General features: G+C 37.4%; 3 protein-coding genes and 1 pseudogene across 3 annotated transcripts; 3 read left to right on the forward strand and 1 right to left on the reverse strand.

The window, feature by feature from the left end:
- The first annotated feature begins 469 nt into the window (after positions 1 to 469).
- Positions 470 to 163,919, forward strand: KIF6 (kinesin family member 6). Its single transcript, XM_086743876.1, has 22 exons — positions 470 to 535; positions 1,512 to 1,621; positions 4,876 to 4,950; positions 19,975 to 20,122; positions 24,036 to 24,145; positions 35,039 to 35,168; positions 44,162 to 44,368; positions 50,172 to 50,315; positions 52,798 to 52,884; positions 56,661 to 56,764; positions 73,204 to 73,309; positions 74,163 to 74,304; positions 76,438 to 76,650; positions 108,083 to 108,185; positions 114,290 to 114,345; positions 133,020 to 133,070; positions 149,113 to 149,197; positions 150,197 to 150,332; positions 151,980 to 152,068; positions 158,460 to 158,558; positions 160,513 to 160,619; positions 163,774 to 163,919. The coding sequence occupies exons 1-22, from the start codon at positions 470 to 472 to the stop codon at positions 163,788 to 163,790; spliced, it is 2,385 nt and encodes a 794-aa protein (XP_086600002.1). The 3' UTR covers positions 163,791 to 163,919.
- On the reverse strand, positions 115,189 to 121,326 carry LOC104482845 (adenylosuccinate lyase pseudogene; annotated as a pseudogene).
- Positions 163,920 to 171,304: 7,385 nt separating the features above from the next.
- On the forward strand, positions 171,305 to 180,443 carry LOC104482844 (potassium channel, subfamily K, member 16). Its single transcript, XM_010124426.1, has 5 exons — positions 171,305 to 171,517; positions 175,505 to 175,619; positions 176,172 to 176,338; positions 178,742 to 178,907; positions 180,220 to 180,443. Exons 1-5 carry the CDS (start codon positions 171,305 to 171,307, stop codon positions 180,441 to 180,443), a joined length of 885 nt encoding a protein of 294 aa, XP_010122728.1.
- Positions 180,444 to 185,184: 4,741 nt separating this feature from the next.
- LOC104475021 (potassium channel subfamily K member 17) lies at positions 185,185 to 215,433 on the forward strand. The gene is given in 6 exon segments (XM_086745746.1): positions 185,185 to 185,406; positions 197,887 to 198,001; positions 207,650 to 207,816; positions 208,395 to 208,563; positions 212,239 to 212,486; positions 212,488 to 215,433. Coding segments are annotated over 6 exon segments (969 nt in total). The 3' UTR covers positions 212,536 to 215,433.
- Positions 215,434 to 242,355: the final 26,922 nt, after the last annotated feature.

Here is a 242,355-nt window from a genome sequence, read left to right on the forward strand (position 1 = left end):
CAGAGGAGGGCCACGCAGGGAACACACAACCCTGTAGATCAAGTGGGGAATTTCTGGTGTGCCAATGGAGAGACTCACACACGACACAAACACTGCACCTCTCAGTCAGGCAGCGTTTGCAAGCTCCCTTTTCTCGCAGCCATGACACCTCGGCCTCGGGGAAAACCGGCTGGTGAACGTTAACAGTCACGCACCACACACCTGCGGGGGGCGCAACTGCCACCCCTCGCAGATGGAGCCCAGTTTCTCCCCCTCTCGTCCTCCTCCTCCTCCTTCTGCAAGCCCCTCAAAGGAGCAACCGGGCGCCCCGCCAAAGCCACCCGACGGCGTGAGGTGACCCGGCGAGAGCCCAACTCGCCCCGCAACGGCCCGCAGGAACCGCCGCTTTCCGCCGGCCGCGGTGCGCTCTGGGTAGCGTGTGCAGCGGTTACCGTTGCTAGGCGGGCGGCGCCGCGCTGGGCGCGCAGCGATGGTGAAGGAAACCATCCGGGTGTACGCGCGGGTGAAGCCGCTGGGCAGGCGGCAGCAAGCTGGGGTAGGACGGGGGTAGGAACCGGCTGCTGTGCTGCTGCGGGGCGGAGTGGAGCGGCTGGGGCCAGCCGGAGGTCGGCCTGCGGCGGGGCCGCCTGAAGGCGGGCGGGAGCGGGCGTCCGCTCGCCACCCTCCCCCGCCGTCAGAAGCCCTGCCGGCTTGTGCGAGCTGCGGGCTTTGTGCGTGGTCGGGTGAGGAGAGGAGAGGAGAGCCACAGTCTTGTGCTGTTCTCCGAAGCCTTAAGAAGTTAATAAAATCACGAAGTACAGGAGCTTAGGCTGTAACTACTGGGGGAGGGGGCGGGGAACTTTTTTTCCTGCCTAGTTGTTAGAGAACGGCTCCGCAGGAAAAGCATCTGGCGCTGGTCACTGGGTTACGCAGTGCAGCGCCGTTCGGAACTTTGGAGGGGAACGTGTGACTCCCAGTGTGTAGCTGTCCTTGCAAGGGATAATAAAGATAATGAAAGCGTTCTTCAGAAATCATCCATTTAGGTCTCTTCGTTGTCTTGCCGTTTTCAACCAGCTCTACTCATTCTGTTGTAGTCTTACATTCTCCCAGCTTTTTTTTTGGAGGGGGTTGTGATGGAGGCTGTGCTTTCTTTTTTTTATAACAGCTCAGATATTAAAGTGGTTTAGTAAGCAAATTATGTCAAAGGGGCTATGTACATTTCTGTTTCAAATCCTACTGTAGTGTTTGCGTGGTAACAAACAGGATAGCGTTAGTATGTGCTTGTTTGGTTGTGTAATAGCAGAAGCAGGATCTGTTAATGTATTAAGGGCTTTTGAAGTCGGTAGAGCCGTTCTGGTTTGCTATGTTGTTTTGGCATTCTGATTAGCCATGGTACGCAATGCAATTCTGAAATTTGTGTGAAGTTTTTCTTCAGGCAGTTACAGGTGCTAAGCTTATATAAGTGATATACCTAAGGGCTACGCTGTTCTATTGGTAAAATTAATTTGTTAATTCATATCCATGCTTATTAGATTTATTCAGTTGATGTTGATGAGAAATCTTTGTCCAGTCTGGAGATTATCATCCCACGTGATTTAGCAGATGGGTTCGTCAATAATAAACGAGAGAGCTACACGTTCAAGTGAGTAAAAGCCTTATCTTTATATCTTCTGCTTTTAGTGGTGGATATCTCTGTGTAGTGATACAGATCTAGAGAACCTGGAAAAGCCTATCCTTAAAATCAAGCTTCGGTTTAGATGGGTTTATTTTTATACAACTCTATTAACAAGAGGAATACTCCAGCATATTACGCTCTGCACCTGAACGAGTCTGATAGTGTTTGATACAGTGGTGCGGTTTTTGTCTGTCCGTTGTAAGTCACTATACATTTCTAAGTCTCATCTCAAAGGTTGCATCTTCATTTATCAGTTCTTCCATTTTTACATCTTGTCTTGAATTTGTGTAGGAAAATTGAATGCAGGACTGTGTGTTCTCTTGTGATCTAATGAGTTGGCCTGTACTGGCGAAAGATGTCTTGATGTTAAACACTCTGTTTAGAAGCTATTTTTCAGACATAACCAAAACACAGTAAAGAAAACCAGAGTTTGTTGAAAGAAACAAAACCATGGTTGTAGAATGTAAATAGGTTTTGGAAACCGAAAATAAGTACCAGTACTATCAATCAAATATTTTTATCTTTTCAACAGAAAACTTGGAGGCAACATTGAAAAATTTTTATTGCAAAGAAAGCTAGTTACATAACCACTTCTAATGACTAGGTTGAGATTGTCTTTTTCCAAGTTGAATAATCAAGTAAATTTGTTACTCTATGCTATTAAAAAAGAGAGCCCCAGATAAACATCTGCAGCTCAGACTGATGTCATTTTACATCAGCTGGGGAAAACTGTTCTGCCTGGGAAGAGAGGAGCTGCCCTCTCCAACGAGATTAATATGCGAAACTAGCTTAGGTTGCAGATGCCCAAGCCATCTGTAATGAATGCTGGTGTTTTTTCTGACTTTATAATTTATTTAAAAGCCTGGATTTTGATGCATTTTGATAAACACTATGCCTTATTATTCTTAAGACAATGCAAAAATAATGCTATGGAGGGAACATGTATTTTTCCTCTATAAAACTTATGCTTTCATGCAGTCTATCTATCCTGGTCACCTCAAACATTATTCTCCTTTGTTCTTATTTTCTTATTTTCTTATATGGGAATCAAACACAATTGTTTGAATTACATGGGTAATTAAGGGTTAGCAGGATAGAATAGATCCCTCTATACTTTGTGTATTGCATTTGTCTGTGATACTGTACACACCATGTAGTCCCTTGCAGTCCGTGGTGCCTTTCTATATACCTGGTGTCTGTAGTGCCTTTCTGTATACCCTGTGAAATTCTATGTGAGTATACAGTTCCAGATAGCAGGGACAACACAGAAAGGCACAAGCAGTCCAGGAGGTTTCTGGAGTGTATTAATGACAACTTCTTAACATATGGTTAAAGACCCAATGAGGGGAGAAGCTCTACTGCCCTTCTTATTTGCAAATACAGAAGAACTGATCAGGGATGTGAAACCTGGGAATAGGCTTTTCTGCAGTGGCCATGAGATAGTGAAATTCAGGATCCTGGGAGAAGGGAACAAAGCAAAAAGCAAGATCACGACCCTGGACTTAGGAGAGCAGACTTTGGCTTGTTCAGGGACCTGCTTGTAAGAATCCCATGAGACACAGACCTGGAGAGAAGTCCAGGAGAGCTGGCTGATTTTTTAAGTCACCTCCAAGCTCAAGAACAGTCCATCCTGATGAGCAGGAAATGATGAAAAGGCAGCAGGAGGCCTGCATGGATGAGCAAGCAGCTCCTGACTAAATGCAAACATAAAAAGGAAGTGTAGAAGAGGTGGAAGCCAAGTGAGGTGACCCAGGAAGGCTATCTGAGGAATGGGATCAGGAAAGCCTAGCTAAGTGCACAGTGAAGGGTGTTGAAAATGAGCTGAGCTGCTGGGCTCTGAGGGTTGTCATCGTGGGTACAAAGTCCAGCTGGAGGCCAGTCACTAATGGTGTAATTCAAACTGCGATCTGTTTAGCATTAATGACCTGGGTGATGAGACCCAGTGAAGCTTCAGCAAGTTCAGAGACAATATGAAACTGTGAAGGATGATCTCTGAATGTGCTGGCATTCAGAGAGAGCTCAAGAGGCTGGAGAAATGGGCCAGTGGGAATGTCATGAAGTTCAACAAAGTGCAATGCCAGTCCCGCTCCTGGTGAGGAATAAGCAGGGTTGACTGAAAGCTCAGGGTTGCAGAAAAGAACCTGAAGTCGTCATAGACAAAAAGTTGAATGTGAGTCAGGAATACACCATTTGCAGCAAAGAAGGCCAACAGCCTCTGGGCTACATTAGGCAAGAGTCTTGCCAACAGGTTAAGGGATTTGATCCTTCCCTTCTAGACACAACCAGTGAGATCACATCTGCAGTTCTGTGCCGAGTTCTGGACTCCAGCAAAGGGACACAAAATTGATTAAGAGACTGGAGCATCTGACATGTGAGGAGAGGCTCAGCGACCTGGGACTGTTTATCCTGGAGAAGAGAAGGCTCAAAGAAATCTTGTCAATGTGTATAAACACCCGATGGGGAGAGGAGGAATAAAGAAGATGGAGCCAGATGCTTCTCAGTGGTGCTCAGTGAAAGGACAAGAGTTAATGTGCACAAATTGAAATAAAGGAAATATCAGAAAAACCTTTTTACTGTGAGGTGATCAAATACTAGAACAGGTTACCCAGAGAGGTTGTGGAGTCTCCATGCATGGAGATACTCAAAACCTGACTGTATGACCCCTGCTCTAGCTGACCCTCCTTTGAGCACAGGGATTGGAGCAGATGGTCCCTTCCAACCTTTGATTCTGTAAGACAACTGCAGGTATTTTAAATAGGAAGTGACAAAACTTAAGATTTAATTAAATATCTCATTGTGACTTACATTGTGACATTCTGCAGCAGAATGAAGGAAGCAGTTACAAAGAAAAGTGAGCCTGGCCATACTGGTGGGATGCTGTATTTGGTTATAGTGTAATCTATTTATCCAGGTTTCAGTGTGGTGCCAGTTACAAACACTGATTCTCCTGATAGATTTAAAATAGCATTTATTTTTTTCAAAGCCACGTCATTTTATCAGAGGATTTTATTGTACAGATCTTGTCAAAGCAGCACTGTGTACAACCTATTTATGTACAATAGCACAACAGCACGCTGTGGTTAAGACTACAGGGAAAACATTGTATTAAGTTATGTAAGCCTAATGATGTAAACATTGACTATTACAAACACAAACAAAAATGTATGAATCAAGTAGTGTTTTAAGATTCTGAGCAATTATTATTTGCTTAATATTTTCAGATTTGAGAAAATTTTTGATCAAGAGGCAAAACAAGATGTGGTTTTTGACTGCATTGCCAAACCAGTAGCAGAATGGTACGTTGTTCGTCTTGCGACTAATCGGGGTAACACAGGGTCAAAAATAGCTTTCATTGTATTTCTTGGAGAAGAGCTGGGAAGTGTTTGTCTCACTGTTTTAAAAGTGGATTGATATTTTAATTTTCTAAATACTGACATATCTGAACCTAGGAGATATGCAGCAATCCCCTGAGAATTTTATGTACGGTAAAGTTCCGTTATTAACTCCTAAAATAGCACTGCTACTGTTACCCCTGTTGTTGCATAAGCATAGAAATCCACGTCTAATTAGATTTTTTGTCTATAATATAAGCTCACATCATTGCATTAGAAAAGTATTCCCTATATAATTCCATGAAGGGGAAATGAAGAATGAAAATATTTTTTCATATGAAATGAAAAAATGAAAATCTTATCCTCCTGTTTAGTTTTCATTAAGGCAGAGACACTCATAAGTTAGTACCTGTGGAGATATTCTCAGTTTTTGCCCTCATTATTTTTGTCTTAATGTGTAGGGCAGTGATTTTGGCACTGTTTTTGTTTTTCTCCATATAGTAGTCAATCAATGCTCATATTTTGGGGTTTGCGAAGGCAAACATTTAAGCCTGATGTAGAAACCCTCTTAGTTCATTGCATGGATTGAATACCACTCTGAACCAGGTGGATTTTCCAGTATGCCATTCTCTTTGCTCAGCTTATGCGCACATTGCTGAAGTTAGTACTGCTTTTTGCGAGGGAGAAAATCCCACACTGGAGGAAGCAGAATTTCAGCATAATGTTCATCTGTTTATCAGACTTACTACTCAGAATCCAAACTTGTAGCAAGTTGGGAAGTATTGCTTTAGGTGCCGAGTTTTCTCATTCATTGTCTGACCCATTGGTTGGTTTAAGCTATGATTCTGCAAGTTATTATTTAGCCTATTGCACTGCCACGTGTTATGTACTGCAGGGAAACAGACGACTTTTACTTAGAAGTAAAAATATAGCTAGCTCTTTACGATTTCATTTTCTTGATTTTCCCCTCTGTTTTCTTCTTAAAAGTCCCACATAAAGCAGGAGGATAACTGACAGTGAAAATTAAGAAAGAGCCAATGAATTTTAAACTTCACTAGAATAAGTTAAATATGCTTAAAAAAAATTGTTATAGTCTTCTTTCACCCAAAAGGGATTTCTTTGCTTATCTCACTTTATAATATACAGCTTCAGGTTAACTCATTTACTTAACTTTTAATAGTTCTGAGTTTATTTGGGACTGCAGACAAAAACTTCTGTATCTTATTTGACTGCACTTGGAAAGAGAAGGGTTAAAACTCTCGTTGTTACATGCTATGGATTGAATTATCCTCAACAAAAACTCAGAGTATCAAAGCTAACTAGCAACAGACTGACTGATTTTTTTCCTTTGGAGTGTGGAGTATTTTGCTAGAATACGGAAAGTTTTTCCAGTTGAGTAATTCACCTATACAGTGCTTAAATAAACAGGAAGGGGTATTGTTTTCCTTTGTTTCAGTGTTGGCCGATACAAGATTTTTATACATTGATTTACTCCATTATGTACAGTTTAGTTTTGACTTTTAGAGATTTTAAAGTTCTTAAATGCTATTAAAATCAGCAGTGTTTAGGCATACAGTTATCTCTGAATAGCTGAGTCTTTAATGCTGAAATTTATTTATAAAACCATTCTTAACCGAGTCAAGACTGTTTTCACTCTGAGTATTATAATATGTTAAAGCTTGTATTCTAGTTGATGTTTGTATTGTTACTGATAATATTGAAGGATAATTTTGCTTGTGTTTTTATAGTAGAGTAGGCAATACTTGAAGTATGTTCCTGTTTCTCATCCTCTTCCTTCATTTTTACTTTTTCTTAGGCAAAAATATGTATTTGGAAAGGTCTTCATAGTCATGAGGTTCCTTGGCTAATGGAGTCCTTAAATGTGCCTGAAATTTATTTCACCCTGTAGTTAATGACTCAATGTTCCTTTCCATTGTGGGACAATAAGAACTGCCCTGTTACTCTGAAAGACCGCAGTCTTTCACAGCAAAATGTTCTTCGCTATGTGTTTCTTCCTAAGTCAATGTTTTTTTGCAAGGAAAAACTCTTGAAAATGCACTAATTTCAGTTGTTGGAGTCACTTTACTAAGGGAACAGTTTTCGTCTGTGCATTGCCAGGGAAAAGAAAGTAGCAGAAAAGTATCAATGAAATAGTTCAGTAACATTTTGAGCCTCCTTGCCATGCATATTTACAGTCATGAGAAAATTTAGTTAGACTTGAATGCTCAGAAGAAAAATCTTCAGTGTTGTTTAAACTATAAACATCAATGCAATGTTCAGGATTCTGAAAACTTTCTAGCTATTCTTAAATGGATGGAAATTGAATGCAACTTTTAAATTTTTTTTAAAAGTGTGCTTTCTTTGATGTTGGGCCGCTACTTTTCTCTCTTTAAGTCCAATTACACTGTCATCTTGCCTGTGGTTTCAGAGGCACCAGACATTAGTTCATTTAGTTTGCTTCTTAAGTCAGAAGTACCAGCCTCTGCAAACCATTATAAGCATGTTATTTGCTTGATTTTTTTTAATTATTATTTTGTTAATACTTGAGTCACCTCTTACCTGGTTTCTTTTTGTTATTTGTTTGTGCTTTCCTGTTTTCTTTTTAAATATATCTTCTTGATAATTTTTTTTTGTGCAGAGCCAACTTGATCTTTAAGAAGCAGCACTAACTGCATTACTCTGTTAAAAAAAAAAGAGAAAAATAAATAACATTCTTTTACAATTTGTGAACAATTAAGCATTGCTTTAGTCTAACGGAACAAGGTTACTCTCATAATGCTTCAAATATTAGTGTTATGATGATGAATACAGTCAGAAATTAAGTAGGAAATCTTAGTGTTTTGAAATTACTTTTGGTTTTAGTTCTAATATGGCCAATGTTTTGTCTTGATTTATTAGAGAATAACATTGAAAGTATTTTCTCTTCAGATGTATCACGCAAATAAGAAACAGCTCAACTGTTTATAAAACTAATGGCAATCACCTGTGTTTTTTAAAAAGATCTGATAGCCTCCAAGATGATACTCCCATTGCTGCAGATTTTAGTTTCTTCTTGTATGCTGTGTTTATCCTAAGAATTAGCATCTGTAATATACAAACTACTTCCCTTCTGTTTTTTTCTGCTGCTCATTCTTACAGAAAATGTAGTCAAAATATTTTGTAGAACAGCATCATTATAATGGTTGATGGTATTTTGTAATGTCTCTCTTTCCAGTTTTAGAAAATATTTCACCAGTAATTGAAAATGTTTGGAAAACCTATTTACATCATTAGATTGCCTTGTAACACAAAGCCACAGGATGTAGACTAAACATCCTAATAGGACATTTCTAGCTTTACTGAACATGCTCATACAAATCCAATGATCATCCTTTTCTTTTCTGCTATTTTTTCTTCCTGTTTAAGTCTGTGAATAACATGATATAATAAAAGTATTTGGACCTGCTCTTTTGTGGGTTTTGGGGGTGTTTTTGTTTTGATTTTTTTCCTCTCATGAATAACTCAGGGTTTTGTGTTTTACTATGTATTCAAGGAAAATAAAATATCTAGAAGTTTTTTCAAACATATGAAATTTCAGTAGTTTGTAAAGGGATGCTTATTTTCTTTCAATTTGTGCTCTCCTTTTGACCATCTAAGCTAGAGTAATGCTGAATGTGCATTACTTTACTGACTTTGATAGGATTGTAGATTAATATAATTGCTCTGAAATTTGAACCATTAGATACAACATTTCTTGAAACATAAAATCTGACATAGTTTACAAGGTTTTGTAATAAGTATTTGTTACAAATAAAAGGTTACAAATAAATTATGACCTCTGTTTTTGAACATCGTGGAGTAAAAGAAATTGAGAGATTCTTAAAAACTTTAGGTTCTTATTTCTGAATTTTTGTATGGTTCTTCATTATTTTTAAAGCTAATTATCAGTAACAGATAAAAGTCATATTGTTACTTTTTTACAGCAGAAGAAACATTTTCTCTTTTATTTTGTTGGAAGCCCATATCATATTCAATAACTTAGTATAAATTTATCCTAACAAGAAGAATGTGGAGTTAGTGGGGCTATTCCTTTGATAGTACTTAATCTGCAGATTTTGTCATCCTTTGAAATGTGATGCAATTTGTATTTTCCTTGTGATGTAGACCTTAAATTGTGAAAAAAAATAAAAATAAAATCCATATATCTGAAATCTTACAATAATTTGATTTTACACTGGGTAATATATAGCTCTTTTAGCATTGTCATGGGTCTTTCAGAACCTCCTTAATTTCAATTCTTGTGTGATGTAACTACACAAGCTTTGGCTTTGTACAGATGTTTGACTTCTGGGGAAAAGATCATTATTTTGCAACTGGAATCCCAGATTATTTTTTAAGTTCACTTTATTTTTACTGTTATATAATTTGAAATACAAGGTCTTTTTTTTTTTTTTTTTTAGTATTTAACAGTATAATTACACATGTGCAACATGTTAGATGTTTAAAATAGGTTTAATAACATTAGCTGCAACAGTACTAAATATCTTAGGGAAAATTTCAGACTACAGCAGCAAAAATTATATGTGACAGGAGAACAGAAAAGTAAAAGTCAGTCATGATTATTTATTCATTATTTAATAGCCACAACCCACCATTAAATTGCTTATCTGTTGTTTTGCATCTCAAAAAAAACTTATTAAGAGGTATTTTCCACTCTAAAGAAATTACCTCTCAAAAGAACTGTGTAGAACTCATCCTTTTGAGCGATGAAATAAAGCAGTTTTTTTTAATGAGGAGACCCAAAACAGGTACAGGTTCCTTACTTGTATCTCTCTACTTCAATGAGGAAATAACCTGAATTAAGTTCCTTAGAAGATGCACTAAACTTTCATTCTTATTTGGACTCACCTTACCTGGGCATTCCAAAATCTTGCTTATATCTATGTATCTTCCTATACATGCGTCATATATAGGAAGCTGTTTCTCCACCCTTTTTACCCACATTCCCTTCCCCTCTGCCCCTCCTTTCTTTTTATATTTGTTTAGCAGAACTGCAGCATATTGCCTCTGCGTTTGTGGATATTGTTGGCTGGTACAGCAGGTTGCTGCCTGCCCTAATAGGAAGCATTGTTTCCAACACAGTAGGCTCAATACAGACTTGTACAGTTTTGGTACTGTGATGTCGATATAAATGTCAACTCAAGTTGTAATACAAAAGGGTGGAATGATTAGAATGTTGTAAGACCCTTATGATACAAGTCAATTGCTTGCTTTTTATCGTCCTGGCACAGTGGCTCCCCAACCAGGTTAAAATCTCTTGGTATCATCAACATGATACAATATTTGCTACCATGTTGAAAGCTGGTCTTTCTATAAAGACTTGTTAAATCTTCACGCTAATATGATTAAAATGAAGAATGCCTAGTAAAACAACTTATGCTCTGGTAGAGGAGGAGTTTTTTTCTGGAATTTTGTGAAGGTGTAAGCACGTGGATTTTCTAGAAGATAGTCCTTGTTAACTAACTAAATGATAGGCTTGTATAAACAATGATCCGTTCTAACCTGGATGTATTTGTGACGCAGTGAGGGTAGTGGTGGCTTGGCTGACCTGTAGGCAACCTTGTATCACAGCTGTATTATTGCTAATGTGGGTCGCTTACTTTTTTGGATGTCAGCTTGAAACAAATGTAGCTTAAAATTTCCCCTAATTTGAGAAATTTGATCAGTAATGCTAACAGTTCTTCCTGAAAGTGTGTACAATTATGAAGCAATAAAACGTGAAAAGCTTTGTTAATGTTTCAGCTCAAATGATTATTAGTTGCTCATGATTATTTTGCCTTAAATTGAACAGTTTAGAATTGTTGCAAGAAGGCTGCTTATTATAGGTTACAGTTTGATAGCTTTTATTCGGAATATCTTTGTGTCACTTATCTTCTGCAGTGCTTATGGTGGAATTCTAAATATATTTAGATATTTTAGTTAAAATAAGAAATTGCATTACACCTTAATTTTTTTAGGAAAGTCCTTTTGAAATTTCTAAGGAAACTCGCTTGCAGTAATTTTTCAAAAACAGTTACGTGCACATTTGGAGTTGTTTTTGAAAGATGAAGCGTTACCAAATTAGATTTGTTCCATGAATCTGGCAAAGGCATAAAGAAAAAAAATGTCATACTGAGATACTTTGTTTATTTTAATTAAAATAAACTTTAATCTGATCTCCAAGTGATAGAAGATACCTAAATACTAAGTCTCTGTAAAGACAAATCCCCCCTGAAAAATTGTTTTCCAAATCCTGCAAATCAAGTTCTTCCCTCTTTTTGTCTTAAATATCATGCCTAGGGGCTAGTTTGCCAGGATTGTATTGATTATTTTTTTTTTTTTTAGGAAAATAACTATAAATTGAAGTCTTCTGAGATAGAAAGAAGGTAAATGAGGGACATTGGTAAAATATTTCAGGTCAGCAAGAACTGAAATGAGGAGAGGGCTGAAAGTATTGCAAGGTCAAAGATTATTGGTGTTTTCTACTTTGTTCATTGGCCTAGTATTTTAATAGCTATTTATTATTTGTTCCAACTATATGCCTTTATGTTACCAGTCATTCAAAATTAAGATGTCAGAACTAAAGTTAAAATGATAGTGTGCAGCTGAAATAAACTAACGAAATCAAAGTGATTAATTTTTAAAGCTGAAATTTGTTTCTTGTTCCCAGGATTTTCTCTTATCTACATATAAACTCTCACAGAATTTAGTCCTTACTTAACAAGGCCTTTTTTTTTGTTTGTTTTCATTTAAACATATACCTATGTTTTACTTATTAGTATTATAAACTTAGTAAAAACCTTTCTCTTTCAGCTTTTGCATTTTAAAACAATAATAAAAATTACAAATTACTTAAATACATCAACTTAAATGATCATTTTAATCCTTTTGAAGACTGAGAAATATGTCTTGCAATAGGAATTAAGAGTGTGAGAAAGTAAATCTTTTTGCTTAGATTTCATATTTATCATTGCTGTGATGGTTTTTGGTGTTCTGGATAGGCTTCATTTACCAATTGCTGAGATGATATTTCTGCATTTATCTGTAATGCCTGCCAGGGTCAAAATCTTGGGAACAAGATTGTCACTATTTCTTCATCTTTTTTATAATGAAGTTTGGAGTAAAATAAAAGGAATTAGAGCTCTCTTGACTTCCCTGAGGAAGACTGTCATATTACTGGTTATAAAACTAATTAATTGAGACTAGTCTGAAATAGCGCAGAGTTCATAGCATGTTTCCAAAGACTGATAAGGACCCTTTAGTTTTTACTTCTGCTGATGCTCTGCGAATCTGCTACCAAATCAGAATAATTAAATCAGAAGAGATCTCTGTAGGTCATCTGATCCAACTTCCTGAGGAAAGCAAGTCTAGCTTCAAGGTTAGATCAGGTTGCTCAGGCCCTTGTCCCGTAGAACTTTGAAAATGTCAAAAGATGGGGATCTCACAGTCCCTCTGGCCACCTGTTCCACGGCTTAACTACTCTCACTGTGAAGAACATTTTCCTTCTACCTACTTGGAATTTCCCATCTTGCATCTTGTGACCACTGCGTCTTGTGCTACCACTGTAAACCTCTGAGGAGAATCTGAATCCATCTCTGTAATGATCCATTTTATAACGGAAGATGGTAATTAGGTTTACGTACACAGCCTTTCTCTTCTCCAGGTTGATAGAAAACAGCTCCCTTGTCTTCCCATTCTGTGTGATGCACTCCAACCTAAACTAACTTGTTTCTGTCAAACTCACTCCAGTTTCTTTATAGCATCCTTCTTCTACTAGGGAGTCCAAAACTGTACACAGAACCCAAGGGGGACAGTTCGTTTTATTTTTTACAAGTTTTGATGGTAACTGTTTTGTTTGGTTCAGCAAAACCTGTGTAGCAGCAGAGGAAGCAGAGTTCTTCATTGTACTTAGGCACAAGCCTGCCTCAAGGCTCGTTAACAATGAGACAGAAACAAATGAAAAGTTCTGTGTCCAAAGACTTTAAATAGACCAAGTGATCTTCACTGCAAATTAAAACAAAATGTAGCCAGAAAAACCAACCACAATAAAACAACCTCAGTCTGCTTTCAACCTCTGTCTACTGTCACTGGGCTTTATACCGCTGTTTATATTGTCTCAGATATTCAAGGACAAAGTACTGAATGATATTTTAAAATGTAGTAACTACCCATAAATTGTCTAGCTCTCACTTGAGGAATTTATCACTTGAGGAATGTTAAGCAGTTGTAACCATAACGGATCTATCAATTTTAAGTGGAATTGCTAGCATGAGTTAAGCTTCTGTATCACACTATTTAGAAATTAGACATCTTTCAGGCATGAGGCAAGTCAGATGGCTGACTGAAAATGCCAGTTCAGAAGTCTGTAACAGCCATTTATTTAAACAGGGATCTAAAATTATTTTTTTTAATGAAAAGTTAATTTCTCACTGTTCATATTTTTAAATTGCCACTAATTATAAGTAAGTTAGAAAGTGCAAGTTAACTGGTAACTGAGAGAGAAAATTTGAGAAAAAGACCATATGGCCTCGCTCTCCTTTAACTACATTCATATGTGAGTCCATGCTGGAAGGAGTTGTCCTATGTCTGATAATTGATATGAAGTTCTATTGACAGCTTTTGCTTAACAAGATTGTAATGGCAGAGGCAGGGTCTTTCTAACATAATCAAAAACCCAATAATCCACTGAAACCCTGAGCCTAGCCTTGTTTTTTCCCAATTATATTATCAAGTCTGGTAAAAGATGCTACCTTTGTCTAAATAACTGTTTTTTCTTATACTTTTAGACCATCATAGTGGCAGCTACAATGTTACAGCATTTGTTTATTCTTCCTTGATGTTACTGGCTAAATCCTTACATGTAATGACCATTTCCTATTAACATTTTTTTTTCTCTGGACTATCTTGCCACTGATAAGGGGACTTTTAAAATATTGATCCCTTGCTATTGCAATCAATGATTGATTTTTATTTTTTTTTCCCATCAGTTTCTCAAAGGGCAGAACAGAAAGCATATTTTAATTCATTTTTTCGTAAAGCAAAAACTTATTTTCTTGAGCCAGCATCTTTACATAAGCTTTTGTACAACAGTACTTGGGTTTTGAAGCAGTATTGAAGTTGTGGAATAAGTAATGAACATTTAATTCAATGTGCTGCTTTGTTATTATGTCTCTTCCCCAAAACAAGAGAAGTATCAGAATAAAGCATATTTCAAGTTAATTGAAAAAAATAATTTGTAGAATGTATGTTGAAAGTTCATAACATATTAGAAGTACTTTTGCAACATAAAGATATGTTTGAATACTGGTGTCACTATTGTGATTTCTGTCTCAAAGATTGTAGATTGTTATTATGGGAGACTTTCTTGGTAGTCTGTGTCATAGCTTGGAGGTAAAACTGGAAAACTTTTAGTTTGTCCAATCCCATCATGCTAAATGATGTTGCTGTCATAATGCATGGTTAGGTTTATACAGCAGTGTGATCAAATTAATCTCCTTAGTCAGTTGTGTGCACAGACTACCTCTCCTTTGGTAAAGGAATGCTTTCAATTGTATGCAATATAGAGGACATGTTCAATACTTTCTTTGTGCTTAAAAAATGTTGTTGATTAGCTTTGTAAGGTCAAGCACAAACTGTTGTGTTTTTAAAAAACAGCAATAATTTTTTGATGCTTAACCAGAAAAGAAGCATTCGGTTCTTTCTGTAAAATGTAAGAACAGATCTAACCTTTTTCTGTGTTAACATAATCTTGAAGTAGACATGTAATTGGCTTAGAAATTATACTGCAAAATAAAATGATGAAAGTCCTAAAAGATTTAGGACTGCAATAAAACAATACTTATTGCTAGATTAGTTGTTTGCCTGCATTTAATGTTATTATTTCATTAACATTGATACTAGCTATTGTTACTATTTTCTTGTTAATTTAAGAATATTTCCTTCTTTTTTTTTTTTTTTCTCTTTCTTCCTCTGTCTTATTCTTATTCTGACTTCCACCAAGGGAAACCTTTGTTGTATAATTTAGGTTATTTAATGACGCCAACTTTACTAAACAAGCTTATTACATAAATACTTGTTGATGAATTCAGAATACTTAACAGATAATTAGGTAATCGTGATGTTTCCTCACCAATATTTTGGTTTAAATTGACTTTTCTTACAGTGATTAAAAACAAGACTGAAATTTATCATCCAACACACCTTCATATATGGCATACATCTGTAAATATATTGTCACTTAGACATACATGTTTCCATTTCAAATTACTATATCAATCAAATATTAGAATTTTTTCATTGTATACAGCCTTGTAGTATGTGAGCCTTTACATGGTTTGACAGACGTATTTTCACTGAAATACAAAAATTTCAAAATTTTAAAATATGTATTTACCAAGTACTAACACCATTGTTAATTATGCTGCAAAATCTAGAAAATGATAATATTCTAGCATCATGAGTTAAATCTAAAATATTAAGATTAAATTTGTTTAGTTCTGATCCATTTGCTTTAGCTTTTGGTCAGCCCTGAGTTGGTCTGCCAGTAGGAGTACATGATCATTGTATGTCCCTTCCAACAGAAGTACCCTATTCAATCCTAATTTGCAGAGTGTGACCTTTTTGGGCCTTTCTTGGCAGTCGTGAAACCTAGATCTCCTACACATTGATCACAAGATATGAAGACAGCTCAGTGTAGCAAATGACATGAAAATATGATTGTTTGCATTACATGTCTATGTTTTCCCAGAAATGTCATCTTTTTCTGGGAATCTTGGGCAATTTTTTTCAGACTTATTTACATGTAGAAATTCAGACCAATGACACTTGTCCATATTCAGTGGATTTTGTTGTTCACAGGTACGAAGTCCAATATGTGGGACTTACTGCTCATTCACATGACAGCTTAAGTTTTTCCTTTACGCATTTGAGTTGGTTCATATTTTCTAGATAGGAACATAGCATACTTGATTGTTAAGCAGTAGAAGCAAAGCTGAAACAACAAATAATTTGTTAGAATGGACTTTTTAATATATATTTTTCTGTATTTGTTTGGGTTAAAACTAACCTTGAATATTTTTGTAGATAAAATTGATGCACATTTTACTATGTAAAGATTGCCTAATGTAACTTGTGATGAATAGCACTTTGTTTTCTTTTTATAAAAGCTAAGTCTACCACAAAGTGTTACAAATATATGCCTGCATGTTTTAGCATCTAAGGAAAATGAACTCTCTGAATTTCCTAATACAGTGAAACAAATGTACAAATTTGGACAAATTTTAGCCATCATATTTTAAAAACTTCTTTCTCTCTGTAGCAGGCTTTATAGTTCTGGGCTTGGTATTATTTAAAAAAGAAAGCCCTCTAGGAACTCTGACAATCATAACAGGAGTAACTTTGCTAAAATATACCGGAGACAGATTTCTCCAGCAACATTTTAGCTAATCTGTCTGGAAGTAGTCCATGAACTTCTGAACAGGGAGCTATACAACATTGCATAAGTTCATGAAAGATCTTTTCAGCAAAGCTTCTCCTTGGATTATGTGTCTTTGATGTGTTTTGTTTGAAGTAGTAAAGAGACAATTTATTCAACAAAGTGTTTCCTTAACCATGCCAAAACTCAGCTTCCTGGGAGAAAAAAAAAAATGCAAAGTTCGGGATATTCTGATAACACCAAGGGGGCATGACTGAAAATGTCCTTTTTGTGTATGGTCTTTATTTACGCATATTTTAAAATCTTCACAAACTACCATCAATAACAATGGCAACCTGTGTACTTTCAACTACTAAGTTTGACAAAGGTTTGGGATTTTTGTTCAGAGAATCTGAAGAGCAAAGATGCAGACTTTGCCTGAATGAACTGACATCTTGCAATGTAGGTTTTGCAGAATAGGCAGAAAAGAGGTGCTGATCCTCCACCGCCTTTCCCAGTAGAAGATCAGCTACCGTCAGGGATGGCTTTGTTTTGCAGATGAGGATCTTCAAGAAACCTTTTGGTGGATGCTGTTTAGAAAATACAGTCTCTTCTTGTCGTCTCATAATTGGGGTTGTGAACCTTTATAGTTACCTGTTGCAATTACATTTTGTGATGAAAGGGAGAACGTGTGTATTTTCTGCTCACTATACTAACTTAGCATCTGAGAGGTACCCTTCACTTTGTCAGGGGTAATTATGCAGTGTAATTGTTTGTTGTTGGTTTTAAATAACACTTTTATGGATAGGTAAAGGGTTATGAAGCTTTTTATGTTTTTATTTTCCTAAAGGAATTGTGCATCTTATGTTGAAAAGAGTAAGTACATGAGTGTTATACTTCCTGAGTGTTTAGTAAATAGATATTGATTTAATTAATTTGTTGATTGGTTAGGTATTGGTCCATCTGCATATAGTGTTGCCATTTCAGTTTAAAACTCCTAGGGACAATGATCTGAAATGAGATTGATAAAGTTTGTTATTTATTTTTGACTTGGAGTTTTTAGAAGTGGAAAAAGAGCAAAGTATATCTTTAACAAGTATTTGCCGTGATAATAGTTTCCCCACAAGCCTCATTGCGAAAATATCCTGTGTTCCCATTGATTCAAAAATAAGTTCCTTAAAAGAAATGTGAATTAGTAGCATCAGACATGGGTTTTATATGACTTAATCCATGTAGACTTTATCACATACAGACCTTCAAATCTAACATTGACTAATATTCAGAATATTGTACACTGATTGATAGTTACACATCAAAGCCCCCCGACCCCCACCTTCAGTGTAAACATATTGAGCTACTTCCCCCGAGTATTCTGTTAGCCTCCAGTCATTTGTTGTTCAGAGACTTTCTGATTTCTCTGTGTTTAGTAGCCCCTAGAGAATTTAATGAATTAGTCCAGTCTCTGTTGAAGCCTGTGTGAACTTTTAACATCCAAAACATCCCAATGCAAGGAGTTTCACAGCTTAACTACATTTTGCATGAAAAATCATTTCCCCTTGCTTGTTTTGAACCTGCCATCTCTGAGCTTCTTTTGATACTCCCTACATTCTGACAACTCATTACTGTCTTCAGCATTCAGATGCTGTGATGGTGGGCACTAGAAATTCCTAAGATAGATGAATGAGGTGTTTTATAATAATAATTGTTTTGATTTTTAACATCTGGAGTCTGAAATCTATATATACTCTGTCTTTGGGCGTTTTGGTCTTTGGGAGCAGATGTTCACTGTAGTTCCTTTCAACATGTTTCTGGTTTTGTCTCCGACATCCTACTGTAATGGATTAAAATAAGCAGTTTGGCAGCTCTTCAGGCCTTTAAATAAACTTTAATAAGTTGGAGAGCCATTGCATCTCTTGTGGCGCCAGACCAGCAACTATCTATACGTGGTTCTTTTCCTCTTATGCAAGGGTTGTTTGCCCTCTTTTTAATTTTAAATCTTATCTTATTTATCATTTATTCAATAAACAAAATGTGCAAGAATAATTTTAGCTTTGCTGTTTTTTTAGCAAAACTTGTAGGTCCTTAAGCATAGTAAATAAAATCCAAAGAAGATTTTGCTTCTGTTAAATTTTATTATGGAAATAATTTTTTCTTGATTACATTATTTGTTTTCAAATAATCCCTTCATATATTTTGTAAGAAGAGTTGTGGTAGAACAGTTTTGAGATGGATGAATCTAGGAAACACTTTGTAATTGACAGCTGCTGAAAGGAAAGAAAAAAGTTTGACAGTCTAATTTTTGACTCTCGTGAGTTATGGTTTGATTGGCCATCTGAATATTACAGTCAGTAACAGATTTCATCACTATTTGTATTTTTTGATAATTTTATTCAGTTTTTGTTTACTTTTACAGACAAGTGAAAATTCAAGATAGTTATGTCCTCCATCATTTTTACCTCATTGTTTATAGTTGATCAGTGTGAAGCATAAAATCTTAGAGCATTTGAAATGTTTTTCAAGTTCGTGGCAGTTCACAATAAACAAAAAACTGAATTATAAATGTAGAAATAGATTTTTAGTATTTTTGTCTTTTGAGACAGAGTTGTACAAGGGAAATGGATTATAGTCAACTGTGAATATCAGCAGAAATTTTAAACATTGGATACCTGAAATTTTACTTTTAATATCAAGGAAAAAAGGAAATGTTATATTTATATTTCAGAGATCAACCCATCAAAGGGATCTCACTTGAGAAAAATGACTCTCTTCATAAATAGTGCAACAAATTTTGCCATGTATTAATAAGAAGGAAAAGCTGTATTTGCATGTAAAAATAGTTCCTTCAGTTGTACTGAGTTATCATTAGTGGAATCTAGATCGCCATAGTTCAGGGGACTGTTTTTCGTTCATTGCATTAAAAGCCTTCTCCTTTAGAACAAGATGAGGACCAAAAATCTCAAAATATATTTAGTCACAACTTGAAAATTCTGTTTAGTCAGCCATGGCTGCTGAGCTGTATGTCAGCTGCATCCGAGTGCCATATTTCCTCCACAATATGCAGCATAAGTACAGGTTCTCCTGCACACCATTGTCCAGGCTAGGAATAGTTTAATAGTTTAGTATAGTAGTATTCTCAGAATAAAAAAAGACCCCTAGTAAAACTGTATCCTTACATGAGTTTCTAACCATGATATAGTCTTCTCTGGTTGCAATTAGTGAAGCCATATGTGAAATATTTCTAGATGATTTAGGTGTATTGTATTAATGGCCACAATTCCTGATGTCTACAGTATTTTAAGAGACTAAATATCATCCTTGCAAAAAAATAAATAATAGGGTAAGTCAAGGCATCAGAAAGTCCTTCAGTTCTAGACAGTTTAAATTCCACTGAATCTAGAATACATCTTGTGAAGTGTATTCTTCTATTACTGAAGACAACTGCTATGTAATTAAGAATTACTGCTAATTATATTTTGGTTCAATACCATGTTGATAATGGAAAATATGTTATGCCTTGTATATTAATTATCTCCCTGTTTTTTTTTTTTATTCTGTAGTGTTTTGGCAGGATATAATGGTACTATCTTTGCGTATGGTCAGACAGGCAGTGGCAAAACTTTTACCATCACAGGAGGAGCAGAACGTTACAGTGATCGAGGCATCATTCCAAGGACTCTATCTTATATTTTTGATCAGTTGCAAAAGGTATGGGACATTGTTTTCTGCTTATTTTTAATGTCTAGTTTAAAATCATGTTGCAAAAGGCTGTCTTTATAATACTGTTAGAGGAAGCCCTAAAATTAATTCTGATGAAAATATCTAATTTGATGTGATACCTTATGTAAGAATACATTGCTAATAGTTTTGTTTACCTGATTTGTTGCGGTAGAGTGAAAGTAATGGACATCATTGGAGAGGTTTTTTTTGTAGTTTTAAAAACCGTACTATTTTCAGTTGGTGCAACACACATTCAGATGATGTAATTGGTTTTCCTTGTCTTAACACTTATGGACAGATAGCTCCGCTCTGGTTTTGTATGGTATGCATTGCATCACACACATCTTATACAAAAACTACACTGATTCCTATGTATGTAAAGCAACAATGTTATATAAAAGATGGAGCATTATTTTCACTCTTTGTAAGTTACCTAATTTCTTTGTACTTGACTGATGATTGAAGAAAACCCAACCTGTAAAATAAATATTAAACATTTTAAAATATTGAGCTATTAATTTTACCTAATGCCTTTATTTTACCTAACGTTACTAATTAGCTAGAATATATTATAGAATGATAATGCTAAATACATTAATTATGATGAAAAGCAATTTTAAAAGATAGTAATGCAAATCCTTTAAGTATTTGAAAGATAATAGATATCCATGTTCATTTTCCTTCTCTACTGTTTTCCTTTTAACTCCACTTATGGACTTGTATGGAAAGCTTTTACTTGTATATGGTATTAGTAATACAAGTCTGATTCACTGAATATAGTTGTATAGAAACATTGTTAGGCCCATTTCTTAACATAATTATACATGTATAGCGAATGTACAGGTAAAGCTGTAAATAGTAAAATTCCACAAATGTTTATTGTCATTATTGCTGTTATTAATTACTCCTAATGCATTCTTTCCAAAATGAAGAAAAAAAATAAAAATCCTTTAGTCTGTTTTTAAAACAGTATCAGTACCTAAACACCAGTTAACAGTGACTAGAAAAACACTTTCAAAGGTAGTAAACGGTATTCTGCAAAACAATTTTGCATGTGCTTTACATCCGAAACTTCTAGTGGAGAAAGAGTCACTACACCCATATAAATATTGATTTGACTTCACCAAAAATTTCACTGCCCAATACGATTTCTCTGTCTCCTCTCTTTTCCTCATCTTATAGTATTTCTGAGCCTTATAGTTTTGTCCCAGTTATTTATTCATGCTTTTCTGCAGATTTTCCTGCCGCTAACAGCTCAGTGCAACTGCTGTTTGAATACTGAATTTGACATAGCTTATAAGGCAAAACACACCACTCCAGTGTGGTAACTGATCTAAACCAAAGAGCTATAAACTTACTTACTTTTTAGGTGAATCCAGTGATGTATATTTCAACAACTCTATCTGTGCACTGCAGATGTAGGGAGGTAAACAATACAAAGTCTCAAAATAGTTTCGCAATTACAAAAAAAAATACCCTGCAGAAAGTGTGAGTGTAATTGTTGCACTTACAAATTACTCAAGCTGATTTACAAATCATTGTACCCCGCTGAATTTGAAGTCTTTTACTCTTTTACTTTGAATTAAAACATTTGCCATGTTGCCTCCTGTGCAAAAAATGCCATCATGCCTAGCAGAAAGATAAGAGACAGAATTTGGGAGAAGGAGAAAGCTGACTGCAATTTAATTGTATGGTTCTTCTGGATCTACTATGCCCCCAAAAAAAGACACCCGAAACTTAATTTGGCAGCTTACTTATTTATTTTATGTACAGAAAACATGGCATCAATTCATTTTTACAGAAAGTAGTAATGACATTTTCAATACTGCAAGTACACTATAATGTCTCAACAGCTAAGAGCAATGAAAGAAACAGAATAAATACAAGTTATAAACCCTTTCAACTTTAAAAGTCTTACCACACCTAAAATATCCCTTATAATCACCTTACATTATTTTTTTCTGATAAGTAAATGATATTTGTCAACTGAAGTGTTTCAGGAAAGATGTCAGCAACAAAATTTCTAATTGAAATGAGAAGTTAGTTTTAAGTTAGTCATTCCGAATCATAAGTGTTCTGACTGATCTGCAGCCTGCAGGTCGGAAGGGAAGCTTAAGTGACATATCGTATTTTTGCAACATGTAAGGGGCAGGTAAAAGTGCACAGAATGTTGCAGGTACACAAAAGCTTGCTCTTGTGGGAATGGAAATTAAAAAAAAAAACATGTGATTTTGTTGTCTTAGACCTGCTGCATTCACACTACCCCACGAAGGACTTTTTTTGTAGCAAGTGAACAGGCTGATCTTGGAATTGCCAGCAACATACAGTGTCAACACATCAACATTCTTTGCTAGTGCTAATTATGTAATAAAACCAAAATAGGATGAAAAATAACTAGTTTATTTACTGTCTTCTCAGCACATACATTCTACAAAACCAAAAATATTTGTGTTTCCATTTTCGGACTGGGTTTTGGATCAAAAGCTCTACTTATTTATGCTTATAGGGATATTTCTGTCTACCTTCGTCCAAATCTTTGTGTTTGTTTCATGCATTTTCTTTTTTGGTATATCTTAAAGCATCTCTTCCTGGTGTTTTATCTTTCCAGCTGCCTTTTTTTTCATACCTTTCCATTTTTTTTCATTTCTTTCTATCTACAAGTGTGCTTTGGAAAATGCTGACATAGTGGAGAAGTCATCTGCCTCCTAGCTCTAAATAGGATGGAACAGGAGAGAGTGAATTCAGGGGCACAAAATCCAAGACTTAGGTCTTACTTGCACTGAGACAGTGCAATTTGAAACCAAGGAAACAAAACTTTTTACCCAAAATGAGAAGCAAATCAAGCCCTTTGTTTTTAATAACATCTCATTCTAATTTATTGTTCAGAAATTCTCCTGCTTCCACAGCTTCCTGTCTGAACAGTTCCTCACTACATTTTTTCCATCCATATGTAGTGTATTTTTTTTGAATGGTGTCCCTTGAAATAGTGAACTATCATTATCAATAAAAAAGTAATGGAAAATTATTCTCTGAAAATGAAAAGTTCGTATCTCAAAGTATTTTGCAAAACAACTGTAGCAGATTGGATTATTAAACAGCTACTGTGAGTGTTATGTGTGTGCTTTCACAGTGGCTTCATCTGCTGAAAAGTGACTAATTTTCTTTTATTTTTGAAATCGTAGCCCATTATTTTGAGGTTTATGTTGTTTGGATTTGGCTTTGGAGCAGGAGAAAATTCTGTCTGAAAAAAACCCAGTTGTGTTAAGTTACATTTTGGCAAAGTACTATACAGAAAAAAAAAAGGATTACAGAGAATGGCTGACATCATATGCAGTGCTTAAATGTTATGATAAAGAGAGTGGAAAGCAGTGTGTCATTGATGTTTATAAATGAAGTAAATCTTTGATTTTGTTTGTTGTTGTTGTTGTTCCTTGTTTTTTTTTAAGCATAGTCTTTCTATCTGTAAGATGAATTTACCTTTTTATAACAACATTCTTTTTTTGTTGTTGTAGAAGTTAAAAATGGCATGTTGCATGGTTCTGTAAGGAGGCTGCCATATACATGTGTATACAGACTTTTCTAAATATAAGGAACCAATAAAGAAACCCAGAGTAAACTCCTGTGCTTGATGGGGTTTTGGGAGTATTTTTGTTTTGGCGTTTTTGTATGGGTTTTTTTTTTTGTTTCCTTTCTCTTCTTGAGCCTTTATGCATATGGTAACAGAAAACAGAAAAGTAGCACAAATTGAAAAGGTAAACCATACCCAGCGAGGGAAAAAGAGACAGAGCGAGGCAGCAACATAAAAGCTGTAGTGATAAATTTGTCTGCCGTTCTAACTCTGACTTCTCTTTATAGCTTTCTTTTTTTCAGTTTGGTTTTTTTTTTCTCTTTTCTCATCCAGGATAGCAGTAAAGTATATACAACTCATGTTTCCTACTTGGAAATCTACAATGAATGTGGTTATGATCTACTGGACCCAAGACACGAGGCCTCCAGATTGGAAGACTTGCCGTAAGTAATAAAACTACAGAGAATCATCAAAAACAACAGAAATAATTTTTAGATGCCATGTTTGGGAATGCATGCATGCATTGCTTGGGAATTTTTTTTGAAACTATGCTACTGGTCTCAATGTTAATTAACTCAAAATATTTTGTTTTCTCAATTTTATCAACTGTGTAATTTTTCTCTTCTTCTGTATGTATAGAGGCTAGGGAAACTAGATGGGAGTAACTGAAAGTGAAAGTATTAAAATGTATATTGATATTATGCAGATCTATTGCAGCCACTGAAAACAAAAGAGAAGATATATGTTTTTTTTCATGACAGCCTGTCTCTTTGTATGTTACGCACATGTGTGTGGTGTGTGTGGCAGAGACATAAGTAACAGGCAGTATTTCCCTGCAACAGTAGGGAGAAAAACTCCCTGCTTCTACTTGGACCTTTCCCTTCAATGATAATTAGTTTTCTACAATAAGCAATTATGGAATAAGGTAAATAACGAATAGAAAAGGCCACAAGGAACTCCAAAGGACAATATATTTACCTCAGAATGGATGATTGTTTATAATAGTTTTCATTGATAAGACACTAGCACCTGCTAATACTTGGAGAAGAGTAGTAAATAAAGATTTGTAGGTCATGAACACGTAAGCCTGTTGGAGTTAAAGATTTTATAATTTATAGGAAATTCAAACAATAGTTCCTAAGTTTCTTCTGAAAAAGTAGTTTATAGTCTGTGTTATTCTTAAAATAATTCAGTAAAAAGTAAATATGTTTAAATAAGTGAGTTGTTGACTGCTTGGGTTTGCAAATGCCCTGAAATAATGCTGGGAACCATAAACTTTCTCACTCAACAGGATGGTGATGGAAATATGAAAATAGCTATTAAATCACTGCTGATACAAGAGCAGGAAATGTACCGAAAAATGCCAATGGAACAAAACCAGAAAATCAATAGAATTTTACATCAAAATAACTGATTTTTTTTAACAACATATTAAACCCACTTTATTTATTACAAAAAAAATCTTCCAAGTTTTGTTAAAATCTAGCTTCAGTTTTCTACACAATATGTAGTATCTAGGTTATATATCTACAAAAAACTTTCAAGATGGATCTCTATAAAACAAGCTAGTCTAGAGATAAGGAAGGCAGCAGACAAACTCAAAGTATGAGACTTGGGTGTAAATTGGTCTCATTGCTTTGCTTTTTTAATCTGTAAAATGGAACTGAATTTTATCACTTTACGACACATTGATACTATAAGGACCCTATTTACTGATGTCTTTTGTGGTAAAGTTTAGGAATTTAATTTGATTTATTATCTACTTTCTCTGCTATGCGGAGGAAAATTTTATATCAGAGACTAATTTGGGTAATAATTTAATTTTTGTGCCCATTTTTACACGTGCAGATTTTTTTTTTGGCAGTTGTTACACTTCTTCAGCTTATTAAAGTTAATTGTATTAAGTTATTCAAGTTTATTAAATTATTAATTCCATTTATTAAGTTATTTGCAATATTTTATTTTAACTTATTCCATTTATTCATTTTAAGAAATTGAATTTATTCAATTGAACTAAATTGAATTTGATTAATTTAGTTGCAACTTTAAAGCAGTTATTTGAGGGTCATATGCCCTGGAAAACATGTCACTTTTTAAAATTAGGTTTTGAATGTTTACTAATAATAATGAATTTTCAAATCTCAGAATTTATTTATGTAGGATGATTCAGTTAAGATAAAGAATAACTCGTTGTATATGTGTTAGTCTATTTTTTAAAAGTAAAAGTTGACAGATAATTTGGTTGTGAATTAGGGATAAAGCACACTGGGATAATCATAATTACCTGTAAACTTATATACTGTATACTATTGCAGGATGGGTTTTAATGAGATAATAATTTTTTCTCTGCAGAGTAATTAATCTTAATAAATGCTTAATGGTTTTACTGTATATGGTCATTATTGTAATGATCATATAATGACCATAATTTTGTAAAAAAATATATACTATACACTAAAACTATACCTTGACCACTCATATTTAGCATTGTGAAAAAGTATTTAATTAATAACATAGTTTTGTTTATTTTAAAGATAATAATTTAGGGATTCGAAATATAAAAATACGTAGTAACATTCTGAGCTTAAAAGGGACTGCAAGTTACAGGGAAGGTCAGTTGCACGATTAACTATATTTTAGTTACTTGGTTAATTTTGTAAATGACAAAATAAGTAGTAGTTACACATTAAGCAGATAGTAATCACATACTTTAAAATATATCAGGTGTTTATTACCTGATATATATTTTATTTTTCTGAGAATTTTATGTGCTTAAGACCTTTTAAGACTTTAGTGACAATAAGCAAACTACAGAATAGTCTAACTTCCTCAAGTTTGTTTGAAAGCAAGTATTTAATGAGAATATTAAAAAGAACTTATGATTTTTGTACTTTTAAAAGGTCATATTATGCATGATTTCCTGTTGAACTCCACAGTGGATCATGGAGGTTTTAAGCATCATACAAAGCCAAATGCCCGTTTTCTATACTTGGGTAAATTTTAGCAGTCTGTGGAGATACTCTCTCAAGTATATGAGATGGACAATAAAAGTGTTGAAAAAATATGTCATTTTAGAAGAGTAAATAAAAGATTAGTTTGTCTCATAAAGTACGCAGATTGTTTGGGAACAGTATTATCTCTATTCCTGCAAAAGAAGGGGGACGCAATTTGAATTAAAGATATGTACTTCTGCTTGGCAGACTCTGCGTTAATGACTTTACGTTATCAGTTCAATGAAACACAGTGATAGCATTCAGGTAATAGAAGTTATGAAAAGTGCAATACAGACTTGGTGATAGGACTTGAAAAATGAGACATTGAACTTGTATTTGATGTTTAAGACAAAGTGAATAATAAAAATTTCAAAAACTGGCCATTCCATCTAATCATTGCATGATTAGATTTGGAATCTCAGCTCCTGAATTCAATGTTTTGTGTGTAGCCATCCTTTGTATATTCTTTAGACTACTAAATTATCATCTTAATACTGCTTAATCTTTTCATTGGAGTCTGCCAGATGAGAAGGGAAGAGGCTCTCACAAAAAAATCACTACTTTTCTGGAAATAAATTCCTGACAAATCTCTGAGTGTAGTTCATATATCTATATATTTGTCTGTCTGTATGTATACATATATAGATTCACATATAGAATTACATTACATTACATACATTATTTATGTATGCATATGTAGAGCTATTTATACACATACATAGTTATTTATATATAGAATCATAGAATGGTTAGGGTTGGAAGGGACCTTCAAAGGTCATCTAGTCCAACCCCCCTGCAAGGAGCAGGGACATCCCCGACTAGATCAGGTTGCTCAGAGCCTCATCCAGCCTGACCTTGAACATTTCCAGGGGTGGGGCATCCACCACCTTTCTGGGCAACCTGTTCCGGTGTTCTACTACTCTCATCATAAAAAAAATTTTCCTCATATCTAATCTAAATCTATCCCACTCTATTTTAAAACCATTACCCCTCGTCCTATCACAACAGACCCTACTGAACAGTCTCTCCCCAACAGACCCTACTGAACATTCTCTCCCCATTTATGTATATATAAATAAATGTATATAATGTTTCTAATAGGTACAGATATTTATACATCAACCAAATCTGGTTTTGAAATCTCATTGAACCTTTATTTTCACAGAAAAAAAGAAACAATTTTTGTAATGTTTGTATGTAATTATGTTATGTGTAGCCCATAGAAGTTATCATTTGAGATACCTTAATGTTTCATATACAATATGCCTTAGTTTACAATTGTAACTTGTTTTGCTTATGCAAAGCTGATGGTATTTTAATTTTGTGACACTGTAACTGAAACACAGCATATGCAGATGCAAATACATTTGAAGAATCTTACTTATTAGAATGCAAAAAAAATTAATTTAATATTGACAATCTAATTCTGGTTCTAGCTGTAGAGAGTTCCATGTTTATACAAGGAAATTGATTGTTTTCAAACATGTTAAAATATAAAACTCTTGCTATAAAATATAGCTAGTAGAAGACTATTTGAATTCTTACTGCCATCTCTTGCTTTCATAAAAGATTTGCAGCACTGTTCAAATTAGGAAAATTTTTCTGAAGATCTTAATTTGCTCTGAGGCTGTGCAAGATGCTTTCTCCTCTAACAAGTTCTCTGTTGTACAGTGTATTTGTAATTTATATAATACCATGATACTGAATCAAACCAGTTTCATTTAGTTATAACCTACCAGTACAAACTCTTCCTAACTAATTTGTATTATTTATTAAGAAATAAGAATTTCCTTGTCACTGAACAATAACACAAAAATAAAACTGAGCTTATAGAACCATTAGTCACAGATTAAGTCAGGACAACCATTAAATTACCACTTTACCTGTCCAGACTGCAGCAAGTGACACTCTTGCGTGTGAAAGGAAACTAAAATTAATGCTTTTTTACCTTAAGATGTCAGTCTTTAAACTGCAGTAGTTGAGGAGCTACTTCACAAAGAGCTCAGGTAACCATTAATCAGGAGTGATGTGGCTGGGGGAAAATGTTATCTAAACTGCCAGCTAGCTTAAGTGATTCCTCATTTTCATTTGAAGATTCTTTGAAGTCCTCTTTGATAGGGTAATACATAAGATTTAGTATGATGTTGGCTGACTTCTTTAAAAAAAAAAACAAACCACCCCACCCCCCCAAAAAAAACAAAGCAGCTTCTGCTTCAGAAAGATGTTTATGTGAACTGTAGATTACATTAACTCAGTTCCATAAAAAGGAAGACACTTTACACTAAGATCCAATTAACTTCAAAGATCAACAATGATACCTATAGTAATATGTATTGGTAACATGCAGAACAGTTGTGTTCCATGGATTCAGTGTAAAATATTTTATTTTTTAGAAAAATCTGTAACTGAATATTGATTAAGTAGGTCAAATGAGTTTATAGTCTAAACCAACTAATATAATAATTCCTGTGCTGCTTAACAAAGAAGGGGGGAAAAATAATCTAAAGGAATGATTTTCAATATATAGGAAATATATTTTATTCAGCCTGATTTTTTTTGATGGAAATATATCTGCTACCTATCTCCAGGCTCAACAGTAGTAATGTCAGCTCTTCCCCTTTTCAATGGCTGTACCAACTATGTAACCTAGAAACTGACCACCATCTTCAAGAACTAAATTTTCAGTGTTCAGAAAATTACCAGTGTTTTAAAGTTTTTAAGGCTAATAATAATAATAGTTCACTCTTTTCATATGCAATTCTTCATTTTGAACGAATGTGTGTTCAGTGTCTTACTACTGAATACAGAAGATTAGGAGAATCTTCAGGTTTGTAAACTTAAGCTTTTCTGTTTGTTAATGAGGAGACAGCTGACAACCGTTCTGAATAATTTATTCAAAGATTATGTATTGTTTATTACAGTTCAAACAAATTACACCTTAAATGTGTAAAATAACTTCAGCATACATTATATATAGTTTATTCCCATCCAGATTTTATGTTGATTTGTTTCCTGAAAACCAGTAGGAACAAGTCAGTGAAACTTCTCTAAGGTGACTTTTCTAAAGGCATTGGATGGTTAAATTAATTCAGTTCACATTGTTGCTGTGCAGTTCAAGGAAACTTTACTTTTGAATATCAAAGTATTATTTAACAAACTTTTTTTTTTTTGTGAGTGAGATTGTTGCAGTTGCCCACAAATTCTAACAGATCTTGTGTGTGTTGTTTGTACACGAACAATCAATCTCATTGTTTCAGTTCTAACTTCTTGTTCTGCAAGGCAGAGTGGGAGGGAGAAGGCTGGTGCAGGACTCTTTCCAGATCTCAGTAAGAAAGGTCTGACAGCAAATGGCTTAGAATCATATAATCATAGAATTGTTTAGGTTGGAAAAGACCTTTAAGATGAACAAGTCCAACTGTTAATCTAGCACTGCCAAGTCCAGCACTAAACCAGAGAAGCACTCAGCACTTGGCCTTGTTGAACCTCGTACAGTTGGCCTCAGCCTGTTCATCCAGCCTGTCTAGATCCCTCTGCAGAGTCTTCCTACCCTCAAGCACATCAACACTCCCACCCAAGTTGGTGTCGTCTGCAAACTTACTGAGGGTGCACTCCATCCCCTCATCGAGATCATGGATAAAGATATTAAACAGAACTGGCCCCGGTACTGAGCTGGGGAGCACTGCTTGTGACTGGTTGACAACTGGATTTAACTCCATTCACCACAACTCTGTGGGCCTGGCCATCCGCCCAGTTTTTTACCCACTGAAGAGTACACCCATCCTAGCCATGAGCAGCCAGTTTCTCCAGGAGAATGCTATTGGAAATGGTGTCAAAGGCATTACTAAAGTCTAGGTAACAACATCCACAGCCTTTCCTAAGTGGTCGCCTTGTCATAGACGGAAATCAGGTTGTGCCTTTCGTAAGCCCATGCTGACTGGGCCTGATCACCTGGTTTTCCGCCCCATGCCACATGATGGCACTCAAGATGATCTGCTCCATAACGTTCCCCTGCACTGAGGTTTGTAGGCCTGTAGTTCTCCATATCCTCCTTCCAGCCGTTCTTGTAGATGGGCATCACATTTGCTAACCTCCCATCAACTGGGACCTCCCCAGTTAGCCAGAACTGCTGGTAAATGATGGAAAGTGGCTTGGTGAGCACTTCTGCTAGCTCCCTCAGTATCCTTGGGTGGATCTCATCTTGCGCCATAGACTTGTGTGTGTCTACGTGGTCTAGCAGGTCGCTAACCATTTCCCCTTGGATTATGGGGGCTTCATTCTGTTCCCTGTCCCTGTCTTCAGCTCAGGTGCCTGGCTACTTGAAGAACAACTGGTCTTACTATTAAAGACTGAGGCAAAGAAGGCATTAAGTACCTCAGACTTTTCCTCGTCCTTTGTCACTATGTTTCCCACTGCATGCAATAAAGGACAGAAATTCTCCTTAGCCCTCCTTTTCTTACTAAGGTATTTATAGAAACATTTTTAGTTGTCTTTTACAGCAGTAGCCACATTAAATTCTAATTGGGCTTTGGCACTTCTAATTTTCTCCCTGCTTAACCTCACAACATCCTTGTAGTCCTCCTGAATTGCCTGCCACTTCTTCCAGAGGTCATAAACTCTCCTTTTTTTTTTTTCTGAGTTCCAGCCAAAGCTCTCTGTTCAGCCAGGCTGGTCTTCTTCCCTGCCTTAATAAGGTAACTGCTTTAACAGGATAGAATAAGAAGAGGAATATAGATGGCAAGTAGATCTTCCATTTGGTCGGCTGCTGGGTACCCCACATTCATGCAGCATCAAATGGAGCCTAAGTGGATTTCCCCACTGCACAGAGCAGCACAAATCTGTTTCGTGGAGAGAAGCTCTCCCTTTTGGTCATTCGAGCTTTTATATATTTTCCTTACTGGAAAATGGCTCAATTTCTGAAGGATGTTCTCACGACAACTTGCAGCATTTTTTGATAAGGGCAAGGCCACGTGGGTCATGTGATGACCAGGTGGGAGCTACCTGCAGGCTCTTCTGTTACGATGACCTGGCTGAATTTATCCTGCAGCCAAGGGGTCTGTGCAACACGACACAGGCTGGATGCTACACTGTGCACACAGCACAAGCTGTGCCTGCTCAGGAAACTGTTATGTAGATCACTAACTCCTAAACGTGCAACAGTCTCTCAGTCGGTATCGATACACTCCTATGTCCATGAAATGTAGAACAAGCAAACTGTGTTTTTCTTGTCTCGCTTATAGGATTCATTGGAGACACTGGGAAGTGTTTCCTGTCAGAATATGATGTGTCGGGAGAACAGCCTCCACCAGTACTTCCTCATCTCATGGTTCTGTCATGTCTCACAAGCTAGGGAGATTATGCTCTAGGTCTGTACTTGAATGCAAAACCAAATCTCTGTGCTCTTGAAAGCTGTGCTGGTGGCTGACGTTGCCTCTTGAATCAGCGTTGACTTTGTCCTCTGATGTGGTATTCAGGGAGATATACTTCTGAAAGATACTTTTTTAATGGCATATAAAATTATGATCTTAGCTATTCTGTCTTAAAAACTAAAGCTCCTTGCTCCTTTACACAAAAATTAGCTGTAGTTATCCATTAGTTTATTCTGTTCTTCTGGACAGACTCCAAGATGCCTGTCTGCTGCTTTTTTATCTTTTCCCTAAATTTATTATTGACTGTATAGTCTCCTCTTCATGCTGAAGTAGTATCACTATATTCTCCTAATGTATTGTCACAGAAGGTATACATCCTCATATATGGTTTGCTTACCTCATTATGACTATTTTTAAATGTTTATGAAGTTTTGGAGATTTTTTTTTTTTTTTAATTCTAAGCCCTAGAGACAGGGGATTCCTATCATTATAGGAAACTTGATTTTTAAAATTATCTTTTGTTTTCCAAAATATTGTATTTTTTTAAAATTTATATTACATAAATTAATGAGATGGTATTAATTAATCAAAGGAAGCCTTAACTTCATTTTTTGCTAGTAACAGGAGTTTCATAAATGAAAGCGTTCGATGTGTAAGGCTCTCTTGCATTAATGCCAGCTCAGCTGATTCAGGAAAGGATCTGAGTGAATAACAGTGTAAAAAAGGCTGATCCTATCCTGTAGGTTTTCTGGTCAGCGACAAATTCCATCTATTAAGCCAAATGGAAAAGATTATTTGTTTATAAAGAAAACAAAACCTTGTCTTTGCCTTCTTTCAGTCATTATGAATAACTTAACAGATCTTTTCCACTCCAAGATCCAAGTTAGGGTTATGAAATTTAAAGATTTCACTAATGCAGAGAATCTTCTGTAGAAATACATTATCATATTATACAGTAACTTTATAGTACTATAATATAAATAATTTTGTTGTCATTTTGGAAAATGTCTTTCTGAGGAAGTTTTGACAGATGCCTCTCAAGATGTGCAAATTTAGATTTCCATCTGGAAATCCTCCTAATAGCTGCAAGGCCACTGTATAGGAGACTGGCACTGGTGTGTCATGTCCCCAACTGTCTACTTTTTGATATCATTATCCGCCAGAGCACTTTGTCCAAACTAATATCTTCATTGTCTGGAAATTATTTATGACCATTGGTCAAAACATAATCTGAAAAGATCCTTAAAAATTTAAATACTATGCCAAGTGTACATAGTAAACCAACATTGTTTTCCTAAACTATAAAAAGAGGTAGATGATGCTTACCATGCAATTTCAAAATATTAAAATTAGTCAAAGTATCGTACTGTAATCAGAACGACTCTGGGCTTTAGCATGTGATGCATACATAGGTGGAATTGCAGACAGAATACAATTTGACATCATCAAAACATTGTTATGCAAGAGAGGCAATCATGCTTGGTAAAACAATTGTTAGAACTACTAAAAAAGCATTGTATGTACTTTTACATGGTTTTTAGAGTTTTTTTTTCCTAGGAAATAGTGAGTGTATTGCAATGTGTTCAAATTATTTCTGTATATCCGTTCCAATATTTTGACCATCAGAGGGTAAACTAATTCCCTAATGCTTAAGAGTAATATTATAGAATGCTGCTTAGGTGCTCAATTTGGTTCTGTCGGTTTTGGGGAAAAAAAAAAAGACAAGCAAAGCAGAAGAAAACTGAACCTGTGTGATTTTGAAGCAGCTTGGAGTAATTAAGATACAAGAGCTATCTAGAGATAAAAACTCAAGCCCCATACTCCCTCTTGTGGTTAACCTCGAAGAATATGGAAAAAATGTATATACATATACACACATAAACATACGCGTGTGTATATATATATAAAGTATTATCTATACATACAGGGAAAAACCACCAGTTTTTTTTTAAAAAAACTTCTAACTTTAAAAAAAGTTTTAATTTGCTTGTTGTAACTTGTCTCAGAACATGTAATTCACCCTGAAGGACATGTCATTCATCCTCAGAACTAGTATACTTGTTTCAACAGAGTCTTCACTCTGGGAGTTTTCCAAATTCAGTGATACAACTGCTTGGCTTCCATGTTGGATGCTATAGAATGTCCTAAGTGAAGATACTGGTGGCTCAGTAAAGCAAAAAAAAATTGAACTTCCAGTAACCTGATCAAAATAAAAAGTTATTATTTAAAAGGGCTATTTAGAGAAGTGTAAAGGACTTTCAGTAATACTTAGTAGCTCTCCTGGGCCTTTTGCCATATCTTTGCTACTTCCATCTTTCTTCTTCTAAATTTTAAGGCTTAAAGAAGTACAACTAAGAGCATTTCTGACCTCAGTGGAAATAAATAAAATAATTCTGTCCACTAGTTTTAAATTAAATAAAGAGATCATTTAATTTGTAGTTATTACCATCTAAGAAGAATAAAAACAGAAATAATCTTGATAAATGAAAAGTTATTAGAAAGATGTTGGCTACAGATGTGTTGATTCTGAAATATTCTATGCCTATTTGTTCATCAAGATTATTGTATGCTTTATTTATCATTTGTGCTTAAATAGCTGTGGTAATGGTGAACAAACTCCTACTTATTATTTATTTGTGATGATTTATCTAACCTCTTGCTCCTGAGATTTTACTATATGTCATAAAAAACATCCCAAAGTGTTATCTAATAGTTATAGGTTTTTATATATTCTTTTCTGTTTGGAAGTTTATAATAAAGGAATAACAAGAAGGTGACAGAGAAAAAAAATAAGTCAGCACTTCCTTTAATGTGCATCTTTTGCATCTTTTAGTCTTTATGATTTTGGTTCTTTTGTTATGTTTGGTTTTGGGTTTTAGATGTTACCTGTTAGGCACAATCAAAGTGAAAGTATGAAACAAAGATTATCTTATAACAATTCTGGCTTTCATTTAGCTTTTTTTTTTTTCCTGTGTAGAAAAGTGACAATAATGGAAGACCCTGATCAGAACATTCATCTGAAAAACTTGTCTCTTCAGCAAGCAGCCAATGAAGAGGAAGCCTTAAACCTGCTCTTCTTGGGAGACACCAACAGAATGATTGCTGAGGTGAGAATTACTGCTACAAATCTTACTTAACACCACCAGAGTTAAGATGGTCATATACATCTCATGTGGAGAAGTTTGTTTTGGAAGTCCTTGAGATAAGTGAGTAAGTATCTTGTTTTTGAGTGTATTTCTACTGTGAAATTAAATAAGCATTTCTCTGACTATAGCTTTCAATTTGCAAAGAGCATTCTGTTTTTCCTTAGCGAATATGATTGGTGGCTATTGATTTTATAACTTACTGCAGTTAAAATAGATAAGAAAAAAAAAACTTCTCATAAACCATAGACTGACTTTTGCTTGTGGCATGTATCAACATACACACACATTTAAAGATGAGAAAACATGACTTTACAAAGCATTGTCAAACATTCCCACAGAAGTACTAAATTGCCTTTGAAGTAGTTACAGTCAGAGTTACCAGTCCTCTCTTTTTTTTTTTCTTCTTATTGCATAAACATGTGGCATTATGTATAAAAAAAAAATGGTAGTGTGATGCACATTCGAAATAAATATTTGCCAATATGCAAAAAAACACAAGAGTGTTTTTACTGATTCTGGAAAATTCAAATGAAGAATTTCCATATCCATTTAGTAAAATCTGTAGATTTTTTTCCTTATCTTCATACTTGAAATTGAATGTCAATATCTAAACTGTATTGTATATTGTGAGCACTGTCGAAATGACTTTACCACAACACAGCTAATTTGTGGGATTTCTTCCTCTATCTGACCAAAAAGATATGTCATGAATCAATGAGGAGAAAGATATTTGAAGTATATGAAATAGTCAAGTAGTTCGCTGTTCATCCTGGATGACTATGTACACCTGGGCACAGAGGAAGAAGCATTTGATTACAAAATGTAAATAGGTAAAAACCTGATTTGTTCTCTGTTTTTCAAGAGAGACTATTTCAGCAGTATCATTTTGAGAGGCAGAAAGATGTTAAGGCCAGAGATAATCAAGCTGTACTTAAGGGCTGTTAATTAATATGAATATTGAAGCAACAAACTATTTAAAGATATTGAAATGAAAAAAATTTATACAATTTTTTTTTTCTTTAATTAAGAGTACTTAAAAGGAAAAAAAATGCAGAGAATGCTTGCTTGGAATAACTACCACCCATTGCAGCAGTATTTACTTTACTTAGTCTGAATGCTAATTCCAGAAACTTCAAATGAGGTGGATTTAATTGCAGAAACTTTATTTATATAGTTATTTCATACATTGTTCCTTTGCAATTGTAGCAGGTACACTGCAGTACATAGAGTTCAGTGAGCTTACTGAGTGCTGCTTCCTCTCAGACATTACAGAATTTATCATCCCATTACCATTTGGCATTTATGGCTTTAGGTGACTGTCGTATGTTATATGATCACTTAACAGAATGAGAAAATAGTGTTTGCAGAAATGAGGGATTAATGTAGAGGTTTAGGGGAGAGGACTTAGGACATCAACTATAACTTCTTCTGCAGAGATCCATATTTTTAAACCTTAATTGAATTATAACATTTCCTGACCTCAAAAAAAAAAAAAAGATTAGGACTCTATTTAAGTAAACTTTAAAAGATACAAGGTGAATAAACCTAAATAGAATAGAAAGTAAAAGAAAAATGATGTTTGATTGGTTGTTTTTAATGATGAGGAGTTTGGGTATGAAAAAACTAAGATTACTATCATGGATCACATAGAAAATCTGTGGCAGAACTGCAACCTTTAAAATTATAATCTAATACTTTACCCCTGAGATAACCCTTGTTTCAAGAGTTGCAGGACCATTTTGAAAATAAGAATGACAATTTAATTTTGCAATATCTCTGCTAGTGGAGTCTAACTTGTGATTTGAGGTCTGCATTTTGCCCTCACCACTGACTGTGCTAAAAAGACTGCAAGGTGTGGAAATGGTAAGATGGGAGACATCTGTGTACAAACACTTTATAACATAAAAATCCAAATAGGAAGCTTTTGTCTCTTATATTTTGCCAGGGAGAAATGGGCAGAGAACAAACCCCAAAACCTGATTCTTTTGATGGCAGTTCTTCCAACTGTAAGGGCTATTTTTTTTTGTCTGTTTATTTTTCCCATAAACAGTTTCTTGTTACATTTGAATGCACAAAAATCTCAGCAACAAATTATTTTTAAAAATCTGAAATCCTTTTATTTTTTGTATTTTGACTTTTTAAGCCACCTTTATGATTTAAGTATCTCAAATACATGCAAACAAAGGATTCCAAAATGTAATTTATACATATGATGCAGGTGGTAGCAGCAGTATCTAAAAAAGCTCGTGTACAGAAGTAATTGTTTGGCCATTTAGGTAGTAGTCACAAACCATTTTATTTTGGTAGATATACTATTAATATGTCTTCAGCAGAAGTGGTCTTTTCTAAATGCTTATGATGGAAATCTCTTGTGATCACTGTCCTTTGAAACAAAATGCCTGAACCTCTATAATTTAGAGAATTAGGACTACTTTTTTTTTGGTATTTCTCCTAAAAGAGCAGAGTAAAGTAGACCCAGTAGCCTCCCAAGAGTATGCATCAATTTCAAAACTGTAAAATCTTTATGTAAGATTGGTATGTTGCATGTTGCATGTACATTTAACATTTGTTTTTCCTCTAATGGAAAATTACTTCATTTTAATGAGAAAGGAAATGTTTTTGTGCATGGTTTTATACCTATAATACTCCATTGTTTAAATTTGGAAGACAACACATACTACACAGTATTTGTTTCATCATTTAAAATGTTTTGAAGTACACATGGGGCAAGCAGTGAGCTTCTGGCAGTGTTTAAATATGTCTATTTCAAGAAAGAATGAAACTTTTAAACATCTAAAGATAGTTGTGGGGAATGACTTGTTACCTCTGAATTCTCCACTAGTATTCTCTAGAAGATATTTAAACAGCCACTGGTAATGTTTGAATGCATTGTTTCTTAGACGAAATACGAAAAAAATAGGATTTGAATGTGTGAACATATGAAATTAAGTAACAATTTGCCAAGAAGGTATATTATCCATGTAAGAGCTGCATTCCAGAATGAGTTACAACTTTCTGCTATCCTAGGTTCCTCATTGGTGTCAAGTGTTATTTTATTTCTGCTCCCACAAACCTGTTCTGTAGTATCATTAGCATCATCATTTCAGCACAGGTGCTTTCATTTCCATGTGTGGTAAAACAATTACTGGTCATACATACTGCTTTGAATAGTCCTTAAAGAGCTTTGGGATTCTTATGGATAAAAGACACTGTATAACATAAAATTTAATATTCTCCTCAGGGAATATTAATTACTTTGAAAGTTACCACGGTTACCATGGTCTAACTGTGAAACTGTAGTAAATATGGAAAAGTAAAGTATTGCTTTTAGAAATCAGGGAAGTGTCAGATTGCTAATTTATTGCTATGAAAATATAAGGATCAGAGTAAGTGCAATTTCAACTGTGTCAAGTGTACCTAAGTACTCCTGAAGAGCACCTTCGGTTGTGCTGTATTAATCAGAAAGGAAGTTAAAGCTATATTAAGATTTCACTCATCTGTCATATACAAAGGCAGGAACCTCCTATTCTTCATCTTACATCCCCTTCCATATAGCATGGTTCTGTTGGAACTGGTCGAGTTTATATTATTTAGACAGATATATCCACTGTTTTTCAATGAAGAATCTCTGCTCCACTGCATTAAATTGCTTTGTTATCATTCTTGTAGGACACAATGGCTCTTTTCTTGCCTTCTCGACTGTGAAATGACTATAGCTGTCAGAACTTCTTCCTACAGATATCCATCTGATTGTAGCTTGCAACTGGAGAAAATCAATTTGATATCTGTCTTGGATGCTATCAGTGCTTTTCTTTTTTTACTTGCCCATCTTCAAAAAGTCAAAACTGAAAAAAACTTAAGAGGAAAAATAGACTTTCCTTAAAACCAAATTTTATACCTTTTCACTGATACATTCTCTCAAAAAAAAAAAAAAGGGAGCATTCAGAATCAGCCTTTCTTTGTTTATACCTTGGCTAGTCACTAATTCACTCATATAGGAAAATCATATTCTTCTGATGTCTAAATATTTTGATTCAAAGAAGAAGAGATTCCACTGGAACTGTATAAACTGCAAAGTGGAGATAGTTTGCAATATACGCTGAAAGACTGCATTTATCACCTCTGAAATCTTTTTATCCCAGCTGTCCTGAACTTTTTTCTTTATTTTCTGTGTCTGACTGTGTTGGCAGCTGTAATCAACACATTATTCTTCTAGATATTAGCAGCTTCTGTTGGTCTAATGGTGATTTTCGAACTGCCTTTTGTATGTTTTTCTCCTGTTATGAAACTTTCTTCTTCTTAGGTCCTCAATTATTAAGAACTCTATTTAGACCAGTAGCATCCTCTTTCTGGCTATTCTTCTTAGACAAAACAACATGTAATAGCAGCTGCAACAAATAAAGGATTTAGGAAATACATAAATTCTTGCATAGGGAGGAACTCTTGCAGTGGTTTGTTCATTTAAGATAGATAACAATTAGATTAAGATGGATAACTTAGGCTCCAGCAAGTTTTAGAACCTTTCAAGAGCTTGTATTCCTTGACAGAAACATCCAGCCTAGGTGCTTCTTGCCATAGGGCCACGCTGCAGACTCTCACTTAAGTAGAAACAACCTTCTTACAACCATTGCACAGATAAGTGTAATAGTTTGAGTTACTAAGCTTCTATACAATTTATTTAATTTCAGCAAACACAGGTATATCGTGGTCTTGGAGAAAAATGAGACTGGGTTGTTTGGCTTGAATACATTCTATTCTTGTATACATTTTCCAACATAAAACAAAATATTGGTCTTTTACTAAAACATGATCTCGAAAGATATATTATTGAATTCCTCTTTTACCATGCTGCAGATGGGCAGCAACCTGCCATTAATTCCTTTGTAGTGTTCATGTGATATCACAAAGCATCTGAAGTCTGCTTATGTGGTTTATGATGTCACAAAATTCCTGGAAAAAATTGTTTCTTTGTAAGTAACTGCAGCTCATCAGTTGTTCTATATATAACCTTCACAATAGCAACCATCTGCTGAGATACAAGCCACTCCCCTCTTTCTTTTTTTCCTTCATCACATCAAATTAGTGTGAGGATGATTTCATATACATATGGTTTGAATACTGCTAACAAAGCCAAAAATGAACTCTGAAAGCCACTAAAGAACCTTTTAGCAGGCTCTGAGACAGTCGAGAAAATTTTGTTTGTTTGTTTTCAGTTTTCAAACTTTCTGAACAGCTGAATGGTGATACTCAGATGTTGCATATGTAAGATAGAGGGGGAAAAAAAAAGCTTATTTTTGGACTGAAGGTGCTGACAAGTTGACATTTCTAGGGACGAACTTTTTATCAGGGCCTGTAGTGACAGGACAAGGGGTAGTAGTTTTAAACTAAAAGAGGGTAGATTTAGACTAGATATAAGGAAGAAGTTCTTTACTATGAGGGTGGTGGAACACTGGAACAGGTTGCCCAGAGAGGTGGTTGATGCCCCATCCCTGGAGACATTCAAGGCCAGGTTGGACGGGGCTCTGAGCAACCTGGTCTGGTTGGAGATGTCCCTGCTCCTTGCAGGGGAGTTTGACTAGATGACCTTTGAAGGTCACTTCCAACCCAAACTATTCTATGATTCTGTGGTTCTTTGGTTTCTGTTGCTGTATGCTTTGTGTCTACTTGTGTGGTCAAAGTAGCAAAGTGTGGGGTTTATGAGTGCTATTAACATTTCACGATCACATCCCATTTAAGTTTAAGGGTTTATTGCCTTATGCTTCCTGCAAGAGTTCAAGCAGAGTTTTCTATCTATGGGAACAGCAAAGTTGAGGTAGAATCATATTGTAAAAAGGAGCATTGGTCTGTTGATTAAAGCATGGCTAAAATAGCAGTTTAGGATTTTAGCCAATGACTTCCAAATCAGCTTCATTCATTTTACATTAAAAAAGAAGTTGTGGAGAGAAAAGCAATGGAGTTTCTGATGACCAGTCCATCAGAGTCTGCTTGCAATGTGGCAAAATCAGTTGTGGCTAGTGCATTGCAATAGACAATAAAGACCTAATAGGCCAAATACTGCCCTGGCCTTTTGGAACTTGAAGTTCTGAAATTATTTTCTTTTCTGCTTTAAATTCTTTTTGCCTCTGTTGGGGTTAAACAGCTGTGACTAAAAGTACATTTTTTAAATATAGGAGGTTTTGCTGCGTAGTGAAACTTAAGTTTGCTTAAGAATTCTGTTTCTGAAGTATGCTGATTTCTTCTGCTTCTTTCATAGCAACCTTTCCTTTGCGCTTCCATAGCGAGACCTGTATTGATATTCGATCTGGCTTAGATTTGTCTGCAGTACAGTGTGACCAATGCCACAACTGTACTGCAAAATGTCCTCAAATATCAATTCTGTTGAGGAGAATGTCCTTAAATATTAATTCTGTTGTGGATTTTGAGCTGGAAAAATAAAATATCTAGACCTGCTTCACAGAATTGCAAGTAGTAAAATCATAGGTCTCCTAGTAGAATAAGTGAAGCTGGCTCTGATTATTCATGGGATAAGAATTGCTGAATAACGTACATTTTAACAGCATTTAACTTCTTCTTAGTATAACTGTATTTTAAATATGTTTGGTAGTATTTTCTTGCTTTTCAGAGCTTGACAGGCCTATAGATTTCCCTGAGTTTGTTTATTTTCATTCCCATGCTACAAGTCTCATTTGTTCAGCTTCACTTCTGAAGCCAGCATATCATATGCCTGCGCTCTGATGCTCTGATGCTCGTTTCACAGGACGGTGAAATGATCCTTAGAAACTAGGCACTTAAGCAGAGCCAGCACCTTGCCTATATTGTGCCAGAATTCCTCATCTGTATGAACTAAATTATAAAAACTCTTCTCCTTCTCCCTCTGAGCTTGGCTTTATTAGATAAGGTAGCCCAAAACAAAATAGTGCTAAAGCTGTAATTTCATTACAGAATTCCACCAGCTACAAGCATACGCCGTTTCTGCACAGCACCTACTTGTTCACACACTGTATGCTGCTGCCATTTTCAATTATTCTGGCAGAACTGCTTTCTACAGCTGCACAGTGACACAGTGACTGAGTTAGGAAAGTGATCCAGATTAAGTATCTATGGTTTGCAGACTTTTTTTTCTTTTTCTTTCTTTTTTTCTTTCTTTTTTTCTTTCTTTTTTTCTTTCTTTTTTTCTTTCTTTTTTCTTTCTTTTTTTCTTTCTTTTTTTCTTTCTTTTTTTCTTTCTTTTTTTCTTTCTTTTTTTCTTTCTTTTTTCTTTCTTTTTTTCTTTCTTTTTTTCTTTCTTTTTTTCTTTCTTTTTTTCTTTCTTTTTTCTTTCTTTTTTTCTTTCTTTTTTTCTTTCTTTTTTTCTTTCTTTTTTTCTTTCTCTTTTTCTTTCTCTTTTTCTTTCTCTTTTTCTTTCTCTTTTTCTTTCTCTTTTTGTTTCTCTTTTTCTTTTTCTTTTTCTTTTTCCCTTTTTCTTTTTCCCTTTTTCTTTTTCCCTTTTTCTTTTTCGAGCTGGATCACTTCCCAAACACGGTTCAGTTGTGCTGGCACTATAAAGACTGAAAAAATACTGGCAAATTGAAGGGGAGACAATTCAACCAAGGGGTATAACTTCATATTATTCCTAGTAAAGGAATATTCAGCTTGTAATCTTTCTGTTGAGAGCTGTCATTTCTTGATTAACAAGACAACTCCTTCAACACCTGCAACAGGCAGGCTATTTTAACATCTAGAATCTTTCATACCAAAGCAGGCTATGGAACAAAAAAAACCAGTATGTTGCTAAATCTAGTCTGAATCACAGGTTCTGCCCAGATAAACAATTACTCTAGCAGAACAGAGGAATGAAGTCTAGACAAGAAATTAATGTATACAGTTGAACTAAGATTTTTTAATCTTTTTTTTGAACAGCTATAAATAAGTATAGATTTAGTTGCTAAGTCAATAATATTTATTTATTTATTTATTTATTTCACTATCTTTTTTTTTTTCTGCAAGTCAAGTATTTATGCTGTGATAAAGTACTTGTAATAGTTTATAAATAAAAATACTATTTCTATGGTAAACCTTTAATTTCCATGTGTTGTCTGAATCTTTAGCTATCTGTCAAATGGAGATAATAAGGAATTCTTTTAGTTTTAAGTTTCCAACAACAGCTTGATATAACTAAATGGAAGAGACTTTAGGTGCTTAAACATTTTTTTACATGTTGTTTAAGAAAAGAAAGGTGCATGTGTGATGGCATATGGTCATCTGAAATCTAAAATTAAGTATCTGAGTGCTGTTTAAAGTTTTCTGTTCCACATTTCAAATATATTGGGAACACCACTAGAAGTCGTACTAAAGCTGAGCATCTCTAAATATTGACCAAGAATTTCTGTTTGTCTAGATAAGGAAGTATGGCAGCTGTTTCAAATAAATATATTCAAAGCCAAACCTTTTATGAAAACTCTGTCATGCCATGTGAAATTCTGATACTGATTTTGACAAGCTAAATTTTGTCATAAAAGTAATGAAACTGCGAAAGTCTAAAGCCTTATAGAAATTTCTAGTCTTAGTTACACTGGTAGCTATCTAGCAAAATAAAATTTTAAATGGGTTTACCGAGGGGGAAATTGGTAAACTCTCAGGAATTAAGAATTAGTAAGTTTCCCTCTGATCTAGGTGCCCTTTTCTAGCAGTATTCCTCAGCATAGTAAGACCAGCTGCTTTGCTGATACTGTTAGAGTATCTTGGGACAAGGATATTTGCTTGCTTGCTTGCAGTACAATTTGTCCAGATTAAAGTTATCCAAGTGTGTGGCCAGAATATAAGTGCCAGGTAAAACCTTTTGGACTATATTGCACATTTATTACAGATGTAATAGCACTCAATAGGTGATTTGAATTTCCAGATTTTTGAGCTATAAAAAGCTAAGTTTATTTATTAAATAAACATTGAGGACTCTTACTTTCTTTTCACTGCAGACACCAATGAATCAAGCCTCAACTCGATCTCACTGCATTTTCACTATTCACATCTCCAGCAAGGAACCTGGATCTGCAACTATCCGACGCTCCAAGTTACACTTAGTAGACCTTGCTGGATCAGAACGTGTTGCAAAGACTGGAGTTGGAGGTCACTTATTGACAGAAGCTAAATATATCAACCTGTCGTTACATTATTTGGAACAGGTAAAATTGGAATAGCATGAAACATTTCTCCCTTTATACATTCCTCTTTAGCAATGTGCAATGTTTTGGAAATCTTGATTCCAGTCTTCACTTGGTCTTAGGACTGTGTATTTATTGTGGTTTTTTTAAATGCTTGAATAGGTAGCTCTTAATTTGAAATAAAATATTTTAGTTTAGAAAAAGCATAACAACTATACAGTAAGGTTATAGTAGATATAGAAAATATATTTTTTTGTTTTGTTTGTAATACAAAATATATTTACAATGTTTTAGCTGTATTTCTGCTAAAACTTTTCATTGTGATCTTCACCTCCTTCCACAACTGGAATCAGCATCTGTCACTCAAGAATCATAGAACTGAAGTGACTGATTTTTGTTTGATTCAAGCATTGTAATATTTTAAAGTATTAGGCTCTTCTTGTTTGTTGTTTTATTCCTCTACCAGTGTGAATCTTTGATCTCTTTGAAACAGGAGTTACTTTTGTTAATGTATTTATGGAGTAACTACCATAACTGATTTTATACCAATAGGACTCATAGATGCAAGTGTAATAATAGTAATAAATCTCCAGAAGTCTGTCATTCAGCTGTTGTTACTGAAAAAGGTTTAGCCTGTTGATTTAAGGTATACTAAAATCCCTGTTCTTCTTGCACTGTTCTTTTTTATTTTTCCTCTTTGGAAAAGGCAAATATTGAGAAAGTAGGTTAAACCTGACTAAACTTACTAATTTTTTTTTTTATAAAAGAAACAAAGAATGTGTTAAGATAGTGGTGGTAAATGGAAACTTTGAAGATGAGGTATTCCAGTAGAAATGTTTAGTTAACAGGCTTATTATTATTATTGTTATTGATTTTTTATTATTTTTCATCCTCTGATCTGATGTAATCATTTTCCCTTGGGCTAGAAAAAGAGGATCTTAGGATCCTCACAATTGCTATGAATGTGACAAGTGTGACGCCGAAGGCTGTTCACACTTGCTAATATCTTTCTTCCAATACTTCCTTTTTTCTTTCCACTAGGCTTATAAGCATCGTCTGTGTTCCATAGCATTCCTTCCCTTCAGGTGTTTCTTTTTGGCTTAGTCTCTGTGGCATCGCTAAAAGACATTTATGCTTATTTATAAACTCTTACTGCACATTATGTTTATATCTCCCTGATCTGCTGTGATGCTTTGTATTCTAATGCCGTAAAACTCCAAGTAAGGGTAAGAAACACTTAATCAATGAAATCTATTTTGTGCATGCTATGCTATTAAGTTGCAATCTTTGAGGATTTTCAAGTGTGGATTTCAGACTTCACATCTATAAGAGAAATTAAATTCTTTCTAAGTTTGAATACATAATATTTTTGTCACAGTACAGGAAATACCATTCCTGTTGCCAGAAATTTGTTATTTTTTGGAGTTCTACTGGAGAAAACAGTATTTTTTTCCTAAGACTTCTTTAAAAACTTTTATATATGACAATAGCATTTAGTGGAAGAAAGTAAGGAGAGGAAAAAAAGAAAAATGCTTAACTATGAAATTCAGATTTATCCCTTTTAATTCATACTCCAGTATATGTATTATTTAGTAAAATTTACAGTTGAGGAAATTGATTAAAACAGAAAATTTTGTGGATATCTATCTGTGAAAATTCTTTAAAGTTAACATTTGGAAGTATCACTGATTGTTCTTACTGGGAAGAGCATTTTTCATTTTTGTTTTGTGTGTTTTTCTGTTAACAAGAACAAATGTCTTAGAATTCATTTAATCTGCTATCAGAGATATTTCATCTGTCAAAAGAAGAAGCTTTAAGGCACAGCAGGTGGCAGTCAGTCATTTACTATTACACTAATTTTTTTCATACCTCCTATTTGTTTAAATTTTACCTTGAAGTGAAATGTCTGTATTTCAGTTGTACTCATGTGAAGTGATAAGGATGATTCTAAAATGGACCTCTTCGGAATCATACAAATTGTGCTCAGGATCCTTCCTATTTACTGTGTGATTTTTATGTGTTTATAATGCAACATTGCATGACCTTCTATGAGGTTGATTTTAATAATCTACTTAGTTTCTTTTGAGGTACTCAGGTTTGAAGTGCTGTAGAAGCGTAAAATATTAATCACAGAATCTTAAGGTTGGAAGAGACCTCCAAGATCATCAAGTCCAACTGTCAACCTAACACCACCGTGCCTACTAAACCATGTCCTGAAGTGCCACGTCTACATATTCTTTGAACACCTCCAGGAATGGTGACTCTTATCATGCAACTTTCAACTCCTGTTTGAGAATAAATGCAATTGGAGCACATTGGATTCTGACTGGGATTGCATGTCATTAATAAAAATATTTTCTAATACCGAACAAAAGACCAATGAAGACAGTGAAAATATTTTTTTCTGTTCAGTGGGAATTGGACAAATCAATCCTGACCTTGCAGTGACTAATATTAAAGTAAAATAATTCCTCAAAATCATCTTATTTACATGCTCAGCTATTTAGTTATCTACTGGTGACTTAGTGTCAGGTTATGCTGTTTCTGAACACCTTGCATAATAAAATAGTAAAGTAAAATTATTTGTGTCAAGATGTCGATGGAAACACAGTTCTGTGTTATCGCACTTGATCTACATGTTAAATATCCACAAGGTGTTAAGAAATCTTGAAATAAATCAATTGCACTTTTTCTCCACATGGACTGTATGTCCAGAGCAAAATGACAGTGGATTATTGTCATGGGGCTGCTCTACAATGGCAGTAGGGACAATTCCATTTTAGTGTACACAACAATTTGATACATAAGTGCTCTAAAAAGTCCCTACTACTGCATCTGTCTAGCTTTTGTTGTCTGTAAGACCTAGTAGCATGCTCTGGAATTACAACTGCATTTTTTTTGTGTGTATGTGGGTGTTCCCTTCTGATACACAACATATAGAGTATCCTGGACCAAAGTTAGAGTTACAAATTAGTAGTCATACAGCCACATGATTTGACACTATAGTGCAATTAGAACTGTACGTATTTCCCCAAAATAATAAACTATAACATTTCCAATGCTTTGATGAATATGCCTCTTAACTGTCATTTCACACACGCTCCATTTAGGGAATGACAAAAGATTTTATTGGTTAGTGAATGATTGCTACCCATCTCTATTGAAGTTTTTGCTAATAAAATTTGAAATCACTGCAATTCATCAAATCCTAGATTTATTGACATCCTATAGAATATAATTTTTTAGTTTTGTGGTTTCCTAATTAACATGTACAGACATTAGTGTAACAGAACAAACAGGAACTTTTAAATAATTTAAAGTGAAATGCATGCATTTGTTTCAGATTAGCAAATCATAATTTTGGAGATTAATTATTTCCAGCGAGACTTGTAGTATATACTTGAGACAAGCATATGTTGTCCAAAAAGTAAGAATGCCTGTAATTAACTACAAGACACTAGCAGTAGAGTTTGGATTTTTTGCTATGAGGACCAGAGCTTAAGCTAATAAACTCTACTAGAAATGGGAGGTGGGATGGGAGACTTAATTGACAGAAATTGGAAGAGTAGGTAGGTGTGGGCAGGAGTCTGGAAGGAGTTTGGACAGGCATGATTGAAACAGGGAAGCTCTAGAGTAGGCATAAGGCTTCAGAGCATGTGATACACTAAACTGCAATATATAGATGTACATGATAGCCCTGTACACACAAGTATGCTCTGAGAACATGTTCTGACTGCCTGTTGGCATGTGGTACTGCTACAAACCTGTTCCTTATACGAAATTACTACTTGCACAGAGAATGTGAACAGGAGCAGGGACCCTTGGGCACACTTAAGAGCATATCGTAACCACTAGTGAGTTTCAGGTCTTCCTTTCTGCATAATATTACTAAATGTTTCAGTGAAGTTATTTGTAAGTGATTGTACCTACTCTATGCCATTAAATTTCATATAGGATGCAATTTTACCAAAAGTGACAATATTTCGGACAGCTTCCACGTTTAAAAAGTTAATGAGGTCTTAAAGTGGTTTGTCTGACTCACCCAAAAGCTTTCTGCCTTAAATTATGTTGATTTAAATCGGTATGTTACAGTCCTGGTTCCGTAGTATTATTAAGGTCTGTTAAGTTTAGACCCACCAGTATTTAAAAAAAAATTAAAAAAAACAAAGCCCTTTTTATATATCAAAAGGATAATAACACCCTCTTTTTGATAGTGTAAAAATGGGACAATTTTCTGATTATCACCTTTGGTTAGCTGCTAGAAGATCCAGGTTCAGATCCTGTCCAAGTAGTCTCTGACACTTTGTAAAACAACATAATTTCCCTGTCCTTCAGATTTTCCCTCTTTGTATTGCAAATTCTTTGATTGGATTGTAAAGATTGATTTAGTGGTTTAGGTGAGATTTTACTAAAGGGACTTAAAGCCATCATCTTCTGTGTTATGTGGCTATCACATGACAGTATGATGGCTTCTGCGTCATGAGAGCTGGTCACATAGCTTTTCAGTGCCAATGTGGGAGGGTTCCAGTTCTACCTGGGCTACAGACTTCCTGCACGAATTTCAGAAGAAATGAACTCCTCTGTAACACAGTTCCCATTTTTAATGGAAATAACATATCTTCTCTCTGGCTTTTTTCCTGTCTTGGGTATTCAGATTGTACTTTATGTGTAGCAGAGATGGAGACTGTGCTTATTAATGTATGCTCTAGACTACTATGAGGTTTCTATGCAATATTATAAACTAACAGAGATATAACATATCTAACAGGTTTTAGTATGAGATTTGAAAACCTTGACCAGGAACAAGCTTCCAGATTCTTTTACAAGACAGTAATTTTCATATTATGCATACGTCCCTCTCAGGTCTGCCAGTCTAAGATTTATAGTAATAAGAAATTTTAACTTTCTGAAGACGGTTAAGATAAACTAATGATAACAAAAATGTTGCTACTAAATTTTCTCAATAACAGTTTAACTGTTACACACCAGCATAAACTAATATATACTGGTGTGTAACATTTATTAAAGGAAAAACAACTCTTAATCATTTATGATAGCTTGCAAAACTCATAGCTACAATTTTTCAGTACAGTGCTTGGCCAGATATCAGTTCAGATCTTTTATATCACAACAGATCACAGATCATGTGGTAATCTAGCTTTTTATTTAATAATAATTAGGTCCCATAATGTAAACAGCTGAGAAGAGAAACTGAGAATAGTAGGTGTACCATTTCCTTTTTGGCCAAGGCATACGTATCCTAAACTGAATTACTTCTTTCCAGCAGTAAATTGTAATCGTGTACCCTTTTATTTGTGTACTTTTCAAGATATTTTCTCGCAAATAAATATATTGACCCCTCTAAGAACCATGTGCTTTAAGAATGTGTAATTTTAAAATCATGCTTTAGCAAATGTTAAGGAAGTTTTATTTGAAAACTATCCATACTTTATTTTTTTATGATGATAGAAAAAAACACGAGGAAGATTTTCCGTAAGTTCCTGTGCCTTAGGAAAGTCAGTGGTTTTTAGTTTATTGTGTTCAGTTTCCATGTTGCTGAGAGGCTGTAAAGGTAGGGTATGATAAAATTACATTTATTTGGTCTTGCAGGTCCAGCTCCTACAAAGACATATAAACAGGATGAAATTTAAGTTGAAATTGTTTCAATAAAATCAGTGGGTTTGCAGCGAACTGTGTACATAAGCATCATTTATTTGTATCAGAAGTTTAGGTTCCTGAGCAGATTGCTTTTGTTCTCTTTCTGTGTCAGTCATTAACTGACATGTTAATTTAAAAGCCTTTTCCATTTTTACTACTGTTTCAGGTAATAATTGCCCTTGCAGAGAAAAACCGGTCCCACATTCCTTACCGAAACTCAATGATGACCTCGGTGTTAAGAGACAGCCTAGGAGGAAACTGCATGACTACCATGATAGCAACACTCTCTATAGACAAAAGAAACATAGATGTATGTTATTTCCATCTTTTTTCAACAAAAATGTTTTTGCTTCTTAAAAGATCCTACTCTATCAACTTTTATTACAGTTTGCAGTTCAAGTGTGTATGGTTTTGTTGTCATCCTTACAAAAAAAAAAAGTAACTTTATTTCCAGGAGAAGTCTATGAGTGGAAACTGCAGTAAGATGTAGACAAATCTTTTAGGAAATGTGCTTTTCTCTAAGTAATTCCGAGTCAAGGAGCAGTTGGGAAATGTCTTGCATCTAGTAATGAAACAAAATTTTTAAAAAAATTTACTATTTTTCTGATGAATAAATCTTCGAGTTATGAAAAGGCATTTCCGAGAAATTTTCCAAAGGACATATTGGTAGGATCTATAAGCAGATTATGGATCACACTGAAAGTCTTGGGAGAACTTCTCTAGACTTCTGTGGAATCAGGGTTTCACTGAGTATAGTAGATAACTGGAGAGTTCATTGTGGGGGAGAGGGAATTGGATGGGGTGATTTGGGATTTTTGGAAATTTTTCAAATACTATCTCCCTTCACCAATTTCCTGTACTGGAATTCTATGTAGTGATGTTTTCTTCTCTTTGTTTACCAAAATATGTAACAATGTGAATACATAGTGCCCTGCTCGAAGACATTTATAATCTATTTATTTCCTGATTTTGCAGGTTCTAATATGAATAAACAACAAAAAGAACTGTTAAGCCTAAGCCTGTTTTCTGAAATGCAGTGGAAAGCATTATACTAAAACTGTACTTCATCTAGTTGAAGACTTTTTTTTTCTTTAGAAAATGGACTTTACTGTTAAAAGAAAACAGATTGTTCAAACTTGTAAACATGTAATTGTGCAAGCACAATGTCTGCTTACAAATGCAACTGGATAAAATTTGCTAATGCATTTTTATTTTAGGGATAGCCGCCCCTTTGTATATCAGTTCATCAGGTGTATGTGTCTTATATTGTGATCTAGAAGATGTTGATTATGAATTGTAGATAGATTATTATAGCTGTAACTGAAGTGGATGGAGGCTGTTTTGACTAGAAGATCATATAATTATAACAATCAGAAAAATATTTTTTTGCTACTTTTGACTTCAGTTTCTCTTCTGTTAAGTATAGTCATTCCACCTACTTGCAGCAAAGCAACACCTAGAGGGTAAATTGATTAATTTTTGTGAAGCACTCAGGTACTGTAACTATAAGCATTGTAGGAAAAATGATTAGGAAACTAGTAGCTGTCAGCTTTGATTACTATTTTGAATCTCACAGAATAAATAGATCATAAGCTTACGTATTGAACACTGAAGACTGAACTGATTAGCTACTAATTAATTTAACACATGCTTCACACTGAATAGGGCAAAAAGGTCTGGTGGAAATGTATATATGTGTATTGTACATATAACTGAATATATATCTAGAACTTAATTAAAATCACATTAGCTGATCATCATAGCTGTACAACTGTACAGCTGAGGCAAACATAGAGTCCAGCTAAGGCTATGTGCAGCTGTCTTAATTATAAGGCTTCCCTGCCCTGCCCTGCCCTGCCCTGCCCTTCCAAACTCTTCTTCAATTCTGTGTGTATATATTATGTCTTTTGCAACCCTAAGTCAGATACCACCCCTCTAAGTGCTGAGACAGAAAAAGGAATGTATGATCATATATTTAAGTTGATATTTTCATATATTGGAGGATTCAAAACTACAGAATTACTTCAATGCTGAAACACAGGTCTGTAACAATAGTAAAGTTCTCTTAATATAGGGGTTATTTTTAAATTCTTACATTTTAAATGCAGACTGGCATGTCTCAGATAATTTTGTAACAGAGTTTATTATGCATCATTGGAACTTCTAAGACTACTGCATGATGATTATTCTTTGAGCTCAGTCTTGTATCTTTTTTTTTTTTCCTGGCTTATTATCCCCCCACACCCCATCTTAGCTCATATCTCTGACAGTTCTTTATCTGATATCATAGTTCTCTTGTATGCCTTCTAGTTCTAAGTCTCCTAGCTTGTTTCTTATTTGTCCTGGACTTCCACTCTTCTTCTCTTCATCTCTTTTCCCAGCTTCTTTTACACAGTCTCACTTAAAAAAAAAAAAAAAAAAATTTAGTTGATATTCTCTTTTTCTTATCATCTAAAAGTTTTTACCTTCTGAACAGTATGGCTTTCTTATCCTTCAGTGCCAGCTGGGGACTTATTTGAAACACAGTTGATCAGAGGATTGACTAAGTCAATACAATATGTACCATGTTTTGACTGTTTATATGTCACTGTTATTAATATGCTAACCTAATTTCCCTTGAAAGTTTTCAGTTTGAATATGAATATGAAATGGGAGGTTAGTTCTGTAAAATACACAAAAACCAGAAACTTAGTGTGATGACTTCTTTAGCAGTCTGTTATACTTACCTGTGCAAAACTAACCGAAATTTTTCTTTTTCCTCACTTTCTTTCTTTTTTTTTTTTTTCTTGTAGGAATCAATATCAACCTGCAGATTTGCACAGCGAGTTGCTCTTATTAAGAATGAAGCAGTTCTTAATGAAGAAATTGACCCTAGACTGGTGAGAGTTGACTGGGGGCAAAAGGAAGGAGATTGCTTATTTTAAATTTTAGAAATAACAGTGAAATGGATGTTGAGGATTTTATACTGAATCATCACATTAAATTGGTTTGGGATGCAAGTTCCAATTTTTTCTTTTTTTTTCTGTAAAATAACTATTATTTTTATTTTTTTTCTTTTGGACATAATTATACTTAAGTGGACCTTTATGAAACCCCTAAAGGCTTTCTCAGCTGCTAAGGCATCTGGGGAGCAACGGTCACTTTCATTATTGTTTTTGTATTGCTTCTTTTAGGGTGTTAGTTTCTAACTAAAAATAGGATTTTCACAGTAGTGCATTAGGCTGATGTTTACATCCCAAAGAGCAGCAGAGAAGCTCTACAGAATGGATCAGGGATTTAGGAGGTACAAAGAAGGATGGAGGTAATAATGCACATTGATAAAGCACAAAACGTTGCCTCATAAGTAAAACAAGTTTCTTCTTTTAATTTGCATAACAAACATGTAGTTTAGTTTTTCTTTTAGTATTTGTTTAGTCTTTCCTTTGAAAGATTTTATATGCCTCTAGCTTGTTACATTACAGTTTTGTTTGAAGATGTGCTCTGTAAGTTCTACTATATTAAGAGGCCTTTGTTAGTTGATTTCATGTAATTTTCTGCATTACCTGGAAAATTTATTTCCTTTGTAAATATTAAATACACCTATTAAGGACTGATTAATTCAACATAGTATTGCAGATAATGATAGTTACTGAATCAGCTGGGTTGCATCTTGTATATCAAAGATGTATTCTGATATGGGAGATGTTTGACTGAGGTTACACTGGTCATGCCAAAGCTGCATATATGGACATAGTGAAGAAAGAACTATGGGTGCATTTCAGCATACCCTCTCTCTCTGTGACAGAGGCATCAGGTGAAAAAAAAGTTCAAGTTAAGCTATTATATGATTGTTTATATGTAAACAGACAATGTTTAAAACATAGTTTTAACAACAGAAATATAAATTTGAACTATAGCTTTCCACCTCTAAAGAATATAAAATCTGAATGAAATATTCTAATTTCAGTGGTCTTCTATGTTTTTATTATATGCTGATCGCATCATCGTTCTTTTTAATGGGCAAAATTATTACTTTATTTCTAAATTTCTCATCACTAATCTGTTATTACAAGCTTTATTTATTTTGTTCTCATGTGACCTTCCAAACTGGCTAGGAAATGCTTTCCTCTTGAATGCTAGACTGCAGAATGCTAGATTATATAACATGAGAAGCATTTGTTGTCTAAAAATTGGTAGACTAGATGGTTGATTATTTCATTCGTTGTTACTTGATGGTAATTAACAGTTGCTGTTAATGATTGTGCTTTTATTTTCTCTTGTCTTTCAAGCTTAAAGGGAATAGGAGACTCTTGTCATATTACTCTAAATATTATTGGTTTTTATATTTTTCTTTCCAAACAATTTATAACAGTAACAGTATCTCCAAACAAACAAACAAACAAGAGCAGCCAAAAAATAACACACAAAAAACCCCAGCGGGCATTGAACAACTTATTAATTTCTGTCTATCTGTCCTTTTTTTTCTTGCCTGTGTAGGCTTTATAGTAGCAAATCATGCAAAACATTTCTTCCATGGCCACAGAAGCCTCTGATTGAGGTGGAATATGTGCAGGCTCCTGAGCATTTACTACATCCTGGGGAGCTAAACTCCACGAGTTTGGTATGTCTCGCTCTGCAGGATCATTTAGCAAGTAAAACAAAAGTAGACTTGTGAGAGTTAGAAAACCATTCCCTCTTGTGAAAAAGGCAGGAGAACGCAGGTACCTAGACTTTATATGGCTCTGTGCTCATTGTGGAATTTGTTGCCATCTTAACTACCTCAAGTATATTGCCAGGGTGCAACCTGATTATTCGGTAAAGTACTGAACTTACTTTTTTTTTTCATAAAACCAAATGCCATTTATTTGCAGTATTTATAATCTGCAAGTTGAATTCATGCTTTATAAAGGGAGTGCATAATAGCTCTTGATAGATCTGAGTTAAGTCTGACTGTTGTGCAACGTTATTCCTCGTAATGGAGACTTCCTGACTGTGTATCTTACTGAGAAGATGAACTTGTACCCACTGTACTTTTTAAGCAACTCAGCTTTGAACCTCTCTTACTCATGACAAAGGATTTGGTTTAAACTGAAAATGAAACTACTGAGCCTGACTTAAATCTAATCTTCTCTGGCATTCATTTAAAAATAAAAGTGAAAATAGTATGCTTCTGTAGATTTATGTTTGTCTTAATAATACTTGAAAATCAATCTTTTTTTCCATATCCTGACAATGGTATTTATGTTGTTTTCAGATTGAGGTTAACCATGCTAACAAATTTGAACATTGAACAGAGATGGTGCTATCAGTTCAGCTTTTGCCTTTTTATAGTCCAGCCCCAAATTTTATTTTATTAACTCAGTAATTGGCACAGACTACATCAGAGTGTAGCACCAGAGTAAGGCAACCTAAAATCACGTAAAAATGTTCAACCTGCCGTATTCTGGAAGCACTCTTGCAACATCTGTAATTGACAGTTCACCACGTCAATAGATTCTTAAAATATTGTGAGTTAGCCTTTCATACTTCATAGTAACAAATGTGTTACAAGTAATTTTAGAGTTAAAAGAAATAATCATATCTGTGTTTAGAGTATTTTCATTTTTAAAGTAGAAATACCCATTCAAAGTTTAAGAAGTCTTGGTTAAATTTAAACGTTAAAAGAAATAAAAATGTTTGAAGGAATTTCAACATTCAGTGAAAATATGTCATTAGTTTCAACAATCTTATTTCTAGAAAGTGTGTGGAATCAAGAATGATTCATTTTTCCTTGAAAACAGTATTTTCTTGGAAACTTATTTTGCACATGGAACCAGTGTACTCATATCCATCTAAAAATATAATTGGACTCCTTATACATTTGAGGCATTATAAGGTGATGCGTCATTAAAATGATCAACCATGAAGTATCCAAGAACTTGCTCATTCATGTTTTAGACTTAGGGATTTGTATATTGTCCCTGCTTTGTAGAATTTGGCCTTGGGAGGCTGATGATTTGTAAAATATGGTTTTATAGAGACATTTTTTCCAGAGGTGCAGGCTTCAATGGTGAGCTATTAGAATTTAAAAACCTAGTAGAGTTCTCCAAGTCACTTTCTCAATCATTACTATTCATTAATGCAATTTAATTTTGTTATGTTGATTTGTACTATTAATTTGTTGTTAGCAACTGTTACATCCTACGATTGTAGTATGCTATAATTCTAATAAGAGTGGAATGTTACATGAAAAAAAAAGTTAAAAGTAAAATACTAAGATATTGTTTAGGATTTTCTGTTTTGAAAGGTCCTTTCTCTAACAAAGATGACAATTCTATTTTAAATGCATTTTCATTACTAACAGGCAAAACTAATGAGTCAGAAAGCTCTTTTTATTCCTATGGCAAATTATTTTTCTCTTTTGTAAATAATCTTTTGAACTCTTTCTGTATAGCCGTGTCTTCTAACACATAGAATTTACTGAGTTTGGAAAACTTTTCTTGTTTTTATAAATGGAAAAGGAAAAAAAAGTGCTTGGTGTATTTAAGGCATTTGAACTGTTTTTAAAAAAGAGAAGTTGTTTAAAAAAGAGAAAACCAAAGTATAATATTTCCCTAAACTCAGCCTTCTAATGCAAAAGTCATAAACTAGCTATTAATTTGTAGGTGATGCTTCGTTTATGCCTTGCTGTTTGTAGATGATTGTCCAGCTGAAAAAGGAGATCCAGGACTTGAAGGATGAGCTGGCGCTGGTGACTGGCAAGGAAAGAACATCAGAGCTTTCACAAGAAGAGCTACTTCAGTAATGGCTTACATTGTTTTCATTTTCTTCTTTTGTGGTGATACTTTTCATCAGTTTATTTGTTGGCATAAATATTTAAATTAATGTCAGTGTTTTAAACTTGTCTGAGTGAATAATAAAGTGAAGTTAGGTGCCAGGTTAGAATGGCAGTTTTCCATGAAAAGCTGTATGAGGCTGCTGGCTGTGTTTTTGCAGCCTCAGCTTTGAGGAAGTGAAGTAAAGTAAACGCAAAGGATGGGAATGCCTGTCAGATGCCAGGGAAAAAAAAAGTGTTGTATAATACTGCAGAATAAAAAAAAACAGTCTCTCTCAAAACTGGATATATGATCTGAGTAGAATACAAGAAATATTCTTTCTGCTGAGAATATCCTGCTGCAGTATTAGTTTGACATAGACTGAGAGAAATCTTGCATTTCTGATACACGATTAATCCATATCTTAATAGCCAAATATTCAAATGGTTTACTGAGCATGCCATTGAAATTACATGATTGATTCGCGTAAATGTGGTAACATCTTACCACTTTTTGTAACAGATCAGTACACCATGAAAGAAATTTCTATGTATAATACAGAAATATTTTCTTAGTACTAAATGTTCACAATAACTAAATTCACTTCCCAATTTTGAAAAATTAATTGATACTGTAGGATAGACCTATTTAATCTCTGTGCCTAATCTGTGTAAGGAAAGTAGTAACTGCCTAGAGATTCTGTTTGGTTAATATATTAATGGTAACTAAATTGAAGATGTGAGAATTTTTAGTCTTATTTGAATTTCTCCTGGAACTGGTCCAGAAGAAAACTGCCAGTCCTAACAATTTCCCCTGACATCCAGGAGATTCTGAAGACATGAAGACAAGCTGCTATCTTGAACTTTGAGTTTCTTATGTAGATTGTTGTCATTCTTAATTTTTGGTTTGGATTATTTTGTTTTGTTTTAATTCAGAAACTAAATGACATCCATATCAGGGATGTGGACCTAGATAGCATTATGTATATATTTCTTTTACACCATTAATCTGAGTAATTTTCAACATAAGCAGTTATCAGTATAATCTTCTAACCAGAAATGTCCCCTCAGTTTCTACTGGGTCAATATTTATTTATTATTCTACCCAAAAGTATGGGAGTCAGATGCACCAAGAACACTACAGGGTGGCACTGGATGTGACAAAATCAAGCCATAGAAAGAAAATGAAAGAAACAACAAAAGCAGAAAAGTTTAATTCTTTTATTTACATGCAAAATTAAATGCCCTTATTGGCTAGTTTCTTTTTAACCTGACTGAACCAGTCCTCCAGAAGACAAGTGACTCTCAGTGGCTATATTTAGAGACAATTAAATAATCTATATATTGATTTAAAGATGTACTGTCCTAACATTATTGTAAAAATCTGTCACATTTATTTTCCACTGTGGTCTTGTTTCCTGTTTCGTTTGTATAGGGAAACTGGTTTTTTGGAAACCACTTGGGTGTTCTAGACCACATCCATGAATCTTACTTCCTGAGATTTCCTACCTGAATTTTTGCCTGAAAGACTGCCATGAAAATAATGTGTAAATGTAAATGGGTTGAGAGTTGATGAGAGTTTTTGATATGAATATGCAAAGGAAAACTAGGAATGTACTGTTTGCATACAGTTGCACTGAAGCATACGTCTGAGAGGCCTTATTTCAGAAAAGTGTGACTAAAAAGTATATCTGTTGTATGTTTTTCCTTTTTATCTATGTATCACAAGAGGTAGTGTGCTGCATTGTCAGAAAAGGTTGCTTTTGAGATCATAGCAAGGAATTTCGCATCCCGTTCCTCTAGAAAGAAGCAGGGAGGAAAATTTAATGATTTTCTACCTGTAATAAGACACAGAAGGAGAAATAACTTTCAAGACCTCAGCTACATTAGGACAAAACAAAATTTTAAGTTTCAAAAATTTGTTGTATTTAATGTTTATTCAGGCTTATGTAGCACATGCATTCTTTCAGAAATGAATTCTTTATTGGAACAAGTGCTCTGCAATTAAGATACAGAACAAAGCTTAAGTACTGCTAACTGAGATACAGTACTTTTCCTGAGGATCAGTAATAAGAAAGGACTTAAAATAATTAACCATGTCAGTCAAAAATTCCATATAATGGCATTGTTCAAATAATTTTTTTTAATATAGACTTAAAATGGAAACAAATTATTGGATGTACTGAGGTTTTTTATGGGTAGCATAGTTTCAAGCAGAGAGCAGAAGATATTACTGGAGAATAACTGTTATATACATAAGTCAGACTGGCTTATTAATACTATATGCTGTAGTTGAATGAAATGTTGAAAGATAAGTCAATCTTTTTTTAAACAGTTCAAGTGGGGGAAAATATCAAACATCAGGTTTTATGAGTTTTGCATTTGTACGTGTTCTTGCAAGCAGAGTGCTCACAGGTAAACAACTGGTATGAACTAAATACTGAAATGAAAGTATAATGAACTGATAGTATAAAAAGCCACTACTTCAGTGAAAATATCTTTCTGTGGTTTTAAACACGTGTACATTTTCAGCTCGCTTTTGTATTATGATAATATTTGTGACTATGCTGGTTTATGTCTGTCAGAACCTCCTGTCCGTAAATATCCTGAGCATTTACGAAGAACAACAGATAGCATCTAGGTATTCTATCTCCAGTTAGAGCCTGTCAATGCATAACGCAGCAAATTTTTTATGACAATTCTGTTTATTGAGACTAGCCATCTGAGTTTGGAGCTATTTATTATCTGAAGAGTTTTTTCTCATTAGAGAATAAATACACAAGTGAGTAGTCTAAATAGAATAATTGACCCTGGACGAGGGCTGATAAAACAATGATTTACTATTACTGGAAAAATGTCCATATTGCAGTTTACATCTTGTTTTGCATCTATAATGAAACTTAAATAATATTACTTATCAGGAGACATATGGATCACATTGTTATGACAGACAGAAAAGGAAAAGAAACATGGTATAGGCGATAATGCAACATACTGTGTTGCAGTTTATTTGAAGTCACCACCCAAGAATGGTTCTTAGGGGAGTGGTACTATAGGGATCCCAAACAGAATTATTTTTTTTTTAATTTATGCTTTTTTCATATGCCCAGAGAGGAAATTACGATTAGGGTCATTATGGATTTCAAATATTATTTAGACATTTCTGCTTAGTTAGGATATCTTCTGTTTAAACTTAAATAAACTGTATCTCGACATGTATATGTATCTGTGTATATATAAAAATAATCCAAGTTTACATAGTTCTTTTCAAAATTCTTGAACTTTGAAAATTCTTAAACAGAAGTTGTACTGTGATTCATTTTATTACAAATAAGGTAATTAACTAGTAAGGAAAACTGTTGCTAAATATAATCTAATCAAAAATGGATGTTTTGTAATTATTCTAATTCATCATACATATTTCAAGGGAGGTCAGAGCAAAATTATTCTTCTGCAAGCACTCTGTGCCAATTTTTTAGTTTATTCTTTGATTCTGAAGACAGATTATCGAAGTTACAGAACATGTCAATGAAAAACTCCATGCACTAAGTACATATTTATTTTGTTGTCTCTGCACAAGCCATTATCTCAGGCACTTTTCAGTAGAAGATTGATGCCAAAATGAAACTCGGTCTAGTAGTATATGTGTAGATCCAATAATGTATTTTTAGTCTAATAAAATGCTTATGGTAATGCATAGGTTTTTTGCTCTCTACATGTGTTACAGGAAATAAATGTCAGTAATTGCCCTGGAAATAAGTATTAATACTATGTTAAAATGATACTTTGTATGTTTCTTGACTTGCTAAGTCAAGAAATGCCAAACATTTCTTACAATAATGAGTTTCATTCCACTTGTTTACTTTCAGGGCATTCCAAATGAAATCAGTGGGCTACTCAATGCAGTTAAAGTTGCTAGATGTTTGAATTTATTATGTAAATAAGCTGCAGTTCGTTCTTCATTGTTTTTTTCTTACTTAAATCAAAGAAATGTCTTCAGAGATTATATTTTTCAATTATTATTCGTTTAATGGAAGGAAAAAAAAATCTGTCAAATAGGCTTTCCTCATAACCATTACAATGGCACATTCTCATTCACTAAGTTTGAAACAAAATGGAAAACAAAGGCTCTCAATTTTTTCTCATGAATGCTAAATTATAATACAGCGCAACTTACCAGTCCTGTGAATAAAGCTACAGCTGTCTGGATTTCTTACTTCAGAATTCTATGTTAAATGGTAATCATTTACATTACTGTGTCATATTTTTTTTTGTGTTCTCTGAAATGTTAATCATATTTGAATTCTACTGCTCTCATTTTGTTTATTTAAAAATCACAGGATAAAAAATTCAGCTAGAGTACATAAGTGGTTCAGAAAATGCTTCCAAAATCTGAATTGCTTGCTTTGGATCTTACCATCTCCTTCCTCAGCTGTAAAGGGCTGATCTCTAAATATTTCTTTGAGCTGGAGAATTAATTCCTTGTTTAGGGGAAAAAAAAAAAAAAAGAATCACTTTGAATTGTTTTTAAAAAATATAGAAAATAACATCATACAACCCAAATAGAAGTAAATTGTTCTCTCACATGCTTCTGTATTTAGACTAGAATGAAATGGCATTCAAATGGTTTTTTGGGGGTTTTTTTTTGTGAGAAGAATGCCAAAAGTAAAAGGGAGAGTCCTTTTTGTTTGAATCATTTGGGATTTTTTTGTTGTTGTTATAAATGAGCTCACTAGCAATTTGAAATGTGTGCCCAGAAAGTCAGGATTTCAAATCAAGATCCTGTGTTCCAGAGCACCCACACTTCCAGAGCCTTTGCCAGTTGGAATTCTCTAGGAACAGGACCGGAAGTACTGGCTTAGCGCTTTAATTTAGTAATAACTTTACCTTATTTCTTTCAGATACGTATGTTATTACAGACACTTCTATTTTTTACTTCAACAGTCATACATTGTTCATCTTACTCAAGTCCTGGATTTCTCATTACTTCTTTCCGTCTTTCATTTTTCTGTTTCAACATTGTGACATCTGTATGCTATCATGGTATTAACAATATTGCACTGTTGTACAATATAGAGCTTTTACAGTTACTCATACTTAAGCTGTTGAACAAATGGTTTCATTTACAAAGCAGAGTAAATGTTCTTATTTGCTGATGTCAGTGTTCAATTTCAGTTGCAAGGTGGAAGAAATAGGAGGATATTACCTTGCCTTATGTCAACACAGCTTTGCAGACAGTGGATTTGTGTAGAAGGTAGCAGACTGGCTGACATAAGCTGTGTAGGCAATAGTCAAGAGAAGAGAAGCTACCTTAATGGTAAAGTAGTCTTGAAATGTCTCATGTTAACATCTAGCATAGATGCCTGATTTAGAATGCTATTAAACCAATGCAATTCTCTAGAGGGCATTTTTTCTTTTACATGATATAAAATCTTCAGTGACAGCACAGGAAGTTCAGATTCCCAGTGCAAGTACCTAAGCTGCATGCTTAAAGTAAGCGTAAATACTTTTCTTTGATCTTGCAATTTTATTGCAAGGCCACTGACCTAAGAAGTAGAAAAGAATTCTTATATAATTTAACCTGATCACCTTTTACGTTGAAATTATTGACAGATAATTTAAAGTTCTTTTCAAAGATTAGCAAGTTTGTTTTACTGGGGGCAGGGGGGTGGGGGAGGGGCAGAAGTAGACTACATCCTGTTTTCTAATGTTCAAAAGTATACCAGTCATCTAATGTCACAAGGTTTCAAGAAAGATAATGGAATATAGTATAACTTATATTAGAGAGGTGTATGGAGAAAAGATAGCATAGCTATTTGATTATTTAGATGTTTGAAAAAAAAATCCTGCAGCCAATTTCCGAATATATATGTTCAAAAGTGTCTGATCATAGCAACTTTTTGAATCTCAATGAAATTCACTGGATGCTTGGTCAGATGAGTTGCTTCTGAAAGTACCACTAAATACCTATTTCCATATTTTGTCACTTTAAATACTTTTCAAAAACCTTTTTCTTCAGAGCTTTTACATCTAATTAATAACCTGTAAGTGACACTTTACACAATTTTTTCAAAACTACCTCTCTCTTCTGTACTGTAGGAATGTCATGTTGTTCATCCATATGAGTAATTTTGACTTCCTTTAGTAGTTTTTATGCTTATCCTATGTTCTTTTGCTTTATTTAAAATTCTTGCTACGTTCTCCTTAGATATATTTGTATTTTTCAAATTTTGATAAACTGAAGCTTAGTTTTCTCTTGCTGCTTTTAGATATGCTCTAGTGATTATCTCTACTGTTATGGCCACAAGTATTAGCTGGTAGTGAGTATAAGGAGGTAGCAAAAATGGCTTTGCTCATATGTCTAATAAAAAAAAAGAGTGAATTATATCTGTAATAGGAGATGTATGCTTCTCTAGTGTGCAGTGCAAGTGTTTAATACTAATCATTCATCTATGTCTGTGATACTGTTTGTTTGATTGCTTTGCAACATTAGAAGCCCTATTCTTAGAATTTTTACTGTCAAATGACTGAACTTGAAACAAGTGAAAAAAAAATCCCAATGTTCTTTGCCAGCTTGAATTTAGGTAATCTCTTTGAATGCCAGCCTGTTGGCTTTGTAAAGGGGCAGCATATATCCTAATTGTTTCCAATAGTATTACCAAAAATGCAAATGGTATTAAAAAATCTATTTGTTTCTGCTCATTGTCAATAGGGAAGGATGTGCTTTAGGTCTATTATTTTGTAAGCACCTTGCCCCTGCTGAAAATAGTAGACAATTAGGAATAGAAAGTTAGGAAAGACCATTTGATCCAACAAAAGTGTTCACATTAGATCAATAGATACAAACAAACATCCAATATTTATGAAAATCTGTTTATCTCCATACATGTAAATCATTTGCCATATTGCTATGTTCTCTGTTTTCATTTGTTCCTTTTACATGTCTAAATATGAGAACTTAAAATTTTTACTATGTCTGTGGATATTTGGTTTTGGGTTTTTTTTTGTTTTGTTTTCTGAGCTATCATGAATTCCTCTTCAGGAACGTTACTGTATTGATAACATTATTCAAATCTTACTCACAAGCTTTATTTTCACCATTTAAGTGAATTGCTATCTATGCAGGCTTAAGAGAGACTTGAAAGTTTAAAGGTCATAATAATTGCTTTTGGAGGTGTCATAGGATTCACTTCGTTATACTGACTCAAAGGCCAGAAGTTCTTCAAACTTTAATATATAATAGCTCTAAAATCATCTTTAAGAGCTTTGAATTACAGCAGCAGTAAAACTTTGAAAATCTGAAGCATTTGTTTTTAAGAATAATTTAGATTTGTAGTACTTTGCTTTCAGCTGATTTCCAATGGTATTTCTGAGACTTTTCAACTCATTATCTGAAGCTTTTAAGGAGTTTAAGTTAACATCTTGCAGGATCAGTCCCAATATATATAATGTAAATGGATTAAAAATTCTGGACTTGTGCATGATTTCTAGATATCTACATAGTTCACATAATCTCATGTTCTGTGAATCTCTTAGATAACTTGGTATAATTGCCTATTTCATAGGTGCACAAATTGAGGTTCAAAAAGAGGAAGTTAAATTTCCATGGATTTAAAAATCAATATTAGGCTTTACATTTCCTTGTTCTCATTCAATTTTTTATTGCCTGGCTGTATGAAAGAGTCCAGTCATTTCTGGACTAATTTTGTCTTTGAATAATCTACTATGAAAACAAGAACTTCAAAATGCTAGAAAATTATCATCAAAGTTGTTTGTGGGTTTTTTTTTTTTTTTAATATGTAGTTTGGGAGTAGGACTGCAATCAAATAAATATTTGCATATTTTATCAAAGTTCATGCAGACGTACTTCTGTTTCACTTTACCTCTTCAAGAATATTGTGTTTGGGGTTTTTTTTATTTTTTTTTCTTTCTTTTTCCTCACAGTTATTTAGAAGTGGCTAGCTGGAGGAATGTCTGACAGAAGTGTCAGTTCAGTTTCTTTCTGTCTGACTGACTGTGCCGTTGAGAATGACTCCTGAGAAGGAAGTGATTCCTCAGAACCTGGCCTTCAGTTTCAGAAGGTTTCCTAAAAAAAATTTTAAAAGTGGAAGTTATACCACTTGCAGCAATTACTTTCGTTTCACCCATAATTTTGTTTCTTAAAACACAGTTGCTGGTATAATTCAATACCATTATTTACAAACTGGCTTAGAATGCATTTTCAGTTTACGGGATGGAACTGAACCTCACAGCAAATTTGTAGTATGCAATTTTATTATTGCTCGACTTCCTCGTACATACACATATAAACACTGCATTATAAAGTTTAGCTTTTTTTGTTCCATTGGAATCAGTAGCAGAAAGGGGATCTTTGTCTTTATTGTCCTGTAATAGATTTTTTTCACTTGTTAGAGCACTGTATAGATATTTAAAGTGGGAAAAAAGAAAGTGTAATAATCTTCCAGACTGTAGAAACAGAACACACTTAAGGACTTATTACTTTTAGTTCCCTGCTCTAAGACCACCAAATCCATGCAGTCTGTTCCAGGGTTTTGTTAGTAAAACTGTTCTTACAAATATCTACTGAGGGAATTGTGCCAAGGCTTAGGTAGTCAGCTCTACTATGTAGTTCCCTTTATTATTATTGTTTCACCCAGGACTTAACCCACTTCTGTTAAATTAGAGGTTAAGCAGTTATTTCTGGGTGCAGAATACAGCATTATCCTCTATATATGTCAGTTATTTGTTAGGCAATTGTTGTAATGTCCACAACTCATCAGTAATGTATTACCCCTTTTCTCAGGGCAAGCTCAGATGCATTGTGTGTTCTTTTATCTTCTTTGTCATGCCATTAGCAACAACACCTGGAAATACATTCCCTTTTCTCTCCTGTATGCCATAGTATTATTGGTGAAATTTGCTGCTTAGAATCTGTATGATCTTCCCACACTGATGCACACTTGAAGCTAATGTATGTGGTTAGCTCTTACTAAATGTAATGGCAATTCTACTTCAACTATCATGCATTTTTTTATAACTAGATTCATAAAATAAGTGAAGATATAGAGTTACTTTTTTAATAACATAGGAACCACTATTAAACCTAAAGGTAATTTTCAAAATGTATATATAAAGGAAAAAAAATGTTGTGGAGTACGTTATCAATAGGAAAGCTATTCCCAAGGGTCTAGTTAAGCAAACTTCAATTGAAGCAACCTCTCCGATTACCTCAAGTGTTTCAGTAGCTTCTTTGCTTGCAGCCTGTTTTTCATAAACTTGGATGTCCATTTTGCTTGTCACAGAGTTCACAGTTGACACACAAAATTAATTGTTCTTTAAGTGAACTTAATTTTGATACATAATCACCCGTTAGTGATCACGGGTTAAAAGGCAAGCTCTCCCAGAAATGAATCATGGCACATAAAGCAAGGTCAAAATGAGTCCTTCCAAATCTCTGTTTTGAGACCATGCATCCTGCATGCTATTGAGAGCTCTAAACTTGAAAAACATACTCTCAGTTGGCTAGGAGTGCTTTTCTGATGCATTTGAGCTGTGTAATTTGCATTCTGCTTCTTGCAAACATATTCAGAAGTGGATTTTTTTTTTATAAAGATGGAAGATGTTATTTAATGGATGGGTAAAACTGAAGTAGCACAGTGCTTGTCTAATTCTGGAATTAGGCTATCAGAAAAATTGCATGGAATCTGAAGTAATGTGGATAGAAAGCTTTGTGATTTATGTGTGGTCTAAATGGTAAGCAGACTTCATTAAAAAAGAATTCCTGAAGGGTGGAAAGTAACAGAAAAGACATAAAGTTGATAATGTAAAAGCTGTCTGTGAGCTGCAGTACACTGTGTGTTTACACTATTTGCAAAAAAAAAAAAAAAAACCTATAAAGAGGGAAATGCTAGACCAAGAATTCAGGGCTGATTCACAGTCTCTAACCAGAAAGCATTGTTAGTTTAACACGTTTCCATCCCAGCTGTTTATAATTGCTTTTCTGTGAGTTTTCTTCCCAGCATCAGCGTAAGAACAGACTTGTGCTTGACACAGCTTGTGTTTTCCTTCAGTCTGGTATCATGATTCAAACTCATCTGGATCCACACTCTAATACCTTTCTTTTTGTACTGCGTTAATATGTATAGGGGCGGTGTCAAAATGAGTTTTAAATTAACCTCAAATGATGTGATACTGTTCCCTTGGCATTGACCTAGAAAATGATTTTTTTTGTATGTGGAATTTTTTACTCATGTTTTCTGTTTTCCTTTTTTTCTTGTGAGAAAGAAAATCCCCATTCATTGTTTACTGTTGTTTTTCACATAAAATGGATCTTCGTTTGATACTTTTGTATTCTTCCTCCTTCAGGGAATTTCTGTTGGGAAAACTATTCTTCCTGATACAGCAGGGTTCTGGCAATAGGCTTCAGCACACCCTTGCTCCTATTAGTGTAAGTTATGCCTGCTATTCTTAGGGCAGAACCTCGCAGTCCTAAAAGGAAGAATAGATATGTATGAAAAATCACCTTTTTAGGCTTCAACTGCTGTAATAACATTAAATAATAAATACTCAATGGCCTATAACTTCCTTTACCTAACAACATGCAAGAGAAAAGGAAAAAAAAGGCAACAATTTTGGATCTCCAGAACGCATAAGAGTCATCTTCATCTGACACTGATTTTAGGTATTTTTTCCTGTCATGTGAAATTAGCTATGATTATCCATGCTCCGGATTTGATTAGCACAAATTCTTCATGGAAACATTATTGAGAGCCGTAGTAAGCTAAAACTAATGAAGAATGCAGCAGCTGGCTTGCTAATGTTATTAACTACCACAAATAAAAGACTATTAGTTTAATATTTGTTTCTACACAGAAATAGAGATTTTAGCATTTCTAAAATATATTTTTAGCAGTTTTTTGAGGTTAATTTAGTACTTTCTGTGCAAGTATCTTGTGGCTAGGTACTTCTATTTCAGATTAATGTTAGCCTTTTCTGATGTAACTCACCTAGTATAACAAAAACATCTCGAATTTCAATCACTTAAATTGACCATCTTACATTAAAAGAGTATCAAATTCTGAAATAAAGATACATGCTGCATATTTCCACTGAAGCAATTAAGTGTGACTTGTAAAGTGAGTCAGTAATTTTCAATTCTGTGTTTGTAGCTAACCCCATAATTAGATTTCCATTGGATTTCAGTTAATTACTTTCTGTCATTGCTTCTTCCTATCAAGCTGAGTGCCCTTCAACTTTCTAAGCTAAGCAGTGAGAAGACTTGGGGCTAAGTATTTTTTATAAAGATCTCCCCAGCGTGAAATAGAATTCCTGGTGTTGATCTTCAGATGATAGTTTAGACACCATTTCTTTATTCAGGTTTCTGCTCCAGTGAGTGAGAGGTATCCGTTCCTAGGCTTTATCCAATTTTAATTAAGCTGATATTAAAGAAACAGAATACCAAAACAGGAACGTATTTCTTCTGTAGTCCATCTCTCATATGAGAACAATAAAATCCAGCACTGCTGTAATGCTAGTCTTCATAAATAAAATCAAGAAAGAAAAAAAAAATCTCATACTGCATGCAACAGTGTTCATAAATACTGTGGAAGTGCATTTTTGTATGTTTCTCGGTTCATTTATTTTTTCTGCTTGATCCTATCTGGTTTTCATCATAAGCTTTAACAAAAGTGTGTTGGGCTTTTTTCTCCCCTCTAGTATATAAGTTATCTTGTCAAACTCAACCATGTTGTAGAACCCATGTACACTAACATCTTTGATTTTTGTAAATTATTTTCCCATTTACTTTTGGCAATGGGTGTAGTGGGGAAATTAATGTTCAGCCTGGGATGTTTTAGGAGAAGAAAAGCTCAGTCACAAACTTAGAATTTTTTCAAATATGTTGTATATTCTGTGCCAAGCATGTTCATTCCTTTTGCAAGTTCATTTTCAAAACTCCCTCCTTTGGGCAGCTTTATTTCATAATTTCTGTTTTGAGAGGACATGCAAGTATTAACCATTATCCTTGGCATAATAGCAGAAGCTAGTCATCAGTAAATGTAAAGATTGATTGCTCAGGTCTTTTTGAAAGGAAACTATAGTTAGCCACTTTTTCAGGAAATAGAACGTACTGGCTTTCTAAGAGAGGTCTAGGTATATGGTTTCAGGGCTGAGCCACAACAGCTGACCAAAAAGACTTGGTTTCCTTTACTGTTTTTAGTTAGTCTACTATGGCTAGGGTGAAAAAAGTCCTTAAGAAAAAGCACATTGTTATTTTACCTCATGATTTCATATTACATTGCGCTGCAACATATGAATGCCACTGATTAGGCAACTAAAGCCCAATTTGCTAGGGAGTTACCTGGATTTCTTGTTCTCAGTGGGTTTCTTCTTCCTCTTAAACATCAAGGCTCAACTTTGTTCAGTGCTGGGCTGTTTTATGTGTTTTTCTGGTTTGATTCTTGCTGATGTATATTCTTTCAACAGTCTTTGGTTGGCGAAAAACTGTTTAATATGCATTCCTCTGGTAGACAACTAGGGATCAGAGATTAGGTGACTATCTCAGAAGATATTATTATTGCTAAGGTATTAGCCATCTCTTGAAGGTATCTGAATAAAAACCAAAAGCCATTTTGTCTCTCCTTTGTTTACAAAAAGGGTTTTCTTGCTCTGCCTCTTTTAATAGGAGGATGAGTACAGCCTATGCATGATGTTTTGACTAGAAATAATGTGTCAGAGTTGTAACTGTAGATGCCCTATATGAATTCCTTAAATCTTTTACAGCTCTATTTTGTATAATTCTGTGTTCTAGCTTTCATATATTCCATATATTTAATTTTATTTTTATGGATATTTATAGAGGTAAATATAATAAACTGTTTGAGTCAGGAATATGACAAGGAAAAGGATATTCATCTTGTAGAATTATATTGTCCTTTGGTTGTGCGTCACCTAGCAAGCAGATCTGCCTTGTCTGACATATTGTCGTGGTTAGGAAAAAGAAGACATACAGTCAGTATACCTTTTTTTCCCTCTTATTCTCTGTCTCTTTTCCCTCCTCCTGTGATTCTTTATTGTTTCCATGACTGATTCTGTGAACATCTCTAGAAGTGAACTGGAAGTAGCATTGGGGTTTTTATATTGTAAATCTGCAAATCTTGCCATTGTATAAATTCATCAGAGGCTGTTTCAATTTTTCACAATCCTTGAGCTGAGAATTCACTTACGGGGGGGGGAAAAGAACCAGTTCAGTTTACTAAGATCTATTAATTAAGAAGAGAGTCTTCAAACTGAATCTATATCATATTGGCAGTTTATTTTTTACCTTTATTTAATACTTCTGTATACTGGAAGAACTCCCAGAATATCCAGAGTGTTGTCAGATTATGTGTTTATTTTAGAAAGAGTTCTAGTAATTTTTACATGAAAATCTAAGAAAATGTGAGGGATGCAGTGATTTGTTTTGCTGGTATTCATGGGGATTTTCATTGTTGCTTTTTTTCCCCCTTTTTCTTTTGTTTTTGTCCATAGTATTTAGATTAGATTGGTCTGTTCCTGTTCAAATTCTTAAAGGTTAAATTTTAAAAATGTATTTCAGCATACACTGAAGATTCTGCTGTTTCCTAGAATTGGCAAAGAGGCTGAATTTATAACTTCCGATTTACATTGCACTATTTCAGACTTGACTCAGTTTTCTGGTGCGAAAATCTGTTTTGGCTTCTATGTAGTCCTTGGGACACAAAAAAAATAAATTGGGCTGTTGTGTTTTTTTCATTAATGCCAAACACATTAAAGGTAATGTAAGAGAGGGGAAATAGCAGCTCATATCTATAACTACAGTTTGTCTAATTTGTTGCTTTCGACAAATTAATCTTGACTCTTGACTGGCAAATAACAGTAATTTTCAAAAATAGAGCATTGTTTTACAAGAATTATGTATTCATTTTTTTTCTCTTGAAATACTATAACTTTCTGCGGTGTTATTCTGGTAATGGTAATGGTGCAACTTAGTGTCATTTTTTTTTTATTGATACCCATAGCATAAATCTGTGGTAATCTGGTTATGGGTAAATCTCTGGCAAAGAGATAATCTTAGAAAGGTTAAAAAATCTTCTTTCTAATTTCTAGTTCAAGATTAAGGGGCCATTTTTATAGATGATTTCATGTAGTCAGTCTCAGACAGTCTAGTTATAAAAAAATATTTTTTACTTCTTTCCTTTTACTCACTGAAATTAGTAAGGTACTTCAGACTGACAAATACTGATCTTCTCTGTGTAATCACTATACCATTCTCATTGATAGTCTTAATTCCTCTCTTTTCCCAGTGCTTACACAATTAATCTGAAGGATTAATTCTCCTGCTCGTTGTGCTTAGTGTGTCAGCAGAAAGCATGAATAACCTCTTGTACTACTGGCCTCTATTCTGTTGGACTCTTCACGCAGAAAAAAAAATCATGTAGCAATAAGTAAAATTCAGGTCTCTTTTAGCCAGTAATTTTTGTAGTCTCCTACCTTGAGAAGCAAGTTAATGCCAGTAATGCTTCTGTAACTAATATTTCTCTTTAATGCCCTTTCTCCTTTAAGCCCCCAATATGTGCAGCTTACATTGACTTCAGGGAATGCTCTGTAAATTCTTAAGTTGTGAATTTTGCACTGATGATGAGTGATATAGACAACGTATTTCTCTCTTGTTCTTTAGCTGAAATAATGAAAATGGGAAAGCACAGGTTATCTGAAACTGAGGGTTACTCTCTTCTTGTCTCTCCTTTTTCTACTGTTTAGAGAATGTACACTTTGCTGTGGTGAACTCTGGAGGAGATAAATGACCAAACCATTCCAGTCTTACAGCTCTTGATTTTCTGATGTTTATCTTCTGAAATAATGATATTTTTTTTCTCTTTGGTGTGCATCTCATTGTTTCAACCTCCAGCAGAGAATTGTTACTACAGTATAGTGATGTGAGGAATCTCAGTAAGAGAAGTCTTCAAAAGGCAGGGCATTATCCCCAGCAGCTACTTCAGCGTCAGCTTGCGATACTATGATACTATAATGCCTAAAAATTTTGGTATGTTGTTACAACAGAGTGATTCAGATATTCAAATGGCAGCAAGATTCCTAGTCCTTTAACTGGAGAGGATAAATGACTACTAAGTGACATTCAGAAGGCTTGCATATTGTGAGGAGCTGAAAACTTGTCCAAAAGAAACACTAGGCACAGACATGGTTCTGAACTCCTGCCCTTTTCTGGCAGTTGGGCACTTCGTGCAAGTACTTTAGATACTTTGGCTCACTCAGGTTCAGAACCTGGGTTCATCTTCTGAGAATAATAACTTAAATAAATATTTAAAATCATGGAATTATGCATGGGCAAGGGCATATGGCTGTTGTTGCCCATGATTTGCCTACCAAGTTGATGGTAACAGCATTTGTCGGGAACCAGGAAGCCTTTAGTCTAAAACCAGTTGATAGAGTTCAAACTTGCACTTGCTATTTTCCAGAAACATACCTTAGTAAGTGGGCTAAGGGCTGGTTTAGAAATCTTCTGCCCTTTATCTTGAGGATGATCTGCCACGTATCCTTAAATGCAAGACCTGGAGGCCTGGTGAAAGCATGCAAGAGGAAATTTGACTTTATCTGTAGCTGTGACATCCAGCCCAGAGGCATGGTATATTATGCCTGTGTAGGTTTCCAGTCTGAATATTTTAATTTGGTTTTGAAAAAGCAAGAGGAGGCTTCTGTGTGCCAGATTTTCTTATGAAGACTGAATTACTGAAATGAGAACTGCTCCTTCCTAAAGAAGATGTTGTCAGATGTCTGTTAAATAAGAACAAACTGTAAGAGAATAAAATACTAACTACATTTAATTAATCAGAAGAAGTGCAGTAGGTCTTCATGAAAGCTATAAATGTCTGCATCGAAAAATAGGTTGCTTTGCTTGGAGATTGGAGCAGATAATTTTATGTATGAAAGCTATGGTATCTACTGACTCTTGTAATAGAAAAGGGAGTAGATTTTTCTTTTGCATAAATAATCTTATATATTAAAAAATCCCATGCCCAAACCCTCTAAAAATCTAGCCTTCTGAAAGGGCAGGCTTTAGATCTTTTCAACTATGAGATCATAGAAGAACAGAAGGTTATAAAAAAAAATGAGAAAAAGAAAAGATTACTTCTTAGATGCTTTTAGTTCTAGAACTATTCTTCAGCATGTGCAACAATGTTCTGATACGGAGTTGTAGAATCTCCAGTATCAAATTCAGGTTTCAGTATCAGGAAAAAAAATATACATTGCAATTGCATGAACCTTGAAGGAAAATAAATTACTAACATCAGTCAGCTCGGTAAATCTTGTATTCTATTTGACACATTACTTTACAGAGTTGTCTGCTTGTTTGTGATTTTTTTTTTTTTTAAATGCTATATATTTTCAGGTTGGATGAGTTAATTGAAAGATTTCTCGAAGATAAAGATCCTGATAACACTCTGGATGTTGGTGCTGACATGCGCAAGATCAAGTATTGCTTCAGTCATGTGAAGGTATTTCTTTTAAACATAGATGGAAGTGCAACTGGCACTGAAAATGACTTAAAGACATTAACAATTTAAAAGTGTCAAAAGAAATGTAATGCAGTTGAGAGGCACTGGAAAAAAGTAAAACAATTGAACTGTGAAGTGCATGGAGGACTGATAGAAATTTGACATTTAGTTGGAAAAAATCAGCAGCATTTTCTAGAAAGCTAAGCAAGGATATCAGTATGCAGTAACTTGTACGAGAATGCTGGAAGTTATTGGAATCAACACAGACAAGTTATTTGTATATGGATAGATGTATTCATCTGTATTCCCAACACTATAGAGGCTTTAGTTTGGACGAACTATCTTGAAAGAGGTTTTTAAAAAGAGTAAAAACACCATACCCCTGAATTTGTTACACTTACTCTCGTGATGGTATTGTAAGCCCTTCTAAATCATCAGGCAAACAAGATACATTTAAACTAGGAAGAATAAATTAAATTAATTGGGAAAACAATAGAAGATAACATATACTTTTCTCTATTTTGGGATACAATTTTCCAACATACTAGGTATACGTTCCTGATCTTAATTTTTTGTCTTTAAATAATTAGATTTTAGATGTATTGTTAATACTGAAAGCTCTGTAATTTATGTAAAGTAAATTGTATGCTTGGTAGTGAAGATCAACAAATACAGCTTGTCCCATGCTTGACACAACACTTATAACTTGACAGTCAACTGGTGGCATGAGTTTTTTCTGTCAAGAGTCTAGAAATGCCTTACCTTTTCTACCATAGCTAGACAGCCTCAGAGCAGAACAAATACATAGCTGGAGGTAGTTAAGAGAGTGTGCTTTTTTTGTTTCTCCTAATAGAAACTAATGAATCATTCAAAGATTTCTCATAAAAAACTGCTCTCACAACACATCTCTGAAGAAAAAGACACTAACAAAGAAGCAGGAGAAGAAGAATTGAAAAAACTGAAAGAACTCCTACAGCAAAGAGACAATGAAATCAGTATCCTTTGTGAGGAAAAAAAATAATATTTGGGCTTGAGCTGATCTGGCTACAAAGGTTGTGTGTGTGAGACAGATGTTTGCTGTATGGAAGGAAATTCTCTCTCCTAACCTCACTGTGTTAAAGCAATTACTGAGTTCCCAACTTTTATGTGGCAGGACTCCTGCTTTGCACCTGCTTCTATTTTAGTTGTGACCCAAACCAAAATCCTAGATCCAAGCACCACTTAGTTTTAGAACAATCCAGCCAAGATTCAAATACTATGGATCAGGCCATGCCTAAAACACTCTTGTCAAGCAGATTAAACAATATTTTAGAATGGGAAACTGATGCTGTATAAAGACCAATTTATTACCTTACAAAGAATAGAATTTCCTGTAAGTGTTATTTTTAGCCGAATGAAGTGCTACTTTGGGGACTATTGGGCTATTTGCCTTTAGAGTAAATATAAAACTTATACTCTTTACATGCAACTTGAAAATTTAAATTAAAGCTAGAGTGTTTTGCATATAAAAATACTGAACTACTCAGAAATGCTTTGTCCATTTCACTGTCTCACAGGAAACGTGAGTAGCTGCACTGTTGTATGATGAGTGGGAGTTATTTTTAGCAGGTTGACAGAACTGTGGGCAGACCACAGCATCACTGTGTCCCTAACTTTGTAGCTATTTGGTGGGTAAAATTTGAACATGGCAAAGAACTGAAAAAATAGTTTTGTTTTGGTTTTGAGTTTATAGGTAACAGAGATTCTTTCACATTTATTAGTAAAAAGCAGACTCAGTTGCATTCTTTATGCTCAACAGTTCCAGATCAATTTTATATATCAAATGAGAATGGCATTTTACATTGGGGTGTAGCATGCTACCAGTCTGAATTGAGCGGGCAGGAAAGCTTCTCTATTTCTACTCTCTTCTCACAGAAGATAAAATGTTCATTTTCCAAGGTACACTTTCAAATACATTTAGCTATACACTGACTTGTCATTCCTTTTAAAAAATTATTCTATTTTCATGTCAATTTTAAGATCTCGATTCCCAGAAACATTTCTTCCTGAAATAAATTATTTTATTAGTATGACATTAATTATGTCATAAAAAGCAAAACATCTCTATCAAATGCATTTGTGCTTCATAGATATGTACAGCTTTGTTTGCAAAAACACAAGGAATAAACTTGTATAAATCCATGTTAGAGTTATACAGAAAGAATATAAAAATTAAGACTTTGAACACAAAACTGATCTACAGAGTCTGCAGCCACTAAGTGACTGTACATCATCATTAGAAAATTAATAAAGTGTCTCATGTGATGAAGTGGTGGGAAGTATGGAAGCTGTTTAGTCAATAAACTCTGAGGTCCTTCTTGCTTATGGTAGCTGGGAGCTATCAGAACAATTGATTTGTTAAATGTTTTATTATTACTACCTAGACCAGTTAATAATATTCTCCAAAGACTACTTAGATTTTCTGCTGTTGATTTAGAAGATGATGAGGATTAAAATTATTAGAATATTAAAAAAACATATCGCAGAGACTCCTGTGGTTTTGGCTGAATGCACATAGAATTTACACTGTAAGCCCTCTATAAGCTGTTAGGCAAAATGTATTTAAACCAAAAATACTTCCAGTAAAGACATAGTGTTATTGAAAGACATTTTCTAATGACCTGTTCTGCATTTTAGAAAATCTTCTTATTGTGTAAAGCTTATCAATGTGGTGCACTTGCCAGGCTACCTGTAAGTTAAGGAGTTTTTTTCCTTTGCTTGAAAATTTTGTTTATTACAGAATTTAAAAAAATAAAAAAGGAAGTGTCGCGCAATGGCGATAAGATACTAGAGTTTTCACTCCCGTTTGTAAATGTTTTTATCAGGCATTGACTGAATGGGATCAACAATTGTTGTCAATGTGTGAACTTGTTACTGTTTAGTAAAAATGATTCTGCTGTTTGGAAAAACTATGGTGAATGACTATAATTACAAAGAATATGCCCAACTACAAATTCTTATTCACATACAGGCTTCCATGATGTGAATTGTTCCACTTGGTAAAAAAAAAGACTTGGAGATAAACAAAAATGATTGTTGCTTTATAAAAAAAAAGATATTCTTTATGATTTACTTAATTTATCTTGCAGACATTCTGGTAAATATGCTAAAAAAAGAAAAAAAGAAAGCACAAGATGCTCTTTTCCAGCTTAGTGCTGCCTCTGCTGGTTCTACAGTCTTGGAGCAGTCTCTTTCTATAAACTTGGAAGAAAGTTGGAGCCCACCTAGCTGTTTTAGTCTGAAAGAGGCAAAAGATTTCAGCTCTTCAGTTTACAAACTACCTTTTCTTTCCAGACAAACAGGTTAGTGGAATTAATTAAGTGAGCGGTTATTAGACTATTACAATATGATTTACAGCATATCATTCAAATGTGTACCAGAACAGGAAAGTTTTATTTTTAATGTCAGCCATATGGCAATTAAAGAAATTCCAGAAACGTATGTTGTCCTCCCCAGAAGTTATAAATACTGAATCATACACGTTAAAATATGAGATTAAATATTTGCATCATTAGATTCCAGAAGAATGAGTTTTAAAATATGTGGACGTACAAGTAATATTTACTGTTAATATTTTGGAAAGTGTTCTTCTGCATACTAAATTTTCAAAAGTACCTGAAACCATTCCTAGAACCTGATTTTACAAGATTTTATGGATATGTTTCGCTTTATCCATATAAGCAATACCACAGGATTTAAGTATGTGCTTCAATCTTTATAGAAACAGCAACTCAAACCATGCAAATTATATTGACCAGTTGGCATGGGTTGTGTAAGGAAGTTTTTACAGTGGTTAATTGAAAAGAGTTAACTGTTAAGCATTGCAGTTATCTTTACTTACATCATCTGAGCTAGTTATTTACAACAATAAATAACAATATTCTTGCAAATTGTTAGTTCCAAAACCCATGTAAGACAACTACCAGTAACTGTAGACAGTTTTGTTACATTTTTTTGCTAACTGAATTGTTCAAATAAAAAGATTTGTGGTTGTTATTCTTTAGTAATTAAATAAGAATCTCAGAAGTATTAGCAAATTCTCAGCTTTGATACTATGATCTCTTTTTGCAAACAACAATGTGTTTATGTTCATATGAGTTTTCTTTGAACATAGAGTAGGAATAAGCATGCCAGCTCAAATGACTAAATTGTTGAACCTTATCTCCTGCACTCTGCATTGGCAAGGACTGATATTTCAGAAAAAGTTTGGATGATGACCTGACTTTGAATTCTGTCCTGACATTTCCTCAAATAGAAGTGGAAGTGAGGCATCATTCTCTCTTGAGCACAGAGCCTCATTTTTCACATATTGCAAACCTGCAAATAATATTCATAATTATAAAGTTATCCATTCCTTTCAAAATCCACCTGAACTGTATACATATGTCTTCTTATCTATAGGCGTGAAGGATTTCCTAAAGATGTGTGAAAGGGCTTGGGCGTGAACTAGGGCAGAACTCCCAAGTAGAACCTTTAGTGTAACATTAAAGCTATTGATCATTTAAACACTTTTCATGCCTTATATCATTTATGAAGATTTCAATGTACAGCATGTAGGCTATGCATATGTTAACTATTTTAACAGTTTACTTAGTTTGCAAGCTTTCTTTTTTTTTTTAAATTCTGTTGTCTCAGCTCTACAATTAGCCTGTTTTAATGGGATATAAAGTGGTATTTCTAGTGTCTCTAATCACGTCTCTAATGTGTTTTCCATTTGTCTATCTCATTGCCTTATCCTGAAAACAATTAATCTAGAAAATCAACAGAAAGAGAGAAAAAAATTAGTTAGTTTAGTTAAATAGTTGTGGGAGAGTGTCCTGGTTCTGGCTAGAATAAATTTTCACCTGAGCTGGGAGAGGAACTGGAGCTGGTGGCACCTGTGACTGGGGGACACAGCTGGGACAGGTTACTCATTAGCCAACAGCTGGGATCATTTACCCAAATTGGCCAAAGGGCTGTTCCACCCCATGGGACACCATGCTCAGTATATCAGTGAGGAGAGTGCTAAGGGAAGCCTCTTGTTACTCAGGAGGAAACTGGGCATCAGGATTTGCTATGAACTATCGTACTGTAATTTACCTGCTTCAGTATCTTCTGTTATTGGAGTTTGTTTGTTTTCCATCTCAGTTTTTTTTTTTTCTGTTTTTCTTTTAAGCTTTTTTTTATCTCAACTCAAAAGTTTTGCCTTCTTTTCTTTACCATTTCTCCTCTATGTCCCACTGGAGGATGGGGTGAGTGAGAGGCTGCATAGCTTGGTCCTGAGTGGGGCTAAACTGTGACAGAGAGTCTAGCTAATATTTAGTTTCTTAAAAGACAAATTATTTAACTTAAAACCTTACATTTATTTTGCAATTGCTAAGTTCTGTAGCTGTAACATTTGTTTGCCTGGAAACAGATCTTTACCATTCTGTGATAGAAAATAGAATAATTTCATTGTTATTTTCATACTAGAATTGCTGCCGTTTTTACTTCATAAAATCCCCAAATTTTCTCACTTGTTATCCAGTACCTCAGAAAAAATAATTTATACTGCTAAATTTATTGAAAGTAGGCTACTGATAATAGTACAGGCAGCCGTGTCAACATACTGGCAAAGTTTATTTCGCTGTATGGTGAGAAATGCATTGTCTTGTATAACTCCTATGTCTGTGGTGAAACTTATTTTTATATGATCTAGGGCCTTTTCCATGTGGAAAGATATAGGTAATCATGTTTCTTTTCTGTCCTATCCTGGCACTGATTTAAGCAGAAGTGTAGCCATACTCTTTCACTGTTGAGCTTAAGGTAATAATTTTCCTCTTAACACAGATTATCTTAAGCTCATCACAGCAGTGAAATGACTCCTGAACTACGCTTGTCCCATGGCAGGTTGACTTGGAAGGTGAATGTGTGGCTTCTACAAGTGTATGTATCTATATAGGCATGCTTGTCGGGTTTTTTGGTGGGGTTTTTTTTTTTTTTTTGGTTTTTTAGTCCATGCTATATGGAGTGTGTATGTTGTTTTTTTTTTTTTTTTAGAAGAAATTGAGTGAATATAGTACATCTTCAGAGGCTTGAAGATATTGAAATAATACTGTAATATATTTTAAGTACCCAAGAAGGTAATTATTAAACTTTTCCCTGCCTCCTATATGCCTGAAACTCTAAATAGCAGCCTTTAATGGTAATAACAGTACAAGCAGAAAGAGAAACAAAGCCTTACACCCCAGGTTTGATTTCCAAGTGGTCTTTGGGCACTACTATATCATATCAGGGGCTCTGAGCAACCTGATCTGGTTGGAGATGTCCCTGCTCCTTGCAGGGGTTGGACTAGGTGACCTTTGAAGGTCCCTTCCAACTCAAATTATTCTATGATTCTGTATTTTCCAACTACTAATAAATACTAAGTTGTAAAGAGTTGATTTAATGTTAAATGGTATTTTTTTCTGAACAGGTGTGTCTTTGTTTTTTAAATATCTGGATTCATATTCAATATAGTATCATTAGTAAAATATTGTCAGCCACGAGGTTTGATACCAGTGGAAAATCCAATAAGAGAGAGTGAAATTGGATGTGTAGGTTGTTCTGTTTTGTATTGTTTGTTTTTTATATATAATAATCTGTATTAGGATGTTCTCCTTGAAGATTAGAGCAGAGGAGTACGCAAGCACAGCATTCTAGCAATGCTCTAGGTTTTGCTGATGACATTGGGTTATGTAGCACAGAATTCTTCAGTGAAAAGTTGTACCAGTTTATATGCTGACAGATTTGTTTTTCTTGAATCCCAAAAGACTTCTTTTAAGAGTGAAGGGTAGGTAGGCTGCCTGGAAGCAGTGGAAGACCTCCTGCTGCTGACATTTTGGCAAGCGAGCTCCAATCACTGAGGAGCTTTTACAGATTGCATAAAACAGTTAGCTTAGAGTGAACAGACTAGAATTTTTATTTTAGTCCAAGTGTTATACTATGAAAAAAGAGAACTTACTTTTCAATACCCGTCTTAATTGCAGAACACTCAAATTTATAAATCCATAACTACATGAGTAAGAGTGAACAAAACACTGTAACTTACTCAGTAGCTGCTGTTATTTATTGCATCATAATATCTTTTGTAAATCTGAAACAGACGTAACTCTCTGGCTATGAATTTAATTCATGTTTCAAATGAGCATTCCAGAAAATGCAATAACAAGTTATTGGTATAATAACCTGAGCTTTACAAATGCTTCAATGACTTTATTTTTAATAAAATAATTTAGTTCATCATAAAGTCTCTACTGCAGCTTTAGTTTTATTCATAATTTGTATCTGGTAGAGATATTGTATGTTAAGTCCAAATTCAAATGTAGAACTACATATAGTCTTTCTCAGGAGATGGTTTCAATTATAAATTAGTAGATTCAAGATAAATCAAAACATGAATGGACCTGGCAAAACAAGAAAAAAATCATACTGCATCATACATTTCACTGAAGTGATAAACATTTTGCTGTATTTTACTTTTATCATATTGCTTCTTCTGTACAGAGAAATCTTATTCTGAAATAGATATCAAACCACTGCTTGCTTCTAGTGTAATTCTGTCAGTGTAAGAGATATATGATACCATTTTTCCTCCTGCTGGATTTGTTTTTCTCCTGAAATATAAACAGTTTGGTTACCAGAAAACACTATGAATATTATGACATTCAAATAACACAATAAATCTTAATAATAGCTCCAAACAGTTGTATGTCCTGATGGGCTTGAGAGGGATTATTTTGCTCTTAAAAAATATTTTATTAGGGTCATGTTTTGACAATTTTTATACATTTCCTTTATCTTTCACTTAGAAGTTGTGAGGTTTTTTTAAATTTTGGTGAAAAACTTACCTGTGGGGTTTAAGATCACTCTTTACTAGGCACTATGCAAGTATGTACAAAAAAGAGCCTTCCTACTGAAGGGCTGAAAGGTGAGAGATTATTTCTATAAACAGATGGTGATTATGGATAGCAAGAAAGTAGTGATGATAACACATTGCTCAATTCTGAAAGCTAAATAGTGTTATCTTATATTAAGACTTCTCAAAATATTTATCTTGGCTAATATATATATTTATGTAATAATTTCAGGGAAAAACTTCCTTCTATTTTTTGAAAACTCACAGGAGGCTCCCTAATGGGAAGTATTGCCTGAGGTTTTCCATCAGAATTTTTTCTATGTCCTTCAGTTCAGAAAAAGGCAGGTCTCAACCCTCCAGAAAAATTAAATGCTTAGCAAACCTATATGTTTTTTTGGAGTCTTTTCTGTGTCTAGTAGTGCTTTGGAATATCTGGGGACAGACTCTTGGCACTGTGCTGATGACAGATCTTTTGTCAACAAACAGATGTCCCCATTTTGTTGCTATTTGGTCAGCAAAAGAGTTCACTGATGCATTTAGGGTGTTGGTCAGACTTACTTTCTTTTCTGACTAACAAGAAAGATGAACAGTATGTGCTACATTTTCTGTTACAGGTGCAGGAAAAAGTATATATTCCCTTTGCTCTCCAGCTGAACTTCTACCAGCTCTTAGTGAATATTTCATTGCTACTGTTAAACTTTTTAAATTCATATTTAAAATAAAATGTGTTGTTTTGCTAATTTCTTAAGCATTAAATGTTCTCTATAATATAGAGTGATTATTTGCTATGATAAATTTTTTTGTTATTGCCAATTTTAAGGATGAAGCAGGAAGTATCAGATTTCACTGCTTAAGATTTAGGTGTTTTAAAAAGCCTTCAAAATAAATTCAGCAAATCTTAACAGTCAGCATATGCTTTTGAACACTTTTATAGGGCTTTACTTCTGATAAGTTTAACAAAGTTATTTTCTGGTATTTCAAGTCACCAGATAAAACATGTATTGCTAGTGCTCCAGTTTATGTCGTAAGTATGAATGCATGTCTGTCTTCAGGCATATGTTTTGTAGCATGTAATTGTGGGAATTTTTTAATTTGGCACGTGCTTTTATACATTTCTGTATCTCTAACTATCTTAAAGATCAGTTTTATTTCCCTTTTCCATCTTGTAAAATGAACAAAAAGTAAAAATTTAAAATTTGAATTAGTTTCTAGAACAAAATTATTCTCTTTAAGAGTACAATGAATACCAAGAAGACTAACTCTGATTGTATAGGAGGCTTGACTGAATTCTGGGATTTCTTTTTATATTTGTTTGGGGATTTTTTTTCAAGATCTTATCTTCTATCTGTACTGCTTCCAAGAGACTTGTTTTGTCGGAATTCACCGTGAGTCCACTGTGAGTTTTACTTGAGTGAGGGCTTTGAACTGAACTCACCGAGATTAGTAAACAGTAAAAAACGAATGCATTAAGAAGTTTGAGGCTCTGTAAAAGTATCTGTGTAAGCAAGAACAGATGACTATTCTTTGTTATGAAGAAATATAAATATGTGCTGTAAGACTTAAAGTTAAGTGAGCTCTTGCAATTCATAATCCATGATAAAGCCCTGTGTGTTAGGATTTTTGTCATCTTAACCAAGTGTTTATAAATATGAACATAGTTATTTTTAGGAGATGAAGCCCAGATTTTGCTTTTTGGAGCTAGGTCTCTGTTTGCAACATCAAAGAAAAATTTTGTGAGTTATAAGGATTTAGTGAGAGCGAGGAGTGGATCTTTACAGTATTTTCATTGATTTTTCAGAGATGTTGAAACTTAATTATCTTATATATTGAAAATTCTGTTACCTAAAACCACTTACTGCTTATATGAGCATCAACAGCAATTTTTTTTTCTCCACATTTATTTAGTTTTACAAAACATTTCTGTTTTTCCTAAGATGCCCATCATGTCTTTCTTCCCACTTCTCAGCTGGGAAGCTCTTCTGATGTGGAACGTATGTTTGGAAGCTTGTTAAAGATGCTTTTGGCAGTTTTTACTGCCTTCCTCTTGAGTCTGTTTAGATGGGGAAACTTTCCAGTATTTTTATGCCAGTTTACTGTTCTCTTATCCAGATTAGTCGGCTGAAACGTAACCTAGTGTTCCCTGGAAGTTCTTTACAATTTCAAATCTTTTTGGCTTCCTGGTTCATTAGCCATGTTTTGACTGTCTAAAAATGCTTTGGATCCTTCAGACTAACTCCCTGAAGATGGCTTGGTTTTTTGGTTTTCTTTTTTTTTTTTTTTTTTTTTGTGACTGAAGCTCTTCAACTCTTGATATTTTAGAAGTAAAATACGCTTCTGAAATCTTCTGCATACTTGAAGGGATTTAATTCCTTATATATAGATTGTCAGGTTTGGCAAATGCATCTGTGAAACTTCCATATTGTTATGAACATCAGTTCCAAGAGACTGCAGAGCCTTTTAATAGAGCCACGGCATGCATGTTGTGAGTTGTTAATATAAAGAACTAGAAGATCTTCCTATTAGCTTAATCTTTAGATATTTCTGTGGAGATACTGCTAGTTCTGCTAAATCGTAGAATAGTCTAGAGGTCTGTTTTGCTTTTGTTTGTGAAAAGGCATTTTTTTATATTAAAAACACATGCTATTCCTAACAGAAACAGATATGGTCTTGAGAGACTGGTCTTAGCGTATTTCAATATAAAACCAAACTAGAAATTATTGGAAATACCCACAAACATTTACTTTTTCCTGATATTTGCAGTACATTTAACAGGTTAAGGTAAGCTTCATACAAATGTTTCAGGCCAACTTCGTGCTTCTGATATTGTGCAATTTTTCCACTGAAGTTGGTGGAGCTATGACTTTTTGCCTCAGTGAGAATGGGCTCTCAAGTGTTGGATGCTTTTGCTGAAAAAAATCAAACATTGTACAGTTCACTTGTCTTTGCATCATCTTTTTATCTCCTATAGTTTTAGTTCTGGAACATCTATTTAGTAACTGTGCCTTTCAGCCAAAGTTGTAAGTTCAGAAAACATACTTTTAGAATAATAACATGACATTACCAGGAGGTTATGTAGGATTTCAGTTAATTTGAGGAAAATTTGGACCATTATTGACTTTTATGTGAAAGAAAAGAGTAAATCAATTGTTGGAAAAGAGCTATACAATTAGAACTGAGGTGATACTTGGTTTTTTTTCCATGATGTTATGCGGTAAGTTTGGTAGCTTTTACTTCTAAGTCAGTTAAAAGCATTTACGGATGTTCATTGCAGGGCTAGTCTTACTGATCTATGGCTGAGATGTTCTGCTGTATCCATCTACCAAGCTACACTGAAAACAGCCTTTAATCTTTTTATTCCTAGAGGGAGGTAGGAGGTGGTCTAACACTTTTGTAATTAAGGCAAATTTGAAAGTTAGACTGATTAGTTATACAAAGAGCTGAAGTGTGGTTTGTTGTTTTGTTTTTTTTTGTAAACTTGTGTGCAATCAGAAATCCCTTTGTGGATAATTCTGTCCACTTTCCTATAACAGAAGTGGTGTAGCTAAAGAAATTAAACATTGATGAGCATTTAGCAGGAATTCCAGTTCTTCAAATCACTAATAACTGACTCTGATACAGTGAATTGTGGAAGCTAGTCGTGGCAAAGTTCTAAACTGTCTACTTTTGTATTACATTACAGTGCTTATGATTATTCTTCTCCTTAGTAGTTTTTATGTTTTTGTGTTTTTCAGTTTTTCCTGATATGATTTCTGTGAGTCATTTGGTGACTGTTGAGCAAAACATTTGTGGAAAGATGTTGTTGTTGTTAATGAAGCTATGCCAAATACTTCTACAAACAGTCTTACTCCTAGTGTAAGCCCCTTAAGTGATTTTTCAGCATGCTTTTACTAGATCCACATTCAAATAAAACTAATTTTCATCTTTTACTCTCTTTTCTAGTTTCCTAATCATCAATCTAGTTTCCAGTAATTTTCTATAATCAGTGTTCTCAGTCTTTTACTTCATTCTATCTTGAGTATAATCTGAAGCCTTTTCCATTTGGTCATCTCCTGGCCCTTGAACTGCGGCTGCCTCTTTGTGTGGCTGAACTTGTTTACTGTTACTATCTTAGTATTTATTGTAATTCTGTAATTCCTTCAAATAATAAGCAGCTCAATAACTATATTCTGAAGTTCAGCTCTAAACAAAACTTGTATAGAAAAGTAATCTGAAAATCTGATGATGTTAATATTGGATGCTGTGTTTGAAAACTTCTGCAACGTATTTTATTATGCCTATTACAATGCAACTATTGCTTTCTACTACCATTTAAAACCCTTTAAGAATATCACTTTATCTTTCTGGTACTAACAAACTTTCCCAAAAATCTGGATGGAGAGATTAACTTATTTAATATTTATAATATGTATTTGCACACTATTTTAGGAAGACACTGTCTCTCTTTTCCTTATTCCTCAAACAGAATTCAAACCAGTTTCTCTGTATTTATATCTCAATATAGAAAAAACCAAGATAGTCTGATTTATCACATCAGTAGTTCAAGATTATTAAATTTTTGGCTTTAAAAATTTTCACCGTAGAAGTGAAACTGATATCTTGACATCCTTTAGAGTATGTATATATCTGGTTTATGCTCTCCTGAAAGTAAAGGCAGACTCATGCAGGATCTTTTAAGTGAAGACCTGGAGCATTTCAACTGTAACGGTATCTTCTCTTTGCATTGCTTTATACTTTCTGACATTACGTTTAGCTCACATTTTCAAGCTTGTTTTTCCCTTTGCATTTATGAGGATCTAGTGGTCACTTGCAAACTATATAATATGAAATGCGTACAAAACTATATACATCTAAAATGTCAATGAAGGGGATATAAAAATAAAGTTTGAAGTGGTAACTTTCATTCTCCCTCAAAATCACTGCCTTTAAAACAGTGAAGTCAATGTGCAGCTAGCCTTTTATAATACAGAAGATATTATCCAGGATGTATCCAAGTGATAGAAATCTTTTATTGAAAAGATTTTTCTTTTTGAAGTGTCTGTGTATCTTTTTTCCCCCCAAGAAAAAAAAAAAGTAAATGTGTTTTAGAATCATAGAATAGTTACAGCTGGAAGGGACCTTCAAAGGTCATCTAGTCCAACACCCTTCAAGGAGCAGACACATATCCAACGAGATCAGGCTGCTCAGACTTGCTCCATCCCTGGAAACATTCAAGGCCAGGCTGGACCTCTACCTTGCCTCTAGACAACCTGTTCCAGTGTTCCACCGCTCTCATGGTAAAAATTTTTTTCCTGATGTCCAGTCTAAATCTACCTCCTTCTATTTTAAAACCATTACCCCTTGTCCTATCACAACAGGCCCTGCTAAACAGTTTTTCCTCACCTTTCTTATAGGCCTCCCTTAGGTACTGGAAGGTTGCTATGCAGTCTCCCCAGAGCCTTCTCTTCTCCAGGCTGAACAGCCCCAACTCCCTCAGCCTGTCCTCATAGGAGAGGTGCTCCAGCCCTCTGATCATCTTTGTGGCCCTCCTCTGAACCTGTCCAACAGGTCCATGTCCTTCTTGCGCTGGGGGCTCCAGAGCTGGATGCAGTAGTCCAGGTGGCGTCTTGTGAGAGCAGAATAGAGGGAGAATCGCCTCCCTTGACCTGCTGGCCATGCTTCTTTTGATGCAGCCCAGGATGCAGTTGGCTGTTTCAGGGCTGCTCTTGATCCATTCTCTGCCCAGCCTGTATTTGTGCTTGGGATTATCCTCATCCAGTTGCAGGACCTTGCACTTGGCCCTAATGAACTTCATGAGGCTGGCAAGGGCCCACGTCTCCAGCCTGTCAAGGTCCCTCTGGATGGCATCCCTTCCCTCCAGCATGTCAATGACACCACGCAGCTTGGTGGTGTTGGTGAACTTGCTGACGGTGCACTCTATCCCACTGTTAGTGTTGCTGACAAAGATGTTAAACAGGACCAGTCCCAATACTGACCTTGTTTACAGTGTATTTGCTTCCAGAGGTCAGGCACTAAGAGAATATACCCTAAGATGTTATTCATGATTTTGTGTTAATACTGATTGCTGAGTTTTCTCATGTGTTCTCCAAATTTTTGTCTGTTTTCAAGAGATCTGTCTCAAGCCCTTTATTTTTAAATTGCTTTAACAGCGTGAGTAAATTTTTTATACTTTCTTTTTCTTAATTTCTAAATGTTCTCTTGTAGTAAACGCAGCACAGAGAAAGCTGTGCTGTGCTAGATAAGTAGGTTTTTTTTTTTTTCATATGAAGTCCTTGTCACTTCTGACTGCTAAACTGCTGAAATGGCTCATTTTTCCTGTGAGGCTTGTATTCCTGAAATAAATAAAAATAATAACAGTACATCAAAATAGTACCCAGACATGAATGTTGTAAGGACATGTTCCTGTGCCACTGCCAAAACAAACAGCAGCACCCAGTCCTGGACATAAAAGTGCTGGAAATAGCTGTGTCAGTTCCAATGTCAGGTATTTCACAGAAGGGTATAAAACTCCAACATAGACTGGTGTTTGATAACTTGTGGTTCTGTTTGTTTTCTTGTTGATGTCTTAGTCAATTACTTAGTGTTTAGCTGAAGTGCTAAAGCACAAGTTCTAATATTTCTTCCAGTTTGTAGTTGCTATGATAATTCTATGTATTTATCTGGCCAACCCCCTTCTGGTTTCTGAGGGCCATGTGCATATTTAAAATTATAAATACCTCAGTCTTTTAGATGCTTGTTTTCAGACCACAAGCAATTCCACCTCATGAAGGCCCATTGATCAGTACATCCACATGGCTTAAAGGGGGGATAGTACAAGGTATCTTACCTCCCACTCTTGTGGGGGGTCTACAGTTTGAGAGCATAGCCTATAAAGCTAAGAAAGTGAATGGGTCCAAAGCAGTCACAAGATTTATTACATCATTGCATGACCAAGCAATGGTATAATAATATGATATACATACAACGTTATACAAGGATTTATTGTCGGGGCTTCTGAAAACCACTAATGCTGTTTTAGTCCCTGAGGAAGTACATATAAGCATATTGTTATTTATCTGTGATGTCAGTGGGACCTAATCACAAATTGAACGTTCATTTAATGTTTTGATACTTCCTTGCATTTATCCTTACTCTTTTAAGATGCAAGGTCAAGTCAAAAGGATCTCTTTCCCCTGCTTAACTTCCCTCATGAATCATCACAGGTTGCTATTGTGGTGTTCTTGGGTGTCTTCAAGTGAATTTAAGATTAATAAAGCTGAATATAAAAACTTAACATCTTTTTCAGAATAAAAAAAAAAGCCCTGATGACAGTATGAACTTTGAAATCCTTTCTATAAGTATTCAGAGTTAGGACTGTGTATTGGAATATGACCTGTTTTGGTTTTGATTAGCTTTTGACATATGCTCCTTCAGGATTTAAATGAGAATTAACGTACCCACTTCAATCCAGGTAACTATTACGCAGAATTATGGAAACAATGGGAAGAACTACTCAGAGCTTAGAGTACCACTCCTGAAGAGAAAGTTTGCCTGTAGTTTGTAATACAACTTTGTAGGTTTTCAGACTCCAAGCTCATTTGAGTACATACTATAAATAAGCATGTTTTATTCCATGACTGACAAGCCTTGAATGAATAGGCCTTTCTTCAAATAAAAGATTTTACTTCACTCTTCCATACATTTGTTGCCCTATGTTTGATTCCTGCAGTGTACTCTGTATAGAGCTACAACTTTGTTTCTAAACGGTTTAATCTGGTGTAAAAAGTTGCTGCTTATCTGTTAAATAGAAGTGGTCTCTGCATATACATGATGGCACAAATTTACAGTATTCCTTCTATGCACATATTTCTAAATGAAGCCCTTGGCATTAGAAATGTCAGTCACTTGGGACCTGCCTCCCTAAAAAACACTGCTAGAAGTTGCATCTATTACAAAAGGGAAGATTTGTGGTCAGACCATTGTTTCAGAAGTGACTTCTCCATTGGCCTCCTCATGAGGTGCCCCAGAGCTGTCTAGTACTAGCTTTCCATACTGCTCCAAGTCTACTTTCTCCAGATTTTAGAAGGCAGGAATAGATTGAAGGGTGCCAACTACGAGAGGAAATAAATGTTTCTATATTCCTATGAGTGGACTTGTTAGCTGTAGTTTTTAATATTAAATCGTTGCATGTTTAGGTGGAAAAAAAAAGCTTAGGTAAACTGGGTCTTGTCTTGGTCTTTTGAGTAAATTAACTTTTAATACTGGTTTTTGAGCGTCTGTGGTGATGTCTAAAGCAGTGGAGAGGAACTCAAAAAGAGGAAAAAGTGAAAAAGATGCTAGGCCTTTATTTTCTCTCTTATACTCTATTTCTGGGGGTTTTTTTTATTCAAATGTCAGGAATCCATTTAATCTATTTGGTGGAATATATTAAGAGACCATGTGCTGGTTACAAATAGGAAATGTGTTTCTGAATACTATTTTTTATCTTTCTCGTGAAACTACTGTGTCTGCCAGGAAACTGTAGTGGGAATATACAGTGGCAGCAACTGATATTACAATAGTTTTGGTTCCTCACAGTTGACTATCTAAGCAGCGGGAGGAGAAAATTGATGTGGAAGGCGTAAAAAGGGAAGGGCAGGGATGGATTTGAGTTATTTTTTGATAAATAGAGTGGAAAAGGGCAGAGAGATGTGTGGCTTAGGATGTATTCCTGATGAAACAAAATAAGATGAGAAAGGAGAAAGACCATAGGCTGGAGGGAAGCAAGATAGAATCATAGAATCACATGGTTGGATGGGACCTATAAGATCATCTAGTCCAACCGTCTTCCCGCTACCATTGCTGCTACAGGTACTAAACCATATCTTGTAGCTCCTCATCAAGCCACCTCTTGAACACTGCCAGGGACGGAGACTCCACCACCTCCCTGGGCAGGCCGTTCCAGTGCCTTACCACTCTTTGAGAGAAAAAGTTTTTCCTCACGTCCAATTTAAACCTCCTCTGGTACAACTTGTGGCCATTTCCTCGGGTCCTGCTTGTTGCCTGGGAGAAGAGGCCAAACGCCTGCTCATCACAACCTGCCTTCAGGAAGCTATAGAGTGCAATGAGAGCTCCCCTGAGCCTCCTCTTCTCCAGACTAAACAATCTCAGCTCTCTCAGCCGCTCCTCATAAGACTTGTGCTCCAGACCCCTCACCAGCTTTGTTGCCCTTCTCTGGACACGTTCCAGGGCTTCAATGTCTGTCTTGTAGTGAGGGGCCCAAAACTCAACACAATACTCAAGGTGTGGCCTCACCAGCGCCGAATACAGGGGGATGATTACCTCCCTGCTCCTGCTGGCCACACTATTTCTAATGCAGGCCAGGATGCCGTTGGCCCTCTTGGCCACCTGGGCACACTGTTGGCTCATGTTCAGCTCAGCATCAACCAACACCCCGAGGTCCCTTTCCTCTTCACAGTCCTCCAGCTACTCAGCTGTGAGCCTATAGCACTGCATGGGGTTATTGTGGCCGAAGTGCAGGACCCGACACTTGGCCTTGTTGAACCTCATCTCATTCAGCTCAGCCCAGCGATCCAGCCTATCCAGATCTGATTTAACTAGGGAACAAAGTCTGAATCCAAGAGAATTATTGAATGGAAAATTACTAGAGAGAAAATACACTAATATGTGTTTTGAAATGACATGTACACTAAACCAAAAACAGTAGTTGGGAAGTGACTGCTTGTCTCTCTTAGTTTAGCTGTTACCTCTAAAAAGAACTGAAGGCTCAAAGACAGGGGCCTGAGCTGAAGCTTCATTAAATTAGGGCGGCTGTAGAAAGAAGAGTTACACTGCTGCATATCTAATTGCAATCCCTTATGCAGATTTTTTAGTCTTTAAGATAAACAGGTTGGTCTGGAGTCAAAGCAACCAGGTTAATAGCAGATTACTTTTTCCTTTATAGATACTTTTGATCACTTTGTTTAGAACAACTATGTTGTTACAGCCAAATATCTAACTCTGTCATAATACAGGTTGTGCAGATCAATGCCTGGTAAAATACCTGTTCAAAAGTCCAGCAAAATAAGATTCAGTCATTGACAGCCTGATGACTGTCGTGTATTTGATGCTTTTCTGTTACAGCAGCCTAGGTGTGTGTTATAGATGCTTTTTTCATAAAATTTTCCTTTTCTATTTGCTACTGAATGAGGCATAAATAGTGTCAATGCCAAGTATAACAATGACTATGTAACACCATGTTCCAATCAATCGTCTCTTTGCAGACTTTTTGTAAGTTACTCTTTATAGTGCATTCATATGCTAGGCAGTGCAGAGAGAAGAGAGGAAAAACAGCAGAATAACAAAAATGGAATAGGATCAGGTCATGGGTAAAGTAGTCAGTGTTTGTTATTTGGAACCTGCTTGATGCTATTTTTCCTGAAAAAAAAAGTAAAATTGAATTTATTATTACTGGGGTGTAATACTTTGAACAGTAAAATATATAATGCTGTCATATGATTCTGGGGCTAAATTGAGTTTTTGTGTGGCTGAATGGAATGCCCATCTTGGTTGGATTGAAAAATGTCATAAGGCTTTTTTTTGCCCAAGCGTTTCTGCCAAGTGCGTACAGGAAGTGGCTTTGGCAGTTGTATCCAAACAAGTAACTTCATTTCCTGGAATCTGCTTTTTTGCAAAATGTGGACTTTAGGAAAGAAAGTGTAAAGAGGCATGTTAAGGGGTAGCGGAGGGATCACTTCTTAAAGCCTCTGAAAATAAGTTTGCCCAAATTATCAAACTAATTTTTTTCTAGATATGATCGCAACAGCATAATATAATTTATTTTTTCAAATTGATAGTGTCTTTATATAATAAAAATAATATTCAAAATCTGTTGAGCATAACTAGACATAATTACTGAAACTACAATCTTTACTGGGGTCCATTTCACAGTGGTCTGTTTTATGTCTGGAATAAAAGGAGACAGTGTTTAGTGTTTATTGGCAAGGTAGCCATAAAGTAGTTGAGATACAAGAGAATGAGTTGTATGAGTACACAGGTGATAGAGGTCTATTAGGAAACAGAGGTTTAGTAAAGCTTCTATTTACTGCCTTATAAAACAAAAAAAAAAGGAGACTTGAGTTGATGTAACATTAAACATGTGTGCTAAGAATATGAAAATTTTCTCTGGTTGGTCAGGTGCTATTTTTTTTATGCAAATTAATCTTTTTTTTCTAGTGTAACTTGTTGGATTTGAATCATACTTTATTTTTTTTCCTTCTATTTTTTTTTCTACTTTAAGGTTACTATCCTGAATATTTCAATTACCATGCCTGCAACCTTCCTCAGTGCTGGATAGCTGCCTATAATATAAGCACAGTTGCCTTCTTCCTATGCTCTTAATCTTAGGGTTGAATCATAGATCTTTTTCAGATGCTTGAAAAGCAGTAGCTCAAAACCTGTTTTATATCAAATGGGTTTTTTTAAGGGTTATTGCAAATGAGGGGCTATTTCAGAATTGATAACAGAGAAAACAGTACGTTGAAAAATGCAGTAGCAATGAACCATACTGTGATGCATCAGATGGCAATCTTGAAAAAAATTTCAAAAAAATAATATTGCAAAGTCCTGAAGTTTAAAGAGAAGTTAATACTTATGACAGAAGAAATCTTAGTGTCAGAAAAAATGCTACAAAATTCTCAGGTAACGGAGAAATCAGAATATATTTTTTAATAATAGAATTTAGTTGAGTACTAATACAAAGACAATATATGAAACAATTTAGTATAACTTTTGATTTATGTGCAATTTTTTTCAAATTGTTAAAGATTCTTTTAGTGGATGAAGAGACAAGGAAAAAATACTTCAGAAGCAGTTCAGCGCAATACTTAAAGCAAGATTAAGGAGAAGCAAATATTTTGTATACCTTTCCCAATGGCAAAGGCTGTGCTTGCGAAGTTGTAAATAGCGGCTGCTGTAAATTTGTTTTGAGGTGGAAGCTTTGCCTTTCCCTTTTTATTTTTGATACTTTGTTTGATATCTTATTCTTCATGTAATCATGTATTTTTTGGTTTTGTAATGTTCACTTTTTCATTACTTATGCAGAGGATCTTCAGACAATTGTCTTATTTGGATTTGTGCCCACTGACTACGTGTGCCAGTCTTGTTAGTCCAAAAGAAATTAAACTTCTTAGTGGGAATATTTCCTGAATAATGCATGAGCTTCTCTTAACATCTGCCTTTGTATGTTTCTGTTTTTTTTTTTTTTCCTGAATACTTGTGATAAAGTGTATTGTCTGACTGATATTGTTAGCTGGCTTAGAAACTTATTTTAGTTGTTTGTCATGTTTTTTTCTTCATGTTCACTGTTGTTTGCATGCTTCTACTGCTGTGTGGATTTAAGTTATAAATAAAACAATTCAGCTTTTCATTGCATTATAGAGGCAATACATTTCATTGAATAAGGTCCCAGACTGAGATGCAGAGCATCTGTTTTTTATTTAAATCTTTATTATTTACTAAGTTTGTGAACTTATACAAGTGACCTCATCTCTCTGAACCAGTTTCCTCAACTGTAAAATGAATTAGAGTGGCTTATCTTTCTTGATCATTTCAAGATTCCATGTTCAAAGGCCATCTGTAAGTGCAAAATCTTGTTTTTCTAACATTGAGGCACAGATGAAATCATTTGTGAAAGTAAGACAGGGAATTAGAAGCAGAAACCAATATAAAACCTTGGAAGTCTTGACTGTTCAGTTTCAGTCAGCATAACTGTTGCAACAAAGTTCTTGACATTGCTTCTCTTGATTGATAGCTAATTAGTTTGGGAAGGTTTGTTGAAAATCTGAGTTATGTTGACTACTTAAAATTCTGTGCAAGCATGAGTGAATATTTCTGTTTATAACATGTTTGATATTTATTGTAAACTCTGAGAGTAAGCTGCATACAAATATATTTCATGCAAAGCCATCTCTATTTGCTCAGTAAAAGAAAGAGTAAAGTTCTGAGTGTTAAAATAATTGTATTTTTAATTATGAATCCTTTCTTCTGCAATACCTCCCCACTTAGATCACCTCTCTACTTATGCCACTTGCATCCAGCTTTAGCTTTGAGGAGAAATAATTCCAAATATTGCAGAAATTTCCTTTAAGTGTATAGAGAGATAGTGACATAGTTTGAATAATGACCAGTGTTTGGAAACAGGAGAATGTCTCAGTTTTGTATCAGGAGCGTTAAAACTAATTTACATAAGGGAATACTAGAAAAAAAAGTCAGTGTTCCAGACAGACATCCTTCTGATTTTCAGCAGTGTATTTAATTAACTAAAGCCTAACGTGAGAGCTCATGGCTCTGAGATACAGTACATTTAATATTGAAGCAAGCTTGCATGACAAGGACTTTCCACAACATAGTGTCCCATTTTGATCTTAAGGAAACAAGCAGTTTAAAACTATCAAATGAACAGTGTACTTGGCATTCAGAAAGAATTATGCTATTTTCCTAGTGATAGTCTCTTATTTCAACAAATTTCCAAGGGGCAAAAACTCTTCATTCTATGTCTTGACATAAGCAGATTTAGAGTTGCAGAGGTTATTGGTGCAAAAATTCTTTTGATCCTTTGCTGCATGTTAATCTTACAGTTCAGTTGGTTACAAATTGAGTTAAAAAGGAATTGAAAGAAGTAGCTTTCCACGGTGGGAATTGTGCCAATATGAAATGGAATTTCATTCAAATATTTCACATGATGTCATTTTTAAGTTAAGTTTCCTAATACAGCTGCTGAGACCATTCAGTTTTAACCAGAAAACCTCGGTTGTATGATGATTGAGAGAGAGAGAGAGAGGAGTCTTGCCTCAGTGAGCAATCAATTTTGCTATTAATATCACCAAGACAAGAATGTCATCAGTTTTGATTAAACCAAGAGTTTTTTGAATCAGAGAAACAAAAGACAATAATTAAGATGCAGAAGAATTCAGATTACTTTTTTTCTATTCTCAATTTTAATACAATAGACACGCATTAGACATTATAAGAATGATTGCAGTTTTCTCTCTTTATGTATTGTGGAGACTATTGTCAGAATAACTCAAGCTGATGATAAGTTAATAGGAGCAGACTATGCAGAGAACATTAAGTGATGTGAAATGTGTCCATGTTATTGTGTAGTTGTATACATGTTTTATAAAAGAAAAATATTTTGTGTTTTAAATAATGAAGATTGCCTTCTAATATTAGAGATTTTTTTTAAATTATTTTTTTCATTATCAGGGAGGAGAAAGGTATTTAGCATCTCCATGTTTATCCATGTGTGCATGTACATATGTTGGCTGTCTCTGATTTCTATGAACATACTTAGAGGGGGAAAAAAATGCCAGTGCATGTTTATTTGCAGGATCAGGAATTTAGCTTCCAAATGAATTTACTTTCTATCATCAGTGTGGAGGATGGCAAAAAAAAGTGTAATCATGTAGTGTAGATATCCATCTAAGAGTAAGTGATCTTTAACTACTATAATCTTTTGTAGGCTCGTGGAATTTAAAACATAATATATATTTCTATAAATAGCCATCCTCCAATAAGACAAAAAGTGAAATGGTCAAGAAATTGCTAAAGATGCACTGACAGATTTCTGGAAGACAAACATTCTGAGAATTACTATAAGGAAATAGAAGTTGCCAAATCCTAGGCTTTATTTTACCACGCTGCAGTATCAAATTGCTCTCTGACTTTTATTTCATGGGGAATGGTTGCTGCGCATAAAGACAAAGAATGATTATTTTGCTGAATGCGAATATCTATTGTTATGGCAGCAGGACTTAGTGTTAATGGGATAGACTACACCAACCCATAACTACAGGGTAGAGGGCACTTCCTGCCTCTAGGGACAATTTAAGATGGAAACTTCATCAAAAAGTTGAATGAATTTTACCATGGTAATGTTTCAGCCATTAAATTTGGAGTTAATATGTACACTTTTGTTTCAAAATTATATTTGTAAATGCTGATGTGATTATTTCTAATGTTTTCCCAGAGGACAGAAAATAATGTGAATAGCACAGATCTTTTGGTCAACTTAGCAGTAGTTATGAGGTCTTAGCTGTCTCTGCTTATTCATTCTCCCTTTGGTAAGACAGAGAAATTAATCCTCTTCGGTGGACCTGCCCCAAAATAAGGTATCTTAATTTCAGTAGCCCAGTATCCATGGTGAGATTTCACCTGCAGAGTAAGGGAGAGTGGGAACTAATTGTCCAGTAATTTTACAGTGCTCATAGCTTTTTGACTGTAAGCTCAAAATATCAAAGTTTCTTGTAATTAAGTAGTAGTGCTTTATTAAAATATATTAAGTTTAGGATCCAATGAAAGAGCTGTTGTTTATTAGCTCAATTAACAAGTTGTGGATAAGATCTTGCTTAAAATGTCATGTTTACATCTAAGCACCTTGGATTAAATAAAGAAATCAAACTGATTCAATAGCTGAAAAGAGCCTTTTTAAGAAAATTGAAGTGTTGTTTTAGGATAGGAAGTGAAACCTTTACTTTTTTAATGAAAGCTGCAGAGAAATGTAATTATGAAATATGGGATGATTTGAAGTAAACATGAAGCAGAGGGAACTTGTGTGGTAGACAATAGTACTGTTACAAAACATCAAACTGATGTGAAGTGGTAATGAATACTATGAGACAATAAATTGGAAGGTTTGTAACAATCACAGGTGGGAAATTCAGAAGCAACTTTCTAAGCAGGATGATAGAAGTGAGAAATTAAAATTTGTTATGTTATAAAATTGTAAAAAGAATTGTAAGGTAGGATAGAAATGATCTTGCAGTTAGAAATTAGTCTGTGGGTGTGAAAACATTAGGGCTCAACTTGCTGTTGTCTCTGAGAGGGTGGAGGATGTTGAAGATTTTGTTGCTATTCCTTGATCTTGATTGTCACATTGATCTTATCCTGTTTGATTTGTTGGAATGCTTGGCGGAGTGCCACTTCCCCTTGCAGAAGATGTGCTGATTACTTCTGATGATTTTCTTGTCCTTCGTGTGCCTGGAAATGGTTTCCAGGATTAGTTGCACCATCACTTTCCCAGATGTTGAGGTGACACTGACTGGCCTGTAGTTCCCTGGGTCCTCCCTGCCCTTTTTAAAGATAGGAGTGATGTTTATTTTACTCTTCGGATGCTTCTCCTAGTCACCTTGATTGTTCAAAGATTATCAAGAATGGCCTCACAATAACATCATCCAGCTCCCTCAGCACTTGTGGGTGCATCCCATCAGGGCTCGTTGACTTACGTATGTCCTGTTTGCATGAGTATTCCCGACCTGATCATCTTCTATGAAAGGTTCCTTAATACAGACTTTCTCCCTGGTCTCTGTGGCCTGAGATAAGTGAAGGCTGGTCTTGCTAGTAAAGGTTGAGGCAAAGATGATGTTCAGTACCACAGCATTTTCCATGTTCTGTGTAACTAGGTCCCCACCTCATTCAGCAGGAAGCCCACATTTTTCCTGCCCTTTATTTTGTCACCTGGGTATTTATAGAAGCTCTTCCTGTTGTCTTTGACATTAAGCCATTTTTTTTTCCTGTGTTGCACCTTATGCAACCCAGTACAAGATTGTAATGATTAAGGATCAATGTAAGATCAGCACATATATGTTTAATATACAGCTTACATAAAATCAACCTGGATATCCAGTGCCACTACAAACAACCAATGACTTCAGTCTTGGCAGGCAAAAGAATTTTAATAAAAACAAAGAAGAGACCTCATTCTTTGCTTCTCCCTACAAAATGAAATTACTGGGCATGGAAATTATCTGTTACTGTATTTTTAAGAGTTTTCAGCTGCATTGCAAAAGGTCTTGATGTAGGTGCATTTTGGTATCCTAAAAATTTAATCTGTTTATATATTTTTTTTCTGTCACAAGGACTGTTACTATTTAAAATCTTTTTGATTTTCATTAATATACCAATATTTCCATAGAGCCAGGCTTTGTCTCATTGCAAGAAATGATTGCTGATGGCTATAGCTCAAAACCATGTGAACTTAAGAAAACTTTCTATGGTATATTAAGAACATTCAGGTTAAAAATTGTCTTTCTACTGAAAAAAAAAATCTGTTTCTGAAGGTTTTACTCTTAAGTATTTAAAGTAAACAATGTGTTGTGTAATTTTGTTCTTTAAAATGTAATGTGCATGCTATTTGTCATTATTGTCAGTAAAAATGGATTTTAATCCTTAGCTATTTCTTCTACTTTATCCTGTTTTTAGTGAGTAGTAGGATTTTGGTAAAACTAACTTAAATATAGGTATAATTTGCATTTTTAATAAAACATCTTGGTGAATGTGTCTATTCATAATGTTTTACTAAAAATGCAAGTTATAGCTTTATTAAAACCTCCTCAGTCTTCTAGACTATGTCAACACTGATTCAGAAAGCAAGTACACTTATACTTTTGTTTGGCGAAACCAATTTTAAAAAGGATGTATACTGCATTCAGATTTTTTTTTTTTACAGTGGACAAAGATTTAATGTTTCCTTTACAATTCACTCCTTCAAGACAGAATTTTTATTTGCATTTGATATAAAATCATATGATCAGAAGAGTTTTAAAAATAAGTAAAAAGCTTTTAACAACTGAGGAAAGTCCGAAATAATGAAGTGAAGTATTAGCTAAAGGCGGCTAAAAGTTTTGTAAGAACAAGTTGATAATGTTTTGAAAAGCTTAAGTGAAAATTCGGAAAAGTTAACCAATCTGGTTTTATGTATAAGTCCAGGTCCCTTTTGTTATCTTCTCCTTTTCTACATTTGCTCCTATTTCAAAACCATTTCAGATAAAAATGGAAAAAAAAATATGTATATTCCAGGTACTGGTGATAACCACTCTCTTTATTCATGCACTACCAACTACTTAGGCTTACTAAAATGCACTCTTTCTTTAACACAAGGGGCACGATGTGCTTCATTCCATAGAGAATTTGACAACTTATGGTCAGCATAGTTGCTTAAGAGCATGGAGGCACCTGAGCAAAGTTACACAAGTGTTCCCTAAACTTCTGCTTTTGTACGTGCGCAGGACTCCTGTTTTGACTATGCTGAGCTTCTGGAACTTATCACATGCCTAGAAGTTCTCAGTTCTGAGATCAGATAAAACTGCTCAAGGCTCACTTTTGTGTGTATAATTAGAGTACAGTTAATAGACATTGACTGCTTTGACACTGTTATTTAAAATATCAGCAATGACATGAGAAAGGTGGGATGCTGTCTACAAAAACCAGTTACACGACTTGTTCAGGAAGGGAGAAAATGCTTCTTCAGTGCTTGAAATTTAGTGTGGTCATTGTTGAGGAATAACATGCCTAAATACTTTTTTAAATCTGGACATTAGTGCACAACAGGGTACCATGTTTATTCTTAGAGGCAAACTCCAATAAAGCTTCAAGTGAGCAAGAATCAAAGTTCATTCTTCTACAGAGAAGTTTCACTCAGTTGCTAATTTTCAGCTGCCAAAAGGAATAAGCAATAGGGTTGGTAAAGTTCATTCATCTTGAATGTAAATTGATAGCAAATCTTAAAATTAGTTAGTCTAGGTTGTTGACTGGCAAGAAGAGATAGCTTAGCATGGAGTGATCTCATGGTTTCTTCTCTCAAGTCTCTGCCTCAGCATACACCATTCTTTTGGTGCTAGAGTTCCTGGTGGAAAAAAAAAAGTCAGTTTCTCATGAAGCAACTCTTGCACTCCTGTAGTTTATAGCCTGAAATATTTTGATAGTCCCAAGCTGGTACTAATTGATGGTATACTCACTAGAGACTTTTTTTTTCTTGTCTACCTAAGATGTAGTGCATACAGACTTCTACTTCAGAAAACCTCAGTATCTTAATAAAGAATAAAGCTAAAATGTAATATGAAATTAAAAGTACAGTAAGTTTCCAAAACCAGATTGATGTTTATAACAAGTCTTTTTTCCTCTGCTAAACTGCTCTGAAAATGAAATATGTCTTTTGTGGTTTATTGTGTTACCAGCAAGACTGGTGGTGGAAACAATTCTCCAGGCACCAAAAATACATGCAGGTCTCTACAGATGTCCCTAACAGAAAAACTTTACTTGCCATTGGTCCAAAATGTCATGACTCCATTGATGTAGGTTGTCATTTGGTAGAGCTCTTAAAATATTCTTATCCCAGTATTCAGAGTCATTTTTCTAAAATTGAGAAAGAAATATGAAAAAGGAGAATTTAAATATATATCTATCACTCAAAAGAGCAAAGAACATGTAAATGAGGCAAATTTTGTTGAAAGTATTCTATCTTTTTTTTTAAACATGTTGATCTAGTTGAGAAAGGCAGACAGGTTTTTGAATGTAAAAGCCCTTTTTCAGGTCTAAAAAAGAAGTGGCAAATGTTGCTACTTCACCATGGCAAATACATTAAGGATGTCAAAACATTTACGTTTAATTTGCTATTACTCTGTCTCAAGTGACATCTTCATCTTAAGCACAGTACTCTAATTTAAAGTTGATAGGTGACTCAAGTGCCCAATATTTTTGCCCTTTTTTTTTTATATTTAGTAAAACTTTTACAATTGCATCAACTGTTGAGGGGACAGATTTAGACTCCTACAAAGAGAGGGAAATGCACAGTCTATTTCTAATACCCACCATTTAAAGTGACCTGCACAATGCAGTATAAGATATGTCCTGTTTTATGAGAAGTTATCAGAAATGTGTGATTCTGGCATAAGCAAAAGTGAATCTTATTTATTTAGAAGTGGCAGTATCGTTGGGTGGGTCTCCTAAAGTTCTTGTGGGTTTGACTTCATATTTTCCTTTGTATCCACTCCCTGAGCTTCTGCCAAGCCTACTATGTTTCATTTCAATTCTCTCTTTGTACCTACTAATTAAGGACTTTCAATGTGTGTATGTATTATACAATCAAATATGATCTCACAGGCAGCTTTAAAGAAGTAAATGGTTGCAAATAGTAGCTGAAAATATTTTTCTGTTTTGAGACATAAAAGCTGTCATACATTAAATGTAAAATATTTCTGCAATAATATTGGTATGAGAACATGAGAAGAACTTGATTGCCTCAATAGATACACTGCTTCGTTCCTCACTGCTGATGTCTGCAAATGTTCTGTTCATGCTAAGTAGCCTCTGACTGCACCCTTGGTTCCTCTGTTTTTGAATTTGATAACTCTGCTGCCTATTGGCTCATTAAAGAAAATATAAAAGCATAACTAATTAACTTAAAAGTAGGCACACTGTAAATCATTAATGCTAATGCAGATGTTCTACAGCATCTTGGAGCCATGCCACAGAATCTGAGAAATTATTAGAATCCATAACAGACACAGAATCAGACCACAATGGTCATGTTAATTGAGCCTAACACATGCTAGGAAAATATGTACTCTATCAGGTGAAGGTGATGGTGATATATTAAGCTGCTATTAACAGTTTTCTTTTATCTTGTAGGGGAAAAAAACAAGAGAAAAATGAGGGAAAGATATTTCTGTAGTTTCAATCTTTTCATATTGAAATCTCTTGAAGGTCCAATTCAGTATTGGGCTTACCACATGTAAGTAAGGAGCGTAAAATTGCATTTCTATAATGAGGCGTTAAAGGTCAACTGTCTTTTGTTGCATAAGTAGAGCTATTAAAAACATACAGCTGGATTAATATGAAAAATATTTTTCTTACCTGTACTGTTACCTGAGATTTCTTAAAATAATGAAACTGAAAAAAGTCAACAGGATTAAACCCGGCTGTCATATCCCACTTGGAGTTTTGTTCTTGTTGTTCTGTGGTCTTGGACAATCCTAAAATAGTCAATTTCATCTAGTTTAATTTTATATTACATTTAACATTTGTTTTTGAAATATAGTTCAATATTTGCCTTACTACTCCAGCAGAGGAATATTAATTAATGTAAAAATGTACTCCTAATGGGATTTTGTAAGTGGTTGCTTGGTGAGGTTTTTTAGGAAGCATTCCAGTTGAACTTTATAAAAACTGACTTTTACAAGATTGGCATTGTATGTAATATTTCATTTTTGTTCTTTTACTTTAGTAATCTTAAAGCAATCCCATTATTAGTGATCACATATCCTCAAACAATATTTATTGCAGAAGAAATGATACTTATCTTTGATTTGTGTCCAACGTACTCGTGTATAAAGTTCTTCTTTGCTGTTAGGCATTTGCAGTGTTTAATTTAGTAGTGATTTCTTTTCTGTTTATAAATTATTTCAACATATATGGGATAGTTTGTCTTTTCAATCAATTTTATCTGGATAAAACTAAGCCTAGGTAAATAACCCATGCACCTACTAACTCAAGACTTTGCACAGTAGAAACTTTCACTTGTGGAGTGCAGTTCAACCTGCCTGGGTCAGTGCTCGGTACAGCAATAAACGTGCTCATAATCTCAAGAAACTGTTTGTTTTACCCTCTTCCTCCCCAGTAAATAAACAAAGAATCTCCAGAGCTGGAGAAATTAACTTATGCCAATGTTTATTTTAGCTCATTGAGTCTGAATATTCTGGTTTTCCTTTGAGGCCTTTAACTTTCCTGAAGACTGTTTTGCAGTTCGACACTGCAGGTGTACTGTGAGCAACCTTGGTTTATGTTTTTCCCATTTTTGAATTGTGGTCTAATGAAGGTAGCCATATATAATAGACATGCTTTTCGTTAAGAATTTAGTTGAGCTTTACAGTGGGGAAGTATTTGTTGTATATTGGGTTTGGGTTTGTTTTCCTATTTTTAAGTATTCTTTATTGATTCATTATTCCAAAGCTGTTACTTTTTTTTTTTTCCCATTCTGAGCAGATGGCCGATATCTTGAGGGATCTTGGTAAAGATATAAGGAATTATGCTTATATGCAGACACTTCTAATACCTTAGTTCTATTACAAAGGCTTAACAAATAATTTGTCTTCACTTCATTTGGAAGTGTTCACAGTGCCTTTGTTTGTATTTGATAATAAGTGGAAATACATAATAGCATGAGCAGGTTGACAGTCTTTGTAAGCATGAAGACTCACAAGTCACAGTAGCTACCATCCTGAAATTATTCAGACAACCCTCACTTGAATGAGAGCTTTCCTTGAGCCAAGGGGACTTTTTGCTCTTATTTATCTCAATGGATGAGATTACAACTCTTGTCCAATGTAGCACTTGGTAGGAATAGAAAGACAAAGTCTTCCACTGTGAAAATGTAATTTCTGCAAAACAGATATGTGGGCAGATATGTGGACAGATGCCTTTCTCATCAGAAATAGATGGTCTGAACAGCTATTCCAAAAGTTTGCTTTTGTTAATGGTCTCAGTGTTCCTCCCTCAGAACAGCTCAACTTGCAACCTCAATTCTTCTCTCCTGGAGTGTTTTTTCCAATTCTTTTTGCAGGTTAAACTGGCAGCCTCTGACATGAGGGCTGCAGGAATCCCCTTGGAGCTCTCATACCAGGGCCAAAATCTGGTTGCAAGGTGGGGTTGTGAGGAGACACTGTGATTCTGCTTTCTGTCAGAGAAGATACTGTTTTCATGCTGTTGTTTGACAGAATTTTCCAGAGTTAACTGAACCGTATGTAAATGTTTTCTGTGGGTTTCACACATTAAACTTTATGAAGGTTGTCTCCCTCTGAGCAATAAACTCTTTTTCAGTAAACAAACCAAAAGAAATAAGGTGGCCAGACTCAGCACTAAGTGCTATTTCCAGTTTGAGCACTCTTGAAATCTTTATTAAAAAAAAAACATTAAAATAAAGTCTTTAAAAACTATCTGGTATTTATAAACTGAGATTGCTAAAGCAAGCTGCAATAGGATTTGTTGGTGTTGGGTACATTTAAAAGTATGCATGGTCCTTTAAGTATGTACAACCATGTTTGATCCCTTGTGGCAACAAAATAAGGTCTAAGTTTATACAATTGCATGCTCTCACCTATTCAGATATAGTCCTTGAGTAATCCCAGTGGATACTACTTAACTTAAAAATAGCATTCAGCCCTATAATTTCTCTGCTGGCAGTTGATCATCTACTGCCACGCTATAGCCAACATGTTCTTTTAACTTATTTTCCTAATTAAAGTTTGTGAGGCATTAAAATGATATTTAGAATGGCTGTAATCATTTGTATGTGTAACAGCATAGAATAAATGATTTCTAAATTAGTTAGTGATAGAACAGGGTGTATAATATCTGCCAGAGGCTTTGCTGATATGCAAGCTTCTACCTGCTGTAGGTGTACAATTGAGTTGTGAAGTCAATTTGATTTTTTTCATGTCACCTGAAAGTAATCGGCCACCTCCAAAAGCCTCATGACATTTTTGCTCTAGTGTGTTTTGAATTACTAGTGATTTCAAGAGTTTAGCCCACTATCAATACTACAGCAAGCTTTCTATGTCTTGGTCACTTCAGATCTTGTTGCTCTAGTTCAGAGCTTGTGAGCTATCACTGTCGTTCTGCTTTTCTGACTTCCCAGGTTCAGTGGGACAGCTGTAATTTGCACATTTTTAGAGAGGAGCCTGTTGAACTGAAACTTTTAATGGGAAAGTTGATGGAGGGTACTGGATAGGAGTACAGACTGAAATCATGCCTTCAATGAGAATATTCTTAAACATTCAAATTCAAGATCTGGATAAAATCTGAATTTTCCCAAAGTTTCAGCTGTTTGAATTTGCTGTAAATAATGGTGGATTTGCTGTAGATTTAACATTCTGAGTTGGACGTATTTGTGAGTGTTTTAGTATTAAAGCAAAGTTACATAACCTAACAGCAAATGTATAATTATAAGTTGATACAAAATTTATCACTTTTAATGGCAACCCTATCAACTGAGGTTTCATGAATATGATTGCAAGAAAATTTTATGCTTTTTCTGATGGTCTGAATTATTTTTATGGTAATTATTATTCCAGTTCACATTGTAATGACTTGATGACATGTGTTTCCTGGTTCTCATTCTGTAGGATATGATTCTTCTTTAGATAAAAATTTTCAAATATTTATTTTGTAACTCTATGCCACAATATTAAAGGAGGAGGGGGGAAATTGTTTGGCCTATAAGAGTAATTGTTTTCTACAAGTCTAACATATTTTTAACTGAACTGTTCAATTACCTTACCAAAAATGTGTTATCATCAATGGTTTCTTCTCTCAGTTCTGCTTTTATTCATATAATGTATATATTGCTATACATAGTTTTCAATTTACAGTTAGAGAAAACCAGAAATTCAATAGCACCTTGTTTTAAAAGAACATATAGCTTATTTGTTTGAATTAGGCTCAGAAGAAAAAGCATGCCAATAATGTTAGTGCACCTTTGCACTTGAAGGTTGTTTGAAAGAAGGTGAAGCTACTTCATAAAATTATAGATTATTTGAGGAAATGTAAACAGTGCGATTAAAGATACAATTATCAACCACGGAGAAGGAATAATCTTTATTACTGAGCAGAATGAAAACACAACCATTCCATCAAGCTTCCAAGGTTTCTTGCAGTCTTTTACTAGTATTAACATTGCTGTTAACATTTCCTTATCATCATCCTGAACATCTCTTTCATTACTCACAGGCTGTAACATTCTTCTGTAGCTGTTTTAAGCTCATGTTATGCTGAAGTACAATCTTAATGATCCTTTGTAAGCTCCTCTCCTTAGATAACATTTTCACAATGTGATTGTTTACTGCTTCCTATATTTCTGTATTTTTTTAAAATGGACTATATAAACCAGAAAATTTCCTCTTCCCAAGAGTTCTGGGGTTCTATTTTTGTATGCTTTGTTTGGCTGTACAAATCTGCTGCTGCTCAATGTTGTGCTGGAAAATGATTACCAGATTACCTTTAATTTCGGTTGATGCATTTATGCCAGGCAGAAGCAATAATCACTAATACTTTTGCTGTCCAAACTTCTACTGTTTTTACTTCTACTCTTTTTACTTCTGCTCAAGTAGAAAGGCAGCACATTACTAGAAGGGTTAAATACTTTACATTGCAGTGTTACATATGAGTAAGTGTTTCATTGTTTATTTTAGGTTCAGCGATTAATTTTGTCCAGGCTTTCTGCACTTTATACAAAGTGTATTTCTGCAACAAAAGCAGTTTTAGAGGGTCAATTCAGGCTGCATGTTAATATTAGTACTAGTGATGGGATGAACTATAAAATTTTGCTTGCAAAGCTACCTGTTTTTCTTCAAGGCAAGCATGAAACATGAACATAATATTCTCAGGTCATCATCACAGAAAAATGTATTTTCCTAAATCCTCTTGCTTCTTTGGGTCACACGGCAGTAAAGACAGCACTACATCTTTCTTTGATGTTCTTATTTAAAAAGGGTGGAGCATTTCTGTGTGCTTTGCCATTCAAACATTCCTGGTGGTTCTATTTTCAACTCAAATTTTAAATTACTAACAGATGTGCTGATTCTTTTGACTGAAACAGAGGGCAAATTTTTCTACTGTATTTTGAATAAAGTTTTTCAAACTTTTACTGATTATTGAACCCTGAGTGCCAGCTTTTGTTACCAGCCTTCACTATAAACAGTATTTTGCACCACAGAAATCTCGCTGAAGTCAAGGGAGAGTAATCCCGATATAAGCATGATAAGGGACAGCAGAACATATTTAGAGTGACTATAATATTTAGCTTATGCAGCTAGACTCAAGAAGGTGTAGCATCCCAGTATTGCATATCCCAACCTGTTTAGGTGTGTTTTATTAAAGTATAATCTCCACTTACACCAAAATGGCAAAGCAAGTAGCCTGGAAAATAATTGGCGTAAAAGCATACATAAGTTATTGATAATACTAGTCCATTGGCACAAAATTTTTAGAAAACTCTCATGCAGTGGAACTCCCAGAAAACTTTCTAGCTCTGCACAGTGGATTTGGGGGTCTCAATAGCTCTGAAACAGGAAGGGAGTTGCTTGGGAGTAGGACAGAAGATGACTCTAGAAGAGAAGAAAAAAAAATAAGGAGAATCAAATTCCAATTTAAGGAATATCATTTTGAAGTTTAAGTTGTAACCATGACGTTGAATTAGCAGTGGAGCTATTTTGCATTTTTCATACAGTTCAAGTGTGAGATTCCTCCCCCTTTCTGCTCCTGACCTATCTTCATTACTGTAATTTATTTAAGCGCAAGTGTCATCCTTTCTCCTTGCTTATTTGTTAACATATATGTGCTTGTGATAACACAGATGCTGGTGTAATCTTTCATTCTCCTTAAGCCTTTGAATTTTTTTGTTAATGACAATACAGATGTGTGATTTCTTACTTGGATCTGTAGGTCATCTAGCAATGAGAACTGATAAATAATACAGATTGTAAAACTTTTCCATAGTGATTTTTATAAGACATTTGAAGGCCAAATAGGTCTTGACCTTCTGGCGCACAAAAGGAAACTGTTGAAAAAGTAAAAGGCAGGGACCAACCATTTTTGTAGGTAGAATACCTACTTCATACTACACTTAAGAGGGGATGAAAATCCTTCACTAATACATAACTAACAGAAGCCTGAATCGTTTTCTTCCAAGAATACTGAAAATACTTGAGATATGTTTAGGGGCCAGTATGAAAGAAATACAGAAGCAAATTGCAGTTTGCTGTTGTGAAAATACCTCTGGTTCACACTTAAGAATATTTCACATATTTTAAATTTTGAAAGTTTGCTTTTACTTATGAACATTTTAAGTTGTCTTCAGAATTATTCAGCTCAAATGTTCGGACTTTAGAGAAGTGAAGGGAAACGAAATTAACTTGTCAGATAAGAAAAATCTTTTGTCAGAAATGCTTTACCCTTAGTGGAACACTGAACTTAGTCTTCTGGGTGTTTTAAGACCCCTGTGCTGACTTACTATGTTTGTCTAAATGGGAGTTAGTTGTCTGTCTTTTGATGAATCTGAAGTAGTTCTCTCTTATTTTTTTTTCTTGGAGCAGGAGGAAAGATGTCACTTGGGTATCAGGAAGCTTTTGAAGTTTTCAAGCAGGACCATGCTGACAGTATAACCATTAAGGACAACAAACAGCTTCTAAAACAGAGGTAAGTGTCACAGCAAGATGGAGATGGAAGCAGACATCTCAGAGTTCATTATGAGTCTGGGTGGAATGCATAATTTTACACCACACATCTGAGGCTTCTATTGAAAACTTGGTACAGAAACTTTGCCTTTTCTTACTGGGGATATTTCATATTCAGAAGGCACTGAATGGTGACAGAATAAAAGTCTGGATAGGATATGAAAGTGGCATGAGGAATCTTAGTGTGTATTTCCTCTGGTTTTATTAATCTTTGCTTCAACATGGCTATGAAGATATGTGGTAATGGCATTTGTGATCATGAATTATCTAGAGAAAGTAAGATCCATGTGTCTGAATCAATTACAGCAATTTCCATTGTCAAAAATGCTTTACTGGCTTCAGCACTGAGTTGGACAGTAAGCTAGGAGTTGTTTAACATATGCTTTTGTCTGTTGTTCCTAACTTGTTTGCCAAGTGATTTTAGCTTCTCTCTGCCAGTTTTGCACTCAAAACCAGAAATAATATTTTCCTCTTCCACATTTATTGTTAATGCTCTCAAAACAGTGCTCTTCAAGTGAAGATGGTGAGAATGGCAAAACATTGAAAACATTAATTTTCATAAAGCAGATTTTAAACATCTCAGAAATTAAACCAACAACACTCGCCCATGTTGACTGGCTAACAATACTGTGTCAGTGTCAGTTTTTCAAGCGTTAACCCTCCTTGTACTGCAAGAGAAATGCAAGATTTTGAGTCTGGAGATGCAAAAAGCAGATCTCTTAATCTGCCCTTGAAACTAACATTTGTCCTAAGGGTATTGGGTTTTTGTTTTTCTTTTTCCTTTTTTTTTTATCCTTCTCCAGGTTTCTTCTGCATTCTTCTGCTTTCTTAGTAACACAGTTTTCCCACTTAATAGGCATGAAAGAGATTGTTTTCACAATCACTAAGTCTTACTTATCTCAGTGAAATTGAGGCAAGAAATGATCTCTACAACTCTAACTTATTCAAGATCTTGATATTTATCACTTTTCTGAACTAGTTAACATTCTATCTGGGTTTATAACTTAGCCACAGGGATACAAATTGCCATATATATGTAAGAATTTATCCATGTAAATTGGATGTTTAGTAATGACTGTCTTCAGATCAATATATCAGATGATGACACATCACTGCATAAATAGTTACACTGCAATAATTTCTGGCACTGCTGTCTATTGAGCAGAACACTTCATGGTCACAGCATGATAATGGGAACAATACAGTTCTGAGCTATGCCCTGCATTTCCTGTAGTTAATCACAATTCTTCCGTATTTTCTGTTATTACTGTGAAGCAAACCAGTATTTTGTTCTGGTTTCAGAACATGTAATAGAGATGGGCAGAACCCACAAGGTTTGACGCCAGATTTGCTTTCCCTAAAGGGCAAAGAAATTCAGACAACTGCCTTTGGTAAACCCTCTCTAATCTGCATCAGCTGATTGCTGGAATCAGTGCTAATGTGAATGTTGGTACCCTGGAGCAAGACAGTTTTCCTCTGCCATTTACAGTCATTTTTAGCAAAGATGCCTATAGCTTCAAGTTTACTGAGTTCATTAAAATGGATTTGTATCAAGTCCACTCTGTAATTTCAAATGCAGCCTCTGAACTACCAGTTACACAAAAGCTCTGTTACCCAGCCAGTGTTCAAATTGCACAGGAAGAAGTGTGTGGACACCACATGTTTAAAGGTTACCATAACTTCCCTTTATATGTAGGCCTCTCATGTTAATAATTTTGTTTATAGTTGCATAACCACTTCTGTCATACCACAAACAGTATTTGGTTCACGAATTGCTTATTTTTAGCTGTTTTATTTTTCCCTTTGGGTATTTTGGGTAGATTTTCTTGGCTTGCTAATTATACCATTCTTATATTAGTCGAATGGTGGACTATCAGTGAGCCTAACTGGAAGTTTGACTGTGAAGGTCGCAGCTGTTGCTTGAGCTGTGAAATTATTCATATAGATGTGAATATACTTAGTCATACATATCAAATATACATGTATATTTCTTCTGTATACCTGTGTATAATTCAGTCAATTAAATCAAATACTGAAAAGCATTTGTCTTGTTTAAAAATACCGTATGTTAAAGACAGTGTTTCTTACATATGGTATTTTTAAACTGTTCAGCTATTATTTCAGAGCTCTTTAGAGGGGCAATGGCTTAGTACTGTAATTCAGTACCATCCCTGGATTTAGAAAGTGGGGAAACTGATATAATTAAGGATAACTTCTCTCTGAAGCTCATTGATTCTCTTACTGTTCAAGTGAAAGACAATAGATTCAAGCTATCCTATTAGGACAGTCGCCTATGAGAAGTGGCTTTGTAAGACAGAAAAGGTGATGTTCTACAGCTTAGTTCACAATTAATACAAAGTGTTTCTTTTTAATTTTTCTTCTATACACTAAGAACTACTGCATTGATTAAAAATAGTATGTGTTTATGCCCAGGCAGAATCAGATTTCTGCAATTTGAACTTCCCATACTTGACTTCTAGAGAACTTAATAATGTCCTGTTTCTCAGGACAGCCATGTTCTCTTAGCATTATTTCTCTGATGGGGAGAAAAATGCATCTCATTTTCTGGTGAAATATACTACCAAAGATTCTACCCAGCTGAGCTACCCTAGTGTAATATTGCATGCTGCATGAAGCTTGTAAATCCTGTCCTAGTCAATATTTCCAGTAGTAAAATTCTACTGAGCTTACAGATGCGATGTAAATCTAGTTTCTGTTTTGTTGTTGTCCATTATTTTTTTTCCACTTTCTTTTCTTGCTTTCTGGGTTCCAGCTGGTTAACAGCTAACTTCTTTTTTCAGTACCTATGGATGAGTTTCACTTAGGTCAGTTGTTCTTGTAATTTCTAATAATTAAAAATGAGTGAATGTTCATTTAATATACTAAATGTCTCCATTTTCATATTAGTCTCTGAGTTTGTCTTGGTTTATGTTATGAGTTAGATATTTGTTTTTCAAAATGTTTGTTTTTTTAATTACTCACGTTTGCATTCAAAGAGTGAAGTCTTTGCAAAAACTCTTATTCTGCTAAAATTAGTGGCTGAATTCACTTTGGGGTTTCATCATGGAATATTAATCTTGTGAGTAATAAAAGCCATTATTTGGTAACTTCAGCCTTTCTGCAGAGTGGTCTCCATGTAGGATACACATGAACTCTTCTCAACTAACAATGTCATTGTTCACTCATCACTATTTGTAGCAATGTTATCTTTATGATAGATAATGTAACCTTTTTATTAGAGGAGTATCAGAAATAGTGTTTTCCGTTTCAATATTTGAGTCAAATCTTATGTCTTTATCTGGTTTATTTTGTTTGACTGTGATTCATAGACACAGAATTTGTTGGACTGCTATAAATTAATGCCAAATTTCAGTTTATGTTATGGTGCCAGTTTATAAACCGTGGTGTTTGAGAAACGGATGCATGGCTCACTCAACTATTGGCAGTAACCTAGGAATAAGAGCTGGATAGATAGCTGGCTTCAACTTGTCCAGCTAAATCTCTCTGTGAAGATGAATTAGAGTCAATAGTCAATGGGAGATTTGCCTCAGGAAGTACTAATTGATGAACTTAGTATTTGGCTCATGAGTGTTGAAGGAAAGAGAGAGGTACTTTGGGGTGTGATCTTTACAGTCTTTGAGGCCTGCTTGGGTGCTCTAAGTCAACACCAGTGGAAAAAGCTTATCTAAAAGTCTCATAGATGCTGCAAAGGCTTCTGCCTTCTTTCTGTAAGTGACAGTAGGTGCTGAGGAACCTGCCAGCTTCAGCCATTTAGGCATGTTGAACTCAGTCTTGAAAGCAAATGTTTGTGAGCAGCTATGAATGCGGGCACCTGAAATTCTAACTCGCTCCACTTTTACAGGAAAATGGACTAACTGAGAAGGGGCAATTTCCCAACCCTGCCTCCCCATGGGAAAGTCATATTTCTTGACTGTTTTGCCATTATTTGAGTTAGACAGAAACATAATTTAGTATTTCCTTACTTTGGCTAGATAAAGACTCTTCCAGATCATCTGAAGGCTTGCTAAACAAATAATTATTACAGTTTTACCTCCACATACAAGGCTCAACTTGTACACACCTGAGTGACAACTCAGAATTTCAAGTCAAGCCTAATATCCTACAACAAATGTCACAATGCAGGAAATAATCTTTCTACATTTTAAACTACTACTATTTAGACTATTACAATGGATATTTCCTTGAACATGCCTCAGTTCTCTGAGGCTCCTCAGGCTTTGCCATTGTACATTGAATTGATTGTCATTATTTTTACAGTGGAATATACATGGCATTTGAAAGCCTGATATGTAAGCCATTTGTCCTAAACAGTTTTATATAGTACTGAGTTAAGTAAGTGTGAGAGAATAATTATGACAGCAACTGCTGTAATAGATCAGAAAACTGACAGAAAAAAAAGCACAAAAAGAAAGAGAAGGGATCAAGTTCTAGCATACTTCAGGGAATGTAGAGAACAGAAGTGAATTTGTAAGGCTCTGTAAGCAGCTGTTTTTCAATGATATACGTAAATATGACAGGTTTCTTAAGGAGCAAGACATACAGTGAGCAGTTGCAAGCTAAGAAAGAAACTTATAGAACCATAGACTAGTTAGGGTTGGAAGGGACCTTCAAAGGTCATCTAGTCCAATCCCCCCTGCAAGAAGCAGGGACATCTTTGACTAGATCAGGTTGCTCAGAGCCTCAACCTGGCTTTGAATGTTTCCAGGGATGGGGCATCCACCGTTCCACCACCCTCATAGTGAAAAAATTTTTCCTGATATCCAGTGTGAATCTACCTCCTTCTATTTTAAAACCATTACCCCTCATCCTATCACAACGGGCCCTGCTAAAGAGTTTCTCCCCATGTTTCTTATAAGCATCCTTTAGGTACTGGAAGGCTGCTATAAGGTCTCCCTGGAGCCTTCTCTTCTCCAGGCTGAACAGCCTCAAGTCTCTCAGCCTGTCCTCGCAGGAGAGGTGCTCCAGCCCTCTGACCATCTTCATGGCCCTCCTCTGAACCTGTCCAACAGGTCCATGTCCTTCTTATGTTGGGGGCTCCAGAGCTGGATGCAGTACTCCAGATGGGGTCTCACCAGAGCGGAGTAGAGGGGCTGAATCACCTGCCTCGACCTGCTGGCCATGCTCCTCTTGATGCAGCCCAGGATGTGGTTGGCTTTCTGGGCTTCAAGTGCACATTGCCGGCTCATCTTGATCATTAGAATATTTTACATACAATGTGAAGACTTGATTATTTGAATAAAATGAGGAAGTGGTCAGAAAATTAATTTATAAACATACCTAGTAGGAATTTCGTATTTAAAAAAAAAAAACTCATTTCCAGTTTTTATTTGAGGTCAAACCCTGCCTACTACAAAAAAGAGTTTCCAAAGCCTGGTTCATTGATTTGTTTCCATCCTTTTCAGCCTGCTTTTTGCTTGTTATTTGCCTATCTTCTTGTGCCTAGCTTTGGCTTGTTATCAGTATTTGAGCAGTAGCTGTATATCATCTCAGAGTCTGCATTGACATAAGGACTATCTGTAGAAAAACAGAATAGTTTAGTTTTGTCACATTTTCTTATATTTCTGTTTAAGAGGTTTCCTAGTGACTGGAATGTACGTTTTCACACAGCATAAACAGTGATCATCAATAATATGTAAATTACAGGCTGAAATTTGAAAATACCTGGTGAGCAGAAGTTCTAATAATTTGAAATATGGTTTTAAGTTTGCTTGTATTTTTTTTACTGTCATATAGCTGTATGTTAAAAGATTACAAGTAATGTAGCATATTAAAGTCAATGTTGTAGTGTAATGTAAATAAGAGAATCCAATTGTTAGAAATAAAGTAACAAAATTTTTAAATCTTAAAATCAAATTTGTTTTGTCCGTCTAGTAAACCTATTTGTTGCATGGTTTCTTTCAGAAATTATTTCATTTAGACCAGACAATCTAGTTGGAAAATTACTTCCAACTAGTTCTAATTATAAATCAGAAAGTAGTCCTGAGTAATTCTATATTTTATTGTGAATATTAGAATAATTCTGTGTCATTATACTTACATTGACAGGTTTGCCGAAGCTAAATGCCTTGGAGAAAAATTAAATGAAGTGAGAAATACAATAAGTGAGTACATTTTAGCTTCACTTTACCTTTTAGCTGGTGAAATCCCAGCATTCAGAGGCTATGGGAAGAGATTCTAATTTCTAAAATAAAAGAATCAATGCATTAGTAAGATTTCCAATAAGATGTTAGCGAATGATAGCAGTAGTAATTCTGTGTACCAGTTTTGATTATTTCAAATACCGTATTGTGAAAAACAGCTCCCTTCCTTACTTGACAGGATGTCTGAAGTTTTTCAAAAGGAGAAGTTAAGGTATTACATCGGGTTTTCTGAATTTTATATTGGGATAAAAGGATCCAAAAACATAATCTCAAATTGTGATAACTATGGATTAAAGATTGTATTTATCTACAAATTTATGTAGCTTCTGATAAGAGAAGATTTTATTGATGAATTACCCCTCTGCACTTCCTTTGTACAGCTTAATTAGAGCAATTCTGAGAGTGCCTCAGCTTGGTGGGAATTTTCGTCATTTTTTGCTTTAGGCCAGGGTATGCTTGGCCTCTAGTTTCAGATTGTTCAAAGTAAAAAATCACCTATACATTCAAGCTCAAGCTAGGTCTTATCTAATTCTCCTAGCAGCCTTGGATACCTTACTAGTTGATTTCTGAGTTCTGTTTATTCCAAGCCAGTAGCTTCTTTTCTAAAAGTTCATTATCCAGACTTTGTCAGATGTGAAACGCAGTTTTGTCTTCTGTCCCTGAAGTCCTTGGAGATCAACTCCATATCCTCCTGTATGCGCATGTTCAGGTGAACCAAGTCTCTTCAATCTTCCAGACATAGACTGTGAGGGACTAGATTTAAAAGTAATCTAGCATCCAGGTCTAGTGGTGTAGACTTTGCTTTTAGTTTCTGTCTTCTTCCTCTTTGGGTGGCATCAGCACAGACATGGACAGTGAAGTTGTTATCATCACTTCTTGTCTTATAACAGTAGTTGACTCCTGGGAAAGGATAAAAATCTCATGGCAGTCTTGACAAATGCTATGTACTTTCACCATAGCCATGATTATATTCTGTAGTCATGAATGGTAGCTACTGCCAGATTCCCCTCCCAATCACCTTTGGGTACACCACAAGTCCCTCAGAGGTATTATGCAGTATATTTAAAGTTATGTCAGCTGTGCAGAAAGCTTCAGTCATGTTGGCACTGTGTTTTCAAACCACAGCACAAAGGATATTTGGAAGGGATCCAGAAGCAGAGACATCAGGTGCTGAGCCCTGCTGCAGCAGTGTTCTGAACACTGGATTACTTATATAAGACATGAGACTTGAATCAACCTGCCTTCTTTCAGTAGGTTCATTTGACTCCTTCAGACTGGCCAGAACATAAATGTCATTACAGAACTTGTGCATGGATATCCACAGATTGGCCCACACAAGAAGAATTTCTGTATCCACCTTGCAACTATGGGTCTTTCCAGTGTCCATAAAAGCTGACTTAAATCCTGCCAAGTCAACTTTTGCCCCTGGTAAAATTGGAAAAGCAGGTTAAACCTACTGTGGAGGACAACGCATGTTATTTTCCAAGTAACAGGAAACATTTCCAAGGTGAATAATGCCTGCAGCTTCTGGGCAGCAGTGTGCACAGGTGTGAACATGAGCCATCACATCAGAGTACAACCTCTTTTTCTCTCCTGTCGTCTTGAAATCCACATTATCCTGATTTACTTCTGTCTCTTAGATTTACTAGTCTGTGGTACGCCCAAGAGATTTCTTGGCCTACATGAGGTGGAGCCAAAGTCGACACTGAGTGTCAGACTTTGTCTTGCTGAAGTTGAGATCCATTTTGAGCAGGCATAGTGAACACCAGCAATAAGCAGCCACACACAAGCCCATCTTTCTCAGTGCCTGGGGCTGTGACCGTGCTGCTTGAAGACAGGAGCCTGGCCTTACACACACCTTATATCTGTTACAAATGTCCTAAGAGGAGAACAAATGTTTGGAGGATGTGGCAGACGGTGCAAGAAGTGGTGGGACACACGCCAGTCCTGAAGGTACCACTTGTAATGTCATGTTGGCACAAGACTTGTGTGATCTGTAAGTCCCTTGAGATTTGCAGGAGTCCATTGTGGGAGTTCTCATATACAATGAAACAAAGCAATGTAGATGCAGCCTCAAGACTGTTTCCATGGATCCTAGTAAAATCTAAAAGAAATCCTTGGTTTGGACTGAATCACTGTGGGTTTTTCTCAAGTTAGGCAAAACTTCTGATGACAGCTATAGTGCAGCAGAGTATGGATTTTGCTGCAATTAAAAGCATCTGTTTTAAAATTTGATCTTGGTTAAGTTCTTCAGTGTTAGAAGTGAAACAGTGAAGTATGTTTGGGGAATGTGAACGATGCAAAAGTCTGAGTGCATATCCATATGTATACATAACCTTAAAAAATCAAACTGATCCCTTGAACAAAAGAAGGGGCTGTATAACAGATCAGTACTATTGCACTGAATTTGGCAATGCTTATATGCCTCCTATAGGAAACTGTAATAGTTTGTAGTCCGCATGAATATTGAAAAGCTCCTTTAAGAATCAAACTAGAAATGTCCCCATGGTTATGATATATAGTGCACAAAATTACACATTTTGGTTTTGTTTTGATATACAAAGTGCAGTTACAAGTAAAGTGTCTTCAAACTGGAAATTAATTTCATTACTCTCCACTCTTTTTATTTTGGTAGTAAAATGGAAAAATAGTCTTTTCATTAGCACCTCTCTAACAATTATTAAATCTTTGCATCCAGTATGACACTTTTTGGCTTATTGAGGTTAATCAATGCAATTGCAGTAGTTTATATCATTTAGCAGCCTGAAACAATTTTTCAGTTAAGTTCATCTCGTCATAGCATACATACTCAGAAGGCCATTAAAGATGCTAAGTAAGGTTACTAACCTGCCAAATTTTTACTGAAAACATGGTAGGGGAAATAAGAGTCATCTGTGGCCTGCAACTAGATCTTTAATTTACTTTTATTGTTGTTTCAGTTTCCTTAAGCATTCCTGGCTGCCTTGTTGTGCACAATCAAGAACAGATCCCATCAATATCAGTTTCTGTTCTTTCTAAGCTACACTTAATAGTGTAAAACTATGCACCACAGAGGCCATAGAGTCCATTTCATGCAGTCTGGTTGTATTTTGAGATGGTGACAGCAGTTGGCCATAACTTTTATGTCATAAATACCCTTTCATTCTGACTTTGGAAATATTAGTGTTTTGCAGTAAAAAGTATACAAAATACTCTAACTACTTCTCAGTTACACTAATATATCAAAAACATCAGGAAGTTAGGGCTGGCAAAAGAAATTTCCAGTAAGGTTTTCATGATCGGCTTTTTCTGATATTATTGCTTGCATAAGAAGATTAAGGAAAACAATGTCTAGATATAAGTGTAGAGTGACTATAACATCAGAAATGAGACACTGTGGCCAGCATGCCTCTTTGCTACTATACCACATATTCCTGGATTCTATCTCCCTTTAAGTTTAATAGCACTACAGGGAATGCAGAGATTTTTAAATTATTTTTATGGAAAATGATATGTTTGTCTTAGATTTTTCCTTATGCTTGCTTTTCACAGTGACCTCCTAGAAAGAAGGTGAATTTTATTGTAGGATGAAAATTGTCTTTTTCTGATTTTTAAAAAAGAAGAAGATGGAAGTGTTTCTAAGCTAGGTCATTTTAGTGATCCTGTTTACTGCATTATCACACAAAGCTCGATACAGGCACAAATAAAGAGGCAGAGGGCTTTGGTGCAAACATTGAGGAGCACTTCTTTTTGAAAGACAATGTAGTGCATAAATACACCATCAAAAGGCAGAGAAATGAAGTATGAATTTTGAACATGTAGATATGTCTGATTTGTCTGAGTTAACTTTTCAGAATTGTTTACATATGACTGGAGAATGTACCCAAGGACTAAACTTTAAAAGACAAATACAGAAAACCAACATGAGTAAAACTGGAAGAAAAAGTTGGAAAGAAACAACGGTGAGGTCAGGGAACTAATGAGAACTCTGTAACCAGTGTAGGAAAAGTGGAAAGCGGGCCAGCACTGACATACAAGTACGTTTTTCCCTTTCTAGTCCAACATTAAGAACTTTAAAAATGTATATTTCTGTAGCTAAAAAAAAAAAAAATTCCAATGAAAAAACATGTTGTGCAACTGCAAGTGTTTTTGCATTTCATAATTTCCAAAGACTTGGGGTCTCTAAGAAGAACTATAGCTTTTTGTATTACTGAAAAAGACTTAGTCAAGAAAATTAGATGCTGGAGCCAAGGATTTTATTTCAGAATACTGAAGGTATAGAATTTCTTCTTGCAAAATCTGAGTGATTGTGCCTAGCACATTGTGATGGGTCAGCTTCAGCTAGCCATCAGTTGCCTATCCAGCCACTTCTCTTTCTCAGCAGAACAAGGGCAGAAAGTAAGAAGAAAAAGCTGGTGGGTTGAGATAAAGGTGGGTAGAGCATTTACCAATTACTATCACAGGCAAAACAGACCTATGCTGGATAAAATTTAATTTATTGCCAGTTAAAATAGAGCTGGATGGTGAGAAACAAAGACAAAACCTCTGAAGTTAAAACTTCTCTCCTTATCAGGGTTAGGAGGAGTTTTATTTCTAGGCCACTTATGAACAAGGTGGTTTCACAACATTGCCAAGAATGTTCTGTGTGAAAGGATTCTGACAGTAAGGAGAAGTCATCTACATCTTGAACAAACTGCAAAGCATTAAATAACAACAAAAAGACCCAACTGCTACTACATTGATCACACAAAGTTAGAGTTGGGGAACTAAAAATACTGTTTTCAGTGTAAATTAAACTGATACATTAATTCAGAATTTAGTGACTAAAGTTGCCTATATACAAAAATGTGCTACGTGTTAGATCCATTTAAGATTAGTAAAAATTTGCAGTTCATCCTTGTAAATGTCTGTCTATTTTGAGGTATCTGTACCACTATTTTTTTTTTCTGAAAGAAAAAAAAAGCATACTAAATGCTATTTAATGCCCAAAGGGAAGCAGCTGTTGTTTTTAGTCTGTCCAGAAATCAGCTAACATTATGATTGAAGCTAGGAGAGGAAGGGCAAACTCATGTGGGAGTAATAACTGTGTGAGGAAACAGGCACTCTCGGAATGAAAAAGGGTAGGTGGGTGGATTATGTGCATATGATGTTGGTGATGCAACTATACCCACAGGAATGCTAAGATGTTGTACTAATCTGCCTCATTTCAAGCTTTGATTTTAGTACACAAGTTCATAGGATACCAAATGCACTTTTAATCTTTTGTGAGAACATGTCGTAGTATTGCAAAGCAAGATTATTGAAGAGTCTTCATTTAATTTGCTTGCAAATTATTCAAATAATTTTCCTTATGTATCACAGTTGGAGAGCAATGCTGAAATAGTGAGGATTGGAGGAGAGTGAGGACAAGGCATTGCAGTGCTCAAGGATAATATTGATTGTGATTCACTGCCTTGCACCTCATACTGCTATTTCTGTGAATGCAAAGTAGATGTTAAACCTAATCAGAACCTAATTAATGTAAAACCTGAATTTATAATCACCTTTTTCTCTGTGTGCAAGACTCTATGTACATAGAAATAAATTATTTTATGGTCACTCTACCTCCCCAAGGAAATAAGCCAAGTAGACCCACTTTTAAAGTCAAAGGTAAGAATATTTTGTGCAAGGTTTTTCTTTCTACCTGCACTTTTTGAAGGGAACTAAACATTTTTCAGGCAGAGGTGGTCTGAGAGCACTCTATTGGCTATGTTGTATATCTACATGTTTTTAGCTTCACATGCAGGCAATAAATTACTCTGAAAAAGGAGAATCAGTTACTTAAGAACTAGAACCGCAAGGATGACATTAGGAATATTATGCATGTTTTAGGCCATGGTTATATGGATGGAAAGAATTGAGGGAAGTTATGTGTGAGCAAAAAAAAAAAAAAACATTTTAAAAACTTTTTTCGTAAAGAAATATATGTACTTATGAAGGACAGAGTTTTTCAGTTGAAGAAAGTTCCATGCTTTACATGGAATCTAAATGAAATAAAAATGCCATGATGACTTGCTATATGAAAAGAAAATTCATAAAAATTAATGTGTTTATTTCTTAAAGCTCAATACTATTGGTAGCATTATCTATTGATTTTATATTAATATAAACATTCTGAGTCAGAGACATTAGCTTACTGGACATTGTTTCAGCCATGAATGAAGTAAGGCTATAATAAGGAAGAAATTATTGTGCTTTAAAATGTATTCCATTCTTCAGTGTAATATTCTGAGATACTTATTCTTTTATGGAAATAAACACTGAGACTTCATAGTTGCTTATTAGTATAATTCACTGTTCTAACTTAATTCCAGAAATTATCAAGTACTTATGTAGACTTTGATATGTGTGCTCAGTGAATTTTACTGGAAGTGACTAGCACAGAAGAAAAAGGGCAAGATTTGCTTTGAAAAGGGATTGAGAAACTCCAAGGAGAAAGGTTACATTCCACAGGCAAATCTGGTTCAAATGAGATGCAAACAACTCATAAATAAATGAATTCAGTATGCAGATTTAATGAACAGATAACTCAATAATATCATTCCACAGCATTTCATTCTTCAGGTATCTTAGTATGAATTGCTGTTCTCAGCAGAAACCTTTAAAGTCCATGGAACTTGAAGTCTTGAAATCCTCACTAAAGAAAAACTCTAGCTGAGGTCAATTTGAGTTCTACTTGTGTAAGAATTGAAAAGAAAATTCTGAAAATATTTCCACATTTGGCTTTATTGTTGTTTTAGTTGATAAAGGGCAAAATGCATTAGATATAGTAGTAATTGTTTTAAACAGACACATAATATCACTTATGCTGTGAATTGTGTTGCAAAATAGTCCACCTTTGAGGCCTCCAAAGCTGCCTCCTTGGACTGCATTCACAAGTTCACCAAGCTTTATACCACTAAGGCTGTGCAGCTGCCTTCTCATGTTGAGAGCAATCCATTCTTGAGTGCTTAGCCAGTCGACTGTCCTCTATTTACATGTTTTCTCATTCCTGGTCTTCAGGAATCATGCAACAGGTATGATGTGGTCTTTTAAGTGCTTTTTCTTCTTTCATGAGCAAGTGTTTCATGCTGGGGAAGTCTTGTATACTGCCCTTACACATTACACTGAGTTCCATGTCATGAGAGACATAACTTGCAAGAAGAGCAAGAGAACTTGCTATTTGCTATTTATCTGATTCTTTGAGTCTGTTCTTAATGTGGAGAGCTCCACGAGAACCAAGTGTTAACCGATGCTTCCTGAGAACAAAGCATGCCATCAATGCTTGGCATTAAAAAAACTAATGGTCCCAGATTTTCTTCACAGATAGAAATCTGAGCAGTGCAGTGAATCTGAAATGCTCAGGATATGCTGAGAATGTGCAAACTGGCACTTGTGCAGCACATGCTGTGCAACTCATCCAGCACATCCTTTAGGTGTCAAACATACTGTGTGTGCCCAAATGTCTTCTACAAAGCCTGCTCAGTGTCACTCTGCATGCATTCTGCATGTACAATAAGTTGTGTCCAGGATTTCTGGCTGCCTGGCAGCTGCTACCCTGGCTGGATGGCTCAGTACCTGAGAAATTCCAGATGAACAGCCAAATCGGTGACCTAGCACAAGCTGAAACAATAGTTTGTCATGAGAAGTAGGAGATTTGGCAAGTATGGATCAGTGTAGACTGGAAGGTCTCTGAAAAAAATGAGATTGCCTGCCTGCTGCTTCACTGTTTCTGTTCCAGCAATACATAAAAATAAAGCCTCAGTATAATTAGTCTACACTGATTTCTTCTTTCTGGGGAAGCTGCCTGCATGTTGCAGATGCTCTCTGCCACTTAACAGAGTCAGTCGTGTACTGAGGATGCAACAGTTGTGTCAGAAAAAAGAACACAAGTAGTATTTCTACCATACTTAATTTCTGGTGTGTAATTATGCTGTTTCCTCCTGAGGGATGTGACTTACAACTAACATAACAGAGTGTGTTAGCTCTGCAAAACCTGCAGCCATCTGTGAGACAAACAGAAGAGAAAACAGGCCATGGGGACAAACAGTCCCCCAGATGTAATTTCCCAGCTAGGATGTTATTCAATGTGGCCTAGTGCCTAGAAGCCTCAGTCTGTTTCTGATCTCCAGGTCAGTTTCAAAGCGGTTTTGTAATAAATGAAGCATGTTTATGTGTTCACCAAAAATAGCAGTAGCTGTTGTAGCTGAAGCCATTCAGCATGGCTGACACAGTCTTCAGATTCCTTCTCCTTAATTTCTTGGCCCAATTGTTTTGCAACCTAATGCTGAAAAAACGTAGTTTCTATGTGTGTTTGTTTTGGATAAATGTCTAAATATCGTGCCATTATGACTGCAGTTTTGAAATCTATTTTTTAAATGTTAAATTTTTATTTTTGGAAGCATGAAACTGAAAACACAGAAAAACAGCTGAGTGTCTGCAGAACTTATTTTCTTAACCACCTTGTCACCATCTGCAGTTTGTTCTTTGTTAGAAATGTGATTTACTTTGCTTTGAGGATGCTACATCTTGTTTTTCTGTTTGGCTGCAACTCCTTCCATTTTCACTTACTTCCTTCTTTCCTTGATGAAATACAACTTGCTTTCACTCTGATTCTGTTAAGGATCTTTGTCTACCCCTACTCTATCTCATTTTCGGCATGATTTAGGCTGTGATCTTTCACAGCATCTTTCATAAGTTCTCTCTCAAGGTGCTGTAATGCCAAATAGGTGTCATGCATTTTACACGGGCCTGGCAGGTAGCTACAAAATGGTAGCTGGTTGCTACCATCTTGGGGCAGACTCAGCGCTGTGATGAAAGTTTCCACAACCTATTTTCTTGTTCAAGGAGCAGCCAGTTGGCTCATCATATAAAGCAGAGAGTGACAGGAATATGTTTTTCTTTCTTGCTAGCAGTTCAGTGAAAGGTTCACGTTAATGAATTTTTTGTTTCTTCACAGTGTTCATAGTGAGCCAGAGTAATCAATTAGCTGCCTTGTTTGTAATCAACAAATCGTATTTTTAATTTACGTGATGATTTTTGCTTAGAATCTCAGAAGTCACTGCAATGTGAGCAGGGCTTACGTGCTGAAGCAGTGCAGTTACATTTGCTTAGTGTAATTCTTAAGACCCTAATATTAAGCAATGAATAATAAAGTAATACTGCTAGCTGAATGAGAGTCCCCAAGGAGGAAAATCAGAGAAGAATATGAATTCTGTTATAATGGCCTCTAAAGCATTACAGTGCCTTTCTGGAATCAGGAGAGACAATCCATCTTTGCTATACTTACCGTAGGCAATGTAAACATTATGGGTCTAACTCTTTTTTTCACTTCAGAGGTACACCTAGACTGATGGCAGCTGTACAGAGCTGCCCGTTCTGCTCCTGCTCCAGTGTGGATCATGCTTGGGCAATTGTCAGAGAAGACAGGAGGAAAGATGTCATTGCTATGTTTTTGTCAGTCCTTAGTTGGCGTAGGATCTGTCTTCCCTGCTCTCTTAGACATGAGACTGACAAGAGAACTGGACAGCCTTAGTAGCCGCCTGGCAGCCTTTCTCCTTTTTTCTGCTCCTCTCTATAAGAAGAGGATACCATCTTCAATAATACAAAATAGTCTTGCAGCCCCACTCAGGAAACTTATTTTGGAAGGTACAAGTCTTTTGGCTTCAGGGGGCAATCCATATGTTTATGCCAATGCTAAGTATTGTCCATTGTTTCAGAGTAGCTAACATATGTTTGTTTTTACTTTCAAACAATAGGCGATGCCCCTGGGTGACAGTGCATAGGCTGAATGGATCCTTAGAATGAGAAAATACGATTTGTCAAATGATTTATTCAGAAAATACCAAATTGAATGAATTCATTTGAACAGCTCTATTATGCTCCCCTGATGTGCTATTCTTTAAACAGAGGAACCTTATTAGTGTAACAGTCACTCCAGGCCTAAGATGTTAATGTTTTCTTTGGATCTGTGTTGGAATCTACATATGTAGGAAACATATTCATTTTCTAATTATTACAAATGAAGTTCTGTTCTTTAGAAACAGAAGTATTTTCCAGGGAAAAAGTTATGCTCAGAAAGAAACCAAGTAAACACTTTTTACTTAAGGTTTTCACAAGAATAGTAAAGTAAATGGACCAAGCTCATTGGATTTAATCAAACTATAAACTTGGAAAAGTTCCTCTAACAGATTTTTTACTTGTAGGCTATCTACAGACTGAAAACAAGTAGTCATTTCAGGATTGCTACACTGTATTTTGCTGTTTTATTAGGCTAATAAGATATTAAGTTGGTCTATTAAATTTGCTCTTTTAAAGAAAAAATGCTAGATGATAGTTAATGCTGTATTATAGGGTTCTTTTAAAAATCTTAGTCTTTTGAATAAAAAGTTTTCCTTGACCATGTCTATCTTTACTGGATGGTATGGTCTGAGATTTTTATGAGCGAAGAATTGAACCTGCAAACTCTAGAGAAGTGGACTTTAGCTTATCCAGAGTAGCATTGTCAAAGAACAATACCTCTTCATTAGCACAGAAACAGAAATCTGTTTTTCAAACAATCTTGTGGTTGGTTCATTCATCTGGATAGCATTCATGCAGACATGCAGTATAGGCATACATACTTACATGTACTGAAATGCAATGGCTGTTTGTTTTTTCTAGTGAAACTAGTTCCTAAATCATGTAGGACTAATGATGTCACCTTAGCTGGTTGTGAAGGAGTGCAATCAACAGAGAAGAGCTGTACTATAAAGATGTTCTCATGCACTTTAGTTAAGGCTGAGGGGAGGCATCTGTTCAGAGCTGATGACATCATTATGATAAATATATATAGTAAATATATAGTGGATCTTTATAGGAAACTATTGCCAATTTTACTGGGATGCTAATATGTGTTGGACACTCAAAAAGCCATTCCTCAAAGGCTTGGTATATATATTACAAGTAAATAGACATTAAAAAATAAGTCATATACCCGTTGTCGCTCTCACCTTGTTTCTGTCACCCTGAAAATTTCACATGCTCTCAAAACATCGTAGTATATCTAAGCAGCTCCAGCACAATCATTTTTTAAAATTAATTTAATTTTTAGTTCTGTGGCATATTTTTCAGATCCTTAAAATCAGTCTAAGTATGTTTTATCTGACCAAAAGTCACATAGGAATATGAGCTCAATTCCAGGGCAATTTCTTGGGTAAGGCAGCAAAATTTTAAAAGGTGGCAGAACTGAAGTATATAGTGAGGCTTGAAACTCTATACTTAATTCCCTGTTGGGCAGCCTGGGCAGCATTGAGTTAAATTTAAAAACAAAAAAAAACAAAAAAAAAACAAAAAACCAACCCATTGGGTAGTGGCAGCCAACCTTGGGATGATAGAATAAAGGTCTGAGCATTTGCGTCTAAATTTGGAAAGCATACAGATTCTGAGTTCCAGTTTCAAGGATATATTGAACTGCAGTTCGGAGCCCTTATTGCTTTCTATTGGTTATCCTAGATATCCCAGTACCCAGTATTGTGTATGTGGATTGTTAGGAATTTGTGTGCACTAGCCACTTCCCATACTCTGCTTTCTGTGGAAAGGAGTCCTGTGCCTTTGCGTGAATGGGAGCTGTGGTACGTACTAGTATTTCCATTATTTAGATGAATGAGACCTTGGGGAACACCTCAACAATTAAGGCCTGTGCAGCCAATGACAGTCTGTACTTAGAGTAAGGGAGAGGTCCAGGATGCTGTCATCAGAAAAATAAATTCAGTTTCTCTGCAGTTTTGCTGTATAGCTGTGGAAATGCAGGCTAAACAAGGAACAGTTACAGAAATGTCCATCAATCAGAAAGTATAAGTAATAATCTTGGGAGGAAAAAAAGGCATGATGTAATCTGTCCAGAACTAATGAGAATGTGTAGGAAATGGGGAGGAGACTTAATATGGAGGTTAGAAATAAGTGTGTAGAAATGGGGATAGACTTTAGGGGACTATATATTGAGTAGCTCAAGGAATAATCAGTGAAGTCAAATACAGTGTCATCCTGTAGCAATGAGTGATAGACACTATTGTCTCATAAGCTTTTTGTCTGTAAATTTGATCATGCTTGCAGATATTAAACGTGTCCATAAAAACAGTTATTGTCTTAGCTGAGTATTGCGAGGAAGGGAACATGCCCTGGTCAGATATTTCACAGAGTAATCTCAAAATGTGCAGTACTGTATGTCACAGTGAAATGTATGTATGTGAATCTGTGATATTTAAACTACAAAGCATTAGAGTATGATGGGAAAATTGTCCATTTCCGAGGGTGTTTTGTTTGTGTGCTGAGTTGAGGCTGTGGTTTGCAACTATGGAATTGGTGTGGAAGTCAGCACTGTTCTTCCAATTCTGAACGTGTTGTCTTTCCTTGGGTTTCTAACTGATGAGTTCTACTAAATACCATCAACTACCTTGCTCCCATAGTCTGCCCCATCTCTTTGCTGGCAGTTATTATCTCCAGTCCTTTCTTCCCGGCACAGCTGTCAAAATCATAGAATCTTTAAGGCTGGAAAAGACCTCTAAGATCATCAAGTCCAACCATCAACTTAACACCATCTTATCCACTAAACTCTTTTCTGAAGTGCCAAAAGAGAGTTTACTGGTATTTCAGACATTGCAGTTGACTCAATGATAGTGTCACAGCTTAAATTGCCAGTATGCTTGTGCTGAAATGCCAAGTTGTGCTGGAGTAGCCAGGATGCAGGTAGACATTTGCTTCTACCCACTCTGCTGTGAAGGCAGTACCCTTTGACAGCAGACCTTGGGAAGAAGGGAAGGGAGAGGGGAAAAGGAGAAAGGAGAACCAGTAAAATCTTAAACTGTTGCAGATATTTCTTCAGTGAACAAAAGGCAGAAATCTGCTCCAGCAGGATATACTTTACAATATGTTACCACAAGTATTGTCATTAATAAGTTTTTAATGCTGATGAGGGCTGTATTTCATACCTTGAAAAATGTGTATGCTATAGGCCAATGGAGTATCCCAAAATAAAACATTTGCATCAGAAATAGTGTTGAGCCAGGTTACTACTGCAGACTACTTTGCCTGTGTACATTGTACTAATAGAGCTGATTAACATACTTTTGCCATCAGAGATTGCAAAGAAAAGTCAAAATTTGACCTAAATATTTATCTGGGTCAGAGGCTGACCAGTTTCTCTGCTTAGTGCGGAGGATTTTGAGTTAGAGTAGAATTTTTTTTTTTTTATTCCATGACTTTTCTTGTCAGATACTTTTTATCATAGGCTGTGTTCTCATACAATTTCAGCACCAGATTTTCCAAAATATCTAACACATCTGCTACGATTTCCAATAACTGTGTCTGAATATTCTCCATTCGAGAAATTACTATATTTAGGTATCTCCATTTAGGTTCAATGTCGCTAACTTTCAGAAATCCTTTGTGAGCTGTTAAACTCTGACCTCCAGCTCAATTAAAAATGTATCTCTACAAACTCATGCAAGTTATGCGATTATCCTTCTCTGTCTCTAAAAGCTTACCTCAGTGATTATTTGCTGATTATACAGCTTTAATTTGCGCTGATTCAGCAGAACTCCTTATCTAACTCAAGTGGATGTGTGCAAATAAAATTTAATAAATGCAGAGTTTTAAGTAGATCTTCATAGCTGGGTGATAGCCGGGTCCAACTGCATATGTAGGGGCATTGCATTACAAACAACCTCACGTATTTCCTGTTCTAGTTTAACCCTGGCAGGTAACTAAGCATCATACAATCACTTGCTCACTCCCCCTAGTGGGATGGGGGAGAGAATTGAAAGAGTAAAAGTGAGAGAACTCATGGGTTGGGATAAAGACAGTTTAATGGGTAAAGCAGAAGCTGTGTGCACAAGCAAAGCAAAATAAGGAATTCCTTCCCTCCTTCCCATCAACTGCCAGGTGTTCAGCCATCTCCAGGAAAGAAGGGCTTCGCCACTCCTAACAGTGACTTGGGAAGACAAATACCATCACTCCGAACATCCCCCCTTCCTTCTTGTTCCTCCTAGCTTTTTTTTTGCTAAGCGTGACATTTAATGATATGGAATATCCCTGTGGTTAGTTGGGGTCAGCTGTACCTCATACCAACTTCTTGTGCACTCCTAAGCTTAGTCACTGGTGGGGTGGTGCGAGAAGCAGGAAAAAAAAAAGATCTAACACTTAGGCCATATAGCATTATGAGGGACCCAAAATGCCATGGAGGGTGAATTCCAGGAATCAGAGGTTCCCTGGATTTTTAAGATGATGTTCTATTTGATATTTTATGTAACACCAAAAAGAATTTAAAGATGAAGAAAGAAAGAGATACAACATCCTAGTTGAGGTGTGAAGGTTTCAGGCTCTCCTGGATGGAAGGGCTTCTTAAGCTAAACACAGGCTTGGAAAATGCAAAATAATAGAAAAGTGTTGAAAAATAACAAGAGATGAGAGGTTATTGATGAAGGCTCCAGCCTGCCGATTATTAAATCAGAAAACACCCTGCATTAACTTAAAGGTCTATCCACATCTATAACAACAAATATTCTCAAAGGAAGGGAGTTAAGGTTGTATGTGTTCTCTTAGCTTGTCCAGTATTTTTATCCTTTAAGTTAGCAGTCTTTGGAACCTTACGATAGTATTGTATGGAAGGTCTGATAAAACGTAAGAGAAGCTCTAAAACTTGTAACATGCACTCAGACAAAACCAAAGCACTTCTTTTTTTTAAGACAATATTTTTTTAGTTGTAACATACTTATTTTTGTCTTGCTCTGAAGTGTACGCAGTATTGTTAAAGCATTCATTGTCTGTAATAAATTGGAAGATAATTTCCACTCCTTGAAACACTCTAGAAGAACAGAAAGGCAAGAAGTTAAAGGACAATCATACTATTCAAGTTATGGATTCTGTTATATTTAGTTAATATATAGAATACTTTCCTCTGCTTTACATCAATCTTAATTAGACTTCCCTATTCCATTTTGTCTTCTCCATTTCCCTCCTTGCTTTTGTCTCCTGTCACAAAGCTGAAGTTCTGTGTTACCAGTTCATCTCTTTTCCATGCCTCAAGATGGTACATGTGTCCAGAAACACAGGCCAAAACCAACAGATTTATCTCAGCCTTAATGACAGCTGGCTGCATGCTGAGTGAATTCTTAAATTCCCCAAAACTACTTTTTTTGCCAAAACATGTGGAGTTGCAGCATTCAACATTTTATTGGGACTCTTATCTCCGAATGAAGAATGACTCCACTGGAAAAAGTTATTTGGTATCAGCTGCAAACCTATTTTTAGCTTCTTGTTTAGTGAAACTTCAGAAAATGTAATTAGCCATATGTTGAGAGACGTTATCCGAGTCTTAAATTCAATTTTTGCAAACCACATTTAAGCACTATCTCATCCACAATTTTACACTGTTGGAATCGGAAGACATGGAGATTTCTTATGAGAATGTGATTCTTCATATTTCTTTGGGTAAATATTTGTGTTTATGAAGGTTGTAGAACTGGCAGTCCTAAATACTGAAATCTTCCATTTGTTTATGTGGGAAAATCTGTGCTGGAATCATCCCCTACTTCTGTCACTTACCAACTTCAAGCCTTGCATTGGGTTGATGCTGTTCTCAGAGGCAGAAAAGTAGAGCAGGTCACAAACATTCATTCTCCTCCACAAGTATTTGTAATGAAAACAGAAGACAATTACTGTAATCAAGAATATGCACAGAGAATGTTAAGGTTTTGTCAAAAATAAAAGTTTCTACATTAAAACTATTTTTTTCCAAATGAAATCTAAATAAACTGTCAAATTTCAAATTGGATTAAAACAAATTGAAATATTAAATCATATCTGGCTAAGTCTTAGTATGGAATTATAGTCAGGTGCCTCTTGATACCATCATGTCCTGTGAACCCAAATTCCTGTTTGGGCTACTTTTCCCATAATACAATTATAGTTTCTTCTTAGGAAGTTTTATGCGAAATGAAGTTCAGTTTTTGCTGCCCTGAAAAGGCAGTTTGGACTGCATGAATTGGATAAATGTCACCTTTCCATTTTTATTTATAACAGAAAAATAAAAGTCTCTTGCTATAGGAATAGTAAGACTGGATTTTTATTTTTCTAGCCAAAGGAGAAGTTTTCTTTGGTTCCTGTCTGATTACAGGTTGTCTGATTCCAACTTCTCATTTTTTCATAAAGCTTGCAAATAGAAGGAGGACAAGATTTCTTACAGCATCATAGTCCGTGTTATGGATGGAGCAGAAGTGTACAAAGGCTAGAATGAAGAGAGGGAGGAGCATTTGGGGCAGTTCCACCCTGCTGGCTGGCCTAACAAAGCTTGCAATAAAAGTAGAGCTTCTGCAGCCTCTGTACTCTCTATCCCAGCTGTACTGAGAGTAAATTCTAGGTAATTGAAAGTCAAGCCTCTTGGCTATAATCATTTAAAAGCTAGTCCCCATATTCTTGTGTTTCCACATGTTTGTATTGATTGCAAGCTATTATCTGTCTGTTCGATCTTACTTTCATTGACTTGCTTGGCTTGCTTTTTTTTGGTTGACCTCGTTGCCACTTGAAATGCAAAACATTTTGATTGCTGATGATCTGTTTCTAGCAAGGTTAAAGAAAGAGAAATAGTACTATGAAAGCCATGTATTGACAGGATTGAGAACTTGTATGTCACCTTTATTTTCCATTCCCTTTTGATGAATGGTGTATTCTTATTACTAGAACTGTTTTTTTCAGGTGACAGTGGTGTTGCCTTTTGCAGCTCACAGTGCTTATAAAAGGGAGTTTCTGAGCCCTTACATCAAGATAAATGTATAGATGGGTTTCTGAGGCACCTACGTTTATGGTAATCCGTTGTTTCATAATTGTCTCATGGCTCAATACTGAGTGAGTAACATTACCCTGTGTGACACAGTACAATAGAATACAAGCATCTAAATACCAGGAAGAGCAAAAAGCAATTTGAGGAAAAAACTGGTACATTTAATCGCGTTTCACTGAAAATTGACATCAACTTAGTTTCTTTACAAAGCTTTCAAAACACAGACAGCATGAGTGTTGATCATTTAACTGGACTTTTATTGGTAGAAATTATTAATCAAGGGGGTTTTGTCTATAGTTACAGAAAGCAGGAGCTGAGATGAAGAATTATTTGGTATAATTGGGGTAGGTGAGTTTAGTTCTTTTGCTTAACCTGTTTCTCAGTAGCTAAAGGCTTTTCTTAATCTCATAGGTAACTTTAAGTACAGAAGAAATCTTTGGTTTAAATAGAAATAATTGAAAAGAAGAAAACTTCCTGTGCAGAAAAATAGAAATCTGCAATATCTGTTTTATAGATAAGGAGTAGGTAGGAGTTTTGGGGGAGGGTTTTTTTCGGTTGTTTTCTAAACCATTCAAAACTATGTAACTTGGCTGTTATACTGCAATGTATTGCATGCAATACCTTTTCTACAATGCTACTAAATACTGAAGACTTATTCTCATAATTCCCAAAGAAGTTTAATTTTTTGTGGTTCTTTGGTCTTCATAGAACAGTCTAATTCTCATGACCTGTGAATTTATATGTTTTTTCACATTCTCCATTCAAGCATTTGGCAGCTTTTAATGATGTAATTTGCTCTAATTAGCTTAGTCTGTAATTTTTCACTTATAAGCAAAAGGATATTTTTAATTCAGAATGCCTGCTAATATAATATATAATCACAGATCTGGGAGGAAAAAAAATGAATCCAGCATGGATTTTATTTTTTTTTCTTTCCCTGGTATCCAGATGTACAGTTTAGTAAAGATTATGAACAAGTATCTGCTCAGAAATTGTTTTAATTTGAAAACTTGAAAGGCATAATCCCATCCTCCCTCAGAACACATGTACTGCTGAAATTGCACATTTAGAGTTATGTTTTTCCTTTATTAGTTCCATTAATATATATGAATAATGGCTTCCCATGTGGTAATCTAATTATCGTTTGAAATAATTGGTGAACTGGAACAGTGTCATAGATCAAGGAGGAAATTAATAAAAGAAGGGTAAAGGTGGATTGTGTGGGGCATGGGAGCTTAACTAGGAATGATGACATAATGAAATTAAAGAAAAATTTCAATTGAAGACCAGTGACATCTACACAGTGAGTTCTGTGGAGTAGTAGAACTTGCAGAAGCTCTAGCACATGGGCTATTTAAAGCTGAGCTGGATGAACAGGAAAAAAATGGACTGTAGGGAACCAGTTCTTCACTGGCAAGGGGGTGGACTGGATGACCTAATATCTCATTTCCACTGCTAGCGCCTGTAAGTCTGTCTGAATAAATGCTTGGAATTCTGTATGTCTTCTAGCCTCACTTGGACTTCTTTTGTATCTAGCAGCAGGAGATCATTATCCTGTGAAAGTGCTTGACAGTAAATAGCTTTGTTTTCAGTCTTTCTTACTGGACAAAGTTAAGTCTTAGGATACATAGAGCCAAATTGTGCCTACTTGCTTACTTGCACTAGCGAGAGAGCTCAGAAAACTACTTGTCCTGTGGATCACAAAAAATCCCCTTAGATTGGCCAGCAGCACAGGGGTTCTCAAATTGTGGGAAATATACAATGACTACAATGATTTTTGACATTTTGAATTTTAACTATTGGCATTTTGTGTCTTTTACAGACTGTCTGAAAGGAGAGATAACCCAGAGGCACATTCAGAGGGCAGCTCTAGGTAAGAGTAAAATATTTCAGATACAATAGGATACAACAGGGTCAACAAGCTCTCTCCCATGTCTGATTCTGCTTATGGGGCAGGTTGTATTTTCTATTACAGTTTTTAACACAGTGTTTCTACAATAGTCCATACTATAAAAAACGTGGATCCTGCGAACGTTGCCAGAGATTTGGCTTCAAAGGCATCGAGTTGTATGTGTGATGAGGAAAATAATGCCAAAGTCTTATAGGTTTGGAGGTTTGTTATTGGCTTTCTTTCTTTTCAGGGTGACCAAAACAAGAACAGAGCCATTTAAGCTCTCCTCATTTTTAGGGTTTGTTTTTTTTTGTTTTCTTTCTGGTAACTCTCATTTGGATTCCCATTAACAGACAGTGATTTGTCCTGAGGCTGAGCTTCTAGCCATGTTGCCACAATCTATCTAACATCCTTTTTAATTTTCCTCATTCCAAGAGGGACTGAAGGTATATACAGGTCATTTATTTTGCATCTAGTTATAGATGTTGAGAAGTTATTTCTTGCAGTTTCTGTTGACACAGCTGTGAAGCTAAAAGTGTCTATGTAAGTTGTTCACATAAGTGTAAAGTCATCCAAATTTGGCTTAAGATGCTTTAAGCAGACTCCACTGACTTTGTTCTGAAATAGCCTAAGAGTGTTCATATGAGAATGCCACTTTTGGGACAGTAAACTTCAACTAAAATGTAACAGAAAACTACTGGGGCAATAACAGTGTAAGCACCTCTCGCTAAGATCCATAAAAGAATCCTAAAATGTGCCTTCATGGACCCTCTTCACAAAAAAGATGGAGCTAACTCAGACTGGATTGCAGCTGATGGTTTTATTTCTATGTATACATAACACAGCGAACAATATTTATCTGATCTCTTCTCTCTGGTATCCAGTGACAGGATGCATGGGAATGGTTCAAAGCTGCATCAGGGGAGGTTCAGACTTGGTATTAGGAAATGTTTCTTTACCAAGAAGATGGTCAGACACTGGAGCATGTTTCCTAGGGAGGTGGTGAATGTCTCATGCCTGACAGTGTTCAAGAAGTATTTGGACAATGCCCTTAGTAATATCCTTTAACTTTTGGTCAGCCCTGAACTGGTCAGGCAATTGGACTAGATGATTGTTGTAGGCCCCATCCAACTGTTCTATTCTGTTCTAGTATCTGAAGTTCAATCTAAAGGTGATATCTTCAGTATAACATGGAATTCTTTCTGTAATTCACTCCAGGTTTGAATACTGTCTATTTACTAATTTTAAGCCCCTTTAAGAAGTTACATCAAGATGAATCATAGTAATGCTGTTTATGAGAATTTTTTTATTCAGCGTTTCAAAAAATGAAGTATTCTGACTGTATGTTTCAATCTACATGATAACATCTAGTCTTATATACTGATTTCTTACTATATAGAAAATTGTGTTGCAAATTCTGTTTTCAATAACTGTCTAAGCTGCTTTTGATAAAATGTGTAAGCATAATTTTTTCACATCTTTAGGAAATGACACAGTAGTGACTTTACCAGCTATATATTCACATTGTAAATATTCTATTAGTATTCCACAACATAGCAGGCAACCCATGTGGTTTTGCCTTTTGTTTTGAGCATTGCTATCTGCTTATCATCACTAAGTCTGGACCGCACAAAGTATTTTCCAGATTTTTTTTTTCCCTTTCATTATTCTTTTAAATACTCAGGATATTTTGACTTCATATTTATTCTATGAGTTGGGGAGTATTATATGCTTGCCTGCCTTTTTGGATGGATGTTCTTCCAAGGAGTAACAGGTGTCACATCTCCTAGGATCTTCCTGATGACCAGAATGTCATCAAGCTGTTTTTATGTGAAAACTGCATGGTAAAAAGTCTAATTAAGAGTTTGTTGAAATCCCAACATGAAATAAAACACGCCATTGTTTCAATTAGAAAGCAAGCTAACATCTTCCAGCTGCCTTTTTTTTTTTCCTTAACTTAAAGCATTTTATGGTTAAAACTCTTTAAGAAGCTATTCTAGTTGGATTTTAGACAGTGTAAATCTATTTCCCTCATGGCTGTGCTTAAGATGTGGATTTCTTATTAAAGGAAAACTCCACTACTTAGTCCATTGTTCTTAGCTATCTCTTTTGAAACACCATATGCTGGGATTTAACAAAGGACACAAATAGATGGAAGGTTTCAGTGGAAGCAAGGCAGTGCTGCATGGTTTTCAGTATAGAACTAGAAACATAGAATACTTTGTGTAAAATCGTAAGGATTCACTCTCAGTGTGACTTTCATCTTTATTAGTTGTAAGAATACCTTATTATGCAAATAACATATTTTATTCAGTAAGATCTTTCAAAGTAACATGCCTAACTGCATTTTTAGGCAGGATTTAAAATGAAATAAAGTGCACACTGTTGAAGTTCTGACAGAGCAAAAACATTGGGTCATCAGCATGCTTCTGGGTGGAAAAGGTGGAAGAAATGAGTGGGAAGAAAAGCTTTCCCTGGGGTTTGCAATGTTGTTTACATGTTTTATGATTCTGATGAAACATTATATTAAGATGCTTTAACCTAGCATTTGTGTAAAATACAGGACCTGATTCTTCCTTTTCTTATTCCAGATTTGCGTTGATAGAACACAATTACAAACAGACAAACAATCAGGCTAGTGTAACATTATTTACTAGCAATGGAGGAAGACTGAATCCTAAGTGTGACCTGCCTGATGACATAGGAAATCTTATGACATACTGTAATGGGAAGATGCTTATCTGGGGATGCAGTCATGCTAGCAAAGGCATATTTTGTACCATAACTTTCCATAACAGAGGCAACTGTTCTGACACTTGCACAGTTTTGCCTATTCAATTACTTCTTGAGTACATAACTTTGTTGTGCCAGCTCTGGAAGTTAGAGAGAACCCTTGAACATACTCCTGGCTCATCTGTCCATATCAGCAGAAATATTTAGTAAATCTACAAGTCCTTCCGGCTATTCAGTCAGCTTCAAACAGATCTTGACAAAGCTTCATACACAGAAGGGTCATTTATTACGTACAGTCTGAAGTGTGTTTTCTAAATTAACATGAATGGTAGAGTATGTGGCCAGTGGTGCAGTGTCTTCATCTTAGCATGCCCCTCATTACCGATGATTGCAATTATTTTATGAGTTTAGTTGAAATGCAGTTTTGCAGCTTTCCATTTAAATATTTTTCTTACTCATCTTGTTCTCCATGAGCCTCCCTTCTCTTTTTATGTAAGTTTTGAAAGCTGGGCTAGTAGCAACTGATGAGTTCTCTTGGAATTGTACAAATATCAAGACATGGCAAAATATTTATGCTTCTAGGGAGGATTGTTTGGACCAAATTAATATCTGTCTTTCTGTCCAACTGTTTTATCTCTGTGGAGTTATTTGAAAAGAAAAAAAAAATAAGTACAATCTAACATGGGTACAGATGGCAAATATGGGTCTTTGTAAGGAATGTGCATCCTTTGTACAGATTTCAGCATTAAGGCCCAGTTTTATCAATGTTGTATTGTTAAAAAACACCATGTTCCCCCAGATCTTGTAACTTGGGTTTTAGAAATAAGATTTTATATTTCTGCTGTTATTCAGAGCTGTTCCCAAGTTCTTTTTTTTTCTATGAAAAAGCCCATTCCTCGTAAAAAAAAAAAAAAAAAAAAAAAAAAAAAAAAAAAAATTACTAGGTAAGTCAGAAATAACAGATATATATGAATCCTTGCAAATGCATACTAGGATTTGATTTAGTGTGGTGAATGCCTGAGAGCAAGGAAAGGATTTTTGTATTTGTTATTTTTACATTTGGATTTGTAACACATTTTGTTTTAAGTAAGAATAGATAGCTTTCTCCTTATCTTTGTTCCCTCTATAGCTTTGTCTTACATCATCTTTTCCTACATTTTCAAAGTTACATACATGTTCTAAAGATACTGCTATCACTTTACCCCCTTGTTCTTGCCTTGCTATGTGTTTCTTTATAGTGTGTTTCATTCTGCATCCTCACCTTTCCTTGATTAGAAGTGAAAGATCAGTGTGATCAGTACCAGAATAAAGCAGGGACGCGCAGTGCTATATAATGCATCAGAGTACTACTGCAGGTATAATCCAGCCAGGGTTAGGAAAGAATTACAGATAAACTATTCCTCCAATGCACCAGGTTGTGGTGCTCCAAAAAGTTGCCACTACTGTGTATCCTATACCTGATGGGGAGGCAAATTTGTTGTCTGATGCATTTCAGCATATCTGGAGAGGTAGAATTGGGAACTGCTGCTCCCACTTGTCCAGAGTGAGATATCACAGGATCACAAAATGATTTGGATTGGAAGGGACCTTTAAAGATCATCTAATCCAACCCACCTGTCATGGGCTGGGACAGCTTTCACTAGATCAGGTTGCTCAAAGCCCTGTCCAACCTGGCCTTGAACCATTCCAGTATAGCCCACACAACTAGAAAGACTGGGCCACCATGGTTTGTATCTGGTGTGGACATAAGGTACAATTAGAAATTGTATGATAGTTCTCTCTGCAACCATAGCAGCAACTAACAGACATCTATAACAATCAAGCTAATAATTGATAACTGCTTTGAACTCATCGGCTGTGACCTGTGTGACTGCAAAGCACATAGCACTTCCAAACTGCTGGTTTGTATCAGAGTTAATCTCTTATTTAAATAAATCCCTATTTAAATAAAATGAGCTCAGTTTCTTTCACTGCTTTACATCTTGTAACTGAGATGACATTTAACTTTGTTCATATGAAGCAAGAAAGTCTTGATCTGTGCTAGTGCCATAAACTGAAGAGACACAAGTGTTTTCGATCACAAAATGACAGAAGCTGAGGAAAGTGGCAGTCTGTGTTTTCCCACACAAATCCAACGCAGTCCATGGAGAGTAATAGATGGCCTGTTTTAAGACCATCATTCCTGGTGCTAAATAAAGCACTTGAGAGAAATAATCTGTTCGAAGTCCAGAATGTTAAAATTTTCTTTTTATAAGAGATAAAGCAGCTTGTCCTCAGTGCTGGTAGGCATCTACAGATTCTACCCACCATGTAGATGGGTTCATGCATTTCCAGTCTGTAAAATATGCTACTTTTAGCCAAGCAAAAAAAAATTTAAAAAAAAGAGCAGTGTAGTCAATTTGCAATGGCCTCAGAATAGTGTTTCTGTGTTTTTCTGTACATTTGTGCTTGAAATGTCAAGCGACAGCAGGGTTTTTGTGAAAGTTCATTGTTTTTGTGGACACAGGCCACTGATTTTATTCCTAGGATGACCTCTAGTGGTGTCAAGGCCGCTCTTTATTGATGGATTTCATTTCTTCAGTCTTTTTATTTCAAAGGAAAAAAAATCAGAAATGCTTTGCCTTAAGATTTATTTCTGGAATTCTGAGACTGACAGAAAGATAGTAAAATTGTGCTTGTTAAAATGGATGACTTTTCACTGTTACTAAGACAAAAATTTCAGTAGCAAAACTGGCTGAAAGTTCAGAAATCAGTCCTTCTTTGCCTTTTTTAAAATAAGAATTTTACTCTGACAATGATAAAGACACTTTTGAATTTGCTTTGTGCAATTATTGTAACATATGAAGTGCTTTTAGAAATATTTATCAAATCAGTTTTTAAGCAAATGCTCAAAATACTGATGGACAATTAATTTTGAAAAGGTACATAAGTAGTTATACAGGATATTGTAAGTAGATTAGAGGATCTTTATAGCTTCTTGTTACTGCAGTGTATTTAAGTCGTCGTCATTATTCCAAATTTGTCTTGCAGGGAAAAAACATAGACTTTAGCCAGTGGTAACTGTGAAGTTACCCACCATAACAAAGTTACTTTCTTAGTTTTACATCTGTTTTGTGCTTCGAGTCAGCACCGTGTATTTCTAAAACTCTGAGCTCTTGAAGAACTTCTGTATTTTTGTATGTACCAAGTTCTTCAGTGAAGACGATCACAATCAGCAAAAAGAATCATGAATTTGAAGCAGCAACTAGACAAGCGGCAATTATTCCCTTGCATCAGTATTTGAGGTTTTTTCTTAGGCAATATGTTTGGGGGTTTTCCCAGTATTATGTAGGAATTAAGTTTAAAACTGTAGCAGTGTGTTCCAATAAGAAGACACTTGAGCCCACTCAGACCTTTCTTTCCATAAGTTTCTCTCCAATCTCTCTAGGGTGTTTTGTAGTTTTATTTGCTGCTGCGTTTTTTCTATTACTCTTTTTAGCAGGTTTTACTAGGTGCAATGCTAAATTCTAGAGGCAGCCATGAGTTTTCCCTTTCATTGTCTCTTCAAGAAAGAGAATACTGCTTCTTTACTAGAAATCTTTGCAAAAATGTTCTCCTGGACTGGCAGAGAATATTCTGAGATTACTTGTGTGTTCCTATTAAGCTTTCCATGTGACCCACTCAACCTCAGCTTATCAGATCTCAAAAAAGAGCTGAGACATCTTTGGATCAAGTGATGTTTTTATTAGGAGTCATGAACTTGTAGCACAACTATGCAGTTCTCAGTTTTATTGACACTGACTTCAGGATTTCACTGTTATTGGAACAGCTTGCAGTCTCTGTAAGCTCTTTTTGCAATAAGTATTTCTTCTGAAATACTGAAAATTTCAGTGTGAATTGCATTATTATTTAGAGACACCTTTTGGTGACTAGCAAGTAAGCAAGACATTGTGGAGATGAAGCTCTCAATTCTCTAATTTGGTCTACTAAAATTAAGATACTAGGAAAAAGATGCTATGAGGATAGTTACACATTGAAAGAGGTCCTTAGAGAAGTTTCCAGGATCTCTGTCCTTGGAGTTTGGACATGTCTGGACAACCTAGTTTGATTAAGTTTTCACCCACCTTTGAGCAGTAGGTTGGACCTTGCAGCCTTCCAAGATCCCTTCTAACCAGAATGGTTCTGTAATTCTAAGACAGGACTTGAGGTGGAATGAGCAAAAATAAATTTGGTTTTATGCAGTCTACTGATTCTAGGCCTAAGCTTGTTTGCTCTAGCTTCAGTATACCTCATAGTAGCCTCTCTCTATTGGCTCTAAAAAGCTGGTAGAATAACTAAGAGTAACATGCAGTTTAAGGTGCTGCAAACATCTTTCTTCTGGCCATGTCCAGTGGGTGTGTTGGGGAGTTTGACTAATTCTGTATCAGTCAAAGTTTCGTCCGTGAGAGCTCTTTGTAATAAACAAAAGTTCTGTGATCCAATGGACTGTAAACAACAAATGGAGCTGTTTCACATTTGTATTTGCTTTGATATTTTTCAAGGTAAAGGTCAGACCTAGAGTAGCAACTTCCATTTGATTATGTAAAGCACAGGACCAGGAGTGAATAGGCAATAACATGGCTAATGTGATATCCAGTGTTTGAGAACAACTTCCGTTTTATGTGTTACTGAAATGACAACATAGCCCTGCTGTGTTGTCCTTCCAACACATATCAGGGTGGTTAAAGACCCCCAGGAGGACCAGGGCTTACGACTGTGGGGCTGCTCCTATCTGTCTATAGAGGGCCTCATCCTGCAGGCCACCTGACCTGGAGGACTAAGAGGAAGAGGCCCTTGGTCATTTCAAAAAGGAAATGCTTGCAAGCGATATCATATGAAATGCATACACAGCTAGATCTGTCTAAAACATCAAGCTATGTGATGCGGTCAACATACTGGGTGTAAGGGATAGCATCCTGAGGGATCTTGACAGGCTAGAGAGGTGGGCCCGTGAGAACCTCATGAAGTTCAACAAGGCCAAGTGCAAGGTCCTGCAACTGGATGAGGATAAGCCCAAGCACAAATATAGGCTGGACAGAGAATGGATCGAGAGCGCCCCTGAGGAGAAAGACTTGGGAGTACTGGTGGACAAGAACCTCAACATGAGCCAGCAATGTGTGTGCTTGCAGCCCAGAAAGCCAACTGCATCCTGGGCTGCATCAAAAGAAGCATGGACAGCAGGTCGAGGGAGGTGATTCTGCCCCTCTAAAGCACTCTCGTGAGACTTCACCTGGAGTACTGTGTCCAGCTCTGGAGCCCCCAACATAAGAAGGATGTGGACCTGTTGGAGCAAGTCCAGAGGAGGGCCACAAAAATGATCAGAGGGCTGGAGCACCTCTCCTATGAGGACAGGCTGAGAGACTTGAGGCTGTTCAGCCTGGAGAAAAGGCAGCTTCGGGTAGACCTTGAAGTGCTCTCCCACTACCTAAAAGGGTCTTATAAGAAAACTGGAGAGAAACTCTTTAGCAGGGCCTGTTGTGATAGGACAAGGAATAATGGTTTTAAAATAGAGGGAGGTAGATTCAGACTGGATATAAGGAAAAATTTTTTATTTTTTTTTTTTTACAATGAAGGTGGTGGAACACTGGAACAGGTTGTGCAGAGAGGTGGTAGATGCCCTGTTCCTGGAAACATCAAGGCCAGGTTGGATGAGTCTGTGAGCAAACTGATCTGGTTGGAGATGTCCCTGCTCCTTGCAGGGGTTTGGACTAGATGATGTTTAAGGGTCCCTTCCAACCCAAACTATTCTATGATTCTGTGAAATGGCTAAAAGACATTAATTCACTACTTCTTTGCTCAAAATTTTTTGCATATTTAAGATCAACAAAAATACTGACACAGGACAAGTAGTTACTAATAATATCCCACAAATTTGCGGAGCTTGGATATGTTTCTCCAGATAAGAATCTTGTGGGTAAGTCGTAATTGTTTCTAGATAATCAAGATTGTCTTTTCTCAGTATACAGTACAGTGTAATTCAGTGGGCAGCTACCAGAATATCGAGCTCAATGTCCTTTCCTTCACAAGTCATAGGAAATAGATGTCTGAGTTATAAGAAATGCCTAAATACCTGTCTATTTCTTGCACCTTTTTGCGCTGGTAGCCCAGCACAGCCAGTCTAGCTGTTCTGCAGCCAATGGGTATGTGCGTGGGAAGACCAGCAAAAGTGTGGCACTCAGTGTGGGATATGAGTGTGGCCAACAGGAACAGAAGGTGCCAAAAACATAATCTGGTCCCTGCACCTGCCCAAGTTATATGTGGCCCTGATCTAGCATGTGTACCAGAACAATGAACAACATCAAAATGAATCTTCTGAAAGAGTAACATTCCTATTGACGTGAAATTCTATGGTTGTGGCTTCAGAAATTTTCAGGAAAACTCATACATTATACCAACATTTAGAAAAGCATTCAGGAAAATATTTTAGAGGGCTAATGGAATAGCCAGATGGGAGAGTGGAAATGAAACTTCTATAATACTTCGGTCTTTATTGTACACTTAACTGAGGTGGGATCTTAACACGTATTCTCTGCTATTTGCACAGGAAAAAAAATCAGATCTGTGATAGAGGTGCTTCAGGCCCAGCACCTTTTTTCTTATTTGGGGCAAGGGTTAAACTAAACACCCTGCAGTGCAACCCCATGTTCATAATATACTGATTTCACTAACAATGGTGTCTTTCTCCTTTCTGTTTTCCATTTCCTCTACTTCTCTTTTGCAGATGAAAGGTCTTTAACTAATACCTTGTAGCAGAAAGATTAATTTTTTTCGGGCTGATACTACCATATACATTTGTGTGATTCACCTCTTGAATCAAGGTCAAAACCTCTTTTGTTGTCTAACTTGAAGGGACGCGTCAGTTGCATGACCCATCTATACCTATGCGCAGCTGAAACAGAAGCAGTTAAGTATGAAACATGTGCTTATTTTTCCTTCATATTCTTTCAAATGATATTGCTATAAATTCAGCGTATCATCCAAAATAAATGTTTTTGTGCATTGTCATAAGTGTTTGTATGGACAACCACAGAGTTCCATGCAGAATGTAGGTAACACACTCATTATTTTTAGAAAACTTTTTAGACCTGTTAAAGTGATCCCACAGTTGCTATGTGCATTGCATTCCTAAATGTGACCTGCAAGCACAGGATTTACTGTGCATGCCTGTATATTGAGAATCTCCAGCAAGAAATATGGATGCATTAAGCTTCAGCATCTCTTCTATGCCTTGTGGCTCTCTCAGTGTGACTGCACCTGTAGCACCCTTAGATATTTCTTATTCTCAGTAAAGTTGTGCTGTGTTATTCTCAGTCAAGTTCTTATCTTGACTAGATATTGTTTTACAAAAGCTATGGTGCTGACTTATTGCAACTGCGATCTGCACATTGGTGGCAGTGTATTCCTAATGTCTGAGCTTCAGGATAAGCAACTAACTTCAGAAGTATTTTCCATCCTTTTCTTTCAAGAAGAGCATGACAAAACTTAGCAAAGAGACTTTATTTTTTCCATGAAAGCTCTTGGATGTCGTGGAAGTGAATGCTAATGAAGCCTCAAAACTTATGGATGACAGACCACACCCCTTCTTGGGAGGCAGAGAAAGATCATTCAAATATTAGATATGGTTTTATCTAATGTTATGAACAAGATAAATGGTACAACAATAATCTAATGTAATCAAATGGTAAAATGCATTTATTAAGTGTAGGCAAGAGTCTGAGCTAATAGAAGTTTCCTGACTAAGACCCAGCTATGTTCCTATTCTGCTAGATCAAATGTTGCGTATGGAACGTATTAAACTGGAAGCTGCTTTTTTTTTCACCCAGTATATTTTACTTGTATATTTGGAAACCAACAGAGAACTTTTAGCCACAATGGTTTCAGGAACTTTCATGGCTTGAGCGCAGCTGACATGAAGGCAACACCTTCTGTTTCATATGCCATATATTTTCAGGAGCAAATACATAGATGACTAGTTCCAAAGAATAAACTTGAGGAAATTAAAGTGTGAGTCTGTATTTAGCCAAAACAGCTCACAGAGACTGGAAGAAATAGCTCTGCTTTCCAGGTGTGCATTGGAAGTCAGTTAGTTTGAGCCAGTATTAAGCCAGTAAACCAATATACAATACAACGATCCAGAGAAAAACACATACTGATGGGCCCTTTTCCTAAATTCAGTGATTAAAATGAAAATAAAAATCAACAAAATACATATATCCTTAATCGCCTACATGTGCACAAACTTATAAAGTGCTGAAAATAGGACAATTTGTTTCAATGTGTGCTCATGACCAACTGACTGGAATTCTAAAAAATCTATTACATTAAGATAAGGGGTAACTTACTGCAAATCCCACAATATAAGCTATTCCAGACATTAGGATATTTTCATCCTAGCTTGAGTTTCATTGTGCACACCCATCTTTGCTTTTGTATAAGGTACACATGTGGTGCCTGGTGACAAACATAGGTTGCCATGGCCCTGGGGAGGAATAAGAAAGAAAAAGGGGAGAATTACTTGTAAGCTGATCCTGAATAACAATGGATGGGTAGTTCTTTTTAAAAAACTCAAATGACAGCATATGCTCCAGTTTGAAAGCACTGAAGCCTGAGTTTGCCAAAAGCTGCAAAGCTGATAAATAAAGCAGTAAAAATATTAAATGGATACTGAAGTCAATTCTAAATTTGGTTACTTCAAGCAACTATAAATTTAAGCAGATAAACACAAGACTATCCAGTGAAAAAATGAAAATCTTTGACTGCAAAAGTACAGCTGGAGGGCAGGGCACAATGTTATTTGAGGCACAAGACAATAAATCCCTAGGAGTTTGACTTCTAGGATACACTCAGGTCAAGAAATATATGAGCACCCCAGAGAGTATAAAGTTCAGGGTCACAGAGAAGTTTCTTGCAAAATTTTCTGACTGTAAACAAGAATCTGCCAGAGTATTTCAAGTTGTTGCCAGCCTGCAGTAAACTATGGTGATAACACTTGGTATCTCATGCTAGAAATAGTGTTTTGATCCATGCTTGCCATATTGCTTTGAAATAGTGTTCCAGTTAGCAGGTGCTATAATTTCTTCCTGATACTGTGGGATTTGGTGATGTGGAATCTGTTGTAAAATTTACTACTTCCTGTGCTCCAAAATTGGCCCTTTCATTACAATAAAGTCATCATATCTTAAAATGCCACTTACAATCGATGGAAAAAAAAAAAATCCCAACCCACAAACCTTTATAATAGGAACTGAGTGTCAACTCATGAAGAGCTCACCTTCCTCTCTAAGCAGGCAGCTGGTATCAATTGTATCCTGTGCCTCACTTCACCAAATTGATTGCATCTGAAGATGAAATAAAAACAGTTAGCCTGAAGATAAATATAAAATTTGCTAGCTATTTCACTGCCCAACATAGCACTCTTAAAATCTCTTCTTTACATCATGTGACTCAGTAGTCTTAACGAAAGACTTCGCAATGTAGGACTGGATTAATAAGTTTTTCCACTCAGCTGTATGTGCAGTTAAACTGATGTAAAGGAGCTAATACTCCGTATTAGTACATTGCTGACTTCTGCTAAAATAACTCTGTTGTATAGAATTGGATGGAAGTATGCCAACAGAAACCCCTAGTATACACAGAGGCAACATTTTCCTAAAATGTACGTCATACCTCCCCTGTACCCATTAAACTTGGGTCTGCCTTATCCGGGATCAAATTGCACCAACTGCATTTTTTCCCAAGAGAAATAAATGGGGAACTGAGGGAACTACAATTGCATGTGATATTGCACATCAGCCGAATGACTCATCTCAGTTGATGCACTAAAAGCATAGAGCTGGACTGTACAATCAAGTTTCATATGACAAACAGTCAATCAGTGAATTAAAAGTCAACCCTGAGTGCACAAAGTAGATACCACTTTGTGTTCTGTGCAGTTGCAGCAATTATATCCGATAGTTAATGTTTCAGCAGCAGCACCACTGCATTTTTTTAATGTATTGCAAATTTTTTAACGTATATGGGCAAAAGTTGATCTCATGAATTTTCAGTGTTCTTTTTTTTGTAATTTACATATAGTTTGTATATATGCAGTTAATATATAAATAAAATGATTTGATGTTTTAATAAACATTTTCTGTTTCTGCATGGGCAGGCAAATATATACAATAAAAATAAATTATTTAGAGGCATAAAAACCTGTAGCAAAAATAAAGTATTTCTTCTTAGGTATCTCTCAAATTTGTGAGTAAATATTATGCTTTCTTTGTTTTACTGTCTACTCACTCAGTTGTCCCTCTCATGTTAATTTAAAATAACTGAGCTTGCATACTGGGGAATGCTAACATTAGACATGAGATACAACAAGCCAGTAACCTCTGTCTTAGCTTCCCAACCTCAGCTGTAGCTGAAATTGCCTGGGCTGGTGGGAGGAGAGGGGTGTGAGGCAGCAGCCCAGGGGCAGAAAGAGGCCACGGCAAGGATTCAGGAAAGGTAAAGGGGAGAGAGGAGAAAAGAAGTAGCAGGGAATGAGGACAAGGCAGAAGCAGCAGCAAAGAAAAAAGGGTTGAAATGCACTCCGCCAGACCATAGATCTCTTTTGCTTGGAACATCAAGAAAGAGCCATGTGTTCGTCTGTATGTATTATAGTAGGCAGATTCAAAAAGATCTAGGCTTTAGAGAAGAATGCTGTTCAGTTCACGAGCATGTTGTTGCAATGAGCAGGCCTGACAAAAGGCTGAAATGGAGACTGCAACAGCATGGGAAAAGACACCAGAGACTTTACAAAGCAATGCCCAAGTAGGCATGTCCTGGACTTGACTTACCACTGGACTTCACCTGACACTGTGATCAGATCTCTTCTGCTTCTGTGACTGGAATGCAGTGATGGATCTCTAAGTTTCAGCTGTTTACTTGCTGAAATATCCAATGCTATTTTTGCTGATGGGGCCCCATATGCTTGCAGTGTACTCATCTCTTTCCATGCTGTATGTATACAAAACTTTGTGCTGCTCACCTTGCCCACAAGCTGTTTCTTGCTTTCATCACCAGCATATTGCTAGAGATAATGGATGTAGCTGAATTCAGGGTTGAGGCCTTTGTGTGATAGAGGTATTCATCTCATATAAAAGGCTTTATTATTACTTATGAAGGTAACTTGCAACCAAGTAATCCCTTCTACAGTGTGTAATCAGCAGCAGAAAAACATTTTTCTTGGAGTTTTTACCTACGTGACAGAATTCTGCCTAAGTTTGGCTGCCCTTTCAGAGCTAGTGCAAAGATATTTTTCCAAGTACTAGGTGTCCAAATAAACCAGGGAAGGGAAGTTGCAATGATAGCCTTGCATCACTCTGTAATGACTAGCAGAATTTGGTGATGTTTTTGTGTAGGAAAGTCCTCCGTTCAGAAACAGCATTAACGTTTTAACATGCTACTGTCTTCTACTCTGTGTTATTTACCTTCATTATAAGGGGCTACAACTGCTACCTCCTGAACTCAGACACTGTAAAAGATTGTGCAAATAGGTCAAATGCACCTCAGTGTGCTCAGGAGAGTCCCCTTTAACTGCTGCTGAAGGCGGCTCAAGCTAAGTCTGGCTGGCTTTGCATGGAAACATATTAAGGATGCTCACATGGTCTATGAGTATGGCTCACTTGGGAGGCAGTAACTCCCTAAATCATTTCAGTTTGTTTCACAAGAGCACATTACTCTCAAGCCTGAATGCTGTGTATTCATGAAGGTCAGAACAAGCGTGGACCCTCAGCAGCTCTGAGTCTCTGAGCGAACTCGAGCGTCTCCCCTTGAGTTCCCTGTGTAGCTGTGTGCTTTCCCACATTATGCCTTCACCTGAGGATGAAATCTGACAAATTAGAAAGTCCTGATCCCCTGCAATCATTGAAAGGTTTACTGCTTTCCTTAAAGGCTCTGGTATGATTATGATGGCCTTATTATCTATTGTGTTTGGTTATAACTTGTTATATAATGCCACTGTTGTAGCATCTCCTCTGCCATGCTGTTTGCACCTCCTGGCTTGCATGTTTACTTTAACATTCCAAGAGGTTTATTTTTTAATCTTTTGAGGGCACCCTCTCCATCACAGACGTCTTCACTTTATCCTTCTTTTCTGATCTGCACATCCAGCAAAGCCTTTCAATGTATACAATGAAAATTGTGCATGGGCTTTGTCCACCTTGGCAATCTGTATTAACATGCTTGACCTAAGTACTTTAAATGAAATAAAATGCTTCTCAGCTTCCTCTGTATTAAGCTACAGGGTGCTACAACAAAAGATTAATGGTTTCGGCTGACATGCTGACAGGCGGAGAGGGGTCATTTCTGCCCTCTTGTTCCAGACAGAATTCCTCTCCTTAAAGAGAGGGTGCACTCCTTAGGCCTCATGACAGGTTGACATAGAATTTATTTTCTTGGCAGAAATAATGGCCAGAATGGAAACTTGCATGTATTGTACAGCAAATCTTTTGTTTCTTTCATCTTTCTTCAGTTAAAAAGGTGAAACGTTTTCTTGGAAACCTTAAACTATTCTCATTCATCCTAGAAATAGAAACTGTTATAATACTAGTAGGTAACTTTACATTTCCTTTCACTGCGACTGTTTTGCCATCTTACAGAGTAAGCATGTCATGCATTGCATGTTTCTTAGCTCTGTTACACGATAGGGAAATCCTAAGCTGCTTTCTTAGGTTAACTAACACTGCTCTTAAGATATTTCCTCAGTTCTCCTTTACCTTGAAAAATTTCTCACATAGTTTCAGGACATTCTACTTATTTATACTAATTGTCTGAATTTATTGCTTACCAAAGTTAATTTCTCCTTCAGGATTTGTTATTTACTCTTCTTTCTGTTACTCTGTTTCCAGGCATCAGCACAGCTACTATTGTATCATCTTTTCACAACAGCTTTGATGTTCTGGTCTTAGTCTGTAGCCAAAATTGTCAGGTTGAAAGCATTAGGTAGGATTTTATGCGAAAGATGAACTTTTAAAATGGACTTGCAAACTCACTTTTATTCATATCTAAAATGAATATTCCACTCTTTAGTGAAAAAAGCACAACCTGATTCAAATCACTAGTTATCGAGTGTCTCTTACACTATGTAAGGCCTAAATAAGGAATCTGAAGAAACATTTTTAGAAGAGATAAATGGTTAACAACTCCCATTTCGTTACCTACCTCTTAAAAAGTAGGTTTTATTCTAATTAAAAGTTACTTCTTTTGACATCATATGGTCATTGTGTACATCTGATCGTTCCTCTTATAGCTGTTTCCAGTCCTTCTGAAGAGCTAAACACACTTGATCCAATAGAAGAGAAACTTCGAATGCAAATTGAACAAGAAAAAAAAAGGTATTACTTCTGCTTCAAACTTCTGCCATCCATCATAAGATAAATTATACTGATCGTATGTTCCAATTACAATACTGCACACACAGCTACCCTCAGGGTTTTCTCTGACATTTTAAAAATGTCAGCTTTGTGGTTCACTAATGGTTTTAAAATTTGTGTATACGCTGTTGGTTTGTCTGTAAGATGCCATAGTACATGACTGGGCAAAATTTATGTTTGGGTAATGGCTAAAAATAAATAAAAATAGCTTAATGCCTCCCTGAGGATTAGTGTTAGAAATTTGGTTTTTTAATCCAAATGTATTGTGAACCTTTTTGGTTGATTCAGAAATGTCCTGCCTTCCCTGACCTAAGGAAAACCTTTAGGCTGTACAGGATTGACTAAGTGTAAATAATATGCAAAATACATATTGGTTAATGAATCCTTGCTCTAATGTAGGTGTAGCCAGGAGGATAAAAGAAAATAGAGGCAAGGATATAAGTTCTAAGTAATTTGCTAGCATTTATGTTATGTGCACTCTGTGAGGAAACTTCTGGCTAATTCATACTACTGGTAAAACTCCAACTGTATGTTAGCCAAGAGGCCTTGTTAATGAAGCTTCTGTCTGAAAGGGGAATCAGTCTCAGCTCCTATCTGAATCCAGGCTCTGGCGACCAGTTTTTTATTAATGGTAACATACTTAGAAATCAAAAGAAATAATTGACATATCAGATTGAACCTGTATTTTAGATGTTACTCAATATTGATTGCACTTGAATTTTACTAATTTCTTTAGTGAAATAAAAGCGTTGTGGGATAAGTTGCTTGTATTTACTGTCCAGTGAAGCTCTTATAAAACATGAGATGTCTTTTCCTACCACCACTCTGCCTGTGTCCCCTGCATCTCTGATTATTATACATTCTTTTGTATTTTAAATCTGTAAGTGTTCTAGGTAGGATAAAGCCTTGATCAGATATGCATTGGAAGATCTATAATACACTTTCTTCTTCTCATATTAGTTATAAAATGATGTTCAATCGCTTGAAAGGACTGAAGGTAGAGATTGAGCACCTGCAGCTTCTTACAGAAAAAGTCAAGATGAAGCTCCAAAAAGATTTTGAGGTCTGGTGGTCTGAAGAGGCAATAAATCTACAGGTAAGAAATCACTTTTATTTCTTCCATTTTCATGTAAATGTAACATCCTCAGTCATTTCTTAAAGAAGTAGTTAATTGACTAGATAGAAAGGAGTATGAAGGATGGGATTTGGGACCTGATTCACCTGTGCTTATGCCAATGTAAATCAGACAAATCTAATGTGAACTATACTTTTATGAAGCAAACACAAATGAAGCAAACCCCTTGCTTTCTGCTCTATTTTATGTTTTGACATTCCCCCAAACAACTGTACTGAAAGACAAGAATGGTCCCAAAATGCCGAAAACTCTGGAGGAACATTAAAAAAATAGAGGAGATTGGAAAAAATAATCTTTTTTTCCTCCTAGCAAAACTATGATTTCATCAGGTTTATTATGTGTATATTAGATGATGGCAGTCATAGCTGTAATATGAACAAATCCCAGCAAACATAATTGGTTTTTAGCTTCCTTTGTTTGCAAAGACTCCAGTGACCTTTCAAACTTTCCTAAGCTCCCTGAGGGTAAGCAGCTCTCAGCACAGAGCGTATGTTCCCTCACTCTCTAGCTGAGGCCCACGACTACCATCATGGCCTGTTTAAGAACCCAGCAGAAACAGACTGCTCTAGTTTAATGGCTTGTGTAAAAATGAACTAAAGAGATGTCATTTTAAACAGCGTATGAGTAGTTCATGACACAGTCAATCTGAAAGCTACACAGTTTCACAAACACAGGAGACATTGAAGAGGGTCCAGAGGGGGATCAACTGAAACAACAACATAGCTTTCTTATGCTCCCCTTCCGACACTTTTTTACTGTCTTCCAAGTAGTGACATGGCATCTCACAGCAAAGCTCTGCCATGAAATGCACATCAGCTAAAAAAAAGAGTGCTGAGTGCAGTTCATCCCATATAATTTATTAACTGGAAGAGACAATTTACTCCTTGGGGAAAAGTTCTTATAAACAAGTAAATGTTTAGCCAGTATTTTGTTTAATTCTTATAAGTACAAATTTAAACTGTATTTTTAAGAAAACAGCCTAAAGTAAATACGGAACTTAACATGAGGAACTTAGTTATCCATAAAATGCCACCTAACTAACTTAACTTCAAGTTATCATTGCAAAATACTTTTCAGGTTAAAATTCCTAACCATATTAGTAGCAAAGAGGATAACGTTTTAGTCACCCTCCTGTCTAAATATTTAGGCTTTTCAAGGCACTGCAAGTAATATTCTTGAATCCACTGGAGCACATTTTTCACTGTCCCTTAACAGGAGAGGTCCAGGATTCAGCCTCTCATGATTCATCAGCAGAAGATTAGAAAACTGGAAAAAATAATTGGGATTGATTTCTTGGATCTTGACCTATCTGTACATCTGAGCTCCATAAGAAACTCAAATTGGTGAACACATGCTGTTACATATTAAAAACCTGTAACTTGAGCTTAAAAATACTTGAACCAGTCCTAAACACTTTTCTCTTTGTTCAGAAGTGTTTGTCCAAGTGAAGAAAATACTGTGTGATTCAGACTTTGTGTTTTCTGAATGAGTCATTGCCTACCTTGTTATTACTGAGACCTGTAGGCACTCTAAAAAAGTGCCTCTAAAATATTAAGCACTCTGAAAAAATCCTGTCCTACATAATTTTTGTTTTCAATCTAAACCCAGCAGGAAAAGCCAGAGATGGTTAGCGCACCAAGTACCGCGACTGTTTATCCCCAGTTTATCAAATCCTCGCAACATCTGTCAACTAACAGGTAAATTGGTCATTTTGCTCTTCCTTCCTTACTTGTAAGAAAATGCAGTTTCAACAGAAGTGCAGTTCACCTGATATTTGCTTTTGCAAATATCACACTCAAACACTGCATTTCCAGTTACTAGGTTTTAGGCCTAGTTTAAGCGGTTCATTTCTGATTTTAGGCTGAAGTTTACTGTCCCACTGAAAAGCTGATGGAACAGAACATGAGAGCATTTTTTGTCTAGCTTAGCATTAAGTCAGACAAATTATCTCAAGCAATCCATGACCGTCACTCTCTTTAACTTTGTGCTGAATTGAACTAAGGACCTCTTGCACAACCTCTCTGCCCTGTTGTTCTTGGGAACAACAATTTCCAGTTGGTGTGCTGATGCATTGCTCAGGAGAGTGATATCTTTTGCAATCTAAACTATAATCAAAAAGAACATATGATAATGCTCAGACACTTTCCAGTGTGATGGGAGACTGGCCTCCAGGAGTGGCGATTTCTCCTTCCCCCACCCTAGCTCAGAAGCACAATTGCCTATCTGATTTCTTTTTAATTTTCTTTTAAACTTTTATTTCAAATGCCTTTACCATTTCTCTCTATTACTAGAGGACAAGTCTCAGAAAAACGTGTCTAGCATTTTAAATAGAATGAGGGAAGGTGCCTGGTTGCTTTCAGCTGCCAAGCTTACTTCAGAGTCCTGTACTGCCCCACATGGTCTCTTCTGAAAAATCACGTTCTTGATAACAAACAATTTCTCTGTGTGTAAGTAATGGACGTTTACTGCAATTGACTGGATGATCCTTGCATACATATCACTGACTCAGAACATTCATCTTCTTGAACTTAAATTGCAGAGGGAGTCAGGATGAATACAGTTTTGTTTTCCCATCTCTATACATATTTTTGCAATGATCTTTTGAAGTTAACTACTCTTTAGTCCTTATAGTTCCAGGAAGTTGATCTTACTTTATGCTGGGCTCTTTAAACTTATTTTACACAGATACATTTCCAGTGTGATGTATGTGGAAGTAGAAACACTTTTTCTGCTTTTTGTGAGGCAGTAGCTGCAGGCTTAACATCCCACTGTGCGTGAAAATTTACTTTTCCCCCTACTTGAGGCAATAACATTTTAGAGTAAAAGTTTCCAATTTCACAAGCTTTAAGAGAATAAAACACTAGAATATTTATTTCCCAAGGATTCCCCTTGACCCCAGTTGACACGGGAACTTTACTTACCAGTTCCCATGCTTGTGTAGGATGAGTCCAGGCTACAATTGCTCCTCTCAGTTACGTAGTACCAAGACACAAATGGCTCTTTGTTTCTAACTCACCTAGAAATCAACGATCTCTCTGAAATGATATCGCTATCTTCACCCATCAGAATAACCAGTCAGAAAAGCAGAAACTGACATAAATTATATTTGATATAATGTGGTGTAAATAAAACCTATTTCCAAGATGGAATTCCGTTCACAGGTGTGTTCAATAGATATAAGATCTAAAACTTAGTGGGCTGCATGTCAGAAATCTCAGACTGCTGTTGACAGAGTAAGTATGCAGTAAAACCATTTGGACAAACTCCTGAGTGTGAATGGCTATAAATACAACCTACAAAATTAGAAGTAATAAATTATCTACCTCAGCATATAAAGGATACAGGTATATTCCATAATGTTTCTTGAGATTTATGTATGTGTTTGAACACAATCTTTTGATCACCTTCTAGTGCATGATTCATGTGGGTAGTTATTGTTCGACACACCTTAGCCATGCAACAAGAGAAAATTAAGCCTCAAGAAGGGAATGTGATAGCCACAAATTTTATTTTATATTAAATCAATTTATAACTGAAATAACAGAGAAGGGAAGCTGGTAATCCTTTTGAGGCTTAGGAAGGATACACACATATAAAAGGCACTTGATTCATCGCCAAACATGTCTCTTTTTCAATTGAAAAAAAATGACTGAATTGTGAAGTGTCGAAATGAGTCTGCGTTAATAAAAGAGTTGAACAGTGAGCATTTCTGCCTTGGTCAGTAAGGTTTGAAAGCCACTGGCTTGATCCTACTCCCACTAGAGTAAGAAGCAAAATGTTGATTTCAGTGACCACAGAGCTGAAGTGGGGAAAAGGGTGGCATAGCGTTTATCAGTGGATTTGGCATGAGAAAAAACATTTCTGCATAAGAAAAGTAAGTTCTTGAACGGGTTAATCACATTGCCAAATTTGATATACGTAAAATAGCTGAAACCAGTTTATCTAGTATAGGGGCTTACAGACTCATGCTCATTAACCTGTTGGGTAGATTCAGAAGGTTTTCAGAGAATATTTATCTTTGCATATGTCTTTCATATGAAGGTTGCCGAAATTTAAATTTAATCTAATCTGAATGTATTACTTAAAATGAACAACTGTACAAAGTGGAGAAAGAATGACACATCTCTATGTTTCAGACAGAAAAGGGTCTAATCAGCAATCCCAGAGTCACAGTAAAAAGTGAAAGGAAGAGGAACTTAGAGTAATCATCAGGAAGTCATTTTATTCAAAAGGAATACCTAACACAATCCCTCTAACTTGAAAGAGAATACCCTACCTGTCCATACTGTCTCTACCACAAAGCTGTGGTGTTAACTGCAACTCAGACTGTATGTACATATATGTCTCTTAATGAGTTCCTGTCAAGTCTGCAAAAAGTCTCAAAATGCATGTTGGGCTGAGCACTCCATGTCTGCTCCACTTCAAAAATCAAGCACAGTATTTTGTTTTTCCTCATATAGTCTTCTCCTGCATTGGCTTTCATTTAAGAAATGTATCCGATCCTTGTCTGTTCAAGTTACTTTGTTCACGGAATAATCAATTTCAGTAGTGTTGAACTGTTCTCGTATGCTCCTTGAACGAAGCAAATGTTGGATAGTTATTCAAGTCTTGTGAAAAAATTGGATTTTTTTTCATTCTATCAGAAGGAATGCATTCCTTTTTAATTCAGTCAGATCTTTCTTAACTTCATTCATTCCCTATTACTAAATCTTATTTGTCCTATTCCAGAAAGCCCCACAGTACGTTCAATCTCAGAATCTTTGGCTCTCCAGCTTCTTCTTCAAAATCTTCCTGTCACTTTAGATTCCCTTGGAGATATTTTCAGATAACTTTTCATATTCCTCTATGACTCTGAGCATCAGATTTTTTAACATTCATTGCCCTGGATTGCAAAATTTACTCCCTATATTAGTGCTATGTGAAACAAGGGAAATGTTTACATATTTTGCAGCATTTTCTGTCATAATCGTTTTTCATTCCTGTCAATTTCCGCAGTGTTACACGATGATAAAATGCAGTCTGGGAATAATGTTGTTGATTAATGACATTTCAAAGGTTTTCACATTCTGTTGGTAACAATTTAATTTGAACAATTTATCTATGAATTTGCAAGTTAGGCCAAACTTGACTTTGTAACTAAAGACTAACATGCTCAGATTTTAGGCAGCTTTAATCTTCCCTGCCTTTACGCAGAACATCTGTTCCCCTCACGCCCAGGGCTCAGATGCCTGGAGAACTGCAGCTGAGTTTTATTTAACATTGCAGAGGTTGCACACCTTCAAATTTTACACTTTTCATTTTAATCTACCTGATTTTCCACTTTTTTTTTTTTCAGCTGGCAAATCAAGCATTCATACCATGACATCCATCATCTCTCCAGCTCCTCTACTCTATGTGCTTGATGGAGCTGGTCAGTCCATGGGACAGCTCTCTCTGGCCCTTAGGTTCCTGCAGCAAGGGAGACACTGCTGCAGCACTGTGTACATCTCTCTAGCTGCTGCCCCATGCCTGACTGAGACATATACCCCCCACAGATGACCCTCCCAAAAAAGCAAGTTACCCACTGGGTTAAACTTCGGGTACTAGGTTAAAAAAAAAGAACTGAGACATATGAAGTTGACAGACTATCTTTAATCTCCAGGGAAAAAAAAGCAAGAATTTTGCCAAAGCTGTCAGGAAACAGTGCTTTGAGACTTCTTAAATTCAACTCAAGGAAAAATCAGGTAGATTCAGAATTAAAATGAGAATTATGCATTGTCAAAAGAACCTGAATAATGTTGGACCTTAGGAACCAGGCAAACAGACAGGACTTCTACACCTTGTATGTCCATCCAGTTCCAAAACTGTGATCCACAAGTGCCTGTTTGCACATTACAGAAGTGTTAGTTGGAAGGCACATCTAGAGATCTCTAAATCTACCTCTTGCTTGAAGAAGGACTATCATCACACTAAAATCCAGTTCAGCTACAGTTTTGTCCCCTTATGATTCAACATGTCTTGCAATGCCATAGAAATGTTATCAGAGCTTCAATATGAACGATGCAAATTATCCCCATACAGGCCATCCCTCTAGCCTAGCGATTAGAGAAATCTCTGGGATATGTAAAACATGGACTTGAGTTCTGTCAAGCTGAAGGACCCATTTGTTAGATTAGTACTCTAATTGTTGACCTTTTATATGGAAACAGCACTTGGAGTCATTACAAAAAATAGTTATAAGCTTCCTTATAAATCTCCTTAACTTGAGGAGAAGAGTTTGCATCCCACAAAGATATCTGGCTTAAACTCCTAACCCCAGGGCAGGAGTTTAAGGTCTATCTCTAAGCTCAGTGATGTTAATTTCCTGATTCTGGGTATCACCTCACTAAGTCCAAGGTGGTTTTTTGTGGTTGTTGTTGTTTTCTTGGTTGTTTGGTTTGGTTTTTTTTAAATATCACTTTCCTCAGGTGCCCAGTTCTCCCAGAGCACTCTAAGGCAAGTTTGGGCATATTGTCCTGGGTCCAGGAACTCCGTTGAAAGTGAGATCCCTAGAGGTCAAACTACGTCTAGTTTTTTTAATTTATCTGGATCTAAGTCCCCTTTAAAATGGGGATTTAACAATTTTTGAGAATAATTTTCATTTAAATTCAATGGAAAAGTTAGTTCAAACATATAAACTACTGCAGCTTAAAAATAAATTACTTCAACTGACTTACAGTATTTATAAAATTATACATTCTGTTCATGGCAAATAAAAAGCAAAGGAGCTTATTTCAATGAAAAGAAGCAATGAAAAAGGATCATATTAAGTCACATTGCCTTACATTTGTTGCAGACTAAAAACACAGTCATGGATGGTTGCTATGGTTTAGTTGATGCATACTGATTTATTAAACCATGGTGAGATGACTTGGATGCCTAGGTATCCCAGAGCACAGAAACAGAGTCCTTTTAGAAAATTGAATTTAAGCCCCTAAATCACTTAGTTTTTAAGAACTGCCAAATCAATGGAAAAAAATGTTCAGGAAATCCTAAAGCAGAAGTATGATGTGAAGTTCCTAGATATTGTTAAACCACATGGTAGGTAATAACATCACACATCCTTTCTAGCTCTTGTAATATGTAGGCATAATAAAGTACAGAATATTATTAACATTAAATGTGATATTGCTTTAGTTGAATTAGGCTGAGTCTTCAGGTTATTTTAATCCTTTTAGGCAGGTGTGAATAGTATGAGACTCGAGGAGTTAAAGAGAAACATTGAGTAAACCTGGAGCTGTTCATTTGAAAATGACTTATACTCTTGGGCACGATATCTTCTGCAAAACTGAACCTGGCACAGTGTAATACAGTAAAATTTGAGTAATAAATTTCTTTCCTTTTGCAAGTTCTCTGCCAGAAAGATCAATTCATCAGCCAACAAACTACTGCAGTTAAAAAAAGCAAAAACTTGCCAATCCTGCCATCTACTGGAAAAAGCCTAAACCGGAGTAATACATGGTTTCCACTCCAAGATTGACACCAGATCCAGCAGCAAACATGACCCCCGGGACAGGAGAGAGTCCCTGGACATCCCCTGGCAGAATTCTGCCTTCCTGGTGGAGAGGGTCTTTGATAGCCATATCTGAAGGGACAGGAATGCACAACAGCTGTTTGCAATACATTTGGCTATCATCAACAAGCCACATCCCAAAATCCTTGCTGAGTTTTTATCCAGTCTCCCACTGATTTTGGTAATAATTTTGCCTGACTAAAGAAAGAATAGAAAATGAGCTAAGGCCTTACTTGGCTAATAGTCAGTTTGGGAACTAAATATAGCGTTACAAACTGTACATCAGATACATCAAAATGCTTTAAAAGCACTGCTTAGAAGGCAAATACTAAAAGTATAATCTTTATGAGTGTATTTGTCATTCTTTCATAGCCACTTTCTCTACATTAACCCAATCATCACATGGATTCAGCTGAAATTTCTCTTCCAGTAAACGGCAAGTGGTTTATATAGATTTAAAAAGCCTTGAAAAACAGCTTCTTTGTAGTTACTTAGCATGCATTAATATTCCCTCCACAAGTTCTATATTCTTTCCTTCATTTCTGCTCCCATTCCAGCTTTTCAGACACCACAAGAGTCAGCCGTAATGAAGATCCAGCTGGGAAAACCAATTCAATCACTTCTAGTAACCCTACTTTAAAAACAAGGCAAGAAGCGTACCTGGGCTTTTCAGAGGGAAAAACAAACCAGTAAGTCATATAATACCTAAATAACCCTCTATTCAATCTCTTTAATGACAATCTCTTTGAAAAACAAAAATAAAACTGAAATTGCAGGTTTTCCTCCAACTTCCAAAACACCACCAAAGCTGTCCCATAGCTTTACATAAATAGCTGCATTATCAGCATTAAAGAGGTGATTTCTTGTTTGACCTGAGGCTTTTTTCCCCATGAGCTTATGAATCCCCATGACTGTGTCTTCTCAGCAAGAGAAAGGGACTCTGAAAGAGTAAATGAAAAAAAATAAAAGGAAGAGAGATCAGAGTATGTAAATACTACAGAATGCAGGAACTATGCAGAGAATTTTTCATTCTTATGATTTTGTCTTTAAAATATTTTGAGTCTTCCTCTTATAAATTATCCTAGTAAAATAAAATGACACCAGCAGCCCAAGTGTGCCAGGCTTGGCAAAGGTTACATGTAATGTTTTCTCAAAAGAGGTACTGCTTTGTGAAAATTAGCTTAGCAGGTTAACAGAAACTACAGCTTCTCTATTTTTTGTAATGTGGTCATTTCCATGTTCTTTTCTCCCACTAAAACATCATGCCAAGTCAGTGTACTTCCAGAAGTTACATTTTTATTGTGCTCAACAGTTCTGGCTATTAAGGTCCTTAGGAAAATATGGCTAAGTTACTATTTTTCCTACTGCACTAGTAAGAACAAATGACAAGGGTTTTTTTCTTTCATTTTCCAAAATAGTCCATTTCTAGAACAGAAAAAAAAAATGGAAAATTTCATCCCCTGAAACTTAATGTTTAAAATTGTATTTGTGTTTAAGAAAAATAGAAGAAAAAGAGATGCTAAAATGGCATTTAGACAGTACCTTCTCAAACATATTATGTATTTTTTATTTTTTATATTGTTGCTAATCAAATGAAAATCAGTAAGAGAATAGTCCTTTACCGATGTTCTGAGATCAGCTTGTAAATTACATAAAAAGAGGTATTAAGTTCATAGTCATTTCAATATTTTTTCCCATTTTGGTTCACTAATTCAGCAACTGAGGACTTAATTACTAGCACAAAGACAAGGACATCAGACTTCTGTTTATGTCAGGCACAGTCACATTCTACTGCAATAGTCAGTAAGGAACAGTGGAGATAACTTTAATTACAAAGGTAGGATATGTTAAAAAAATTTTCTCCCTTTAGTTCCACTTGTCCTTCCATATTGTAGTTTTTATCACTGTATTTCTCATTTCACCATTAGTGCTTAGCCTTTAAACAAGGCTAAAAAACACAGGGCCAAACTCTTAGCTTTCTTAGCTGATTAGAATGGCTTCATTGTACTGCATCATCTTATACCGTCAGAGGGTCTATCAAAAGCAGAGGTAAGTCAGTGATTTAACTGCATAGATACAAGATCTCAGCTGGGACTGGAGGCTCAGCAGCACATGGGAGTTGCGTCTGTCAGCAAATGTCATGAATGTCATGTGACTGTTTACTTCCATGTATGTATGAAAACGTAATTCCCTTACGGCAGGCAAAAATACTATTGATCTGTTCAAATAATAATATTGATCTGTTCAGCATTTTTTCCTGAGGCAAACAAACACATGGCATGATCACATGCAAAATTTCTTTGGTAAACTCACTATATTAGGCTTTTCCACTTGACAGTAAGTCTTTGACGGAGCAGTAAAATATTTTTAACCCTTTGTGAGAGGTTTTATAGCTAATAAGCATGTAGCCCTACCAAACTAAAAAGATATTGGCTAATCTATGTAAAGAGCATTAAGAAGTCCTGAGCTTGATTCTCCTCTGAACTGTGCCATCTCTAACAATGTATCTGGAGAACAAAGTTCTGCATGCTGTAAAAAGAGAGGAAATAATGGAACAGAAAAATAACCTTTTTACTCAGTTGAGTCCACAAGTATACTCTCTTATTTCAGGAGCTCACCAAGTTCAGGTACATCTATTCCTCTGACTGGAGACAGCCAAGTTGATGCTGACATCCTAGCTTTCATTAAAGCAAGACAGAACATCCTGCAAAAGAAAGGTAAATCCTGTCAAAAAAAAAAAAATAGGAAGCCAAAACAAAATCTCCAGTACAGCATTTTAAAGCCGAAATAGCTGTAGTCCACATTTATACTGACATAAGGGAGAACTGATTCTGGCTTAATTTATATTACATTATGTTCTCAACTGTTCTAAACACTTGAGGTTCTTCACATGTATTTATTTCAGTAGCTCAATGCTGCAGTGTAAAACTATGATGGCTGTCTGTTTTTCTCAGCTACCATCAGTGAACGTTCTGGGGCACGCATGTCTGTGGAGCCTGCACAGTGAATTTCTTTACACTTAATACATTTGAATGTGATTTCTTGATCATTAAAATACTTCCAAAATTTTCTGTATACATTTTATTTAAACTCTCTGGCGTGGTTGTCCGCTGGTACAAATTTAACTGTAACAACTGACAGCAAATAAAGGTTACACAAATGATTGCACTGTACCTTCCTCGTGAGGCAGGCTGGCCCATTGTGTCTTGCAGAGTATGCCCTTAACAGGTATTTCACTATATCAAGGTCTAGTGAAACTTTCTATGGGTATTTGTCACCAAATCAGGTACTGAGAGCAATCATAGGTAGGCAATAAAGTTCACACTACAGTGTAGATAAGTAAAATTGTCGAAAAGCAGAAAGCAATAAATATACAACAGTGGCACTGCAAGGTAGCCTAAAAGTAATTCATCATGATAAAGAAAGATGACCCATTATTATTTATTTTTTTAAATAACAGTTTTTAGTGGCAGCAACCAATTAGACAGAAGATGAAAGCGGTAGTGGTTACTGAAGCAATCACTTTCCATCAGCATTTGAGTGCTGATGACAGCATTATTTAGCAAGCTATCAGCACCTGGCAGATGGTGTTAGCACTGTCACAAAGTGAGGTTCCAGTATCACACTGCTTATCAGAAAACTGTCAGGTAAACACAGTGGCTGAAAAAGCTGCCTCCCTACACTCATCCAAAGCAAACACTTTAACACACTTAGGCTTTGGGATCCCTTTTGTATTTATTTAGAAAAGCTGTTGTCAGGTTTCTTCTACAAATGAAATTAAGTTGAATTTATAGGCAGCTCACCAGAAGAAGGTTAGAGATAAGTGTCTTACAACAAACATTTCAGGCCTTTAGAAGGTGCAAATCTGACTCATTCTGTGAAGTACAGTAATCTAACTAACAAGAGCACATCTTATCCTGTTATCATCCCCTAAATCATACCATATCAGGAATCTCTTTCTCAGATGCCTTTTCCATCCTGGTTGTTTTTCAGCCACAGGTTATTACCTAGCATCATCCATCAGTTTCAGAAAGGACTAGGCATTATCAACGTCAACAACTGTTAGACCCTAAGTTATAAAAGGTATTCTTGCAGAACAAAGGACAACCAACACTTTAAAAATTATCCTGAAATTCAGTTAGACAAGGTGAGCTTCATGCTGCTCTAAGTAGCATGGAATTGAGTAGCATTTGGTCATTCTGGCAGTGCAGGGCTGGATGATTCAACCAACCACTAAGCATAGGCAGTGGAACAAAACATAAAGAGGCTTCATAAGTACAACTTGGATAATAGAAATGTGTAGGGACTTGATGTGTCATAGATAAGAGACAGCTCAGCAGCAAGTTCTGAGTAGGATTTGGGGTCAACCTGCCAGAGAAAAGAAGGCTTTTCTTCCTTGACTGCTTGGGAGGAAAGGGAAAGCCTCCTAGATTTGAAGGATGGAGCTAGTGATAGCAGGAACCATTGATCCAAAAAAGTTTGTAAATTCTAATTTAGCAAGATGAAGGAGGGTAAAACCTATGGATTAGAACTACTAAGGAAGTACTTCGTGCTTCAGCACCATAGGGAAACCTGAGGAAATTTATGAGGGCAGCGGTAGCCTTTCTAACTGGAAGAAGAAAATGGACTGAAAGACTCCACTATTGCCACACCCATAGTGACAGCATTATGTGTTCCCTTTTCCTGTGAGCGCATCATTCTGAGCTGACTTGTCTCTAGACTAAAAGGAGATGAGAGACAAAGTAACTGCTGTAGTTGGCAGTCATTGCTGTATGGGGTATCTGATCACAGTTGCATCCAAAGCAAAAGAGAAACTGGAGGATTTTCTTTGGGGGATAGGGATGGGGACTTGGTTCTGTTTATAAAGAAAAACTATCAGAGGTGAAGTAGAGATAAACAGAGAGGAAGCATAGAGGAGAAGAAGAAATGTATTCTGACTGAATACTTTGGAGGGAAAAGTTATGTGTTACCAGTCTCACACAGAACTTTTCCTCAACAAATTTCAAACTTACATAAAATAAACCAGAGAGAAATTGTTTGTCCAGAGCCACTAAGCTGAGTGAGACAGCTTGATATAGAAGTTACATGTGCTGAGTCCCAGTCCAGTCCTCTGTTGTCTCTTTCCCAAACTCTCTTCAACTGAGATTTTCAAAAAGCATTTCTGCATTCACAGGTAAATGTATTCACTCCCCGAACGACTATTACACACAGGGTGCCCTGCAGGAAACAACATGAGAAAGCACAGGTTCAGCCCAACCCAAGTCTGCTAGGCCTAAAAAATGTCAACACACTTACTGCTCCTTCCTTTATTGATCCTGACCCTTTCAAACTGTTATATCAGTATCTTAGAAGCAAACTGAGGGCCTCACTTTACATTAACTGTGGGGAAAAAATAAATAAATAAAAAAAAGGATAAATGTGTGCAGAAACCAACAGAGTAGAAAATAAGTTTCATAAACAGAAAGCATGGGAATGCTCAGTATCCTTAGTGACAGTAATGTATGGGAGGGAATGAGAGGTCTCAGTGAAGATTACCTCAGGGTTTATAGGTTGTTACTGTTTGCTTTCTAAACAGAGCAGAATTAAAGCAGGTACATTCACAGGGGCTTGCTGGGATTGTTAAAGCATTGTAATAACTACACTGGAAAGCTTTTTACAAAGGGCTGCTCTGCAAACATGCTTTTGTTGGTTTTTTTGGTCTTGAGGTAGAGAAATGAAAATGCAGAAGAGTAGATTAATTTTTTTTTTGTCTTAAAAGTTTTAAATTAAAAGATTTTTTATCCTTTCTTTTGTTTTGTGTTTCTGAAGTTCATTTTAAAACTGAAAACACAACCTGAAATACAGTCTAATGTATTCTTTATCTCCTTTCAGGCTTGGGGAACAAATGAAATCCTTGTTGCAGTCCACTATTTCCTTTCATAAACAGTTAAAGACCTTTCTTCTTTTCCTTCTTCTTCTGTTTAGAAACAGGTATGAATAAGTACTTTAGATGTACAGGTTTAATTGGTAAAGGTATAGAAAATATTTGTCTTTGACAGCAAAATCCATTTCTCTGGGGAATGATATTTTAATATTAGCACTCAGTATCTTCAGCTTGCATTAAGATTAAGCAAAACTAAAACAACCAATCAGGAGTCTGCCAAATATATTTGTTTATTGAGAATTTATTGTATGTTTTCTAAATGTTAAAATTGTCTAATGTATTAATGCTCTTCTACATCTTTAATCTGGGAAACGCTGATTACTTTTTATGGTAGCTTTGTTTGCATCCATTTGCATGTGGCTTTATTAATTACATCTAGTTGGCATCCAGAGATGTCTGTGCAAAAACAGTAGTTGTCTGAGTAACAAAATTCTATAAAATTTAATTTGAGACCTTTTTCTGATTTTTATTTTCTTCCCCAAGGAATAGTAGTTTTCATATCAGATTATTAGAATATTGAGATTGCATTGTAATATGAAAATAATTTTTTATTAGTAAGTAATTCTAGTGTTCAAAATTTCCCAACTGTTTTTTTCATTTGAATACATTAAATATTGTGCAAAATATACATCCTCCCAGAATATACGCGTTTCAGAAGAAACAATGACGCTTAACATGCTTAAAGTAAAACAGGGCAAATACTTGTAAAACACAAATGAGGTGTGAAAAATTTAAATGCAGTTATATACAATGTAATTCACTATTGACTCTGTATGACTTTATTGCATAATATCCAGTTATGTTACAACTTATTTTTCACATCTGATGAAAACAAATTAAAAAAAAAATGCAATGCAAAATACAGTCTATTTCTCTCAGATATACATACTTCCAGATTGAAGCCATCATTTTTCATGCTAGTGATAAGCTTATAGTCATGCATTTGGAAAGGTTTTGGTTTTTTACTTAAAAATACAATATATTGGCAGAAGTCACATATCATTCTCAAGGATGTATATTTCCTTAAGTTGTTGATACTTAATTCTATGGCAAAATTATAATTATTCAGAAGTACATGGTGAATTGGTATTTTCAAACCTACAGAAGATATGTGTATCAAATTAACAACTAAGATACAATCAATTAAGAAATATTAAAGTTATACCTTTTTCTGCATTTTAATTTTCTGTAAAAGCACAGCTACCACATACATTGATAAGCTTTATGCAGAACTTAGAATGTACAAAGCGAGATAAAAGCCAGATCTGCTGTTACTTTGGGAAGAGATAGTTCAAGGATTTGGTCAGAGGTAGGAAAATACACACTTCTTCCCTCTTTTGTATGTTTGCTTTGTTGGAGATTATATTAAAATGTTCTTCTTCTGCCAGAATATTTATCTGTCTATCTTTATTTTTCTTCTTCTTACTCTGTTATAGATAAACTCTGTATTAAATATACACTGAATTAACATTTATCCAGCTTTGTTGAGGAGAGCAGGGCCACCATCCTGCCTGCATCCAACCCAGCTAGCTGGAGAAGCAGCGGAGGTTCCAAACTGTTGCTGGGTGAAGCAGCTGTCTTTTTCGATTTTCAGTAAAATCCCCATTATGATGAATTTATTTGGAGGTGGTCAAAAGAGAATTACTGGTACAACAGCTCATTTCTTTTGACATTGAAGCATTTCCAATAGCTTTCAGTAACTGGTTAAGAGAAGGATCTCGACACTATCCTGGTATGATCTATGTGACACTGCTACACTTTGATGATTACATATTCAGTGTTTTGTTCTCAGTTTGCCACACGTATAACTTACAGAGAGAAAATATGGCTTGCTCTCCTGTTTCAAAGTTCTCTAGCCTTTTTTTACAATGTTGTAAAATTGGTGTGAAATTCAATCACTATCTGCAAAATAATACCTGATTGGCAGAATGGTCTGAGATTAAGACTATACCAAACACATAAGAAGAGCTTGGACAAAAGTGCATCCAATAATAGGAAGCCATATAAATATAGAAAACCATATAAATAAATATAAAGCCTTTCCTGCTTCTTTTGGAAATTTTCATACGATCATGTAGTCAGAGAAGATTGCTCATTCGGTACATAGTAGTCTGAAGAAGTAAAGCATACACTTTTTTAAAAACTGCCTCCACTCTTCAAAGGTTTCCTCTTGGGTTCGTAGGAAAATTCTGGTTGGAAACGACCTCAGCAGGTCTTTAATCACACCTCTTGCTCAAAACAGCATCAGCTATGAGATCAAACCAAGCTGCTGAGGGCTTTGTTCAGTTTGATCTTGAAAACCTCCAAGGATGGAGATTGCATAACCTTTCTAAGCAATCTGTTCCAATGCTTGACTGTCCTCATCATGAAACAGTTTTTCCTTATGTCCAGCCTGAACTTTTCTTTTTTATCCATTGTCTCTCTTCCTCTCACAAGCCACACTGTCGAAGGCCTGTCTCCATCTTCTTGATGACCTTCTCACAGGTATTGAAAGGCGACTGGGTTTTGTCTCTAAGTCTTCTTGTCTTTATGAAAGCATTTATTGCTTCAATAAAGTTTGGTTGGCCACAGATGAACAAAGTAACTTGTTTTAATAATTTATCTTTATATAATTTCTAGAGTAATTTGAATTTACCCAAGCATTTACCACACTGAAGAAACAGTGGCCCACATTTGTAATGGTCATGACTCCTGCCTAAGCCACTTGTAAAACAGTATTGCTAAGCATAGAGATTCTCATGCATATCCAACTCCTGTCTATTCACTGTGATATCTAGCTGCTGGTTGGTTAAATGTTTATACAGTTAATACAATTTATTTATTATTTCCAACCAGAATAAATCCACATATCTTGTTTGTGGAGATTTCTTGGGGAAGTAGCTCTGCAGTGCTAGATATCATACAGATATTTCCAGATTTAATTTATGTCAGATGTTGTGGATCATCTTATCTCTTATTTCAAGGCATTCCCAATCCTTCTATGTAGTTTATTGCAGGAGAAGATAGACATCTACTGGTCTCCTACAGTGACATAGCTTCTGGGCAGGTCAAGGTATGACCTAGACTTATAATAAAGGCCAAAGGGTCTGTTCTTATTCATGCTGAATCTGCTAGGGATCTATATACAGTCTGGAATCACACTAGTGAAACCCTTGAGCTCACCAGCTTTTGGCTTGGTCATTTGTCTCCATTTTCATCACCTCCTGGCCACTGCAGCTTTCCAAGGAGCTCCAAGGAGAAAATGACATAACCTTATGTTGCGTTTCTCGTGCTTGGAACATGGGCATGCCTAATTCAATCTCCCTTTTTCACTCAAGCGTATTTTATGAAAGAGGCTTTGAAGTGGAATAATGAGGTTCACACATGTAACAGTGTACGTATATACTGTAATATCTTCCCAACAGGAGACTTTATTGTTCTTAGTAGTTTAATCAATCATAGGATGCAAGTGTTTCATGTCAATAGCATAAACTGAGAGCACTTCAACGTAATAAAATGTTACGATCTTGTAAATGTTGCCTGTACAATGTATCCAGCTGGTGAATATGGATGCCAAGAAGATGAAAATCTGGAAATGCCCAGTTAGATATAGCATGTTAGGTAGTTCTATATAGAATTTGTTTCTTTTCAAAGTCCATTTTTAATAACCACAACAATTGAACTCCTGTTTTTAGATTATTTCATATGAATCACTTTTATTGTTTAAACCAATGTTAAATGATCTTTTACTAATATTTTTTTTTCTGTTTCACTTCCTGCAATGTTTGCTTTGAAACCTCACCAATAAGGCAAGCAATGTAAACTAGATATTTATAATAGTTGCTTTATATACCTTCATTTGACACCACAACAATAAAATTGAAGACTTTCAACTAAAACTTTGTTTGCCCTTGAGGGAAATCTTAGGGCCCACACCTGAGATTTGCTAGATATTATCTTCTGTTCTTTTATGGGGTAGCTGAGCTGCTTCATTTGACACTGACAGTGCACTAAACAAATATTTGCATTTGTGAGTCAACAGTGGGTTTACCCAAATGCATTTATCCTGATAAAAAATGGAAACAAAAAAGGTCTACCCCCACTAAAATAACTACAGAATTCAAGGAAAGTTGGGGTTCACCCCCTCCCCCCCCGCCCCCCATGGAATCTGTCTGAGAAAAATAGTATTGAAATCTTGGAACTCCTTATAACCTTTATCTGAAAATGCTCCATGTTTTCACCTGTGTGAGTGTAAATCAGTAAGTCAAAATGATTGGTTTAAATTTGGAGTGAGAACAAATTCAGAAATAGAAAATTGCCAGATGGCAGTGTCATGCCTGAAGAAAGCAGTACGTTCCTGCTATTTATATTTAACATGGTTCTAAATAATTTCCTTAACTTTTCTCTGAAGTGCAGGGTTTAAAAGTAATTCAAGGAGCAAGGTAAATTCAAAATAATTTGGTATTTCCATGTACAAATTGTTCAGGCTGAAATGCATATCCTGTGGAAGAACCAGTCCCTGGATCTTTGCATCCAGTTTGTCATGTAATTCTGTACACAGACATTTCTTCCAGAAAAAGTAACCCAAAAAGTCACCCTTTATCAGAAGTTTGAGGATCAGCCAAGGTATTTTTCAACCATGTCATTACTTATTTTAGAAACAGCTTATTTGTGTCTGTGTAGATTATGCTTTTACTGATCACAATGGTATTTTTTTCTGGATTTGAAATACAGAGTGAGGAAACCACATCAGTTATTTTTGGCCTGTCTTTTATTTAGCATCTCTCCATGTTTAAGAATTGTTACAGACTGTAACAAAAATAGGGAAAGCAAGTGGAGAACCCTGAATCCTTTGACTTGCTCCAGGTAATACATGTGAAGTGATTCATCATCTTGATAGTAAACCAGGGTGTCATTTTGGTATCTGTCCTTTCCAGGACGGCTCAGATTTTTTCTGCGAAAAGCTGGATCCTACTGAGTCAGTCACATAGTACAACATCATTGAAGGAGGAAGATATGATAAGTGAAGGAATAATCAAGGAGGTCATGTTCAGCTCTGGATTCAAAATATGTTTTGTGAGAATTCATTCCTTAGCTCTGAGACTAAATGCACTCTTGTGTTTAACACTAGCAAGGAGCACTTCCACAGCAGGCCCTCTGAGTAACTGTCAACTTCCAAGTTCAGCTACTTTCAAGATTTTGCTTTCAGCATTTTTTATTTCTAATGTTTGTGAACTCAGGTTTTGTTTATTTTTTTTTGATCAGAAGAACATTCAAAGAGCAAAAAGAGAAGTTAGATTAGACACTGTGCTTTGTCATCCCATCATCAAAGGGGATTTGCTAATACTGTTATTTAAGCATATTGTATATTAAGCCTTTTTACCTGGAAGTCAAATTTCATTTCTGATGTGGTAAGCCATGCTGAGCTCCCTCTTCCAGAATCAGAACTCACTTAGAAATCATAAGTCTTCAGTTTATTTCCAAATATATCTATTTGAGTTTCTTTTTTCCTGTAGCAAGATACAACTTCTCGGCTACTGCACCAAGAATTTTTGTTTTAATCCTTTGTTGTAACCTTACACTAGGGGGAAAAAAAACTTTTGCAAACAAAAATATTGATGATTTCTCTAACCTGAAATCTATAGGTACATATTTCTGTAGCTTTTCCATGGGAGCAAATATGGCAGCATCAAGTACTTAGACTGTTATCTTTCACATTTTCAAAGCACACTACTCTGCTCACCTATATGGAAATGTGCATGTTTGTGAAAACACTTTTAAATGTGTGCTTTGTGGTTTTGCCCTTGCGTTTATCTGTAAGATCATTCAGCTATGGAGCAGTTAATCTCTAACTGCATATTCACTCTGCAGTTTCTTGTGCACATACAATTGATTTCTTTATTTTTTTGCATACTTCTGCACAAACACTGCTTTCCACATCAGCCCCAGGACACATCACATATTCCCTGTGTCTTTTGAAGTTCTCTCCAGCTGTTTGTTATATTTCACATTAATTGATTTTTGTTGCCTTTTTTTTAAAATGCTTTTCAAATAGTAGTCATGTTGAAGATGGTAACACCTCCTCTGAAAGGTGATTAGAAATAATTTCACTTGGCCAGATGAATAGGATACTCTGTCCACCAGTCACAGCAACAGAGTGGTCTCAGACAGAGTCCAAGGTGTTCTTCTGGGAGTTCTCCACAATACTTTTCCCTTTTCAGAGTGACAAGTCGCCTTCTGCTGCCAGTCAGTCATCCTCTTCTGAGGGGAGATGGCTGGCCCTAGGCTAGGAGCGAAGTTCAAATGGTAAAGGGGTTTTCCCAGGTACGGATATGAATGAAACCATTTTTTCAGCTTTTTTCTCTGAGCACTAGCTCTTGTTTGAAGGTAGGGGAAAAACAATCTGAAGACTAAGCACAGGAGGGGATACCTGTATCCAGAACATTTGAATGAGAAAGGAGTTTAACAATAAAATTGCAGCCCTAGCCGCATGGCCTTCTTGCTCTGTGTGTGTGTGTTTTCTTTCAGAAGCAGTGTGGCATAAATAACACTAGCCATAAAGCTCTTCTTACACAAAAATATGCAAGCCCAGCTCGTTTCCAGTGCATGATAATCATTGAGGCTTCCATGAGTGAACCTGGGATATCTTTTTAGCTAACAATTAACCTTAAGCCCGCCTTTCCCCTTATGCATTTGGATTAAAAGGGCGATATGGAGACCGAAAGCAGCAGGCATGAGTGGTTCATTCTCAATGGACTAAAGGGTTTTCAAGTGTGGAATCATCTGACAAAGTCCAGGACTGGCAGGCCAGGCAGTGAGGGGACTGGTCTTACTAGGTTTAGAAAAGAAGGAGAAGGTCTGTCCTGTGACCAGGCTGACTTCAGGATGTTTATGAGCTTCATCATGCTGCTCTCACTGTTGCCAGCAGTATTCATATGGTACAGATGGCAGCTATTGACTTTTCCATTTATTCAGCTCCCCACTCTCCTTTGTTCTGGGGAATCTGCTGTAATTGGAGAGTTTATAGTGTTTTCTTGTACAGAAGTCTAGTGTTTAGAGTAAGGCTTTCCTTGTCAAGACTTTAAGAGTCTATTCGTGACTCTATATTTGTATGACCCTGGGTAAGTCATTCAGCCACAGTTTTACTTCAGCTTTCCAGGCTGGAAAACAATACGAGTCTCAGAGTGCTTGTGTCAGGCTTCATTCATTTGATTGACATCTCTGGATAGAGGCTGTTTTAATAGGAGGAAAACACTATTATTCTTATTAAGCCGTAAATCCTCTCCCTGTATTTTGGATGGAGAAAAGATGTGAAGGGATAAAATTTGCCTGTTAGTCTCATTTTGTATAGGCCTGATACCCATATATTCTGTTAAAAAATTCTCCAGGGCAGTAGCTGGGAACATGGGTATGTGATTCCTGGGTGTCCTGGGCAGCACAAGTCTTGGTACAATAACTTATTAAGTACTGAGCAGGGACAGGCAGCAGCAAAGCAGCAGCATGCCCCTCCTCACCGTACACAACCGGCAGATCAGCTGGACTCCGCTGCTAGTAGTGGGGTACCTCTTTTACCTCCTCTTGGGGGCTATGGTGTTCCAGCTGCTGGAGAAGCAGGCAGAGACCCATTTTCGGGACCAGTTCCAGCTGGAGAAGCTCAAGTTCCTGCAGAACTACACATGCTTGGACAGGCAAGCTCTGGAGCAGTTTGTACAGGTAAGAGGAACAGGCTCCCGTTATTTTGGCTCAAGCATTATTTTGGTAAGAAGAAATTATACTGTTGTGGCCAAGCATGTCATCAATTGATCTGCTGTCCATGACATTAAAAGACTAACTGTACAAGAAAAAGGCAGAGGTTTCTCAAGCCCATTCACCTACCTCTTTATGCTGATCTATTGCACTGCTTTCTTTCCCAGTTATAAACTCCCAAAATATGCAAATCTGCTGATGGACCTTCATGCTACCCTGTGATAATTTCAGCTTCATGGTTTTCAGCTCCCTCATTAATTATTACACGTGAATTATGCATAGCGAGAAAAACCGAATCAAACCTACAAGAAGTAGGCTGCCCTTCCAAGGTGCTCCAGTCCAAATCTGTGCAAATTCTGCCCTTCTTTGTACTAGAAATTGTCTACTGCCTTTGAAGGTGGTCCTGCACTTCCAGGCCTCTAAAGAAAAGATAAGGTCAACCATCATGAACTGTGTTATAAATAATAAGACATAAAGGGCTCTTGCTCAATATGGGTTGTCAATTAATGTCATCTTCAATTACATTTTAGTCTATTCCTTAAAACTGGCTGGAGATAAATTACTAGACCTTTCTTGGTATTATTATAGGCATATTCTCATTCTAATGTTGCAAGAACTGAACTGAAATCCTTAAACTACCACTTTCTTTTGTGCTCAGAATTTATCCACTTGCAGAGCAGGGTGCCTAAACAGTGTGAGCGCTTTCTGCCATGTCATTAAACCTGATAGAAACTCTAAACATGCTGCAAGGTTGCGCTGTCCCAGTCAAAGGGCTTCCACAAAGGTATATGCTTTTGATAAACAAAAAGTCCAGATTCTGTGAATGGATTTAAGCAAACAGGGAAGTTCAGATCAGAAAGGGAAGAGAAAGTGCCTGAACCTCTGTCTACAAGGAGAATGTCACGAGTACTAACACTGTGATACTTGTCTTGTGGAACATTTGGCATTGGTCAGAAATTTACTAAAGTTTTCAAGAACTTACATGCCTGAAAATGTGTCTGTTTTTTTTTTCAGTTTCACCAGGTGGTGATATTACCTGGCTTTCTCTTATTTCTGTGATAACAACTGTAAAGAAGAAAACCACAATTCTCATTCTAAACCAAATTGGGATACTTCATAAGGAGTGGAAGGTTTAGTTAAATCTCCCATACCCTAGAAACTTTAGGGAGGGTTCACACACGTCCAGATTCTCCTCTCTCTGGCTCCAGTGGAGCTTCCTTAGCACTGCTCTGCCACTCAGAGAATCACATTTTGCCGAGTCTCTGCTGAATTAGATGCATTTCACTTGTAAGCTGTTCCAGACAAAACCGGCTGAGGGCACCAAATTACCATCTACAATGCACCAGACTTGCTGTTCCTCAAAGTAAATGTTAAGTAGAGGTGCCCTTTGATTCGCCTGTCATTTATAAGACCTCCTAAGAAATTTGTCTAGCTCTTACTAATAGCAGGGAATAGAAGTCTTTCCATATTAAATCTCTGACTCTAAAACACATGCAGGGAAGCAATCATATCTCTGTACGTTTGAACTGTATGGTTAAGGAGGCCTGTTCATCATGCCTGAAGATCCAGTCTGAAAAGTGACAGTATTCATCCTGTGGTGAGACACAGCCACTAGACTCAGTCTGGTCAGTATCTTGTCTTATTGCCAGTTCTTTAAGCCAAAATCCTGGAATATGAAAATCAACCCAGGTTTCTTTTTGTATAGCTATTATCACTAATAATAGAGTTACAACTCTTAATTAATTAACTTTTGACTTGATTGTGCATGAAGCAAATTCTTGCCATTCCATGTTCATAAACTGCATTGGCTCTGCTTGGCTAAAACTGCCTAACTGAGAGGTGGCCCGGAGCTGCAGGTCCTAAGCTGAACAGCCTGGAGCTTTGGGAAAGTGCAAATCCAAACTCTGTTATCTAATGTGTCTCAGGTACACATAGTTTGGTCAGGAAATTATGGCATTCTGACAGCATAACTAAGAAGTAGATTCACTGAGCAAGGAGGTACCTTTTTTAAATCCCTATTTTGATATGTCCATACTTTTTCAGCCTCAAAGGAACTGATACAAATATTGACCAAGAGAACCAAACCCTTGTGTATGACCACAAGTGGATGCAATGTGCATTGGGAGGGAGACAGGAACAGAAATGGCAGGCAGCTTTTACTCTCTGCACATCCTACTATACCTTTATGTAGGCTTCATACTCTTACTGTAAATTACAGCACATTGCTTTTACTTAGTGACTACTTCTGATCCCAAAGGCAATGGCTAAGGTTTACCAGCCATTCAAGAGCTGCTCTGTTCACACTCCAGCCATAGCCATTCCTTGAGCTGTAGATGGAAAAGAGCTAGAAGCCACTATAACTGTCCCACATGAAACTGTTTGTTTAGGAATGATTCTCCTGAGCATCAGGATGCCATTTCTTTCATGGGGTTGTACTTAAAAGCAACCATGACACCAATAAATCTTGCCTTGTCAGACTATGACTGATGTGTTCAACATTCAGCGTTGCCTTACCCTTCCATGTTGGCTTTCGTGATGTGAATGTAGTTCCTCTGAACACTTGTGCATTAAAATGGATTGAATTGAGAAGTGTTCCTTACAGAGATTAATTAAACCAGTGATTGTTTTAGACATTGCAAAAGACTCACACCTCAGTAGCTCTCGTGTGTTCCTTCTAACCAGCAAATAAAATAGTAAACTCTAGATAATTTGACATGTCAAATTCTTCCCATTCTAAGAGCATGCTTTTAATGGCTAATATAAAGTTATTTGTTGTATTGAAAAGAAACTCTGCTGGCACTTCAATCATGACATCACTTGTGGTGATGCCTAGTAGCCCTATCTGATGGACTTGACCAATTCTGTAGGATTTTTTTACTGAAGGAATAACATTGGCTATTAAGCTTAGGATTCTCAGTCCACCAGCACAGATCAGCTAATATTGCAGAACCTATGCAAGATTAGATACCTTGTAGTGGGTATGTTCATCAGATAAACAATCCTTCTGGCAGTGGTCAACATTTGAATCAAGAAATAATATCTTCTTTGGTCTCATACTCCTGGAACCAACTAAAGCTGGGGTTGCTGTTGAATCCTGCTCAGGTTTTGCATCATAAAAAAATCTCTAGAAGAGATGAACAAGCAATTCCTTCAGGCATTCGGCAAAATGATGAAGGCTGTGACCTCGACCACAAAATTGGTATGTAACAAACAAAGGGATTATTGAAACTCCAGCCACTGAGCAGAGAGTAACCTGTCTCCTTCAGATAAATCCTCAGGGGGAGCAAAGGAACACAGTCTTCACTAAGGCATCTAACAAGATACGTGATGTGTAAATAGGAGCAGCATTTCTTTTGCATGTAGTAGTTTTGGTCATCTGGTAAGAGCTGTCTGGAATAGCAGAGAATATTTCATTAGCTAATCTTTCAGACTAGGAGAAGCCTGATATTCATTGAAGATTATTGGGAAGTCATGGTCAAAAACAGTAATTAATCCTCACTAGTACTTACATGTAGGAAACAGAAATGAGGTTCTTCCCCATGCCCCTCCCCACAGACATAACCATACATTTACATGTACCCAAATTAAAAAGGAAGGAGAGAAGAGGAAATGACTTTATGTTTTATGGCATGACTTCACTCTCTTTTCCCAGTTTGATCACTCTGGGGACTCCCTCCACTGCCTTCCCCTTAGCCTTCAAATAGTTACGAAACTGATCCAACTTCAGTGGCCAGTTCTCCAGTGATAAGAGTTCAAGTTCCTGGCCAGCTCTATTTCCAAGTTTTGCGATGTCAGCACAAGGCCATTTTAGTCATACTCTACCCTGTTATCTGTTATCTACTTTGCTTGCTCATGGTGGAAAGCAATATTTACTTCTCTCTTTTTTTCTGACATTCTTCCTGATTTGGTCTAATGGGTTCTTCATCTTTGCTTCTTTGACCTCTTCTGCCTCAGGTCCTCATGGAAGCATGGGAAAAAGGGGTCAACCCAGAAGGAAACTCTACGAATCCCAGTAACTGGGACTTCAGCAACTCCTTCTTTTTTGCAGGAACTGTTGTCACCACTATAGGTGAGGTACTCTCTTTCCTTATAAACTGGTGTTTCCTGCAGCTGTTCTGTAAAGCCCCCAGAAATGTGCAATTGGTAGACAGAATACATCTACAAGACAATCTTGACTACTGTGGGTTATGGTTTTCTATTGGTTTCCAATTATACCTGTTATTCTTGTGTATCCAGTGCATTACACCTGCGAAGAGAGCTGAGTGCCTACTTGCTGCATGCAATATCATTTTATACAAGCACAGCACAACATCTTGAGGTTGCTTTGAAGCACTCAGTTGCACTTACCACAAAACCAGACATCTATAGAAAATTACAAAAAATTACTCTTCAAGAGTAATATTTTTCATGTTAAATTTTCTGTTAGTAGTAGTGAACGCACAGGGCTCTATCATAAGCTATGGAAATTTGTAGGCAGATTTCATTGCAGAAAATCATAGGTCCCCAGATTCATAAAGCTTAATGTAGTTGAACTTCCAAGCCTAGGAACTTCTCATCATGGCCTGCAGCCTGACGGTAAAGCCTTTTCATATACCTGGTTTTTTCTTTTTTTTTTTTCCAGGGTATGGTAACCTATCCCCCAGCACAGTGGCAGGGCAGATCTTCTGTGTGTTTTATGCCTTATTCGGAGTGCCGCTCAACCTGGCCTTCCTTAATCAGTTGGGGAAAGGCCTCAATGCTCATCTGATTACTCTGGAAAGATGGGTGCAAAAGCCAGGCCGTGCCCAGGTACAGTGTCAATCTATCATTTATTTCTACTATTTTGAAAGTAATAAACTCAGATAGGCACTGTCACTGCTAGATTGGGTTTGCTTTTATGTGCCTACATTTTTTCTGAACCACAGCAATTATGTGGACCTCTATATCAGAAGATTGATATATTCTATTTATCTACAATAGCTTTAAAGCAATTTGGTTTTGCTTGAAGGACTCTAGATTTGCCTTTTTAAAATCCTGGCTCAGCAAAACTGTTAAGCAAGCATGGCCCCAATTTTGAGCAGGGTCCTTAAGCTCCAGTGACCTTAGCAAGACACATGCACATAAACACATTGCTGAACCAAGCTCTCATTATCTAGTCTATGCTAGCATCTATCCAGAATCTAGCTCTACACTGTGCAAAGAAAACTTATTTTTATTGGACTGCTAATCTGGCTTGAATTACCTTCCCTGATTGTGCCAGCAATTTAGCACTTCCTTCCTTTTCTTTTCTTGAAATGTAAACAAATACTCCTCCTTAGTTATAGTTTATTGGTGAGTCCAGATGTATTGGAATAAGGGAAGCACTGATAAAAGAAAATACATGAAGGTCATTTATAACAAAGTTAGTGCATGTTTCCAAGTAAAGTTTCGATGGATTGACCCCTCTGGTTAGGGAAAAAGGAGATTAGATATGTTGAAACGTTTCAGAGTTTAGCACAAGTTTTTTTTCCTCTTTTTCATTTGTAAAATCTCTGAGTCACTGCATTCTTCACCTACGCTGGGAAAGATTTGCGGGTGAAGCTATATAGTACTGTCAAATGTAGATTTAGTTTATATGAGCAAGAAGTTCTTTAGCTGCATAACCTATGTCTGTTCTCCAAATACATGCAGCTCTATCACCAGAAGGATTATTATGCTGCATCTTTCCTGAGATTTCTAATAGCACCTAAGGGATGTGATTTTTTTCTTTTTCCTTTTCACTCCTGCACTAACATCTCATTTCTGGCAGAACTCCTATGATCCTAAGCTTTGGAGCTGTATCTGCTTGTTCACTCTGAAAAACCTCTTCCAGGCAGTTGCTTCGTCTCCTTTTGGACACAATTTAATCATACTTTGGGAAATTAATTACAATCAGTTCTTCTTCATTCCTGACTTACTGTCTTCTACATTATAGGTTTGTACCAGAAAGTTCTTAAAAGCCAGGGTAACAAGTGATGTTGTACATCTCAGAATAAAGTTTCATGCAAACTTTATTATCTAATTAAATGCTATTACACTTCTGGCATGAACTAAATGAGAACAGATATCAACTACAACGTGTTGATCAGTAATTCCCAAAGTGCTTTGCAAATGAGGTAAGTAGTATTATGCAGCTGGAGAGACATGGTACATAATAGAGAAGTGGTTTGTCAAAGTCACCCAGTAGGCTTACGCCAAGTTTCTCAAGATCAGCGGACTATTTTATATGTGAGATAATACAGAGAGAGAAAGAAAACATGATACCTGGACCTTCCATTTTACAAACAAAGTGGTTTGGCTTTTCATCCAGTCATAATAGGCACATGCATAGAAAATCATACTCTGGTTTGAATGCCCTTGAGGGCATTTTTAAACAATTGCAATGTGTTTGCATCAGCCCACACATCACTAGTCAAAAGTTCACCAGAGTGTGTTCCCTGGAAATCCAGGAGTTCCTGATCTTCAATCCTAAAATCAAACACTGGGCCATTTCCCTGTCAAGATCCACCCACTGACCACTCTGTGTACCTATCTATTGCAGCCATGTATGACGTAACTTATCTCCCAGAAGGCAGACATTTATACTGAGAGACACAGATCTGCCCTATGCTGACAGAAAACAGTTCTGCTCTGAATGCTTCTAAATTTAAAATAAAAGCAGGACAAACTGATTTCACTTAGATTTCATCCAAACACATTTTTGGCTGAACTCTTGCAAACCACTTTATAAATCTTTGGAAGCAGTCATGGTAAAGAGAGCCCTGATTTGTTCTTGCCAATCTTTGTATCATGAGTTATGCAATACTTGGCAATTTCCCTCAAAGATAGGAGCCAATTGAGAGCATCTCTACTTGAATTTAAATTGTAAAGTGAGTATTTAATTCCTATGGTTGCCATAAGTTTGAAAATATGACTTGAACGTAAAAAACTCATTGCAAAAAGCTTTTAAAAAATCATCCTTTTTTTTTTCCTAATTTTGAGATTTTTTGGATTCATGATTAGGTACAATATCTATGTGCAGGGTAAACAGTGAGGTTAGTCTGCAGCACATGGTAGCATTGGTTTATCCTTCTTCTTTTGGACATTGCTCCCAGCTGGAGTGGGTTTTGTGATTCAAGAGCAAAACAGGCCCAGCAATTTCCACTAGACAACTATTCAGTGCTGTTTAGCTGCCATCTTTCTTTTATCATTCAGGTGGTTCAAACACTGGCAGTGGCCATCTTCCTGATCACTGGGACCTTGCTTTTTCTAGTCTTCCCACCATTGGTCTTCAGTTATGTAGAAGGCTGGAGCTATGGAGAAGGCTTTTATTTCACCTTCATCACCCTGAGCACCATTGGATTTGGAGACTACGTAGTAGGTAATAAAGAAGGTGAACTGTATTGAGCTTTGTTGAAATCAGTTACTCTAGTATAAAGCCAGAGAGAGCATAGATACCCATTCCACTATAAATCTGGTACAAGAACGAGCTGGGCCAGACTGGTTATAATGAGCTAATGTATTACATGGCATGGGCATTTTCTGTTTGCAGCTAAGCTGAGAGTCACCAAATTCACTTCAGATGTGCCACTGAACACCCATTCAACGGTGACTATGTCCAAGCTGGTACGAATGTGATCCATGAGTGGCAGGTGGTATATAAATGAAATCTCTTTGTCAGTATTAGGCCTTTGAACCACACTTTCCTGACAGTGATTTGTTTCAGCAGGTGCCTACCATTCCCACTAAGAAATCATGTCAAATATGAAATCATCAGTACTTACAGCAGAGATAATATCACTGACAACCCTGGAAAGCCTGCGAAAGAAAACAAACCCAGTGAGATTACGTAGTCTTCAGTGATCTAGGCTGAGACATAGCAGTAGAGATACATGAGGGGCTATTTTTCCACCCACTTATTTGAACAAATGCTCTTAACACATTATGTATAGTGTGTTTATTTGTTAAAACCACTGTCTGTTACTTCACAAGTAGCAGCTCCCCTCTTCTAGAGGTTGTAACTATGTCCCAAAAGGAGATAAAAAGCCACCCCATGCTGAATCTGGGCACTGTGGAGTCTGATGATGATCTGGATGACAGAGACTAAATGGATGGCTGCGGTGCTGTTCCTTGCCTGTATCAGCTGCACTGATTGTCCATACTTTGGAAATATCAATCTAGGGATTAAGATTCCCATAACCACTTAATTAAAATGGCTGCATATCCCATATAATATTTTACAGGTGATTTTGAATCCTGGTTACTGAGGTATATCACCCTACAAAAAGCAATCACTGAGGTAGTAAAACATACCTTTCTATGCCATCAGGGATCCCCTGTGTGTCTCTTGGATAAAATATAGCTAATACGGATTTAAAGTTGGCTTTCTGAGTTGATTTTTTCCTTTGTCAGTGGCTAGGAACACTAGATTTTCTGCATCCCTGATTAACAGTAGATACAGCTACTTCTGTTACATAGCCTAGGCTTCAGAGATTTGATGCAACTTGTGCTAAGCTTAACCTGAGAGTTGGAACTCAGGAAGAAAAAAAGGGAGGGAAAAAAAAAACTTCATAGATCACACAAACTTATTAAACATAGACTTTTGCAGGGGGCAGAGAGGGTGTATGAGTATGCATGTTGTCTGGCAGACCAAAGCTCTCAAGATTAATATGCAAATTTCCTGGATTTTTCAGGCACAAACCCCAACAAGCACTATATCCCAGTGTACAGGAGCCTCACTGCAATTTGGATTGTTTTTGGCTTGGCCTGGCTGGCTTTGGTGTTCAACGTGGGAGCTGACTTGATGGAAAAATTCCTTCAACTGAAGTGGCACAAGCCTGACTTAAGCTTGGCAGAAGGAGCCACAATCAAATTGGAAGATGAACCTGAGCAGCCTAGAATCCACATCCCTAGCTGAGAAAGGTACACAGAAAGCAGTCCTGAAAGTGCATCTTTCATCTATATCTCATACTAAGTAAGCCCTGTAGATAAAGGGCTAAACCACAGGTTGTGGACTGTTTCCTAAGGAGGAAATGTTTCAGATGCATTGCAATTTCCACACACTGTGTAGGCATCAGCTAATTAAAAACTCCAAAGAAGTAGTGTGCATGGTAAAACAACTGTCCTAGGGTTTCTTTTACACTGCTCACTCAACAAAGACAACTACCCCTAAAGTAATCAATTATTATCCTTTCTCTTTCTCTAATGGAATTCAGTTATTATGGTCACTCTTTTTCAAAAAATCCTGAGTGACTGCCTCCCACCTCCAATAAGAAGTCGTGTCACCAAGAATCTCAAGTGGAAAAAGTCAGGTACAGAAGTCTCTCCTCATTTCCAATCAGAAAACAAACAAAACCGTAGAGGAATGTCAACAATAGTGACCACCTGCCTAATAACATCCGTCCAATTAAGATTCACTTGATAGTGTTTGAAGTTAGCAATCTTTCATATAAAATGATAACATTTCTTTAGTTCCTGGGCTAAAATGCTCCTCTCTTAAATTGTGCAGAAATTATGCGTCTATCCAGCATTGCCTGGACTGTTGCAATATGTTTCAGAGGGAACTGAGAGCTCAAAGCAGGTCCCTATGGCAGTTCATTTCACAGCCACTTGAAAACAGCACTTTAAATCTAAATGCAAGCAGACTTCCTTATTTCCAATCAGATCACAAATATTATTAGAGTCTGCCATTTGCTTTGGGCCAGTTCATTGAAGAACTATCATGCACCACAGAGAGCTGATGCTGTCCATCTACCTCTAAACAAGGCTGATGATAGGCTCTTATATTAAATCTGATCCTCCGTCATGCACATAGTGTCACCCGTGAGAAACAAGGAGTTTGATTTTATCACAGTTATTTTAAGTCAGAAGTAGCAGCAGCCACCTACAAAGAAGCAGAAAAGCCAAAGAAGGGTGTATAAGCACCTTATAACAGGCTTGTCACTGAGATATAAATCTGTAGTCACACTCTGTATTAAAGTAAACTATAGAAACTTGAAAAAACAATTATCCATTCATTGAGTACCATACTAGATTGTTCATAACCTTCACTAACACGTTCCATGTGTATGCTTGTAATTATGTACATACTGCTATTTATTCAGTATGTTTATAACTCATACTAACCATCAATTAATCCTTTTAAACTCGTTTATGAGTGGAACTTTAATGTAAAGTGTGAGTGAAATAGGACTGGGCATGTAGACTAGCCCCAAGCTAGCCTGTGGTTGGCAGGCTACAGTAACATCAAATGTTAGCCTTTCAGCAGCTGCTTTGATATGTCATTTTGAGGAAGTGTCCACAAAACATGTGGAGACTTGTGTAGGTCACAAATCTCTTCCCACATACTTTCTGTGCTAGATTTTTACTTCTGAGGAGGGTCACAACAGATGCTTGTTCTTACATCTGACTTGGTGCTTGTTCCCTTTGCTAATTGCTGACTCCTGCACAGTGCAATGTGGCTGCTCAAACCTGAACAGCTGGCATGTAAGAATGCCAGCTATGGTTTATTCGACTCATTTCAAAACTGAGTTTTCAAATGCTTATTCCATCTAAGATTGCCCTCATGTTCTACCACTACTTACCTCACAGATTTAATCTCCTCAGTTTTTTCTTACTGATCTGCCTCTATGCCCTCAGCTATTGCCATAAATTTGTGCAATGATTTTCTTTGTAGCCTCTTTCACTGAGAGCAGCCAACTCTCTCCTGTCTGGCTTTTTGTATCTTTGCAAATCTCATGGGAAACTTTCTCCCTCAGTATTCTCTGTTCTTTGGACATAATGTTTGCATATGCACTTGTTAATATCACCATCATCACTGTACTCTGTACCTGCCTTGTGTCAACACTGCAACATTTTAGGGCTGTTTGTGTGAAAGACAAAACCAAAGTTCTACTGAGTTTATATCTGACCTGTTCCCTGCACCTTGCCTTTTTCCATGCCTTCCTTACTTTACCTAGCCGCAGCCAGCCACAAAACATGTGCTAGTCTAAAGGTGATCCTATAGAGTGTTTTACACTGTGCTGCATGCCATAAAAAAAAAAAATGATAACGAGGTTTATCAGGGGTAGAAAGTGTGCATGCACCACTTACTGGCAAAGTCTGTGTTAGAATCATTCTTACTTGACATCTGACAGCAGGGAGTTTGGATTGCTTTTATTGCAGTCCAGAAAATTTCTCCTGTACCTGACACTGATTTTGCAAAGTAGCAGCATAGTGAGACCACCTTCTGAAATTTTTGCTACTGCTGCTTTTAGTAAGGCTGAGAGTAGCTGCAGCAGTTCTCAAGCTGCCTGCCAGAAAACTCAAAAAGATACCTTACATCAAGCATATGGCCACACTGGAGCAGAAAAGAGAGATATATTGATGACCTCTTCTGTGTTACACATGTGATAGAAATTTCTTGCTCACTTTGTCAATTTTTCAAGATCCTGAAAAGATCCTAAATGTCATGCACATCTGTAATCAAAATTACGTTGAGATACACACTGGGCACACTGGTCCTGTTCTTGAGCATGGATAGACCACGCGCTTTCTAGTACCTTTCCTCTAACAAAAAGGTAGTCAGCAACTGTCAACTGACCGGCTAAGAAAAATAATGTGGAAGAACTGTGCAATCACAAGGGCTTACTAAGAGTCACAGGAGTGCACAAAAGGGACTGCTCTTCTCTTTTAATAACTCATTTTACCAGTGGTGCAATCCTGCACAGAATGGAGATCACACAACCTGCTACAAGACGCTCAGCTCAGGTGTACAGAAAACAACACCACTTCTGAAGCCTCTGAACGTAGCTCAGCAGCCTGTGGCAGAAGTGCTGGCCCAGGCAGTGTTCATCTATGACGTGGAAAAGTAGGACATTGTCCTAAGAAGCTACCACTTGCAGTCTGGTGCAGGACAAGAAGCAAACATCCTTCCAGGCTTACACTTGCCTGTTAAGCCTACTGACCAAGCCCTTCCTCATCCTCAGATATATTGGCACCTTCCAGACAACACCAAAATACCATGTGCAAATATTTGAGCCATTCGCTCTGGAGTGGTAAATAGAAGGCTGACACAAGCAACATTTCTGAGAATACTCAAGAAAATCAGCCATTAAAATATGATAGGATTCTGTGAAGATTTGTTGTGAATCTTGATCTCTTCTCTTCCTCCCCAAATTCCTTCTAACAAGCATATGCTTGATGTCCTGGGTTTTCACATTCTTGCTTGTAGTTACAGATCCTGAGCCTCACCTGTAATTTTTTTTTTATGTAATATCTTTACTACAAACATTAAATGCTCTATGTTTAGTCTGTCATGTTTCAGCATAGTTGTACTTAGTAGTGTGTTTTGTATAAACTGCCTGATTTTAATGCAGCTAAAATGTCAAAATGTAGCTCAGATGTGTCTGTTTCCTAATCTTAAATGAAAGAGGGAACTGGAATACATAAACTTATTAGTATCTTTGCGTATTTTCTTTCCCATATATATTTTTATATAAGGCTTTTTTCTTTTCCATTTTAAACATCATTCAGTAATGAATACATTGAAAAGGCAGAGGTAAGACTGAGCAATAAGCAGCATACTTTTTTTTTTTTCTCTTTACATTTAAGATTGGGTTCAGGATGATATCTTTAAATTGGAAGTAGCCTATCCTTTGCATATTAAATTTCGCATCTTGCCAGTAGAACCATGAGTTTTCTGCTAGTCAGCTTAAAGCACCTACCAGAAAAACATAAATTAGCACATTACCAGAACTGTTCCAGTGGTATGATACCTGTTTGAAGGCTGCCTTATTTGTAGCAGTAGAAACACTACCCTAGAAAAAAAATTAAAAAAAAAAAAAAATCACAAAGCAGCTGTTAGAAGGCATCTAACAGCATATAAAGGCATCCTGCTCAGAAATTTACTGAGTTTATTCCTCTTTATCTCATATTCTGCAACAAAACAGGTAAATTACAAACTTTCTATACACCCAAAGTTATTTGGTTGGGGTTTTTTTTCTACTGGTGAGAGAACAGAGGGGAACACGTAATGAGCCCTGTGCAAGAAAGCAATTAATCAAACAGGTCTCAGGAACTACCTATATGAAGAAAGCCCTTCCATCTTTCTCAAACCGCAAACAGTAAAAACAAACAAAAAAAAAACTTTCATAAGCTTGCTACCTTTACAAACATTTATATCAAAGAGTCGTTATCAGAAACACCTGATTACTGCCCTTTAAATCAGCTTAGCAGCTGAATGAAGGAGGAAGCTAGATTTGCACAAAGTGCCGATGTAGCGATCTGTAGCCGGTACCGGTTGGTGAGATAAAACAATTCGGGTTTGCCGGGAAAGGAGCTGGGCAGCATCTACTTCTTTGAGGGGCGAACGCCACCCGGGTGCCCGTCCTTGGGCACAGAAGGGAGCTCTAGGGCAGTTTTGCGCCTTGGAGGAGGCAGTTGGGGAACGGAGAGGAGGAGGAAGAGGATAAAGACGAAGGCAGCGGAGCGGGCGGGTTGCTGCAGGGGAAGGGGCAGAACCAGGTGCCTGCCCCGGCTCTAAGCGCGAAGGGTGGGCCGGGGCAGGGCAGGCGAGGCGAGGCGCTGGGAGCCGGCCAGGCGCCCTGCCCAGCTCTGGCCTCCTCCTCCTCCCCCGGGGCGCGGCAGCTCCTTCAGCCCCGGGGGCGGCGGCGGGGCCGATGGTGGCGGCGCGGCGGGAGCAGCAGCAACGGCGGCGGCGGTGGGGGGTGCCGGTGCTGCTGGTGGCCTACCTGGGCTATGTGGGGCTGGGCGCCGGCGTGCTGCAGGCGCTGGAGCGGCCGGCCGAGGTGCGGGCGGCCCAGCGCCTCCTGCAGCAGCACTGGGAGCTGCTGGCCAACCACACCTGTCTGCAGGGGCCCGCCCTGCACCGCCTCATCCAGGTGAGCCCGGACCGGGGCTCCGCTGGCCCGGGGCACCGAGAGCCGCCGGGGCAGGCGCTGCCCTCGCCCGGGGGGGAACCGGGAACAGCAGCCGTACCCCCCCGGCCTCCTGCCTGCCAGTAACCTCTTTTAAAACAAACCTCTCTCGTTTCCTCTCGGTCTCTGTGCGCACACACCGTGTGCCCCGAGGAAGATGCCCGCTGCGTGGGAGAAGTTTTCCCCTGCGTGGGCAGCGCCCTCGGAGCGGGAGCGCGCAGCGCGGCGGTGCTCTGCGCCCCTGGGCCAGTTGGGCTTTCCTGGACTCGGCACCGGCTGGTTCGGGCCGTGCTTGCTTTCAGCTGATAAGAGATTTTTCTGGCTCTTTTTGCTTTCTTTCTCTTGCTCTCTGCTGGCGTTCGCGAGTTCTAAGTGACGCGTCCTGACGGAAGGGAGGTAGTGGCAGAGTTTTTCATGATGAGATAATTACCTGGTGGTTAAAAAAAAAAAAAAAAGGGGGGGGGTTTGCTTCACTGAACTTATTAAGACTGAATTACAGCCTATGGCATCCTACAAGTGGTAAGTTCTAATGGAAAGGCTTTGTTGTGGTAAATTTAATTGGTTTTTATATTAGTGTCAAACTTTTCCAGTTTTCTATGCCTTATTTAAAGGGAAATGGAGATGCATCCTTAAAAATGTGTCTGAGGATGTTTGCAGAATGGTTGGAAAATGTGAAGTAGGACCAAATGCAATCTTATTAACTAAAAATGGATGCATTTTATGATACAGATATGAGCAAAGTGGGATAAATGGATTCTCTCCTTCCTCAATTTTCTGTCTGAAAAAGGAAAAACCTACAATATTGGAGTGACTTGTGGTCTGGAGCACAAGTCTTATGAGGAGTGGCTGAGGGAACTGGGATTGCTTAGTCTGGAGAAGAGGAGGCTGAGGGGAGACCTCATTGCTCTCTACAGCTACCCAAAAGGAGGTTGTGGGGAGGCAGGTATTGGTCTCTTCTCCCAAGTAGCTAGTGATAGGACAAGAGGAAATGGCCTCAAGTTCCAGCAGGGGAGGTTTAGTTTGGATATTAGGAAACCCTTCTTTACTGAAAGAGTGGTCAGGCACTGGAACAGGCTGCCCAAGGAAGTGGTGGAGTCATCATCCCTGGAGGTGTTAAAAAAACCCATGTAGACGTGGCACTTCAGGACATGGCTTAGTGGACATGGTGGTGTTGAGTTGATGGTTGGACTTGATGATCTTGGAGGTCTCTTCCGACCTTAAAGATTCTATGATTCACCTAACCTATTCTAAATCACTAGGTGCTAGTGGCTGAATACATACTGCTTGCTTTAGTCTGTCTGCCTCAAATAGATGTTGCCAAACAAGAAAAAGCCTGGGGTTTTTTGTAAAAGCTGTGTTTGGTGGTGGCTGAAACCATAGGTGGCCGCCAGAGTTCAAAGGACCTAGAAAGGACTTGGATAAGTGTTTTCATTTTCTTTTTCCAGCAGAGAGAAACACAGAAACCATCAAATAGATGATCTTGTTAGGAGTTTGAGCAAGGCTCTGGCAAACAAAATTATGCTGATAACCTATGTCAGGCTCTCATCCCTTGACTTTATAGATGGTAAATTCTCTGTGTCAGTCAGTAGCATATTGGAGATATGACATAAATTTGGGCCCTTGAAAGCCACTGTGGTACCTACTCTTATTATTTATATGGTGTACTGTGCTAACTGTGGAATATAAATAGTCAGAGAGAAGTGAGAAATATGTCAGAGAAGACCAGTCTGTTAGTTCATAAAGGCAGCTCTGACTGGAGTTTTGTTAAGCACTGGTCCATTGAACAGTGAGCGCTAAGCATGGCTCTTGCCCTGGGGTTGGAAGGCTTTCATTTGATAAATGCCAGTAATGAGGTGATAGTAGTGGGAGAGAAGACAATGATTACATCTGAGTAGGTAGAAAGGTCTTTTTAATGCCATTCTGGTGGTTTGTTTTACTGTAGGGTGACCTCTACTAATTCTTGATACTGTCTGGTAGTCAAGGGAATAGGAAAGCTGCCGAAATCCCTTTAGACCAGACGTTGTTGTAATACGCTGTGTGAGTACTTGTGAGCTGAAAAGCCCTACATGTGGAAGTTAACAAAGAAGTTTAGTTTCATTTCAGAGTGTTTGTGCATGCCTTCATGATTTGAGAAACTGTAGTCTGAGTTTCAATTGCTTTGTGTTACTTTTAGTAACTTTCACAGTGAGAAATTAATCCTAAACAGATAATCCACTTCTTTCCTACACCCTCTTCTAATTTCCTGTGTAGCAATTGCTTGGATACTGTAAGCATGCTCAAAAAAAAAAGAGATGTTCTTCTGTGCAGTAAATTGTTATTGCAGTAAATTGCACATAGTTTATCAGGCAGTGTCATCACTGGACCTATTCAGATAAGAAACTTGTGTTCTAGATACACAGCTGATTATTTGCTAATTAAGAGAGACATATAAAGAGTGTTTGTGAAAACATAAAGCAGTGCGTGAATTTTAATTGCTTTGACATTACTGGCAATTCCTCATTGTTTTCTTACAGCTCTTTCATCCTAGATAATTACAAACTTTGTTTATTTTAAGTGTATAGGGGCCAATATGGAATAAAACCTCAGTTTGCTGAGCAGTGTACAAACATCATTTTACAACCGGTTTATCACTGAGTTCCTAGTTACCAACTGGGAGTGGAAATCCAGTGTTCCAGCCTTTGCACAAATGGAGAGCAATGAGAGCTTCTGCTTTGAGGAGCTGGCAGGAGAGCACGGCAGGAGGATGGGCAGGAGGAAAGGCAAAGGCAAACAGACCATGCTGTGGTAGCCAGATCGGTGAAATCTCATTCAGTAATTTCTATGGCTCAGACCCTTTCCAGGGAAGAAGCAATTTTCTAGTTAACAAAAGAAAAGACAGGAGGAGATTGAAATAGTAAACCAACAATAAAAACCTGAATGGCAGAGGAGACAGTGTTAGAAATTGTGTGACATCTGTAGCAGTGGGTCCCTGCTTCCCACAGCTGTTTTCTTGCCTGGCTCTTCCCCTGCGGGATGGTCAACAGTTCCACATTTCCTAAATAGTTGAGGGTAGCATGTGCAAATGATATATGTATAAGCAAACAAAGAAATGCATGTTTGTGTGTTTGTACATACATATATGTGTGTATGTATATGGGGAAGATGAATTTGCATTTTCTTTGGCTTTTGTCGCTTATGCTTAGAACAAGGACAGCATAGGGGACAACAGAGGGACTCTGGCCACATTTCCCTATACTGTGCATCCAGTAACATCTACTCAAGGAAGACAAGTTTGGTTTTGTTGACCCTTCTAACCCTAGACTATTTTTCTGACATTGTATACAGCCTGTGACATGAACACGCATTCACCAGGAGCAAGATAGTGAAGTGTTCCTCAAAAGCCATTAGGCAACATACAAAGAGGGCAATATCTGACTTTTTACAATAAATATGGTAGTGGTCTTCACATGCCAGACTTACTGGTTGTAAGGTCACATTAAAGGAAGCTCTCAATGATAAGACTTGCAGAAAATGGCAACAGATGCAACAATAAGGCAGGTTTCAGGCAATATACGCTCAGTACAGTGAAGAATAGTAGCTGGACTCAGCTGGGGGGGGAAAGTATGTAAGAGTATGTGTTAACGCAAAAATGGTGTTGTTTCCAGATTTAAGAAGTGTCCAGAAAGTGAGGCTGCACACAGCAGGCACTTTCTGCATTGGTGTATCCCTTAGAGCTGGGACCCTCTCTGACCTTCTTGGGGGCAGGAGGCACCTAGACACACTACCCAGCACAATGTGCTTCTAGTGCACAGGTCTATCAGTTTTACTGCCTGGGGTGAGTATGTATAGCTCTGCTCCAGCTGAGCAGTCCTTCAGACTCACTCCTTTTCCTGCATCATTTTCAGTGATTACAGGCACCAGTGCAGCTATAGCTGCTGTACCTTTCAGTGTCTCTTTAGTCAGATGATTGGCCTGGACAGGCCTGGAGCAGTGTGTTTTCTGTGTTAGGCTGTTACCATGACATCCTTTTCATACTACCTTTTTTTTTGCTATAATTTTTTTTTTGTTATTATATACATATTTCCTTAATACAGCTGTTTCCAATATTTATTATATTGTTCTATCTACTTTCTAATACTGTAGGTGCATAATGCTATTTAAACCCAGTTACTTACATAGACTGAGAAGGAGAAAATGAAAGCTGAGCTAAATGAAATAAATATTTATAATTTTTGTGTAGCAAGATTTAAGGTTTAGTGAAAAGGAACTACTCTAAAGGGCAGGCCATAAACTAAAAGCTTGCAGGTGGATCTAGATACTGTTATCTCCAGAGTCAACAGCTAGAGTTACACCGGGAGTTTTGGTTCATGTTTACAAGAGCAACGAGTTCCCACGTGACTGACAGAACCTCATCAATACCTTGGCTTGCACTGACATTGAACCAGCAGAGATTTGTGCCAGCTGTCAGGAAATTCAACTCTGCAAACACAGTTTACTAAAATCATCTTGCCCACAGATGATGCAGCAAGGAGTTACTGGTAAGGGGTGAGCATCAGAGATCACCTATTGGTGATAAGGGACTTCAAGGAAGCATTGGCTCTTGGTGGATGAAAAGCTGAACGTGAGCCATCATCCCACATCATCCTGGGCTGCATCAAGAGAAGCATGGCCAGCAGGTGGAGGGAGGTGATTCTCCGCCTCTACTCTGCTCTGGTGAGACCCCACCTGGCGTACTGGACTAGATGTCCCTTCCAATCCAGACCATTCTATAATTCTGTTGTGGAGCAGTGACATCTGTATAGAACCACTTCAGTCAAATTGCCATTGGCTTGTCACAGATGTCCTCTCTAAGTGTTCTTTCTGATTTCCTTCCTATAAAAACGTACTACTACTTTGGTTAAGTTATAGCCAGTTTGTTCTTCTCCAGACCTATTAACTAAAAATAACTATGGGTACCTTACGAAGAGTGTGCATTCTGTGCTTGTAATATCCTATTACAGTTTACCTTTGACAGAAGTTATTAAAGAGAAAATCTTTATTCTGTAAGGCATATAGTATTCTGAAAGACAATAGGCTAGCACTGTATTGTTGGACTCTTTGGAAGGTGAGAAGACTGAACTGCTGTTCCTGATGAGCTGACTCACTCCTGGTTTTCTGGTCAATGATGTAGTGTTTAGTACCTGTGTTTAAAAAGAGAAGGAAGAGAGGGGGGAAAAAAAGCACAGGAACCTATTATATACTTCTTCCTAGAGATATGTTCTTTGATATTATCAAATTCTCAGTTACAGTTGGTCAGGCATGGTGGGAAGTAACAAGTAAGGAAGTGTAGCAAGCTGGAATTAACTGATCACTGCCTTGATAACCTGTCCAGCCAGGAAGGTTTGAGACATACTTCTAACAGTGGATATCTGAAGACCTAAGGGGTGCCTTCTAACAAGGGCAATGGTAATTCTTGTTAGTTGTTTGAAGATGTGGGTTACTCTTACCAGTACTTGTTCATAATATTCTATCTTTTTTTTTAAATGCAAGTAAAAGAAAAATAACTACTAGAGAACTTCTGAGTTTTATAAGGAGGATGCAATGTGACCTGCTGTCCTCTGTTCTCTTGATTATACCGGCAGTTCCTTTCAACAGGCCTTCCTTCTGTGGCAGCACAGCTCTCAGATTGCTGGGGTTTGGGAAGCAACTGGAGTTCAGCAATGCTTTGTCCCATGAATCATGCCACAGATTCTTCCTTAATTATAAAAGCTTAACTTTTAGAAAAAGTACTAGTGACTTCGAGTAGTATTGGTTGTGGCATTACTGTACTTTACTACATCTCTTGCACCTCTTCTGTTGAAGAGTAAGTCTAGATGAGTTCTAGAAAACATAGTGCAGACCCAGCTGCAAAGTAAAAGTACTTTTGCCAATAGGATTAATTTAGTTTTGGAGGAATCAGTGCTAATTATATTAGCAAACATGGCTGAAGGAGCTGGGAGGGCAGTTATTTGATCATGTCTCAGATTATTCAAGTGACATGAAGTTAAAAAAAAATCAGCTGGATTACATTGAATTCATGTCCCTACTCTTTTGGTCAGAATTCAGATACGTTTCCACCCCAGGCAAGGACAGGGGATCAGAACTCATGGCTGGGAAAGATGTAATTCATAATCTATTTTTTAATTATTTTGAAGTTAATGGACCTTTGTCCTCACAATCTGAGAGTAAGGTTAATGTTAACTGTTCTCTTCTGATTTGCAGCTGGTGTTCTGTGAGACATAAATGTTTTATACCAACATTGTACAGAATTTCCAGGGGACAAAAAGTTTATGGGAGTTTACATTTTCCCATTAATCTAAATGGCAGTTTGGTGCTTTGGGAGCACCTCCTTTCCCTCCTTGATAGATTGTGAAGGTGAGGAGGGAAAGTGTCTGAAAAAAAGACAACAATTTTCAAGAGGGCGTCTTCTCCCTGGAAAAGTTGATTTTTGTATATGAACATGTACACTTCAGCTAAACTTGGAAATCAAGTTTCATACCTCAGTCCATTCAAAAACTTTTTTGCCTTCCTTGAGAACTACTTTCAAATACCTTTGCAGGCAAAAGTAGTATTTCTTAATTGTATCTTGAGATTACTGTGAACTCTGGCCAAAATGCCATAGTTCAGAAGCACAAGGCAATGGCAGTGACTGGAGCTGTGGTATATAAAAGGGTTATTTGTCTGATGCCTTCCATGATACTTTCTTCCAGTGATTTACCTTCTCTCTCTTTTTTTTTCTCTGTAAAAGTAGAAGTAAGACATTTTAGAAGTAAGACATTCTGGAAGTGAGAGTCAGGAATTCTTGTGGAGACCCTTGGTAGGGTCATAATCTTCTAGGGCTTCACTTTCCCCCTTCTCACTTTATCTTGGTGTTCTGAGGGTGGTGGATAGATTAGAATAGGTCTGATTAATCATTTATATAAAGTTTCTTTTTTGCTGTAAACACTATAGAAGGCAAGAGAAACATAGTGTTCTGAAGGAAATCACTGTTTCGGTTTACGTATACACACAAATTCATTCCTTATTGCTGATCTTAAATGCCTTTTTTGAAAGCTGTACCGTAGTCACATTGGCTGTGACTCAGTGCAGAGGTGAAAGATGAAATTTTTAGCTGTTGTTAAGGAGGACAGAGTAAATGGTGTTTCTTCCTTTTACAGCACTTAGTGATCAGCAGCTGTGCTGCAGCCACAAGCTGGTGCTGGAGGGGCCCATGTGTGATAGTGTTTTGGAAGAGAGGGAGCATGTAAGCTGAGAAAGCTGGGAGTTGCCTGCAGCTGACAACACAGCTCCCACAGTAAATAAAAGACTTACCGGTATGGCGGAAGGAAGGCGGAAGGAAGGCGGAAGGAAGGCGTGACTCCACAGCAAATAGAAAAGAATAAACCTACATTTTGCAGGGAAGAAAAAGATGTAACTCTCAAATGTTGAAGAAACTGACTCTGTAGGCTGAGTCTGCATTAAGCTTGTGGATACTTAAGTGGGTGTCCTGGTAGAACCAGAAACCTCACTCCTTTTTGTTGTATGTGGGTTTTTTTTGGGTTGGTTTTTTTTTTGGGTGGGTTTTTTTTTTTTTTTAAAAAAAACAAAAGACATCTTTTGAATGTAATTCAATCATGTGGTTTAATTTTTGTTAGTATGACTGTCACTACATTGGGTTTGTTAGTGCAAAGCTGTATAAACTGGTGAAACTTTTCCAGGACAGATGAGGCACTTATTATCAATCATTAGTGGAAGCACAGCTTCAGAGCTGTGAAGGGCTAAAAGGCAGTCAGGCTGAAGCAGTGATGTGGTTTAAAATTTGTTTTTTAATTCCAGTAAGGAAACTGGGACAATGTTGTGTTTGGGTGCTCCTGCAGGAAGAACCAGCAATGATTATGCTAATTGATAGCAGAAGAGAAGGAAAGAAGGAATATTGCCACCCTAAGTCAGGGATACAGTAGATAAGACAGTCGGCACAAATCCACAGCTTCCTCATGGAGTTACCAGTGAGCTTGAATTAAAGGAGGGAATTCCCTGCAGAAGGATGCACAAAACTATACTTTGATTTGTACTGGGATATAGTGATCTAACATAAAGTATGCATTTGCAAGCATTAGTTTATGATGTTCATAACTGAAACTCTGGAGCTTATGGTTGAGCAAAACAGAGCTGGAGGCCAAATTTGGGTATTCTGAGGCATGGTTTATCACAAAAGCAACAGGACAGACATCTACACTTAAACAGACTGCCTTGAATGGAATTCATGTTGGTTTTCTGATCACTAGCTATGACAACATTTGACTATGCAAGTAGGCTTTGTATGGTGCTATCAAAAAACAGAGCAGCCTACTTGATGAGAAAATGTGGCAGCCTGCAAATAAAGTTTCATTGACTCATGAAGGCTTAAGAATCTAAAAGATCCTTATTTATAAATCCTGTAGCAGTTACAGTAGTTTCCACAGAAACTTCTATCTGCAGATAAAATTACATAAGCACTGTCAGCTAAAGGTGTAGTAGTCACTATGAACTCTAAATCATTATCATTTTAGAGCAAGGGGGAAGTGTAGAGAAGTGAAATTACGTTGTGTCTTGCCTGTCAGTAGAAACCAAAGCGGAACAGAGTTCTGTTTCTTTCTGATTATTTTAACCCCCCACCTGTTTCCTTCCTATTCTTCTTTGAGTTGCACACATGACCTTTCAAGTTCCCAAAATACCAGGCCCAAGCTCTGCAGTTTCAAAATTTGTTGAGTTTGTACAGTTGGTGGTATTGACTGGAGTCTTAGATCAGGCAGACACCTGCTTTTGAACACTGGATTTGAGATGCTACTTCTACTTGGTGCCTTTTAATGCATCACACTTTGGAGCAGACACGGTATAAATTGCTAGCCTAATTAAGAGAAAAAGGAAAACTCTTAGGATTTCACCTCAAAATTGGTGTAAAGCAAAACAAAAAATGTCTCTTTCTCGGAAACGCAGGCTAAGAGAAGCAAGCAGATGTGACCCAACATGTATGATTCAGTTCCTCTTCAGTAAACTGTGAAGCCACAGGCCAAAATATACTTTAATTTTTTTTTAATCAGTAGCAGAGATGTGTCAGTGCCTCTTCAAAGAGAAAAGCAGGGAGAATGCAGCTGTTCTATTAGTGTTTATTAGCTGGATTTTTCCTGTGTTCTAACAAAAATGATAAACCACTTAAAATTTTTGTATGAAAAAGAGCACTACCTAAAAGCAGAAGTCTAGAGGAACATATTAACTTAGGACAAGTATACGCTGATATCTTCCTGAATGTGCTCTCAGCCTCCAGGAGTCTGCAATCCAATGACTTCCTGTGCCAGAAGTAATTTCTGTATATTAATAGCTGTCTATGGATTTTTCTTTCATGAATCTGTCTCTATGGTTGCATCTGTAGGAAGGCAAGCTCCATTAGTTCTACTGTTCTCGGAAGAATCAATCTTTAATTTTCTGTTATCTTTGTTGCTGTGTGTCAGAGGTTGATTCTAGATATTATAATAAAACATTTCTTACTTAAAACAAAAAAAAATTAAACAAACCAAAACCTGATATCCTTATCTCCACCCTCTATGAATCCTCCCCTTCAAGGATGTCATCAGTAGCTCTTTCTTCCTAATAGTAATGAACTTGACATTTCTCCTGGGAGTGTGCATTTGTTCAAGTGGTTTTGATTTGCATGGTCCCCATATTGGGCTGTGACCAGCACAATAGATCTAATGGTTGATGATGTTATCTGGGTGTTTGATAGCAAAAATTTAGCAAGGAAATGCTTAGCCAGAGGCTTACTGCTGAAGTCTTTTGAAGACCTACTGCAAACTGCTAAGTTCCTCAGTTCCAGAAACAGAAAACAGCTGGCACATTGCAAGCTCAGTGCTTGCTTTTTGCACATCAGTAATAGTTACATGGTAAGTTCCCATTGACACGAGTGCAGGATCATTGTGCCGTTTAGCACAAATAATCTGCAGATTCTTACGACAAATATTGTACTTCCTGGCAGCAGCATCACCTCAGGGAAAGTTAAGACAAGGACTCTGAGATGTTGCGCTGTTATAAATCACTGCAAAGCTAGCATGGGTGCTCACAACTGTTCAGTCTCTTGGTCCTAAACCATGCAGAACAGAAGTGGTTCTGCATGATGTGAAATTAAACATTTAATGACTTGGTTACTGCTGCTTGTTTCTCACATGGTGTCTTGTGCAGGCTGCTTATTTCCACTTTCTGCATGAAGAAATTTCCTTGTATTTGGGCAGATTCAGCCACAGTTTCTTACAGTCCTCCCTGGTTCTTAAGTGTCTCTGGCTTTAAAAACTTGATGTAGCGTGTGATGTTGTCAACTGCTGAGCTTGCATCAGTGGGACATCAGGCAGGGGAACAGACAATTTGCTGCATGTGTAGGTTTTTTGAATCTATCTGGTCAAGCTGATAATAAATTTACCTGGGAACTGGACTGTTGCTGTTCCAGCAGGTATATATGTGTTCAAGGCTAACTGCTGAGAACTGCAGAGATCAGAGCCTATAAAAGGAAAGGTTGGGACAATAACAAGCTTTTTATTTTCAAATTTAACTACTAGTTTCTGGAGGGGAAAAAAATACAGGTAATCTGTAGAAATTTCCAGTGTCTCCCTTGCCATATGGTTTAGTTTGGGAGTTATTTTACGTTCACGGTGACTGTGATTCCTGACTAGGCCATTGTCTGCAGAACTTCTTACACTTAAACCTGAGCTCATGTATCATCAGAGATCAAGAACAGAGAAGAGCCAGAGGCTGCATCCCATGCAACTTGACAAACCTCAGTGCAGATACCAGCCCTGGAAGAAGGGGGACGGGGAAATTACACAGAAACAATTGAAAACAAATCCTGATACAAACTTCTTCTTCTTTTTTTTTTTTTTTTTTTTTTCCTTCTGTGAGTTGCCTCACTCAAGTTACAGCAATAACTCACAGAAGGAAGCGTAACGTAATACAGCATATGGTCCTTAGCCCCTTTCAGAGCAAGGGCTCTCTGCTCTGTCTTGTGCAAAGAAGAGTATGTCAGACTCTAATAGATTATAATGGGACCCTGAATGGTTTAAATTGCCTTAAATTAATACAAAGGAGTTTTGTGATGTTGGTTGTGATCTAGACTAAACATTTCTGGCTGTTACTACATTAAGGCCAAAGTTATTTTTTCTTTTTTTTTTCAAGTAAATTGGCATGAATGGATGAAGATATTTCTGAGCATGTGACTATCAAACTGTTTCTTACTTGGAAAAACTTGTTGATCTCAGAGCTACTCCTTGCTCTTAGTGTGAAAAATAGTAGCTCTGAAGAAAAGAGATAATGGTCCTTGTAGTTAAGCTGTTGCTTGAGTCTCTGGAAACAGTCTTTAATTTGCAGCCATGTGTAGTGTTGTGTAAATCACTTACAGCATATTACGTCAGTAAAATGGGACAAAGCTTCCTTTCGTTGCAAACTTGAAGTGTTGGTTTGCTTGATGGATGTATAACTACTTTTTTATAAAACCCACAACTGATGCCAATCTAACCTGAGAGTCATTCCTCTTATCAGTGGTGAAAGCTGTATCAGCAGCCTTATTGTTAGGATAGGGATAGTGTTATTTGGTATCTCTATTTCTTAGAAATGAAGATTTTTATGTATTCTTGCTACCCTTTACATTCAAGGATAATCAGCTCTCAAGGATTCTTGGTCAGTGGGTGTGAAATGTTTAGTATATGTGCTGTGATTAGTCTTGTTTTGGACACACTCAGTTCAATGTCATTAACTATATTGGCATAAGAAGGTACAGTCAGATGTGGGCACTGTTAAGACAGCTGGTATCTTATTTTGGCATAACTCTGCACACTTCAGCTTAGGGACTCTTGAGTCTTTCACAGGTCATTTGAACAGAATTGGGCACCATGCTAATCTAATAAATTTATTCATATTTATAGTCCTGATGTGGGGATGTATTCCCCAATACTAGTAGACTGGCTGTCCTATGTAGTCTCCATTTCCTACATCACACCACATACGTTCCTCCCCAGTACAGGCTAGGGATCTGTATCACACGTGCATGTGTATTTGCTGCTCTGGGACTTCTGCTGTCAGAATATCCCATCTGGAAACATTTTCATTTCCTAATGGATATGTCATAAGATAGTCTTAACTGTCTGGCTAGGCTTTCTCTAGGTAGTTCTTGCCCTCCAACCTCTTCCACATTTATCTGTATGATCTACCATGTGCAAATTTCTGTTACTCTGCAGATGCCCCTTCCTTAGAACCAATATGCTAGCTTCTGGCTTTTCTGACCTCTCAGTTCTCTGGTCTCTAAGGCATAGGATATCCTTTATTAAAAGAGAAGCAACAGAGTCGGAAGCAGTTGTAAATTGTGACTTTACCAGCCAGCACTGGAAAAGCCAGTCACATGAATTTGCTATAAGGGGGTTTATGGAATCTTGTGTTATTGTCTCTTTGCAGGGTATCATCGAAGCCTACAAGAGTGGCATAACCCTCCAGGGAAACACCACTAGCCTGGGCAGGTGGAACTTCAGTGGGTCTTTCTTCTTCTCCATCTCTGCAATAACAACTATTGGTAAGAGTCCCCTGCTCACAGGGCTGCCTCCTGGGTGGGAAAGGGGTGGGAATGAAGACCTGTACTATCAGATGCTGCTCCCAGCCCTATGGGGCTTCATGGACTTTGTCTGTATCATGCAATAGGTAAGCACCCATGAACCTAGTCCTAGAAATGCTTTGTCAGTGCCAGCAGAGTAATGATCTCTAACTAATTAGATACTGGAAAAATCAGCTTGATACTTATCCCTACTAAGTTAAACAGCTTTTGGGGCCTGAACTTCACGGTGCTGCACTGCAGCCTCTCGGCATTTGCTGTTGAATCTTCAGAGACTATATTTATTAATTATTCCTTCTTATTACTGCCTGTACTGGATGAGGACCTGCTTTTTAGGTTAAAGTCAAATAGCTGTATAAATGAAACAATTAGTTTGAGTCATGTTTCAGCAAATAACTAATGCAAAGCCATGAAGGAATGATGGAAATAAGTGTGTGTGTGGGGGGGATAAACAATAAAATATATTTAGTAGCAGTGTTACTTAAGGCAGATGCTATTAATTCTTCTCAGCGCATGTCCCCAGTCCCCGAGACCATTAATAACATACACTGACATATTTTTCTTACTAGTGGTCCAGTACTATAGAAACCATGGGGAGAGAGTACACAGAGGGATGATTGAATATAAAAAAATCCTCATGAGTTTCCTGATTTATGTTGAGTCTGTCAGCTCTGTTCAATTTCAAGTACATTTTAAGATAGAGAATTTTCTTTGTGCACCCAGGTGGAGAATTATTTCAATTCCAGATTGTTATTGAAGATACATTGACTCCAGAAAATTAAGCCCCCAAACAAGAACTCAGGGGATTTTTTTTTTTTTTTTTTTTTGGTGGCGTAGTGTGAGTAGTCCCCAAACCTTCCTGTGACTCCCTACATCTTTCTGCCCTGCTCTTCTGCACGTTTGATCTTGGCTGGGAACTACATGTGGTGTGGTGTTGTACCAGATGATGGCAGTGGCGGCTCGTTAGGCAACACGGGCTGGGAGTTGGAGTTTCCAGCACAGAGCCTGGCCAGTTCCTGACAGCCTTTGGTACAGAGCAGCATCTGCTCACAGCTGCTTTGCTTGCCTCGGGAGTTAATCTTGATCAGTTCAAAGCTGTCAAAGTGACTGTTTTTACCGCAACCAATTTAAGTTAACAGCATTGAGGAAGAATCAAATTTGTCATGTTAAAATACAAGGGAGTTTTGTGATGTTGGTTGTGATCTAGACTAAACATTTCTGGCTGTTACTACATTAAAGCCAAAGTTATTTTTTCTTTTTTTTTAAGTAAACTCCTTGCTCTGATAGCTAGGCAGAGGGGATGACTTGGTGGCAGGGGGCAAATAAAAAGAACCAAATACTACAGCTAAAAAGTACCAATTATTAGAGTGCTCTATCTCACTCTTGAAATTGCTATTGTGATTCTAGGAACTGGCTTGTGATTTTTTTTTTTTTTTCAATTGTGGAGTTAGGAATGCTGTACAAGTCACCTCTGTGCAGAGAACTTCAGAGAACTGGGCCCTTGATTTTGCTTTTTCAAGTTAAATTGTTAATTGCGTACAAGGCTTTTTTTAAAAGGGTTTGAGATTTTTGTGTCCTTATATGGCAAGGAAGAGCTTATCCCAGGCTGTGAGTACAGAACCACTGAAAGCAGGTGTGGCTTAATAAGATTAATGTACAGGAGTTAAAAACCAAGGCCTTCTGGCAAGTGAGTTCAGAAGGGATACAGTTAAAATGGTAATGAAGAAGAGATTATTAGGAATTTAAGGGTACTACATAAAGATTTTGATGAAGAATCTGGATGGACCCTACTCCATGTGTTCAGGCTGCTGCAAGTCCTTCTTTGTCCTGTTTCTCTTCCATATACTTTCTCTGCAACTGATGCTATTCACCCCTTGCTGGCCTCTTATGCAATGTAATGTTTTTATGACTTTTGCATCAACTATTTTTTCCATAGTCTTCTCAAACAGCACTGAAAAACATTATCACTTTTACCTTCATCACTTTGCTTTGAGACATTCTTTCTACTCTCTCAGCTTCTGGTTTTTGCTTTAGGTGCTTTAACCCCCTTCAGAAGGCTTGGTGAGCTTCTCAAGTCCTTACCAGAACAGGACGGGATACAGGAAGGGGTGTTAGCTTCTTTCCCCATTAACAGCAACTTAGGGACATTAGCTTCTTTCCCCACTGACACAGTTTGAATCTGTGTGTCTCTTACTGCATCATCTTCTGTGCTGTACCCTTCTGACCTATAAATGAGAGCCTCATCTATTTCCACTAGTGATTAAAAGCAGTATGCAAATTTTGCTTAAAAAGCAAAGTTATTTGCTCCAACCTGCAGGCTGGACATACTTGGTACCCTAATCCCAAAGTTTTAAAGAAAAAATGTGTATAAATTAAAATCTGTGCCCCAAAGTCTATGTAGTTTTTGGCCAGTCTCATAGTTTGAATGGAACTGCATTTATAACTTTTGATCATGTGGGATGGGCAGCCCTGGCCTTCTGCTGATTTCTTCTCCCCACTGTTATGCCTCTGTGCATTCTTCATTGCTGTTTTACGTGTTATACGTCCTATGTGATCTCATTTTCTGCAGATGTTTCCACAGGAACATTCTCTCTTTGATGCCTTGAAGAATACCTTCAGAGTTTCTTTAGAGCTGTAGTACTAAATATGATTAAAGAAAGAGAAGTTAACTTGTTGCTGGTTTTATCTCTGTCATCCTTATCACTTGCCAACACAAAATCGCTCCTTTCTGTGTTTACTTTCCTCCTAGTTAGTTTGGACTAACAGGGCAGAGGTCAAAGAAAGTTCAGAGTGGGGCACAAGACGAAAGTTTAAGTCAAACGACCACAGGGTGGTGTAACTTCAGAGAATGTGCTAGGGAAAGGATTTATGATGAGGCTGAGATTGTCTGTGCTAGCCTAAGAGTAGAAGAGTATTGTCCTCTCTAGCCTAAATGTCCCCCTTTATCCTGGGTGGGTGGATGCCATTACCTAGTGCTGCTTTACCGTTTTCTGGTGGCAAAGTACTCATTTATATGAATTTCAAAGGCTTTTTTTAAAACATAAAATAGGGCACATAAGCCATCTCACAGTGAAGAAAGGAAAGACATTCCTCCCGTCCTTCCCTTTTCTGATTAACATAGTGTAATTGCTCCTAATAGCAATCCCTCAAAGGACTAAGGGGGTACCAAAGAGGTAAGCAGCAGGCTACTGAGTGAGGGGTGGCTTTTAGTACATTGCCACAGACATCTAGTATGTTGCCACAGATTATTCCCATGGGGAAAATCCAACAGCCAGTTCAGGGCTGTCAAGTCCTGGCAGTGTAAGGTTTTTGGGCCAGCAAGAGTTTCTCTAAGGCTTTGACCCTTTGTAGTGCTGCCCAGCATGTGGTGGAACTCCTGAGAAACATTCAGGCTTCCACCCATTGCTGGCTGACAATCCATTGGGAAGCCCAGTTAAAACAACTTGATGTCTCAAAGTAGTTAAAACATGGAATAACAGCCTAGGGCTGCTTTCACATTTGAAGCCTCTGTGAACCTCAGATTTGTGTAGGGGAGTTGTCTGCTGAAGAACCTCACACCTTGGATGCATTGATCTTTTTCCTGCCCTGTGGCAGCTGGCGGAGCTGTTCTACAGGCTTGGTCAAGTGGAATGTGGTACAATGGTCCATGGGAGGTCACTGGTAGATGTGGGGATGGCACTCACAGCAACATCCTCTGAGCTGTCTCCTGAGCACTGGCAAAGTTGGTGTGCTTTCCTGCCTGTGTGCCATCTCATCCTGTTGAGAGTAAGCCCACTATACAGCTTCCAGTGTATACACAGTACAAACAAAACAAATAGACTGCAGTACACCTCCCAAGCATTTTTCTGGTCTTTTGCTAGGTGAAGGAGTGTGCAATTGAATTTTGCTGTTGCCTGGAACTTCATAGGGGTAAACTGTTAAATAACTCTGCTCAAATGTGGTTTTCAGCCTTAGTTATTGGTCTCTACTTCACCATAGCACCAGCTAAAATGAATAGTGATGGACACCTCCCACACATGCCCTGGTTCAACCTACTGCGGTCCCAATGAGCTTTCCCGTATAAGACACAGTTCCTGAGATTCTGCCGTCACTAGCTTTTAAAATCAAATTGTTTAATGTTTTGTTTGTTCTAATCATAAAACTGATTGTTGCCAGTGCAAGTACTGGGGCTGCTTGGGGCTTGAGTCCTGTTTCTCTCTACTACAACCAGGAGGCCTTAGCAAGCCATCCTCCATGGCTCCGTGGATGGATGAATTGGAAATAACTGTGACTTCCCATATCAGATGTTCTGAGCTCAGTGGCTGTGTCCAGCTGGCAAGTGTTGCTGTGCTTAGAGCAGACTTTGTGGTTATAATATGAAATCTCACAAGAAACTTGAGAAGGCAAGCACATTTGTTTTTTGTGTGCTAGTGCTCATAGAGACATTCGAAGGTATGAGGGAGTCAGTTAAATGTAGGTGGTACCAAATGACCTTTGAAAATCCTAATGCTTGTAAGGATCATAGGACAATTCAGGGTTCCTGGTACCTCAGAAGATCTCTAGTGCTACCTTCTGCTTAAAGCAGCCAGCTGTGAGGTCAGACCAGGTATCTGAGGGCTTTATCAGAGCACCTTCCAGCTAAGTTGGACCCATGCTTAGGTTTTCAGGAACCAGATAAACATATCTTAAGGCTGTGAGTAATCAATAGGTTTGCTTGGAGTTTTTTCCACGTTGCTGAATTATAGAAAGACATCTCTTCGATCTAAACTGAATTTGAATATCTTCTTTTTTTTTTTCTTTTTTTTTTTTCTTAATACAATACTTGAATTCATCGTGAACAAAACCTTTCATTTAGCCCAGATTAAAATGGTCAGGTTACTTGTAAAGAGCACACGGGGAAAGAAAAAGTTTAGATCTTCTGAAAAGTGCTAGAGGAGCCTAGTGATGGGAGCAGCTCAGTGGTTCAAGCACGCCCTGAGGGTGTACGGGACCAATGTGCAATTTCTTCCTCTGCCTGGAAGAACAGGATTGTGCCTCCCTGGAGATCACTCCAGCTGCCAAGTGGAGCATCTTTCTATAAGTACTTAAATGTGTAATGCAAAATAAAGTAATTCTAGCACTGGCACCCCTCACTGAGCTGCCCAGTGGCCCTGTGGATCAGAGACTCGTGTGTTAGGCAAGACACCTGGCTCCCAGGCTTCGCTGAGTGTCTGGGTGTTCAAAGCAAAAGACTGTCAACAAGAACATTCTGTAAATTTGGGATTAGGTAATTCCTGTGGGAAGTGATGGCTTGTATCCACTCAGGTAGGAGAAAGAATTAAACCAAACCTCCCCAAAAATGTGTTTGAATGCTCAAACTACTGATAAAGTTACTGGTTAGATAAGTGACTCTTCCTCTGGCTTTTTTTTTTTTTTTAAAAAAAAAAAAAACTAATTCTGTTTTGTTTCCCTGAAACTATTTGGTGGATTTGCAGATGATTTTCAGCCTATAAAAGACTTTTTTTTTTTCTTTCATTCTAAGCACTTTTATGCTTAAAATACTCTTTTACGTCCAGACAGTGAGAATGGGAGTCAAACAAACCTCCCATTGTGGGTAGCAGGAAGTTGTAGTTGCCCTGGCTGAACCAGGGGCACTGCAAGTAGGATACTGTCTTATAAATTAAGAGATCTTTTACCAATAATCTGTTAATCACACATCAGTCTCCCACTCTTAGCAAGTTCACAGAGTCTCTGAATCCCTATGTACAGGAATGTAATGGGTAAGCAGAAAAACAAAACTGAATTTACTTCATGTGTAACAGAAGCACATGAGATAAAGCATGTGGATATGAACATTTAGAAATAAAACCACTCTTGTTCTGCTTCTAACAAAGATTAAGTTATGTTGCACTTTATTTCAAAATGAGAGGAGCTATACAGGCATTTAATCCAGCTGCTTCAGTGAAAATGCTTACGCTTTGATGTCTATGTAGTTTTTGGTGAGCATCCCTCAGTGTTTCTTGGCACAGGCATATACCAGGTGACATCCCAGTAGTAGGCTCCTGAGGGCTGTGAAATAACTGCCAGTGTAGTTTGATTTAGTCTTTGAACTTGGTTCAGATCTTCTAATGTATAGCCTACAATGGTATAAGACACTGATTACCCTTATTCCATTTACTGAAGAAAGTAATTCCAATCTACCCAGTACTGCTTGAGTTTTATAACAATTGAGGTTTACATACACCTAGGTTGGCATCTATTTGACTCCTCCAAAGGCAAGGGTGTGTCATCAGACAGACATAAATTGCTGGCCATTTTGCATAATCTGAAGTCTCCTGTGCTGTTTGGTCAAACTTTGTCTCCTGTATCAAAAAGCTAATGAGACATTACTTTTTGGCATATTTACAGCAACTGCTCACCAACTCTTCAGGAAACTGTCTTGAGCTGCTTGAGCCTAAGGGAAAAGGGAGCCACGTAAATCATATGCAAAGCAGATCTAGTGTTTGTTGTGCTGGCCTTACTGTACACATTGGACCTTCTTACATCATTGAATTTGCTGCTCTAAATTAAATGTAATGTACAGCTTAACCTTAGATGCTTTCTAGTCAGTACTATGTGGGATCTTCAAAATCCTGAAGGCAGCTGTTCTTCACGCAGTGACCTGAGATCATGGACCTTTCTTCCTCTTTTATCAGATGTTTTTCTCCAGAGATTGGATAATCTGAAAATCTATGGTAGAAAGAACTGCTCAAGCCATTACACAGTCTTTTAAAACTTGATATAGAAGGGAAAGAAGGGGAAACAAAACAAAATCCCAGGCACAAATACAGGCTGGGCAGAGAATGGATCAAGACCAGCCCTGAGGAGAGGGAGTTGGGAGTGGTGGTGGATGAGAAGCTCAACATGAGCAGGCAATGCACCCTTGCAGCCCAGAAGGCCAACCGCATCCTGGGCTGCATCAAGAGGAGTGTGGCCAGCAGATCAAGGGAGGTGATTCTCCCCCTTTACTCTGGCCTGGTGAGACCCCACCTGGAGTACTGTGTCCAGTTCTGGAGCCCCCAACATAAGAAGGACATGGACCAGTTGGAGAAGGTCCAGAGGAGGACCATGAAGATGATAAGAAGGCTGGAGCACCTCTCCTGTGTGGACAGGCTGAGAGAGTTGGGGCTGTTCAGCTTGGAGAAGAGGAGGCTCCGGGGAGACCTTATAGTGGTCTTCCAGTACCTCAAGGCGGCCTAGAGGAAAGAAGGGGACAGACTGTTCAGTAGGGCCTGTTGTGACAGGACTAGAGGTAATGGTTTCAAAACAGAGGGAAGTAGATTTAGATTAGATATTGGGAATTTTTTTTTTTTACAATGAGGGTTGTAGAACACTGGAACAGATTGCCCAGAGGTGGTGGATGCCCCATCCCTGGAGACATTCAAGGCCAGGTTGAGGCTCTGAGCAACCTGATCTAGTCGAAGATGTCCCTGCTTCTTGCAGGGGGGATTGGACTAGGTGACCTTTGAAGGTCCCTTCCAATCCTAACCATTCTATGATTCTAAAATAAGAAAAAAAAATCTTGGGAGTGGCTCACCATAAATGCATGTGACTCATGTTCAGACTCCAGCCTTACAGTAAATGCTCACAGCTTTCTCCTGGGTCCAGACCAGCCCACAAAACACCCTAATTCCATAGAAGAGGGAAAACTGGAACCAAGCCACTGAAATGTGGCACTGCCCATGTGAAACAGATCACATCAGGCATGTATCCCTAGATGAGATCATCTACCAGATGTACTTGCACGCGTAGATAAATGTCTCATCACACTTGTTAGTCTAGAAATGGTGAAAGCTGGCAGAAGTCAGCAATTACACATGGGGGGAAAAGTTCATGAGCATCATAGAGCTGCTCATGAGTGAAGAACATAGCACTGGAATTAAGGCTGCTGTACAGTCTTAATTTAGACCCTTTATTTGACTGTATTTCAAAACAATCTCTAGTTATGTAACAGTATCCTATTCTTTCTGGGGGATGCTCTGCCCCTTCTTCAGGAACAGGCTGCTGGGGCCATCACTTTGGAGGTATGTTATGTGTCACCACATACATTAAACTCAGGGGCTCACAAATCATTCAAGCCTAAAATTATTGAAGGGAAACTACTCTAGAAAGTAAAATTTTGAATTTTTGGAGGGAGGATAGAGATGAAAAGACAGCCTATAAACATACTGTGAAATAGTTTGCTGACAGATGTTTTTCTGGCAGTAGTTTGCTGGTGCATGTGCACGATTAACTGCTTGCAGACTTGTCCACAGCAAGAGACTTTGTCAGCACAAAACTTGGCACAGAATGTATAAATATCCCAAGCTCATTGTTACACACCTTTCCACATTGTTGGTCAGTGGCTTACTGCAGCCTGTATGGGATGGAAGTGAGCGAAAGAGTGGGTCTCCATCTAGTCAATTGCGGATATGTGTGCTCTCACTTATCTTGTGTAGAGAGCCCAGCCCTTGGACCTCTCCATCCTGGGGGCTGCTCACTTGCCCTGGGGCCACACCACCTACAAGCATAGTAGCAAGGCAACAGTGATGGGAGCACCTCGGTGCTTGCGCTGCACAAATTGTTGAGTGTCACTGGGAGGGGATAGCATTATTTGTGGTGAAAAAATTAACTTTGTCAGGTTATGTCAATCTTGTATATGGATATACACAAATCTCTGATGAATGGAGGTGATTTTGAAGTGCAGTCAAGGTCTTAGGTCTCTGACTGGCTACGTCATTGCTGAAATGCTTGTCGTGTGCTAGCCCTTCCCTTTTCTTAAGAAGCATCCTGTGAAATAAACTAAAGTTAAATGTGATTTTCCCGTGGCATAAAACACTTGAAATTACAGAAGTGCAAGTCTGCAAATTTACAGGATGTTTTAAAAAGAAAACGTGGGGAATAAAGGCAAATATTGCAGCAGTGAAGTTGAAGTTGTGACAGTCTAAGGATACAAGCAAGGCTGTGCTTGCAGAGCAGTACCTTTTATTAGACCAGTTCATATGATTAGAAGAAAAAGACAAAATTTCAGACACTTTTTTTTTTCCTTTAAGCCTGAAAGGGAATTATTTTACTCAGGTTAAATATAATTTCTCTGAGTTTATTGACACTTGTCAGACATTTTGACAATTTAAACTTAAGATATATTTAGTATTTGTGGCACAAAAGAGGAGTATAAGCAAGTAGGCAGCATTAAGGTCACTAGTCCTGTGGGACAAAGGTAGAAAAAGGTTGTTGTTATAATTAAAACATTATTGTTGTGATTCAGAGACCATCTGACAGCCATGCAGGATCATTTACCAGCAAACCCCATGCCAAGAGTGCTTACAGAAATTTAACTGAGCGGAAGTTTTGCATTTACGTCAGACCCCAGTCAGGACAGTGGGTAGGGGAGAGGAAATTCGCTGGTAAATAGAAAAGGAACTAAACAAAATTGGCAGGGAAAGAAATGTTATTTTTCAGCCTACAATAGGATATGACAAACAATGGATGTAACTTAGTTATTTATAAAAAAGGTCCTTTTGGAGCAGTGACCTTCTCATCTAACTTCTGTAGAAGATGGAGGTTCACCCCTCTAGGGGAGAAGGACAAGCAGAGACTATTTTAGATTTAACACCTCGTTCTTTCCTTGCCTAGGCTATGGGAACCTGAGCCCCAGCACTGTGGCTGGTCGAATCTTCTGCATCTTGTTTGCGCTCTTTGGGATCCCCTTGAACCTTGTACTCCTGAATGAAATTGGGCAGCTAATGCTGTTGGGGGTTCAGCATTGTGCCCGGCGCCTAGAGGAAGTGTTTCAGTGGCAGGTAAGCAATGTGGACAGGTATACCTCACCCTCAAGTTGAAGAAAGAAAAGACAGAAAGGATATTGTCTAGTATTTGGGATCCTCTGACTAACAAGGATAGCCTGCCTATCCATTTGGCCAAAAAGGCAATAATACTCAGGAATAACTGGAAGCAAATAAATTTAGTTTGTGGCAGCCCTATGAGGTGTCAGATAAGGATGTTTATTAATTGAGGTAACTTCTGTGATTAATGACTTCCCCTGCAGCAACATAAGTGCTAAAGCCTTAGAGCCTTGCACAGTACTAGAATATCTGGTCTGTTTATCATCAGTCATAGTTAGAATTACACATGTAAGTTATGTGGGAACATTTGTGGAATAGGCTTTAAACTGGCATGAATTTAGGACTCATGAAAGTGATGCCCAGTTTGTGTTGACTGGGAGAGCCACACCATTTATTCTAGTGGAACATCATGAATGTTTGTCTGTTTTTTATGTAGTCCAGCATCATCTTCAACCAGAAACAGATGGACTTTCCCTGCCACCCTTCTTGTGACAGTCATCTCTTTTTTTTTTTTTTTTTTCTTCCTCTTCTACTAGAAAAAAGCTTCCCTCCTGATTAAGACCTGTGCACTGGTAACCGGCTTGTTATTGTTCCTCCTGCTACCTCCCTTGTTGTTCTCTGACAAAGAAGGTTGGTCTTATGAAGAAGGCTTCTACTATTCCTTCATTACCCTCAGCACTATAGGGTTTGGAGATTATGTGATTGGTGAGTAGTTAACATTTTATTGCTTTCACCTACTAAGCATCAAAGCCAAACGTGTGGCATATGAAGCTCCCAACTTGGCAGTCTTACTCCAGTAGCAATCCACAGACCTGCTGATAAATTTGTTGTGGTAGGCATTTCACAGATTGGAGAAGACATGATTTCTGAGATAGCAATGCCACCTGTGGAAGAGCAAAGAAATAGTTTCCCAGTCAATGAGTAATCTTCCAGCATTCAGGTACTCTGTCCCTTAAATGGCTACAACGCCAGATTGGAGTGCTCTGTTTTTAATCACAGCAGTGATTAAAACTGGTGTGCTCCAGTGTGTCGGCAGCGATTAGTTTTAAGCAGATGTTACTCTGCATCGCCATTAACAGTCAGTGACCATTTCCTCTGTCAAAACCTCAGACAACTGCTTTCTAAAAAGCAGCTTAAGTCACTTAGGTGTAGACTGTCAGGCACCAGGCACAGCCTAGTTTTCGTTGCCAAAACATTTTGCCAGAGGAAATGGGTTTGGACTCATGCCCGATGCATTTGCTGAAACACAGGACACACCTTTTTGATAAAGACTTTCTCGTTAAAAACAAATTGATTATACATGCATGCACCCTTGAATCCCTGGGAAACAGAAAGACTAAAACCTCTTATTATGGATTCTGTTTTTTCTTTTCTTCATAGTGCTTACTTGATGCTTAGTCAACTTAGTGGCAGTTTCCTTAGGACTTGTCTAAAATGCATCAAAGTTATGACTAGGGCTTGTGTAGGCACACTTAAATGAGCTGGAATCAAGTTAGGAAGGTTGGACTAGATGACCTTTAAAGGTCCCTTCCAACCCAAACTATTCTATGATTCGCTTGGGTAAGGGTAGATGCAAGCCAGTTGAGCATTTTCCTATGCTGATTTTATAGATGATGCTGAACTCTGTGCTGCAGCAGCTTTACTCGTCTCAGTTCCTGATAACTAATTTTGAATCTCTTCACTAGTATACCTCCCACTTCCAGGCGTATCTTCACCTGTGGTACCTTTGTAACTGGCATACCGCCCTAGATATGCTAGGTTCAGTATAGGAATAACTGAGTATGTCAGTGACCTGTGCTATGTAGAGGCCAAAGCATTTTGAATTTACAGTCCTGTGTTTGTTGGTTTATGTCTCAACGTGAAAACAAGCAGGGCCAGAGCATGGGTTCAAGTGACTGTCACTATTTTGTGACTGTCACACTGTTTCCCCTCTAGTGTGATCTGTGGTACTGTTCTGGACCTGGTAAGTTCTGGGGGATATTACATGTCAGGAGTGATGCCCAATGTTCACTTTGGACACAGCTGCTCTGTTTTGAGAGAAATGTAAGCTAGGCTATGGCACTTCGATTTGACGTCAGCATTGTCCCTAGCCTGTTTTATTTAGCAATATTGATATCGCTTCTCTTACTGGCCCTGAAATCTGTTCATTTACACACTTAGTAAGCCCTTCTGTTGGACACGGTGCCATGTAGGTCCTAAACTGTTTCTGATCTTCTCATCCCCCAAGACTGCACCTATCAGATGGTCTTTGTGGATAAAGCATTCTCCGTGAAAGCTTCAAATAGCCCTTCCCTCTTGTTTTCATTTATTATTTAGAAGCAAACAATTTTTAATCCTTTGAATTTAGTATCGGTGAAAGGTACTTGTTTGAAGGATGAATATAATGCTCTTCCCGGCTGAAGTTCACCTTGATGTAGAAAGCCAGCCCAAAGAGTAATTACCACAGAAGTGGCTAGTAGCTCCCAAACTTTTATCAGTGGCTTAGTGTCAACCTCAAAATGCCTTGTGATCCCATTATACTGAAAACACATACAAGGTATATTATATGTAGTACATAATAATAGCAAGTAAATGGATATAAAGGATTGACTGTTTAATATGGGTCCACTGACCAGATACTACTTACCACAATCTTGTAGACAGTAACAGTTCCTGGGCCATGATTTGGGAACTGCTGTTCTGCGCAGGTAATCACAAGACAATACTCCTACATACAACCAGTCACAGGTGATAGATAACTAACTACCTGCCTTTGTGGATGTCCCATTTCAACGCAGCCCTATGTGTACTTTTCATTGGAATGTGGTATGGAGAGTGACCTTCAGTTTCACGGAGGTACCATCTCGTATGTGTTAACTCCTCATGCTCTGTCCTGAAAGTATAAGGTGTTATGTACTATCTGCTGTGCTGTAGATATTCAGTTATAAAGTGACAAACCTTCCTAATGTAAGGAAACTAAACAATGAGACCTGAATAGCAGTAGAGAAAAGACTTTGCTGCTACTGATTTGTATCCTGTACCTCACCTGTGTTTGTAAGAGTATCCCAGCCTGCCTTAGAGATATAGCCCAGTCACTTCATAGGGCTGAGCTCATTCCCTTGCTTTGCCTGTGTTATTATTACTACTGACACTGACTTAGCACGTAGAAGCCTCTTTGCACTAAACATTGTGGAAACACAATGCTCCAAAGGGTTCACAAAGTACCTAGCTGAGCAATCAGACAGAGGTAGAATCATAGAATAGTTTGGGTTGGAAGTGACCTTTAAAGGTCATCTAGTCCAACCGCCCTGCAAGGAGCAGGGACACCTCCAACCAGATCACGTTGCTCAGAGCCCCATCCAACCTGGCCTTGAATGTTTCCAGGGATGGGGCATCCACCACCTCTCTGGGCAACCTGTTCCAGCATTCCACCATCCTCATTGTAAAAAATTTCTTATGTTCAGTCTGAATCTACTTTCCTCTATTTTAAAACCATTACCCCTCATCCTATCATAGGAGGCCCTGACGAAGAGTTTCTCCCTGTCTTTCTCATAAGCCCCCTTTAGGTACTGGAAGACTGCTATAAGGTCTTCCCAGAGCCTTCTCTTCTCCAGGCTGAACAACCCCAACTCTCTCAGCCTGTCCTCATAAGAGAGGTGCTCAAGCCCTCTGATGATCTTCGTGGCTTTCCTCTGGACTCGCTCCAACAGGTCCATGTCCTTCTAATGTTGGGGGCTTCAGAGCTGGACACGGTACTCCAGGTGGGGTCTCACAAGAGCGGAGTAGAGGGGGAGAAACACCTCCCTCAACCTGGCCACACTTCTTTTTATGCAGCCCAGGATGCGGTTGGCTTTCTGGGCTGGAAGCACACATTCCCGGCTCATGCTTAATTTCAAACTATCTTCCAAGGCTTTTTTATTCTTGGAGATATTTTTACTGCTCAGATCCCTTCCTTCCTGCTCTTAGAGACTCACTTGCTCACTTATATCTGGCTTAAGAAGATACATACATGGGTACATAAAACCCACTTACCTCTCTGCCTGCATGGGACCCCTGTTACATACTCATACAACATTGTGATGCTGAGTAGGGAGATCAGTAGAGAAATGAAACTATGCACTTAAATGTGAATAATTTCACTTTAATTTAGATATAATTTGAGATTTTTCTTTCTTATGGGTAATCTTTACAATTCCTAGGAAGATCTAGGCTGTTGCTGACATGTCATGAAACATACTTGCTTATAACATCCGTTCACAGGCTAAGTAGATCCTACACTCATGTTTTATATAGAAAACACTAATATTAGGTCATATTTCCACTGTCTTTGCTTTACACGTAATAAGTCCTTTGAGACACTCTTGATCCAATCTAGAAATATTTTGGGTGATTCTCTTGTAGGGATGAACCCAGATCGCACCTATCCAGACTGGTACAAGAATGTAATCTCTCTGTGGATCCTCTTTGGGATGGCCTGGCTAGCATTGGTTATCAAATTGTGCATCAGCCTTCTAGAGAGCTCCAGTGACTTCTGTCAGTGCAACAAGAAGAGCACAGACATAGCAGAAGACTTAATGGATGGCAACAGAAATAGTATGACGGGACTTCACGATGTGGAGATCTGCAATGACAAAGACACAAAAATAAAGGAACCCAGATGAATCTCACACCTACACAGCTCCTACAGAAGCACTCTAGGGAAGAAACATACTCTTGGTCTCTCTTAGGTTTTAGTGTACCAGAAATGCGTGAATGGTGCTGCTCTGATGTTCACATGGGGTGAAAGCTTGCTTATTGAGCTTGAAATGCTTCTATTCTGAATAGAGCAATGACAACAAAATGTTTAATTTACAGCACCATCAAGAATTACCAACGGGATTCTTAGACAAAAGTAATTTTACAGAGATATTGCCTACCCTCCCACCTCAATATACGAGGTAAACTTTGACATCTGTGCAGAATGCTAGCTATTGTCCTTTTCATTGCATGCAAAGTTCTTGTAGCCTCTAATTGTACGTATAGCATTTTGCAAATATCACAACTAGAAAAGCAAGTGCCATTTAATGCAGGAAACAAATTGTTTGTTACTAAAAGATTTAATGAAAAGCACTATTTAAAGCCACCTGGCAGTCACTGCAAGTGTGCTCCATCACCTATACGCTTGTTGCTTGTCAAAGGTGGTAACATGCTTTTGCTCCTGATTATTAGTACATGAATGGCAATGAGGCAGCGCATGTAGATGTGCCTCACAGGAACAGACCATTCAATTTTTTAAAAGAAATTTCTACATCGGAGGTCCACTAATATTAAAAAGAGAGTAGGTAGGCTATTCCTTACTCTGGAACGTATGAAGGATCATCTTTTGTAAAGTATTATGTAGACCAAATGTCATCAGCTAAATGTGACAGTTCACTTAGATTTTTATTTTGCCGTATCTTGGAAGCCAGAAAAGGAGGACTAGAGGCAGTTTTAAGTGCTAGTAGTTCCAATGTTAACCCATGGCCACTGTTAACAAAGGCTACTTTAGTCTAGAAAAAGACTGAAGTATCTTCAACTATGATGTTACTCTGATGAACTTCTCATATTGTAAATGAATAGTGTATCTGTTCTAGCTAACATCTTTTATATAAGCATGACTATCTTTTGATCTGTGGAATACCAGACATGCTTATTTGGCCTTTGTTTCAATCATGAAACAAAACTGTTTTTATAAATATTCTATTAAATTCTTAGAAATCTTTTGTTAAATTATGCCATTTATAAAGGCCCAACAGGGTCTAACTCCTGCTGCCATTTATACACCCATATCTAATCTTATTTTCTTATTTCTGTTGTGCTACTTGCATCCTAGCGCATTAACTTTGAAAACTTGACTGTAGCGGTAAACAAGAGTGAAGCATTTGGGTGAGCCTTCAGATTCTTCATTGGACCAAGATTCCACATGGACAGTAGAGAAAAGACTGAAAACACAATCTGTTGGAGTATAAGACTCAGGAATTAGAAATATTCATAGCTGGATTCATAGAAATGCAGCGAATAAAAAGTTTACAGTCTTCGGGAACACAAGTTGTGGAAGATGTATTGTGAAAATAGTATTTCCAGAATAGGCCAGTCTGACCATTGACATGTGGTGGAACTGATTACAGGAGAAAATGCAGGAAAGGAATCTGCTGGATGAAATTTCATCTGTCAGCCTTTTTGTCATTGGCCTTTTGCTGACTTCATAGTAATAAATGTTCTCTCAAATACTGTTTCAATGGGCAGCAGAGATAAGAAAGGGAGGTAGTGGAAATCTCAGGTCATAGATGGGGAAACTGGTGCAAAATAAATACATTTCAATTTTTTGAACATTGAGTAATTTCTTTAACAGCTTTTAGCATAAACTTTTCTGTTTTTTCTATGTTTTGTCATGTTTGTTTTCACTGATGGATACACAATGTAGGTTTTACTAATGTTCATAATGGGCTGACCTACAATGGGACAAAAGTATATCTCTTTAAACCTGAGGGAATCACAATTCCACAGCATAAAATGTGACACCTTTTCATGTGTATCCTTTGTACCTTCTTTCAGAAGCAAAACTTAGTAAATATAACTGTATTGTAAAATCTGGATGCCCAGAAGGTAGTAGGAATTTCTACTGTCAAAGCATGGGAATGACTATACTAAATCTATTTCAACTTTAACTTGAAATGTCATGGGCTCTGGGGGTTTCTACCAGCTCTGCTCTTCGATGGGAAGGCTTAGCTTGAGAGGAGTTTCTTCTTTTAAATTTGAATGTCTCTCTAATCACATCTAATTCATATTTCCATGTATTTGTAGTTTGTGGATGAGGTTTTCAAAAGTGCCTTAGACATTGGGGCACCTCGGTCCCACTGAAGTGCCAACAGAGTCACATGCCTTAGGATAGCTAATATACACTTCTGAAAGTTGAAAGGAAAAAAAAACAGAAAAAAAAAAAGGAAAAAAAACAGTGCTTCTTCATATATCTCAGTACTTCCACTGTGTGTCAGGATTCAGCCACAAATGTAAGCATGTGGCTGGCTCTCAAGGTGACTCACTAGCTGCCTCAGCAATCCTTGCTCATTCACTTCCTTCCACAGCCATTGTATTACCCAGCAGCTCACCACGAGCATGGTCCTGCCACTAACTGTCTGATGCAGCGTACTTGCAGGAGGCACATCTGAACTGTTTGCAAGCCACATGTAACTCCAGAGATGCAAGTTGCTTGCTTGTGTCCTGGATCACTTCAAAAAATATGAAATAAGTGAGTCAAATACCACCTCTGCTTGCGTTCTCTGATGCCAAATTAGGATGTTGTAATTTATGAACATGCTTTTATTGACAGTTCCTCAGCTAGCTTTTGATATGGACAATAGATATTATTGTGTCTGAGTTCCCACAAACTGCTGTGCCTCTAATCTCTGTTTTTTATAAAGCTGTGCTGTGGTTAAATTATATGAATGAATTTGTTCCCAGAGGGATTAGAAGAAAGTGGAGTTTTGCAACATCACAAAAATACCATCACCAGTGTGTCTACTCTACCAAAATATGAAAGGTTATCTGCTCAAGGGTAAAATAAAGAAAACAAAAGCATGGTGTTGTTATCATTCTTGTCACAGCTGATGTGCAGTCTTCTGTAATCTGCATTGGAAAATTACAGATGCTTTTTGATTTTTTTATAATGTTTTTTCCTGTTCAGATAAGTGTGTACTTTCCATTAGTGATTTTGGGTTAGGCTTTCACTGCTGCTATTCTTCACAAGTCAATTTTCCCCTATTATCCTGTTTTCTTCCTTGGGAGGAGCAGGGGCTGGAAACAGGTTTGATTAGTAATGATAGTTGTAAATATTTATGCAGCATCAGTGTCTAGAGGCTTTTTCACAATTGCATAGAGCGTAATGTGTTTCTGACCTTTATACAGTTTCCCGGGAAATCAATCCTTTAAAGCAAGAAAATAGGCCTCTCTAGCTCCCCTACTCCAAGGACAAGTCCTGGCTTCAGCCTCAGCCTTTCTCATGTTGGTTCTTTCAGCTAATCCAAGAGACATGTTTACCCCTTGGGGAGAGATATGTCCAGAAATATGTAATAAAATGTTACAGAAACATAGTACAGGCTGGTCAGAACTGCAGTTTTTAATAGTCTAGTTGACTATAGTGTTTTAAAACCCCTACACTAGGCCTTTTTTTTCCATAATATCTGAGTCAAAAAAATCCAGGATGTCTTTTTTTTCTCACAGTGGTGGGCTTAGATCTTACCTTACAGCTTTATATGAAAGATGCTACAGAGTGATATAATTAGTTGCGGGGGCTGGTGTCCCCTCCAGATGTTTAGAGTACATTCTGCTGTTCCAAAAATGTGCAATAATGTTTAGATTGATGTGGCCTCCTGTCATTGTTATATATCTGCCTGCAAGTTCCAGCAAAAGGACTCAACTCTTCATCTCTGACACACTTCAGGTAAGGCAAATTGTACCTCACTTTAGTTTACCGTTTCTAAATTAGAGGCTTACATCAGGACATTGGTACTAATTGGCTACATACCAGTTGAATCAGGGCAAAATGTTAATGTAATTAGATCTTGTAATATGAGCTTGGTACCTACCATGTCTGTAAATAAATATTCTGGCTAACAGAAGAGGGGGATATGGTAAAAAACCCTAGTCTTTTTCAGTACTGTTATGCTGTTATGTTAGGGAACCATGTGCTTGGTAGTGTCTCCCCTTGCAGTGGTCCTGGCTGTATGTGAGGTAATATCAAGGCAGATTACTTTTCCAATTGTTATTGAGCACCTTTTTGATTTTAGAAGATTTTTTTTTTTTTTTTTTTGTTTCTTATATAATGTGTGGAAACTGAGAGTTGAAACTGAGTTGAGTATGAACTGTCTAGCATGCTGCGCAGTTCTGGGCAAACATTCAAAGGTTTCTCAGAAAGATGAGTGATAACAATGGAACAATATCTGTGCCCTTAAAAATTTTCATCTCTCGGAACTGAGATTCAAAGAGATGTTTTGTGGGCTTTTTTTCGAAGACAAACTGATACACATGTTTTAAGCTAGCACTAAGCAGGTAGAGAGGATCTCTGGTACCTCCGAGGTCAACACATGTTGCAGTAAGAGCTGCTGAAAAGCTGTCACTGTTGTTGGAGGAGACATCAGTGATGTGGCATTCAGAAACCATGCATACTGGAATAGGATAAAATAAACTTCAAGAAAACAAATAAAAACTATTTTAACATCTTCAACACTGAACCAGGGTTATTGTATTCTAAAGCTGTTGATGTTAATATACATGCAGATATGGTCTCCAAGACTTTTTATTCCTTTTCAAGTTTTGAGCTAAGGTACCTTTATTCATAAGGGAAGGTGTACAGGAAGACATTCTCAGTAAAAAATTGATAGATCTATCGTTCTTGAGACTAGGTGCTGGAGCTACCTCTTGGGGCAGAAGCAATGCAGTGTAAGTTAAAGAGGCTTTGACACTGTTTTAATTTTTATGGTAGTATATAATCTGTTTCTTCCGTGTTCCCTACTACTGACTTAAACTCATTGGAACATAAGATGTAGCTCTTGAGTAACACAAGTTCCCAAAACCTCTACATTAAAACAAGAGCATGCTGACCAAAGCAAGCTATAAAAGATGAGAACAGAAAGGGAGGGAAAATAATAGGAAAGAAAATGTAGAGGAGAGAATCCTGTGGAGTTTATTAGTCTTTCCTAAGGAACCTGCTTATCAAACCTGATTAGATGCATACATTTCTTTTTGGTAATGCCTTTAAAAACCATCTCTTAAATAAATAAATTGGTCAGCATTTATTCAGTGACTATAGAAAGGCTTCAGACAGCCATATATCTGAGTGAATAGAAAGGACCAGTACCTAAAGTCAGGGTTGTACAAATCTGCCACCAGAGGCAAAACTGAAGAAGACACAGATATGGAAACCAATCTAGGATGATAGGGTCAAAAAGAAAGGATGAGTTGAGGCAAGCAGAAATCCAGTGAGGCAGGATATGCCCAGCTGGCTATGATAAATGAAGAATGAATAATTGAGGGAACTTTCAATATAATAAAGAATTTGGATTAACCTAATTTGGATAACTACTGATCAAAAAGTCGTGATTGTACTATAATTGCTATTACTCTATACATAATTCTGTTACGAGTTGGAGTTGCTAGACGGTGTTTTAAAGCATGTCAGTTCTCCTCCAGATTCATACTGTTCTTAACTCCTTTTTCCAGCACTCCTTTGGATCCACCCAGTTAGAACTTTATCCTAGTACTAAAGATCCCCTACACCTCAAATAGATAAACAGGGTGCCTTCCAAATATAAGTTTAAATCAATAAGCTTTGGTTTAAAATTTAAAAATGCTAATTTTATGAGATATAGCACAGAAAAATATAATCCTAGAAGGCAAATGGGGTGGATGACCATTTGAGGTACTGGAACTATCATAGACAGTGCCTGGCAGCTTGATTTTGCTGTCAACAAAGCACAGTGAGGAGTTTAATAGTAATGGACTTCAAAATAAGGGGGAATTTCTCCTTAATAAGAAATGAATGGAAGTCGAGACTTCAATTGAACATAACCAGTTTGGGTGTACCCAAAATAACCCATCTCAGATCTTACTTAATAAGGAGACTCAAACATCACCATTTGGATGAGAGGACTTCTGAAGTGTTACAGTACTTTCAAGCCTAGAGATTAAAAAATCCTGAGTCATACTTTTCAATGTCTGCCCTTTGAATTTTGCACTGTTATTGCAATACACTGCATTGTATATCTATGTGTTTGTGTGAAAGAGGGAAAGAAATGGTGCTGCCAGTGTTCTCAAGGTTATGTTAATTCCTACAGCGCATTCTGCACATGGCTTTAACTCCTCTCCCAGCAATAAAAAAAAAAATCTTTCATTATTTCTTCATGAAACGTTTCTTTCTTATCCATTCTTCTGGTCTTGCTTCTCCCTAATCAGTCTTGTTCCTGCATGAGTTCCCTCACCACTCCCGGGCCAAAATCAGCTCTGTTCCTCTTGCATTTCCTCCGTGTGCTCAAGGCCTTCTCCTGCGCCAGGAAGAAGTACGTACAGCAGAGTCCTTCTCTGCTACGCTGGGGACAGCATTGTGTAAAAAGCAAAGACAAGGGGAAGGAGCAGAGGGTTTGCAGGGACTACTTTCCCTGCTCACACTCTCCTCTCTTAATGATGTTAACTTTAGGATCCCAGCTCTGAAGAAAGTTGAGATCTCCCTGATATCTGCACCAGTTCCAGTCTGCTGGTCTTCCCCATGCAGTTCTGAGCAAGGGGCTCCAGACAGTCTCAGATGGCTCGCTTTCAGGTTGGTTATAATTCACTGGAGAGCTGAAGCTTTTGGTGTCAGCTGCAGCCATGCTCCAAACTCATTTGGTTTGTGGAGGATTTGAAGGAATGGACAACACTTAAGATCTTAAGGAAAAGTTTGAAGGAAGGTGTGATGGCTTGACACAAGTTTGTCTTCCTTTTGAGATAGCATTAGCTGCAGTAATCCAGGAAGCACCATGCTGGAAGGAGTGACCTAGGGAACTGAGCAGGGAATAGTCTTCCCTGGGGATCTCTCTTAAAATCCAGCAATCCTGGATATTATTGCTATTTGATGTGATACAAAATACAATGATGACAACTAGTAGTGACAAAAGAGAGTACTATATAGTGTTCTTGTTATGACACTGGACTAAAACTTTAGAAAGTTTGGGGCCTGTCCTGGATTTTCTCCATGATTTCACAAATAAGGATATTTGCCACTCTATCTGCATCACAACCTTGTATACCCTCTAATTCTCAGGGTAACAATACAATATTCCCTGCTGTCTATGGAGTAGCTAACAGTGTGATTCATTGAATTCAGAAAATAATGAAACTACCTAACCAATCTAGTTATATTAAAGAAAAAAAAAAAAAAAAGCCAAACAGGTGGACAAGACCCCAGCCTTACTCAAGCATAGTGAAGTGCCTTTGTTTGGACTATGTCTAGATGTTAGATGTAGAGCCAGTGCTTTGTCTTGAAAAAATGACATAAAGTGCTTGGGACTCATATCTGGGAAGGAGGCACCAGTTTTCAAGTCTCCACTCTGACTCAGGTAGGGCAGGTCAGCAGCATGACAGGAACGCCATCCACCTAAGGTTCATGGGCAGGCCATCAAGGCCATCTCAGCTACTCTTGAAGCTGTTTCCCTGCTATAAATTATTAACTTGACCATGAGGTGGGGAACTATTACCTACCATCTCTCTTGCTTGATGAATCACTACATGTGTAAACCTTTATGTGGATTTAGCCCTTAGGGAATTACTATAATAGGAAGAGAAAGAATAGTCCAGTGCTTGGATATCAGTAGCCAGCAGTGTGAAGAATTACTGTCACAGATGTTTCAGCTCTCATGATTCTTGTCATTTCTTGGGCACAATAACATCATGGTATTAGATGGACTTGTCTTGTAGTGCAGCCCTTAGCCCCAAGAGACATAAGCATGTTCCCTATATAATGTACAGGAATGCTTAGATACACAACTGGGAGACCTCCCTTGCTCTTTAGCAAGGCATTGACCATGTGAGCTTGCAAAAACAAACAGAAATGAAAAGAGCAAAGGACAGATGCAGAAATGTCTGACTAACTCAGACAGGCACCTGTTTCCACACAGTGCTTGGCACGATTTCTTCAGCAGAGACAGACACCTACACATAACTTTTCTGTTTGTGGAAACGCAAGAGAGACATCTCACAACAGCCAGCAGCCAAATGGTTAGGGAAGTCACTTAGGTCAAAGCAATGCGGGTTCACATTTCTGTGTGATTAATTCAAGGGATTTAAATCTGTATCACATTAAAGGCCCCAGGCTATACAGAAGTTAGTCTTTCTCTGCCTTCTGAGCTAAATATTTGTTGCAGGAATAAAACGGAGAGAGCCAATAGTTGACTTAATAGTTCAATTGTGAAGGTATGGGCGATGTGCAAATGTGATACTTAGGATCCATTCCTATTAATGTTAAATACTTCCACCAAGTGGGAGAAACATACCTACTGAAACTGAAAAGGGCTCAACTCAAGGTACTAGCAGCTCCAGTTCAGGAGGGGCAGAGGCTTCAGATCCTGGCTCTAAATCCCAAATGAGCACCTGCTGAGTAACTAGGAACAATTCTGAGAAGATTACTAGCCCCTAAATATGGGGCTTGAGGCACCTACAGAGCAATTGCCACAGGAGAGCTCTGAGGATGCCAGCTACAATGCAGAGCTGCAGTGTGGTTAAGCTCTGCTGAGCTCAGTTAAGTTACATCAGACCTGAATGATCTGTTTTAAAGGATGTAGCTGCACATACAGCTGGAACAACTGAGCAACTCCATTACACAAATAAATGACGTGCAGAAAGAAAGTCAAACTGTGGGTGGGTGAGCAAGTTTCTCACCTATAATCTTCCACACCATTTGCTTTGCAATAAAAGGGAGCTGTCAGAGACTCCCAATAGGAGCTGTGTCTCCCAGCCTTGCCCTCCCTTATCGTATTTCTGAGCAAAGCCAAGCTGATTAAGCAGAGTCTGGTGTGACTGACCTTACATCTGGTTTGAGACCTGCACAGCAATCTGTTGATTCACTCTTGCTAACAAACACAGGTACTAGCTTTCAAGTTTGCAGCCCTATATGCCTTCACTCAGATAGGCACAGGAGGGTTACCTTAGGTCTTGATTTAGATGTCTGTTAACTCACGGTACAGTTCAGCAAGTTCCTGTGGGTCAGGGCACTTCTAACCTGAGACAAGAGGGATGCTGAAACATGTGCTCAGACACACACAGTGGTACACGATAAGGCAGGCACAGTATTTTGAATGCAATAAGTTATGTATATGTGAAACAGGGAAGTACAGTAGGGAGGAAATATAGGATCACATTGTAGGAAAGTGTGGTTTTGAAGTAATTCAAACCTTATCTGTGCAAGGAAGTATTTGCCAGTTAACTTCAATTGCTATTGCTATACCAGGAAACGCTGCTAACAAGTATAAAGCTCATGTTCCTTTCCCCAGGGAAATAAAGGCTTATCTTGTTGGAATAACTGCTGTATTCACTCTATGGACCAACACAGTCTGGCAAATCTTGCAAGGACGAGTAAGACCTCTCTTTATCCTTTCACTTCTCTGTAATTCAACTTTGCCAATCATAAAATGGAATTAATGTTCTTTATTCTGTAGCTCCCAGAAATACTGAGGAGTCACTACTTAAGATTTGTACAATATCTTCAGAAATAAAATCTCTAATGCACTTCACTAATGTGGTGGGGTGCTGTTAGCATGCTGTAGGCACCCACACAATCCCTTAAACTAGGTGTTATCTCTAGCTGGTGGCAGCATCCACGCAGCTGTTGAGGAAAATGAGACGTGGTCTGTGTGGCTGCCAGTTTCTCAGAGGTAATCTGCTTCCCATTTCTGTGGGAAAAAAAATGTCTGAGCACACCTGAATCTTCATCAGGCACATCATGCTAAGCTCTAGCTAATGCATGTGGCTGTAAGCATGCAGTCCTGAAATGCAAGCAAAAAGTGGCTTTGGTAATTGTTTTTTGTGTACAAAAAGCCTTGGGAATCACTGTCACTGCACAGATACTACAGGGCAATTCCAGCCTTCCCTTATCCCATCCATCTCTACAATCTTGTTCTTGTTTCTGCTTCTACTATTCTTTAAAATGCTTAGTTTGACTGAAAAGGGTACTGTAGTGTTGCAGATCGATTTATGGCAAATCGATCAGGCAAAGAACTCATCTCATGCAATATTAGGCATCTATATATAATTTAATTGAAGGCATTTCAAGGGGATGATTTCTTTGATCTATTTTTAGATTAAGATTAATATCACCTGACCAGCCTGTATGTCTTTTGGTTGCTTGTATAGGAGTCCTTGGCAGTGCGCACATTAAGATGTCAGATGAATCACATCCTAGAGGTCTTTACTTGCTCTGCATCTACACATCTGATTATTCTTCTTCTGTGTTGATGGAAATAAAGCAATCACTTTTGCTTTTATTTTAGGTCAGTTTCACATTTTGGTTTTCAGGCACTTGGCAGCTGTGCAATGTTTGGTTTGCAAACACTCCCAGGGAAGGGCTCAATCCAAGCCAATTATTTTCTTTACAAAGAGATAAAAACTCAAACATTTTTCTTTACTTTGACATTTTGCAAAACAGTTTTCTGGTTTTCTACCCCAAAATGTAAGCTTTAGGCTTAAACTACTTATTCCTATACCCTTCATATCTTTAAAGATCTCCTCTTTCCATACTTCACCCAGGATTTTTTTGTGGTTCTGTGCTTGGTTTGAATGGAGGTGGAAGTCTTTTAAAACTCTTCTTTAAGCCCAGTCATTTTGGGAGCTGGAAAAGGCATGGACTTGTCTACCCCTGGCATCACAGGCACATGAACTAACGCTGACATATTCCCACCTAAGCTGGTACGGCTGATTGATTCACAACAGCTGTCTCTGGGGAAACTAGCTTTGCTTTAAAAGCAGCAGGCTTCCTTGGGAAGACCCTTCCTCCCAGGTGCTGTGTTGCACTGTGGCTGTTGTGCTCGTGCTGCTGGATGTCGTAGTTCAGCCCTGCTCGGGAGCAGACTACGCAGTCTCTCTCTTGTTCCCTGTACCCTCCGAGGGAATAGGGAGAGACTATATAAGAAAAAAAAAGGCTTGAGGTTTCAGATAAGGATAGGGAGAAATCCTTAAAGTTACTCTTACAGAGAAAACAGACTCGACTTGGGGAAAACTATATGTTTATTATTAAAAACAAAGCAGGATAATGAGAAAGAGAACAAGATAACCTCCCCCCTCCCTCTTCCCAGGCTTAACATTATCTCCACCTCCTTCCCCCCTGTGAGCGGCTCAGTGGGGAAGAAGGAATGGGGGTTACGGTCAGTTCATCACAGGTTGTTTTATCATAGAATCATAGAATGGTTAGAGTTGGAAGGGACCTTCAAAGGTCATCTAGTCCAACCCCGCTACAAGGAGCAGGGACATCCCTGACTAGATCAGGTTGCTCAGAGCCTCATCCAGCCTGGCCTTGAATGTTCCCAGGGATGGGGCTTTCACCACCTCTCTGGGCAATCTGTTCCAGGGTTCTACAACCCTCATTGTAAAAAATTTTTTCCTAATACCCAATCTAAATCTACCTCCCTCTATTTTAAAACCATTGCCCCTCGTCCTATCACAACAGGCCCTACTGAACAGCCTCTCCCCATCTTTCTTGTAGGCCCCCTTGAGGTACTGGAAGACCGCTATCAGGTCTCCCCGGAGCCTCCTCTTCTCCAGGCTGAACAGCCCCAACTCTCTCAGCCTGTCCTCATAGGAAAGGTGCTCCAGCCCTTTTATCATCTTCGTGGCCCTCCTCTGGACCTTCTCCAACTGGTCCATGTCCTTCTTATGTTGGGGGCTCCAGAACTGGACACAGTACTCCAGGTGGGGTCTCACCAGGCCAGAGTAGAGGGGGAGAATCACCTCCCTCGACCTGCTGGCCACGCTTCTCTTCGTGCAACCCAGGATGCGGTTGGCCTTCTGGGCTGCAAGGGCGCATTGCCTGCTCATGTTAAGCTTCTCGTCCACCAGCACTCCCAACTCCTTCTCCTCAGGGCTGCTCTCAATCCATTCCCTGCCCAGCCTCTATTTGTGCCTGGGATTGCCATGACCCACGTGCAGGACCTTGCACTTGGCCTGGTTGAACTTCATGAGGTTGGCACGGGCCCACCTCTCCAGCCTGTCAAGGTCCCTCTGGATGGCATCCCTCCCTTCCAGGGTGTTGACGGCACCACACAGCTTGATGTTATCGGTGAACTTGCTGAGGGTGCACTCTAGCCCACTGTCCATGTCACCGACAAAGATGTTGAGCAGGGCCGTGCCCAACACGGACCCCTGAGGGACGCCACTTGTGACCGGTCTCCACATGGACTTTGAGCCATTGACCACCACTCTCTGAGTGCGGCCATCCAGCCAACTCCTTATCCACCGAGTGGTCCGTCCATCAAACCCATGGCTCTCTAGTTTAGAGAGAAGGATGTTGTGAGGGACAGTGTCAAAAGCTTTGCACAAGTCCAGGTAGATGATATCCATTGCTCCTTCCTCCTTGAGGAAAGAACTCCCTCACATTCATCCCCTGCTCCACCATGGGGTCTTTTCTTCCATGGGGTGCAGTCTCCCCAGAACGGCTGCCCCAGTGCAGGCCTTCCATGGGCCACAGCCTCCTTCAGGCATCCACCTGCCCCAGTGTGGGGTCCTCCATGGGCTGTAGGTGGATCTCTGCTCCTCCATGGACCTCCATGGGCTGCAGGGGGACAGCTGGCCTCACCATGGGCTACACCACAGGCTGCAGGGGAATCTTGGCCAGGAGGCACATTACTCCTTCCCCCTCCTTCTTCACTGACCTTGGCATCTGCAGCTGTTCCTCTCACAAAAAATTCTTCACAATCAGCTCAGGCAAATGCCTCTCAGATTCTCTTCACATCTCATCTCCACTTCTTGCAGCTGGGCTGAGTCAGGCCCAGACGGCCACCCGGAGAGAGGCCAGAGGGTGAGGGCTGCAAGGCCCACAAGGCTCATGCCTCTCCCTCTCTGCCCCCACTTCAGCTTCTTCATATCTTCTTCTTTTTATTTTTTTGTCCTGTTTTTCCCCTTCTTAAATATGGTATCGCAGAGGCGTTATCATGGAACGTTCTGCTACCAATTGGCTTGGCCTGGGCCAGCAGTGGGTCCGCCCTAGGCTCAGCTGAGTCCACTGAAGGAAGGGGAGCAACTTCTAGCGGCTTCTTACAGAAGCTGCCACCATAGCCCCCCTCACTAAATAAAACCAGGACACTGGATTAGATGTCTCTGCACCCATGCTTTGCTGTGTGATGTAGACATGCCATCACTTGACACTGCTGTCATCCTCCACTTCATGACCATGCAATGGACAGTGCTGCTATTAGGAGCTTTAATAAGTTCTTAGGAGCCTCCAAAGAGGAATCACAGGGAGCGTTTAAAGCCAGCACTGACTGTAAATTGTTTATAAAAGCCAAGTCTCACTTCATCCATTTTCCCATTGAGAAGTCCTCACTCAAACTGCAGATCCAATCTGCATGCTTCCTTCCCCTCATAAAAGTCTAGAGATCAAGATCATGGAAGAACATTCAATATATACTAGATACTTAGTGGAATAAATGAGCATATTGTGATTAAGGCAGTGGAACGTATCTTTAAACAATATAGATTTGTACAAATTTATCTCAGCCAAGTATGTAGGCCCACGATCACATTTTCAGCTGTAATTGAAAGTTAACTCATAAATGTAAGATTTAGATAGCCACATAAGCCCCAAGTCAAGAATAGTGGTGACTTATATGTTCTTGGTGCAGGAACGCACACCTCTGATTTCCACTCCCACTTTTCCTTCTTTGTGGATGCAGCAGCTGCTGCATCCCTTGAAGCAAAAGAGGCTCCCTGTGACACAAAGCAGGCACTGGATTTGGACAAGACCACTTACCTGTTTGAAATAGTTCAGTAGCTCTGTGCCTTTGGTGTTCAAGGAATGTTTCATGTGGGATGTGCACATTCTGTTTGCACAGTATAACCTAAATGCAGGGGTGCTTGTAGGTGGCCCAAGAGACAGTTCCCAACCAATGATGAGTCTATCTGTACCCTGAGCAGTTTCTCTTTTTTAATCAAATTATTCAAAAATATGACCATATAATGCAGTACCCAGCTGTTAAGAAGCTGGACAAACTTTATTTGTAATGTTGATTTCTCCAGCCTTTCTGAAAGCAGAGATATGAGTTACAGGAATATACTTGTTTTAATTTTTTCTTGGTTTTCTATGTTGCATATAGAGATGTCGAAAGGTTTTATTACCCTGTATCTTTTGAGCATGGACTTCTGTATAGGATAGTCAAGACTGAGAAGAATAATGCCTGCTGGGTGCCTCTTTATGGATAAGACAGACAGCAATTCTAGCACCACCAAAGATGAAGAAAGCAGATGAGAAAGAATCAGCTAAAAGATAACACTATCAGAAGCCAAAAGCAAATAATGTAATCTGTGGGAACTAATTTTTTTTAATAGATGCATTAAATGGTTTAGCCTCTTCTATGTCTTCAGCTAAAATGCTTTCAGTCTTTTTCTTTAAAGATAATTTTCTTCACAATGTTGGAGAATGCAGAAATCAACATGTTGAGCTGCTTTGATTGCCACTGCCCTAAACAGCAGACCTCTGGCATTAATGGAGAGTGCCAATTTAATTGGAGAGATCTATTTTTCCATTTCCCTGATCTGTGAAATTTGATTTTAAATATAAATGAGAGTCATACCCAAGGGGATGATCCAGATTGATTAATTTAAATTAACATCAGTGTCTGAGTGAATGCTTTTGTGCCAGTTTCTAAGTGATTTTTAAGGTGGCTAGATTGGGAAGCAGACGAATAGATGAATGAGCAGATTAGTTGGTGAGACGTGCGTATAATGCAGAAGTCACAGTTAGCTGAACAGAAGAGAGCACAAAGAGAGGGAGCAGCTAGATGCAGGGATGCCAGTTAAACCATGATGGGCAGTGGTGGTTTTAGATCTATCCCTCTTCTCTTGATCAGCACACCAGAAGATAAGAGATGTCCCTACAGCCTGAGATAGTTCCCTGTCCCTCTCCTGAGATTTCAGCTATGGGAAATGCTGAGAGCTCCCTCACTTGACGCATACTCTGCTTTACAGGGGAAGACCTCTCTGTTGGGGCAGCCCAGGCATTACAGAGCCATAGGGCAGTTGATATGAGAATGGATTGTGAGCAGCCTGGAGGAGAAGGACTTGGGGGTACTGGTGGATGAGAAGCTCAACATGAGCCAGCAATGCGCACTTGCAGGCCAGAAAGCCAACCGCATCTTGGGCTGCATCAGAAGAAGTGTGGTCAGCAGGTCGAGGGAGGTGATTCTCCCTCTCTACTCTGCTCTCATGAGACCCCAGCTGGAGTACTGTGTCCAGCTCTGGAGCCCCCAACATAAGAAGGACATGGACCAGTTGGAGAAGGTCCAGAGGAGGGCCACGAAGATGATAAAAGGGCTGGAGCACCTCTCTTGTGAGGACAGGCTGAGAGAGTTGGGGCTGTTCAGCCTGGAGAAGACGAGGCTCCAGGGAGAGGCCTACAGGAAAGGAGGCCTAGAGGAAAGAAGGGGAGAAACTCTTTAGCAGGGCCTTTTGCGATAGGACTAGGGGTAACGGTTTTAAAATAGAGGGAGGTAGATTTAGATTAGACATCATTAGGAAAAAAATTTTTACAATGAGGGTGGTGGAACACTGAACAAGTTGCCCAGAGAGGTGGTAGATGCCCCATCCCTGGGAACATTCAAGGCCAGGCTGGACAGGGCTCTAAGCAACGTGAAGTAGTTGGAGATGTCCCTGCTCCTTGCAGGGGGGTTGGACTAGATGACCTTTAAAGGTCCCTTCCATCCCTAAGTATTCTATGTTTCTATGAATCTATGTACTGAAAGCCTTGCCATTCTCATGGCCAAGGATGCTCTGTGTAGTGGGACATTGGTAATGGCAGAGCAGCTACTCAGAGATCAGGTGAAATAATGCCAGTGGGAAAGTGCATTGAAGTTGATGAGGCAGTGATGAAATCTAATTCAGCCTATCTTCTCGCACAGTTTACAAGTGATTATGAAGTAAGCCTCTGCAGCAGCATTGTCCATCTTTAAATGATGTAGGTTATACAGGCTGTAAAAATCCTTCATTTTGCTTTGAATGCCTTCCATACAACAGCCATAAACATGCCTCTCTTTCCTCACTGCTCTGTTTATTGCTGCCAGGCTCAGGCCTGCTGTTACCCCACTGCTCATTGTTACCGGTCTCAGCGGCTCTGAAAAATGGACAAAACACCCTGTTCATTTGAGCAGGCCTCTGGGAAGGGATTTTCTGTTACCTTCAATATCAGTATGTTTCCCTTCTCTTTATATATAATCTTTTGCAGCCTTGCTGCAGAAAGGTTACCTGATCCAGGCATTCCCCATCTCTGGTGGGAATTTCTTGATCCTCTGGGATGAGAGGGGTGCTTATGACAGTCAGGAGCTGTGCAAGTTGTCTTGCTGTTCTTTGGGAAGTCACATGTACTAGGTATTCAGGTGATTTGTGAATGCTGGGCTATGCCCACCCTTTCATTGTTACAGAGCTGCCCACAAGAACTAGTCTGTATGACGTTTTGTATTGTACTGTTGTTTGTGAACACCAAATAATGCGTGGGTTAGTTTGTTACTCCTGGGTTGCTCATGCATACTCACACAGACAAGCCAGGTATCATTTTGGATTATACTTTCTGTTGTAAAAGCATGCATGTCTATATGGATACCTACACAAAAAAGATCTACATTCATCCACCAAATCTCTTTGCCTGCATTGCTTGCGGCAGAACACGCCTCGTGTTAACCTCAGAGGTGAATTGTAGGAAGACCAATGCAAACCAGTGAACTGTGTGATTAACTGGTGGTTCTGAGGTCTGGATTCTATTCTCTGTTTTCATTTTGACCTGCCGCTTGACCCTGGGGCCTGTCTTTGTTCATCTTGTCTATTCAGATTGATGAGTTTCACTCACAGTCTGTACTGGATCTAAGTACTCAAATCAAGGGAATCGGGGTTTCAGGGTATGTCTGCATTGCAGTCTTAAGCTGTGCTCCTGCCTGTGCATTTGCCTAAACCCCCTACTGTGTCTGCACAAAAATCTTGTTTGTGTGGCTTGGATTAAGTGTTAAAGCTCAAGCTATTCCCAGCTGCTAATCAGTGGATTCCTGAGAATGTCTTTTGTTATGTATTCTTGGGTTGACAAGAACTGTTGACTAAAATAATTTGTATCTGGGGCTCCCCACACCACCACCCCCCTCACAGGGGGGCACAGTAGCTGCTGATTGCATCCAAGCAGGAGCCAAGTAAGCACAGAAGGCACCAAAATTATTTGTAAAATACACAGCAGTCTCCTTGCAAGCCATGGAACTACCATCATCCAGTTATTGGCCAGTATGCCTCTCTCAAGTGGCAGACTTCCAAGCTGTCCCCCATTCTCCAGCCCGCTCACTTGCAGGAACAGTGGAAGTGCTCTGCCAGGGCAGGAGCCCTTCTGAAACCCTCCCATCAGACTGAGACCCACCCTACAATAAGTCTTTTCCCAACTGGTAGCCCATGTGTGTTATCTGAGTTGCTTCAACCATTAGCAAAGAAACCTACTGATTCAATATAAAAGCCTTTAATCTCTCAAAGTCTGGCACAGCTGAACATTGTGAAAGTGAAGTCTTTCACAGCCTGTCTAACCCATGACTGGTGCTGGTTTGAGTCTCATTTCTAGGCAAGGCAAGACAGGAGTCGCTGTTCTTCCATAAATTTCTTAACGCTCCAATAATATTTAAGATAATAAGATTAATCACTCTTACTACTATGTGTTTTTTGTGAATAATTATTGCTGACAAATATCAAGTATTTCCAGTCTGAAAATTAACATTTTTGCTGCCCCTAGTTTCTCAGCTAGTGTATGAGGTTACTCACTTTGCCTGCTCCAAAGCTGTGATTGTTGATGACAATTTTGCTGATGAGTTGAGAGGTAGGAAGACCCACCTGAATCCCTTTATCTATCCATAAACATTGCTGTTTCCTGACCGTTAAGTAGAGGCCTCAATTATTCAAGATACAAATCTGACCAGTCATGTGTTCTGTCCATGAAACAAACATCTGTTATTCACCATAGTAAATTAATCACTCTTTTCAAAGGGATTTGCCCATTGGATTATAATTTAACCCTTATCTGGAATATGAGCCGGGAACCTGAATGATGACTGGACAGTTAAGGAAATTAAGTCTTGTTTCCTCATTCCTCCCAAGTGGTTGTGCAGAAAATTGGTAGCTTTTGTTGAACAATTGATATTGTTCAGCTTGTTTACTTGTAAACCTCTCTCCCTTTTGTGCTCCTGACCAGAGGTTGTGTGGTACTACTAACAGCATTAAAAATTACAGCATCCAAGGACTGCTTCTACAGAAACCAAAATTTTTTACCTTAGAGGTAATTGGCTCCTGAATGCTGGGTTGGCAAAACATGGCAAATTCCACAAGATCTGGGCTGCTAAGTTATTGCAGGAAAGAAACATATCTATTGAATTGTCCATCAGGTGTCTCATAATTTGTGGGTACTTGGAATAACTAATGGTTAAAAACAAAGTCTGAAAACTCAGATCACAGTAGCTGTAATTCTGTTCATATCAGTGGGATTCGGTCTGAGGTTGTTATTTCTTATCTTTTTCTAGGTCACAGAGCCTTTTATAGCTGTGATAATTAAGCTTTAGATCAGTTCTCTGAATTGTTTTTCATCACAGTTAGGCACTGAGTTGAAGACTTTTGTTAAACTAATTTTCAGGATACTGAGAATTCATTCTATTTCTTTATTGTCTCTGCTGACTGGCTAGCTATAAATGACCTGAAGGCCACAAAGTCAATGCTACAGGTCTATATGACTGCCTATATCACAGTTCTTCCAGGTTTAAAATATTACTTACTCAGCTATATGTTTTTCGAATACATGTGATCCAGATTTCTTTAAAGCAACATATCATGACTTTTTTTTAACGTTGGCCTACTCCCATGCCTTGAGAGCCATTTTCATTCTGCTTTGTAGGTTAGATCAATTCCAATACCCAGACAAGTTGGTCATGGGAAGAAAATCACTCATTAAACTCAAACTAGACCTAACTGATGAGATTTTTAGTTACAATTATGTTAATGAAAACTAAATTACAATCAGGTGTTGTTACAAACACCTAGCAGAAGGAGCCACAGGGGTGAGATTCACCCAATGTAGACACTCACATCTAAACGAGGTACTAAATGCTCCTGATAATAAATGGATTAAAAAAAAAAAAAGCTATGGCTTCTTAAGTCGCTGGTGAAAAGACAGCAGATAAATCTTACTATGAAAGTATCTATTTCCATTAGCTATAAAGTGAGCTTAGCATAACTACCTCAGCTAGAGATTCACATCACAAACATCTAAAGCTGATGAGATAAGCTTCCCCTGGAGGATGAGATGCCACAGAAAAGGTGAGTACAAATGTGGCGGTCACCCTGTGAAGTGAACAAGTCAGAAAATAAATCATGTTTGCGGGGTGCTAGAGAAGTTGCTACTTGCAAGACCCACAGTCAGAAGCCTGCAGGAAGTTTGAAGTTAAAATGGCAATAACAAGATTTGCAAGGTACTTGCTAGAAAAGCATGGTATGGTGTAGGATGAACCCACCAAGTTGGTTAATTGAACAAGAATAAAGGTCAGCAGGATAAGGCAATGCAGTAGCCTAGCAAAGAAAAGCCCTTTAGTCAGGCTAGGGAATGTTTACAGGACTGATAGACCCAGCCTGTGAATGTCTCCATGTCAGCAGTGCAGGTAGGAGAGCCCTGTGGACACTTGCATGTTTGAGGATGTGATGTTCCCTGCAGCAGTTTTTGCTCCCAGACCACACTATGAGTTAGTCTTATTCTGAGGGCCATGGGACAGCCTGAATAGCATTTGAGGTTCCCATTGTTTCTTCTGCTCCAGACTGCTATTTCCATCTCTCCACCCCTTCCATAACTCAGGTTTCAGTCTCCTGCCCATACAGCAATTTTGGTGTCATAGAAGGAAGAAATAAGTAGCAAATATTTCATCTAAAAGGAAGCTCCTGGACTTCCTCCTTGGAGAACAGAAAGCCCCCATTTGTAGTCACCATAGCTCTGCTGACAGCAATGGCTGTCACACTTGTGAGGCTGGATAGGTGCTGGTGCAGCTAGCTTGTGCTGAGATCTTTCATGCCACAATTACACTGCTGACATCCAAGCTAATATCAGCCAGCCGCCCATGTTAACAAGTCTGAAGTGAGTTCAAGCACTGCTACGTGAGTTTTAGTGACCACAGCTCAGGTGTGTGGGGAGGTTGTTGCCTGTAGGTTTGCAGATATTGTACAGACTGGCAAAACAGCAGCAAGTGAAGTCACAGGGACAATCCCAGCTCTGCTGGTGAAGCACAGGTCTGCTGCTAAAACTGCACTGGCACAAAAGACTTCTGCTGGCATGGCCATCTGGCTCAGGGACCACTGGTCTTCAAGCCCTGCCACACTACACAGAGGTCTAGGGCTGAGATCTGGCTGTCAGCTGTAGTGGTTTAGTAACTTAAATAATCTTACCCAATGTCTTCATTACCAGTGTAAGCTGAGTTCCTCTGATATTCCAGGAATATCCTCTGGAGGATATTCCAAAGGCCTAGCTGCTTTAGCAGGCCTTTTATATACCCACATAAGGACAAAAGTAGTTAATGGGCCAGAAAAGGTCTAAGCCAATAGTTCTCAAATGCCTGACTTGTGGGCGATACTGTGGAAGTGAAACTTTTTAGAAGCTTTGCCACGTAAACAGAAATATGTCTGTTGCAGCTGCTCTGGTGGAGGGAGATGGGCACGGCGCCAAGCGCTCAATGCAATTTGTGAGCCAGCTGCAGACCATGCACTGGGGTCCCAAACAGCAGTTTTGGATGCCGTTTTGGGACACCAATGTAACGCTTGGTATCCTGGAGTTCTGACCCCTCACTCTCATTTTAGCTCATTTCTGTAAGTCATCATTAAGAGAAAAAAAAAAAAAAGAAAGAAAAGCAGTAGACCAAACCCCATGTGTATTCCTTAAGAACAATCATGTTAGTGAGAGACTGTTAATGCTACAAGAGACTTCCTGAGCACTAGAGAGATTTGTCTGTTAACAAGAACTTTATGAAATGTTCATTATCACCACCTACCTACCAGGGGAGCTAACAATTTCACACCCTTTTTATTCTTAGCTGTGCATTATACCCTCTTAACAACATTTTTAAAATAACTGCAGGAAGAACTGAATCACACATAATTTGAACAATTAGAAGTGACAAGCTGTTTTTCTCATCTAGTAAAATATGCCCATTTGGCATACTTTGCTGTCTAGCAGAGCTCTTTTATTCACACCACTCCAGTCTCTAAGGAAGACAAGCTATTATTATTATTATTCCATTGAAAAAAATGGACATCTGTGCTTTCAACAAGATTAATATATTGAATGCACAAGAGTTTTTTTTATAGACCCTGAATTTATTGTTATGAAGCAGACCTGGGAAACTGAAGACATGAGGCCAAGCCAAGTGAGTTCTTGTGAGAGACCTCCCTCCTTGGTCTGCAAAGTTAACCAGACAAAATGAATCAGCCTTCCTGCGTGTAGCATCTCCTATTTATAAACTAGGCCTTGTAATGACATTTGGTCCTCCACTTAATAAACCTTCAAGCAGTTTGAGAAGGTAGCGCACTCCATGTCAGAGGTGGCACAGCTGTTCTCTCGACAAAGCAGAGGCCTTGAGTTGAGGATGTTATGCAGTCATCTTTATGCCAGCCAGACATTTTTTCTTTCCATTTATGAACAGTCAAGTTCAGACTTCTTACTGAGTAACTAGCTTGACCTACCAGGCAAGCTGGAAGTCAGGATCCACAAAGGGTTTGCAAAGACCCAGATAGCTAATGATGCTCAAAGCGTAACTCTTATGACCTTTCTCCCTGGAGACCTACCATAAGGCAGAGCCTTAAGCTTCTCTATTACTTTTATAAATTAGTCACTTGTGTCTTATTTTTAAAGGTATATATGTGCCTAAAAAGGCAGGTAAGTTGTTAGTGGGTATTTCAGAAGTCCTTTCATACCTAACTTGTATTGAATGAAACAACTGTCAGATGACTTAATGCTTTGAAAAATCCTAGAAAGAAGATTTCTATAGCTGAATACATTTATGTTTTTGGCCTCTGTTACACCATAAGTGAAATGAAAGCTATCATTGCCTGTTTCCTTGGGGACAATGAGAAAATTTTGCTAGGACATAAAGAGATCTGGAGCATGGCCACTGCTAAAGAAGGTTAAGTAGAGCTGAGGGACGTGAGAACATCCTAGTTTCTGATGTTGTGTCTCTTGCGATAGGGAAAACAGGAGACATTGAGCTGAAGCATTTCTTTTTACTGGCCTTTATTTCTCATTTTTGCATACTGGTTAGCTTCTTGCCTTCACATATGTCTGATCCTCTTTGCTCTGCTCCTCCCACCTGCTATATACAAAGCTTATCTCATCCCACCCTCTTGGATGGTAATGGAAGGTTAATTATCCAGTGAGAGACAGTATGGCTCCTTTCTTCTCTCTCTCTGGGCACTGACATAGTGCTCATAATTATCATATCTACTTCAAATAGCAGGAGGTGAAAAATGCTGTCTATTTGCCACCAGTAAATCCCATTCTTTTCTGCTTGATCCAAATCTTCTTTTTCTTCACCTATTTTCTAGAAGCAAATCAAACATACTTTAATTGTGCACTCTATTAGCAGAAAAATAATGTCTAATTCTTAAAAATTGCATGTTTTTTTTCCTGTCCCTTTCTGTCCCTCAGGGCCAAGTAATCCCTTGGGAAAAATCTGACTCTATTATGGCAGAACTGTAAGCTCAGAAGAAATCAATAAATATCCGCTTGCCAGTGTGCCAAACAAATCTGGATAAAGGACATAAAAAAGATAAAATTGATCCATTTCCATAGTCCCAAAGGGAGAAATCTTAGTGCGTTGCTGTGCTTCCTTGCATAAACTGCAGTGACTACAGAACAGAGGATCTGCCTGGTACCTAGAGTTTCTCCCTTTCTACAAAGCATTAATCTTATTCATCTTAATTCTTCACAGAGGAAATCTTTGTTTGGCAGTCCAACAAGTAATGCGGTTAGTACTTTTGGTTCTGTAATGTAGCATAGCTGAACCCATTAAACACTCACTGATACAGGGAATTAACATCACACTTTCATTGGGGGCAATGGGAACCGATTACTTTGCAGGATCAGACTGCAGAGAATTCATTCCAACAGTTATAATTTGTCTCTTCGGCATGAAGTTTTCTGTTGTTGTTGTTGTTGCTTGACATAGAATTCTAGTCTTTTTAGCTATGAAAAAGTGTATTGAAATGCAAGTGAATTTGAAGTGAGGTGTTTGATGCTGCCTGTGGTTTGGGAGAGGTGGGAAGTGGGACTGCAGGCTTTGCATCGGGAAAGAATTGGCTGCAAGAATGGGGAAATGAAGGAGGTCACATGATGCAGTTGTAGAATGGCAGAGATTTGAAAAGTAATGCTTTGTAAAGCAGTGTGATTCCCAGCCTGAATTCACTGAATGCGCGCAGGAAGAGACCCTAAGTTGGGCAGCCACACTGTGAATAGGTATACCTGCCTCCAGCAAGGAATATATGTTAACAGCATTGTTATCATCACTGTTAACAGGAATTATTAAGGTAGTTTGCCTCAGGGAGACCCTGTCAATAGTAGCCTTCCTGCCCTTTCTTCGCAAATGGTCATTTAGAGCTATACTAACAACAGTCATTGCAGCCCTCAGGGAACTGGATCACAACTCCAACTAATGCACAAAGGACTGAGGAAAAGCTACACCCGTTCTCGATCATATATTCTACAAATGGCTTAAACTGGTGACAAACCCTACAAATTCCCCAGTGCTGTATTTTCAATCAAGGTAGCCTGCATAGGGCTGTGAAGTCAGTGTCTATTGCTTATGTTGTTGCAAATGATTTATGATTTTATGGGATAACATTGAAACCCACGGCACAAATTATCTCAGGTTCGGTCTCCATTGAATCCTAAGAGCTTGGGCTTACTGCTTGATCCTTATTGCAGCAGCACTGTCACGGCTGCATTGAGAAACCTGCTTGTCACATCCAGAGTGGGGCCATCTGCCCTGAGCCATTAATTTGGGTCCCAAAGAGGCAGGAGGATGCCAGATTTGCAAACCTGGAAAAGCTCACTCTACAGCTGTGTTATGAAACATCTGTGTTTTCTTTTTGTGTTGAGCTACAGTCTGGGGAATGAATTAAGAGTTGTTGGGTTTGTATTTTTTTTTCCGCTGTATAATGATTTTTTTTTTTTATGAACTGAATTTTTAAAATGGGAAATATTTGCCATTATGTAAGGAATAATCTGACCAGTAATAGCCCAGCAAGAGAGCGTCTGTTTGGGTCCACAGCTCTCTTATTCTGCAAACATTCACAGCCTGCTACTTTCTTTTCTCTCACAAAACTTTTTTATTCAAATCTTGCCAGAAACAGTCTAGATTTTCAAAAGTGAAAATTTATTACAGAGCTTGGACACCCAAACCCCACCCTGGAGAACACATTGCCAGCTCAGAACACCCCCTAATAGAGCAAGAGATCTGGTAATGGGGGACCCAGAAAAGGCTAAAGATCTCATTTCCTTCTTTTCCTGTCTTCACTGTCAAAGATTGCCTTCAGCCTCCTAGAGCTGCATGCCTTGTGGCAGTTTGGATGAGACAAATATTGCTAATGGTAGGGAAAGATTAAGTCAGAGACTGCGTAAACAAATGCATCAGCATAAGCATGGGGACATGTACAAGTCCTTGGGATGGGATGGCATGAATCCAAGGGTTATGAGGGAGCTGGGTGATGTCATTGCAAGGCCATGCTGTATCATATTTGAAAGATTATGGTAATTGGATGAGGTCCCCAATGTCAAGAAGAAAGGCACCCACCTCCAAGAAAGGCAAGAAGGAGGATCTTTCTTAGCAAGAACCTTGCCAGCAGGACAATTACCTCACTTTGGTATTCATGAGGCTACAACTGTGTCAGCTTATAGGAAGGAGTCCAGCAGAGGACCACAAGGATGACTGGGGGCACATGACATGCAAGGAGACAATGAGACAACAAGGTTTGTTTAGCCTCAGAAAGAGAAGGGGGATAGGAAAGCTAATTGCCATCTTCCACTACCTAGAGGCAGGGCTACAGAGGAGACAGATTCTTCTCAGAGATGCACCAGGAAAGGTACCAGAGGCAATGTATGCAGTTTGCAGTATGACAAACTCTGAATATAAGGAAAGAAAATTTCATCCTGAAAGTGACTATGCACTGAACAAGTGCCCAGAGAGACTGTGGAGTCTCAGTCCCAGTTTTCAAAACTCAGCTGGTCAAGGCCTTGAGCAACCTCACCTAGCTGTGAAGTTAGCCCTTCTATAAGCAGGTAGTCTGGCCAGGTGGCCTCAGGGATGCCTTCCAGCCTGAACTAGTCTGTGGTTCTGCGACTCTTAAGTGTTGGGGCCGGAGTGTCTTTCATGGGCTTTCTTTCCTGTGTGTATTCCCAAAGAGTAAAAAGGAACAAGACAGTCAGGGAAGTATACATAACTTTTAAATCACAAAATAATTTCCTTATCCCATTAGAACAAAATGAACCTTAAAACTGGTCCTTAAATGGACCAGGTTATTCTGTTCTTCACTTACTGTTGTTTGGAGGGTTATGATTCCAGGTGAATAACATGGATACTATCACTTACTATAAAAATAAGTGTGTTTTGCAAGGCACCTTCTGGCTTTTTAGCAGTAGGCTGAATTTATTTGTATTGACTGGAATTTCTTCCAGTGCGTCTGAATGCTTTCAAATGTAAGGAAGTTCGAAGCTGCTGATGGCTCAGTGAGGAGATCGTGACTTCTAGTCTGTGGAATGCGGTATCATCTGACACATCTGTGTGCTGGCCTTCTGCTGGGATCTTCTTTTCCTGCAATCTCAACATTGCATTGCATCATCAGTTAAAGCTGTTCTCTTTTAACTCCTGAATTTAACAAGTGTCTAAAACCTCCAAATCCACATAAAAGATGCTAAACTCTAAAGATTCTTCTGACATCTTCTTTTGATGCTGGAGCTCATTCATCTTAGAATCTTTCAACTATGAAAGTGAATATGGTGGGGAGAATAAAATCAACATGATAGACAAACGCTTATTGATTAAAACCACTGTTCCTTAATGCATCATCAGTTTGGTATGGACACTTACCAGCAAGCATAATCTTACTAATGTAGTGAGGCCAATACCAGTCTATAGCAGAGACTTACGGAAAAACCATCTGGTTGCACGCCATTTCTATTACTTTCATGCAGCACACAGTAATTTCACCACTTTCAATTCCACTTTCAAATTTCCGTTCTACATGAATCTGTAGGAACATCTTGTACGCATTCACTGCCTACAAAAACATATGCATATACATGCACAGTGTAAAATAGTCCATCAAGAGTTGATATTCATATGCTGTTTGGTCTCATATTTACAATCACAGCTTTTCCAGCTAAAATGACCAGCCTAATTAACACAGTGGCAGGGCAAGTATTGCCACAAGGGTATTCCCTCAGCTGCTATTTGCACTCGTGCTAGTGCAAAAGTGAGAAGTTACCTCTCTAGAAATAGTGTGAGTATCTGAAGTTAAAGCTAACTATCTGTTTTCTTCTGAATGTGAAATGGGACCAAACTCCTTCACATATCTCATAGAATCATGCAATGGTTTGGGTTGGAAGAGACCTTTAAAGGCCAGCTAGTCCAATCCCCCTGCAAGGAGCAGGGACATCTCCAACCAGATCAGCTTGCTCAGAGCCCCGTCCAACCTGGCCTTGAATGTTTCCAGGGACTGGGGCATCCACCACCTCTCTGGGCAACCTGTTCCAGTGTTCCACCACCCTCATCGTAAAAAAAAAAATCTCTTCCTTATGTCCAGTCTGAATCTACCTCCCTCTGTTTTAAAACCATTACCCCTCGTCCTATCCCAACAGGCCCTGCTAAATAGTTTCTCCACATCTTTCTTATAAGCACCCTTTAGGTACTGGAAGGCTGCTATAAGATCTCCCCAGAGCCTTCTCTTCTCCAGGATGAACAGCCCCAACTCTCTCGGCCTGTTTTGCCTGTGCTTTGGCTTATCATCCAGACTGGGAGTAAATGGCGAACTGCACATGCAACGGGCATATTCCTGAGGGTTTTGAATGCCCTGTGTCACTCTCAGCTAGCACTCTGCAAAGCACAATAACGACCTTAGGATGCTCCCTTATGACAGGGCAGATCTGTGTGATGTACCAGGCCAGGTCTATCTTCTGCACCTTCTGCAGAGCAGTGCCATACACAGAGTCCTTGCAGCAGCCAGCTCACCTCAGTTCCTCAGTGGTGTCTGAGCACTGTCCTGCTTGCAAGGCTGATTTTTCCCAACACCACACTTCCTCCTGTTGGGCAAATCCAAATTCAATCCTCACTGAGCAGCCTCAGCTCCCGTATCTTCCCATGAAAAAATCTGCTCCCAAAATGTTGTCATTCTTTTCTGTCATGTAAAGAGCCACTCACATGCACCTCCCTTGAGAGCCTGACACACATCCTAACTCATGCTTCAGTTCATCCTGCTTAGCTAGCGTGTCTGGTGATATGATGCTGTGTGACTGAGTCCAAAAAAGCCCCCTTTGCAGCCTCATGGACTAGTAATGATTCATCTCTCTAATAAAAGGTTAATTCCGTTTTTTCTTGTCCATCTTATCTCTTGGCCCAGAAACAAGCTACAAACATTTTTTGTGTATAAAGCTGCCAAAACCCAGACGTCTTACACAAGAGCAGCCGCTTAGGACTTTGTCCTTAGCTGGCTGGCAGTGCAATGCTAAAGCAGAGCCCAATTTCCTCCCCTCCTGGCTGCAGCAGAGCTTTGATTACACAGATCCTTGAACCTGCAAGTTCCCACATGGCAGTGAGATCTCTGCTTTGGCTCTGATTGGGTCATCAAACTTCCAGTGACATCATTGTTATGCACCTTATCTGGGGATGCCCTGCAGCCCTGAAAAGAAAGCTGTTCAAGGAGGGGTACTTGCATACAGGTACATATGTCAACAGAACAGTTTCCTCAGTTTTAGAGGAGAGGCTCCCTTCTGTAGTTAACTTTATGCTACAAACGAGAGCTATCAGTTCACTTGCAATGTCCTCAGAATCTTCCATGGTTGCCTTGATATTACATGTTCTGTAGCTTAAAAGTTCACATTCTTTGCAAGCTTTTTTTTTTTTTTTTTTTTTGGCCTCTGGTTTATAGAAAATATCATGTCTGTCGTCTTCTTCCACCTCCTCCCCCACGTACCCTTAATGCTTCCCACAACTTCTTGGCATTCATCTATATCAAACCCTCATCAGCCTGTGCATAACTTGGTAGCAGCTTCAGTACTCATGAGGGCCAGTGCAAGTCCCAGCCCTGTTCGTGCTCCGGCTGACAGCCTGCTCTGTGATGCACACAGACAGCCTTCCCAGCCTTGCACTTCTTTCTCAATCAAAGGACTGACTGATTCTCTTTTCTACACTACTGTACAGAGTTTATTAAAAAAAGGTAAGACATCAGCTTACATAGTCAAGGACACAGATGTAGAAAGCAATATTAAAGCCAAACATTATATGTTTCAGAAGCCAAAGCAACAATATATGCAGCAATTTCTTGTGTTCAATGGCATTCACACTCTGGGGTACTTTCCAGATTGAACATTTGCTATTTGATTACTGTAGGAGTTGTCTGTGCAAAAATATACTGCTGTTTGCTTATCAGTGTACTTACACAACCACAGTGACTCTGCTAGTGTCCTGTGTGGACATTCTTGTGCTGTAACAAGGCCATAAGCAAAGGGAGCTGTGCTGGACAGTATGTGCCTGTATTCCTTGCGTAAACCTGCGAGCGCTTGAGCTCACAGTGAGCTTTTGTATCTTGAAAGAAGCAAAAGCATCAGATCTTATGCACCATGCTTCTAAACTTTCCCCTTATCATTATTCTTATTATTTTCAGTCCTTGATACCTCTGTGGATACTCTTTTTAACAGTCTCTTCTCAAGCAGTGATTCTGCACTCTAACACTGGTAGCAAGCCCCTTAATTAGGCAGAGTCCACAGGCTTGGATGGATGTTAACGTAATATGCAAAAGTCATCTCTCAGGATTGGAGTGCTAGTAAGAGACAGGTCCTTTGAGCACTTACACCCTAAGATATACTCATTATGATGCACCGTGCTGTAGGAAGCCAGGAAACCCTTATAGCATTAAACAGGGATGAAGCCAGTAGTGTAGAATTAAGCAGGGCTCAATAAAAATTTCTTTTAGAGTAAAGGAGGAAGGAAAAGAGGAAATGGTAGTCATTAAGATGGGAGATTACAATAGCCTAGTAGAGAACTTCAACTGTATAAGAGGATATATTTGTGAGAAGCTGCAAGATGTAAACTCAACTGGCCTAAGGAGATAAACAATCACATTCAATGTGATGTCCAGATTAAAGGTCTATATGAGAAAATAGTATTATAAGAAATTAGGCAAAAGATCCAGTATGTTAATTAAGATTAAATAAGGTTAGAATGGCAGCTAGACATCAGAAGTTCAATTGGAAAAAAAAAAAGATAAATCAGCAGGGATGCAATAACTTTTCCAGTCCTCTATGCTTAGGTGGTCACTTCCAGGTAGGCAACATGTCTGCAGCAGCTCTGCACAGCAGTGCAGCAATGACTTGTCTCCCTGGGGTAAATCTGAGTGTGTTTCAGAACTAAATAATAAGAAACAATCAGCGGGGGTTGTTGATATGCTCATCCTTCTGTGACTAGATCTGCCTTTTGCTTCCCACTCATATGTATTTAAAAAAAAACAAAAAAAAACCAAAAA

Source organism: Chlamydotis macqueenii, chromosome 3 (genome assembly GCF_036417535.1).
Source record: "Chlamydotis macqueenii isolate bChlMac1 chromosome 3, bChlMac1.mat, whole genome shotgun sequence".
Lineage (NCBI taxonomy): Eukaryota > Metazoa > Chordata > Aves > Otidiformes > Otididae > Chlamydotis > Chlamydotis macqueenii.

Coding starts and splice junctions, on each gene's coding strand:
- KIF6 (XM_086743876.1), top strand. CDS start 470: ATGGTGAAGGAAACCATCCGGGTGTACGCGCGGGTGAAGCCGCTGGGC. Junction 20,123..24,035: donor TTTTTGATCAGTTGCAAAAG/GTATGGGACATT, acceptor TTTCTCATCCAG/GATAGCAGTAAAGTATATAC. Junction 149,198..150,196: donor ATTGAACAAGAAAAAAAAAG/GTATTACTTCTG, acceptor TTCTCATATTAG/TTATAAAATGATGTTCAATC.
- LOC104482844 (XM_010124426.1), top strand. CDS start 171,305: ATGCCCCTCCTCACCGTACACAACCGGCAGATCAGCTGGACTCCGCTG. Junction 175,620..176,171: donor AACTGTTGTCACCACTATAG/GTGAGGTACTCT, acceptor TTTTTTTTCCAG/GGTATGGTAACCTATCCCCC. Junction 178,908..180,219: donor ATTTGGAGACTACGTAGTAG/GTAATAAAGAAG, acceptor TGGATTTTTCAG/GCACAAACCCCAACAAGCAC.